Raw genomic sequence first — 243,793 nt, 5'->3', positions numbered from 1 at the left:
AATGCTATCTTAATTCGAATTCGGGTAGCGTTTCAATTCTTAAACGAACTAGAAAGACCCTGTGCCTGTAACCATAGCGCTGCACGATGGTAATAGCGATTTTGTCAAAGGATTGAGTCCTCATTAGATCTGTATCGACGATGTATATATCTGTGCTTTGTTTTCCGATTCATTATTTGACACCTGGTGTCTGTCCTCATGCGTACCAGGACAACCATATCTGATAAAAATCGGGGTATCTTTGTTCTTGTCATATGTAATTTAGTCTTCTTACCTACATCTCAAGTCTACAATATACAACCTCATGGAGTATATGATCTCTCGGTAGTTAAGATCCGCTAGGGGGCCATCTTCGGTTACTAACGTGAAGAGGCACCCTCAGTACGGAGTTGGGTACAAGTCTGTAAAATATATTGACAATTATAAGTGTTGTTCTGTGTAATGGATACTTGGTTTGTAACCAACTATTCAACGTTAATGGTTTTTAATCACTTGAAGGAAGCAGTTGATTGTTGATATAATTCATGCAAAATAGGGCAGCTTGAAATTTCTTTGTTGACAGTGCTCTTGAAAACAATTAGTTAAACAAAGCATATGTTCTATAAAATAAGTCTGGACTCATGAGTCTGGATTCCGATGGATATATAAATTGGATTTATCTTAGTCTTGTTGAACGGTCAGAAAACTGTTACACAGTTTGCAAAGATGCCACCTATCGATCATCTGGATGGAAACAAGAAGCAGACGGCGGATGAACAGAAGCAGAATATAGTGTTTCCCGAGTCAATGCCTAAGGGAAACTTTTTAGCCCAGTACATTCGGTCCATACATGACAACACACGGGGTCTTTTCCCTTCAACCGCAGGATCTAAAAGGTCTTACAATAAGTACAGCTCTGTTACCCATCTCTCCTTCGCAGGACCCCCGGGATATAAAGAGAAGGAGGAAGAAGAAGAGGGCATGGTGAGTAACAGTCCCACAGATACTGGTGTTCATCTACAATTTTGTTACATATATGTTCTGTATATACGCCAAAACAAACAGTAAACGCATATATAGAATAACACGTAACTATGTTCTTATCTGGTCACATTATGCTAATTAGAAAAGGATGGTCAGTGTAGGGTCCTGTCTTTGCACACTTCCCTTAGTAATTCATGCACAATATCCATACGGTCCTCCTGTACAGACAGAGATGGCGTCCTTTACTGAGAGAGATGGAGTCCTTTACTGACAGAGATTGAAGCTGACAAACACATAAAATTGTAATATAATTCTAAGTTATGACTCATTTCATTTGAACGGGTAGTGGATGAGACATAATCTGAATTTTCCACGGATTGATAAATCTTTATTGGTTAAACTTTAAAGTAACAAAGCAAATTGATCTATAAATATTATCACTGTACAATTCCATTACAAATATTAGAACTGTACAGTTCCACTATAAATATTAGAACTGTACAGTTCCACTATAAATATTAGAACTGTACAATTCCACTACAAATATTAGAACTGTACAATTCCACTATAAATATTAGAACTGTACAATTCCACTACAAAACCATGTGAGCTGTTGAATGAAAAGATTATATTTTCGTGGTAATAGCCTGGCTTTAATTTGACTTCTATTACGTTTACAAGTATAGATATATAATTGAAAACAGGCAAAAATAAACATTTTGCTTGCACAGTTGCATTCACATTTTCATTTAACATATATGTTACTAAATTACACGATTACCACAGACTAACAACAGTAAAAGATATTACATTGCTTACTTGAAAGATGCCCCCTCTCATCAGTTTTCTGTTCCATCATACTATATATTTTTCTAACCTTCTGCAGGTTAAGACAGTATTCTTATAATAAATTATAATTTTTGTGCACAGCAACATTTGTAATAAGATCTTGAAAAGTATGGAATCAATAATCCCGTAAAAAGTGTGATTCCTATTAAACATATTTACGAGAATATAGAATATTTATTATATAACTTATGACCCTGTAACAGATGAATTCCAGAACTATTTAGTAACTGGACAGTCAAACAAAGTCTTCAAGAAAAATTTTCCATCCTCTCAAAAAGTCATCATCAGTGAATTGTTCCTTTGTTTTTGATGTTTTGGAAGGGGTATTTTGTTTGTTTGTTTTTTGTTGGCTTGTTTGTTTGGGGGTTTGCGTTGATGTTATTGTTGTTGAGATTTCGTTATTTTCATATATATTTTTTAATTTGACTTGTGGAGATAAAAATTCATGCATAAATCTAAAATGAAATCTAAAGACTTTTCCCGCTTATTGTCATTAACTGCTCACACTGCCTTGTCCAAATCTCGCTTATTATCATTAACTGCTCACACTGCCTTGTCCAAATCTCGCTTATTATCATTAACTGCTCACACTGCCTTGTCCAAATCTCGCTTATTATCATTAACTGCTCACACTGCCTTGTCCAAATCTCGGTTTTATCATTAACTGCTCAAACCACCTTAACCAAACTTGGCGTTTTCCATAACGTTCTAGCATCTTAGTTTTTATTAAATCATTACAAATAAATCTTAATTATTTTTTTACATCAAAAAGTCAAGTTTTAACTAAATCTACAAGCATATTGCTCCAATGTGAAAATAATTATTAATTCTTCTTTTCCAAATGACGCATAGTCCTGAAATTATGGAAGAGTAAAACATGGAAATTTTGCTACATTTTTGTAAGATTTCGCTTTACTTGAAAATACACATGCAATTTGTTTTTGGATAATTAATTTACCAGACCATTGGTGGGGTTGATGTGATTATAGCCTGAAAACTAAATACATCCACTTTACAATCAATTCAACGACATAAAAAGCTACGACTACCAAATTGCAATCACAACTTTTCTACTAACACTTTGTACAGTCTCGGTCAGTATTCTTGCTGTTTTAAAATAAAACAAATCTTTCACCAGGCTGACATTAACTAATGCTGAAACAGCCATGTATTGCATGAGGTCAGCATCATCTGGTATCGGTGAGCAGTCTCCGAATATGTAGTGTGTGGCATAACAGCATCTTTTCTAGCAACGGTCATATTTTATGATCTTCATATCAATATCTACAAGTTCAAATTCGTTACTACTGCATGTAGTATATAGGCGTTGTATTATCTCTGATATCCCTGAATGCAGTTTAAAACAGTATGGAATAAAATCTTAAAAGTATGATATCAAGACTTACTGTATGTTTGCAATACACCTTTATTCCGTGATATGCATTTGTGTTGAGTTATGAGCAGAAACTCACAAGATAATCCACATATACACCACTTCCATGCACCTTTAAGTTTGCACAATAAGCCTCAGTTTGCCATGTCCGGTGCGCTGGGTACGTTAATTCGACTTTATAACCTTAATGCAAATTTGTTTGAAATATTTAAATGGATACTGCGATGAGACCCCGAATAGGATTTTAAAGCAAAGTGGAATAAAACCTTGAAAGTTAAGTTATTACCACTTACTTTATGTGTGTAACACAAAATCAGTGAAAGGTTGCGAACTGTTTAAGTTTTCGGTAACTTCGAGTCTTCTGGGTTAGCCATCTAGAGAATGTGTTACGCAGTGACATTGCAAGAGCTAGTTATTCGAGTTTTGCAGAATATTCTAGTTCTTAATGTTTGAGTTATCGGTGTGTGTGTGTGTGTGTGTGTGTGTGTGTGTCTGCACCTTTGGTAAGATTCAATTGGTAACATCTCGAGTGAATCGACCATCATTCGAGTTGTAGTGGTTGGCCACTTTCATGTTGATTTTTTTGCGAATGTGGCTTTTGTGATCATTCATTCGCTTTCTAAAATCACTGGTTTGGCCAACATATTCAATGGCATTGATCTTGCCTGTCAGATTGTTGAATTTTCTTGATATCCTAACTTCTGACTGATTATAATAATTAATTGCTGTTGTCCAACTTCTGAAAGATTTGGTCTCTGGTACATGTTTGCAAATTAGGCAACGGTTGTCTTTGCAATGGTATGCGCCTGAATCTGTGGTCTTGTTTGAAGTTACCTTGGTACGTACCAGATGGTCCTTGAGATGTTTATGTCTACAGTACGCAACCATAGGAACTTCTTGAGATATACCATTGAGATACAGTACGCAACCATAGGAACTTCTTGAGATATACCATTGAGACGTTCAGACGATTCAGTATGCGGCCAATGCTTACGTATGATCTGTAGGTTTGGGGAATCGGGGTACAAAGTTCGCACGAAGGGGACACGCTTGCTGATTTAAGCAAACATTGTCGTGAAATTAGTCACAACTACATTTTAAATCATCCGTATCTAAGTTTTCTATCTTTTCTTTTATTGTTAGTGTGTGTTTGTATATATATATATATATATATATATATATATATATATATATATATATATATATATATATATATATATATATATAAAAGTAAATGTAAAAATACGATTTTTGTAATTGTCACTAGCTATATAAGACAAAAAGTCACCCGATACTTGGACAGTCTACCTTGTATTGTTCTTAATACGTTAGAAGTTAGGACGCTTTTGATTCTTTTGTTTATGACCTATTGGATACACTTTGTCTTAATTTACAGGTAACCTTTGTAACATTGTCATAAAAAGTGACGTTTATTTCAACATCTGACAGCTTAAGGATATATTAGGTTTCTAAGTACACTGGAGGTCACAAGTTAGCCAACCTAGGTACGATATGGATTAATCAGAAGGGTTAGGTCGGTTACAAATGAACATGCAATTTCGTCTTACAAGAAAACATATACTTCGTCTTCTTTTTAAACTCCTCCCGGTGGTCGTGGTGTACCGATACTACGTCCATCCTTAATACAGGAAAATGAATCGGTCACGTATATTTGAACATTTGAACAGTCAATGTGCACATACTGTTTTACAACATTATAACAAATTGTTTATCTTAGTTATAACGAGGTATGTATGTATATATATATATATATATATATATATATATATATATATATATATATATATATATATATATATTCTCATGTTGAAGTAAAAAATAATTATTTGGGATTTAGAGCCAATAACCCAGTATACCTCTGTAGTTAACCAGCTGCCTTTCTAATACCCTTAACTTCATGTTGACTTTTTACTGTATGTACTGAATTGGCTATTAAATGAACCAAAATGCAATACTCTATAACACTAGATGACAAAGTATATCCTTTCTCGATGTTCGAGGGGCGATCCATGAAATAAAAAGAGTATCTACGGTTTAGATTAAAATTTTATCCCGTCCTTTCTTTTTTCTTATCAAGCATAAATTCTACATAATCCGGCACAAGTCGTATATTGTCCGGCATAAGCCGTACAAGATCCAGTGCGGCAGTCGACAGGTAGCAGAATTTACACTCAAGTCAGATATTAAACAGATAACTTCTGGTGTTTGCTAAGTAGCTAAGTAGAGCAGCCATGACAAAATTAATCTCTTTATGTGTGCATTGGATAAGTTAAGCTCTCCTCTGAGCTAAATGTTTTATACAGACAGCTATGTATTAAGTGCATTCGTGATGTGCTGCCTTAGTGCGGCAGAGTATACTATATCAAAGAGCCTGTACAAACATTCTATGTCTTCCAGACCCGTGCTTCAAACGGTTATAGAATTTAGAAGATAGTCGTTGTAGCTGTTGTTGTTGTTCGTCCTCTTCTTTCTTCTAACATTGAGAAAAGCAGTGGCGTCACTGGGGGGGGGGTGCGGACCGCACGGGGTGACACCATCAGAGGGGGTGACACCAAAATGACATTACCAAGGATTCTGTATGTTCTGTTACGGAAGGAGGTCCATGGGGGTGACACCATGAAATACCGCACTGGGTGACACCAACCCTAGTGACGCCACTGGAGGAAAGTAGCATGATTTTTTTTCAATTCAATTTGTAGGAATGAAAACAGCAATGTTATTACATTAATAGTAGTAGTAGTAGTTTGCAAAATCATATAATGGAGCAACATTTGAGTAATTTTTCTTGTTCTGTCAATTCGGAGATTCATATGAAATATTTTATTTTATTTCTTTATATATTTTTATTTTTATTTTTTTACTTTTAACTTTTCCTGTAATTTTATTTAAGCCAACGTTTTACTTCGAATGAGAGTGTAATCTTTACACGCGGCTGTAATAAGTAATTTAACTTTGCGCCCTGAGTATAACATGATAGGCACCAGTCATACAGGGGACTCGCTTGCGTGTCACCGCGTCTGATGGAACAGTCACTTCTTTGGAACAGTGTACCCTGGATAGATATAGATGACAGACAATCAGTGGTAAAGTTCTGGCGCAGGCATTGTGGGAAATAGTATGAACTAGGAATCATGGAGGAGGACGGAGATATTGACGATCTAAAACTTCCATTACTGCCTCCAACACCCATGATTTTGGTATGTCTTTTCCAGCTTTTATGCCTTTATCCGCGTAAAAATATTTTGGACACACCTGCACATCATGTCGATAGATTGTAGGACATATAGTTACACGGATATACAAAGAAATTATTGCATAAAATAGGAGAGGAACTTTTATTTTATCTCGGTGCCATGGGAAAATAATGTCACTGATAAGTGGCATGGGGAAAAAAAGAATAAAACAAGTGTCAAGTATGTGCATCACTTTGTTATAGGGCTATCTATACTTTTATAGATTCAGTTGTTGGCCGATTCAGTAACATAAAATACACTCTTTTCATCCTTGGTAGCAGCTCTTTATAACGTTGCTCAGGAACAGTGGATCACCGATAAGAGAACGTGAAGGTCCATTTTGGAAATAAGTATTGCTTGATGTCGATGACTATCTTAATACGATAAATCACCTCTCAGACTGTACTGATACTGATGGGCGCTTTTGGCCTATTCATAAAATCGTAAAATTATGCAGAAAAAATTCGTCCACGAGACATCACTGTACATTTTAGGCAATTGCCGGTATTTCTTACGGCTCTTTTCAAATTACTCGTTGTAAGGGGTTTAAATGTTTAGTTCATTTTCTGCGTGATTGGATAAAAACATTTTATATTATATTGCGGACAATATGTATAGAGTCGATTCACATAACCAAAGCAACCGACACTTTCAAATGAGCGAATAAACGAAGTCGCATATGATTGGTTGCTGGGTCTGATCAATCGGTATATATCGCCGAAAGGATCCTTCATTCTACAATAACTCAAGAGCAGCGAGAAATACCGTATATGCCGTTGGATCTGATGGAACAGTCGGATATAGCCATCAAATTCGAATGGGTAAGGTTGTGAAGTTCCATTTGGATTTACAAGTTGTTAAACATAGGATTTGATCCAAAATATTCTGCACATTTCTTTGAAAGAATCCTTCAACCAACCTTAACTCAAGAGCTGCGGAGAGAAAAAAAAGATGACAGTCTATAATGTACACCCATGTGTAGTGAACAAATTTTTCCGAACAAATTCAAAATTTAATAAATATATGATGGTAGTCAAGGTCACTTTGGCACATGAAACGTACACCGAGACAAATGCTTATCGATAATATAGTGAAAGGGTGGCAAAGTAAAGTCTGAATGTCGCTGTAAGACAGTATGTCCACTACGTGGTCAGCTTGTAAGCGTACACCCAATAAAACACCACAACAATCATCTGAACATAATGTATGTTTACAATTTAGGGAAAGCTAATCTTCTTATCAAAACCGGATCTCAGTGAGAAAAAATAATACAATTTTTAGCTCGTAACACACACGTTTCCTGAAATTTAACAAGCCAAACTGGTCAATCCGAGCAAATTTTGTTGCTAACATGGCTTAACATTACATGACGATGCAAAGAAGATTGTCCTAATATTAGTTACAAACTGTGTTTAAACTAGTAATGTTTATAATAAAACAAATATTAAATAATGATAGCCATAAAAAAAATAGAATCAGCGTCTTTCTTATAATGTGAAAAATAAACTCGCATTCAATTTTAAGGGCATATGTCGGTCCAGCTATCATAATGTGGCGATATTGGCGGACTGCTGACCAATATTAATATTATGCAATCACGTAAACACTGAAATATTTTCAGAACATTCAAGTCTGTAGCCCCAACTCCTAGGTGACGGTCTATGTACATTATGTAGAAATTACTATTCTCATATCTTCAAAATTGTCAACAATCTTTCAAAACAATTTCTTTTAAAAAAAAATTAGTCCAGACTCAAAGTTTTATTTGGGTTTTTTGATGGGTTGTTGTTAAATATTTTACCTTATTACATTCCCATTTTTTTCTCCGTTAACTTTTTATCGTCAAAATAGTGCAGTATTTTCAGTAATATACGCCTTCATACTGCACGACACGTATGTCTAAAAAAAACGTATAGTGTATTAGGAACAAATTTGCAAACAATGTACGCTCATGCAGTACATGAGTTAGATTTTGGTTTATTAGATTTGTTTGTGGATACACGAAGCAAACTATTTCGTCCATTTGAAAGTAGAGATGATAGACTTAACGATATGGACGAGTTCACTGAGTCACAATGAAACTCTCGAACAAGTAAACGAGTGAACATGGTATTCGCAATGCCATCAACAAACGTGAGACGCTCTGTAATTAAAAATACCATTCTGATCATTTAAACATTTATTGATGAGAAATATTCATAACTCTTTGCAACAACAATGCTTCAGACTAAAACCGCTGCTCTCTCGGGTCTATATAAAATAGCGCAGAAAAGCATACTGAGGTCAAGGGCTATCACATATCTATCTGAGAAGTACCATCTAACAAGTTAGTCGAAACACTAAATATGAGAAAAAAAATGCAACTGAACGTTTTGTTAGGAACCTAAGAGCATCAGAGCCAAAAGGCTAAGACGAAGAAAAAGCATTATTTCCCTTGCCTAAAACTACTGTCACACAACAGCTGCTATGCAAATTTTCCCATTTAACTATGTTGAAACATTGTTAGGCTAGTGATAGAAACCATACACTGTATGACACAGGTCATAGCTGGTAATAATAATGGCAATAAATATACTTACACTGATGCGTCTGGAATTTCCTCTAAATATACTTTCTTAGTTCTGAAAATCCGAATGACATGACCCATATTATGGAAAACCCGAAACACACCGAAATTGTACTGTAATTCATACTACATTTCAAACTGAAATCACATTCTACTTACTGTACTCAAAATAAAATGAATGTGATATTCCATAGCCTTTTGTTGTTGTTGTTGTTGTTGATAATTTCAATTAAAGGAATTCATATTTTCCCCACATTATGATTCAAAACAATGACAGAACAGAAACAAGGGGCTCAATTGACGGAACTGTTAAATCAGATGTACATGATATGGAATTGACCCAATAAATCCAGTCCATCACAGGCAGAAAAGCAGAAATGAGTTAGATTGACAGAAAAACAAACTCTATCAATTCGACACCAATTTAAAGAGTTATTTCAATGCGCATTCATTCAAATTATGTCTCTAAATTTCAATTTTAAATAGACCAAACCGAGAATTAGTTTTGAAACTACTGAGGAGCGTGAAACCAAGTTCAAACATCTCTGGGCTATGCGATGATGTACTCATTAATATCGTTAATATGTACTGATGAGTGAGCGGTTGTGTATTTATGTTGGAATAGAACATAAATTCAATTACTTTTTTCTTGCAATGTGTGTTTTTTTTATTATTAAGCCTTAGGTAGAACAAAAAGGAAAATATAATAAAAAGGTTACTGCACTGATATGGGAAAATATGAACTCGTTTTTTCGGAGTAATACTTCACTCCCAAGGTCGTGCAGTATTGCTCAGAATAAGACTCGTTCATATTTTTCCATACAAATGCAGTAACCTATAAATCTTAACAGCCCACCTTAACACGCATTTACATAAACGCGCGCACGCACACACACACACACACACACACACACACGATTCCCACTAAACAGTAGTATGATGAAATTAACACCTATGCCCTACTTATATATATATATATATATATATATATATATATATATATATATATATATATATATATATATATATATATATATATATATATGAGGAAATAATTAATATTCCATATAGTACGTTTATTTCGTACATTATTCCATCCAAGCGGTTAATTGTTTACAGTGCGATGTTGTGTTTTGTCTATTACTATCAATGATGTACTTTTGAGGTTGTCATTTTTGCCATTTTGTTTTTAACTTGTGATTATCAATTTTGGGGATTACAACATTTAAACTTAAGAAAGTTATTGTTACATTTCATCATTCACTCATTCAAGCAAATTATTGATCTGGGTATGGAGAGTAAAGTATAATGATTAACACACCCTGGCACACACACACACACACACACACACACACACAGAGAAACAAACTTATCTGGGCAAAAGGGAAGAAACATGCACACAATTGTACAATGATACTTAGACAAATTGAAAAGGGATTAAGGGGAAATATAGTGTTTTCTTAAATACAAATGCACAATCACATAATGATACTTAATGACAATCACTCGAACTTACAACAAACACACGAACTTTAATCCATGGATTTACGAATCCACTTACCAGTCACCAGGAACAATCTCAAATTCGGTTCGGGCAAGCTCAAACTTGTAAGACCTAGCCCGCGGGCAAGTTCCCGAAATTTTGAAAGTGATATGGTAAATTTAACTGAACGTGGATATCTCCCCGTACAATACAACAACTCTCTGCCATCTAATTTACCGTCAAGGTTCTACAACAACTCTCTGCCAGCTAATTTACCGTCAAGGTTCTACAGCAACTCTCTGCCAGCTAATTTACCGTCAAGGTTCTACAACAACTCTCTGCCAGCTAATTTACCGTCAAGGTTTGTGTCCAGTTTTTAATGCTTTATATGCTGCCAATGTTATACCGTGATATATAAATACCTTTACTTAGCGTTTATCTGTAGTAAATTCTTCTTCTGTTAACCTGGCTACAGTTTCTTTCATCTATTGTATGTATCATTACCATCTTGAAGTCAATATTAATGTTAGTCTAGCATTTTCTCTCCCAGAAAGCGGAATAATAAGAATATTTAATATTTATAGCACGTTTTGACAAATAATGACTACAGATTTATATTTTAACTTTTCAGTTACTTTGTAGTAGTAATATTTATACTTCAGGGATTCTCCAACTTTCTGATTCTAAGCTGACCCTAGGCAGTTTGTAGTTGATTTCCCAAGATTGTTTTGATGCAAGTGGCCATATTATGGCGTTTTTGGCGTCAATTGCTAAAAGTGCTGTTCGTGAGATTCCTTTACCAGACGTGTGTTTTGAAATAAAAGGCACTCGTATCGAACGATTAACTAAAACGAGGATTTCGTTCAAAGAGCATTTAATGGCGTATCTGTCTTACACTGGGTCTCAATATGTAGTGAGAGAACAATTGAATGAAAACTTTAACCCCGAACACGTGCCATCATGAAACTTTATACAAGAAACAAGTGTCCTCATGAAACGATCACAAGACTCAGTACCAGAAGTACAACGACCGCGATATTGAGAGTGGTATGTGTCGCTCGACACAATGTATAGCAGATATGTTCACGATTTTGATGATGAAACGATTGGTTTAGATCGTCCAAGAGCCAACATTGTTTTTTTTTACAACCGAGTATTATTTCCATATCCAGCCTTTGAGCAATGTGATTTCCAGAACATTTCATACGACAGCGAATGTTTACACTGTCAGACCAAAGAATTTTTAATCATTAAGTCAGGAGTCCCTACGGAGAAAGTGACCATTTTTATCCTGACTCGTTTGGTATTCTGTGTTGGACGAATTGAAGCAGAGTATCGAGATCGATGACAACCTTCTGTCACAATTAAAGATCGAAAACTACAGTGTGAAACAGAGTTTAGAGATCGATGACAAGCTTCTATCACACATTATAGATCGAAAACTACAGTGTGAAACAGAGTATCGAGATCGATGACAACATTCTATCACACATTAAAGATCGAAAACTTTAGTGTGAAACAGAGTATCGAGATCGATGACAATCTTCTATCACATATTATAGATCAAAACTACAGTGTGAAACAGAGTATCGAGATCGATGACATCCTTCTATCACACATTAAAGATCGAAAACTCCCGTCAAATTTAGCAGACCTACTGAATTAACTGCTCAAAAAGTCATCAACACGATTCGGAACGTGTTGCATTCCAAAAAAAAGAGTTTGACGTCACAGAAGGAAGAGCGACCGAGTCCTATTTCGTCTGCTGATGTTAGCGGTACGGGTTTGACTTTCGGATTACAACATCATAATATACAGATTTTCTATCGGCTTTGCAAAATCCAAAGTCACAACAATTCATGTGTCTTCAAAAATGTGTGTGAATGTCTACGTCACAACCATCAGCAAAAAGAACTGCACATACAGATCATGCTATGGTAAAAGAAAGAACAAAAACATTTTTTCTGCTGCCGTTGTGAGATTGTGTTTAAAAAATTTTATATTATCCAAAATTAAACCCTGAAAAAATACACCCCATCCCCTAAAAAATCCGGAACTTGTTAATAAAAAAACAAATATCTCACTGTACAATAAGATCACTGAGTGGAAAGTTACGACACAAACTTCCTAGATTGATGTAATGTTGCATATCACGCTTTTTTCATAAGTCTGTTTCACTAGTGAACAACAAAACTATGAGTCTGTCCGCTCTACATCAAAATTTAATTTCAGTGAAAAGGTGGATTTTTAGTTTCATAACCGTGGATTTCTTTTTCTTATATTTTAGCTAGACAAGAAGTTTAATATAAATTTGTAACTGTATTTTATTTATCAAATATAAACAAAATATTTGTGAATTTCGTTGTAGTGTTATCTGCAATTGGACATTAGACCGCGACAATTTTTAGCGCGGTTTTCCTATAGGGTCCCATAATGCTACGTCTTCTTCCATTTCTGGCAGACAAAATTATACCTCGGGTATATGACGGCACGGTAATTTACAGATAAATTAATACATTTTGCTCCCAGGAAATTAGCCATCCAGAAAAAGGAACCCATTTTGTTCGGATCATTACGGCTATTTATATGATGGGATTCACTGTTGAGCTGACCGAATGGTTATAAATGAAATTGAAAAAAAAAAACAATCATTCTTATCTTCTCTGTCTTTGTTTCATAAATAGACTAACATTGGAGATATGATCCATATGATAGGCCTCAAAGCTGCAAATGCGTCTCGTCCATATTAAGTTCTTCTGTGACCCCTTAGTGATCGGTCAAGTTAAATTTCTATAGGACATGCACAGCCCATGAGAATCGTAAATTTAAACAAAACTGGCCAAAAGAATTGCAAATAAAAAATTCCATCACTTGACTTGTATTGCAGAAATAATTGAGCATCTTACCAAGGGTTATGAGGTGCTCAAGTCTAATAGGAGGACCGTTACAAAACACACTTCCTTGCCTATACATGACTACCTTTTAATTACTCCGATTGACTAGCAGACAACCAAAATGGAATGTATTTAGACCAATGTTTTAGCGACCACTTCATTTTCAGGAAGATGGGGGTACGAACGGGAATATATTTCTTCTTTTACCTCAAGATATTTTTTCAACTAATATAATAGATGGGGGGGGGGCATACATCAGGGCAAGTTTTATTTGCGAGATAATTGAGAGCTAGAAATATTTGTCCAAGATGAACCACTCTCCCCAAATTGAATAGCCAGCATACCCTCAATGTGGCATGGCATTTCCTGCCAATAAGACATTGAATTAAAGAAACTACTATTTAAGTTCTTGTACAATCTCTTGTACTTTTGAAGCATTACAGTGAATAAAGAATATTACAAAAGAACTCATCTGTGCTGATGTGTCATACGTTAATTTAAAAATAAAAATAAAAGATAGACAACTAAAAGTATACAGTATTACTTTTTAGACATACTAAAGTGAATCACTGAGTATAATGGAACAACATAAATGGATTCGCATCGCATGCGAGGGCTTTGTCTGTAAAATCTATAAATTATCTGTTGCTCCAACATTTTCCATTCCCATGTTGAACCCAACTGAAACTATCTTTTAGTATAAAAGTACGCGATACATGACACCAGACTTATAATCTGTAACACTGTTTTGATAAAATATATCAACATGACAGTAGAATAAACGACAACATATTAGCGAATCAGTAAGGTTTTTCTTTATAATTTGGCTGCAATGTTAATTTCCATAGGGTCCCATTGTGTCATCGGTCGTGTTTTCATAGGATGCAATACCCTTCCAAAGGTAATGTTCAACTCCCCTAGGGCTCCATACCGTCTTATCCATGATAATTCTCCCTTGATCCATCTATGTTAACGTCTCAACCACCCTATAGTGGCCATTCTACGTTAAATTTTCATTCGGCTCACTAATATTCCAATAGCTACTATCTTATGACTAAGCACCGACAGGTTTAAATATCCATTGGCTATAGGGATAAATCACTGAATAAGGTAATATGCGTGTTGTCAAGCTTCGCTTGTCTTATGGTTGTCCCCCAGACGAGTTTGATGATATTACATGACAAGACAAGACTTGATTATGCTCAGGTTGTAAAGTATAACTCGTATAATGTATATAAGCAGAAAACAATGAAATTCTGAAAACATATTTGATAATCTACAAATATTTGTTAATAGTCGTACGTTACATGTATTCATTACCTTATTATATCCATAAACATTAGTTACATGTATTCATTACCTGATTGTATTATAAACATTAGTTACATGTATTCATGAATTGATTATATTTATAACATTAGTAGTCAGATCGATAATATAAAGAACGGTTGTAGAAATAAGCAACGACAATGTAGAAACAGCAGTAGAGAATTATTTAATATACTTTATTGACTTTCCATATGTAGGAGCACGTAATTGATTGAGTCTATTGAATTTGCTTTCTCGCCAAGAAAAATAAGTTGCATATTTAGTAACATATGTCGCTTAGTTCATTTCCAATTTTCTTAGAAACACCGTATGTGCAAATAGTGCAGTATTGCTGTTCTGTAGTTACGCAAACCTTGATATATTGCTATAAGATACAACGTGCAAAAATAGCCCACCTGGAGCAAAGAATAATAATTATATTAGCATCCATGTTTCATTCTTCTCATGCCACGAATGTGACAAATGAATATAAACTAAATTGAAAGTTGATATACATGCATGAAACACGACACAGGTGATTTCTAAAAATGTTGTTTTCTGAAGAATAAATTATCTTGGATGCGCTCATGTTTCCTACAAGGTTAACATGCTATTTGTCGCGATACACACTTTTTACACCGACCGCACAAACACCACCACCACCAAAGCCAACGCTGCCGTAACAAGGACTGACACCAATCATTGGCATACAGAAGCAGACACATGACCGTGCCGCTCAGAGAAGATATTTCCTTTAATCTTGAGCGGATATGAGGTACCTCATTTGGTAGAGCGTCAGTCTCGTAATCAAAGGTCACGGGTAAAATACCCGCCCAAACCATCCTGAGTTAGTCGCCTTGCTGTGCTCTTGCGAAATGCACTTCCTTATAAGGCGCCGTAGCGGACAAAAGCTGGTCTAATGAGAAAATTGCAGTTGAAATTTCGATTTCGTATGTCGAGAAATCCAATATCACGTGTTGGGTCAAATTGCATGTCCTTGAAGTTCCATTTCTGAGATCGAGATTTTACATTTTATATCTTGGTTTATATAGTGGTGGTTTACAGTTCTACTTCCTATGTCGACGTTTTACAGTGTATATTTTGAATTACACAGCGGTTGTTGAAATTTTAATATCATCTGTTAAGAATCCCTAATTCACACGTTGTGTGCAACTGTTTGTGGTGAAATACCATTTCATATGGCGAGTATTTAGAATTCATCTGTTGAATTTCACAGACACGATAAGCAGCCTCCTTGTTTATAAATAACGCGGTCTGTTCACGAGAGTGACCTCTAGCGAAGAAATTTATAGCAATTCTCGACCTGTGAATGGTAACTTTCAAACTGTAAATGCATGAAATGTAATGGCGCCTCATAATTGAATACACGAATTATGTATCTTAATACTCGATATTATTTTGAATTGTTAAAGTGGGCATCGTGTAATGTTACTTTTAACATCGACACATCATTTCACCAGATAAAAATAACAATTCTGACAAGCACAATAAAATGTTCAATCACCGCTGCGCAATTCAGCAGATACAATCTGAAAACTCAACATACGTAATGGAACTTTTGGCACAATCAATGTGATTCAACATGTTAAATTGAAACTCTCGACATATGACATTAAAATTTCAACAACCGCCGTGTAATTCAGAAGATACAATCTAAAACCCCGACATTGGACAACGAATTTTCAACGAGCGCTGTGTAATTCAACAGATGAAATCTAAATACTCAACATATGAGATGGAACTTGCAACATAAACTCTTTGAACCAATACGTAAATTAGTAATTCTCGACGTTCAGATTGGACCTGCTTTTGTCCGCTACGGTGTCTCATACTTGCCTCTCATTTCCTTAGCATGATATGGCCAATTTTGTTGAAGTGCCTTTGACACCAACAAAACCGAACCGTTCCTCCAGTGTTGATAAAACTGGTGCTGTTTCGCGAGAAGTAAAAAGGCAAGATGTTTCACAAGATAATTTCATTTGCGTAAAACCTGTAGACAAAGTAAAGCTGTTTCTTTATATTTATAATACCAGTGCATATAACTGTAAATAAGCGTACAGTTAATCATCAAAGATTACTATTCTCTTCTTCCAAGATCGCATACGCCTATATAATTATTGAACATTATTTGTTTGTAAAAGTTAGGTGCCCTAGCGAAATTTATTGTAATTCTTGTCATGTACGAGTTTTATCCTTTTCCAAAACATACAGTGTTTTATGATAGAAAAAAAACACAACTTGCCTCATAGAAAATAAATAGCGAGAAAATCAGATAACTCCTCCCTTCAATTTAATAATACATGCAAATTATTGATTTTTTATACGTTGATCTCGTACAAATACAAACGATTTCTGACACGTACAGGTTTTCACGATGGAATTTGTTCTTTAACCTTGCGGTTTATGTGCGATGTATTTCACATCGAGTTATTTACATTATCGAACGATATCGACGTGTCCATATCATCTCAGCTATACTGGCTATGATTCACGCGATTCAGCCCAATTAAATCAACGTACGTGGTTGAACAGGATCAATCACCAGTACGTGTATACCGTTTGAGCCATCGTACTAGACTCACTCAATTTCTGTCTTCTACTACTTTAAGATAAATGCTTGTTTACCTTTTCTGCAATTTTCGCTTACAGACTAATAAAGAAATTGTTTGAATATTTATTACATACCTAGAGGTTATATCATTACTGCTTCACACAGTTTAGTCCACATCAGTTACGTAATTCGAGGCTTTGTTGCTATGTGAAAATACCAACATATAAGTCAATTTGTCCCCATAATCCTTGGTAAATAGTACAAAAGATAACTTGCCAACTCAGTAAAGCCAGTGATGGTATATACTATATGTTTGTTCGTCTCCGGTTAAACTAAAGTTTCTAGACTAGGGGTCACTCATTATCACGCTCCAATGGTGGGTGACGAATTTTTTAATCAGGTGCTTTTCTACTGTCGATGTATAAAGGTCTGATCAGTGGCATATAAACAACAAAAGACTAACAATTTTATAGGTATAACTAACGATTACAAGAGCAGAGCTAAAATCCCCAAGAGATTCGAGACAGTTAATTGGCGACCCATTATATCTAAATGAATTAAATTTTGAGGATACTTACGGGGAAGATATCAACATATTTACGATTACAAACTTACTCTTTGTAAATACTATACAGTCTCACTTAATGTATCTATCCCCGTTGACATCAACTGAAGTCAAATAGATGTACGTATCTATACTTGAAAAGTCACACCGTTGTAGTTCTACATATGTAGCAACGTTATGAAATAGAAGTTGGGATGATGCTTTGCTCTTGTTATTCGTTCCTGTTATAACTTACCTTTAAAATCTGGGGAAAATGAATCCAATTTTTCCATTCTAATGATGAAATAAAGAAGATATTTTATTTTATTTTCAGGACTACCCAAGGAAGAGGCTAACAATTGAAGATGTCCTACTGGCCCCCAAAACACACCAGGTCGGTCCGACCCCCCCCCCCCCCATCCTCTCTCTCTCTCTCTCTCTCTCTGTGTGTGTGTGTGTGTACACAAAGTGATATGGATCTCATAAAAAGGCCACGTAACCATGGTTCAGGTGAATTATAAACACTTGAAAGGCTATAGATTAGACACATACAGATCGAATGATCGATTAAAAATTTAGCTTCTCGTGGGTCGGTAGTTCTTTCCGGGGTTTTCCTGGGTTCTTCCTCCACCATTAATACTGGCCGCCATGTATAGCCTATCTTGTGCTGACAAATGGCGTTAACCATATAACAAAAACTCTCTCTGATATTTACATGGCTGCAATATGCGTATAATAAATTTATTTTCAATAAACAAACAAACACTTACAAGCTAGTGTGAATGAGTACACTGGAAACTCAAAACTAGTACAAAAACAAACATGTAACATTGTGACATGCAATCCTATTGTGCCATTTTTGTGAATCATATTTTTAAAACTATCGAATCATAAAACAATGATGTATCTTGAATAATCCATAGGCAGGTCGTAAACATTCAGTGTACACCCTTCTCCTTAATTTGAAAATTTCTTGAATAATCTCTGTGTGTGTGTGTGCATGTATATATATATATATATATATATATATATATATATATATATATATATATATATATAAAGTTCACCTCATCGAGACAAAATGTATTCCCCACAAGGTAGCCCCGCGTATCCCGTCCTATCGATCGTTATTACATTAACCGGTGTATTGCTATGGGTTGTGTTTCCCTGGCAAGCTATTTTTTTCCAAATACAACATGAATGCTAAATAGTCCGTGACAAATCGGCCATTAAATTAAAAGAGGATATAAATTCCAGGATTTGTCTTTGAAAAGAAGGTAGGTTGATGTTTTCCAATTGTTTTAAGTATTCAGGATTTGGCAGTCAGAAAACATATTCACGTCAACTTAAATGTCTCTCTTTGGGTTAGGAACAATGAACGTTTTGTATAAAATGTACAGTGTGACTCCCTATTCATTTTACGAAAAACTATTTGAGCAACAAAAACAAAGCAACACATTCATGCTAAATCTTGACATTGAAATTGCTTAGACATGCGAGGAAAGACAGCTCCGATGGCCTAGTGGTTAGAGCGTCCGCCTCGGATGCGGGAGGTCGTGGGTTCAATCCCCGGCAGAGTCATACCAAAGGCTTACAAAAATGGTACTTACAGCTACCTCGCTTGGCGCTCAGCATTAAGAGTTTAGTGTTAGGACTGGTCTGCCTGGTGTCAGGATAATGTGACTGGGAGGGACATCATGCTACATGCGACATCATGCGACATGATGCCCCAGTGCTAGGCATCACTATAAACTGCCACACTGCAGATATCGTAGCGATATGATGTTACAAATCCAAATCACACACACACACACACACACACACACACACACACACACACACATGCGAGAAAGGAAAGGAATTGTACAAAATTAAATACTTTAACGACTCATCAGTATATTCTGTTGAATTAGCTTGAGTACCAAACGTGGACTTTGTTAAAAATGAAAGATGTGGAGTTTTCATTCTTATGAATCATTCTATGACATCAAACGCGTACATAAGCACTGCCCCCCCCCCCCATTAAACTTAAACGAACGCACATGTTCAGGTTCTTTGTTAAATAATAATAGCATAGAATGTCAGGTGTGAACGATCGTAATACTAACCTATCAAAGTTATAGACACTTCAATAGATTTTACTTAAATGCTGTCTTACTGTTTGATGAGACCAACGGATTTTTTTTTTTTTTGACGGGGGGCGGGTTGTAGTATCTAAAGTGGTAATAAGATCTGTACATAGCAAATGTAACTGTCCGCACGAAAGATTCAAAAACATTTTTTATTCGGAATATTCAGTGTTTAAATCAGAGACGTAATTTTCACTTGTATTATCAATATAAATGAAGGTAATGCAAGAGATGGACGTAAGCAGAAGAATAAGGATTCTCTTTTTGTAAGTCTAATTTTCGACGTTAAACTCATTTTAGACTGGTGTTTTACTAAAGCAAACTGTCGTCAGAATGTATGGTGACTGATTAAAGATGATGTAGTGTTTTAGAAGCAGTGCTATATGGTATATAGACTTTCCAACTGCTAAATCAGCAACTTAGAGATCTGAGATATATATATATATATATATATATATATATATATATATATATATATATATATATATATATATATATATATATATATATTCCGACAAGTCTAATCATGCAAATGAAGTTGAAAATATGTCACACGAATCCGTTCAAAACCCTTAGTTAATATTAGCTTTAGTTTCAGACTGCTTGCGTACGAAACTACGCAACTAACTCTCCCGGCCTTGACTGACTGCTGACTCCCCCCCCCCCCCCCGCAAAAATAAATGCGGGCGCCCATGTATAAACATGTGTTTGTAGAAACAGGTATTTTCCTCTCTCATCACAAAACCCCAAACATTACAATGGCGACAAGGATGGAACAATCTCCTGTCTCTTAGAGTGTTTTGAAAATGTCGTTTACTTCCTCTCCTGCATAGTGTAAAGGCAATGCACGTCGATGTTTTGTGTCTCTGATGTCCATTCCGATCAAAAGGTTATCAAGTCTTTTCACCCATTTCTTCCATCGGACATCAGGTACATTTTCATGGACTGAGAATGGCAAGAAACTGTGCAAACTTGCCGCCATTATCAGAGATGCAGTGTTTTAGAAGCAGTGATATATGATAATACAGACTTTCCCGCTGCTAAATCGGCAGTTGAGAGATCTGAGTTAAGACTGACACGTAGGGTGGTGGATGTGCGTCTGATAAGTAAGTCAGTTATGGTTTGTATGCTATGGAAAAAAGTTGTGTTTGTAGAAGCAGGTCTTTTCATCTCTTGCTATAAAACCCCAAACATTCCAGATGCCCTGCGAGAAACGTGTCGATTGCAACATTGTCTCTGCAAATAGGTGATGTGCCTATTAAATACAATGGAGCAGAGCAATATAGGCATGTGCCAGGTGGTCTATCACACCGTTGTACTGTCGTGTGTGATCACAGAACTGTCGATTACTGTTTACATTTTAGTCAGGGTGTATTCTAGGTTGCGCCATTGCGGAATTCACAATAATTTTTTAAACAAGGGAGAAAAAAAATCAGCAGTATGCCCAAAAATTTCCAGAATCATATTTAGCAGCAAGAGGGGGCGCAGACCAAGAAAATGTGGTCACCGACCCCCTAAAAAGTACCGTCGACCGGGGGTGGGCGCATGAAAGCCCTAATTTTGTAATCTGGCCTTAAAAAATAGCTCAAATGATGTGAATACCACCAGCCCATAAAGTCCCCATTCTACAATCGGGGCCAAAATAAATCCAAACTTTTTGTTACAAAATGTCAATCAGAGCCTTGTAGCTAAGCCTGGTTGGAGCCACACAAAAAATGTATTAGTTAGCAAAACGATATGTACCGATCAATGTTAATGTGTACATGGACACCAATATTAGCTCCATGGAAAATTAGTGGCACTGGTTACTGTCCATTTTGACCTCAATGGAAAATGACTGGGAGCTTGTGTCTCGTGTAAATTCAGTGATTTTCTCCCACTCTGGTCTATTTTGACCTCAGTGGAAAATTACTGGGAGCTTGTGTCTCGTGTAAATTCAGTGATTTTCTCCCACTCTGGTCTATTTTGACCTCAGTGGAAAATTACTGGGAGCTTGTGTCTCGTGTAAATTCAGTGATTTTCTCCCACTCTGGTCTATTTTGACCTCAGTGGAAAATTACTGGGAGCTTGTGTCTCGTGTAAATTCAGTGATTTTCTCCCACTCTGGTCTATTTTGACCTCAGTGGAAAATTACTGGGAGCTTGTGTCTCGTGTAAATTCAGTGATTTTCTCCCACTCTGGTCTATTTTGACCTCAATGGAAAATTACTGGGAGCTTGTGTCTCGTGTAAATTCAGTGATTTTCCCCCACTCTGGTCTATTTTGACCTCAGTGGAAAATTACTGGGAGCTTGTATCTCGTGTAAATTCAGTGATTTTCTCCCACTCTGGTCTATTTTGACCTCAATGGAAAATTACTGGGAGCTTGTGTCTCGTGTAAATTCAGTGATTTTCTCCCACTCTGGTCTATTTTGACCTCAATGGAAAATTACTGGGAGCTTGTGTCTCGTGTAAATTCAGTGATTTTCTCCCACTCTGGTCTATTTTGACCTCAGTGGAAAATTACTGGGAGCTTGGGTCTCGTGTAAATTCAGTGATTTTCTCCCACTCTGGTCTATTTTGACCTCAGTGGAAAATTACTGGGAGCTTGGGTCTCGTGTAAATTCAGTGATTTTCTCCCACTCTGGTCTATTTTGACCTCAGTGGAAAATTACTGGGAGCTTGTGTCTCGTGTAAATTCAGTGATTTTCTCCCACTCTGGTCTATTTTGACCTCAATGAAAAATTACTGGGAGCTTGTGTCTCGTGTAAATTCAGTGATTTTCTCCCACTCTGGTCTATTTTGACCTCAGTGGAAAATTACTGGGAGCTTGTGTCTCGTGTAAATTCAGTGATTTTCTCCCACTCTGGTCTATTTTGACCTCAATGGAAAATTACTGGGAGCTTGTGTCTCGTGTAAATTCAGTGATTTTCTCCCACTCTGGTCTATTTTGACCTCAATGGAAAATTACTGGGAGCTTGTGTCTCGTGTAAATTCAGTGATTTTCTCCCACTCTGGTCTATTTTGACCTCAGTGGAAAATTACTGGGAGCTTGTGTCTCGTGTAAATTCAGTGATTTTCTCCCACTCTGGTCTATTTTGACCTCAATGGAAAATTACTGGGAGCTTGTGTCTCGTGTAAATTCAGTGATTTTCCCCCACTCTGGTCTATTTTGACCTCAGTGGAAAATTACTGGGAGCTTGTATCTCGTGTAAATTCAGTGATTTTCTCCCACTCTGGTCTATTTTGACCTCAATGGAAAATTACTGGGAGCTTGTGTCTCGTGTAAATTCAGTGATTTTCTCCCACTCTGGTCTATTTTGACCTCAATGGAAAATTACTGGGAGCTTGTGTCTCGTGTAAATTCAGTGATTTTCTCCCACTCTGGTCTATTTTGACCTCAATGGAAAATTACTGGAAGCTTGGGTCTCGTGTAAATTCAGTGATTTTCTCCCACTCTGGTCTATTTTGACCTCAGTGGAAAATTACTGGGAGCTTGGGTCTCGTGTAAATTCAGTGATTTTCTCCCACTCTGGTCTATTTTGACCTCAGTGGAAAATTACTGGGAGCTTGTGTCTCGTGTAAATTCAGTGATTTTCTCCCACTCTGGTCTATTTTGACCTCAGTGGAAAATTACTGGGAGCTTGTGTCTCGTGTAAATTCAGTGATTTTCTCCCACTCTGGTCTATTTTGACCTCAATGGAAAATTACTGGGAGCTTGTGTCTCGTGTAAATTCAGTGATTTTCTCCCACTCTGGTCTATTTTGACCTCAGTGGAAAATTACTGGGAGCTTGTGTCTCGTGTAAATTCAGTGATTTTCTCCCACTCTGGTCTATTTTGACCTCAATGGAAAATTACTGGGAGCTTGTGTCTCGTGTAAATTCAGTGATTTTCTCCCACTCTGGTCTATTTTGACCTCAATGGAAAATTACTGGGAGCTTGTGTCTCGTGTAAATTCAGTGATTTTCTCCCACTCTGGTCTATTTTGACCTCAATGGAAAATTACTGGGAGCTTGTGTCTCGTGTAAATTCAGTGATTTTCCCCCACTCTGGTCTATTTTGACCTCAGTGGAAAATTACTGGGAGCTTGTATCTCGTGTAAATTCAGTGATTTTCTCCCACTCTGGTCTATTTTGACCTCAATGGAAAATTACTGGGAGCTTGTGTCTCGTGTAAATTCAGTGATTTTCTCCCACTCTGGTCTATTTTGACCTCAATGGAAAATTACTGGGAGCTTGTGTCTCGTGTAAGTTCAGTGATTTTCTCCCACTCTGGTCTATTTTGACCTCAATGGAAAATTACTGGGAGCTTGGGTCTCGTGTAAATTCAGTGATTTTCTCCCACTCTGGTCTATTTTGACCTCAGTGGAAAATTACTGGGAGCTTGTGTCTCGTGTAAATTCAGTGATTTTCTCCCACTCTGGTCTATTTTGACCTCAGTGGAAAATTACTGGGAGCTTGTGTCTCGTGTAAATTCAGTGATTTTCTCCCACTCTGGTCTATTTTGACCTCAATGGAAAATTACTGGGAGCTTGTGTCTCGTGTAAATTCAGTGATTTTCTCCCACTCTGGTCTATTTTGACCTCAGTGGAAAATTACTGGGAGCTTGTGTCTCGTGTAAATTCAGTGATTTTCTCCCACTCTGGTCTATTTTGACCTCAATGGAAAATTACTGGGAGCTTGTGTCTCGTGTAAATTCAGTGATTTTCTCCCACTCTGGTCTATTTTGACCTCAGTGGAAAATTACTGGGAGCTTGTGTCTCGTGTAAATTCAGTGATTTTCTCCCACTCTGGTCTATTTTGACCTCAGTGGAAAATTACTGGGAGCTTGTGTCTCGTGTAAATTCAGTGATTTTCTCCCACTCTGGTCTATTTTGACCTCAATGGAAAATTACTGGGAGCTTGTGTCTCGTGTAAATTCAGTGATTTTCTCCCACTCTGGTCTATTTTGACCTCAATGGAAAATTACTGGGAGCTTGTGTCTCGTGTAAATTCAGTGATTTTCTCCCACTCTGGTCTATTTTGACCTCAATGGAAAATTACTGGGAGCTTGTGTCTCGTGTAAATTCAGTGATTTTCTCCCACTCTGGTCTATTTTGACCTCAATGGAAAATTACTGGGAGCTTGTGTCTCGTGTAAATTCAGTGATTTTCTCCCACTCTGGTCTATTTTGACCTCAATGGAAAATTACTGGGAGCTTGTGTCTCGTGTAAATTCAGTGATTTTCTCCCACTCTGGTCTATTTTGACCTCAGTGGAAAATTACTTTGAGCTTGTGTCTCGTGTAAATTCATTGATTTTCTCCCACTCTGGTCTATTTTGACCTCAGTGGAAAATTACTGGGAGCTTGTGTCTCGTCTAAATTCAGTGATTTTCTCTCACTCTGGTCTATTTTGACCTCAATGGAAAATTACTGGGAGCTTGTGTCTCGTGTAAGTTCAGTGATTTTCTCCCACTCTGGTCTATTTTGACCTCAGTGGAAAATTACTGGGAGCTTGTGTCTCGTGTAAATTCAGTGATTTTCTCCCACTCTGGTCTATTTTGACCTCAGTGGAAAATTACTGGGAGCTTGGGTCTCGTGTAAATTCAGTGATTTTCTCCCACTCTGGTCTATTTTGACCTCAGTGGAAAATTACTGGGAGCTTGTGTCTCGTGTAAATTCAGTGATTTTCTCCCACTCTGGTCTATTTTGACCTCAATGGAAAATTACTGGGAGCTTGTGTCTCGTGTAAATTCAGTGATTTTCTCCCACTCTGGTCTATTTTGACCTCAGTGGAAAATTACTGGGAGCTTGTGTCTCGTGTAAATTCAGTGATTTTCTCCCACTCTGGTCTATTTTGACCTCAGTGGAAAATTACTTTGAGCTTGTGTCTCGTGTAAATTCAGTGATTTTCTCCCACTCTGGTCTATTTTGACCTCAGTGGAAAATTACTGGGAGCTTGTGTCTCGTCTAAATTCAGTGATTTTCTCTCACTCTGGTCTATTTTGACCTCAATGGAAAATTACTGGGAGCTTGTGTCTCGTGTAAATTCAGTGATTTTCTCCCACTCTGGTCTATTTTGACCTCAGTGGAAAATTACTGGGAGCTTGTGTCTCGTGTAAATTCAGTGATTTTCTCCCACTCTGGTCTATTTTGACCTCAGTGGAAAATTACTGGGAGCTTGTGTCTCGTGTAAATTCAGTGATTTTCTCCCACTCTGGTCTATTTTGACCTCAGTGGAAAATTACTGGGAGCTTGTGTCTCGTGTAAATTCAGTGATTTTCTCCCACTCTGGTCTATTTTGACCTCAATGGAAAATTACTGGGAGCTTGTGTCTCGTGTAAATTCAGTGATTTTCTCCCACTCTGGTCTATTTTGACCTCAATGGAAAATTGCTGGGAGCTTGTGTCTCGTGTAAATTCAGTGATTTTCTCCCACTCTGGTCTATTTTGACCTCAATGGAAAATTACTGGGAGCTTGTGTCTCGTGTAAATTCAGTGATTTTCTCCCACTCTGGTCTATTTTGACCTCAGTGGAAAATTACTGGGAGCTTGTGTCTCGTGTAAATTCAGTGATTTTCTCCCACTCTGGTCTATTTTGACCTCAATGGAAAATTACTGGGAGCTTGTGTCTCGTGTAAATTCAGTGATTTTCTCCCACTCTGGTCTATTTTGACCTCAGTGGAAAATTACTGGGAGCTTGTGTCTCGTGTAAATTCAGTGATTTTCTCCCACTCTGGTCTATTTTGACCTCAATGGAAAATTACTGGGAACTTGTGTCTCGTGTAAATTCAGTGATTTTCTCCCACTCTGGTCTATTTTGACCTCAGTGGAAAATTACTGGGAGCTTGTGTCTCGTGTAAATTCAGTGATTTTCTCCCACTCTGGTCTATTTTGACCTCAGTGGAAAATTACTGGGAGCTTGTGTCTCGTGTAAATTCAGTGATTTTCTCCCACTCTGGTCTATTTTGACCTCAATGGAAAATTACTGGGAGCTTGTGTCTCGTGTAAATTCAGTGATTTTCTCCCACTCTGGTCTATTTTGACCTCAGTGGAAAATTGCTGGGAGCTTGTGTCTCGTGTAAATTCAGTGATTTTCTCCCACTCTGGTCTATTTTGACCTCAGTGGAAAATTACTGGGAGCTTGTGTCTCGTGTAAATTCAGTGATTTTCTCCCACTCTGGTCTATTTTGACCTCAATGGAAAATTACTGGGAGCTTGTGTCTCGTGTAAATTCAGTGATTTTCTCCCACTCTGGTCTATTTTGACCTCAGTGGAAAATTACTGGGAGCTTGTGTCTCGTGTAAATTCAGTGATTTTCTCCCACTCTGGTCTATTTTGACCTCAATGGAAAATTACTGGGAGCTTGTGTCTCGTGTAAATTCAGTGATTTTCTCCCACTCTGGTCTATTTTGACCTCAGTGGAAAATTACTGGGAGCTTGTGTCTCGTGTAAATTCAGTGATTTTCTCCCACTCTGGTCTATTTTGACCTCAATGGAAAATTACTGGGAGCTTGTGTCTCGTGTAAATTCAGTGATTTTCTCCCACTCTGGTCTATTTTGACCTCAGTGGAAAATTACTGGGAGCTTGTGTCTCGTGTAAATTCAGTGATTTTCTCCCAATCTGGTCTATTTTGACCTCAGTGGAAAATTACTGGGAGCTTGTGTCTCGTGTAAATTCAGTGATTTTCTCCCACTCTGGTCTATTTTGACCTCAGTGGAAAATTACTGGGAGCTTGTGTCTCGTGTAAATTCAATGATTTTCTCCCACTCTGGTCTATTTTGACCTCAGTGGAAAATTACTGAGAGCTTGTGTCTCGTGTAAATTCAGTGATTTTCTCCCACTCTGGTCTATTTTGACCTCAATGGAAAATTACTGACACTGGTTACTGTCCATGTTGACCTCACTGGAAAATTACTAGACACTTGCATCATGTACACATTGCGTGATTTTTTTCCCACTTCAGTATAAAAAGGTAGTCTGTATTGTACATATCGTCTGTTGAAAGTTGTATATAACTCTGTCACGGTGGCAAAAATACTATAATCAATTATAATCTTATCCATAAGCCTGTCCAGCTGATAATATTTTAAATAAAAAATACATTTGTGTTGATATTGATGGATTTTAAAAGTGATTTAAAACAAACTACGTCCGAAGAAGTGTCTGTTTGAATGATAATACTACAACTGCATGGACCCAGATCTGCCATCGCATAATGCAACAGTAGATCTGAAGTAATGTTTACTAACAACGTGTTATTGTTAGCCCAACTCAATACGGCATGTGAATTTCTATGTTGTGGGTGGAATATATGGTATTCCGACACTTTATTGTAGGTTTAAAAAAAATTACATTATTGTATACTGACAAGTGATTTGTAAAATTAAATAGCTGTTGTAATAATAATAATGAGTCATTCTGCGCTTACTATGGAATCTCAGATGGCTAAACTAGCCCAACAACGACTAGAGGCAATTAAGAAATATATCTCCATCCGCGAATCTGTCAAACAGCAGCTACAACAGCTCAAGTGGAATTTGCAGAAGGTACAGAACAGTTGTTAAAACTAGTCACAAAAGCTGCTAAAGGTCTTCTTCCGTCGCTGGAATAAACCGCTAAGGCAAATGGAAAAATAGCCAAAGGAACTAAAATAACTAAATAATTCTCCGAGAACTTCCAGCTGAAATAGCTGCTGCTCAACCAGAATTACAGCAAGAAATACAGGAAGCAAATGAGGGTATCGATCAAGCCCGTGTTGAGATCGGTGATGAAAGGCGACTTGTTGTACCAGAACCAGAACATATTAAAACAACCACCTGCTCAATTTACCAAAGAAGTTGTTTTTCTTAAAACTTCGCGATAACCCCATAGCAATTACAGCAGCGGGATATTCAGCTCGTAGTACTTTGTTAGACCCAGTGACTACAGATGTTCAAAAAATGGACTCGTTTTGTGTTTCGAAGTACCATGGTATAAGTCTAATGAGCGATAAATATAAGGATGAATTTGAAAATTTGAGAAACAAGTCAACGAGGTTAAAAAAAGCGCCATTATCTGGAGATATGTTATCGCCCCAGAATCACCGTTAAGACTACCTTATATTGATGATGATGATGACGCAACCGGAAGTGGCCTTGCCACTCGCGATGTTCAAAGACATCGAGAGTCGTAAGAAACAAACCTCTCCAGTGATTCAAGATAAACTTTCTTATAATAACGTATTCGGTGATGTTGATCGACTAGAACATTTTATTGGTGGAAGACAAGCCGGTAATTATTCCCAAAAAATCACCAATGAAGGAGCTGCTATTAGTCAGCGTTTATTTACCGGTGGCATAATGGACAGCAGCGTTTATCGAGCACTGATCGATGATATTACCGATGATCACTGCTGTGATTGATACATTAGATCGCTAACAAATAACATGAGTATACACAATGCCCAACATGGACCTGAAAACATCAGGGTGATAAATTCACGATTACTAGTTTATAAAGCAATCGACGGAGATGGACTCGGCGATGTTATTCAAGATTTATTCAGAAGGATAGCCCCAAAAGCTATTACGATTGCAAAACAATTAGGAATGAAAGCCATCAAAGTTGTTCGTTATAACAGTATCGGCACTGGTGGTGATGTTACTGGTAAAGCATTCTCAGCAATCAAGAAGACTCGCGCAATTAGTACGACGAAAACCACAGCCGGCAAAATTGCCCAGCATCGAAGTGATGCTAGTAAGTGTCAGAAAATAACAAATCAAGCTGGAAATGAAAAGTTGAAAGAATTAGCTGGAGTGCCATTACTGACAAAACAAGCCACCGCTGAAGATAGAGATAAACACAACCGCAAACCTAATAGCGGGAAGTGGTCTGGCCCGTCGTCATCGCTGATCAACCATTTACTGACAGGTGTTAGAACATCGTTTTTGACAGCAATGAATATAAATAAAATTTTCAGGTGTTTATCTGATCCAGCATTTGGCATGGATACACCAGTACTCAAGGATGAGTATGTGCGTGATAATCAATATTATTCTTATGAAGCACGAGAACGAAATCAACGTGGACTACAAGTACAATATACATCCAGGTATTTCCTGGCCGCCGAGGCATTTATTGAAGCTGAGGGTAAACTTGTGAAAGATGATAATATCGCATATGCAGCGAATGAACGATGTGGATGAGTTCACAGTGGTATTATGGCGTTGTCGAAATTGCCATATATGTCATTGATGGTAGAGAAATTGAAGCATGCCTCAATAACATTGATGTTGTTACGACAATATTCGGACTAACCCGATACAATGATGAATATTCACAGCCTACTGGTCCGTCCATGATGTTCGTGAAGGACATTACTGACAACCCTGACAATAGAATTAACTCCGCTGAGCCACAACAAGCTGGAATTGTACCTCGACCTGCCACTCCTTTGCTGCAGAGTACTAATTCAGATTCCTACGTTGGATTCTCAGCACGACGATCTCCGGTTAACACCGATGGTGTATATTCATGTGTGACACAACTGTAACATATCTCAGGATTCTGTTGACATGTTAGAAAAGTTATATTGAGAGCCAAACATACAGTTGCACTGGTTCGAAAGGCCAAACGATTCAATCTGGCGCGCTGCGATTGGTGTGGGGTGGTGCGGATAAAGTAACGCTAACAAAACTAGCATTGTAGATGCCAACGATGACTCCATCAGTGGCAGAAGAAACGCGGTTATATCATGGAAAGTGTGGTAAATCAATGATCACATACACAGATCCAAGCACAGTAAGAACATTTTCATGGCAGATCACATCACAGCAAGGAAGTTTAGCACCACGAAATATATTTATGGCATTTCAGCGTAGCATCAGCTATAACGATCAGACAGCAAACCCAATGGTGTTTGACAGATCAGCAGTGTCTACGATTTTGCTGAGGATATTTGGTCATCAAGAACCATCCGAAGAGATAATGCTGAATTTTGACCAAAACAACGTTTCACGAGCGTATTATAGTTGATGGGATTCATGGATTGTGATCAGAATTTCGACTCTGGCCTGTAGATATCTGGATTTATTCAGACAGTCAGTCGTTGACGTACACGTACGAGCTGCTGTTGGTCCTGCATCAGCTGGTGGTTACAGAGCAATTGCTGTTACATTATCAGACAAAAACAAAAATCAGCTCGAAGGTTTTGGCGGACGAATAAGAGACATTGACGACACCAGTGGAAAACATGTAATCAAATCATTTATGATGCTAAAATTTAATATCATCACGTCAATGTTACTCTGACACCTGGTCCGATAAAAAAGATGCAATCGGCATCAAAGAAAATTTCTGGAGCAAAAACATTTCTAAAATCAGCGGTGTTGCAAGGTCCAATAAATTATCGCCGAGAGGCCGTCAGCTCAAACACTAAAATGACGCAAAGATATCAAAAACTGGCGTGCGCATTGATCTTTCTGCGAATTAGATCAGCAATGCAGCAAAGACTGGTGGTATATTTCCAACTTTAGCGGCGATCCCAGCACTGATTGCCTCTCCAGCTTCAGCTGTTGATAAAACAGCTTCACTCATTTGCCGTTGGTACAGCTGCCGCCGTGGCACTAAATAAATCAACAGGACAAGGAGTGTCGACCTAAGCATTAGGGACTGGGTCCAAGATTATCAGGAACGAGGTATGATCAAGGTCTGCGACTGCCAGGAACGTTTCGCTAAAACTCCCCATGTCTAATTTTGATTTACTTGATGCTGCTCGGAGATTAAACATAAAAAAACTTCAGAGGTGTTTTCATACATGATCAGTTACCGGAAAACCCAAACCGTATTGAAACTGATATTATTGATATCGATGACCGTTCTGGTCCAGGTACTCATTGGGTTTCATACGTGATTGATCCATGTGGGTTGTTTAATTGTATTCATATGGATTGTCTCCCCCGGGAGAATTTTTAAATACAGTGGCTTAACCGGTGACAAACTAATCTGGTATTCAACATTACCAACACAGACATTAACGGATCCACATATATGCAGTCCAGAAGTACTTGCTGTACTTAACGCTGTGTCAATGTCAACAGCACCGCCGCATAAAGTCTTGCGCTGATACACCGCCCGTCGTATTAAGCAGGTTAATAATTTATAATGGTAGATATTTACGGAAGACCTGCTAGAAGCAAGGCCTCCGGTGACACTGATTTGTCAGCGTATCCAAGACGAGGTGAACTTGCTGATCTTTTGAGTCTTCCTGCAGTTCATCGGGATGAGGTTGTTGTTTTTCAGGATCAGCATGGGCGTCTAAAAACCAGCAATATAAAGTTGGTTGATATTTTCCCACGAGTTTTAGGTGCGACCTACGATAACATCTCGGTATTTACATCTAGCGGAACAATCAGAGACTCAAGCATATCAGTCTCAGGGATCCGTAATGAGTTCAGTAAATGTGTTTATAGAACCAACGATTCAATGACAGGTTCACTCAGCATGAATGGAAATAAAAAAATTCTTCTCAAAGTTCCAGAATAGAACGACGACGCTGCAACGAAGAAATACGTGAACGATAAAGATATCGCGATCAATACAGCCTTAAGTACGAATGATAAATTAAACACGTTGCGATCTGAGTATGGTGTTCATGTTTAATCCGTCAGTTAAAATAAAGGACGCCTGAGGCTACATCTACATTAAAAAATAATGTTATGTTAGAGAAAATTATTTTTATATAAAAATGGAACAATCTGAAACAATGTTGGCCTTGATGAGTTTAAGAAAGATCCAACATTTGTTAATTATGAGGCCAACAGAGCGGGTGTTATCAGAAATTGTCGACTAAACAACCTCTCAGAATTGTCAGTAATACTGGTCACTTATTGATTGGTATGGGAAAAACCTAATATCTTTCACACCGATTTGTTTACGAATGTTTTAACAGCTTAATAAAAAAGGTCTCGTCATCGTTCATATCAACTCAAAAGGAAAAGATAATCTATAAAATGTACAGGCCATTATTCCGAGCTAGTATAACAAACGCGGAAAAACTGACAGAAGCAAACAATAAACAAAGAGGCCAGTTAAACCAATACATTCATGGATAGGAGAAACAATATGACAGCTGCAGGAAAATATTTTGATATTCATCTAGATTCAGTATAGAAAGTAGCCAATGGTAATACTAATTCAGCTCATTCAAAGATGTTTAATCAAAAAATAAAATTTATCTTTATTGATCAACAAGAAACTTTTCTAAAACCATTTTTTTCATACAAAATCTGATTGGCAATTTTATTGCAAAAACAATCTAATTTTTTTGTGGCCGCAATTGCAAAATGGAGCCTTTTTTGGCTGGTGGTAATTTGTCTCATTTTTGTCTTTGATTTTTGTAGGCCGGATTACAAAATTGGGGCCTTAATTGGGTCCCACCGTAAGGTCGACGCCTTACTTTTGTGGTTTGCGCCCGCCTCCTGCCGCTTATATACTTGCTTTAATCTTCCCTATATACACCGCATCTTTTTCAGTAAGACAGCTGGAAGAATGTTCCACTCAGATTTTCATTTCTTGAATACACCCTAAACTTTGACAGCTGTATTTCTTCGAATGTACACTTTTTGAAGTTTAGTATTTTGTGGAAACAAGAAAAACAAAGTAATGATGGTCCCTTTTTCCAATCGAGATCGATCGGTTAATAAAAATTCCGATCAAACTTGTCTTAATATAATGTCAGCCCTATAACATAAGTCGAACGATAATTTTATTGGGTATCCATCGATGCCTAATGGCAATCATTACTTTTCAGTTCGTTTCGTTGTTGTTGTTGTTTGGGTTTTTTTTTACAAACCGGTTTAGCTATTGTTGACTCACATAAACGAAAAGTATCAAGGCATCTTTGCAGCAATTCAAAATGTCATTATTGTGTCTTAACCAATAAAATATGAAACTCTTCTCATCATATTCATAAGAATGGTACGTACAACTCTCTACTCATGCTTACCATCTAGCCAGAATTAATTAATCTATTTGTTTTTATAAATCATATGAAACAATCGACATCTGTGAAGAAGGAACACAATTATTGAAGCTTTTACAAAAGAATGCCACATAAAAGCCCCTTTTCATTATCTTTTCATTTCACATCTGCTACTTAATGCCATTGCTTGTATCGCCAGTTACAATTCGTATGTAGTCGGTAATAACCTTTCGGAACTGGAAACCGAAAATGTAAAAGCATAGCATAATATGCCTGAAAGTTTCTTATCTTTTATCTGACACTTTTGCCTATTTCTTTATCAAGACAACCCTTTGTCAAACTGGACTTTTCAGACAACGTTACAATTGCATAGACTGTCTACAAGGACTATACAGTTTGTCATGAATGTAATGGTTTTAGTTGCTATCTAAACGATGTAGAAAGAACTTCTGGAAACTTTCACAATTCATGTGATACAACGAAACTCACATTTGGCACAGCGTCTGAAATGTCATTCATTCATATGAACCTTGTGTGTTACGAATCTGGCACAGCTTCTGATCTGTCCATCAATCATGTGTACCTTGTGTATTACGTAACTCACACAGCCCCTGGTTTATGCTGAAAAATGTCTCAGGAGCTGAAGGAAAATCGATCTTTAGCATCTTCGTTCTGTGAGCAAATGTAGCACGCACTTTTTTCAGTCTGTGCGATTCCAATTAGAAAATCGCAAAGCAATTTGCCCACTGAGCTGAGCGATCTTTCAATGTGAACCTTGCACGATTTACCAATAATGGGTGGTCGTGTACCTCGATCTTCCAATGTTCACTTTGCCATCGTTTATTTGTTGTTTTGTTTTCTTTCTATTCTTTCTTCCATTTTATGCTTTTCTTAGAGGTGGTAAAATGTGTTAGGTTGTTGGTCTATAAGCAGATAGTTTATGATTATCATGACAGAATGAAAAAGAAAACAATATTAAACATAATTTGTGAGCTTGAGGTCGTTGGTTTCCCAATATTCTCAAAACTTTAAAACAGAAGTCACTGTCACTGAAAGGGTCAAAAACGCGCCAATACCACAGATACGTTTCCCCTACTCTTACTAAGGACTACATATTTAGAAGGCTCTAGCAAATCTTAAAAAAATTATTAGAGATTATTGTGAGAGTGGTCCTAAAATGGTTTATACCAATATGTTTGTAGACACCACTAAACTAGCCGGGTCAGAAAACTAATACCTATTGATCCAAAATAGAAAAGAAAACATTTTAGTTATTTGTTTCTCATGCATATAACTTTGTGTTGCCTTTTAGGAATATATTTTCTTAAAAGAATGAATAAATGTATGGAAAATTCTGGATAGATGTGGGTCTTCTTCAGCATATATACAATTTGATATCCGATTTACTATTAAAAACAAAGACGAATTCCATGAAGCACATTTTTGATTTTTGGATGAATCTTAACGTCAAAAATGGACAATCAAGTTTATGTTAGAATAAATTTGAAAATAAGTGTACATATTTTAAAATTTATGGGGCTTTTAAACTTTAAAAAAGTCTACATAAAATACATTCGTTATCACTATTGAAGAAAGTAGCAGTACTCAAAGGTTCCCTTATCTGTTATACTCGCAATAATCGATGCAACAGAATTTGCAAAGCACCTAACTGCAGTACTTACTGGCCACCATTTGTGGTAAAATGGAAAACAAAATTTGATAATTGCAATGAGAATGAACAGAGCAATACGCTTTAACTAAATGTCCTAAGTTTAAACCGTTTCAAGCTACGAGTTTAGACAGAATTTTGCCAACAGATAATTGTAATGGTGGTATCGAAAATAAGACATAAAAACACAAGTTCTATATCCTTGGCTCCTCTGCCTTTCAAGCATTGCATAGTATTGGGCAGCATCACGGCATTCATATGTATGTATATCTAAATTTCTTTTTATCTTTAAATGGCTATAATTATATGGGTATTTAAAATTGATGGATGGATGGATATATAAACACATTCTTATATAAGTCACTGATCAACATATATTGCACCCAACTGGCTAAGAACATCGAAAAAGGAACGTAATCTTAGATCTACCACTAGTATTGAACCCAGATTCAGTTGTCGAGAAATAACCATTTCAGAAACCCATTTCTGCATACCCATTTAATTTTGTATGGTTGATCTGGCGTTACTTAGATGTTCAGTACATCTTTCCATATCACACACCCGGATTTGAGCTAGATGGTGTCTTCCAAGGCGTCCGTGCATTAAAATCAACATTTTACAAATCTCAAGTTAATTTGAATTAATCAGATATGTCTAATAAGAAGAGAAATGTTCCTTGTTCATTAATATGTTACATTTTTTGATGCATTTATGTTAATACTTTTCATTTATATTAAATTATAATTTTGTAATGGTGATTCAAAGCCAAGAGGTCCTGAATCTGTCATGTGTCTGAGGTAATACAATTTTAAAAGTAATTAGTTTCAAATTTACATGAAATAACTTATGATATTGTTTGTTTGATTAAAGTGTAATATATGCTACCTGTAAGTAATAAATAGGTAGCACAATGGGAGATCACACAGCTTGATTTTCCATTATATTGTGTTCCTCCTTTAATTTCAGTTTTAGGAGGAAAACAATACATTTCATTCAGTATTAAAATGACATCAAAATAGTTTTAAGAGGAAAACAGTACATTTAATTTAGTATTAAAATGACATCAACAGTTTAATGGTAAAATAGTTGAATTGTACGATTAATTCTGTATATAGCCAACCAACTTGTACGATTAATACTGTATATAACCAACCAACTTGTACGATTAATACTGTATATAGCCAACCAACTTGTATGATTAATACTGTATATAGCCAACCAACTTGTATGATTAATACTGTATATAGCCAACCAACTTGTACGATTAATAATGTATATAGCCAACCAACTTGTATGATTAATACCGATTAATACTGTATATAACCAACCAACTTGTACGATTAATACTGTATATAACCATCTAACTTGTACGATTAATACTGTATATAGCCAACCAACTTGTACGATTAATAATGTATATAGCAACCAACGTGTATGATTAATACTGATTAATACTGTATATAACCATCCAACTTGTACGATTAATACTGTATATAGCCAACCAACTTGTATGATTAATACTGTATATAACCAACCAACTTGTATGATTAATACTGTATATAGCCAACCAAATTGTATGATTAATACTGTATATAACCAACCAACATGTACGATTAATACTGTATATAGCCAACCAACTTGTATGATTGATACTGTATATAACCAACCAACTTGTACGATTAATACTGTATATAGCCAACCAACTTGTATGATTAATACTGTATATAACCAACCAACTTGTAACTTTAAGTAAGAGAAATTTAGCATAATAGAAGGTCTTCCAGCACGATTTGCAAGTCGTATTCTTCCCACAGGGCACATTGTTCCTCCATAAAATTAGGTATCGAGTATAATAACAAACAATAAATACACTTATGTCAAACTTAAGTAAAATTAATAATTACGAATAATATTTATTTATGTGCAATATTCTGCAAGTATAAAATAATATCTATAAGGAAAATTAGCAAGTTGGAAGAGAGCAAAGCGCGATTTGCAATTCAACGCCATGTACAAATATCGGGAAATGTTAGTTACAATTATTTTGTCAGGAAACAGAAGTAAATATTTACAAGGATAGTAGATCAAGATTTATATATGACGATCACGAGTTCCATCGTACTGTGATAGTCTATAATGCAGGTGAATATTTGACAATCGTGCAGTTTGATCTTCCAGTGACAATATGTAACGCAGGGTTAATATTTAACGATGGTACAGGGAAATCTTTCATCAAACGCAAATTGCACAACGTTGACAAAACACTTTGAAAATTGCACAACGTTGACAAAACGCTTTGAAAATTGCACAACGTTGGCATTACGCTTTGAAAATTGTCGCGGTGACTTACAGTTTAAAGATCTGATCGAAAAATGAGTAAAACAGAAATAATCCCTAGGCTTTTTTATTCGATCTACATGGCACCACATGTTAGTAGATCGTTACCGTTCAAATGATTGCTCCATCATTTACTTGTTTATTCGGCTAATGTGGTTATGTGAGAAAGCTTGCCAGTAGCTTCTCGTGGGTCAGTGTTTTTTCTGGGGTTTTCCCAGGTTCTTCCTCCGCCATTTATACTGGCCGCCATGTATAGCCTATCTTGTGCTGACAAATGCCGTTAAACCGTACAACAACTACAACAACTTGTTTATTTTCGAGAAGTTTAATCAGGCTATGATAACTCATACGTTCAGTTTATAATTCAATGACCTATTTGACCTTTAAATTGCGCGAAATGTTAGCCAGTGCAATGGATTTTAGCTACCTGTATATGAAATACAACCCAAAATACGATACAGTTTAATACAATACGGGTATGTACATTCAAATTCGCAATATTAAAGTAACGACCACTATAAGTCGGTCGAGTCCTAATGGATTGTTATGGCACATTGGTAATTACATTTTAACGGTCTTTTACTTAGGTTGTTACCGCTGTATAAAACAAATGCAAGAACTGACTTTATGACACTGGCTTTATCAATATAAAATACGAAAGTTAAAATATTCCGCACAGACCACTGTTTTTGTTTGCTTTTGTTTTGTGTGCGTATGTGTGTGTGTTTTTATTATTTATTTGTTGTTTTTTTTAATATTATTATTTTTATTTAAAAGAGCTGTGATTGCCTTCATACGACAACGATCACGACTTCTGGCATGTTCTGTGATTATTTTCATAGGTTTATTTTGCTGAGTCGTAACTGACAAATTAAAGCTATGGAACATGGTAGGTCTGGGATAGAGCCCACTTGGATCAGGTGTGCGTCTGTTTGTATGGTAGGTCTGGAATAAAGCTCACTTGGATCAGGTGTGCGTCTATTTGTGTGTTAGATATTGAATAAAGTCCGTTTGAAATAGGTGTGCGTCCGTTTGTTTGGTAGGTCTGGGTTAAAGTCCATTTGAATAAGGCGTGCGTCTGTGTGTAAAACACAATTTGCATTAAAACACCTTTCAGATTGGTACAACGCCATCAAACATAAAATGGAGAAAGAGTTTCAAGAATTCTGCATATGAGCGACCTCATTTGCCTTCCCCCACCCACGAGAACAACCAGATCACAGTGGCATAATTCGTATGATGTTCCAAGTGAGTCTTCCAATCATTAGGTGGACATTATTTGATAGAACGTATTAACTACAAATGTTATTACATTGGGAGTCAACCCGACACGGTACAAATTGGAAGACAGGTAGTCAAACAACGCCGACTCGTTACAAAACCACACATTGATCTATGTACATAGATCTGTAGTTAGTATTAGGTACATACATACACAACTGTAAATAGTGGGAGCTCCTCTGGCGATCAATACACTAACCACAAACACCCATGCCATTGTTGCGCAGGTATCACATTGCCAGTCAACAGATAGACGCGATTTCAAATACATGTAATACGTTTGATATTATGTTAGAAATACTGCATTTGTTGTGATATGTTATAATTAACCAGGAAGATGTGGGTGGGGAGAGTGCTGTTAAAATCTTTAATAACAGCAACCAACCCACAACTCTCTCACCTTGTGTTCTTTGGGGAAAGATCAGAAACATGCAATGTAAATTCCTAATATATATATATATATATATTTTTGAACTGTCGTTGATTTTATATTTTTGAAAACTGGCCTCCGTTTGAGATCTGAACAATATACAGTTTAAAAGAAAAGAAAATGAAAAAGACAAAAATCTAGACGCGGGAGATAAATGCAGGACTTTAGTTTTCATATATACTCTCCGTTGAAACTGTCAGTTCTTCAAAAGAAATGGCGTGTATGTTTGTGAGAGTGTAATTTGAATTTGTATCTTAGCTTTAAAAAACATTTCAGTCATATCGGTAAGATGACTGCATTATGGCAGTTTATAGTGATGTCGAGCACGGAGGCATCGTGCCACACGAGGCAAATGTTAGTACCATTTTTGTAAGTCTTTGGTATGACTCGGCCGGGGTTAGAACCCGCGACCTCCCGCATCCGAGGCGGGCGCTCTAACCACTAGGCCACCGGAACAGTGTAAAAGAAAATGTAAACAACACCGACGTGGTGTAGTATTTACTTGGATTAGTGAAGTGTTTCTGAAAACGAGGCCTCGTATCGAAAGCACAATTATTGCATATAGTGTGCGTGCGTGTGCTTTTGAATATTGTGAGAGCTAGCTTGTAATTCCTAATTTCACTGATTCGTTATAATTGAGCAAAGAATGAAATTTCAATACAAAACAAAGAGACCCGGACCGTGAGGACGTCAACATATGATAAACTTGACTTGAAATTCGATAAGACCTACCATTTATTAAGACCCTATCAATGTAGCCAGCTCGCACCGTTCTTTGTCAATACATAATCCCAGCAGGTATATATAATTGTTAATCCTCAGTCGATAATGGTCATAAATCTTTCGCATACGTCATGTTTTTATTGAGTCGGAAAATGTTCAAGTGTCAATAATATGCATAGCTAATACATTTCCTTTTTGTGAGATCGGACTTGCAACATTGAATGCTTGTTACTGATTCGAGTAGATGGACTACTGAGCTGTCTTCTATGTAAAACTGAATGTTATTTCTTAAAATTAAAATTGTGGTTATCTGATCAAAGTCTAAGTATTGAAAATAAATAAATCATGGTTTTATCTACGATCAATAAGGGTGTTGATGAATGTTGTCCAGTAAATGATTTATTTTGATTGTGTATATGGTAATTATTTTTTCATTCTTAACTTATTTCTTTTTGTTCTTCATATTACCGTGAATATCAACACCGTGTACGTAAAAATATGTTCTCCTGACTTTTCATTGCAAACGTTTTCTTGGCAAGAATTTCGTTTAACCCGTCTGCAGCGTAGACTGGTTATAACAGCTGTCCAACCTTTTTGACACCATGGGCAACTGAAAAATGCTTTCTTGAAGCCGAGGGCCGCACAAGCAAACTGAAAAGTAACGACTATATAGCTGCTCGAGCTCAGGCGGGCCATTTAAAATCAGTCAGCGGGCCCGCGGGCCGCGGGTTGGACAGCACTGGGTTATAACATTGCTTAGGATTCGATGTCGCTTGATGGCATTGTATGATGATTATGCTTTTCCATACCCCACATCGTTAGCCGACGTTTGAGATTTGTTAACACCGACAAAGACAGTAAAATCAAAGAGTCAATATTTGTCAGTCTATTAAAGGGAGGAACATTTATGATTGAAACTGAAAGCCAATGGGAAGTACGTTGAATGGAGAAACGCAATGAAAACAACGAAGTGGTTGACTTTCAAGCTAATCTCTTTATTCCTAAACTTTTCAAATGATCTAAAGTCTTTCTGGTGGCAGTGTTAAGTTTTTTTTTAATCTTCGGTTGTCTCTTGCCCATTGTCTGCTAAAAAAAATTAATCGATAATACAATGAAACTTTTCTGTGGTTCACTTTTGATCTGACTTATTTATTGCAATAAGTTGGAGATATACCAAAAAAAGAACAGTTCAATTTCTCCAGAGTCACATCAAACATTTCCTGAAACATGTTCTATAAAAGCTATTAAACTGTTTCCATTACAACAATTAGACTTCTTCAGTGACAGATTTTGAAGGAAAAAAAACTTCTAACAGATCATAAAAAATTGTATGTATGTATGTATGTATGTATAAAGAAAAATAAATTAAAATAAATGTAAACATATAAACTGCACAAAGTGCATGTTTAACAGTTAAGATTGCAAAATTATGTAATATATATATATATATATATATATATATATATATATATATATATATATATATATAAGCCGCAGCTACAAAATCATGTATAAACATAATCTATATGTTTCGAAATAGTACCATGGCCATGTGTTTGATGTCTAAAGACTGCCACGAGCTAGTGTTAATCTCTTACGCAATGTTACATGACCGGCCGGAATTCGGATCGGCAAGGCAATATATCACACGACGAACACCTACGTGTTAACAGTTATTCTATGATCAAAGTGAGCCCACGGGGTGAGCGAAGCTTGTTTTCACCCGTCCCCTCGTTGACAGACAGCGAGAGGAACATTGTCCGATAAGTTCGATTTGATCGGTTCACAGCGATACTCAGTTGGAATTGAGATGGAGAGTGTGATTACAATTTCGATCCGAATTATAACTGAGAACTCTGAAAAAACGTTTAGTATTCGCCTTGACAGATTGCTGAGCAAAAAGGATTACTCCGAGAAAGGCACAATTATATATATATATATATATATATATATATATATATATATATATATATATATATATATATATATATCAGCTCAATTCGCAAATATCTTTCAGCTGATGCCACTAAAACACTTGTGTGTTCATTGGTACTTTCAAGACTGGACTATTGTAACTCAATTCTGTCTGGTTCATCTCAATATCTACTCCAGAAACTTCAAAAAGTTCAAAACACAGCTGCTCGGATCATACTTAGAGTACCACGATCAGAGCACACCTCCCCGCTGCTCTGTACCCTACACTGGCTATCCATTCGATCCAGAATCAAACACAAAATTTGTTCTCTGTGCTACGTTTCACTGTCGGACTCTAGTCCAACATACCTATCTGACCTCACTCATGTGTACACACCAGCAAGACACTTACCGGTACGCTCCTCTTCTGACAATCGTATACTGATTATTCCAAGTATGAAAACAAAGTCATATGGACAGCATTCTTTTGCATACCAGAGCCCAGCAACGTGGAGTGAATTGCCCACTGAACTTAGACACAAAGACACAGTGATAACATTCAAGAGGGCTCTCAAAATTCACTTATTTCGACAGCAAGAACAAACTTAAAGACCTAATAATGTTTTCTACCTGAAATTTCTCAGCATGTTTTTTATTTTTTTTTAATGTTTTTCTAATTTCATGTTGTTTGTTTTTGTAATAATATTATTATGTTTCTTATCTTATAGGTGTTGTCTAAAGTTGTAAAGAGCTTAGAGCTTCTAAAGATTAAGCGCTATACAAAGTCCTCATTATCATTATCATTATTATTATTATTATTATATATTAGTGTTAGAACTGGTCGGCCTGGAGTCAGTATAATGTGACTGGTGGGACATCATACTAGACGATGTTAGACATCACTGTATACTGCCACAATGCAAACATCGTAGCGATATGACTGAACAACTGCTAAAGCTATGTTGGAAAACCAAATCACACACACACACACACACACACACTCCTACCGTTTACTTTGATTTTTTCAGATGTTCAATCGCTGGCAAGTTCCAGATCGTCTAATTCCCCAGACTCCGACCAGCGCCAGGCCTGATTGTAAGTCAATGAAGGGGTGTGGGGGTGTGAGTGAGGATAAATATTGCTATACTTAATAAACTTTGCATTCATTGTTTAACTTATTTTCTACATGATTGCTTCACCAGACAGCATTAAAAAACTCAATGTTTAAACATAGTATATTGACATGTAGTTGTATGATTAATAATGCGTGGATATTTATATTTGTGCAACATATAACACACGGAAAAAAACCCAAATGCAGTCTTAGTTCTCTTCATGTGATACTTCTTATTACGTCATTGGTAAAGGATAAGTTTTAGGAATCATGCATTTTTTGTGCGAAAATCCAAATTAAATTCATTCGAAAGATCCGTGCCTTAATGTATGAACAAGATATTGCTTGATCAAAATGCATGTAGTACTTACACAGTATCAGATAGGTCACGAGGTTTAATTGCAGACCTACATAGATATGAAGTGTCTAATCACAAAAATATTATGTCTCAAGTTTCCCAAATTAGAAACTATTACTTGGAATCAGTTAACAACATTATTATTGTGTAAATAATTTGTGCAAACAATGTCAACTGAAATTAGAAAGTTTTATTAATCTGCCTTTAACCAATCCTCAGGAAAATGATAAGAAATCAAAACGATTAGAGTAAAATGTGTGTGATCCGTTTTGTGATCAAAGATCCAGAGTACATGTAGGTATTGTCATGTTCTGAAAAGAAAATACCACAAAACTGCCTCAGTTACGAGGTTCTGTGGAACTATTTTATGTATTTTTAAAAATTTAAAATACGTTTGCTATGTTAATATAAAAGTCGATGAATAAACAAATATTATATCTGGGAAATGGTTTGTGAGATAAATTGAAAACTTTGAAAGAGGGAGCCATTATTAGTAATTTATGGGCTACTACCTCAAAAGAAACGTGTGTTCGAAATCTCGCATTTTCAGAGTGTTATAAGGCCATATATTGGGCTACTGTATGTAGGGTCTTATATTAGGCAATTGTATGTATGGTCTTACATAGGTCTACTCTTTGGAAGGTCTTATATTGGGCTACTGTTTATGAGGACTTATATTAGGATTTTCTATGTAAGGTATATGTAAGGTTTTTGTGACGTTCTGTCGTATTGGGGTGGGGTTCTCCCAATATAATTTAATTAAATTGAATTGAAAGTTCCACCCTGGCTCGTTAGGTTAGAAAGTTAAATTAGTGATGATGTAGATTTACAGCTCTGAGCCCCCAGTCAGCAATGCCGACGGTTAAATTATAGAGAACACGAAGATGAAATTCAATCAATAACAATTTAATAAATGTGATAATTTAAAACCGATAACTTCCAATCACTCGTCTTTCCCTCGACCAAGTGACAGCCTAATTCATCCCGTGATTTACAGTGTGAGTTCGATTTTCCCCTGTCCTTGCATCTACTCATCTATTCTTCCCGCTGATTCTTCCTTCTTTCCGTTCCTCTAACTCCTTCTTTGTCTCTCTTTCCTCTCTACTATCTCCTCCAGCTTCGCTCCAGACTTCAACTTCTCCTTTCCCTCTCTATTATCTCCTCCAATTCCGCTCCCAGACTTCAACTCCACCCTCTTCTCCTTCCCTCCTTTCCTCCGTCTCTCTATCCGAGACAACGGGACCAAACTTTAACTGGTCTGTCCCTCAAAGCTTCCTGTGAAAAACCACAAGGCGTTAACAAATGTTTTATCGAACCTCACCTCACACTATAACGACAATTAACCATCAGATAGCTGTCATTGTTTCGGCCACGCATGCATACACATCGAAATTCCCACACACTTCTTGCAGGGTAAACAATGGCGTAATAACACAGTATCAGCGAATTGTTATACAGACATCAATACATTGCGTAACGTCAGTATATACACATATATATTTAATCTCATCGTACTACAATCTGACAAAATCAGACGCATGTCTGTACATTATAAATATTCAACAATGGCAAAATCTATAATCATATGAACATATGTGTTAGTCTACTATAAAATACCCACATAGTAAATTACAATATTAACTCTTACGACGGCTGGCAAGCTATATAATTCTTTACAAATATCAACTCATTTCTTCAAAATATGCAAACATATTAACAAAACAAAGTAATTCTTCGTACTACGATTCTAGTACTAATAAAGTATACATACGACCTACAATTAAAATGCAGTCGCATTCCACAAAGACCGAACAAATATCTACTGACCTTTTGAAGCTTTCTGTACTTAGAATTTCCCGCTCTAAGATTTTCCCGCCAATAACGAATGGCTATTCGGAGTTACGCTTACCTCTTCTCTGGGTAATTTCTCTCAGCGAACTAACTCTTGCCGGAAAACGCAGGGATATCATTCTACCCAAATTAAGGTCTCCCCCCATCTCGATTCTGATTGGGTGGCGCTGTGCCCCTGTCCAGTCGTCTTAGCGGCCAGTTCAACCTGTCTGTCTGTTTGCAGGGGAAAGAAGTTAGGACACTCCCACTTCTTCAGGCAATTTCTTTTGATCTTGGAAACATTTCGACACCTAGGTGATAATTGGCTGTCTGTGACTTTGCAACTCCGATGTCCGGTTCTTCTATTCTAGCCACAACAATCTTACGTAACGGATTAGTGCTAGCCTTCGGCAATGTTCGACATCAAACAATGACCCGTCAGAATTACCTTGATTATACATGTTTCAAACTGGGCTACTCTGGGTCGAGGTAAACATGACAGTTTTACACTGGGCTACTCTATGCAATGTCTTATACTGGGCTACTCTATTGTTATGTATATTTGATTTAATTATATTTTTTTCATTACATGATATTGGAATGTAAATTTATTCACTAGAGATGATACCTTTTTCAGAAAATAGTATAGAAAATTTTATTTCTCAGAGTAAAATGATTAGTTTTCGTCAGGGGGGTCCCTCTGGTTAAACGTGATCTGTAACAGGTACTTGCATTCTGTACCCTTCCTATGTTTTAGAGAATTAATTTCAGTAGAAGCTGGGCTGTTAAACTGTTAGTTGTATATTGTTCTGTTTGGAGTTATTTCAGATTACTTGATTTGGAGTTATTTCAAATTACTTGGATTCAAAAGGATTAATTCTGTTAGTTTTCTGGAAAATACGTGTGCTCATGTAATATTGTGGAACAAGAACAGGTTTCTTTTAATATATAAAAATGTATTCAGCTATCAGTAACCGGAGTGATAATTCTTGTTTATAGAAGGAACTGTAGACTTCAACACTGCAGACTGTAGCATACGTCATCGTCTTCCATCTTAGATTCTTCGTCGGGACTCGAACGTGAAATCAGTAGAACATTTTGTTATTAGGACTAATACAATGTTTTTCTTGGATTATTTTTGGATTTGATTCTATAAAACCGTAAGTTCATATTTTTTCATTTTTACGGAATTTTTTCCAGGGAAATAAATGATTCTATTTTTCAAAGCTTGTTGTTTTCACTCTTTCTTGTGTTACTGTTATTCGAGCCTAAACAAGTGACATAGCAATATGCAAGGTTTTATATTGGGCTACTCTACGCAAGGTCTTATATTGATTGGACTACTCCATGCAAGGTCTTATATTTGACTACTCTATGCAAGGTCTTATATTGAGCTAGTCTATGCAAGGTCTTATATTGGGCTACTCTATGCATGGTCTTATGTTGGGCTACTCTATGCAAGGTCTTATATTGGGCTGCTCTATGCAAGGTCTTATGATGGGCTGCTCTATGCAAGGTCTTATATTGGGCTACTCTATGCAAGGTCTTATATTGGGCTACTCTATGCACGGTCTTATATTGGGCTACTCTATGCAAGGTCTTATATTGGACTACTCTATGCAAGGTCTTATATTGGACTACTCTATGCAAGGTCTTATATTGGGCTACTCTATGCAAGGTCTTATACTGGACTACTCTATGCAAGGTCTTATATTGGGCTACTCTACGCAAGGTCTTATATTGGACTACTCTATGCAAGGTCTTATATTGGGCTACTCTATGCAAGGTCTTATATTGGACTACTCTATGCAATGTCTTATATTGGCTACTCTATGCAAGGTCTTTTACTGGACTACTCTATGCAAGGTTTTATACTGGACTACTCTGTGCAAGGTCTTATACTGGACTACTCTGTGCAAGGTCTTATATTGGATTACTCTATGTAATGTCGTATATTGGGCTAAGTTATGTAGCTACTTGCGCTAAATCATTTACCTAATCATATCATGACAGTGGAAACGTCTATAATTAGTTGTATTTACACGTGCACGATAATGATGCGCGCTAAGATGCATATGTAGTGTATGAATTTGAGCAAGCATAAACATGGCTGTTTGTTGTTGTTGTTGTGGGGTTTAACGCCATTTTTCGGCACGCGATAGGCTATACATGGTGGCCAGTAGTAATGGTGGAGGAAGAACCCGGGAAAACCCGGGAAAGAACCACCGACCCACGAGAAGCTACTGGCAAGCTTTCTCACATACCCACATTGGCTGAATCTGAGACTCAAACCGGCGCAGACAGAGGTGAGATGGCAGTGATCCGTAACGGAGAGCGCTTTAAACCACTCGGCCAGGCTGTTTTGTGAAAGTTACAAACAGCGAGGTAAAACAGTACACACACAAAAATGTACTAGATGTGGAAAGAAATTAAACAAAACATTTAATTTTGTTCAGACACACACAAGCGCGCGCGTCAAGTTTAACTGGATACGTGTGGCAAGTAATAGTGTAATGTATTCCCGATCAACGCATTACTTACAGTTATTTCATGTGGTAATATTCAGACACTATTCTGGCACAATGTTCGCGGCATGTAATTCTCGCTTTATCTCAAACGTAGATTTGTTAAACGTCTTTGTTTTGTACACATTGAGGGCACGTTGTTGCACGCGAACATTTGTATAAGTGCTCTTGTTAAGGAATATGTTATTGAAGAAAATGTTTCCTTAATCATTTCATTTTAAGATGGCGGTCAAGCAGGAGCGGAGCCAGCTAGAATTTCAAGACAAGTTTCACGTGAGATTTCTTCACTTTCTTAGTATTTCCTCTGCGCTGTCTTTTTCTTTTCTCCCAAGATAGTGTTCTTCATCATGCTACACACTTTTCATGTAGAAACTTTGCAAGAAGTTGAGTAATGATGGGAGATGACCGGTTTGAGTGTCGATTAAACAGGAAATAAAATTATCGAAATTTTAAAACACTATTAAATGTTGAGAAGTACATTCCGATAAGATTTTCATTTCATGTCCGTAAAGCTCTTTCGAGATTCAGACGTTCTAGTCATAAACTTTTTACAAAGACTAGTAGACATGATGGTGTTACTACTTCATATATTGATGCAGTTGTTATTATCGCAGTAATTTGTCATGCATAGATGCTGAATATCATGCATTTTGTATTTGTAAGCATTATCAAGATCTAAGATGAAACTAGTTAAACAAATATTTGTATAAGAATCGATCTCTAGAAAACGTGTATGGCTTTATATCGCTTAATAAACACTCTATATATATATATATATATATATATATATATATATATATATATATATATATATATATATATATATATGTCGTTGGCCTTGGTTGCCAATTAAAGAATTTTGAATCTTGAAGTAAATCTGTTTATCTCTTAAATTGTTTACAGCATATGAACAGAAAGACGCAGGACAACTTAAATGCCAATCAGTTGATTTATAGGGGGTGGGGATTGCAACCAATAATCTGGTTACTTCAACCAGCTTTGACCATTTTCTTGAATAAATATCATCCCTTAAGTCTTGAGAATGTCAAATTGAACAGTCAGTTGGTTTATTCTAGTCAGAGCCTGATAATATGTTAAAGCCCTCAATATGTGGTATATCCACGTGCAAAGATATCGTTTGATTGTTACTCTATAGTTCTTATAAATTATTATGTTCCAGTAGTTCAAAGCATGTACTATGCCATGCCTATATTTCCGAGTATCACAATATGTACAGGTTACACATAACATGTACGTACTTCAACATTTAACATTGACAGGGGTGAGATGGAATATAAATATTGCCTTTACAGTGATTTGTCTTAATTCAGAAATTTTGTGTCGCAAATACTCATCAACAACTGAACTTAAGTATTTACAAGCATAATCATTATTCCAAAGAGTTTCCACTAGATGAGAGGTATTTCATATGTTTCATCTATAACTCAATTCTTTTAACGTCTATGCAAAACAAACTAATACTGGGACATTTTTTCATGAGAAAGTCCAGTTGTAAATCTACCAAGTCACTATGCTCTTGTGTGCGTTATTATGCAAACTCACTACTTAAAATTAACAGGGAGGAAATAAATATACTTATGAATCACCATTGAAAGGCTTGAGCATGACTCTATTATGGTTATATTATTTACAAAATCAAGTCACGTTGAAAACGAGTAATCATTAGTGTCAATCAATCAAAATATAAAAGAACATCAGATACATATCTTCAGAGAGTAGTTCAATACCCTTTATTGTCTATTTAAAATAAATATTTGTAAAGTTAAATAATTTTCAGCAATGTGGTTTGTTTAATGAAGAATTTCTAGGTTATAACTAACTTACTCACTATCTATTATCACGTTAATCAGTATGTAGTCGCAGTACTGAGTTCTGAATATCTATAACAAATAATCACCGGTTTAGTGTGACTCCATCTAGTGCCAAATATTCCCTTGAAGAGTCCGTCACAGTCGGGCTTCCGGGCAAGTTGTAAACAACCACAGGAACAGCCAGTGGTGCCCCCCAGGTCAGCCGTTATGGATGCTCGGCGCATACAGGAAGTAGAGGTATCCAGAAGGGCAAAAACAACTCTCTCCGTCTTCAAGTCTCCCGCAAAGCCGCCTTCAAAGACCGAGAAACTAGCTTCCGAAAAAAAGTCCGAGGTATAGTGAAATCGTTTATACTATGCTGAGTTATATATTATGGATATCAAACTTTTATATTTCCGTAAAGGGAGATATCAATATTCGTACAACTCTTTCAGTGATTGGCCAAATAGAGAAATTATAGCTCTGTGAACTTTAGACTCTGACACCATTTGACCATCATCATCATCATCAGAACAAGAACAAGAACAAGAAGAGTGTGTGTGTGTGTGTGTGTGTGTGTGTGTGTGTGTGTGTGTGTGTTGGATTTTGAACGTAGCTTTAACAATTTTCAGTCATATTGCTACGATGTCTGCAGTGTGGCAGTTTATAGTGATGTCCAGCACTGGGGCATCATGCCGCAGACATGTAGCACTATGTCCCACCCAGTCACATTGTTCTGACACCAGACCGACCGGTCCTAACTCTAACATCTTAATGCGAGGCAGCTGCTAGTACCAATTTATAAGTCTTTGGTATGACTCGGCTGGGGTTCGAACCCACATCCTCCAGCATTGAAGAAAAAGTTAATCAAGAAATCTTTTTTAATCAAAATTTTTATAGATCGGCTTTGGCAGTCTTACCTTGCTGGTAAACATAGAAACTTTTCTTGGCGAATGAAACTTATATATAAGGTCCACACTTATTTGTTAATGGGGATCTCAAATGGGTAATGACTTAATATTGAACTTATTAAACGAGTTGAATAATGGCCTGCTTTTGCAAGTCTTAGCGACTAAAAACTGGACATTATTAAGCGAGTTTCATAAATTTAATATTTGATCGTTGCCCATTTGAGATTTTGTTTATCACATACTTCTTATTCTGATGGAAATAGTTTAGATAGAAAGAAAGAAGATTAAATAATTTCGTTTATTTTTAACTTAGGCGTGGCATCTTTTGTTTGTTGCGCGTAGAAAATAGTCCCAGACGCAGTTTTATAACCATTAACATGTAAAAGTAGATTTTGTTTAAATCCAAAGTGTGTCAGTTTCAGTACTAAGTAGTCCAGTTGTTGGATATTCATGTGAATGGATGATTACTGGATATTTACTGTAATTTACCGGATATTTGCATTATTTGATTTGGAACAGTAGACAATATAAACACATTTTATTTATAATCGGAATTGTATCACATATTAAGATCATTTTACCGCATAAAAATGCTGCGGTTGAATAACTTTCTGTCAGTTGGGTGACCGGTTTATATCGCCATTCTTCTGCTAACAGAAGTGAATTTATTTACTCTTATAAGTTAACATTTAAACCACGCTTGTATATAAGGTGGATTCCATGTTACATGTACACTGCCCATCCCTTATACCCCACGACCGCTATTATATGGCAAATATTCTTAGTCTTGTTTGTTGCTGTTGTTCTTTTTGTTTTTTTGGAAGTTGGGATTTACGCCATTTTTCTACGCATGATGTACTACTACTATATATGGCGTAACGAACGCTGTGGGATAATTTTGGCTATATTCAGAGAGACGTGACTATTTTTTTCCCAATTCCATTTGGTCAAAGGATTCGAAAAATGGCTATCAAATTGTGATGGTAATAGTAAAAACAAATATTCCATAAGGCAGGGTTAGAAAAACTCCCATGATCGCAGACAATCATTTCATTGGCTAATTTGGACCAACCAGTATCACATAAATTGATATGTTAACATGTTTTCATATTAAAACATATTAAACTGTATACACTATTGTATCGACAATGTGATAACATTAAACATTAAAACTTTTCTCAGTAAACTGCCTCTACTTTACCGGCAAATGTACTGGCTGTAGCTTTGCTGGCAAGAATATTCCCATAATGCATGGATGGTTGTTTTACTATGGTGGGTTGGATATTCTAAGGCAATCTATTTCATGTCAAGGTTTTGAATGATGTTGTAAATTATATTTACTGATGGCGGTGCCAATTTATCTACATGAAAATTTTGGCCTCCGACAGGAAAATTGCCTGATGGAGCCCCTAACGCAGTCTCTCCAGCCAGAGGCAATATTCAAAGCCGAGGAATGGATGAAGAAAGCCAACCAGTACGAGAAGAACGTTGTGGAGAAGGTGCTTCGAATGGCCAGCAAGTCCAACGAAATAGAAAGTTCGTTGAGACGGTCCCTCCTTCCTGACGCGAGAACATCTGTGGAGAAATGGCTTAAGGAAGCAAATGAGAAAGGTAACAAGTTAAGATCAATCAAACAAATTATGTGTGTTTTAAAACAAACCTCATCGTGAAGCTATCAAAATCGTATAAGATTCGTTACTTTTAATGAGAAACACTAAATCTGACATACCTATATGGTGCAAAGTCATGCCAAGAGGTATCTTCTAGAGATATTAAATGTTTACACATATAACTATATTTCAATTATTAACCATTGGCTGGAAAGTGTTTGTACGGTTAAAATGTAAATGGTCGGATCAAATTAAATAATGATTCCGTACCATAATACTCAGTTTTCGCCACAGTTTATGCTATAACCACTGTGGCGTCGGCGTTGGCGTCAGCGAATGTCGTCAGCAAGTTTGCAGTTTGCTTTTAGTTTCAATGATTTGTGTTTATTAACGTATACCTGGCCTTATTTTACATTTGTGTTCACAAATTACTGCTCTTTACATAATTTATAGGGAAAAGTTTGAGGTTAATGTTTGCTCTTAAGGTTTGCATTATATTAAAGTTTGTGCTTAAGGTTTTGTTTTATGACTTGTAGAAATGAACTATGTATTTAGATTTCACTTCTGTGAGTTAAATGGCATGTGCCGGACTGTATTCGGTACCTTGTTATACACTTGTCGTAATTGTTTTCTTTTCTATGGGGAAAAGTAGAAGGTTAAACTTTTCAGATTATTCTACGTAGACAACTGGATAATGGTTTTATTTAATGTTTTGCTTATATCTTGTAGGAAAGAAATATGCATTCGAATTTCATTTATATGCATTAAATGACATTTGTCTGAAGTTTCTTAAACATAGCTTTTAACCAAATGTATTTCTCTTTTTCTTGTCAATTATAGAGAAAAAGTATTACCTTATAATTTCATTTAAGTTTTTTTACATCGTAGACATCACGTTGAATTTTTTTAATAAGATTTTTTGTTATATACTTGCAGGAATGGTCTGTGTATTGATAAGCTTTTTCAAAGTAATTTTGTTGTTGTTTTTAATACACATTTTTATTTATTTTTATTACATTTTATGTCAAGAAGTGTATGTTTAATATATCAAGTTTTAAAATTCCCTTTCTATGTTACTTAAAGGGCGAACCTTCTGATTTGCATTCCGAGGACACATGATCCACTCTAAACATGAATGGGGTTTATAGTGTTAACCTCAGCTACCTACCCGTTTGGACATCTGTGTGTCCAGCTGTCCGTCATGCCTTAGTTCACTTTAGGTCATTTTTCAGGTACTCACATTTAAATGACCTTGAGTTTAGTGTGTGTCCATCCAGCCTGGAGAGAACTTAACTAGCATGAAAAAGGTAGGTCAGCATGACCTACATTTTAACCTTATGTGACTCCATTTGCTTTGGGCATTGCGTCAGTGTATCTTATCACTTTTAAATATAGTGAAGCATCTTTATTTGTGGACCATTATGTCGAATACTGCATCATTACATCAAACGTAGGTCGCTATCACCTATTTTTAATTCATCAATGACATTGATTGTGCTACGCTTATATGTTAGCTTCTCAAGAAATCTTCTTTTGAAGGGTTAGATACTTTTTAGGTGGGTACTATGGTATGTATGACAACAACATTCTAAAAGCACGTCACTGTGACACATATTTCATTGTATTCTTTCCAAACTGCTTGCTTGAGATCAGTGATTTGCGCACTGTTGACTTATCAGATAAATGTTTACTTGTCATGTAAGTAATAATCATGTAAACTCCAATTAGAGAGTGTTTTGTTTATAATATCCAACTTACCTGCTTTTACTGTTTGCTCAGATTTCAATTTTAAAAAATGACAAAGTAGTCTAAAAGGTTCCTCACATTAATCAAGTTTAAGAGGTATTTTTATTTAAAAATTGGTAACATGTTTCACAGGAGTAATTCAGACATGCTGAATCCGAAAACGGTAGTGACCAAACTATATTTTAGATACTGAGGTTACTCAGGTGACATCAGAGTGACTTACAAGATTACATATATCTTCACCCTAAACTTGACATGTCGGTTTTGGACCTACATTCTCTAGGTAGGCCAAAGCATGATTTTTAACAGAGTTAATGGTTGGAAATTCATATGTATACATTTTATTTGCCCAACTCAACTCACTGAAAACAAGAAACGCAACGGAAACCCTTCCTACTGCGGCGACAACGTCAACAGTTTTTGTCAAGGTTTAGGTTATAATATTTCATTTGCTTATATTTCTTACTCTCCTAGATGGATTCCGTTTAAACTTGAGATGAACAATGGTGAAGCGAGGACAATCTATTCTGCATCACCATTTGACATTGGGTCCAAGGTTATTTAAAAATTTTATTAAGGTTTTTGGTGAAATTGTTTGAATTTGTTTATATATTTCCTATATCTTTACTTGTGTCTGTTCATATTTACGATGTTTCATTATGAAACAAAGTAAAAAAAATAAATATAATTCATTCTGCAAAACACAACTCACCTGTTGACCTTGTGGTCAAGCTGACAAGATTGACAGAAATGTTCTGAGTGTGGATTCCACGTACAGTCCCATGCCGTCTTGCTCTAATGATAATATGTTTCCTTCTAAACATAGCCGGGAAGCGAATCCCTCTAATTCTGAATAATAGGTTGTAGGACATGTGTGTATCTGGTGGTAGTGGGTAGACGGAATGTCTGTATTTTTATTCAGGCCCGTATTTCTGTTATGGCTTTATGTCACGAAATTGTACTTAGCAGGACAAAATTTTAACGTGTCCTGGACATCGCGTTATGGGATTTGCTCAAAACAGATCTTTTAAAATGCGCATTTCCAGATGTTCTTATAGAGTAAATTGCAAGCTGTGCTGTCATCATTTTTAAAAATATTTAACGTTTATTCTATATAGCAGTATCAATTAATGTATAGCAATGTAGAACTTCCTAAAAGTTGGGACAATCTGGTCTTCGTCAAATGTTGCCGTTAGGATTGGTGTATAGGCGGGCTTCACTATCTTCTAACTGCTCTTGTTATCCAATGGGTTCAGTGCAGGAACATTCACAAGAACGGTATCGTTCGCTTTCTTACGGTACTGACATTTTGTCTAGTTTAATTTTTCCACAACTTAAAACGAAAGAAGAATGTTGTGACACATACATGATATCTACAGAGGTCGCGTTACGAGCGGGATCTAGGGCTCTCTGTTATAGGATTGAAATGAAACACCTCAATCTTTTAACTTATTTTCTAAACAAATCACCCACTAACATCTATCTTCAGAACGGGATATCGCACTAAAGTTCTTCAATTCTTTGTCCGGAAGTCAGCTGATGGGCATGACAGCCCCTGAAAAACGAAAGCGGTTGAAGCAGGTCATCGAGACACTCGAGGCGTAAGTAATAAAAAATATATTGTCGGCAACAAATAAAGGCAAAACTAGTGCAATACCGGTTATGTGTGTACTGACAAACATTAGGCCTCACCGACTGGGCGTTACTCCATATAATGAAGGAATACATGCAGACAACAACAACATTATGTGGCGTGATACAAATCTTTAGCATAACTTGGAATATTCATTTTTTATGGATATCGAGACTGATACTGCATGTGAGCATTTCCTTTGACCTCACTCTATCACTTACTAGTCTTTCTTCATTCTCTTTTGCAATGAAGCATGCGCAATACAACAGATGATCAGAGACTACGGTCTCTTCTGGTGCCACTATTTTTAGATATCTATAGGGTATTGATGTCTTTATATACCTGCTTCACATTTATGCTCTGCTCGCTACTCAGTTCTTATTACATTAAAACTGGAATTGACTGCAGAAAGAACAGTGTTAGTTACTTTACCTTATAGATACATTTGTGTTTGAACTGCTCTGGTGGCCTAAGTGGTTAGAGCGTCCACCTCGATGCTGGAGGTCGCGGGTTCGAATCCCGGCCGAGTCATATTGGCACTAACAACTGTCTCGCTTGGCGCTCATCATTAAGTGGTTATTGTTAGGACTGGTCGGTCTGGTGTCAGAATAATGTGACTGGGTTGGACATGATGCTACATGTCTGCTTGACATCACTAGAAACTGCCACACTTTGGACATCGATGCGAAATAACTGAAAAACTGTTAATTAAAGCCACGTCCAAATCACACACAAACACACATCGGTCTGTGAATTAAAACTGTATTTATCCCATGGATAATAGGTGATATTCTATATAGAACGTACGTTTTGAACTTGTAATCAATGTTTATATGATGAAGTAGGCCGTACGTGACGATTTTTATTTTGGTGCGTAACGAAATACATGAAAAATTTTTTTTTCTCATCTGAAATTTACACTGAAACTGTTTTATGCTATGTGACCGCTACCACTATCGCACTGGTTTCTCGTATTCCTGTTCCTAGTATTTTCTCTTTGATTTTCCTAACATGTTTGTCCATCCACTCTTTATTTTAAATTCCCTTTTAGTTAATGGCATTTTTGTTATATATTTTTTACAGTGGGCATCCCCAGGCAAACACTGCATCCCAAACACCGCGGCCTATGGAGAAGAAAGATGGCAGCAAGCGCCATTACATTCGCCTGCTTACACCCAACACTAGGAAGAATCGCTGGATGTACACTACGTGGCACCACCTTCCAGCCCATAGAAACATCAATATTGTGGAGAACTGGAGCTCTCATTACATAAGGCCTCATGAGCCGGTCCCACGACACTTTGTTATTCACCCTGACTGGGGTTAAAATACATTTTTTTAAACCATTTGAAAACAGACGTTTTAATCGACAGTGGTTGTTGTTCTAATATAACATTAGTATTAGAGATTAACTTTGTTCGAGATACGGGGATAAAATATTGTTGAGGACTTTGTTGTATTTCCAAAAGCAGTTTATATTAGAATATGTTCAACACATAAACTGTTGACGTATGATTTATCAGGAAATCCTTGATTGAACCTGCACAAAAATGTAATTATCGCTGAAAATTATTCAGAAGATCGCTAATTATCAAACACTTTGCCGTTTTGTGGTTTAAGCAAGAAATATTTGTAAACATAAGTCAACCATTTTAAGACGTGGACATAAAAGAGCGTTCACTCGGATCGTAATAAATTGGCTGTCTTTGGGCTGTTTTGATAGAGGCATAGAATCCAGTATCTACTTTGAAATTTAGCACTTGCTTCATTTAAACTCTGTTGGGTTGTTTCAGGGAAAAACGTTTTATTTTTAAATAGACCGTACAGGTTGTTGTAGGGAAACAGTTTTTATTTCTTTTTAGATCATACAGGTTATTTTAGGAAATCGGTTGTTATAAACTTCATCAGAACGTAGATCACAGCCACTGTCGCTTAAATCACACTTTTATTGCATCATTTGTGAAATGCATTTATCTTTTTTGACATTATCAATCTAGCGGAAGTATTAAAATACGATTTTTCGAAACCCTTATTTATATGATGCTGTTGTTTGCTTTTCCATATGTTTTAAATAGTGTTTTAAAAGTTTGAATACAATTTCATTCTCAAAATTTTCTGCGGCATAAAAAATGGCTAGGAAAAGTCAAGATTTGTTGTATGTTGTACGTAAACAGCACATGCCTAAAACTAGTTCCTAACTTTGTAAATCAAGGGCCAAATTTCAGATACATTGGACTGAAACCTTTCATAAGTTTTAAACAGAGAGCGTTTATGGAAGTAAACAAGGATTTGTATTAGCTCATACAACATGGTTTATGATAAAAGTATGTGATTGTAAATGTGTTTTTTTATTCTCCCTTTTTATAATGTCCCCGTGATTGTAAATGTTTTTTATTCTCCCTTTTTATAATGACCCCGTGATTTTAAATGTGTTTTATTCTCCCTTTTTATAATGTCCCCAACAGAGTTTCTACATTTCTAAGTGTCGTCTTGTATCGACATACTTAAAAGTGTGACTTGTCGATTTTTCAGTTATATTTTTTATTTTTAATTTTCAAAAGAGGATATATGAAACAACTGAGGTAGTGAAGATTGATGCAGCGCCTCTCTTTGCTATTTCACGTCATGATAAGTCTGTGTAGGGTTTTTCAACATTTCTCAGTAACTTTTTTTCCTGAACGTTTACATATTATACCCAGATAATAACAGTTTTCCCATTCTCTAACACATAACAAGAACAACTGGAATTTATGCATGCAAGCCACATTATGATATGTGAAACCCAATAGCGTCATATGCAACATGCATTCAGCTACATTGTAACAGAACAATAGGACTTTGTTTCTTAAATAGGATAAAAGAAATCCCAGTTCCGTTTGATAACAGGAAGACATTAAAAACCATGAGTACAAAATACTAGTATTTTTAATGCGTATTTCTCTGGTATACTAAATCACATTATATGAATCTGTGTGCCGGGTTCCACGTATTCTGTCATATCTGAACGACTTTCTTTCCTGTGATAACTGCAATATGTGGGAAAAAAAGACATAAAGGTCTATAAACTTTATGAAAATAAGACAAATCAGAGGTACAGTGTAGCGAAATGTGACAAAATTAGGTGTATAGATTATTAATAGGCGCACGGATTAAAGTTGACATGACTTGGGCGCATATGTTCTAATACATGCAATGTATAGGTAGAATACTGTATCTGTTGTATATGGAAAACCTACTTGACTGCAATTGGTCATTTTATCCGTCTAATGAGTCATTTATCTCTGGTGTTTCATATTACTAAATACTGAACTTTATATTTATGAAAGGACATGACACAATCCATAACTATACCAAAATCTGGATTGCCTGCTAGAAGCGTGACACAGCAAAGCGCAATGTTTAACATTACTGAGATATTGGAACACATTGGAATTATTTCGATGCGGCAGTGAAAAGTTAAGGTTACTGAAACGATTTAAAATATCGAATGTTATTATCTTATAATTATTAGTTATATGAAGACGATTTCAGTCTTACATCAAAGATATAACATGTATGACACATTTATGTATAGTTCTTTTTTGCTGAATTTTCAAGTACTATATTATCATGCCTGTGATATTTTAACTACATTAAATATACCATTGTTTGAACTGATTTATATTTATTCATTTTGCTCTCATATGTCCAGCCTGCTACAAGTGCTTTGTTATCCCCATATATTGGCCTGGTACAAGAGTTTTGGTACTCGTGTATTTGCAGTCGGTACAAGCGCATCAATACTGCTATATTTCCAGTCTGGTACAAGGGTTTTGAACACCCTTGTATTTCCAAAAACTTGCAGAAATGTTCACAGTATATTTTGTTTCCAGTCATGATTATCATAACTAAAATATGTTCATTCATTTTAAAGGTATATGAGTGGATAGACAGGTAGAAGTAGATATGTAAAGACAGCTTCGAAAACCCTTCTTGTCGTAATTTCAGTCTTTCTGTCTGAGCTGAGCTGATCACAACGTACTTCCTCTTAGCGGCCTGCCGCACGGAAAGAAAGAATCACGCAAAAGGTGTTTGAAAAGCCCTCTTTAAAAATACTACTAATTAAAGCCATCCAATTTTTGCTATGTTTTTGATATGAAAACACCGTATATTTTTCTAGTATTCTCATCTGCGCTTTGCTGTATTATCTGAGATCACAGACGATGCTCTCTTTTCTTTAGGAGGATGACGTCGTTACAAATTTTGTTATAGGAAAAGCTTGGATGAGACCGTTGGATAAATCATACGGTGTGTCCAATAGTCCCCAAGTACTATATGCTACATTGCTTTTTGTTTACCAGTGAAAATATATCACACAGGATTACGTCCCTTGATTACCGAAATACCTTCCTGGCTCACAAAATCTTTTTCTGGCAAAACAAAGTATGCAAATTTGCAAAACCGTATAAGCAAGACGACGTATATATTGGTATCTGTAGAATGGTCTGTGTCTGCCACACAGTCTTCATATCTTCTTAGGGGGCATACTACTGAGATTTAAAACAGAAATATCATGTGACGACCTAATCTTGCGATGTGAACACAACTAAAGCAGAATGCAGGAAGTAGAAAGGTTCTGGGTCCTCCGAATCCGTTTACATTAGTCACTTTGTGCAGAACGAAAGCGATTCCGGTGTTTCTTAACTGCTGATATTATTAAAATAGTCAGCAGAACATGCAACCGGTCCGAGACTGACCTTTTGCAGTTTTTTTTTTCCGTGAGCATATTATCTACCGTCTCGTAAGCCTGCGAAACGTTGACATGTTATGTTGACTCGTGTACCAAAAATGCAATTACACAATGAAAGATATAATTTATCATGGCGTGGAGAAAGCATCCTGCCTTTCGTCTATATGAAGAAAATGATAGCGTAGACATCACACACATCTTTAGTCACCATATTGTTACCTAGAATCCGAATAACAACGGTTACGTTATCATCGGAGTCTGTAGTATAGGAATATGCCAGAAGGTCTTTAGTTGGTATTGATTTATTTTTTAGTCTTGGATTGGTCTAACAACGAATGACATTATCGTAGATCATATTAACGTCAACAAGTTAGAGGCGGTGTCACAACAGACAAATAAGTTGCATGGTACAGGCTAAAAACCTAAAAACATAAGAAGACAGCTCAAGCAATCCGCGCAACCAATATAGATTCTGGCTAGCTATAATTATATATATATATATATATATATATATATATATATATATATATATATATATATATATATATAATGCCGCCGCCTGTTCTTGAACGTCTAATTGGAGATCAGATTATATTATGCATAATATCGTGGACAGCACACCCAGTCTACATCAACTATGAATCGAATGAGTATGGAGAAATAAGACGTGAAACTCAAGCGTACCATTTTCAAATCAGACAGGCAAAACTTATTATATTGAGTTCATAGGTCTGGCATTGTTTTAAAGAATATGCGAGTGCACAGATTTGTATTTGAATGCTGGAGTAATATCATCCCAGAAGGTCGTGTTCTACTAGATCACCTAAATGTAGGCACAGCACATACCCGTTTAGAAAATATGCAGCAGAGAGGAACGTTTGTCAGTTTCGTTGGCAGCTACGTTTTATCCCGGCTGATTTTATCACGTCGGTACTCTTGTGCGTTAAGCTTTACACTTATCAATATCACCACCAAAACAGAATCAATTGCGTGCATTTAAACACGCACATTCAAGACAGTAAAATTAAATTGTTTCCTCCGGAATTTGTTTGGTAGGTTAAGGGAAATATTGCATTTGCGTCTTTGTTTGGAATCATCCGAAAATCTGTCGTTTGAGGATCGCCATAAACATGTAGTAAGTATATTGAAATATGTGCTGATAAGAAATGAAAATCGACTAACACCGTCACGTTCAGCCTTGACTCTTGGACCCGTTATCATGTTTTGTCCACGTGGCTGTTCTATATGTACCTGTGCGTGGTAGATCTGAAACCTTTAGGCCTAGTCCATCGACCACTTTTCTGAAAGTCTCAATAACAGCAATAAATGGTTGAATTCCAACTAAGTATATCCATTAGCGAATTATTTGATGCATTAAGATCGGCACGAACACGCCCGATCTGGTAAGATATTGGCCGGCCATCGCGGACGACATCCAACCGCTTAGTAATTTCACTTTGGATATCATCTATCTTGTCGAGTTTGGTAGCAATTTCTACAAGTTTTATCTTGATTTCCTTGTATTTCACACACACGCACACGCACACACACACACACACACACAAAAGCAATAATCACATCGGCACCTTTATCGAGTTCACTGAAGTTACTGCGAACACGTAGGAATACCTGTGTTCGTCAAAATCGTTTTTGGAGCATAATAATTTGTGCATCCTTGTCATCAACGTATCTTTTGTCGCCGCATCACTTTTACTAGCGGCTTCGCGCACGAGTACGATACGGTTGTTGTTCATGTTGCAATCGCATTCACTGAATCGCCGGTTCTTGTAAATCATCGTTTTATTTCCTCGCAGATTGTTTTCATGGACACACCAGAGTTCCCGATTTTACTAATCTGATTGATCTCAGGAAAATTTCCAGACTTTAATCTTAACAGCTATGTGATGATGTCGGTCCATTTAATGTTGCCGGTTTTCAGTTGTCCATTTTGATTTTGAAAGACAGCAACCTCACCCGGCCAACGCCGTCGAGATTCATTATATTGGCTAAATCATCTTTGGTGACAAAGCGCTAACATGTCAATGGTGGGTCCTGAACGAACAAGTTCAAGAACATTTTGACAAAAATTATCCTCTCATTTACGAATCCAAAACGCAGCACCCAACAATCCTCAACTGACTTATAATACGAATATATGGTCTTAAACTAAGTTACTAAGAAGAGAGAAACAGGGCAGCGTCGGCACCAACGGCGTTTAGATGTTGTATAGCAGCAATGATTAGCTGTCGAAGGTTATCGTTGGGATATTCGAGCGCATACTGCGCTAACAGCTTTCAGAATTGTTTCTGCATATGCTTGTGTTCGAGCGAGATGTCATCATTGAGTCGTCGTCCAGCTACACCGATTTTATAATCTTCGTCGACGTCGTCCCATATGCTAAATATGTTGTGATCTACATACATTCATGGATTGCTCGCAGTACTGCCTGTGACCCTAACATATTTTTTTTCGCACCGGGTTCCATGCGAGAGGGTTTAAATATTTCGGGTAGGTTTTAATGCTTGTAATCCGATTGTAAACTCGTCACGGGTTGGCGCTGGTTGTCGTTCTGGTGCTGGGGTTGCCACTTCTGGCTATCCAAGCACTTGAAGTATCCATGGTTGATAGACATCCACGGCATACTCGGGACGGATATTTATAACGCAGCACTTAACGTTGGCTCGTGTACCGTTATTACAATGGATTTAATTCGACGGTGAAATTCATCATTGATTTGTTCGATTTGACAAGTGCCTGTAGGGGTGATTACCACTTGCCAGTCGGGGATTCCATTCGATTTATTTTGTATACGTAAATACCAGTGAATTATTGGCTGGTAATCCACCAAAAAATTTTGATCTAATATTAGGCCAGATATTATACACTCGCAATTGTACCAGTGCTATTTCAAGAGACCGATCGTTCGATGCTCTAATCGGTGTAGGAAACCTAATGTCAAATTCTGATTGCGTTAAAACCGCATATACGCTAAAACCGTGTATATCATTGTAGCGGAAGACGGTGCGGTATTTGCAGATATTTGTTCTATTAATCCTCGAATGTCACGGTCTGCCATCGCCATTATATTATTTTATTACAGCCTTGATTCTAATTGGGGTCTTCACTCGGCTAGTAGTGGTGGAGGCACTAGGACGGGGTCCCTCCAATTGCGTCATAGTACATCTTAATCATCGTATCAAATTCGCAGGCAGTAATTATACCGTCATTCAACGCCGACGATATTAGCGATGATAATCTGGCGTACGTATGTGTTGCTGTGGACAGCAACTCTGTATACTCAAGCAGTTTATCAGTCGCGTATGCTGATTATTTCTTGCCTATGACATTAGCGATACCAGCAACTCCTGTTATAACAGCCATACCGATTCCCACCACTGGGACTATCACGTAGGTGGCTGATAATGTGCCGATTAACGTTATCGTTACAGCAACTACGGCTGATGAAGCGTGGACAACAACAACAATAAACATAAGGCGTCGACGGTGTGTTTTTGTTTTGTTTTGTTTTCCCCTATACGTATTGATGATATCGTTCAGTGATCGCTGCCAATCACGGGCTTGATCGAATATGTAAGTGCAATCGCAATTCTTTGACTTGGGCGGTACTTGGGGGATCAATATACGAGTGATTGGTACTTTAAGTATTAGGACTTTAAGTGACCAATGGAGGCACTGATGCTACAAATTCCAGACACCGTCAGCAAGTGGTTGCGGATAATTTGTGATCCTAAGGGTCCATTATAAATGTTTCTTCGCTTCGTTGATTTAATACAATTGACACAGTTCCAGAGAAAGAGCTGATTTGGTTATATTACTTGCAACATATTGACCGAACGCTCGTGAATTCAAAATATTTACCACCTGCATTAATCGATGGAAATAGTATTTCTTCACCAATCTCTATATCACCCTCCTAGGAAATTTACCGCGTTTACCAGTACCACCAAATCTGATGATTTCACTCAGTATAATAGCTCGTAAATTACCCAGGAATTTATCTTTCGGATCTGAATTAATATGATCAGTCACAAGACCCTTTTCGATTACTCTATGAAAACATTCATGTATGAAATATAAACAGAAAAAAATATTTCAGTATCTACCATTGTTAGATATAAACACTCCGGATGAAGAAAAATAGCTCTGTCGGAAAAAAGATAGGGTGATTAAAAAGTTGTCTCGCCTGTATTTTACAATAACATTCGCTTATAAATAAATTATTATTTTCTGGTTAATTTTTTCCCATCGTGTCGCAAATAATATAACAAAATCGGTATTTTCAAAGAAATACAAACAACGTATTTTACTTCAGAGTATAACTCTATTGTAACACAGGGAAATTCAACGTCAGTGACTTTGTCATTGGAGTAAGTCAAGGGATATAACTCTGTCAAGTAAAGGTAGAGCCTGCATCTTACAAATATTTTTTATTTGCTGATGAATAATTTTTCTTTTTTATTGGCTTTCGTAAGAAATATTATCCTTATTTTTCCTAATTTCTCAAGTTTCTTGCTACATCTAGATTTTGTCAGCAAAAATAATTAATAAAAATAAAAAGCGAAAAGCCACGCCCATTGCGAGAGATACTTTTGGATTTCTAAATATTGGTTAGCTTATGTAGCATCGGACCCGTTTTGTCATGGGGGTTCCTATTGATTACTCAAGCATCAACAGACAAGCACACCCTCCCATCATGTCAACACTTGCTGTGTTCTCTTTTGCGCTCTCCTGGGATGATTATGGCGTGTTGGGTAGGGAGTGCAGAAATCGGTTGAACGTATAGAGAGCCACGTATATGCATTGTTCCGTCTTTAGAATTAAGTTAGATAAGATTATATGAAGAGTTATAGAGTTGCATACAGAGTTCAGTTATAAAATAATTTGTAAATAGCTTGCTATAATGCAGTAAAATCGCTACTATGTGTTGTGTAAATATTTTTTTATTATAAATAAATATTTATAATATAAAGCATTACGAAAATATTAATGCTATTATTTCTTAATTAAATTAAATCCATAGAATTAAGATTAGATATGTATCTTCTGAACTTGCTAGAATGTCATTTGGCAATCTGGGCGTTCACATGGGTGTTGTGCTGTCCATAGAACCAAGATTATATATGTATCCTCTGAACCTTTTAAATTTATATTTGTTATATGTATAATGAATTTCGAAAATATTAATGCAATTATTTCTGCAATTCAAAAATAAAAACATGAAGTAATAAAAAATATCTGATGAACATAATCCTGAGAAAATTATTTGTGATTTTGAATCATTACTACAACGCAAATTTGAAGATAGATATACACTACCAGCAGAAAACAAATTCATTAAGCTGATTCAACAATATATGTTACAATCCTTCGCGACAGTCAAAGACATAGAATTTGATAGATTCGTATCTCTCTCATGCTCGATTGAAAAAAAAATAGATCAGAATTAGCTCACGATTACGAAACAAAAAAGATTATTAATACACATGTAAGACAACTGAAAAGGATTATGTTTGCAAGTAACTCCGTTACTGGTGAAAATGAAAGCGCTGTCCCCACTGACCGTAATGATTGTGAAAGTGAAAGTAATAATAGCGTTACTAAAGGGGATTGTGAAAGTAGTGAAAACGTCACTGATCAAAAATGAAAGTTATTTCAACAGCGATCATATCAGCTTTGTCTGGGGTAACGGATTGTGAAAGTGAAAACAATGACAAAGTCACCAGGAACTGTTGTAACAGCTAAACACTATACATTTCTGACTATAGTAAAAAATATATTTATTCAGATCATAAAATTTATTCATATTATGATATTTATTCTGATTCAAATTTATTTTTATTTTGATAATATTTTTTTATTCAGCAATGTTTCTATTTTATTTATGAAATTATAATTATTAAATTTTCTGTTATAGTAGGATTTTCATTTTTCTGAGTAGCATTTACCCCATCAAATTATGAAATCAGTCCTATAATTATTATTTTAAATACCATTTACCCCAGCAAATTCGATATTCAGTGAAGAATAAGATTGTTATTCAGATTATAATTTTAATTTCACAAAATCTACTTGATAACTGCCATCAACTGCATCTCATACAAGATTGACTGCGATCGTTGATGTTATATTAACAATACATGGCGAAATATGCCTGTCGTCACCGTGTGGATCGTTGTTCTGTTTGAGAATACCTATCGGTGGGATTATATTTCTCCATGACTCAACGACTTTAGGAAAACTTTCATCGATGACATGGTTGAGTGATTTTTTTTTAATTCGTCGGTATTAAATCCTGGTACTATAAAATTTGGTAATTGTTCTTCTGTAATTATATCTGTGACCAAAATGTTTAATTGATGAGTCTCGAACTACTCTATCAGCACGGCAAATTATATTTTCAATGAGAAGTTTATTGACAAACACATGATCGGAGATAACCTGGTTTAAATGTTGTATTGTTGCCATGATCTGCTGATTTGTATCGTCGATGTAATATTGTGTGACGCTTGAAAACAAATTTTGTAGTTGATCGAGCACACGTCTGTATTCTAACTTAATGACGTGGGAAAATGATTCATTAAGATCTTCTTTGACGAATCCGTTCTCATGCTCAGCGTGGTAAAAACTAAGTCTAATTGTAGGAAGCCTTGTACCATCAGACGCAATGAAAGTATATTCCGCAAAATTCCATGGTTCTTCTTTTCGTTATTCTGGAAGTTCTAAACATATTCGCTTGTCCATTGAGAAATCATCTCGTTTTCGTTCTAACGGTCCTTGATAAACAGGTGGTATCTCTGGCCATCCTGTTCGGAATGACGATTGATATATATCAACAACATAATCTGGTGAGTTTATTTCTATCGCGGCTGATAGTGTTGGTTAGTAAGCAGTGATAGATATTTTAGATTCTTTTTCCATTATAGATTTAATTCTGCGCTGAAATTCATGGTTGATTTATCCGATCTGATAATTACCCGTATGTATACTCACAACATTCCAGTCTGGGATTACATCTGGTTTATTTTTATGTGCAAATACCAGTGAATTATTTGCTTGCAACGCACCGAACAAATTTGATCTAATATTTGGCCAACTAAGATATACTCCTAATTGTGCTAGTGCCATTTCTTTCGCTGAAATTGCAGTTGGAAAGTTGACGCTGAACTCAGGATTGGTTGAGCTTGCTGATATCATAGTGGTTTTTTACGGAGTTGTATTAGCGACGATATGTTGCAGTAATCCTTGCGATGATGACATTATTGTGAAATCCTGATTCTAAATCCCGATTTTCTAAATCGGACCTAGGTCCTGATACAGTCATTGCCTCGTTGTAAATCTTAATCATTTCTGTAAACTCAGTATCTGATATTATTCCATCACTAAGACTTGATGCTATCAACGAAGGTAATTTGGAGTATGTTAGCGCCGCTGTGTGCAACTTTATTGTATACTCATGCAATTTATTTTCGCTGCGCGTAGATATTTTTGGCGATGATATCAAGAATACCAGCAATTGTTGTTGCAGCTGAAACACAAATTGTTCCAACTGCTGGCGATATCATTATTAATGTTGATAGCAATACGCTTGTTCCAGCGCTAACAGCGGAGGCCGAATACACAATTACGTCAATGATAGCTGCACGTTTGCGATATTTTTTACTTTTAATGTATACGCGTAACATGATAGTTTTCAGTTTGGTTTGCCATTCACATACATGACTGTATCTGTAATGTTTAACGACGATTGGGGATTTCATTATTTTTTAAGTAGGTGGTAGTTTAGCGACTAATTCAAGACACCAATAATACAACACGGGGTTGCCTTTTTCTTCAGGTTCCACCACGAATGTTATTTCGTCATTTTGATCCAACATAACTAACACACATCCAGTAAACCAGTTAACTGGATAACGCCGTGTTGTTGTGGTTTATGTCGTAAATGTCGTAGTACCCAGTACTGAGAACCTGTATATGCCGGTGATGTTTAATGGATTTATTAAGTGGTGACCATAATGTTGATCCAAATGCTACCGTATATACTAAACTGTCGGTAATTTTTTTTTATGTCAGAGAGCAGGCAGGGTGCGACCAAAAGTGAGTTTCCGACGGGTAAAAAAACACATATATTTGAAAACACAAAATACAAAGATAAATAACAAAATGAGCTAGCCCAATTAGAGAAAATAGATAGAGACTTCGGTTTAACATTGTTGACCTTGTATTTTCCTTTTTCTCGAAGCAAGTTTTATTTTCAAAGAAGACTTGCTCCAAAATTAGTCTATTCACCCTCCCTGCTGCAAATGAAGGGAGGGTGAACAGACCAGAATTTCAGACCAAATAAAGCTTCCTGCGACGGGTGAAAGAATATAAGCGTCACCGAGGCCTCTAATCGGGTTATTTGTGTGTGCGTCAAATTACCTGGTTCGTTACCCTGTGTGTATGTGTGTACAAAAAAGCTCGTACAGGTGGTGTAGATAAATCATTATTAATATCAAATAATAACGCTAACCATGGAATATCGCATAACTAAACTAGCTCGAGAGCGACTATATACAATTACCAAATATCTTCCAGTTCGTGATTCTGTCAGGAAATAACTACAATCGTGTCAGGAGTCTCAGGTGGATTTTACAGAAGGCGCAGAACAGTTATTTAAACCAGTTACAAAGGCCACAGAAGGAGTTACAAAGGCTGCCAAAAGTCTTCTTCCCACGTTAAAACAAACCGCTGAAGCAACTGGAAAATAGAAGAAAGAACAACAATAAATTTTTTTTAAAAAAAAAAGATTTTACGTGAGCTTCAAGCTGAAATAGCTGCTGCTTAACCACAACCACAAACACAAGAAATTATTGATAATATTGACCGGCTTCGTTCTGAAGTAGCCGATATAAGGGATCTTATACCAGAACCACAATCAGAACACAAAATCACCAAACAGATTTATCGACGAAGGTCTCAGGAAACTTCCAGAGAATCCCGTAAGCTTTTGATGTAGTAGGATATTCCATTCTTAGTACTTTTTAAATTCGAAAACCGCTGATATTTCAGAATCAAAATGGCTTCCATTCGTATTTCGAACATAACGTGGTATAAGTACAAGTATAAAAAGAATTCGGACTGATTTTCTTGATTTTACAAAACAAGTCAATGAAGCTAGAAAATACCCATCTTTTGGAGATATATTATCGCCCAAAAGATCATCATGCATACCACCTCGTATCGAGGAAGAAGAAGCAACTGGAAGTTGTCTGTCCGGAGCTAGCGAAAATCCACGTTGAGAAGCAGCTGAATCTAGTATGTAAATTGCAGGTCTACCCGTGTGTCCTACCACGCTCGAAGCTGTATGTGTGGTTACACTCCAGACTAGGTCAGTCGCTCTTTTTTTTCACCCCATTCAAGTTCACCAGGTTCATATAAATATCTGACAGTCACACTACCTAGTACTGGTTGTTTTGAGATAGAGTCACGTCGTTGTACTGGTATATATTTTCTGATCGCATTGGTTTCATAGAAATTCCACGAGTGATTTCATCATTTGACGCAGATATCAAACTTGGTAGTCTTGCAACCCATTCACGAGATCTCTTGTCCGCCTGAACTTTGTTAAAGATATTTCCAGCGCGTATTGATATCAAAATAATTGCTCAGCAAGTGTTCGATTAAATAGCTCAAGGATTTCCTGATCGCGAAGAAATGCGGTGTGCCCTCGTCTGATTTTGACGTTATGTTGTTTCCTCATCGACGTTACTGCACCAAGACATTCTTTTCTAGTGTCAACCAGTAACACCTGTAGCCATCGTAGACCACTACGTTGATAAATTCGTTCAAACGCAGATGCAGCTTCAGTTGCTGTCTTTTTTTATAGCGGTTCTGCTCCTTTATATCTACTTGCAACGTCAGCTGCAGCTAATGTATATTTTTATTTGCGCGATTGAAGTCTACCAATTTTAATAGTATCGTGCGGTAAAATAAATGATATGCCTGATGAACCTCATTGGAAGTAATGACATCAAAGTGTGCGTACTAAAAATTTTTTAAGTGGTGGTGAATAAATTTGCCATATTGCCTTTCGTGCTAAACAATCTGCATCAACAGAACGTGCGACACCTGCCACATCAGCAAGTTTACTAATCGCTGCTCTACCCCCCAATACAGTATTAAGAGGCTAGTGTTTGGACTGGTCGGCCTGGTATCAGGATAATGTGACTGGGTGGGACATCATGATGCATGTCTGCGACATGACGTCCCAGTGCTAGACATCACCATAAACTGCCACACTGCAGACATCGTAGGGATATGACTGAAATTTTTTTTAAGCTACGCTAAAAATCTAAATCACACACACACACACACACACACACACACACACCTCAAATATCCCCCTTGGGCTGTAATAAATCGATTACGATATAATAATACTAATTACCAACTCCTAGCACTAGTTTACCTTTCATCGCCGATCTTACCAAACAAAATGCAAACGATTCTATGAGAGATTTATTTTTTACAGACTTCACGATTCCAGTATGTCGTTGTTGCAAATCTGGATTTTATACAAGAGATCACGAACGTGACACGCTTGATCAACCCCATTTATTGAATACTCTCCAGGCCTTGGTTGATTTCGCTCATCGAGTCGGATATCAAGTCGGGTTCAAGGACCACAATAATTATATCCAGGAAGATGCTTTTCGCCAGGATACTTAGCCCATGGAGCCCCGGGTAATGTTCCCAGTGAAGCAGAAGTATCTCCACCTGTTTTATTAGAGATACATTTTTATTTTTTGTACCACATTTTATACACTTGCCTGCAAGTACACGCCTTTTAGTCCTCGTCGTTATTGTTGCTAAGCTAATGGTAGGGGTGGGGGCTCTGCATCGAACACAATATAAATCATATAATTATTATATATTCCTACAACAAGAATATCCTTGATATCTCAGCGACACGAAAGCAAGAAACAATCAAGCATCATCCAGCTCTACAAAATTATATCAGAGCAATTATCATAGGTCCATCTGGGTCTGATAAGACGCAATTACTACCTAACCTGATAATGAGATGGATCAAGTGCGATAAGTTATATTTAATGGCATCTTCTGTGGCTGATCAGAAATGCTACGACGTGCTTAAAGATTTTAATGAAAATGCAAAGTTGTTGGACGAGGACGGTAATGATATTATTATGAGAGAGAGAGAGAGAGAGAGAGAGAGAGAGAGAGAGAGAGCTTTTTCTGGTATTATCTATTTTCGTTTCGGTATTTTAGTTTGTTCCCATATTACATCAAAATATAAAAATATAAAAAGAGTGTAATAACCAACGTCATTATAAATTAATTTAAATTAATTGGAAAAAAGTATGACTGGTTATAGAAATAAGTAGAATTTGCTTTTTAAATCTTTGTTCCGTTATTATCTATTTTCTCTATTATTATTTTTTATTTTTTATTTTGTTCCGCTATTTTCGTTTGTTCCGGCTTGTTCCAGTTTCTTCCGGTTAATAGCCTGGTCCCTTATAATGATTGCAGACAAGAGTGATTTCCCATACAGGAAGCCGCGAATTACGGTTTAAGTGATATAGAATACTATAAACAAATATTGCCTTATTTAAATACGATTTACGTTAGAAAATCAAGCCATGCGATTCAGAGGAAAACTCGTTGATGTTAGCTGCATCCAGCATTTTACAAGTGAGATCGCAGTTTGAGCAGTCTAACTGGTGTACGGTACTGGTGTCAAAAATGTTGCGACTACTTACCTCGTTCACCGTGAAATGATAACAAACTAATTCTCGCCAGAAAAAAAACCCTCATGTTACATATGTAATTATACGTGAAATAAAATATATTTTACTCTTTAAACTTCATTATTTCGAGATATTTAGTAAAACTGCAGCGAAGCAGACATTAATGTAACCTTTACATGTCACACACTGTTAACAAAAAATCCCGTTTATTTCAACCGGTGAATAAGTAAAATTACATGCATTCCTATCATAATTCATAACTGGTAAAGAATATTAAATTGAAGTACAAAACAACACAAATTAACAATTTTTTAATAAAAAAAATAATATTTTCTTTAAATGAAAGAGGAAATATAATAACCATGTGTGAGCAGATCATTAATTTTCATCATGTGGCGACAACTGGTACTGACTTTCCCGTAAAGTTCAACATCAACACCGTTTTAATTAACGGTCCCCACGTAACCGTTTATGTTGATGATTTCACATTTAACACGAGTAAAAATATTGTTAAAGACCCTGCTTTTATGTATTATACTGACAAGGAACAAGTTCGTGTCGGTAGTGGATGATTAAAAAAAAAGAAGGAAAAAGTGGCGAGAATTGGTTTCCAACCAGTATAGTTACAAATCACACAGGTCATGTATGCGCATTTACTCATTTTAAATTAAATATAAATTGTTCTTTCAAAATTTAATACCGATTTTCTTTAACAAAGGATATTAAATCCTGATTATTGAATCCTCTGCATCTTAACTGTCATCAAGAAACTTACAGACAAAAGTTATCGTTTACAAAGAAAATGAAGAGTTTCTGTCGATGAATCGAGGGCTGAGGTTCTAACCAGTACAATATTGTTGTACAGGTTAGACCTACAGCCCTCGATTCATTGACTGAAACTCCTCATTTTCTTTGTAACACACCCCTGTGATGGTGGCCATGTACTAAACTGGGTCAAGAAAAGAGCACGTTGGGTGGTATCGTCACAGTATAGGATAGTACAAATTTGTGACATCAGAGTATGCGACATTCAATCCGGATTTTACTGGATCACACCTTTAGATTCATTTCGTCCAAAAATATCCACATGCATTGATTTTGCCATATGCACTTTCGGGGCATATGAATAATGATCTTCAAAATAGTGTTGAATGCCTACATGACCTGTGTGACTTGTACTTTGGTTCGTTCCACAATATCGCGAATCATACATGCGTTTGTAGCTCATTGAATTTTCATTATAGCATCATTAAGTGTAGCTATTAGTAACTAATTCATTTCGCATAAAGTATTTCAACACTGTTAGAATCGATATAGAGTGTAAAACATCCGATTAAATACATGCTATTGCTAAAACAGATAAACCGATTTTCATCTGACCATTGCCTCTAAATTATTGGTATTTGGATATTTATGTTGGGGTGCAGGGTCAAAGACATTTGCCTTTCCAAAAGTTGGAATTCGCATTCACCATGCGGTTTTGACATAGGGATAATATTCATTATGTCTTTAATCCACTGACGTACTAAAGCATTGATGAAATTTGACCTGGAACTCGCCATTTGCATTGCTAGTTACTTGATTGCCCAAATCTTGCAACCTACATTTTTGGTAATTTATGTTGCATTTTGAAATGTTGATGGGAAAATTCAGTGAGAAACAGTGCAGATATCATTTGCGAACTATAGTACCCCTACTTTATGAATGGGTTACTTAAACGTTCCTATATGTATTAATGCAGTAGCTGGCTGTGATTTAGTCCTACAGTGTAAGATCTCAACCCTGTTATTGATGTTTTGGGCATTGATATCTTACTGCCCAAATAACGGCGCAGTGTAGCTTGTTCCATTGTTGATTAACATGGGAATGATAGTTGAAATTTTCAGGAATATCTCACATACTTGGTAGCCCATATCAGCACTTTTCTACAAATTAAAGTTATAGTGTATTTAGTCAGATTTTACTTACTCTGTCTTTTTCCTAATAAATTCAAATTCCCATACAAGCAAATGGACTTGTTTTCAGTTGGCTGAAAAGCAGTGGAAGCCAGTTAGCCGAAATCAGTTAAAAGGATGATAAGAATCTTGAATGAAATGAAGCTATCTAAACACTTTCTTTGGTATTAATGTAGTTTTATTAATTTTGTTAAAGAAGAATACTTCAACTTAACCTGATTTTGGCACTCCTGGCTTCCATCGCTTTCAAGCCAACTGAAATGTGGACCAATGAAATTTTAAAAAGGGTCCAATTGCTTGTGTGAGAATTTGAATTTATGAGGAAAATGACATCAGAGTAAGTAATGGGTTGCCAAGTGTGTTAGATATTCCTGAAAATTTTACTTTCATTACATAAAAAAAAACATTACATAGTGCCAATATTTATGCAGTAAGACTTCATTGCCTAAAACATAAATATCAGAGTTGAGGTTTTACAGTGTAGAACTAGCTGTGATTCACACCTGACCCGTTATTTTAGCATATTTTCAGAAAATTTGAAGATATTGCATACATGTCCTTGAACAAAATCAATTATTTAATACCAGTATTGGCAAATTTCACTGTAGAATAGCATGTATATTCTTTATACAAAATTGTGCAACGGGATGTTTGCCATACTCATCTAATAACAATTTTCAACCACTCACTCCATATAAGAGGCAGAGCAAGGAGATATATTACAAGTGGATAAAAGAAAGGTAATAATTTTTGTTGGTTTTGAACACATCAGGTGCTGCATCATGCAAAGAAAATGTACCACAGCTGTATCATGCATACTATATGATCTTGAGGCAGAATCAGTTGTATTATTTATAGATGTGTCCATTATTTCGTTTGAGGTAGAAATTATTTATTCACTATAAATACAAAGTGCTCATCAAAAATAGCATTCTTGGAAATAGAGAGTGGATTTTATTTTGAAATTTCAAATAAGGGTCTGTTCTTGGATTGTATTATTGTGATCTAACAAAAGACTGTTGGCACATCACAATAACACAGTCCCCAAATCGACACTTCCAGCATTTGATTTAATTTGGATTTCCATTTAAGTTTATTCATAACTTTAATTGTTATTGTTTGTGTCTGTAATTCTAGGATTATTTGGGATTTAATTCACAATACCATAAGTTCTTTTTACATGTTTCACTTTGTATTCTAGGGAAATAAATTATTTTTTGAATTTACAAAGCTTGTTGTGTCCAACTCTTTTTTGTTACTTATTTTAAGACTATAGAGTCATGATACTAGTAAATGATAAAATTAATAAACAGTGTCAGAAAACATCTAGTAGGATGATAAAAAGTGACAAAACATCTTGTTAGTCTAGTAGGTTGATCATTGGGCGATGTCTGTTCGTGGATGTCTAATAATTTTTGGAACATTTTGTTTGCCTTATAACCATGCACAAAACAAATTAACTGTTCATAATGTACAATTGTGAAAATTGCTAGACAATGCCTTCCTTGGTTAAATACCAAACAATTGCTTCTTAAATTAAAATATTTACTTACATGAAAAGAAGATGATTTACTTTCATTTTTACATATATGTATTGAACCATAGGTGACATATATAAAATATGAATGAATCTACATGTAAATATTCATCTTAAGGGAAATTATTAAAAGCTTATGGAGCAACATCTTTTTCCAAAGAGAAAAATTATTAAATATTTATAAAGTTACTCATGATCATGAAAAGTTCAGTTTAGAATTATAAGGTAGTTATTTCTCTTGTAGGATACATAAATATTTTAGGATTTTCAAAAAGTGAATACAATTTTAGACTGTTGAGAAGTAACTGCCACCAATGGTGCTGATGAGATCTTTTTTTTAATGGCAGTGTTAACATTATTGGTTTGATCATACCAAGGAAATGGGAACTAATTGCTTTTCTCAAGGATACACGGAAGCAGATGATTCAGTGGGTATTGATTTTTGGATTACAAGGTTGCTGATCTACCAACTGAGCCACCATAGGTTCAGCTATGAGATCAAAACATAACTCAAGATAACAGCGTCTTGATAAAACTGATAATTGTTTTAAAAATACGCACATAAGTGATCACTTTTCTCATATCTGGAAGAAGCTTGCTTCTGTTGGATATTCAAATTTGAGAACAGCCTTAAAAGCTGAGATTCATCTTCTGTTGTTTATTACCACATGAACACAAAGTGTATGTTAAGTGTTATTTTTAGTGGTAAATCTCATATTAAAAGATTATCTTTTTTCTTGAATATTAAGTTAATTTTATAGTGTCCACATAAGTTTAAATGTACATTTGACCTAAAGACTTTGTGATTTCATCTCAGGAGTTCTGGGAACCATTTCCAAAATTATCAAGTCCTGTGTGCTAAGAATTACACCCTCCACATGGTACTTCATCCTGTCAGAAAAGGTCGTCAGTGGTGGTGTCCAGATATGGTGTGAGCTCCCACAGGTATTTTTTAAGAACTTTTGTTTTACACTTTTTTATTTCCTTACTGATATTATGATAACCATCCATCTGTCTGCCTTTCTACAATTATTTCTTCTCCTAAAACTTGGTGGAAACTAAGCAAAGTTGGTTAATGGTTTGTCCATATGGTAACAATCTATAGGAGGAGATATAGTTTTGGTTCATTTCCACTGGGGTCAGAGGAAGGGAATCATTGGTAAGATTATTTTTTTTAAAATGATTTTGAATATATTTTGCAGTATTTTTTGAACAAACTTGATATACTGTATAATCTGGATTATAATTTGATATGCTTAATTTTTAAGTAAATTAAGGTCACATTTTCTTTTAAGAGACGCTTCTCAACTCTTAAATGTATTGCTATTTAACTTTGCTTATGTGTAAAAATGTCAGCTTATTTGGGCCAATCATGATCACATAAAGTGATATATTGTCATATAAAAAATATTAAGGGGCCCCGAGTGGCCGAGTGGTCTAAAGCGCTTTCCATTACGGATCACTGCCATCTCACCTCTGTCTGCGTGGGTTCGAGTCTTGGATTCGGCTAATGTGGGTATGTGAGAAAGCTTGCCGGTAGCTTTTCATGGGTCGGTGGTTCTTTCCGGGGTTTTCCCGGGTTCTTCCTCCACCATTAATACTGGCCACCATGTATAGCCTATCGTGTGCTGAAAAATGGCGTTAAACCCTACAACAACAACAACAACAACAACAAAAATATTAAACTGTACACACTATATGTAAAGTGTACTGTGTGATAAACCTCTTTTGCTTACTGGTCTACAGTTAATTCTTTTACTTGACTGGTCTACAGTTCCATTATCAGGTGATCATTGACTAAGGAAGAATCTACTTTCAATTGCTTACACAGTTTGGCAGAGTTACTGACATTTGGGTTTGCTTACTTGGTCAGTTACAAGTTCCAGGCATCTACTAACCCTATTTCTCACATATGATTTCCATCCAATTGAAGTTGGCAGTTCTATAAACCCCACTCACCAGTTTTCCATTTTGATACCCAATAGTTCATGCATAATGTTGTGGCAATGAGCCTGTTGTTGGATCTAGTATCTGTGGCAAATTTTCAACAGGTAAAACACAGCTTATCTTCTCTCACTCTGATTCACTCCAGACATGCATGTGAGTGTGGTATAAGATGGCCCATGTCTTAAACATAGCAGCCCAACATACTCTGGCTAAGGCCGTAACAGCAACTAAGAACTTAAAACTGGTGAACTTAAAACTGATGGAATGAGGTGCAGTGCTCTTTGCCTCCACCTTTCTTGAAGACCCTCAAAAGGCCAAGCTAATCTGGCAAACTTGATCATCTAATCTCCTCTTTTTTATGATTAGGTTGACGGAATCATGATACCTAGGATACCTTTTATGATTAGGTTGACGGAATCGAGATACCTAGGATACCTTTTTTGATGAGGTTGACGGAATCAAGATGCCTAGGATACCTTTTATGATTAGGTTGATGGAATCAAGATACCTAGGATACCTTTTATGATTAGGTTGACAGAATCAAGATACCTAGGATACCTTTTATGATTAGGTTGACAGAATCAAGATACCTAGAATACCTTTTATGATTAGGTTGACGGAATCAAGATACCTAGGATACCTGTTTTCTGTCCCTGTCAGTATCAGCTACAGCAGAGGGGATTGCAAGGCAGTCAACAAAAGATAGCAGGGCTATCCCTAGAACATAGGCCACTTGGAAGCAGTCCTACTAAATTTACAACCTTCAAAAAATACAGTTCTCCTAAACTAAAGTGGACAAGAGGCAGAGAGGGCTATTGTTTTCGCCAGCATTTCTCTCCTCAAGACCCACCCTATCTCACTTGACATCTAAACCTTATTTTGTCGGGCTTTGCTGATAGCTAATTGCTTCCTAAATCAGCATCAAAAATGAACCACACATGAACACTATTCTGACAATATAAATGATTATGCTTTGTGTTTTATATATGCAGTAAAATCCTCCGTAAAGAAATGTTGCCACTGTTCACAAACGTGTCAAAAATTTATGATGCATATGACTTAAATGTTCTTATTCATAGCAGTGATATGTAAAAACTTCTGTTCACCTAGACATATCTAGTATCACTTTGATTTACCTATATTAGGTTGTTCCACGTCCTGATCGTACCTATGCATATTAGTACAATGGACTTGCCCATTGCAGTCTTCAAACATATCTCACTAGCAACTGTCAGCCAATTAAGTAATATGGACAAAGATAGTTTATACCTGACCTCTTTGCCTTTTAATTGCTGATATTTAAACTGTCCAAAGGATATTTTCACTTCAGCTCCAATCATGACTGTTTACCTTTTATACAGGCTACATGTAGCATATACTAAAAGTGTCTTTTTTCTGTTTTCAAAAATTATTGTGTTTTCTCAAAACACAACCACGTCAGGGGGTTTGGGAATATAAAATTATGTTTTAATCATGACATGCTGTGTTACAATTTGATTAAAATCATATCTCCACTTCATATCAGATTGCTCTGTTTTATAGGAGATATGTCAACATCTTGAAAATACATTTTTGAATTTCATCAGTGCGTTCACAGTTTTCTCAGGCAAATTCTATTATTGTATTTTGACAAGCCCAACAGGCACCTCTCATAGAATATAGGACAGGCCCAATCTGAAAGTAGAGGGGGTGTCAGGCAATCAGATATTTTCAGCACTGCACTTCACTTGGTTGTATGTACACCTAAGCACAATCTGTCAACTCTATTGTTTTTCCTTAGTTCAAGATCGAATGCAACAGTACAATAGGTTCCAAATGATGTTCGTGATGAAACGCAGACTCAGAATTAAGTTTCCTCATGGTTTATTAACAGACACAAACTTGTGTGGCATTGCAGTTTCAGGATTCAACTATCAGGTGCATCACTTCCAGATAATCACTTATTGATTTTATATCACAGTAGTAACGTACAGTTGGACAAAACAGAATTAATCTAAGTAACAGTTTTTATGATAGAACTTGATATTAACATTTATCTATGTCAAAGTTCCATGTTCAGACGTTACATTAAAATTATTTGAAACATTGGCTAACTTTTCATTAAGTTCATATAGGTTAATTTCAAACAAAGCCTTGAGAAACAGTGAATGTAACAATGACTAGCATCATATGTACAAAGCCTTGAGAAACACTCAGTGGATGTAACAATGACTAGCATCATATGTACAAAGCCTTGAGAAACACTCAGTGGATGTAACAGTGACTAGCATCTTATGTACAAAGCCTTGAGAAACATTCAGTGGATGTAACAGTGACTAGCATCATATGTACAAAGCCTTGAGAAACACTCAGCAGCTTTACAATATAACAAATAACTATTCGAAAGAGCCTCGTGAAACACTCACTGGATCCATGTTTAAACCTGCACTAAGTCTTCTTCTTCTTCTTATTATTATTATTATTATTATTACTGTTATTATTATTTATTTCCTTTTTCTATTGAATTATTATAAACATTATTATTCGAACAAGGTCTGCAAGAAACACTTGACTTGACCTCACAGGATCATGAAAAATATTGTGCAAACACAATTTAACTAATAAGCAGATATTTAAGCCAAGGTTGCTGAATTAAAACATAAAAATCAATGAATACATATCCAGAAAGGTTTTAGTAAACAGATGTAGATTTCAAAACTTAGTTTTAGACCTTTCCAAACCTTACTATAAAAGAAACATTATTTTCTTGGTATTTATTCATGTAGATATTGTGAAATAACTATGAATTTGGATTTAAATTCGTGGAAAATAATAAACAATAGAGCTACCTTTTCTTTGCAGACTTCCTTATAATTTGTAGTAAAAAGTAGTAAAAGATTTTCCCATGCTCTGCTTAAATGTACGGAGCTCTTAACAGTACCCTAGGAAACTCGAACAGGTCCCAGTTGAGATGCTGACAAGCCTATTATACCTCCTGCAGAATTCTACCCACTGGGTAGCAACCGCAGGAAAAAATTCTGTGAGCGTGCACTTGCAGGGGCAACCGTACTTAACTAATGATAGCAACAAAACTGAACCTTAATTAACAATTGTAATTATAGACCTATATAACTCAAGAGTGTTAGCTGAGTGTGCTAGAAACGAATTTATTTCTCAATGATCAAAATTTGCAATACAATGTTTAGGTTTAAAATGAGTGATGTCATAAGCAACCACTAACCATTAAGCGAGATAATGGTGGGAGTGTTCCAAATATGCAAAATTTGGAAATGAGGCTAATACTTAGGATAGTTATGGCAGTATGACTATAGTGCAAAAAAGTGGTGAGAGGTTCATTTAAAATTATATATATTGACTGACTATATTTTGATATCAAGTTTTAATTAATATTTCTGTTTCACAAATTAAATTATATTGTATAGTAGCTCATTCAACATGGGATTTAATATATCTTTTTGTATATAAAGTATTTCAAAAAGGTCCTTTTAGCAAACAGTCTTCTTTTTGCAAAAAGGATTTACCCATCTGCAAAATAGATTGACTAAATGTTACTACCAGTTGCAATCAATATTTGATTCTCACAAATGAAATTATAATGTGTGATAACACATCTTCCATGGCATATAACATATCATTTTATTAATGAGCGTTTCAAGGTCCTTTTAGCCATTGGGGTCCTTTTCACAAATATGACTTACCGAACACAACATGCTTTTTCTATGGTTTCAATAAATATGTAGATTTTAAGAAATATAAGAAAAATTATAAAGTTAGAAAGGATATGGACATTGAAGTCTACAATATAACAAAATTACATTAATCTGGCTTCATTGGATCAACAGAATACTTCTTCAGAACGTGATAAGAAATCATTATCTACATTTGGCATAGGTGATGTGACCCATAATGTCTTGGTAGCAGTTCTAAAGCTGATATTGACGTAGACTGCTTCAACTCCTTTTCCACCAACCTTGTCAGCAATGAGTCAAGAACTATTAAACATCTTGACAGATGCAGCATTGAACTAGTCTTAAATGGAGACAAAATTCAGAACCATTCCATGTATTCAGGTTTTTTACTGTGCTCGCCTGACTTTCACGACACATGTCTGGAATGTCTGACTCTTGGAAAGTCGCTATCAGTTTTCTGCATGATGGCCTTATCAAATTTGTTACATGTGAAAGTATAATCAGTATACTCTGCAATAACCTGACCAAATTAGAAGAAAGCAGAAAGATCCCGAGCACCATCAAAAACGCAAAGTGCAAAACGCAAACTCTAAAGCGCAGTTGATATAAGGTAGTTACGTTATATGGCCACACCTGGAGCCACCTGTCATCACATAATACTCAGATGAATTTTAGTTAGTATTTCGTAACTTTTCACATTTTTCACAGTTTAGTCATACCCCATTCCTGGCATAATAACATCATGAAATTAGTTTAAAGGCTGATTTATGATAAGTTTATATGGGAATTATAAATATACCCGGGAATCATACCAATCATCGTTTGGTATTGACCGTTGATGTTGACAACGCCCACCCACCTATGATGTCGTAATCCCATCTACAAAGTATTAGTACTACCACTCAACTGCTTTATCATCAAAAGCTTACTATTAATGAATGTAATGTGAAACTTTTAAAATAATTAGAGGCTAGATTTCCTGCCCATTACAATATATAAAATTGGCACGCTTAAAAGTATGGAAAGTTGGCTTCCAGGTGGTTTGATTTGTAATGAAATAATCTTTCTGTTTAATGTTTTGCAGGTAAGTTCAAATAATGAGTTTATTACTTGCTACCAGTTGGATTCGGCTAATGTGGTTATGTGAGAAAGCTTGCCAGTAGCTTCTCGTGGGTCAGTGGTTCTTTCTGGGGTTTTTCCAGGTTCTTCCTCCACCATTAATACTGGCCGCCATGTATAGCCTATCTTGTGCTGAAAAATGGCGTTAAACCCTACAACAACAACAACAACTTGCTACCAGTTGTGTTTATTCAATTTGTTTGCCATTTGTTATCATCATTGATAATAACAGGCATTGATCTTTGCATGGTGAATAGAATACACAGCATTAACTTGCTTTAATAATCCTTTTTGTAACCCATGCCAGTGAAAAGATTGTCATTTGCACTTACAGTCAATGTATTTTCAAATAATAAATTGTTTTGGCGAGATCCTGTCATATAGTTAACCTGGATAAATTAGTTTCTTGGTTATTTTGCACCTTATACCATGTCATGCCTTCAAGCAATCAGTTGAGATTGCTGTCTCCTTCTCTCTCTCTTTCTACCTTGTTTGTGATTTTGTTGGATCCAGTTTTCAGTCTGATATCATATTCAAACCCATGAGTACAACCATACACAAATCATTTCTTTTCATTCACATCTATGAACAATGTGTCTTGTGTTATCTGACATAAGCAAGCACACTACAGTATGGATGAATATGCTACATCTATGGAGTTCATGGATATATTTTTGTGTTTAATAAAACTGCTCATGATTAATAAAAGGGAAATAAATGATAATACAAGGTTAGTTTCTTTCATTTTATTATCAAATAAGTATTTTGTTTATCTGTTTTTTTGTAACATACATGGAGGTGGGGGGCATAAATTCAACACAAATTTATTTCGTTTCCTAAGTCTTGGGACATGTGACCTAGGTGAAAAAAGTTTCACCATAAATTTGGGACATGGAAATTTTTTTTATTATTTTATCATGTCCCAAGATATATGGTAAATATGGTATGAGCAAAAAACTGTTCTTTGTTATTCATGCCTTGGGATGGAGATCAGTGTACACTTCTCCAGCTTTAATATCTTTCATTCTAAAAGCCATGGGACCTATAGCCATGGCTCGGCAGTTTTACCTTTCCAAGGTTATGTGACAACTTCATGAAGATGTGGCTTCATGACTTTTCCTAGATTTGAAGCCACTCCCTGACATAATGGAATTTATTCAACAGATCAGTTATCTAGAAGCTGTTTCAGATACCTTAGGAACTGGAGATAGTCTCTATGGGGTAATGGCATGTATTCCCCTCCACATATAAGGTATTTTAATCAGGTAATGTATTTAAAGAAGAAACCATATTTTTTAAAATTAAAATATGCTTTTTGATAATATTTGCCGAATAATAGTGCACATACTGTCTCCAAACAATTACATCCAGTTGTAACTGAAGAATTAACAGGATTTGGTGCCAGTCCCAGTAATAAGGAGAGAGCATTACATGTAACTGCCACCTAGGTGGGAAAATAACTTTTAGATTTTAGATGAAGAAGTTTTAGCCTGGGAAGGCTGGATTTGTGAGGTAGCAGTACCAGTAGTTCTTGAAAGGTATTATGATCAGGTAAGTATTATCGAAGAAACAATTTACTTGAAATAAATAGTTACAATCATGAAATAGAAATTAGTCATATGTTGCAGACTAAAATAAGAGTTACTATGCCAGGGCCTGCCATTAGATTTAAAGTAGAAGGATGAGTTGCCAAGTAGGCAGGGGTTTGGGGGACCTCCCCCAATGGGGATACAAGGTTGTTTTTTTAAAGTTGCCAGGTGTAAAGAAAAAGTAGCTGAGTAAATCTCATGGCTGATAAAGAAAGCCCTGCTATGCAAAACACAGTCAGTTAAAAATGTCTGGTTCTACGATGAATCAACAATACCTAATCAAAGTGACCATGAGTGTGAAGGCAAATTATGTCCCATTAGTATTACCTTATTCAAAACAATATACATGTATGTATTGGGTGCAGTGCTGGATTTAGACATAACGAGGCCCTAAGCTATGGGAAGCTTTAGGGGCCCTATTTGGTATAAAATAAATTTGAGAGACCCCTTCAGACTGTGAGGCCCCAAGCTAGAGCTTGTTTAGGTTATGCCTAAATCCAGCGCTGATTTCTTGTGACCGTCATTGTGGAAAATGTCAATATAGGCTAGTTGTTTGTTAAAAGGCAATGCAGTTTAATGTTATTCCAGGATAGAATCTGAACAAACTTTGTCATGGACATTTTCCTATCAGATTACAAATGAAAAATATGGAAAGACTCATATAAACAGAGCCTAACTACAAATTTTGGTTTAAATGGGATTGTTAGCATCCAAAGAGGTCCTTAACTCTTTATGGTTAGTAGACATCCTTAAACTAAACAGCTTATGGACAAATAGTCTTTGTCTTTACTGAGCATTGGTCTGGATTAGCTTTGTTCATTGTATCCAAAAATTTCACAACATTACAACATATGCAGTAAAAACCTGTCTTGAAAGACCACTGCTATGTGAAACTGTCTGTATTGAGAGACCACATTCTCAATGCACCAACTTATTTATTATGTTGCATTGTTATCAGATACCACCTGTCTTGAGATCCATAATCTTTTGGCAAAAGAGGTAGCCTTTCAAGACAGGTTCTTCTGTATAAACAATCGAAGAGTAGCCAAGTTATCTCATAACTGGGTATCACTATTATTTGATCCAATTGTCTTAAAATATTGGTCAGAGTTTTCCATTATGAAAGAGAATGGAATCAAGTAAAAGTTTAATTGCAGTTTAATCTGAGAAACACAAACTTCTCTTTGACAGAGTTGTCTTTGGTCCAAGTTAAACCCAGTTCCTTACATAAAGTCCTACCTGCGTGAAATGAATAGGAACATTATTCAAACTAGTTGCAACTTGCCAGAGCAATTGTTCATCTGAAAAGGGCAAGTTGAGAGGATTTACTAAGTGACCTTGCCCATCTAAACAGAGCACATTGAGAAGATTTACTATTCAGTATAACATGTACAAGTATCAGTAGATTATAAGAAAATTTTAAAATATATATATTATTATGGTTTCAAAACCTTGGACCAAACAGAGACTATTAGCGACCCAGTTGTGAGTATGAGAGCATACTGAATACCAAGACTTAATCAGCTGTCAGCAGTGGTAAGGGACAGTAGAGGTCGTACTAAGTTTGCGGGGATGGAAAAGGCTCCAAAAAGGCATGGTACTGAAAATGGGCATCATAGCATGTAAGGAAAGGGCATGGTACTGTATAATCCTAAAAGTTGCGAGGAGATGTACCATTTAACTTAAAAACTTCTTGTGATAAAGTTGTATGCATTATAGTTAATCTAAATGACAACGATGCTGACGAGACCTCAGGTGTGACCACCATGGTGGCTATCTTGAAAATCCTGTTATTGCTATCCCTCCTGAACATATAATCACAGCACATGAGATTTTCATTCTTATGATATACATTTAGTCAAAATGAAAATGATGTTGAACAGACCTCCAATATGGAAACCATATTAGCCATCTTGAAAACCTTATCACTTTATCTCCTGAAGAGCAGGTGATATAGACATGGAGTTTCCACGAAAAGACTTCAGATGATGTCTGGTTGGTCCTTAATGGATATGGTGTCACATATCAAAAATGTTGCTAAGACTATTTAAGGTATGGACTTATTGACATTGAGTTTGGCTGCAACACTTCTATGTGTAGAGATGTACATGTAAATGATGCTAATGTGAACTCCTACGATGTGAATATTCTCAATGCAGCTACTTCTGAACAGTTGACTATATAGATATGGGTCTGTCTTTTCTTTATTTTCTTAAAAAAAGAAAGTCTTTCCTTTTACAATATATAATTGTTCATATATAAAAATTATGCCAGTCCAGCCTCCATGATGTCTGCCTTGATGACCATCTTGAAAATATTTAATGACTACCTCTGAATGGAAGTTCATATGAACGTGGGTTCTCATACAAAAGCCATAGCAAAATGTAATTGGGTGTGAATGAAAATGGTGCTGATATGACCTACAGCATGGCATCCTAGTGGCCATCTTGAAAATCTTTTTTATACTACTCCTCTTGCTCAAATGTTGGCATTGATATGGAATTTTCATTTTGCAATATATACTTGGTTCTGAATAAAAATGGCCCTGATATGACCACCAATATGTAGGTACTTTTGTGAATGTCTGAAGGCAAGACCTAATTGACCTTCGGATCAAGTCAGTCATTACTTGCATTATTGTACTTAGCTTATGAAAACAGTGATTTGTTTATATACAATGAATTGTGATAAAATTTTGTATTTTGTTGCATTCCAGTAAGCAAGTTTATTGTACTCGGACATTAATTTTAAGGTCAAAGGTCTTGACTCAAGCTTTTTGATGTACTGGCTTTTGTATATAACACAAATAAGTATGAATGGATTCTGAAGAATACCTTGAATGATGCCAGTTGATTTGGGTTTTTTATTTCCAAACAAAAATAATTATAGTCTTGGCATGTTTGTATACTTTGACATTGTCTGAAACAAAGAAGTTCACTGATCTTCTATCCATAATATTAGGTTTAACTATGATGTAAATTTTTTAATGTGCTTACATATATCCTGTGAACATGTTAGACAATATTTTGGTTACCGAATTTGGATGTTGGAGTACAAAAGAAATAAAAGGACAGAAGAAGTGGGTATTTTGTGGATTCCTGAAAATGTTTATTGACCAGTAGAGCATCAGTCCCAGTTTGAAGTATTCTGATTGAATTGCAGTGGTGTTTTGGATGAATTCCAATCTAGAATGTGCTGAAGCACCAGTAGTCGGGAATAGTATTATTGTGCTAACAGTCTGATATATAACAGTGATATAATCCAGAATGTCTCTGAAAGAATTAAAAATAATCCCAAAACGGTGATTTAATCCTAAAGTATTAATGAGCACTTATGTAATTTCATTAGATGATTTAAATGAATAACTCCTCTCAGAATAAAACTGAACACAACTAAAAGAATGATTCCACTTCAGGTGTTAAGATAGGAATAAAATAATTGTTACTTCAAATTTGTATTAAAACCTGACACAATAAGAGAACCACAAAGAGGGTCAAAAGTTAATTTCCAGAACATTTTAAGTTATAAGCAAAATCAGGTCTATTACTAAAACTTTAGTAAATAACATGGTAAGCATTAAGTAGACCAGGAATTCTCAAGGTGAAAACCAATGTCCTGAACACAAATACAAGTAAACATGCTTACTTACAAATAATAATAATCTTGAAATACAATCTACAATTATAGACAAATATTAGCTAAGTAATATACTGTTTACCAAAACACAAGACATTAGTCAGGTGGGCTCAAACTCCTACACTTAATTGGGCCAAAACAAAAAATATGTTTCCAATTGAACTGGAGGGATAAGCATTTGTATTTTTTATTTTTAAACATATATGATGGGGGGAAAAAGTGCTAGGGTCAGCAATGAGAAACAGATGGTCAACCAACCAGAAACATATTTTTTGTTTGATCTTATGGACACAAGTCAATGAAATTTTATATTTAAATATACATAACACAACATCAATGCCTATTAATATGGTGATTTGGAATCTGAGCTTGCTAATAATCTGGAGGCGATATTTATGATTAATTAATACGGTGATCTGGAATCTAATTGAGCTTGTTAACACTAGAGGCCATACCGTATTTATGATAAGATTTTGAACAGACTGGATATCTAAGCTTCTTTAGTCAAGATCTCACATCAGTCCAATTTTACGAATAACATCCATGCATATTAATGAGGTCATCCTGCATTTAAATTAACACTCTAGAGACCATATGTATGGTAAAATTTTGAACAGATTTGCTATGTAAGCTTCTTTAATCAAGATCTCCCATCAGTCCAATTTTATGAATAACATCCATCCATATTAATGAGGTCATCTTGTATTTAAGATCTTATATGTAAGAAAAAGATTTTGCTTAAAGAATAGATAGTATTTGTCAAAAAAACCTGTTAGAGTTGATACATTTTTATGCTGAGAGTTATTGAAAAAATCTTGAAATTCTTTAATAGCTTGAAGCATGTTTGATATATTTCTTTAAATAGTTTAATAGTTTGCCATATTCAAGTGCCTGAAACAATTTGTCTTGTACATTATTTGGAGGCATTTCATATATTCAGTGCCATTACTCAAATTATTTTAAATGTATACTTTGTACTTTTAACATTTAATAATAACAAAAAAGACCATTTGCTTTCCACCAAAAATGTATTCAGATTTAATTATAGTGAGCACAGAATCCCTTGACATAACAAAAATACTGAGAAATTTGAGAGTTGATCCATACCAATCAGATGCTGAGAATTGAACCTGCAATGTTCTGGTCACAAGTGCAACACCCTAATAGTTGTGGTTTTGGGTGACGACCTCGTTAATTTCCATGTTTTGACTCCAGATGTGAGGTCCCAGAAGGTAAAGACAGAAGAATCAATGCTGTATATGCAGATTAGCTCTGCTTGTAATGCCATGTGTTCGTTTTTTTTAAAGTTATTAATCAGGGCCTCGTTCCCAGGTGTTGGGAAGACATCTACTTTGGATTGAATTACTATATGAATGGCTGAGAAAGTGATTCTATGTCTACAGTGTGGAAAAGAAGATAATTGACACCAGTATTATTAGACTGTGTAGCAACTATGTGCTGCAAGGTTTTCTTTCCCCTTTACAGTTTCAATGCATGTGTGCATTCCCCTTTACAGTTTTAGTGCATTTGCATTCACAAGAGGACAAATGTCATCTAGCTTAGATGAGCAATATCAGTCCCACTGTGCCCTCTTGTTCGCTTTAATTTTTAAGAATGATAAGAATAATGAGTATTCTGTAATCACAACAGTTAAAGTTCCTTTACAGTTTATATTTGTAAATGAATCGTATCAATTTTAGCAACATGACTTTGCCCTATTGCCCAAGTTTATGTTCTTAATTAATAATTTGCATTGTATAAATGCTGAAACAGAAGTCTTTAATATACCTGTTTTAATTGCAGTAATAAGTTTGATACGATATGTTCAGGTTAACAGGTGATATTGCTGTCAATAAAGAGAAAATAAAGAAAACTTGGTAAAAGTCAATATCAGATGGGCATCCACACTTTATACAAAAAATATGGGTCTTCACATAATTATTTATGTAAGACTTGGGGCAAATAACATAAAATTTTACTTTACATAATTTGTAATTTCTAAAATTATAAGTTGTCCACTGCTACTCAAAATGGAGTTTTTAAAATTTTACATTGTACATGTACCTGTTATGACCTTGGGTGGTAAATATGTTGGTAACAGTTTGCCGTAAATAAATCTGAGTCTGTAAGTGTAGCTCAGTAGACATTGCAGCATTACTGGGTATTGCCCCCATTTTTCAGTTACACTAGCATCACTGGTAATTGCCCCCATTTTTCTGTTACACTGTAGCATCACTGGTAATTGCCTTCATTTTTCAGTTACACTGTAGCATCACTTGTAATTGCCCCCATTTTTCAGTTACACTGTAGCATCACTGGTCATTGCCCACATTTTTCAGTTACACTGTAGCATCACTGGTGATTGCCCACATTTTTCAGTTACACTGTAGCATTACTGGTAACTGCCCATGTTTCTCAGTGGATGCTGCAGCATTACTGGATATTGCCTACATTTTTCAGTTACACTGCAGCATTAATGGTAATTGCCCACATTTTTCAGGGACATTTTTTTGACGAGTATGCAATGGATGGGGTGTCAGCAGAGGACAATGAGATATATCTGGAGGTAGTGCCAGAAAATCTGGTGAAGGCGCTACGGACAGCACAGGCTGCCAAGTGGATCAAAATCAAACTGACCAAGAAACATGCACCCTGTCTGACCGTGGAGGTGGATCTGGTACGTCATTTCTCTAAGTTGTGAGTGAAGTTATAGTATTTGCAAAGAAAAATTAATATTTTTAAATGAAATATGGCAACAGATTGACAACCAGTGACCTTAAGAATAATAATTGGGCAATTAGTAATAACATAACTACTTGATAATTACAAGTAAATTAAATGTTTTCCAGCAAAAACACAGTACAGCTCACATGTATTTTTGGAACCCCCACTCACATTGTGTGGGGGATTTAATCCGCTCCACTTTTGCTCTGCAACAGAGCAGTAAAATACGTACAAATCACCACTGCACCTCGGCCAGGATGCCGATGGCGTCTCCACCATGGAGTAGCTAATCAGTATTACTGATTGACCCATGGAAGACAGTAGAAGTTAATTTTAAAAGTCTAGTATATTTCGTACTGTTAGAATACAATTCTAAATGCACATACACTGTAAGGGGCTGGCCATTTAATTTTATGGGGTTAAATTTAAATTTATTTCTGACTGGTATTTTTTATTATTTCATTCATCACAATATAAGTTTGTTTCAAGTAAGGCACAGTATGGCATAGTGACCTTTTTTTATATGACAAATCAAAATAAGCCAGTAGTTTTCAAGCATTTACCCCCCCTCCCCCTTAGAAACTTAAATGGTCTATCACTAATAAAGACTGGCTTTAGCAGATGTTCGGCAGAAATCAAGAAAGTTACCATTGTAAACACTGTTATAAAATATTAGCATCAGAAGGTGTCAATTTCAGCTTGGGAAAGGTGCATTTCTATCACATGAATGACTTGTTGTGTTGCACTTAATACATGCAGTTCAGATTATGGTCCAGTCATTAACAACATAAGTTTTACTGATTGACATTTGAATGATGACCACCCGTGGAAAGAGCATAAACATCATGCATGATTTACAATCAGATACCATTTCAAGAATTAAGTGATCTTAATTTCTATCAAATATATTGGGAATTTTTTTTTTTTTTTAAGTCTTGTTGTATATTCTGTATATTTATAGAAGGTTGATGACTTCTCTTGCAATACGTTTACACTTTTTTGTTATTCAAAGAAATCTTATAAAACTTATGGAGTGACTTGACAAGAGGCACATCATGGGGATTTTCTCTTGAACAGTGTAAATTTATCTTGCTGTTTAAACACAAAAGTAATCCTCTACAGTTTAGACAGTTAAATTCCAGTTGACAGCCACTTTTGTTTTAAAAGGAAAACAACTAGAACAAAAGCAGATTCTGAATTTATTAATCACATAATGACCCAGTCATGAGGCTGAATATACATACTTGTTCAATTTTAGCTACACATGTATTACAAGGGACTGTCCATTTAATTTATGGGGCTAGATTTTATTTGACCATGATATTTTTTGTTGTTTCATTCATAACAAGATAAATTTATTTCAAATAAGAAAAGGAATGGCAAAGTGTCTGTTTATAATACAAATCGCAAGTTTAAATTATCCCTCTATAATCCTGTGATTGGATGTCAGAAGAAATATTACAATATATTACTGTCCAGGCCCAGCCCCCCCCCCCCCCCAATGCTAAACAAAATTACACACAGTCACTTTTCACATTAAAATTAGACCAGATGGCTTAACAATCTCATTTGAGGCAATGCTGTGTAAAAATATTTATTCTTCAACATGCATCTGTCAACTTCAGATGAGTTGGGTTCTTCCACTTTGTAAATTTTGCCTATGCAGATTATAATAAACTTCCCAACATTGGTCTTAAAAGGAATTAACACGTCACCCTAGCCATTGTCAGCCAGTAAAGTAATTTGTCAAATGGTGTTTAATACCTGACCACCTTGCCTCTATGACAAGTAGATGTATAAACTGCCCTGGTTATAGTTTTACATGTGCTCTAAGCAAGACTGTTAACCATTTATACATACTACATGTTGTGGCATATATTGAACTGGTCATGGATATTTTAGGTTTTTTCTATTTCTTTTTTTCGAAGATTACTGAAATCATGCTTTTGTACCACTACTGTGTTATTGTTGGAATAAATATCTTGTTTTTAGCATGATACGTATTATAACAGGTTTGACATTAAATGAACATCATTGTCTGTGTCAATCTAGCTAAAACAGTTGTAACTATTGACATGTAATAGTCCATAAAAAGTTAACCTCAACTGATGGTACAGGGGCAGAAAATTGTTGTCATCGAGACAAACAAGGAAATATTAGACAACAAAAAATTATTGTTCGTTAAACAGACAAATATAAATGTCATAAAGAATTAATTAATTTGGGTAGCTTTATACTGATCAGACCCTGAATAAGTTTCATTTCGAGTCATGGCCCTTTTTTGTGTCGGACTTCTTAACTTTACTGTATAATGTTGTATTCAGACAGATTTATCGTGGACTTCTATTTGGATGGGACTTTGAATGAGTTGGTTTTCTGGCATTTCACTAGGAGTAAAACGATTTATCGATATATCAATGCATAATGCATTGATACTTTTGCTGTACTGATACATACCTGTGTATTGATACAAATGATGGAAAATTTGTAAAAATTTATACTTATCATTTACAGGTTATTTTTATCTTTGGCAGTCAGAATTTGTTATTAATCATTAGTCTAGTCGCCTTGTTATTGTTTAAAGTGAGAATTCCTCTGAGACAGCTGTTGCAGGCACAGGCACTCCTTTTTGTAGTTAAACTGAAAGACTTGACAACCTTCACAGACCATTTACAAATAAATAACCAAGTGATGTGGTTTATAATATTGCCCCAGCCAGTTCCATAAAAATTATTTTATTGCAAGAACTTGTTTGACATAAAGTTGTCAAGTTTCCTATGACCCAGACATCCTCATTTTTGGTATTTGGACATTTTAAGTTGGAGTGTACGGTCAGAGCAAATTGCCTGTCAGAAAGTTGGAATTTGCCAACACCATGAGGTGTCATCAAAGGGTAGCCACTTAATAGTCAGCCTAGCAAACTTAAATGCCTTTACATCAGGCCATACCTGCATGAAATTGATAGGAAGATGATTTATTTTCTCAGAAATTGTGAGTATAACATTCAGTATGTCTTTAATCTTTTGACAGACAAGATGAACTACAGCGTTGATGATACTGGATTTGGAAATTTGCATTGCTAGTCATATGACATGAATGGTTGTTAAATTAAATTTGATTGACACATTGTGCCCTGGAATAAGCATTATGTTGTAGTTTAAATTTGCATGAAGGAAGTTATACAAATGGATGTTTATAATATTTGTTACCTAGAAAACCCACAGGCTGATTTCAAATGTGGTTCATCTGGAGACAATGATTTCTTTTGGCAAATACTGGCTGATGACAGTTATAATGACAGTAAGTTTTAAAGCTATGAAGTATATCAGATTATTGCAACTAGGAAAAGTGTTAATGGAAATAACTGGGTGATTTTATGCCCAAAAATTGTATTAAATATGAATCTGATGTACATGCTGGATGGACAAATATAGATGGCATAAAGATCAATCACCCTTTCAGCAAATGTAGAAAAGACAGAAAACCAAGCCAAATTAAAATACATACAGTTCAAAATTTGAAGGCAGTTTTCATTTCTTTTCTGGACCACATTGGTGGCCTAGTGGTTAGAGTTTCTGCCTCAGATGTAGGAGGTCACAGATTCAAACCCTGGGCCAAGGCATACCAAAGACTTATAAAAATGATACTAGCAGCTGCCTTGCTTGGCACGTAGCATTAAGAGGTTATTGTTAGGAATGGTTGGCCTGGTGTCAGGATAATGTGACTGGGTGGGACATGATGCTACATGTCTGCAGTATGATGCCCTAGTGCTAGACATCACTATAAACTGTCACACTGCAGATATCATTGTGATATGACTGGAAATTTTTTAAAGCTGTGTTAAAAACCCAGAACACACACACATTTCTTTCTCAAACAATTTAGTGCTGTAGGATCATGTGCTACAAAACTTTATTTCCCTGTCAGGGTTGAGATCAACTGAATACATAAGAATGGAAAAATTTCAGTTAAAAAGTAAAGATATCATATCAAAATACCTGTCTGATGGATAAATGAGTCCTGTGCCTGGTCAGGTGTAGCAGCCTTATATGGCCTAAAATGTTGAATACAAATCACCGACAACAAACAGGTTGTCACTTTGAAAATATTTTTGTTATCTTGTCCTGGATTAGAATGGCATGTACATAGCTGCTAAGTATATGTCTGTCTGTCTGTAATCTGCATACTGGAAATACAACCAGTAAATTACATAATAGGACACCACCTACCACTGATAGACCTAATAGGTATGTCGATAATGTATCATATTATAAGCTGTGTATCGTGAATCATATCAATATGCTGCGCAAGTGTATTGTTTCACCCCTACATTTCACATCATCATTTAGTGGAGTTATGTACAGATTTCTCCTTTGTTTTCCCAATGTATGTTCCACTGTTTAAAGCCCTGTTAAACAAACTGAGGTAAATGATGTACTTTTTGATTTATCAATGGCTGTTTTCTCAAACAAGATATTTTTCCCTGACAGTGATAAAAATTCCATTTCATTTCAGCCAACAGTGAGTGCTCATTCCCGTCTGGTGGTGCATGATGTGCCAGTCAGTGTGGTTCCCCATCGAATGTGGCCAGACTACCAGGAACCAGAGCTGCCACAGTTTGATGTATGAAACAGGAGATAAGATTGTCTAGACACAGGGCTGAGAAAATTTTGTTTTTAACCACTAGTCCAGGACAAGTGGTTTCAGAAAATTCACTAGTCCCACCTTCCTCTTCACTAGTCCCACCTTACTTTTCACTGGGGGGCCCCGAGTGGTCTAAAGCGCTCTCCGTTACGGATCACTGCCATCTCACCTCTGTCTGCGTGGGTTCGAGTCTCGGATTCGGCCAATGTGGGTATGTGAGAAAGCTTGCCAGTAGCTTCTCGAGGGTCGGTGGTTCTTTCCGGGGCTTTCCCGGGTTCTTCCTCCACCTATAATTCTGGCCGCCATGTATAGCCTATCGTGTGCTGAAAAATGGTGTTAAACCCTACAACAACAACAACAACAACTTTTCACTGGTCCCAAAATGATAATCACTTGCCGAGATTTGATGAGACGTATGTACTTAATCCATAGAAGAAGAAAAATAATATACAACATAATTATTTCTAAAAAGAATTTAATTTTTCTAAAACATTGGTTGTTATACATTTGGCTTCTTTAGGTTCATGTATATATGTTTTAGCTGATGGATTTGAAAATATGTCCATGTATATGTCTGCCACCTGCACCAGTACTAAAGTCCTCAAGCTCTGGTCCATTTGCAAAAATGTTCATTAGCATTTGTAAACTCTTTTGGTTTAAGGAATTCCTTAAAGAAGTCTTGATTAAGTTCATTGAACTAAATCCTTGTTCACACTCAGAAATAGCTACCGCACACTCAGTATCCGTCTTACGTTTTATCCCTCCATTTTTAAACAAATTTACCTTTGCCAAATCGCCGTTATTACCTTCCTTGCGAAAATAATTTAGCAAACTCACAGAGTAACTATCAGCTTGCTTGACAACGACTTCTAAAGTGATCATAACATCAATTTTCTCTTTTAAATACGAACTGAAACAGCTTATTAATTAGCATAATTGTTTCGCTTCAAACACAATATCGCATGTGGAAGTTAATCATCTGTATAATCAATTATAAATTAAAGAATCATTACTGTCATTTAATCAGTTCATGAAGGAAACCAACACTGATGTTGGTAAAGTACCTTTCATTAATTTAATTACACTGACTCGCTGGATTAAAACCATAGTGAGCTGCTCATTATGATCTAGATTGAGTAAACTCGTTGCAGCAAAACCGCTTACAACACTGCTAATTGATCCCACTGGCTTTCTTTTGTTTGACATGTTTTGATTTGCCGATAATTTGGTCGCTTAGCCCAATATGCAGTCAAGCAGTAACAGGGTGTAAATGTATACACGAAGAGGGGTAGAATCAAGTATTCAGTATGCCCAGAGGGCATGATTGGCCAAATAAAGGCAGATATAGTGATTAAAGCATGAAAATAAGGACTAGCCCGACTTTTTTAAAAAGCGCTGGTCCCAGACTAGCGATTTGGAATATTTTACTTGTCTGACTTCAAAAATTACTAGCCCGGGACATCGGGCTATGGGATTTGCTCAGCCCTGAGACATAGTACCTTGGATGTTATCTATTGTAATAATTAGTTATACATCAAATACAGTGATGTGAACAGAAGCAGCTTTGACAGAAATAGTTATAATCTGTCTTGGAAATATAATATTAGGCATACCCATCAATTCTTAACTGTATTGGTCACAGATGATCTCTTGTTTGTTGTCCACCATCTATCCATCCATTAGCATATGTTTGTTATTACTAGTTCTCTTAAAGTAGTTGGAAGATAGTCATAAAACTTTTCACACACATTTATCCAGTTGGATGTACATGAAAATTGTGCTGCTTGGACAGATGTATAGTTTCTCCTATGGATATATATAGGTAAGTTATCGATGTTAATCTAGGCTTAGCATCCACTTAGAAGTTACATACATGATGCTTTACTGATTTATTCTGTATAGGCTGTATTTTGGCCTTTTGTACAGGTAACATGGTCTTACAATTGACATTATAGCATCCACATAGAAGTTATATACATGATGCTTTGCTGATTTCTTCTGTATGGGCTGTATTTTGGCCTTTCGTACAGGTAACATGGTCTTACAATTGACATTATAGCATCCACATAGAAGTTATATACATGACGCTTTACTGATTTCTTCTGTATGGGCTGTATTTTGGCCTTTCGTACAGGTAACATGGTCTTACAATTGACAATATAGCATCCACATAGAAGTTATATACATGATGCTTTACTGATTTCTTCTGTATGGGCTGTATTTTGGCCTTTCGTACAGGTAACATGGTCTTACAATTGACATTATAGCATCCACATAGAAGTTATATACATGGCGCTTTACTGATTTCTTCTGTATGGGCTGTATTTTGGCCTTTCGTACAGGTAACATGGTCTTACAATTGACAATATAGCATCCACATAGAAGTTATATACATGATGCTTTACTGATTTCTTCTGTATGGGCTGTATTTTGGCCTTTTGTACAGGTAACATGGTCTTACAATTGACAATATAGCATCCACATAGAAGTTATATACATGATGCTTTACTGATTTCTTCTGTATGGGCTGTATTTTGGCCTTTCGTACAGGTAACATGGTCTTACAATTGACATTATAGCATCCACATAGAAGTTATATACATGGCGCTTTACTGATTTCTTCTGTATGGGCTGTATTTTGGCCTTTCGTACAGGTAACATGGTCTTACAATTGACAATATAGCATCCACATAGAAGTTATATACATGATGCTTTACTGATTTCTTCTGTATGGGCTGTATTTTGGCCTTTCGTACAGGTAACATGGTCTTACAATTGACAATATAGCATCCACATAGAAGTTATATACATGATGCTTTACTGATTTCTTCTGTATAGGCTGTATTTTGGCCTTTCGTACAGGTAACATGGTCTTACAATTGACATTATAGCATCCACATAGAAGTTATATACATGATGCTTTACTGATTTCTTCTGTACGGGCTGTATTTTGGCCTTTTGTACAGGTAACATGGTCTTACAATTGACAATATAGCATCCACATCAGTAGTGATGCTTCAGTGCATCTCTATTTGCATGTACTGTAGAAAACTCACTTGTGTAGTTTCTGGCATGGGTACGAACAAATACATGAAATACAGTAAAAGCCAAATGGAATGAAGTAAATGTTCTAACAAGGATTGGGGTATTTAAAAATAAAAATTCTGGGGCTGCCATGGTGCCCCAATTAGTATTGCAGAATTATCCCTGTACTTAGAAATGTACCAACTGCTGGAGCAATTTTCAGTGCAGAATCCCGTGCTGTGTGTGTCTTTGACAATGAATGCATTAAATATAGTCTATAGTTTGATTACATGGAAAGTAGATGATAGAGCACCAGCTAGTTACAAGTGAAATCTATTTTTATTTTTTTTAAATGTGTCCTTTTTAAACAGAGGTATATAATTTTTACGAACTTTTTGTCCACATTTAAAACAACCCTTGCTTAAAAGACTTCCTTCATACAAACATATGCTCAGAAGCAGAGTAAAGCTGATATTTTTATTCTGTAAATTAAAATGAAATACATGCAAATTTGTATGAGTTTTAATTGTTACACTTGTTTCTAGTTGTACATCCTGTTTTCGTACATGGTCTTATGATTAATTTAGATTTTATCGGAAGTCTTAAAATAGAGATAGCTTTTGATTTAAAAACGCACATTTTATAAACCAAAATATTTTTTATTCTGTTCAGTAAGGGTCATAAGTGATTCTTGAAAGAATCAATTTCACCCAGGAAAAAAAAACCTGTAAACGACCTGGACATTTTTGTTTCAAAAAGCATGGGAACCCTGCCTTGATCATCTTAGTTGACTATTATACTCCTGTATCTTTCACATATCATGTTTTGATTTCAGCCCAATTCAGTGAAGCTTCAGCTTGACAAGAGCTTGCATGATTTTAATAATGACTGGTTCTTGAATACTAACTTTTATTTTATTTTTATTTCAACCAAGTGGGTTGCAAAGCTTCACTTTAACTAAGTTCGTTGAAGAGTAGGATTTACGTCCCTTTCCTGTAAGAGTTACATCCTTGGATCAACTGAGAATGAGCATTCACTTTTTGTTTAATTTCAGTCAAATTCAGTGAAGCTTCAGCATTTGTTTAACAATAGCTCTGACATGTGATTTCAGTTATGACCAGTTCATTATTTTTTACTGAGTTATGGCACTTTATCAAATTAGAACAACTAACTCACTAACTCTTTGAACACTAGTATTCACATTCTTTTTTATAACAAGGGTCATATGATTTCGATCAAGAGTAGATTTTTATCCTTTCTTAAAGAGTATGGCTCTTGATCAGTTGAAAATGAGTGTGCCTGTAACTTATAGTCTTTTGATCATTAAGACTTTTTATTTGATTCGAAATAAAGGGTTTTCATTAAAGTTTTATCTCAGCAAAATCTTGTCCAAGTTTCAAGATGGCCAAATTGTAACCCTCATTTACTAAGTTATGGCTTTTGAAAGACTTGGACATACTACTGGGACATGAACACTCTATCACATTTTCTGTTTTTGAATCAAAATTCATCTTAAAAGGTTTAAGCTGGCTTTTACATTGATAAACCTTTAATGATATTTTACAGAGTTATGGTCCATGAATGTCTTGGGCATCTCATTGGTGTCTAAACGCTGCTGCATTTATTTGATTTTAGCCACATTTGCTAATAATATTGTCATCAGCAGAGTCCCAGATGGGCTTGATGATGACAAGATTTTGACTATATTTTACAGAGTTGTGGCACTTGACCATCTAAGAATAGCCATGCATCCCAGTGTATTCTGAGCACTGTAACCACCACATAATTTGTTATTAGCTAAATTTCTTGTAAAGCTTTATCTCAACAAGATCTGAGGAAACATTTAATGATCATTGGATTTGAACAATATTTTACAAAGTTCTGACCCCTGATTGACATGAAATGTTTGAATAGTTTTTGAATACTACCATTCATAATTAGCAAGATCAATTTTAAGAAAGATTTTGACCATATTGTATGGAATTACTGTGATTGGCACAGTGCTGCAGCAAGTTCCCAGCCCTCCAGCCATTTAGTGGGAGGCAGAGTGGAACAATGGCCATGCTAGATGCGACTTCTTGATCAGGCCTTATGATCTTTGTTGACCAGTCAGCAGGTATGCATTTTTTTTATACCGTACCATGATTTGACTGGAGCATGTAGTGTTCGCCTTTGTCTATAAAAATGGACATATTTCTATCTGCCCAGTTAAGTTTTGTGTTAAGGTCAGTGTCCCAGGTATTTTGCTAGGGTATCTGAACACTTTTCTAGTTCAGTCTGTGGAATCTATATTCTCATTTACAAAGTGCTATCAGTGATAGAATCTATATATTGTGGATACCATTTAGTTAAAGAAAAGTTATACATGAACTATAAGATCCACAGAGGCTTTTCAGCAGAGCAAGAGTGAAAACAAAACAGTTCTCTGAACTTTTTACAAGGAACAGTCTCTTCTTGTCCCATTCCATGATCTGTTGCTTTTGTCAAAACAATCCTGTGACTAAATTTATTGACTTGACCTGATCGAGAGAAAAAAAGATTGCATACCTCAGTAAATTTGTAAAAGTGGTCATTTGGTTTTTAGTTGTCATCTTTGTAAACATAATAAAATAGATAAATACATGCAGGCAGGTTTCTTTCAGTTTGGCGCAGATTATTAACCCTTTACTCCCCAGCTACGCATTTCTATGCCTTTACCTTTGCCCCCCAGCTACGCATTTCTATGCCTTTACCTTTGCCCCCCAGCTACGCATTTCTATGCCTTTACCTTTGCCCCCCAGCTATGCATTTCTATGCCTTTACCTTTGCCCCCCAGCTACGCATTTCTATGCCTTTACCTTTGCCCCCCATCTATGCATTTCTATGCCTTTACCTTTGCCCCCCATCTATGCATTTCTATGCCTTTACCTTTGCCCCCCAGCTATGCATTTCTATGCCTTTACCTTTGACCCCCAGCTACACATTTCTATGCCTTTACCTTTGCCCCCCATCTATGCATTTCTATGCCTTTACCTTCGCCCCCCATCTATGCATTTCTATGCCTTTACCTTTGCCCCCCATCTATGCATTTCTATGCCTTTACCTTTGACCCCCAGCTACGCATTTCTATGCCTTTACCTTTGCCCCCCATCTATGCATTTCTATGCCTTTACCTTCGCCCCCCATCTATGCATTTCTATGCCTTTACCTTTGCCCCCCATCTATGCATTTCTATGCCTTTACCTTTGCCCCCCAGTTACGCATTTCTATGCCTTTACCTTTGCCCCCCATCTATGCATAACTACGCTTTTACCTTTGCCCCTTTTCTGCGCATTTCTAGGCTTGACACAGTGTATACTATGGATAGGCAATATCTTCCAGTTAAATGTTGATTCACCGCATGGTAACCAAACACAGGTCAAAACTAATAAATCATTTTACTAACATCTGGTTTTAATGACGCAGATTAGACCAAATGAATCTAAATTTAACTGACAAATTATACGTAGAGGGTTTTTTCAAAGCCACATCCAAAAAGGCGATGTTAGCCGATGGTATTACCTCAGTTCAGTGGAACTGTTATGGCCTTTTCACATATGTAAGTTACTTATAAGTGTAATGTTTACCAAATATGATGCTGAAGTTTACATTAATAATATCAATTCATGTTTCCATTATGTTCTTTATGTTAAAAATCACATTTTTAGAATGCACGTCAGATTCAGCAAGTCTTCTTCAATACATTGTAACACAAAATCGGCCATAATAGTGGGGCATATAAAATAATTTTAAAAAATTAAGAATAAATGTTGTCAGTTTCTTCCATTCATTTCAATATGCAAAGTTTCAATCAAACTGTATCACACACCATACCATACCAGATGTGAAATTTTGTATTTATGAATGGAATTCCCTAATCTTTTTGTCATATATCTACATTGAAATGTCATCAGACTCGAGTGACACTGATGATGATCAGCCAAATTGGTTTGCAGACGTGAAAGATAATGACACAGGTCCATTTACCCAGCAGTCAGGACCATCACATATCTACACCAAACAGCTCTAGAACTATACCATTTCCATTTATATTTTCCAGTTGGAACGTTTTTAAAGATCGTAACTGGAACAAATAAATTTGCAACTGAACAACAGATGGATCATGAAACCGGTGACTCAAACTGGACAGACACCGATGTGCCTGAGATGTCTGCCTTTCTGTGCATGGTGATCTCTCAAATACTGCACCAATCATTGAGAAAAGAGACGAAACCAAATTTGGCTCTGTCATTTGCATCTTTCATCTCTGCAGCTTAGAATGTCACAGACTCTTTCATCAAAGCATGTTCATTGTAGAGAAGTAACTATGATGTGCTCCAATACAGTTGTAGAAAGTTTTTGTTGTTGTCATGTTTGGGTATTTTTCCTCAACATGAAAGTCTGAAAACAAGAGATTTCCAAAATAGTCGATACTTATATTCGAGATCAGCTCTTAAATGAAATGAAACATCATTAGGATTTTGTTCTTTTTCTTATTTACACGTCTATGACGATAGATTTAAATATCTATAGCCACATCATTAATGACAAATAACAAGAACACACTTTAAAATATGTTTATAAAAACCTTTAATATGCCCAAGTATAGAAAACAGGTCAAGTGAATGAACTTGTGAAAATATGCTTTTGTGAAAGCTATTTAATTGCATGTGAAGAATCTATAATTAGTGATACCTAAAATACAAATATTCTCAGGCTCCAAAAATATATTAACCGCAAAACTTTGATGTTTAATTTCATTGTTGTTGACAAAACATTACCTTTGCTGTTCTTTGACAATGAATTGAAACATTATAGTCCGTCCTAAATGAAATAGATCCCTATTTCCAATGAATCACACTACAACCAAGAGTGAAATGGTGCCACACATGACATGTGGGTACATCTATTTTTAGAAACGGATTTTTTTTATATGACTGCACACATTTTAATTTCATTACAAAAAAGATTGCAAATTATAGGTTTTAATAATTAGAGTGTACTTGTAATATTGCTGCTTATTGGTTAGACATGATTTGCTTTATTTTATTATCACAAACTAAGTGATGTAAGAAAACAACCTTGACCTTATATAGTACATTGAATTCTCCAACTTCGCATTCTGCAATATATTTAGGACCGTAATTTTTTTAAATAGCTTAATATTCAATAACAGAAGGTTTACATTACGTTTCTTAGAAATTCAATATTATCCTTGATATGTGTGCCAAATGAATTACAAATATGTCCAATCTAATGAAGAGCTACAGCCTAGATTCCACGATATCCACCATTATTACCTATCTGCTGGTTAACCAATTCATTTTTGGCTTCAGACTGATATTAGGAAGATTATAATGCAAGCACAGCAGTGAATATTTTCGCTAAAATATATTAAAGAATGCTTGCACCAAGTATTCTAATCAAATATATATTGGCATTTACATATTGATGTTTTACATTTTGAAGCACAAGTTCCTATGTTTAAAACAGCAACTTATGCTTCAGAGGTATATTTTCATCATGTTATGTTGACAAATAATAACTTGCAGAAATCTGGCAGTGATAGCAAATGCTAACTTCTAGTGGAAATGAATAGCTCATTTTTAGGCTCTTCCAGCAATGTATGAATATAATTTCCTGACAATGACATTCCCTTACAGTTTATGGGAGTTTTGTTGGGAACCAGAATGTGACGTCATGACTGTCATATGGGAGGCACGGGTAATGGGGTTAGATTTTTATATGGGAAGCAAAAGGTTAACTATGGGGAGGAAAACCATATAATATTTTATACACTGTCTCTTGAATTTCAGGTGAGTATCTGCATGCCACAGATAAAAACTCTGAGGAACATAGTGGAGAAGATGAAGAACCTCAGTAATTGTCTGGTAAGTTGCTTACTCAAGTCCTAATATTGCTGGGAAAGACTGATTTTTACCTTATTTCAAAGGTAGTAACCATTGGTGTCCAGCATGTTATGACTATTTGAAATGTATAGTTTCTGCTTGAACATTACTGCAGCACTTTAATTTTGTTAGCTTGATGCAAAAGTAATGTCATCATTTTTAAATATTTTGTTACAAGTTGCTGCATTTTGACCTCATAACTGAACAAGGAAGAGGTGGTGATATTTTTCTGAATAAATCAGAATGGTCAAATTTTTCTGAATAAATCAGAATGGTCAAATGCGAGAAGTGGTTTCATTTTACAAGTGGCCAGAAGAAGTGTTTTTGCAGTAATTGATCAAAACTGATATGTGATTATGCTAACAATGGTCTTCTGACCTAAAATGGCATCTTGACCAAGTTTCTATTAGATAAAACAATACCCCATTTAGAGCTTGTCATGTATTGCATATTTTTTTTGTTTCCATTGAAAAAGCCACCCCACCCCCCTCCAGTTTTCTTTTTTTTGACTCTTGTAGGAACTTACAGTGCTGCCCTCCCATCATTGCATTGGAGAATTACTGTTCCTGATATCAATGTACAGTTTACAAATATCCAGCACATTAGATACAAGCTGTGTATATATATATATATATATATATATATATATATATATATATATATATATATATATATATACATCCATCCATTATAGATAGTGGAAGATTTTTTGCCATGACAGAAACTCAACATAGAAATCCCTTTATGCATCCATGTGCATATCAATATGTTGTAGACCCATCCATCCATCCATTACAGATCTGAAGAAAGGTTTTATTGTCAAGTCTGTCTTGACAGAATCTAAACATAGCCATCACTCTGGCATCTGTGTACAAGTCCATACATTCAGCATGTGAAATTTCTGCCAGCCTGCCAATGCAATGCCAGCTAATTCCATAACAGACTGGGGCATAAAATAAGTAGCCAATCTGTCTGACCAATTGGATTTTTAGTTGATTAATGCAGTGTATGACACATTCTGATGATTAATGCAGTGTATGACACATTCTGATGATTAATGCAATGTATGACAATCTCATGATTAATGCAATGTATGACAATCTCATGATTAATGCAATGTATGACAGTCTCATGATTAATGTAATGTATGACAATCTCATGATTAATGCAATGTATGACAATCTCATGATTAATGCAATGTATGACAATCTCATGATTAATGCAATGTATGACAGTCTCATGATTAATGTAATGTATTACAATCTCATCATTAATGCAATGTATGACAATCTCATGATTAATGCAATGTATGACAATCTCATGATTAATGCAATGTATGACAATCTCATGATTTATGCAGTGTATGACAATCTCATGATTAATGCAGTGTATGACAATCTCATGATTAATGTAATGTATGACAATCTCATGATTTATGCAATGTATGACAATCTCATGATTAATGCAATGTATGACAATCTCATGATTAATGCAATGTATGACAATCTCATGATTTATGCAGTGTATGACAGAATCTAATTAGCATAAGTTCTGCAGGTTGTCTTGCAGTTTTTGATGGATTGCTGTTAAACTCATTCATAATGCACATATTCACACATCTTTGTGCTCCCATGATTTTTGTCAGTTATTGCCCATTTGAACTTTTCTGCAGTCAGTGTATGACATCATTTTGTGAATGCATCTACTCTTGCAGTTTATAGTGAATTACTTTGAAATTTAGTATATATTAGGGTCATTATCTAAAGAAGTGCATGTTGAATATTGTATTCACACTATTTACAGAAGAGTCATGTATTTCTTTTACAGTTTCATTTGCATTATCGAGTTGGAGTATATTTATGTCAGTAAATAGTTCACCATTCCTCTAATTTGTTCTTTATTTTAATCAGTGGTGTTTGTTGTTTGGAATTTATATATGCATATCTCATTGGATTATTTCTCCATTTTAAAAAATGGACTAAATGATTGCTGCTAAAAAAGAAGCATAAAGTAAAAATATTAAAACTGTTATTTGTGATAGTCACTTTCCTCTCATCAAGGTAAATGCACAAGACATTTTAAATGATTTTTTTTTTATTGACAAAAAACCGATTTAGAGATGAATACATGAATTGCACAATACAGCATTCCATTCTAGGGCAGCTTCGCACCCCTTGCAGGCTATGTGGAAAGGATTTTAATATTGGTCATGATGGTAAAACAAAGAAACCTTGAACTAGCTCATTTTGCTAATGCCAATACTGAGATAACTTCTTTTTTACAGCAGAATTTAATTGTGGACATGAATTTTATAAATGCACAGGCGTTATCTACCGAGTTCTTAATAGAACACGGACTACCCCTAGCGGTAGAAGACTACATTGGTCCTTTGTTCAAATGGATGATTCCTAAATTGCAGAAAATAAGCATGTGCAAGAACAAAATCATCAAATATTGTTAGGTGTTTAACAGAAGATACTTCACTTAAAATTGCAGAAGCCATGAAAATTGGGCCGTTTAGTATTGCAACAGACAGGAGTAGTGATTATGACAAAAAGTTGTACCCAGTCTGTGTAAGAGACTTTGACAGCGAAAAGGGCAAAGTCAGAGTGCTCTTCTTTCTTTACCAGAATTAACAGCAGATTCCACTGGAGAAAATATGTTTGCTTGATATTGCTTTGAATAAACAGAACTGTTTGGGGTTTTCAGCTGATACTGCATCAGTGATGACTGGAATTCATAAAGGAGTTGCATTCTATATTTTGAAAAATGTCTCCATCATTGTACATATCAGGTTGTCTCTGTCCTATGATGCACCATGCTGCAGGAAAGGCTGATGATAAATTAGAAGGAGAACTCTTGAAGTATCAAGTTGGCAATGTACTTCATGCAGACAGAGTTGATTTTCTTTCATCTTATTTCCCTGCTTAAAGACCCAATAACTGTAAGATATAAATATCCTCTTCTTTGTCAGGTTATGAAAGGAATATTGGTTCTTTACCATTCTAATGTTTACTGTGAGAGATTGTTCAGTATCGTTAACAAAAATAAAACTGAATTCAGATCCAGGCTTTGTAACCCAGTACTTTGTGCTCTACTGGTGTGCAAAACATTCATAGTCTCAGCTGATACAAAGGTTTTTGAAATGCAGTATGAGAGTCTGTTGCTTTTTAAAGCTCAAAGCATTATAAACGAAAATTTGAAGCAGTAATTGATGTTAAAAGTCCAGAGGGGTAAATAAATCATTTTGTACTTATGCTCATTGAATTTTTATCATGTTATATGTGGATTACTCTTTTTCTGCTTGGATTGCTCCTTTTGTCCACTTGGATTACACTTTTTCCTTGCCAGGGGTTGGCATGTATGTATTATTTGTATTGGAAACAGAGGTACAGCTTTCCAACATGAAGGAAATGTAAACAAAAAAAAGATATCATTAATTATCCCAAACATTAATGATATGTGTAAATGCACTTTATAAGAAAATAGTAGACAAAGGGCAATAGCTCTTGCCCATTATCTCCCCTTGGAACCACCAGGTTTCACTAGTTCTTAACTTTGCTGATGTACAGACCACATGTCATACAATTCATCAACCAACAGTCCATCTGTTTTTGTGTTCCTATGAGCCCATCCAACATTAATTTTGGATTTACTATTTGGATTTATTGATCTATTCCAGGTTACAATTTCTGTGAATTTTTGAGTGATTTTGTCACTGTTTGACACCTTGTCTTTTAAGACCACCATCCCACCACGCTATCATTGACCTTATACAAGGTCATTATGAGTTAACATACTGTTGACTTTGTTTGCTTACTCCAACTCTTCTTAGTGAAATTCTGAAGTTCTGCTTGACGTTTATGCTTCACACTATTTTGATAGAAATTTTGTTTAATTATTAACAAAGTATTGTGCATAAGTTCATAACAGGGCCATAGATTTCTGGTACAATGCTTTCACTGGTTTGTTGGTTACGACATTGTTTTAGCAACTTAGTAACTTCAATACATTATTAGTTTCTGCTTTATTTTGTGTTTTTGTCATTTCATTAGAATGTCAATTTAAATGATTTATATGCATCTTCTGAGCATGGAAGTCTACCTGACTTGTTTTGTTTATACCATGTTTACACTGTTTCTGATATGCAGTGTCTATAATACTTAGTCAGTGTAAGTCTGAACTTCCATTTTAGCTAATTAGTCAAATACTCATTTGCCAGTTTATGCTAGTAGCTGGTTAGTCACATTAATTTGCAAATCTCTGCTTTGTTTTCTCTTCTTGTGTCATTTCATAAGGTATGTTTATTTTATGCATGAAATGCATGTTCAGAATAATCATTCTTTTGGCATTGAAGGGAAAGAAAGACAGAATAAATCAAGGAAGACAACCTGCAGTTCTTTGTTGGTGATACTGATTCATTGGGGATTTTCCGCAATTTTAGGTAGCCCACAAGGTTTCAGTTCCCCTGCATATCCAAGCATGGCCTTTGGGCCTGTAAGTCAGGGCACATGGGATTCATGCTGGATCCATTGGATCCAACTTTTAATACTGCTGTACCGTTACTGGCTGGCCAGATGTCACCAACTGTCCAGCTGACAGCAGCTGTCCAGCCATCCTGGCATGGGGACCTTTTTGTTGAAATCATCCAGCCAAGCAGTTCATACAGGGATCTTAGTGATAGATCCATCCATCTAGCCATGTATTCAACATCATATGACTTTAATGGAGATTTCAATGAGAAATCTGTCCGTTTAGCCATTGGTGTGTCTGGCACCCGTGATTGCTGAACTGTCTTATATACTGCCAGCATCCAGGCTGACCACACGCCGTTCACACCTATCCATTGGATTGAATGAATATTAAAACCACACCAACGCTGGCCTTCCAGCCATTCTAACATGTATATCTTTTTGTTGAATCAGACCAGTCAGCTATGATTTACAGGGATTTTAGTGATTGATCCGTCAGTCCAACTGTACTGTCTGTGATATGCCCATTCTGTGACAGATTTCACTGAGAAATATGTCTGTCCATCAACCTTTGGAGTGGCCAGTAACATTGATAGCCAGACTGTCTCCTATACCACCAGCTTCCAGGCTGACCATTCACCTTGAAAAGCAGCCATCAGTGTTGAATGTCTGTATGTTTACTGCTTGACCACAAGGGAGAGCTAGTGAGAGCAAGAAGATCCTCCACTATAAAGGTTTATGAGGGAAAGTGGCATGTCTTCAAGGAACGGTGTGATACCAGCAACATTGTCCCTCTGCATGTTTCAACCCTTCAACTGGCCAACTTTTTCTCTGGCTCTTTGAGGAGAAACAGTTGGGCCCCAATCTCTACTTTTGTATTCTGCCCCATGATATTGGATGCATTCTGGCATCATGGAAGACATGTTTTTTGGCAGAATATAGACCTGTTGGATCTTTTAAACAATCTTGGTCTCAATTGACTAATATCCTTCATTTTTTCTCCAAATGGAACCAATCCCTGGGTTTTAACATGGTTCAGTTCAGATCCATTCGAACCTGTAGCATACACTTCACAAAAATCGCTATCGTACAGGTCATGTTACCTGATAGCTTTAGCTTCTGCATGCAGGGTAAGAGAGCTGCATGCCCTTTATGTCGACCTGCACTCTCTTTAGTTCAGATCGGAGGGTTTGTTGGTTCTCTTAAACAATCGGGCTTGATAGCCAAAAATAGATTACTGTCTGTTGGTAATCAAATGGTCATCACTCTCTCTCTTCCATAGTCAGATCAAGAACAACAGCCATGCAAGATCCTGTTCTCACTCTCAGGCACCAACTTGAAACGCATAGAGATAAATCATGGCACACGCAAACACCTCTTCCTTCCGATGTTTGCCAGAACACAGGATATCATGCTTCAAGCCCTTTCTTCATGGCTTAAATCGGTTGTACACCAGATTATACACCAGATTAGAGTCACCTAACACAGATTACTGCTCAGAAGTTTCAAGCAGTCTCTGCGAGCCTCATGTTTGAACACAGCATTCTGAACCAAGGTATAATAGAGGCTGTTGACTGGCATGCAGAGTCAACCTTCTCAAGCCTACATCTCAGGGTTTTGGCATTGCAGAGGCAACCTCATATCTGGTAGGTCCAGTGGCAGCATTCTGAACTAATTTTGTAGGTAATAAGATTTCAGTAATCAACTTCTTAACTATATGTTAGGGTCACATGTCAAGTAACCAAAGGTTATTTTGTTTATGTAATTAGGAGAATGGGTTATCTTCACATGGGGAAATTCAGCTATTCTTCCATAGAGGTCAGATGTTCAGGATTCCCTCCTCCTATTATTTATTCTCCTAACGTAACGTGGTTGGGGACCATATTCAAAGGAGAAGCAAATTGTTAAGTAAATCATGTTTCTCTGAGAATACTTACCCAATCACATTACTTTAAAAAAAAACCTCAACCACCCAGCCATGTGAACATCCTCAGTATCTCGCTCAGCTAAAAACTAGCAACACCTGGTGGTGCCAGGGGAGGTAATGAGCAAGAGTTATTGCCCTTTGTCTATTGATATAGATAGGGAAAGACGATTTTTCATCTTTAAGTAGGGCTGGATTCACGAGGTAGCAGGCTGATATTCCTAACATGGTGTGATTAAATAAGTAATCTTGGAGTAACATAATTTGCCTAAACATTTGCTTTCTTGATGGGTGGAGGTCATTATATGACACTTTAAAATTATTTAAGTTTTGAATCCATGCTTTACATTTATTAAACATTTTTTATTATTATTTTGAGAATTAGAATGTGATATAGTTTCCCTAAACTTCTGTTGTAGACGTAAGAAAAGAAAAAATTATATCTTTTTTATTCCAATATTTAAATCTTCCCTGACCAGATTCAGCGACCTCATATTACAGATTTTATGCAATTTTAATATTGGCTTTCTCCTTAAACCACTGTTGCTTCCTGGAATTGCCAGGTTGCATACTTTATACCAAATTCAAGTCATATTTGGACCATGATTTACTTACCTGTCACATTATACTAATCCTGCTGATAGTCCGTATTCTTAGGCAGTTGGGCTCATATGTCAATAATTCTTTATTAAGTTTACACTGCATTTGGAATATAACCACCAATTATATTTCATTTACTCCTGCTTGCTTTCCTGCCTTTGGTTATTGTCTCAGGTTAGGGTCCCCAGGTATCATAGGGTTATGCCCTTTTGTATATCAACAGCTCATCTCAGGATCATACCATGTGTTCCTTAAAATACAATTTAGGGGCCATTTGGGAACTCTAGTTTAGACTTTTGTTTGCAAAAAAATAAAATTGAAACAAATTATTTATCAAGCTATTAACTTGGTTTACCATGTTTTGGACCTCCTACATGATTGGGGGTGTAGATAGGTCTGAAGGAACTTTCTGTGTGTCATCAGATGTGACTAATAAAGACTCCGTGTTTACCATGGTATGCATCATGTGATGAAGTTCCCTCTTAGGAGGCTTTAGTCTTCTTATAAAAGAGTGCAGTTTACATAGAAAAACATCCACCTTAAAGTTTGTGTTTAAGGAATGCACCCCTTTTTGTCATTATCTTTGGTTTGAATTCCTTTTTTGTGAGTGTTTGCAACATCTGTACCCTTTTTCTTTTGTCTCATGGTGCATATTTACTTCTGGTTGGGAGTTTGTTTTTTATGAATTTTGTGAATTTTGGCAAGGCTTTTGCCTTTTCTTTTTTCTTTTTTTTGCTACATGTATGTAGTTTTTGCCTGGCACCATGTAGTCTGGATTGTGTTGATTTACCATCAAGCCCTATTAGACTGGCAATAAATTATGAGGATGTGTGTAATTCCCTCATGCCTAAAAATAACCCAAGTGACCAGTGTAAGACTTAAGCCCTACAGATAAAATAAGCAGTGTAAGACTTAAGCCCTACAGATAAAATAAGCAGTGTAAGACATAAGCCATACATATAAAATAAGCAGTGTAAGACTTAAGCCCTACAGATAAAATAGGCAGTCTAAAAGCCCTACAGATAAAATAAGCAGTGTAAGTCTTAAGCCCTGCATATAAAATAAACAGTGTAAGACTTAAGCCCTACAGATAAAATAAGCAGTGTAATACTTAAGCCCTACAGGTGAAATAACATATGTTGTGCCTTAGTTTCATGTTGTAAATTTAACAGAAGATGATGTTCCAAGGTGGGAAATTCCAGCCTAATAAAAAGTCACTCTGTTATGCATTTGAAAGGGCAGTTACAATATCATCTCCCAACAAATGAAAATCGAAGTAAATTTACATTTTTTATTTCAGTAATTTTAAGTTACTGTTCTATTGTGCATACAAAAAACATTTATCTTACAATGCATAGTGTTTGAAATAAACTAAAAGTTAATTATTTCTGGAACAGAAGTTACCTCGATATCTATCTGCATCACTATTAAGTTTATGGCTAGAACATCTAAATATAGAACAGTCTAGAGGAATATAAAGAGGTCATCCTCTGCATTGATACTTCTCAAAATTCTGTAATGACATGTTCTCTTCATAATACATAGACTTGGTTGTCTCATTACTTTTTCATACCAGTTAGTTTGTACACTAATTTTTTTCTGTTTATTTGAAAGAAGTATGTCAGTGCGTGACAGGTGTTCTGCGTAAATGACATCAAATTATATTTATAGCAACAAGGTGAATTTGTAACCTGAACTATTCATACACAATGGTAGACCGGTACAAGGGAATGCAGCTTGCAGCACAACATATATATATATGTTTTGAAACAAGGCTAAATGGGTCTTGTTGAAAGTAGTTTATGATCACATTAAGTTGGAAGGCTCGCGTGTCTTTGTTGAACTATTATCCCAATAAGTTTGGTGCATTCAAATCGGAGAATATAAAAGTTATGTTTGTTTTAAATAAAAGTTGCTTCATACATCATAGCCATATGTTTCTGGGTCATTAATTCCATGATAATTGAAGAAACATCAGGGCAATTATTTCTCTTTTTCTTGCAGACTTTGGCAGCTAATTATAATGGGGAGTTGAAGCTGTCTGTATCAACAGATATGGTGTCAGTCAGCACACATTATCAGGACCTTATTAATCCAGTCAGTGAGTAGTCAATTGTTTTTTTATACATCTTTAAATATTTATTTGTACATCCTACCATTTAACGGTCAGTCCTTCCATACATTAGTAATTATATGTCTGTACATCCTACCACTTCAAAATCAGTCCTTACACAGTTGTCCCCCTCATATACGGCCACCCCTTCTGCACCAGGAAAGTGGCATTATAAGACGGGTGGCCTTTCCAGAGGGGGACTATATTTGTGAGATGTGTATGTATATTTATGTATTAGTAGGAAAGCTACATATAACTTAAAGCTGTTATTATCATCATTTAAAAGTAGCATTACTTATTAAAATGTTCTTGTCTTAAAAACAGATTTATTTCAAGATAACATAAATTATTAGTTCTAAGGCGTGAAATGTGAGTGAGGTATTGTTGGCATGCGCATTACAAAACCATTCAAAAACGTTATTTGAGTCTTGGTACATATGCTGTTTTGTATTCTCTTTCCATTTACTCCATTTTCCCACTGCTGCAGAATGTTATCCTTATTTTACATTTTTGTTTATTTGAGTTTTCCCAACATAAATTTTTCAGCATGTGAACTCTCCCCATCATCGTCAATAACTTTTCTTTTTCTTTTAAAGTATTATTTCTTTGTTTACTTGATGACATGTTACAGGAGGTGATACATGAACTGTCACATGATTTTTCGGTCTTTGTCTGGTACCCTGTTTTGTTTAATGTTAATTGTTTCTCTGTGCGTGTTAAATCCACAAAATCTATTTTTAGCCTATCTGATCATGTTATGATCTTGACAGTTATGTTGGTTGTAATGATCAGTTTTTAAAAACAATTCTTTGAGTTAAGCCTAAAGCTTTATCAAAACACTGCTGACCCCATTTCTATCTGACCCTTTTTTGATCTTGACAATTAAAAATGTCCGGTCATAATCGTATATTTAAAAAAAATCTGCTGTGTGAAGCCAGAATCTCTATCACAACACTGCTGACCCCATTTCCTACAAACGTTAGAATTCATGATATAATAATAAACTTAGTGGTACATGAACTTTAGCCAACACTTCTTTCAGTAACGAAAACCTGACATCCAGAACAGACATCAGGAAAGATAATCGGATTACTTGCCTCACCATAATTAAATATTGGTTCTTGACAAAATAATAAAATGTGGCCACTTGTGAGGGGTAAATTTTACATTTGTGCACTAATATGGTGGCCACTGGTCACGTTAGCGGGGGGTGGCCTTTCTTGAAGGGTACTTTTGAACACAAACTCATTGATGCCAAGGAATTCTGGCCGTAAAGAGTTGGTAGCCGCTGGTCAGGGGGGCCATTCATGAGGGGGACCACTGTACATCTGTAATTGTATATCTGTACATCCTGTCACTTTAAAATCAGTCCTTCTTTGAATCAGTAAACATGTCTGTACATCCTACCACTTCATATTTAATCCATCCAGGTTTTTTGTATCACCACTGTAAAGTCAGTACTGCCATGCATATGAATTATATGTGTGCACAGCCTACCACTTCAGGGTCAGCCTTTCCATACATTTGTAATTATAGGTCTGTACATCCTACCACTTCAAGGTCAATCCTGCTATACATCTGTCCACATCTTTTTATATAACCATTGTAAGGCTCCCCTTCTATATATCTGTAGTCATGTGTCTGTACATCCTTCTGTATATCTGTAAACATGTCTGTACACTACCACTTCAAGGTCAGGCCTTCCATACATTTGTACTCATATGTCTGTACACCTTACCACTTAAAGGTCAATCATTCTATACATCTGTAACCACTTCTGTACATCCTGCTACTTCAAGGTCAGTCCTTCCATACCTCTGTAATCATGTCTGTACATCCTACCACTTCAAGGTCAAGGTTCTTCTGTACATCTGTAATTCTATATATGTACATCCTACTATTCCAAAGTCAGTCCTTATATAAATTTGTCTTTACATCCTACCACCTCAAGGACAATGTTCTTCTGTACATCTGTAATTATATATATGTACATCCTACTAATCCAAAGTCAGTCTTTATATACATTTGTCTTTACATCCCACCACTTCAAGGTCAAGGTTCTTCTGTACATCTGTAATCAATTGTCTATATATCCAACCACTTCAAGGTTAATCCTTCTGTACAGCTGTAACCATGTCTGTACATCCTTCTATACAATGTAATCATGTCTGTACATCGTAACACTTCAAGGTCATTTCATCCATTCATCTTTAATTCTCTGTATATCCATCCAAGGCTACCTCATTATCATGATCTCTTTGTAAACAATTTTTTAAAATATCTGTGCAAATGTAGATGTACATATATAAATTGCCTAGTTTGATTTGCAGTTTGATCAGTATTTTGTCCTATGGATCTTTCTGTGGTAAAAACCTTATTAAGACATTTATGCAGAATCTGATTGACCTAGGCAATTAGATCTGGTATACATGTTTTTATGTAAATGTGGATTTATTTCAAGATTTTAAAGTTCTTTCTTTTTATATATAACATCTAGTTAATTTGTTTTAACTCTTATTTACTGTGAATGTAACCTATTTTTTACTTATGAAGGCAGTAAATGAAGAGAGTGGTTTTATCAACCGCATTTGACATGCCAGTCATAAGGCAGAATGTTTCATGTTCTACTTTTGTCTGTCTGTCTGTCCATCTGTTCTGTATTCTGTTTCCAAGTTTATTTCCACCCATTAACTCAAATTCTTCATCATCTACCATTACCAACATTTGTAAGACACTTGCATTTGGGGCAAGAAAGAAGCCTATTGATTTCAGATTCAGGTCAAACATCAGTGTCTTACATACTGAAACAAGGAAAACTGTTTCCACAGAACAATTTGACTGGTATTGTTAACTGTCCTCCTGACTTTGTAAATGATTATGAAATATGAGAGATACTCATTGAACTGGGAGATGGGAGTTAAAAGGTCACAGATCAATAGTGAAAATGGTTTCCAGTCATTATCTTTAAAGCTCTGTCAATGGCTTCAACCAAACTGTGATATGAATTCAAGACAAGGGAAGATGTCAGTCCATTTTGGAGTCAAAATGTACAATTTTATTGTCACAGGGATTGAAAGCAGGAAAACCAGTTTCCACAAAACTTCTTAACAGGCTCAAATTTATTGTTAATCTGCTAATTCAAGTTCAGTGATTTTGTAGACATGTCTCTGAACATTCAGCCATCACTAATTAGTTTGAGCAGTGAAAATGTCCGCTGGCCACAATTATAGCAGTTAACAAGTGGTTGTTGTTGTTCTAGGGTTTAACGCCATTTTCAGCACAAGATAGGCTATACATGGCAGCCAGTATAACTGGTGGAGGAAGAACCCTGGAAAACCCAGGGAAGAACCACCGACCCACGAGAAGCTACTGGCAGGCTTTCCCACATACCCACGCTAGCCGAGCCTGGACTCGAACCCAACAAGTGGTCTTATGTCGAATGTATGAAATAAAATATAAATACCTACCTGCATGAGACGAGTTACATTTAGAGCTAGCAGTGAAAATGGACAAGTATTATTTGATGCATCAGTTGAATTAGGGTGATTATTGTCAAGCAGATTTCATGCTGGTAACAAAAGATTGAGGGTATCAAGCTAGTTGGAAAAAGTCATATTGGCTGACTCAGCGAATCTTAGAATAATACCAAAAAAATCTGTTTTAATATGTATGTCATTGTTTCTTGGCAGTTAGAAAGTTTCTCTAAGGTGTGCAGCCACCACCAAAACATTAGAAATTAAATGATGATAAGAAAAAGCATGAGCTTAAATATGACCAAGAGAAGATAGTAAAAAAAGTACCAGAAATGATGGGAAAATGCATAAGAATGGCTAAAGTATGACCCTGGAAAGGCAGTGGTGTCATGCACTTTCTGCACAGAGTATTCAGAGAAGTGCAAAAGTGCATGCAGTACTTTGTTCACTTATGGTTGTAAAAACTTTCATAAAATTTTTTAAATTGCCCTTGAATCACACGAATTGTTGTGCTCCTTATCTAATAAGACACCAAGGATTCTAACCATAGAGATGTCGTTAAGCTGTGGCATGTTGTCAGACCAAGAAACAGAAGGCTAGAAACCAAGATATCAGTGGTTAATCCCCATGAGATGCCATCAAGCTGTTGCATGCAGTCAGACAAGGAAACAGAAGGCTAGAGACAAGGTATCAATGATTATACCCCAAGAGATGCCATCAAGCTGTTGCATACAGTCAGACCAGGAAATAGAAGGCTAGAGACAAGGTATCAATGATTATACCCCAAGAGATGCCATCAAGCTGTGGCATGCAGTCGGACCAGGAAACAGAAGGCTAGAGACAAGATATCAATGATTATACCCCATGAGATGCCATCAAGCTGTTGCATGCAGTCAGACAAGGAAACAGAAGGCTAGAGACAAGGTATCAATGATTATACCCCAAGAGATGCCATCGAGCTGTGGCATGCAGTCAGACCAGGAAACAGAAGGCTAGAAACCAAGATATCAGTGATTAATCCCCATGAGATGCCATCAAGCTGTTGCATGCAGTCAGACAAGGAAACAGAAGGCTAGAGATAAGATATCAGTGATTATACCCCAAGAGATGCCATCAATCTGTGGCATGCAGTCAGACCAGGAAACAGAAGGCTAGAAACCAAGATATCAGTGATTAATCCCCATGAGATGCCATCAAGCTGTGGCATGCAGTCAGACCAGGAATTAGAAGGCTAGAGACAAGATATCAATGATTATACCCCAAGAGATGCCATCAAGCTGTGGCATGCAGTCAGACCAGAAAACAGAAGGCTAGAGACAATGTATCAATGATTATACCCCATGAGATGCCATCAAGCTGTTGCATGCAGTCAGACCAGAAAACAGAAGGCTAGAGACAACGTATCAATGATTATACCCCAAGAGATGCCATCAAGCTGTTGCATGCAGTCAGACCAGGAAACAGAAGGCTAGAGACAAGATATCAATGATTATACCCCATGAGATGCCATCAAGCTGTTGCATGCAGTCAGACAAGGAAACAGAAGGCTAGAGACAAGGTATCAATGATTATACCCCAAGAGATGCCATCAAGCTGTTGCATGCAGTCACAACAGGAAACAGAAGGCTAGAGACAAGGTATCAATGATTATACTTCAAGTGATACTATAAAGCTGTGGCATGCAGTCACACCAGGAAACAGAAGGCTAGAGACAAGATATCAATGATTATACCCCATGAGATGCCATCAAGCTGTTGCATGCAGTCACACCAGGAAACAGAAGGCTAGAGATAAGATATCAATGATTATACCCCAAGAGATGCCATCAAGCTGTTGCATGCAGTCACACCAGGAAACAGAAGGCTAGAGACAAGGTATCAATGATTATACTTCAAGTCATACTATAAAGCTGTGGCATGCAGTCACACCAGGAAACAGAAGGCTAGAGACAAGATATCAATGATTATACCTCAAGAGATGCCATCAATCTGTGGCATGCAGTCAGATCAGGAAACAGAAGGCTAGAGACAAGATATCAATGATTACACCCCAAGAGATGCCATCAATCTGTGGCATGCAGTCAGATCAGGAAACAGAAGGCTAGAGATAAGATATCAATGATTACACCCCAAGAGATGCCATCAATCTGTGGCATGCAGTCAGATCAGGAAACAGAAGGCTAGAGACAAGATATCAATGATTACACCCCAAGAGATGCCATCAATCTGTGGCATGCAGTCAGATCAGGAAACAGAAGGCTAGAGATAAGATATCAATGATTACACCCCAAGAGATGCCATCAATCTGTGGCATGCAGTCAGACCAGGAAACAGAAGGCTAGAGATAAGATATCAATGATTATACCCCAAGAGATGCCATCAAGCTGTTGCATACAGTCAGACCAGGAAACAGAAGGCTAGAGACAAGGTATCAATGATTATACCCCAAGAGATGCCATCAATCTGTGGCATGCAGTCAGACCAGGAAATAGAAAACCAAAGATGAGGCTTTATGAACTAGATCTAATGGAAGAATTAAGATATAAAATGAATATGATCTTTTAGCTTTCAGTGAGTTTTGAGATAAGGTTTATATTGTTTTGAATTGATGTTAATGAAAAATAAATGTTGAATTAGAAACTGAGTTAACTTCAGTTTGATTTTAACAGGATCATTAAAATTTAGGTAGGATCAGTAATAGTGTTATTATGGTAATCCACTGTGTTAGTGGAAAATATCAGAATTTTCTAGCACTGACTTAATTTCTGCATAGTATACATGAACAAAGCTCTGTGGATGGCTTACATTTGAGACAAGGATGACACCTATTGATCTCGGTTTGTCATGTATCCAGTCAGTGGAATAGGGTTTTACATAAAAGAAGTATAGTTGTTGTTGTTGTTGTGGGGTTTAACGCCATTTTTCAGCACACGATAGGCTATATATGGCGGCCAGTATTAATGGTGGAGGAAGAACCCGGGAAAACCCCAGAAAGAACCACCGACCCACGAGAAGCTACTGGCATGCTTTCTCACATACCTACATTGGCTGAATCTGAGAAGTATAATCATGCCATTTACCACATAGAAGGCATAACACTTTTAACCTTGATAATGTAACAAAAGGCCAATGACACATCAAAACCATAATTTGTTTCCACAAATTACGATTTAAGTCCACTTTAACATTATTTATCATCATTTGCAGAGGTCTGAACTCTGTTTTACTGTATCCTTTTAATAAATAGACGATCTGAAATGAGTAGTGATTTAATATTGAATTTATGAAACGAGTTTAATAGTGTCCGACTTTTGTGAGCCTTGGTGAGTTTCATAAATTTAACATTAAATCATTACCCATTTGAGATTCTCTTTATGACATAGTTTTTTTTTATTGTAATGGAAATAGAAAGAAGAAGAAATATATTTCATTCATTCTGACTCAGACAATGTTCCTTTCATTTGCTATGGTTAAAGAAAATAGTCCCAAACTATTGTCGATTTTTTGTTGTTGCCAGTTTTATAACCAGTAAAATTTAAAAACAGATTTTGTGCTTCAAATTAGAATTAAAAGAGTAATTATCCTTTAGAATGAATGGAACAATTGACTCAGAGAACATTGTTTCTCAGAACAGAATGTGTATGGAAGTTCCACGTGATGTCACATAGTTTGATTCATTGAGGTTAGACGATCTATGTAACAATGTTGATACCTAAGGTATGCCACTTTCAGTACTGGAAGTTGATGGATATTCATGCAAAAGGATTATTATTGGATGAAGAAATTCCATATTTACTGTAATGAATTTGTGACCGGATATTTGCATTAATTGATTTGGAACAGGAAACAGTGGGAATTGCATCAAATAAGAGACATTAGATCATTTGAGCTATTTTACCACGTAAAAATACAGTGGTTTGATAGAGCTAATGTTCTGTCAGTTGAGAGACCAGTTTATGTCTACATTCTTCTATGAACAGAGGTGAGTTTGTTTGTTTCTAGGAGTTAACATTTAAACCATTCTTTATATAAGACGAATTCCTTGTTACATTATTACTGCCCACCCCTCCCCTCATGCACGCTGTCAGTGGACCAATACCCTTAATTTTATTTGTTGTTGTTGTTTGGGGTTTAATGCCATTTTTTCATCTTATGATAATACATGGCATAACAAGCCCCAGTGGGGTAAATTAACCATATTCAGAAAGACATGACCTTTTTTCTCCATTTCCTTTGGTCAGTGGATTTGAAAAATGGTCAGCAAAATATTCATAGTATTAGTAAAAAGAAAAAATTTCATAAGGCAGTAAAGAAAATTTTCCCATGATTGTAGCCAGTCAGTAAAGACAATACTGTGCAAGAATTTCATGGGCTTATTTGGACTATTCAGAAACACATAAAGTGATCTGTTAACATGTGTTAATATCAGAAATATTAAACTGTACACGCTATATGTAATAACCATGCTGGTGGCCTAGTGGTTAGAACATCCACCTCAGATGCAGGAGGTCGTGGGTTCGATCCCCAGCCAAGTCATATCAAAGACTTACAAAAATGTTACTAACAGCTGCCTCACTTGGCGCTCAGCATTAAGAGGTTAGTGTTAGGACTGGTCGGCCTGGTGTCAGGATAATGTGACTGGGTGGGACATCATGCTACATGTCTGTCGCATGATGTCCCAGTGCTAGACATCACTATAAACTGCCACACTGCAGACATCGTAGCAATATGACTGAAAAGTTTTTAAAGCTACATTAAAAGTCCCCCCCCCCCAACTCTATATGTAAGTGTACAGACTATATGATAATGATTCAACATTGAGTACTACATAGTACTTAAGTTGTGTAAATTGAGGATCCGGCTATACTCATTACAGTTTGTTTGGCATGTACCTATAGAGTTTATTACTTTTTCTTTAGTGCTGAACAGATGTGTACTTAAAGTTGTCAGATTTATACATGATATGCTAATTCTACCTTTTGCATATGCTTAACAATGTTCATTATCCTGTTGCTTAATTTTGTATGGCAGGAAAAGACAAGGGTTCAGATGAGGACAGAGAACCCCAGGAATTTTCAGAAGCTAAAATTGATATAAGACGATTTGCCCAGTTTTTGTCTGGCCAGCAAGTGATTCCAAACAGAGTCATATGCAGTGAGTAAAATCATACATACAAGAAATACAAACAAGTACAATATTTGCCTATACAGTGAAACCTTTCTATAAAGGACACTCATTGACTTTATAAACTTATATCCATTATTAGGGCCACTCTCAAAGAAGTCTGCAGAGCCCTGCAGTAATCCCATACATCTATCTGTCCATCAGTCTGACCATCCTTCAGCAATTTGGTTTATGCAGATACCTTTAATGGAAATTGCTGGAGTTTAACAAAATCTGGTATGCAGCTTTGTATTAATAAGACCCTCAAATGAGTTGAATTTCCAGCTGTTGTTTTCTCATTCTCCATTTAAAGGAGTGATGATTCTCATTTCTGCAGATTAACATTTCCAAGGATTGTCGGACTAGATTTGGCTACAGCTCAATATAAATGAACTCAAGTTTCCAGTGGTCCATGACATCATTTACAGAATTGATGCCCAATCAGTTTCCAGTGGTCCATGATATCATTTACATAAATGATGCCCAATCAGTTTCCAGTGGTCCATGACATCATTTACAGAATTGATGCCCAATCAGTTTCCAATGGTCCATGACATCATTTACGTAAATGATGCCCAATCAGTTTCCAGTGGTCCATGACATCATTTACAGAAATGATGCCCAATCAATTTCCAGTGGTCCATGACATCATTTACAGAAATGATGGCCATTCAGTTTACAGTGGTCCATGACATCATTTACAGAAAATGATGCCCAATCAGTTTCCAGTGGTCCATGACATCATTTACATAAATGATGCCCAATCAGTTTCCAGTGGTCCATAACATCATTTACAGAAATGATGCCCAATCAGCTTCCAGTGGTCCATGACATCATTTACAGAAATGATGCCCAATGATTGCTGATCCTACTGACTTTGGTCCCACAGCATAACTATATGACATGCAATTTTATGTTGTTGAAACCTTGAATGAGCTCAATTTTCAGTTTATGATAACATTTGGAGGATTTGTGCCCCCTATTAACTACCTTCCTCACTTCAGTTTCCACAGTTTCACTCTAAAAAGTTTTTTTTTTATTTCAACCAAACTTGATATGGTGCTATACATTGCCCTTTAAGTGGTTTTGATTCCCAGCATGTACATGTCATTCACAGGAGTTCAGCCCCCTGATTGGCAGTTATCCTGACTTCTCTGAACTAAGGTTTATTGAATTTCAACCAGATCTGGCATGTAGCTTGATACTGACCTTGCTCCATTATCATGATCATTTACAGTAGTTATGCCCCCTGATTGCTCTGTCTTTTGGTTGATGCAGCATAACTTTAAGGACAATTAGATTTCAACCAAATTATGCATCTTCAGCACAAAATAGTCTAATTGTGTTGCTGTGCCGTAAAACACCAAACCAACCATGCACCTTTATATTGATGGGTTCTTGTACGATTTCCAGCATTCCACATCATTTAGGGGAGTTAGGCTCCCTGATTGCTTATTCTTCTAACTTTGATTTCCCAACACAAGCTCCTTATTTTAAGGGTCTGTTTTATGAAATGTGACTGAGACACTTTGCATTGCACATACAGCTAATAATTCAGGTGAAATATGATGGAAAACTTAAGAAAAGGGGTACTTAAAATGTTCTCCTTGATGAACATATAACTGTTATAAAGAAGTGTATGTGCTGCAGGTATCATTGTAGCAGTGTTGCCTCTATCTTGTTTTGGGAGGGCACTACATCTTGCCCTGCCTAAGTGGCATCCTGTCCTCTGTTGGTAGTGCCCTTCCTTTGTCCTCCTTGGGGATCTTCTTCTTTTAAATCTCCAGAAGCTTAATACAATATAACATTCTATATGTACATTTTCCGGCATCATGACAGCATCATTTACTCCTGATTTCCACTTTTAATACAAATATTATCTTAAATGCATCAGTGGAGTGCATAATAATTATCTCTCTTAATGTACTCTCAAAAGAGACTTTACTGCACTTTAAATGCCCTGACAGGCACCCTGCTTTGATTAGTGATCTGATATTGTACAACATATGTACCCAATTTCTTACAGATTTGTGAAATAGTTGGGGACTTTTGCCATATAAGATTATGGATAATGAATGGACATACAAATGGAGAAAAACAAGAAGAAAAAAAATCAAACTCACAAGTTATGAAGAGCAAATGGCACACTGGAACACCAGTCTGATATGTGTAAAAAGTTTGAGATACCTTGATATAAAAGTGTGACATATAAACTAATGGATGGATGGACAGATGGACTTGTGAAAGGATGGACAGGACTAATTTATTTATGCCATGCCAAATTCATTGGGCAGAGGATAATAATTACCAGAAACAATGAACCCGATTTGATGTTTGTCATTATGAGTAGTTCCATAAGAGAGGACTCTTGAAAATGTGCATATTTGATGCTGTTTGCGATGACTGTTAGCCTTTGTGTGACTGAAATCATGGCCACAACAACTATTGTAGGTGCACCATTTGGTATTAATTTTGATGCAGCTGCATTCACAAGTACGTGTCTATTCTGAATTGCATGCAGCTGCACGGTGGAGTCTTAATATGAGCAGTAAATTGTACTCATTGGTAATCGAAGGTAAAATAATCAGTGGTGCTGAGTTTGAGACTAATGGCAGAAATGGAAAATTGCAGAGTCATGAGCACAAACAAGAAACAGCTTGGATTCATAAAAGGTAAAAGCCAAATAAAAAGAATCTTCATGCAGAAGACTGGTTATCGATTGAAACAGCAGCTGGCATTGTAAGTTGCCTGATCAGTATTGATTGGTACCATATTCAGTCACATTTATGACAAAGCAAAGTAACACTATATGGAACCAAATCCAAGTAGTATCAAAAGCTGGGTTTTGCCCTTTCTTGGAAACTTTTTAGAGCAGTAAAATCCACCTGAGGCTGGATCACATGCGTGCAAAATTAAAATCGCTAAACATGCAATGGTCACATATGGACTAAGTATGTCATGGAAGGGTAGAGACGAGAACCGTGGTCAGGGACCCAGAGGGGACAAAAAAGAGGCAAAACAAACACTTTGATACCACTAAAGTACTATTATATAAAATTATGCATGTAAATAGTGCATGTCATATAAAGCACTATTATGTCAAGTTATACATGTAAATAGTACTTGTCATATAAAACACAAAGACAAAGAGGAGAGATACAAACAAGTTGAGCAACTCAAGTTTTTTCCCAACACCACAATATCAGCCAGCAACCAAAATCTATTCCCACTGCACATAATCAGAATTTTAGTACCCAGTAACGTCAAATTCTTCAAACTCATGGTGAGGTGTTTCAGCCACAGGCTATATACACATCTATTTTCAGTTGAGTAAGAGTCCTTAAATGTTCATCCAAAAATGCTATTGAAAGACTATGTTTACATATGAGATGAAATTTTCATAATACCTAAAATTATTGTGTAAATATATATCTTTCAGTTAATGCTTTATTTCCTTTCAGACATTGTTCATAAAAGAGTGGTCCATTTTTATCTCCAGCATGAAGATGTCTCCCTACAGTACTTCATGCCAGTGATAGCTACCTGACCTGATGCCATAAAGACAAATGTAACATCAGATGCAGTATTTTAATAGGCCAATTTCCTGACTAGACAGATTGACTGCTGCCGAGTTGCACCCTTTAAGAATTTTCAGAAGATGAGGTGACACCATTAAAAACAGCGCATACAGATAAAAATCTCAGATGAAATGTAGGGTCTCTTACTAGCTTTCACATTTTTATACACCTGTCATATGGTGGTGCATACTATCTTGTGTTATCCTCTGTCTATCTATTACTAATTTTGATACTGCACAGACACTTGAGTTGACCATCTACAGTTACCAAAGTGTGATGGCTTGCAAGTGAGATAAGGAAGAATCCTATAAATTTTGGGTTATCAGATTAAGATCACTGCGACTGGTTTCTTCACATGATCAAGAAATAACAGACTTTGCGGATGGCTTACAATGGTGGCATGATGAAACCTGTCAGTTTTAAGGTCAATGGTAAAGGTTAATGTGACTAAAAGAGGTATTATTTTATGATTTTATCCTTTGTCCATCTGTCACTAATTTTCTGTACAGTCACTCGCGCTGCCGAACTATGAGGATGGCTTGTAGTTAAGGTAAGGAAGAATCTTATCAATTTTGAAGTTGAAGATTAAGGTCACTGTGACTAAAAGGAAAAAATGGTTTCTGCACAATGACTATTTTTCCACCATCAGAAGCTACAAATTTACACATTGGGTCAGAAGAATCCTTTCAGTGTTAAGGTTAAAGGTTAAGGTCAGTGTGAGATTTCCAGAATTATGGAGCAGGTGTAGGAATTGTTCACATGTACTGCCTGATATGAAAATTGTATGCATTGTATGAAAGAAACGTTGATAACTTCTGTATAATACTATGCATGAATTGTAGCCAATGCTTTGACAAGACCATGTTCTTATTAAATTATGTTGAAAATTGCAGAATTGTTATGGGTGTTTATTATTAACCCATTTTATCCTGAATACGCCTGCAGTTGTATCCCATTTTGTCCTGAATAAGACTACGGTCGTACTCTACTACGTATGTGTGTAGCATCTCTAGAAACACGTGTTATACATCACAAATATTTGTGTACTTCTTCACCTACACAGGAAATGGTTAAAGCAAGCATGCGCAGTGAAATTTTTAAAAAAACGTTGGAAAAGACACTGTTGACTTGAAAACCGATCGATAAAATGATGGACGACAACTCTGATGTAAATTTACATGGATGTTGATAGCGAGGGTAGCAACATTGAAGTTGAGGATTTTGATGATTCTGATAATGATATTGACTTAAATGATGGGTTACAATTGAATAAAGTTGATGAAAAAGATGATGCATGGCTTCATGCACTTTTTGATAGCGATTCAGAGAATGAAGCTGACTTTGAAGGCTTTCAAGAGGAATGGGTCCAGGATGATTTTTCGATTCGGTTACAGCCAAGATTAAAATTGTTAGAAGGAGCAACTGTTCAACATCCAGATGAAGCAGATGCACAACATTATTTTGAGTTACTTTGGGATGAATTATTATGGACAAAACTTGTTGATGAAACAAATCGTTATGCTGAACAGGAGCGTAGAAAAAATCCCCCCTCCCAACCAAAGTCACCAAGATGGACACCAGTCGATATTCCCACAATGAAGGCATTTATAGGCTTATGTTTTGCCATGGGAATAATTCGTCTTCCATCAAGACATAATTATTGGCGACAAAATAAGCATATATTTGTCACATCATTCAATAAAATCATGTCTCATGACAGATTTGATCTGATTTGGAGATACTCTCACCTGAGAACCACAAATGTTATTGCAGTAATTGTATCTGATTGGCTGAATTTGTTACCACCCTAGAGATTATTTATCTAAATAGACTTAAATTATTTTGGGTCTCAGACAAGTACAGTTATGAACAAAATTTACACATATTAATATGATGTTGCATTTGATAGGCTAAACCTGTCAAGACTTTGTTGACTATTTCTGATGAGATTTCAAACAACATGAAGTCCATCAAGGGGTATGGAAATGTAAGCAAATTTTAAAAAAAATCTTTACCAAAACTTAATACAATAGTTTTTAGGACTGTGACCTTGACCTCACCTCATGGTCAAATAGGCACTTGTGAATTATCTAAGCTTCATGATTCATCCAAAGTATAAAGAAAATCCATTAATGATTAAGGAAATATTAGCAAATAAAATAAAAACTATGCTAGTTATGTGCAACAGCCAATGTGAACATGTTAATTGTCAGGGGTCATAATTCTGTACAAAATGACATTGACTCGCACACAAGTACATCTAGGTCTCTAAACACCTAATTACATAAAAAAATGTATTGAATGGTTACTGGGCTGTTCAGGTTACACTGCCGTAGTGGAGATGAAACATTGATGCATAGAGGGTAATAACTCCATCAAAGTTGGAACTGAAATAATAAAATCCTTCATATGCTCTGTTTGTGGTAGGCAATTTATCAACTAAATTTCATCCAGTTATGTGTAATGGTTGCTGATTTATGCTAATTATAAAAATGAAAACTGACAAATATGGATGGTGAGTACTACTGGGAATCACTGAATGGAAGATGTAGCACAATTATGTTTCAGTTTGTATATGTGTTATGTTCATTAAGTGAATTTGAAACATTTAGAGTTTTTCTGTTAGATTTCAGTTACAAGATTAATTTTATTGATTTGCAGTTACTCTAGCAATTTTTCTGTTCAGGTAATAAACAGGTCAGCAACATTTTGGTTCACATGAGTGAAGGCTGATTGAACATTTGTGTACCGCTGTTTGTCCTGGATTAGCCAACTATTAGACACATTGCACTAAGATAATCACTGGGAAACAATGTTGGCATCTTCTTATATTAACAATTATCAACCTAATGTAAGAGCTGTAAGTAAGTCTTTAAGATAAACAAAAACAAGCTGACAACAAAGTGCAGTAATTGGACATATTTTAAATGAACAAATAATGTCTTTATTCATTAAAGAAAAATGATGAGACAGTTTTTTCACTAGAATACAAATTTCTCCAGATTAACTAATCAAACTCTATTTTCCTTTTGGCAATAAAATTGGTAGCATTCAGGAGAAATCAGTGAAGCAGTTGTGAAAGTTCAGAAGTCATTCCACAACTGTTTTACATCAGAATTTGTGTTATAGTCAATTTTCCAGGGTCTACAATCATTATTTAGACACCACAAAGCCATGAAAATCCTCAAAAATTATTTTGTATGTAAACTTGGCAAAGCATTACTTTTTAAATGGCCAAGCAACTATGGATTTCACTGTTTTACCAAAAGGTAATATAAGAAGAAAAGAGCTTCAGGAGTTAAATATCTTTATTATCTGTGAAAATAAATTGTACAGATCTAGAGCTAAAACAAGTATTGCATATTAGATGTATGCCCTAATGTGGTTGTTTTTTATGCAGGTACTTGATCTGTATATAGTAATTAATCATACTATTAAACTTTTTGATACTGTGAAAGGAATAATTTAGATCTTAGACATAACGTATGCAAAGAAACAAAAAAAGTCATTAAAAATCTTCACCAAAGATGCACATAACTAACAAACTGACTAGATCTCTTAATAAACACAACAGAAAAGCCAACCACAGAGTACGCCTCACTCCATCTGCCTTAAGTAAACTTTATGGGAAGTTTTAACTTTTCAGATCTGAAGTGGATGGAGTTAACCTTGAAGGGTAACTTGCAACTTTACCTTTTGGCGTTCTGCATACCTTCACGTATAGTCATGAGATTAATTTAGTCATATCTATTCAGAGCATAATAGTCTGATGTACTTCCATAAATTTCATACAAAGTTTAAATGCAAAATACCTTATATACAAAGCTGAACCGATTAATCGGCCATGCTCATAATCGGCAATTTTAATAATCGGCTATACGTGGTATCGGCATAATTGGCAAAAAGTTACATCAGTACAGCTTTACTTATATACTTGACTGCAATTCCAGTCCAACTGTAAAATGTACAGACCAAGATCAGCCACTGCATAATTTGCTGGCAGATCTTGGTCTATGCAGTTTATTAGGGTTAATCAGTGGAACAAATAACACAGACCCTAATTTCCATGCACATTATCTGACAGTAGATTGGAGTCCATGTTGTTTGCAACTAATAAGTAAGCATATACTATAGATATTTCAGCTATTGTAAAACAGCATTCATTTATCTGTGAGCTGATTATACTTGGGGAAAATATCAAGGAGAATCTGTCTTCAAAATTAAATATTAACAAATCTGACTGAAATTAGGCACATGTGTAATACAAAATCTGCACAATTTTTACGATCTGTTCATGAAACGTGTGACTGCAATAACTTATAAATCAAACAGCACCAAAACTAAACACTTGCATATAATATTTGCAACACATACCTTTGTTTCCTCAGATAAATACCCATACATTTAAACGTCATCCCCTTCCTATTTTTCACATAAAGAAGGAGTTTCCTCCTTAAATATTTGGTCTCATAATAGCCAATAAATTGCAAAGCTGCTAAATAGTTTAGTCATAAAAATGCACAAATGAGTAGCTTCACGTAGATTTACAGTAATATTTTAGATAAAGTCCTTTCCAAAACCTACGGTGAGATCATTTATCTTTACTAATAACTTTTTCATCCTATCAAACTTCTTAAAATTGTACTTCATCTGTCCACATAAAATGAATTAAAGAAAACTTCATATTGTGTAAAATATACATTCTGAATTATGGGGATTAACATTTTTAGCACATGACAGACTATACATAGTGACCAGTATATTTGGTGGAGGAAGAACCACTGACCCATGAAAAACTATTTCTACACATACCCATACTGGTCAAGCCACAACTTGAACACACATGGACAAAAGTGAAAAATGTGATTTGTAAATGCAAGACCCTTATACCACTAACCCACTTGGAGCCCTATATAAAATATAAAAACAGACTAAAGGAATTATAACAGTTAAGATGCCAGAACACTGTAAATGACTAAAACAACAAAATAAATCTATTCTTTGTTGCATTTGTCACTCCCATGGCCCCCAAAATCCTCCATGTAATTTTGGGTCAGCTCGGGGGTCAGATTTGGGGTAGTGGCAAGGCACAGCTGTGGACTGATAATATGATAACCTGTCTAACATCTCTTTCACTTTGCTAGGATATGCATCAGTGAGATCTGTTTCTTCATAAGGGTCCTTGGCTATGTTAAATAACCACAAATTTTTTGTTTGCATAAAATTAACTGAACGATTGGATTTGAACAGTGCAAAGTTGGCATCAGGTGGTGGTATCCAACTGCTATTACCTGCAAGAAAAAACATTATCAAATCAAACTGGAGTTTTTTAATGTTGTATGAAAAACATCAATACAATCTAAAAGAATCTGTATAAATACTAAGTGTGATTATTTATGAAAACTAATTTTTTCTAGTAAAGTACGTTTCTTCATGAATACTTACCCAATTATAATAGCTTAGGAGAATCACTATTACCTTGCAAATCTAGTCCTCTCGGGTTAAAGACTTTAAGCTGAAAAGTTTAAAGTTATCTGCCCACCTAGGTGTCATTCGGGCAGATTTCTCCTTGGCACTGGGATTAGCACCAAATCCCATGAATATCTCAGTTACTACTGGAGCAGAAGGCATGCTTTCTATATTGATGTAACTGCAGGGAGGCTGGGAGGGCGTACGTGGGTTACAATTGGACAAGTATTTGCAAAGAAACATACTTTACTAGACAAAATTAGTTTGTTCTTTGAATACAGTACCCAATCATAATACCTAAAGAGGATATAGGTAAGAGGTGTTGGGAGATACATTCTCTTATCCCAGAGATGCCATCTCCTGTCCCCTAAGGTATGTGAGAAAGCTTCTAGATAGCCTGACTGGAGAAGACACCATCTTTTGGGAAGCAGCTTCAAATGGAAATTTTCCCTCCCCAAATCCAGTAGAAGTTGTGAAACCAGTCATATCACTATGATGTCTGCAAATCAGATATTTGTAATTTTTGTCTGCTACTCCACCACCCTTTTCTCACATCAATTAGTTGCAGTCTTCTTGGCCTGCCAAAATGAATTTCCGTATTTCGTTGACAATGCTAGTAGCTACATGTGATGCATACAGCGTTTTGTGTTACAAGTCAAAATACAATGCTACATGTGATGTATACAGTTTTGCAATGCAAGTCAAATACATTTTTCACACATTTACATCAATGGTCAAAATCATGCTAAAAAGAATACTTGTAAGTGGCATATGTGAAATTTCCTACATGCACATGATTATTTTGTCCTTTTAGACATTGTTTTGCCATGAAATTAATATATTTACAAAAGGAAACAAATTTATAATAATATACATGTTTCTCCATTATGCAACACGAGATCTCTGAACTTTTAAGTTCTTTTCGTTATGCAACACAAAATTAATGGCAAGTAGAAAATAATTGAACCAACTTCAATTTATTTCTCTCCATTATACAAGACAACATCAAGTAGAAAAATAATAAATAACTAAAGAATATTAAAATGGAAAAGAAAAGAAATGGTAGGAAATGGCTCAAGGTCTGCTGATAGCAAAGAATAGGAAATCAGTGTATTGTGACCATGGTAAATTTACTCGATCCATGTAATTGGTACTATAACACATTAAGTATATTATAGTATGCAACAAATCCACATTGTAACAAGCATGTCCAAAACGTGTAAGTGTAAACATTATTGGAAGTCAATCTCTCTCAAAATGAAAAAAGAGAATCGTAGACATGGAGCCATTAATACAAGTAAAAGATTATTATCTGTGTAACAAGTAAAAGGTTCGGTTTGAGATTAGTGAAAGGAATAAAAACTACCAAGTAAGACATAGACCCAGATGGATTTTATGGGTGAACCATGATAACTATCAATGTAAAATGTCTTACATTCACAGTCGCAAACTTTCATTATGCACTCCAGAGTGCTAAGCAATTCTTCATGGTACTTCTGATCATTCAGAAGTTTAACAAAATTTCAAAGCATAAATTAAATTGCGCTGTGCAAATATATTTATTTAAAAATAGGTACTTTTTTCTATAAGTAATATCATTCAACTCATAAATAGTCAAATGTTATTACAAAGTCAAAATAGATTTGCAGATGCCCCCATCATTCAGAATAAAATTCAACTGAGGATTCAAATTAATGCAAAATTAGATGAAATATAAACCCCTAGCATTTCTCAACAATCTAATTATATCTACCATAACATCAAAATTTACATATCCACTCCAAAATTTACATATCCACTCCAAATCCATTAAATAATCGTAAGTAAATAACTAATGCTAATAGCATATTCTAATGGAAACAACCAGACTGGGTACAACAAATAGCATATGCTAACTTAAATAAACTGTACAAATAGCATATTCTAATGGAAATAACCAATACTAACAGCATATTCTAATGGAAATCAGAACAAACATAGCATATTCTGACAGAAATAATCAGTACAAATAGCATATTCTGATGGAAATAACTAGCACCAATAGCATATTCTAATGGAAATAACCAGCACCAATAGCATATTCTAATGGAAATAACCAGTACTATTAGCATATTCTAATGGAAATGACCAGTAATAGCATATTCTAATGGAAATAACCAACACTATTAGCATATTCTAATGGAAATGACCAGTACTAATAGCATATTCTAATGGAAGTGACCAGTACTAATAGCATATTCTAATGGAAATAACCAGTACCAACAACATACTCTAATGGAAATGACCAGTAATAATAGCATATTCTAATGGAAATAACCAGTACCAAAAACATTCTAACAAATAACCAGTACAGATAACATATTCTAATCAAAATAACCAGTCCTAATAGCATATTCTAATGGAAATAACCAGTACAAATAGCATATTCTATTGGAAATAACATTGTGCTCACAGCCTATTATAATGGAAAAAATCAGTACAAATAGCATATTCTAATGGAAATAACCAGTACTAACAGCATATTCTAATGGAAATAACCAGTACTAACAGCATATTCTAATGGAAATAACCAGTACCAATAGCGTATTCTAATGGAAGTAACCAGTACCAATATCATATTCTAATGGAAATAACCAGTATAAATAGAATACTCTAATGGAAATAACCAGTACCAAAAGCATATTCTAATGCAAATAACCAGTACCAAAATAGCATATTCTAATGGAAATAATCAGTACAAATAGCATACTCTAATGGATGCTGTTTGTACTGGTTATCAGCCTATTGCTTGTCTGATGTCTTGGTTATTAGCCTATTGCTTGTCTGATGTCCTGGTTATTAGCCTACTGCTTGTATGATGTTTTGGTTATTAGCCTATCACTTGTCATGTCCTGGTTATTAGTCTATTGCTTGTATGATGTCCTGGTTATTAGCCTATCACTTGTCTGATGTTGTGGTTATTAGCCTATCACTTGTCTGATGTCATGGTTATTAGCCTATCACTTGTCTGATGCCCTGGTTAGTAGTTTATACATTTTCTGATGTCGTTGTTAGTAGCCTATCACTTGTCTGATGTCGTGGTTCTTAGCCTATCACTTGTCTGATGTCATGGTTATTAGCCTATCACTTGTCTGCTGCCCTGGTTATTAACCCATTGTTTGTCTGATGTTCTGGTCATTGGCCTATTGCTTGTATGATGTCTTGGTTATTAGCTTATTGCTTGTCTGATGTCCTGGTTATTAGTCTATTGCTTGTCTGATGTCCTAGTTATTAGACAATTGCATGTATGATGTCCTGGTTATTAGCCTATCACTTGTTTGATGTTGTGGTTATTAGCCTATCACTTGTCTGACATCATGGTTATTAGCCTATCACTTGTCCTGTCCTGGTTTTTAGCCCATTGTTTGTCTGATGTTCTGGTCATTGGCCTATTGCTTGTCTGATGTCTTGGTTATTAGCCTATTACTTGTCTGATGTCCTGGTTATTAGGCTGTTGCTTGTACGATGTTTTGGTTATTAGCCTACCACTTGTCACGTCCTGGTTATTAGTCTATTGCTTGTCTGATGTTCTGGCTATTAGACAATTGCTTGACGTATGATGTCCTGGTTATCAGCCTATCACTTAACTGCTGCCCTGGTTAGCAGCCTATCACTTGTCTGATGTCCTGGTTAGTAGTTTATACATTTTCTGATGTCATGGTTAGTAGTCTATCACTTGTTTGATGTCATGGTTTTTAGCCTATCACTTGTCTGATGTCCTGGTTATTAGCCTATCACTTGTCTGATGTTGTGGTTCTTAGCCTATCACTTGTCTGATGTCATGGTTATTAGACTATCACTTGTCTGCTGCCCTGGTTAGTAGCCCATTGTTTGTCTGATGTTCTGGTCATTGGCCTATTGCTTGTATGATGTCTTGGTTATTAGCCTATTACTTGTCTGATGTCCTGGTTATTAGTCTATTGCTTGTCTGATGTCCTGGTTATTAGCCTATCACTTGTCATGTCCTGGTTATCAGTCTATTGCTTGTCTGATGTCCTGGTTATTAGACAATTGCTTGTACAATGTTTTGGTCATTAGCCTATCACTTGTCATGTCCTGGTTATTAGCCTATCACTTGTCTGATATTGTGGTTATTAGGCTATCACTTGTCTGATATCATGGTTATTAGCCTATCACTTGTCCTGTCCTGGTTTTTAGCCCATTGTTTGTCTGATGTTCTGGTCATTGGCCTATTGCTTGTCTGATGCCTTGGTTATTAGCCTATTACTTGTCTGATGTCCTGGTTATTAGTCTATTGCTTGTCTGATGTTCTAGCTATTAGACAATTGCTTGACATATGATGTCCTGTTTATTAGCCTATCACTTGTCTGTTGCCCTAGTTAGCAGCCTATCACTTGTCTGATGCCCTGGTTAGTAGTTTATACATTTTCTGATGTCATGGTTAGTAGTCTATCACTTGTTTGATGTCATGGTTTTTAGCCTATCACTTGTCTGATGTCCTGGTTATTAGCCTATCACTTGTCTGATGTCATGGTTATTAACCTATCACTTGTCTGATGCCTTGGTTAGCAGCCTATCACTTCTCTGATGCCCTGGTTAGTAGTTTATACATTTTCTGATGTCATAGTTAGTAGTCTATCACTTGTTTGATGTCATGGTTTTTAGCCTATCACTTGTCTGATGTCCTGGTTTTTAGCCTATCACTTGTCTGATGTTGTGGTTCTTAGCCCATCACTTGTTTGATGTCATGGTTATTAGCCTATCACTTGTCTGCTGCCCTGGTTAGTAGCCCATTGTTTGTCTGATGTTCTGGTCATTGGCCTATTGCTTGTATGATGTCTTGGTTATTAGCCTATTGCTTGTCTGATGTCCTGGTTATTAGTCTATTGCTTGTACGATGTTTTGGTTATTAGCCTATCACTTGTCATGTCCTGGTTATTAGTCTATTGCTTGTCTGATGTCCTGGTTATTAGTCTATTGCTTGTATGATGTTTTGGTTATTAGCCTATCACTTGTCATGTCCTGGTTATTAGTCTATTGCTTGTCTGATGTTCTGGCTTTTTAACAATTGCTTGATGTATGATGTCCTGGTTATTAGCCTATCACTTGTCTGCTGCCCTGGTTAGCAGCCTATCACTTGTCTGATGCCCTGGTTAGTAGTTTATACATTTTCTGATGTCATGGTTAGTAGTCTATCACTTGTTTGATGTTGTGGTTTTTAGCCTATCACATGTCTGATGTCATGGGTATTAGCCTATCACTTGTCTGCTGCCCTGGTTAGTAGCCCATTGTTTGTCTGATGTTCTGGTCATTAGCCTATTGCTTGTATGATGTCTTGGTTATTAGCCTATTACTTCTCTGGTGCCCTGGTTAGTAGTTTATACATTTTCTGATGTCCTGGTTAGTAGTTTATACATTTTCTGATGTCATGGTTAGCAGCCTATCACTTGTCTGATGTTGTGGTTATTAGCCTATCACTTGTCATGTCCTTGTTATTAGTCTATTGCTTGTCTGATATTCTGATCATTAGCCTATTACTTGTATGATGTCTTGGTTATTAGCCTATCACTTCTCTGGTGCCCTGGTTAGTAGCCTATCACTTGTCATGTCCTGTTTATTAGCCTATTGCTTGTCTGATGTCTTGGTTATTAGCCTATCACTTGTCTGATGTCGTGGTTACTTGCCTATCACACTGGGAAAAACAACACAGAACTGTTCATGCATTCAACTGATCACTATTACCATTGGGTAGAAACAACACAGAATTGTACATGCATTCAACTGATCTCTTATTACCATTGGGTAGAAACAACACAGAATTGTATATGCATTCAACTGATCTCTTATTACCACTGGGTAGAAAGAACACAGAATTGTACGTATATTCAACTGATCTCTTATTACCATTGGGTAGAAACAACACAGAATTGTACATGCCTTCAACTGATCTCTTATTACCATTGGGTAGAAACAACACAGAATTGTACATGTATTCAAATGATATTTATTACCACTGGGTAGAAGCAACATGGAATTGTACATGCATTCAATTGATCTCCAATATTCTGTTACCATTAGGTAGAAACAACATGGAATTGTACATGTATTCAACTGATCTATATTACCATTAAGTAGAAACATCATGGAATTGTACATGAATTCAACTGATCTATATCACACACATATCATTGAAACAGTACATTACATTAATAGTATATGTGTAACTGGAATACCACTTGGCCATTCCATTTGACCAAATGGTAACATCTGGCTGTGCATATCCACTATATCCAACTATTTCTAGGAAAGACAAGTCTCTCATACAAGATGCTATAACACTTTTGGTAAGGAAGGCACCATCAGTTCTGACAAACATTTACATTTATTTGATGCAAATCACTGCATCAAACACTATCCAGGTACCTTTCAGGTTTATGGAAAGACCAAACAATATTTTGATCAGATAAATTTCAACTGAATTTTTCCCAAGCTAGTAAATTTGCTACATATTTTCAAACCTAGCACACAGGCACATATATGCAGCAGACATACCAGGGACGTAGTCAGCTGCTTTCTGATAAGACCTTACCTGGATTTCCAGTGATGATTTTCCAGTCTTCAACACGAAGAGCAGCCCTGACACTTGTGTCAAATGTCCCATTATATACAGGCTTTCCTGACCTCTCAAACAGTGGATCAATGTTGTGAAGTATTTCCTTCCTAGGACTTATCTTTGCACTAAAATAAAAGACAGGAAATTTCTGGAACAAATGAAGCTTTAATTTCTGATGCAAAATATTCTTTCATTTAGCAAAAACCACAATCAAAAATACAACACAAACAACTATAAGTTTGTGCAACTAGTTTTTCTGGCACAAAATTAAAAAAACAGATGGCATTAATATATGTAGACAATTTGTGTCGTTTATGTGACTGATAATTGTAATTCAAAATCATAATATATTCTGTTATATAAGTCAGAATCAGAAATATGCATGTATATAAATCTCAATTGAAAACTCAATTAGTTACATTACAACATAAACAGCTATACATATAATATACAGTTATACTGTATTAATTAATTTAAGAGAATTTTATACAATTTTATATAATGATTTAGAACTGAGGCCATTTGAATACAAATTATCTAATTATCAAATCCTGTAAGTTCACTATTCACCTCTTCATGTGTAATATTGACCAGCATGAATGTCAGTAATCCCACAACGAATTAATGGTATTACAAACCCATTTAATCTTACATGGCAGATCTGGCAAGCTATACAGATGTTCAATCTGTGATTCCATATTGTACACATGAAGTCTCCATATCACACACCATGCAAAGGCACTACTTTTACAACTTCAAAAATTCAATATTAGTCCATTTATAAAATATTGGGAATGATTTATTGCTATAAATCTTAAATTATTCAAAAATGTCATGTTTGTAATTTTAAGAAATGCAGTCATACTGGGGATCATGGGAGAGTACTGTAAGTAATGATGAACAGTTTATGTGCATTTCATGGCCACGAAATTAAGAGCTAGTTCATGTGGAAAACAATATTTTGGAAAGAATGTTTGACAGTGAGTTTTCAGATAAAGCTGGTATGCAAAGTGACATCAAACATGAGAGAGAGAAAGAGAGTACTCTGCTCCTGAAATCTTGTATTTACATTTTTTTAAATAAAAGTAAAAAGGATCATGTCAGGATTCAAGGTATGGTTAGAAATGCCCTACATTTGTATCAAATTGTTACTGGAAAACTAGAGGAGAACTGAGGCTCAACGAAATTTATATTATGGAAATGGTGATTATTTATTCTTTTAAAACTTTGTTGGAGTGTTTTCTGCAACATATTATACACTGCTTTGTTACAAGTTATCATACAGATTACATCTGTCAATATAACATAAAGAAAGCAAATAAATTCATCTTGGAACTATTCAAATAGTTTCTTCCTTAATATTGTACATGCATATCACTTTTATCAGCATATAGAATGAGAACAATGACATCTGGTGCATGTATATCATGAAATGCCATTCCTCATAGTAGACCTATTTTAGCTGGTACTTTCTGTATTATTTGTACAATGAGAACAGTGACATCATCTAAATGATGAAAATCAATTCATCCTATTCTCTGGAAAGCTAATGCTGATAATCTTGCAAATTTATTGGTCTATATGAGCAAGAATTGGCTTAATTTTGTGGAAGGGATTATATAATAGATTGAGACCCCAATATGTATAAACTGTAAGGCCTATATTAGGTAATAAAGAATTACATGGTATTACAAAGGAATGATATTTCTTTCTTTCATACAATGTGATGTTTTATAAGTGTCGTCTGGAGTAACAGGGTTCAAACTCACAGTGTAACCTGAATCACTTTGTGGACTAACAAGTCACCTTTAAAAATGCATATAATTGATTTCCACTTCATCAACTGATTTGGCGATGCTCAGTGAAATATGGATTTGAGTTCAACCCATGTTACTCCCTACCAATTTTTCACTGACCTCAGATCCTTATGTACCTCATCTAAGTTTGAACATCCCCTAGGACCATAGTATTATGGTAAGCACATATATAGCTGGAGCCTATAAAGAACACAAGAGACCCTCTCATCCCCCTTGTAATCAGCAAAGGTTCTAGATTATGTACACTTGAACAGGTGAGTAAGAAGCTTACATGCAAATAAACATTATGCTTATTTATTTTTGCAAAGTTCTTTTGAAAATGCTGGCTAAAAATCTTCAATTTATCGCATCATTGGTTAATAAGAACCTGATAATGGTAAAATTTTCAATTTTTCTAATAAAATATTATTCAATAAATGTGCACCACTACAATCTTAATTTCAAACTATATGTAGAATATTCTAATGCAGATCATGTACAAATATTTCTTCAAGCTGACCACTATTGATGTTTTTAATCATGTACACACTATTAATGTTTTAATCATTTACACAAACTGTTAATGTTTTAATCATTTACACATACTGTTAATATTTTAATCATTTACACAAACTGTTAATGTTTTTAATCATTTACACACACTATTATTGTTTTAATCATTTACACACACTGTTAATGTTTTTAATCATTTATACACACAATGTTTTAATCATTTACACACACTGTTAATGTTTTTAATCATTTACACACACTATTATTGTTTTAATCATTTATACACACTATTAATGTTTTAATCAATTACACAAAATGTTAATGTTTAAATCATTTACACACACTGTTAATGTTTTTAATCATTTACACACACTATTAATGTTTTAATCATTTACACACACTATTAATGTTTTAATCATTTACACAAAATGTTAATGTTTTAATCATTTATGCACACTGTTAATGTTTTTAATCATTTATACACACTATTAATGTTTTAATCATTTATACACACTATTAATGTTTTAATCATTTACACACACTATTATTGTTTTAATCATTTACACACACTATTATTGTTTTAATAATTTATACACACTATTAACGTTTTAATCATTTACACAAACTCTTAATGTTTTAATCATTTACACAAACTGTTAATGTTTTTTTACACAAACTGTTAATGTTTTAATCATTTACACACACAATTAATGTTTTTAATCATTTACACACACTATTAATGTTTTAATCATTTCCACACATTATTAATGTTTTAATCATTTACACAAAATGTTAATGTTTTAATCATTTACACACACTGTTAATGTTTTTAATCATTTACACACACTATTAATGTTTTAATCATTTATACACACTATTAATGTTTTAATCATTTACACACACTATTAATGTTTTAATCATTTACACAAACTGTTAATGTTTTAATCATTTACACACACTATTAATGTTTTAATCATTTACACAAACTGTTAATGTTTTAATCATTTACACACACTATTAATGTTTTAATCATTTATACACACTATTAATGTTTTAATCATTTACACACACTGTTAATGTATTAATCATTTATAAACACTACTAATGTTTTTAATCAATTACACACACTATTAATGTTTTAATCATTTTGACACACTATTAATGTTTTAATCATTTACACACACTATTAATGTTTTTAATCATTTACACACACTATTAATGTTTTAATCATTTATACACACTATTAATGTTTTAATCATTTACACACACTATTAATGTTTTAATCATTTACACAAAATGTTAATGTTTTAATCATTTACACACTCTGTTAATGTTTTTAATCATTTACACACACAATTAATGTTTTAATCATTTATACACACTATTAATGTTTCAATCATTTACACACACTATTAATGTTTTAATCATTTACACACATCATTAATGGTTTAATCATTTACACACACTATTAATGTTTTAATCATTCACACAAACTGTTAATGTTTTAGTCATTTACACACACTATTAATGTTTTAATCATTTATACACACTATTAATGTTTTAATCATTTACACAAACTGTTAATGTTTTAATCATTTACACACACTGTTAATGTTTTTAATCATTTACACACACTGTTAATGTTTTTAATCATTTATACACACTATTAATGTTTTAATCATTTACACACACTATTAATGTTTTAATCATTTACACAAACTGTTAATGTTTTAATCATTTACACACACTATTAATGTTTTAATCATTTACACAAACTGTTAATGTTTTAATCATTTACACACACTATTAATGTTTTAATCATTTACACACACTATTAATGTTTTTAATCATTTACACAAACTGTTAATGTTTTAATCATTTATACACACTATTAATGTTTTAATCATTTACACAAACTGTTAATGTTTTAACCATTTACAAACACTATTACCGTTTTAATCATTTACACAAACTGTTAATGTTTTAATCATTTACACACACTATTATTGTTTTAATCATTTACACAAACTGTTAATGTTATAATCATTTACACACACTATTATTGTTTTAATCATTTACACACACTATTGTTGTTTTAATCATGTACACACATCATTAATGTTTTAATCATTTAGACACACTATTAATGTTTAATCATTTACACACACTGTTAATGTTTTAATCATTTATACACACTGTTAATGTTTTTAATTATTTACACACACTATTATTGTCTTAATCATTTATACACACTATTAATGTTTTAATCATTTACACACACTATTAATGTTTTAATCATTTACACACACTATTAATGTTTTAATCATTTACACACACTATTAATCTTTTTAATCATTTACACACACTATTAATGTTTTAAGCATTTACACACACTATTAATTGGCAGCTTCATGCACATACAGTTTCTCCTCTGAAAGTCTTGTTTTCACTGAATGTTAAAAGTACATCAATATCACTTGTTTCTTTTCTTTTTGCAGGTGTCAGTTTGCATAGTAAGAGATTAGGATTAATCGGTTAGTCATGCTGAAAGAAACAATAGCTTCAATCTCATCCAGATACTCATTCTGATCTAAGTGCACAAGAGAGTGACTTTGATGGACAGACTTAGCTTCTGCAGGAGTTGTTTTATGGTACGTGCTTATCAAAAGTCAAGCCGGTGATATGCTTTTTACCTTTAACTGGATTTTCCACTATAAATATTTGTTCTATACCTTATCTTTTTATTTACTATGATTTTGGAAAGTCCAGAAAACATTAAAGTCAGTTGTAAGTAAATTGGTGTCTGAGAAGAAATTTCTCTGTTAAACTGTATTGAGTAATTTGTATATGTATGGTCAATTTCATTGGCTATGTATCAATGAATTTATTTGATATGTCACTCTTTGTAAGTTTTAGGGTCCTACACATCAGTATATCAGTATTCCAGCATTGTCTAATGTTACTTGATTAAACTTTGACTTTTCCAGACTAGCTAGACTTGTGCTGCGATTACCCCACCCCCACAATATGCACTGACACAACACTGATGTTGCTATTAGCATCTCCGGAATGATAATGAAAAGTTAGGAACCACTTTTATATCAGTCTAAGAGTACTTCTAAAGCACATGATTTATTTAAATGTGTGATTTCTTTAAGTTTGCTAGAAGAGTTTAGAGAAACTTTTCACTTCTGTCACTGACACCTAACATAGCATTTCTGTTATTCCCTCCTAAAATTTATAACTTCCAGATCTCTTCTTGACATTCATGAAACACTGTAAAGGAATTTTGATTTTGTACTAATGCTATGGTGGTAAACAAAGACCAAGAGCATTGTAGGTTGCAAACAATTTGAAATCTTTCAAGAAATGCAGTCAGTCATAATTCACAATGTAAATAATGCAGTGCTTTTTGCCGCAAAAGGTAACTTTTTTAAAAGCATAATACCATTTTTAGTTTCTTGCACAAAAGGTTTTCCTTTATACCATTGTACTAGATAATGTCTAAATATGTGATATGTACACAACTTTTGACATAAACCATTTTGAGCCGAATCCTTAAGGTGGCAGGGTCCAGTTTCGTATATTGGCCCCTGGCAAATTTCTTAACTTCAGGCTATGGTGTGACTTTTTCAGCTATTATTGTTTACTGTTTATAGATATGGATATATTTGTGAACTAGGTGTTTTGGGCTTGTGTTGTTCTTGAAATTGATGTCAGGCATGTACACCTTCCATAGCTGCTCTGCAGTATGATGATAGTGAAATACCAATAGTTGGCTAGGAAGAAGAGCTAGCCTCCCATAGCAGTAGACACATGGGTTCAAGGCAAGCCGAGTATCTCAAAAACGGCTAGGATGACAACTATTCTGAATTGCATCAAACTATTTAGTAGACAATGTTTTTCAAAATTTTCGTCCAGGGAAAGGGCTTGCATTTGCACTGTGAGCACTACATGCTGTCAAAAATGGCATTTGGATGTGAAAAATGCAGGTATAAAATAGGGGTTGGGGTGCATAAACCTCTTCTGCTATGAACTGCCATTGACTTCTCTGGTCAAGTGAATACTATTCTTATGCTTTGTTTTAATATAGGTATCTAAAAATATGGACCTTTTTGACCTCACTTGTGTATTTGATTTTTTATGATTTTTTATACTAGGTTGCTGATTGCGGCATTAAATTTGTACATAAAAACTGGACCCTGCCCCCTTAAGCTATTTGGCGGTCAGGCGGAGTAATCTCCCCTTACTTATAAGACTTGGCGGCACAGTGTAAGAATATCCGAGTTATTACTGGAATGGAGTGCACAATCCCTATAGATGTTAATTGTGGAAAGGCTGGGAGGGTGTATGTGTATTTTGACTGGTTAAATATTTTCAAAGAAACATATTTTACTTGGAAAAATTGGTTTCTTCTAATAATAATTTACCCAATCATAATACCTTAGGAGAATATATAAGAGGTGGAGGGATGTACATCCCCTTACCCCGGAGATACCATCTACAGTCCCCTTAAGTACTGAGACAGCTTCTAGGTAACTCGACTGGAGGAGACTCCATCTGTCAGGGCACAGCTTCAAAAGTGAAAACAATTACCCCCCCTGCAGATTTAGCAGGAGTCATGAAGCCACATCTTTGGAAGCTGTTGATTGACATGGGAGACCTGTTGAGCTGCGGATATAGGTCCTACAGGTAAGTTATGTTCATTTGTGCACCACTGGGTGAAACTCCCACTAACTTCATATGCTTTCAAGGTGGAGGGCATTCACACCAGAGCAATTCTCTACATGACTGGTTGCAAAAATGTTTAATTCTGAGGGCCTGTTTGAGATGATCCATACATGCAGGTTCAGGGCTCCAGACAAGGATGAACAACTGCCGTCATGGTTATATGAGTGGATGAAGGAAAACCCTACGTCCTCAGGACCTCCGATGCAAGATTGATGAGGTAGCTAATCTATAACTCCTCCCAATGGTGTGGTGCAATGGGGATGAGGCTACAGGCTTATTCCCTTGCTTTCTGTATAACTTTGGAATCAGAGGTGTTGGTGTATGAGTTCAGGTTGGTCCATTCCAACAATAGGGCATCCACTGCCCAAGCAGTTGGGTCTGGGACAAGGGAGACAATAGATGGGGTTTTAGCATTCCCAATTGTCACAGACAGTCCCACCAACGGTTGGTCCCATTGGGTACAGATCTGAATGAGAACCAAGGGATGGAGAGACCATTCATTCTGTACTAGTCGAATGTTCCATGACAAAGGGTTAATAAGTACATAGAGGAGTCCCAGGATATGGTGAACCTGTATGGCTGTTGATGACATTACCACTTCAAACAGTCCCACACCATGACACAAGGCCTGGGGACTAGGGTCCTCCTTGTTGAAGATATATCACCATTGTAGGATTGAGTTCCTCCTTGTTGTTTGCGATAAGTCCCACACCATGATGCAAAATCTTGGGGTTACGAGGTCCTCCTTGTTGCTGAAGATCAATCACCATTTTAGGATTGAGATATTCCTTGTTGTTTGAGATAAGTCCCACACCATGATGTAGAGGTCTGGGGACCGAGGTCCTCCTTGCTGTTGAAGATAAATCACCATTGTAGGATTTGAGACAATCCTTATTGTTGAGATAAGTCACCACTGTAGAGTTGTCAGACAGAATAAGAACTCCCTTGCCATCTAAATATTCTTGCCCCCAATGAAAGGCTTTCACAATGGCCATCCTCTCCAAAATTATTGAGATGAAGATGTCATTCCTGGGGAAAGCATGCATCGCTGGTGTCCTAAATGACGGCAGTGGGCGGGCTCCCCAGCCTTTCATACTAGCATCAGTACAGTCTGTAATCTCAAGTGGGTGGATGAGTAGCTGCATACTGACCATGAGCCAAGTTCGGTTGCTCCCAATTCCACCAATGGTGTCTCAATTGGGTGCAGATTTGGAGAGGATGGTCCAGTGGGCAAACATGAGGACTCCAGTGGTGCAGAAAACTGTGCCATTACTTGATTTGTCAGATGAGGGAAGATTCCGGGGCCAATGTTGAGTTTCAATTGGTGTGACCTGAATTGATAGACAATGTTGTAGGTAGATTGCAGGAACATTCTGGGAACTCTATGAGTAAAGACATGAAGGTATGTGCTGTCTTAACCCACAGTGATGGTAAAGTTTTCCTCATGGATATCGTTTAAAGTGTATGTGGTATTTTCAGTGGGAACCAAGGGAAGTGGATAAATGGACTGAATGTGCTAAAGCCAATGACTAGACATAGACATTTGCTTTTGAGACCAAGAAAAAGATGTGGACTGAATGATAGAACCCTCCAGGTGCTATATTCACATGATATGAAATTGTTGGAGCTTCGATTGGACAGCTTTCAGAGGTTCATGTCCAATGAGTGGCTTTTGGGTCCATTTGTTGATTCCCCCGTACTATCCCTGCATCAAAGCTGTGGTTGCCAAAGTGAGGGAAATGTGTCTCCTTGATGGCCTATTAGTGTATTTCATCCATCAGGTCATTAAACAAAAGGTCGAGGATAAAGGCTGTGCTCTTAGCTTGAGACTGAATCCATGCATGCCCTGAGGTATATTTGAGTGGGAGAAGATAAGCTAAGCCCGAGAGAACAAAAATCCAACAACAAAGCCATGGTATCAATACTGCTCACAACTGGGCAGCATCAACAAAGGCCATCTTATCCATATGTATGGAGTGTGGCTATGTCACTGTCAGTGTTGGGGTTTTGAATGAAAAGCTGGTGGGAGTGCAAATGTTAGAACCAATGAACTGATGCTGAAGGCAGGCCAGAAAGTATGTAACTCTTCCAGACTCTGAACGTAACTAACATCAGAACCTTCCTTTCGCTTAAGATCAACACATGCTGAAGCAATGGTGCATATTGTTGATGGATTTGGAAAACAAAGCTGGGATGCAGGGACATCCTTAACTGAGGTTCAGAAGATAGAATCTTCCAGTGATCTTGTAGAATAGATGACGGTACTGGTAGAACGAGCAACATCATCTTGGTTGTGTGGTGTGAGGATACAGTCCTCTGTGAGGATACAGTACTCTGTAATGCATGAGACTTACCCGGTGAAGAGGGATGAGGTCTGTCACTCATTAAACTCATAGAACACCCTGAATTAGAAACCATGACTTAAGACAGTAGCTGAGTAAATAGGCTCTTTTCCGAGTGTACAGAAACTGTGAAGTATGAGGATCTACTTGTGGCATCATGCCGAAATGAGTATCACAGGGTGGTATAAGTTAGACTGGTCCCTGCACATGTCAGCAAAAGTCAGGTTCGATGTACTGAAGCCCAGGCTATTATTGATTTAGCCTGTTTATTGATGTTTGGCCCTTCATTTATCCTAGTATATGTCCTGGGCTGGTCAGTGTGTGACAGGTTATGGTATATTTGATCTATGTAACCTGTCCATATGTCTGCTGAATGAGAAGGAACTTGGCTGTTTGTTAGCTCTGTCCCATTCTGTAGGAAGAAATGAGAAGGAACTTGGCTGTTTGTTAGCTCTGTCCCATTCTGCAAGAGGAAATGAGAAGGAACTTGGCTGTTTGTTAGCTCTGTCCCATTCTGCAGGAGGAAATGAGAAGGAACTTGGCTGTTTGTTAGCTCTGTCCCATTCTGTAGGAGGAATCAAGTCGGACCTCAAGAGGAAAGGTAGGGGGAGTTCCAGTGTTTCGTCATTGTCCAGTGTTTCATGGCAAAAGGGTAAGTTGAAGTATCTCCCTTGTTCCCATAAGGCTTCACACGAAGGAAAATTTCAGCATGCAGACTGGTGAAGTCTTCAGTCTGAGCTGTACGTTGTTTGCGCCTTGCACGTAGTTCAAATCTGTAAGACAAAATAGAGGAAAACAGATAAAGCTGTAGCCCTACACCTGTCTTAGAATGCAATGTCCATGCAGAGCTAAATCGTTAAAAGTGTGACCCAGAAATTGGTCTAATATGGCAAGGAATCATACAGGTAAAATCTAATGACAATACCATCTGCTTATAAACTATGTGCCTACACATGTGATGTTTGAATATTATGTGGGCGCATAGCTATGCCAAATGATGGTTACCTGGAAAAAGTGATAGCAAACAATTTCAATTACAATGCTTACTTTTAGGTAAGGTCAAATACAGCCTGTACATATAGAATCATTGAAGCATGGTGTACCAAGGCTAAAAACATCATGGTAAAAGAAATCATATAAGGAGTTCTTCAGAGCATAAAGAAATACACAAATGTAAATAATGTGGTCCGAACCTAACTCGTGAATTCGCATAGGCTACACATGTAAGTGACTACGTGCTCGTTAAACATGATTAAGTTTATGCATATAAACATGACTCAAGGCTCGCATACAGAAATATGCATGCGCAGGAGGTGACTGAATTGACAATGTATTGAGCACTAAACTGTACTTGTCCGACCAGAATGGAAGAAATACAAAATGAACCAGAGTGTCTATATTACACACAAAAAACCTTCGCGTATAAGGAAAATGAGGCAACATTATCAAGACTTACACAGTAGGTGCAACAATATCCTTTAGGAAGCAATACTTGTAGAGAAAAAAGCCCTGAGACCCCACGTACAAACACATTAAATTTGGTGCCCAGACACTACGAAAACCAGTATGTACCTATTTGTAAAGGAATTACACATATAGAGGAATTATATCAGCACAAGAGACTTGCACGCATATTTTTTTTAATTAAAATTATTCTTCTCAGGAAATACAATGTGCTCGTTAATATTCTTGAAATGATGCATAACTTGTAATATTAGTGAATTTATACAAGAGAACCTTGGATTATATTAATGTGATTGAACAAAAGACTCATTACAATTCAGGTCATTGGTACATTAGAGACTACCAGCCACTACAGGCACATCAACACCTTCAGTATTGGAAATTATTTAGAATATGACTATAGTTTATTCAGAACTTTATTCATTAGGACTTGTGTTTGGAATGCTATGCTTATTTGGAATATAATTCAATTCAGAAAGTTCAGTTTACAATATTACTTTGTATTCAAGGGAAATAAATTATTTGTTGAATTTTACAAAGCTTGTTGCTTTTCATTCTGTTCTATTACTTATTTAAGACCAAAGAGTTGTAATAATTATTCAAAAGAACAGGGCCCCAAGTGGCCAAGTGGTCTAAAGTGCTCTCCATTATGGATCACTGCCACCTCACCTCTGTTGGCATGGGTTCAAGTCTAGGATTCGGCCAATGTGGTTATGTGAGAAAGCTTGCCAGTAGCTTCTCGTGGGTTGGTGGTTCTTCCCGGGTTCTTCCTCAACCATTAATACTGGCTGCCATGCATAGCCTATCATGTGCTGAAAAATGGTGTTAAACCCCGCAACAACAACAACAATTTCAAAGAATAGTTTATGTCAGATAGCTTAACAATTTCCATCCTTCCAAATGTTAGTTAGATCTAAGAATAGTGAAATTTATTATAAACAGCAGCATTAGGGTTTTAACACAATTTTCTGAATACTGAACAAGAATCAATGCTGCCATCAAAAAAGTACTATGTCACACTTCATGCTAACATAAGCATGACAAAGAAACTGTGTCTTGCTATAAACAGGAAAAGGAACATTAAAATTACACAACATCTCAACTTAGCACATCTGGATTAAAGAAAAAAGTTAAAAGGCATGCAAACCCTACACCCATAAGAGCTGGAGGTCATGCTTGCATGTAAAGTCAACCCTTTCAATTGAGCAAACAAACAATGTTTTAAATATTATTATATTAGTAACTAATTAAAGTATTTACATTAATCAGAGGTTTACTCCCCTCATTTACAAATGCAATCAAGGATTGTAAGGGAACCCGTCAAAAAGCCTATTTAGATAATGAAAAATGAAAAGCTCAGTTTCACTGGAGGAGAAATGGTTTCAATGTTTGTGCAAGCATGGATTTCCCATTAGACAGACAAAATAACTGCCTAAGATGGCACAATTCATGGGGTAGCAGATCCTGAAGTATAAAAATCTTTGTTAAAAACATTTATTTATTTGGACAATGTTCTAGCTAAATTTGGCCATTATTCAAGGGGTTACAGGTCTAGCTCTGGGGTGGGGTGGGGCTGCAAAATCATAAATTCTGAATTAGCACTAAGAGGTTTGCTTAAGGATGAGAATGATTTCAAGATTTCTTGCAATGAAATCACGGAATCAATATTTTGCTGCAAACAAGTTAAAACATAAATGTTTCTCTAAATAAATTTTCAATTTTAAAAACCAAAAAAATCTAATTCTGTTCTGAGACAACAACAATACTAGAATGCATCCACACGGAAACAGCAGTGACATAAAACACATTGTTTTCACTGGAACACGTGTGATGTTTCGTCTTCAAATCTCTCAGGGTAATTTTTTTTCACACTCTAACACAGAATGGTTATCTTCAAAATAAAGATAATTTACACAGAAAAGCGAGAAGCTTAATTAGCAAAAGCAATTTACTGACAATCATTTCCAAAGTTAGTAACAAATGAGGACTCAACCATTCATCCCCCCATCTCTTCTCACTGTTTATTAATTTTTTAGAGGTCCCTCAGTAACTCACATCCTCGTTATGTTGCAGTCTGATATTGGAACCAAATGTGCACGAATTATCAAGGGAGAGATGTATATAGATCCTGCTTTTTCAACAATGTAACTATACAACAGAAAAATGCATCATCTACCAAAACATTTTTCAATACTCAATTATTATACACGATCATGGTACACAAATTGGCCCCAGACATTATATCAATGAAAAATTACCCATTGATGGTTTCCCACTGATCAACTCCATCCAAGGGCAGAGTACCATTCAGTGAGCCTCCTGCAAGGTGAACTAGAGTTGGGAACCAGTCTGTTACATGCATTAGATCCCACGACACTGTGCCTTTGACCGTGTCATTTAGAAAGGGGCTGTGGACAAACCCCACTCCATGCACACCACCCTCCCACAAGGAATGCTTCCAGCCCCTCAGAGGCCAGTTATTTCCCCCATCTAAGATCTCTCCACCATTATCTGAAACAATAAAATCATTATTTCTTGAAATGAACATGTTCTATAACTGTTCCATCTATTTTGTTGATATAAAAAGGAGGAAGGTGGTACAAGAGATTACTTGAGTATATTTTTCTTATGGACCAGTACTGAATGTGCATCACATGATACGAAAAAAAAAAAAAAAAAGAATGGTAAGACAATCCCATTCTAATAGGATACAGAGCACAAGCAGGCTTGAAAAAACTCAATTACAGCTTCCAGTCCATGTATACTTAATTGTTTTATTATCTGTCATGGTTTCAGGCAACAAATGGTAATACAACCAAAATGAATCTTTCTTTAGAATTTAAAGACAGAAAAAAATGCTGATCTCAAGCTTACAACAACCATGCTAAAATTTTCAATATTTCTCTTACATTATTTTGCTATGAAATTTCAAACAGGATCAATATTTTTTACCAATGTTGTGGAAAGGAAGCAAATCACTTTTTAATTTTAAATTTTAACACAGGCAAACTTTTTTAACAGTGAAAGAAAGTTAAAAAATTCCTAAAACTGAAAAATTCTAGATATTCAAAAATCTATCTCAATTTAAGGCAGGAACAGATGTTAAGTGAAACTGGATCCAGAGCATTTGTAAAGTATCGTAGCTCCTCTAAGCTTGGATATTGTTCATGTAGTTATCTTGGATATTGTACATGTGTTTATCTTGGATATTGTACATGTGTTTATCTTGGATATTGTACATGTAGTTATCTAGGATACTGTACATGTGTTTATCTTGGACTTAGTTTATAGTTTATCTTGGATATTGTTTATGTAGTTATCTTGGATATTGTTTATGCAGTTATCTTGGATATTGTTTATGTAGTTATCTTGGATACTGTACATGTAGTTATCTTGGATATTATACATGTGTTTATCTTAGACTTAGTTTATATGGTTATCTTGGATATTGTTCATGTAATTATCTTGGATTTTGTACCTGTAGTTATCTTGGATATTGTTCATGTAGTTATCTTGGATATTGTACATGTTATCTTTGATATTGTACATGTGTTTATCTTGGACTTAGTTTATATGGTTATCTTGGATATTATTCATGCAGTTATCTTGGATATTGTACATGTAGTTAACTTGGATATTGTACATGTAGTTATATTGGCTATTGTTCATGTAGTTCTCTTGGATATTGTTCATGTAGTTATCTTGGATATTGTACATGTAGTTATATTGGCTATTGTTCATGTAGTTATCTTGGATATTGTTCATGTATTTATCTTGGATATTGGTCATGTAGTTATCTTGCATATTGTACATGTGTTTATCGTGGACTTAGTTTATATGGTTATCTTGGATACTGTTCATGTGGTTATCCTGGACATCATTTATGTGTTTCCCTTGGATATTGTACATGTGTTTATCTTGGACTTAGTTTACATGGTTATCTTGGATATTGTTCATGTAGTTATCTTGGATACTGTTCATGTAGTTATCTTGGATATTGTACATGTAGTTATCTTGGATACTGTACATGTAGTTATCTTGGATATTGTACATGTGGTTATCTTGGATATTGTTCATGTGCTTATCTTGGACATCATTTATGTGTTTCCCTTGGATATTGTACATGTGTTTATCTTGGACTTAGTTTATATGGTTATCTTGGATATTGTTCATGTAATTAACTTGGATATTGTACATGTAGTTATCTTGGATACTGTTCATGTAGTTATCTTGGATATTGTACATGTTATCTTGGATATTGTACATGTAGTTATCTTATATACTGTACATGTAGTTATCTTGGATATTGTTCATGTGGTTATCTTGGACATCATTTATGTGTTTCACTTGGATATTGTACATGTGTTTATCTTGGATATTGTTCATGTAGTTATCTTGGATTTTGTACCTGTAGTTATCTTGGATATCGTTCATGTAGTTATCTTGGATATTGTACATGTTATCTTGGATATTGTACATGTAGTTATCCTGGATATTATTCATGTGGTTATCTTGGACATCATTTATATGTTTCACTTGGATATTGTACATGTGTTTATCTTGGATATTGTACATCTGTTTATCTTGGACTTAGTTTATATGGTTATCTTGGATATTGTTTATGTAGTTATCTTGGATATTGTTCATGCAGTTATCTTGGATATTGTACATGTAGTTATCTTGGATATTGTTCATGTAGTTATCTTGGATATTGTACATGTGTTTATCTTGGATATTGTACATGTGTTTATCTTGGATATTGTATATGTAGTTATCTTGGATATTGTTCATGTGTTTATCTTGGATATTGTACATGTAGTTATCTTGGATATTGTTCATGTGTTTATCTTGGATATTGTACATGCAGTTATCTTGGATAATGTTCATGAAGTTATCTTGGATATTGTTCATGTAGTTATCTTGGATATTATACATGTTATCTTGGATATTGTACATGTAGTTATCTTGGATGTTGTTCATGTAGTTATCTTGGATATTGTTTATGTTTTTATCTTGGATATTGTACAGGTGTTTATCTTGGATACTGTACATGTAGTTATCTTGGATATTGTACATGTAGTTATCTTGGATATTGTTCATGTGTTTATCTTGGATATTGTACATGTAGTTATCTTGGATATTGTTCATGAAGTTATCTTGGATATTGTTCATGTAGTTATCTTGGATATTATACATGTTATCTTGGATATTGTACATGTAGTTATCTTGGATCTTGTTCATGTAGTTATCTTGGATATTGTACATGTGTTTATCTTGGACTTAGTTTATATGGTTATCTTGGATACTGTTCATGTGGTTATCTTGGACATCATTTATGTGTTTCCCTTGGATATTGTTCACGAGTTTATCTTGGACTTAATTTATGTGGTTATCTGGATATTGTTCAAGTGGTTATTTTTGGAGATTATTCAGGTGGTTATTTCTGAAGATTGTTCATGTGGTTTTCTCTTAATATTGTTTAAATGGTTATCTCGGATACTGTTCGAGCGGTTATCTTGAATATTGTTCATGTGGTTAGTTTTGGAGATTATTCATGTGGTTATTTTTGGAGACTGTTCATGTGGTTTTATCTTGAAAATTGTTTAAGTGGTTATCTCAGACATTGTTCATTTGGATATTGTTCATGTGGTTATTTTTGGAGATTGTTCATGTGGTTTTATCTTGAATATTGTTTAAGTGGTTATCTTGGATACTGTTCATGTGGTTATCTTGGAATCTTGTTCATGTGGTTATCTTGTACATCATTCATGTGTTTAACTTGGATATTGTTCATGAGTTTATCTTGGATATTGTTCATGTGGTTTTCTTGGATATTGTTCATGTGGTTACTTCTGGAGATTATTCATGTGGTTTTTTTGGAGATTGTTCGTGTGGTTTTATCTTGAATATTGTTTAAGTGGTTATCTTGGATATTGTTCATGTGGTTATCTTGGATATTGTTCATGTGATTTACCAATCAAAATAACATTGTACTGGATCTAACAAAAGTCATTTTCACTTCAAATAAAAATCACAAAAGAATCAGTTATTTCTTTCCAGAAATTACTTGATGAATACACAGAAGTAATATCCAGCTGTTTTACAGTATTTTACCAGTAGAGAAAACCAGAATAGTGTTGTCCCAGAGTCCTTCTGCTTGAAAGGCTTCTGTGATGTTCCTTACAGCCTCATCCATAGCTGACACCATACCTGAGAAGTATTTATATGTAGGATACTAAAATATGTTGACTAATAATAATTTGTTTACTTACAAAAACAGATCCCTCACCAAAATAACACATTTGGAGTAGTTATTATCATAAAAATTAAACAAATGAATACCTATCGAGACAAAAGTCACTATGTGTGAAATAGGTCATAGAGACCTATTTATAGTATAAATAGCTGGAAAAATCTATCCAGTTTGAAAATTAGCAGTTACCTACATCATGTATGGCTGTATTACTCTCACTGAGAAGCACAACACTTTTCATGAGTTTAGATTAAATAGTGTCAAATATACTGAAGGCATAATGAATAACAGCACAAATGAACAAGCACAGATGCAGATTGGTCAAATGCTATATCTCCTCTCAATTTGTTGGTGAGGCAATAATAATAATTCAGTGAAGTTTTGTTGCCCCCTTACTATGGTGAGGTCACTAAGAGTATATAATAAAGAAGTCTGTCTGTGACCCATGTGACAGACCTGCACAGTTACTAAGTAGACATGGAAAGTAACAAAGTTTCATGTCTGTATCTCAAAGGGTATTTAAGTGATATGGCAGAAAGGAGAAGAAATGTATCAGTGATATTGACTTTGAAGAAAAAAACACTGGCTGTGATACACAAGATACCATCAATAGAGAAACCAATTTTTGAAGTGAAATATTTTTTCTTTGATAATACTTAACTCATCATAATTCCTTAAAAGTATGTTGACTACCTCACAAATGCAGCCATGCCAAGCTAGATCTGTAGCCATAAAAGCTCCAAGTTGTCTGCCTACAAAGGTCAGGGGTTAGACATGAGTCCTTTCCCCTTTGGATAGAGGGATTGGTGCCATATCCCATCCATACTTCAATTACTACTGAAACAAAATGCATGCCTTCAGTAAGAAGTAACTATGGGGAGGTTGACAGGGTGTGTCCATATTATGATTGGTTAAGTACTATTGACAAAAATGTATTTTACTTCAAAAATTGGTTTCTTCTTCAAATACATGTACATTGCACAATCAAAATACCTTAGGAGAATATGTAAGAGGTGCATCCATTAACCCTGGACAAGGTCCATCTCCAATTCCTTAACGTATGTAATGCAGCTTCAAATCTTGTGAAATATATGGACTAGAGCAGTGGCTCATTATTCCCAGACACAGCTGACAAAAAACATTTCCTGCAGCAAACCTAGCAGAAGACAAGTTGCTGTGGCATTTTAATGCTGCCAAACGACCCAGGAAGGTAGCCTGTTGTGTTGCAATTGCTAGGCCCACCAGGTCAAGCTGATTCCTTTGGGATAAAAGGTCTTTGAGGAGAGTCATCTCTGCCCTCCATCCCACAGCTTGAATGATGTAAATTAGGGAACAGCTGCACTTGAATGCTCAGCTTGTGATTACTGCCCTAACCTGACAAGCTGAAATACATAAGAAATTTATTTGATCTTGGGTTAGTTCTTTATATGTTGATGGAATAACACATCACATCCAGGACAATTGAGCTAGAACTGAAATACTGACTTTTCCATCCAATAAGGAAAGAGGTTTGACAATAACAGATGGATTTCCCATGAGTGGGAGCCTCTACTTAGCAATGAAAGCAAGACAGGAGCAATAATGAGTGAAATCAAACCATCACAATGAAACTGCCGATAGTTTGGATCAATCAACAAGATGTGTATTTCACGGATTCTGCTGCTGTAACTAGACCAACAGGAAGGTAGGTTCTATAAGAGGGATGAGCAAAAGAGGCTCTAAATTGAGGTATAAATAATGCTTGACCCATGTTAGATTCCACTTCTGAGACAGGGCTAATGTATTCAGTCATGATAGGTCAATGTTGCCAGAAGGTTGAGGAGGCCTTTGCTTGGGTCTGTATCCACCCTTCTGTGGTGACAAAACATACGAGGGTTCATGGAGTGGTAGCCTTAATAGTAATGGGTGCTAAATTCTTATCCTCAAAAAGCCACAGGAGAAAGTAAGCTATCTGTGGTATCCAGGAATTAAGCAGAGTGATGTGATCCCAATTAACCACAAGAAGAACTTTCCACTTGCCCTCATACATTTCTAAAGTGGTCTTCTCACCTGAGCAACTCTGTCACCTCTTGTTGTAATAAATGTTTGTCCCTGAGGGCTTGATTGATATAATCCAGATATGCAGATTCTCAACAGTTCTGATAAAACCCCTGCATGAGTAGTGATGGAGGACCACAATTTCCTTGGAATTACCACTACCAAGCTTAACTGTTATCCATCAAGATCAGACAGTACTGATTTCTGCGCCTTTTGCAAGATCTCTGGGATCAGAGGTGACTGAAGGGAATAGATGAACACCCTGACCATTACAGTTCAAGGAAAAAAAAACACAGACTGACCAGGCTGTTGAAGCTAGGGCTAGAAAGACAAAAGTTAGTAGCCTTGCACTCCACCATGTCGTAAATAAATCCATGAGTGATCAACCCAAGTGGGTGCAGATTCGCCTGTATACTGAGTGGTGAAAAGCCCATTTGGTTTTTTAATTTGCTGATTCTGTTGCAATAAAAAGTCCACTAGGAGAAAGAGAATAGTATTTAATGGGTTTCAATGTAGATTTGTTGATTACACCACCCAAGAACATCCCAAACCAGAAGGCATGCAACTGGGCATTTGGTTCTCCTGACCTTCTGACAAAGTTACCAGAGTGAATGTGGATGACTGAGAACACTCTAAACTGCATCTTCTTCCATGACTGAAATGCACTGATTGTGGTCTTCATCTTCAGCAGACTGATATATCATAAATGCTCTGCTAAGTTCTAGAAATAATGGCAGATGATGGGTACTCCAGCCTGGTACTGGCATCCATGCAGACAAAAAAAAATTCATGCAGGCTAAATCTGCAGGGCATTACTTGCCATAAACAATCTGAGCTGCTTGCATTTGCTGATCTAGGACCCCAGGTATCCCAAAACTAGGATCTCTTGATCCCATTGGTGACAAAAAAAGCATCACATAAACAGGTGGCCTTTGATGATGAGATCCACTGCTGCATTGGGGAAATGCATGTGTGATTTAGATTTTTAACATAGCTTTAACAATTTTTCAGTCATATCGCTGTGATGTCTGTGGTGTGGCAGTTTAAAGTGATGTCTAGCACTGGGGCATCATGCCGCAGACATGTTGCATGATGTCCCACACAGTCACATTATCCTGACACCAGGCCAACCAGTCCTAACACTAAACTCTTAATGCTGAGTGCCTAGCAAGGCAGCTGTTAGTCCCATTTTTAGAAGTCTTTGGCATGACTCAGCCAGGGTTCGAACCCATGACCTCCTGCATACGGGGCAGATGCTCTAACCACTAGGCCACCTAGTGTTAAAGCTACATTAAAATTGTTAAAGCTACGTTAAAAATCCAAATACACAGACAGACATACACACTGTCCTGAAGAATCTCTATGATATAATCCCAAATAGTCTTTACTCTCTTGTGTGTGTGTGTGATTTGATGTATCACAATAAAATATTCCAAACTGTCCTTGCCGGATTTCACTATAATTCCAAATGAATGTTTCTGAATATTATTTGTAATTCCAGTCAATACTAATTTGAATAAATAAATCTACCCAAATGAAAAACTGAACGCAGCAATAAGACTGATTCTGCTTCAGATGTTAAGGAAAGAATTAATACTTTTCCAAGCAAACAAGATTATATACCACTCTACTTGACCTAGGTCACAATTACCATCTTCTGGAAATACTGTCAACTTAATAATCAAATTTTCCATTCTAGAAGTTTCTAAGGTAGGAATCATAAAGATGTTTACCAATAATAATTATCTGAATATTTAATCCCAGAGAAATACTTAGCTATGCATTATGTTGTTTATAAAATAAATGTTACTGGTCAGGTACAAGATGAACTTGATTTTGGACCAGTACAAAATATATATACACACAGCATACAACCATTAAGAAAAAACAACAAATAATACAATATACATAGCACACACACACTTTCTCTCTCTGAATTAAGCTATTTATACAAGTATAAAGTTTTCTGTCATCATATCATGGTGTCTGTATCATATATTTTCTTTGTTCCTCTATTCAAATTAATCTATATTCCTGCACTGTCTACATTTAGTGATTTATATCATTTCAATTAAACACACATCTCCCTCTTTATTGTACTGCAGCAGTTAATTACTATATCCTCAGGAATAAGTTTTGCTTTAAATAAAAGAAAACGTAATAAATCAATAATCTCTTCATTTTCAATCACAATGCTATTATATATGAGAAAGCAATGTTGCTGGGTCTTTTTTTTATAACTTCATAACATCAACCTCATCAGTAAATGAAGTCAATACTACTATTATTACACCATTTCGGTCATTACAACATGGCATACTGCAATACAAAGCAATTACTCACATACAGGTAAAGTTTATCCTCTCCTTTAACGTCAATGCCAATACACAATCATCATCAAACACCTAGTTTACACTGCTAATACACAATCATCTCCAAACACCTATTTTACATTGCTAATATGCAATCATATCCAAACACATAGCTTACATTTCTAATATGCAATCATCTCCAAATACCTAGTTTACACTGCTAATACACAATCATCTCCAAACACCTAGTTTACACTGCCAATACACAATCATCTCCAAACACCTAGTTGACACTGTTAATATGCAATCATCTCCAAACACCTAGTTTACAGTGTGGTTTATTATTCATCTTAAACATATTCTTTCCTAATTTAATCTGCTGTTCACATTTTCAAAAACAAAGGATTTTCCAAGGAGGTGGGTGTAATTCTTCCAAGTCTTGATACAGCAAGTACCATTTCCCATGTACAGGTATCATTAAGTATGATGTGGACAAACATATAGACACCAAACTACCTGTGAGAGGATCAATGATGACCCATAAAGGTAAATGTAATGAAGCATGGTGTCCAGACACTAAATGTATTAGCAGAGAAAACTCACCTGTATGTAGCAGTCATTGTGGAATTATACATATATTAATAGTCTTCTACAGGTCACAGGGATTTGCATATTAACATAATTAAAAGTACTGCCAAAACTTATTTGTAAAGTCAGTAAGGCTATGTGTGCAAGTATCAAGGTAAAATTAAATGTGTCATAATGAAAAAATGTGGTAAAATTGTAAATGCAGAACGTTTTCTACATTTAAAGAAAGGAAAGCTGGAAAAATATACTTTCCTTGTGAAGCACAAATTCTTTGAGGTCTCATGGTGACAGCATGCTTCTCAACATGAGCAGAAGTAGTTGTTGTTGTTGTTGTAGGGTTTAAAGCCATTTTTCAGCACAAGATAGGCTATACATGGTGGCCAGTATAAATGGTGGAGGAAGAACCCGGGAAACCCCCAGAAAGAACCACCGACCCACAAGAAGCTACTGGAAGCTTTCTCACATAACCACATTAGCCGAATCCAGCAGAAGTAGTAACTTAGATATTAATGGATTTTGCTGCCAATCCAAATAACAAGGGGAAATCATTAAGCCTGGTCGCCACCTAGTTAAGCAGATGACTTGTAGCTTTTTTTTATCGAAATGTTCAATCTGGGAGGGCTGGAATGGCAAGTTAGTTGTAGTTCTCCTATGGTATTATGATTGGGTAACGTATTTAAAGAAGAACCATAAAAATGATCATTTTAATTCAGATTTAATATTGAACTAAAATTCTATTTGTCTTCAGCCTCAATGAGTACTGATGCAGTGTAACATTTTATTAGCTGACTCAGCTGTACAGGTCCAATGACTAGTGGACACATATATAAGCTAGCAGAAAAGGTTAAATATGATGTTTTCAGAGAGGCCACTAACAGCAATATAAGATTAGGTGAATTAACAGGAATATTTTTTAAGGCCATATTACTAACAGCATAAATTACACTGATCCAACTAACCACAGCAAAAAGAAATGGTGAAAATGTTTCACGTTACACATGATAAACACCATATCACTGCCACTACTGCTATATCACAAATTATTAAATCCACAATAGATACCAGCATAGATCCTGCGATTCTGGTCCTTTATGTGTCTGTATGGTTTGGTATAAGTGTCTGGCACTTGAAGGGGGCTGTGTACAGCCTGGAGTGCCAGGTAAATAAAAAGGGGCTGGAAAACAAAGGAGCACTGATCAATCCACGGGTTGCAAGCAAATCAGATATAATTTCAAAACTTCTCTTGAAAGATTATCATGCTGCTACATTTGCAATAATATATTCATACACTGATTCTGTATAATTGGCAAACAATGATAACAAGTAAATGACGTATGAGGTTGAATTGGCCTTGTTCCTGTCACCAGATTCAAGTAACGAAAAAGCTTTAAAAGTAAAAAAAATCTTTAAAACAATGAAAATCAAAATGTCTTGAGAATTTTTTTTATACTTTTGTGCAAAAATTAGAATTTTATTATTATTTCACAAAATTTTAACTTTTTTAATATAAAAAAAGCATTTACTCCAATATTGGGGATTGTTACTTTGTCAGTGATCAAATATCAAATTCTAAAAGGGAATGATCTCTTACAATGAATGTGGCTTCCCTGAAACCAAGAACAAACTGAAGTTGGCGAGAGCCGTGTGCATGCCTAACACAATCAACAATGCAAGTTTAATGACTTGATGGTACTCATAAAACAGCATGATGGTACTTAACATTTCAGACTATACGTAATTAATTTTCATTAAAATTATTTTTTTTATCATCATGCAGTGAATAACATTTATTCCTGAAGTTGTTGTTGTTGTTGCTGTTGTAGAGATTAACGCCATTTTTCAGCACACGATAGGCTATACATGGCGGCCAGTATTAATGGTGGAGGAAGAACCTGGGAAAACCCCGGAAAGAACCACTGACCCACAAGAAGCTACTGGCAAGCTTTCTCACATAACCACATAGGCTGAATCCGAGACACGAACCCACGCAGATAGAGGTGAGATGGCAGTGATCCATAACAAGAGAGCGCCTTAGACCACTTGGGGCCCCTGATCCTGAAGTAAAACTATTTTATTATGTGTAAGCTGCTTTATTACCCCTCAGAAAAATTTATAGGCACATGTAATTACCTTAGATCCATCATAATTTTTTACAATGTTGATGACTTTTTGTGTAAACAGATGAGTGGAATATTCCCCTGTCTGGTTCTTTGGTTCTAAATTGTCACGTAAATCCATTCCACAATAGCTCTCATAACATCTATCACGGGTAAAATAATCTTCACTACCAGTCAGATAGCCTGTAAAATATATTTAAAGCACTAACTTTAAAAGATGTTGTAAAATAAATACAAGGTGAAAAAATATGGTTTTTCCTCTCACACTGGTTTTAAAAATAGGGTGGGATGGTTATTATTTTTTTATATAGTTTTAAACATTATATAGCACTGGGAAAAACCAGCTCAATTACATCCATAAATTAATTTCAGTAATTTGTTTATTAATTTTATATTTTTTTTACATGGAGGCAACATGCACTATGGTCGGCAGCAAACCAGAAATACAATTTTTTTTTCCTACCAAAGATGATTATTAAAGTGGTGATGATTTGCAATCATAAACCATTCATAATGCAATATGATTACAAGATATAAATAATACAGTCTAACACAGTATATTATGACTCTATGGTCTAAAAATAAGCAATGGAAAAGAGTAATAAGTAACAAGCTTTGTAAAATTCAACAAATAATGTATTTACTGAAAATCCAAATTAAATCCAAAGCTAGAAGTGCTGACGTGCCTGTAGTGGCTCGTGTAGTGGTGATGTGCTAGCAGTCTTGTGTTGGATCACAATAACACAATCCAAGAATATATCCTTATTTTAAATTTCACAAAAAATTCAAGTCTATATTTCCAAGAATGTTATTTCTTTAAGAGCACCTTGTATTTTCAGTGAATAAACAATATGAATAAATAAAATTCTAGTGCAAATGAATTACTTGATACAACAATAATACAACTGATTCTGCTAAGATTTCCAAGCAAGAATGAATAATTTCTAGAAAAACAAGATTATATAATCCTCTACTTGACCTCAGATCACAATTAACATTTTCTAATAAAAAGTATTACCTAATGGAAAATAACCTTCTAGAATTACTGAATACAGCAATAATACAACTGATTCTGCTCAGATCTCCAAACAAGAATAAATAATTTCCAGAAAAACAAGATTATATAGTCCTCTACTTGACCTCAAATCACAATTAACATTTTCTACTAAAAAATTATTACCTAGTGGAAAATAACCTACTAGAAAGATCCTAATGTTTACAAGATAGTTATAATAAAAATATAAAATGTGGTAAAGACTATGTATTAAATACATGTATTTAAACGATACTCATAGAGAAACTATTGAGCATATTGTTTAGAGAATTAAAAAAGTCAATGATTCAGGTCAAGTAGAAAATGAGCATGATTTTGACATGGTCAAATCAAACACACAATGTTACAATATCAATAGTAGATAATGAAATAAAAAAATAACTAACAAACAATGCAAATTAAATATACATAACACCTCCCATCATAAAGAAAGATTGATATAACTGTATTCGTTAAAGGTTGAAATGTACAAGGTGAACCTTTCATCCCAAACAGCATCACTTTATATTGATAAAGTCCATCTAGAGTCACAAATGCCAAAATTTCCTTTGCCCTTTCTGTCAGTGGAATTTGACAGAATCCTTTCAAAAGGTCTAATTTGGTGACATTTTGCATTTCCAATTTTACCAATGCATCCATCAATTCTTGGCAATGGTTTGACTCTGTTTTGGTTACAATGTTCTCCTTTCTACAGTCTGTGCACATGCGGAAAATATCTGGTTTTGGTACAAGAATACGTGGTGAATTTAATCAATGCAGCAAGCTAGAGTTCATGAATTTAATCAATGCAGCAATCTGATAATCTGTAATATCACCACAAACTTTAAAAAAGCATAATTGATGGCCCTGGTACTCAAAAGTATTTTGCCACTGATTTTGGGTATATAATAATTTCACCTGCTGAAAGAATTTTTTGACATCTTTAGTTGTCAAAATATAACTGTTTTTGCTGTGCATATACTATAGCAAAATTGCCAAAGTATGTGTCAAATACCCTACTGGTGGGCAGGTACTATACCAAAGTATGTGTCAAATTCCCTACTGGCGGGCAGGTACTATACCAAAGTATGTGTCAAATTCCCTACTGGTGGGCAGGTACTATACCAAAGTATGTGTCAAATTCCCTTCTACTATACCAAAATATGTGTCAAATTTTCTACTGGTGGGCAGGTACTATACCAAAGTGTGTGTCAAATACCCTACTGGTGTGCAGGTAATATACCAAAGTATGTGTCAAATTCCTTACTGGTGGGAAGATACTGTACCAAAGTATGTGTCAAACCCCCTACTGGTGGGCAGATAGTCCTTCTTGTACATTCCAATGTGCCACTTTCCAACCATGTGGGTGGAATAACCTGCCTCCCTCAGTTTGTCTGCCAGAGTGGGACTGTCCAGGGGGAGACCATTGGGCTGGGTTGGCCAGATAATATCATGCTGCAGACCAGTGTGGATCTAAAATAACAAAACAACAATGATGCAATTTAAATGGTTCCCCATTGCAATTAATTGCAGGTAACAATTTAATATTATGTAATATTTGATAATGCAAAGGAGATGTGCTTTATCATACATACACATATTATCTAATTTAACTAATTACATTAAACCTATTCTCCTCCCATCCCTCCAAATGCAGAAAGTGATGCCATAAACCACAATCTGTTCCGCATTTGACTTGCCACAATGACTGCATATGTAAAATGTGGTTTAAAAAGTATGTGACAATGTTACTGTACCATTAACCTCTGATTCCTCTCCCTTTCACTACCTCCTCTGGGAACCAGAAATTACAGTTACTCACCAGCACAAGCAAATGATACCAGAAGAAAACTAATGGTGAATTTCTGGCAAGTGTATGGAAATAAAGCATGATGACTGGATAGAGGTTATAACAATTATCCATGATGACCTATCCAAGGGATAATTAGTGAAATGAATACCATGTTTACTCACTTGTAAGTCGTGTCCAACTGCAAACAACATAGATCATAATGTGCCAGTAGACTGGAGTCTATGTTGTTTGTTCCACTTATTATATCTAACAAACTGCACAGACCCAGATCTGCTGTTATATTATGTGATGGCAGATCTAAATCTGTGCAGTCTATAGTTGGACTTAACTTATAAGTGAGAACACACAGTATCTTACTAAATGCATAAGTCAATTATTTCATGTATTTTTTAATTTAATGTTAAAATATGCATTGCAATCTGTCAAAATATGATTTAGGTCCATAGCCAAAGGTATGTCATGAAAATAAAATATGTCGTAGTTTTTATTACTTGTTTAATTTTCAGATATTATTAATGACCATTGTTATCAATATACCAAAACATTGGCCACCTGTTTAGTGCCATTATGTTTTGGGGGCTTTTCAGTACAGTGACATTGTGATATTTTGGGGGCTTTTCAGTACAGTGGTATTGTGATATTTTGAGTATAGCAGCATTATGATGTTTTGGGGATTTTCAGTACAGTGGCATTATGATGTTTTGGGGGCTTTTCAACACAGTGGCATTATGATGTTTTGGGGGCTTTTCAACACAGTGGCATTGAGTTTTGGGGGCTTTTCTGTATAGTGGTATTATGACAATTTGGGGAGTTTCAGTATAGTGGCACTATCTTGGTGGTTGGGGTTGGGTGGGGGGCTTTTCAGCAACAACAATACTTCTATTATTTCATTTAGGTCCCTGGATAAAGAGTGGTTATTTTATAATGATAAAAGTTTAAATGTTAGTATCTCTGATGTATTCTTACAAAATATATTAAGGGGTGAAAGTTGACCCAGGTTAGGGGAGGGAAAGAATAAAGGGGAGGGCAGTGGAGGAGAGTAGTCATGATAGATCAAGAGAAAGAACTAAATGTTGGTCCCATTGAAGACACTCCTGCTACAAGTTGGCACACATCTGCAATTAGCTAAGTAAAAGAAAAGGAGTATTTTGCAACTGTTACTGCATAATAATAATAATAATAATAATAATAATAATAATAATTAATAATAATAATAAGATATCCAGAGATAAAAATTTGGCTGAAAATCTTGGCTGTCTTTAGGCACTAAAATTGAAAATCTGTAAGCAGATTTTTCTGGTTGTCCATTATAATGCTTGTCATATATAGTGTGATAATATAATATGATGACTCTATGGTCTTAAACTAACAGAAAAGAGCAAAAACCAAAAAGTTTTGTAAAATTCAACAAATAATTTATCTTCCTAGAATACAAAGTGCAAAATTTAAAAAACAACTTACAGTAATACAAATTAAATCCCAAAATATTTCAAAAAGTTCTACCACCAGTTCTAGTGAATAACATTTTAATTAAATACCAGTGGTATTCCAAATAAGATCCAATACATAGGGTGTTGGTGTAGTGTCATGATGAGTCAACAGTTTCTTTATGAATCAAAATAATACAATCCATGATATCCTTGTATGAATTCACTATAATTCCAAATTAATATTTGAGTCCAAGAATATTATTGACCACTTTGTAATTCCAGAGAATAATGGGATGGGATTTCTTAGTCAGATAATATGTAGCAAACACATGAGGATTAGTGTGGACTGCCACTGATTGCAATTACCCAAAACACAAATATGGAATTAGGTTGAGATCATTCAGGCACACAAAAGAATAATTTAATGATTAAATGTTTGTTTTACATATTTTTGATTGGTAATTTGTGTGGCTTTTGTCCATTATTATATGTTATATATATTCAATTTGCATTGTGTAATTGACCTTTGTGCAAAACTGAGGGTAGGAATTAGTCCTACCTGACTCGAGCCTTTTCTTATAAACAACATATTACATTGCTAATTCTTGTTTATGATTTTAGAGTTTAAGATCATTATTACTTGGAGGTAAACATGTTTAACAGATGTTGAGTTCAATGTTTAGTTTTTAAAAAAATTAAGAATGATCTACAAGCAATTTGTTTACAAATTTGATGGGAAAATTACCTTCATCCCAGTTCTGTTATGTAAATAAATATTGTTTACTTCAGAAGTACTCATTCAGAATCTTAACATCAGAGTAAGTAAATCAATTTATGCTGTGTTTCAGTTAATATCTGAGAATTTTTTGTTTAAATTATTCACTGGAATTAAAAATTTGCACAGTATTTTTGGACTAAATCACAATTTCGGGATTATCATGAATTCATTCAAGAATGTATTAGATTGTATCATTGTGATATATAAAGATTGTATCATTGTGATATATAAAGACTGCAGCACATAGCCATAATCCAGGCTATTTCTACAACAATGCATTCAAGATTGTAATTCATTTGGAACACCACTAAAATTAAATCAGAATACTCTATGCTTTTAGACTTGTGATAAAACTTTTATTAGGGCTATTTGGGATTGTTGTTGTTATAGGGTTTAATGCCATTTTTCAGCACAAGATAGACTACACATGGCAGCCAGTATAAATGGTGGAGGAAGAATCTGAAAAAACCGAGAAAGAACCACTGACCCACGAGAAGCTACCACCAAGCTTTCTCACTTACCCTCACTGGCCAAACCTGAGTCTCAAACCCACACAGACAGAGATGACATGGCAGTGATCCATAACAGTAAGCGTTTTAGATCAATTGGCCAATCGGGGCCTCTATTTGGGATTTAATTCGCATTACTCTAAGTTCTTTTCAAATTTTCACTTTTTATTCTAGGTAAATAAAGTATTTGTTGAATTTTACAAAACTTGTTGGTTTTTGCTCTTTTTTGTGCTTTGTTTAAGGCCATAGAGTCATAAAAGTTTGCTATTGGGAATTATATACAATGCCACTTTTATATGATTTTTTAAGTAACATTAAAGATAAGGTATCTCTTAATGATAACCATATATATTAAACTACAAAAGAGGGTAGGTGTATGATTTAAATAGGTTTAAAATGTTTCATTCATATCACTATGATGTATGCAGTGTGGCAGCCATTTTAAAGTTTTGAGACCACATTGCTGACAAATCAACAAATAGCACTAAAGCCAAAACAACAACAAAATAGTTATTGTGTTCAGTCTCTTGACTTTTTGCATGGAATGTGATTTTGATGGTTCCCAATAGGTCACTTGCACCAAAGCTCCAGTTTTTTCATTCAAATACAACTATTTCCACAAAATGCAATATAATGTATGACAATTTTTAGGTTTGTGTGTGTGTATATTGGATTTTTAATGTAGCTTTAACAATTTTTCAGTCATATCACTACAATGTCTGTAGTGTGGAAGATTATAGTGATCTATATCTACCTATAATACGTTGACACAGTCACAATTGACTATTAAGCAACAGGTGGTGCATCAAAGATAGAGTAAAGACAGAAGTAATAGGACAGTCAGAAGAATAATGATAGGAAAGGCAGAAAAAAGTAAAAGAGTGTCAGTGTATGTTTTTGTCCCTTCATACTCAGACCAATCAGGCTACCGTAGCGGCGATGAGATAAGGAACCTCAACTGGCATAGCCCTGCGAATCACTAGGTCTTACTTGTAGCTGACTAAGTTCATTAGAATGTGATTTTGAAAAGCTCCTGCTTGTGAGATGCCAAGTTAGGAGCTTCTGCAATTACACTGGTCAACAGTGAAATCATTACTGACTTGAAAAGGCCCTAATCTGTAGTATTTTGGTGTGCCGAACACGAATATAACCGTGAAAAATTTGTTTTGGCTCTCGTTTTGAAGATATTCATATACCTCATTTTCTATGTTTCACTGTGTAAATTTCTCCAGTAGGACTGCAGCAACATCCGGAATAATGATGTAACATTGCATAATACCATCATGCTCACATCATCCACAGTTGATTGCATCATTTTCTGATGCAATGCAATACTAATGCCATGCGGCTGCTGAAGTAAGTTGACGTCAGCAGTGTACTATACATGTGTAGGCCTATTATACTAATGCCAGGCGGCTGCTGAAGCTGACGTAAGCAGTGTACTATATAAAGCCCAATCAGATAGGTTCAGCATTTAAAATATTTTAGACGTTGTGCGAGACAGTTCAAGCTACTGTTACATAAAACTTATTATTTTATCCATTTACGTACAATAAAGAACAGTAATGCCTCGAAAGTGTGTTAATACCGCGGACAATTTTTGCTATATTTGTGGGGAAGTGACGTTTGCCAATCAGAAGAAAAGTATCAATTCTCAAGTGAAGAAGGCATATCATCTTTACTTCGGATGCAAGGCTGGTGACCAAGACAAGCCTTGGGCTCCGCATATATGCTGTGCTACATGTACAACACAGCTTTCACAGTGGTTGAATTGCAAAAGGTCATCAATGCCGTTTGCAGTCCCAATGGTGTGGAGAGAGCCAAGCAACCACCTAAATGACTGTTACTTCTGCTTGGTTCCTCCTCTTTCTGGCGGAATAACGAAGCGAAAGAAGTCGAGAATAGTCTACCCAAACATTCCGTCTGCATTGAGACCAGTTCCACATGGTGAGGGACTTCCTATTCCAGAACCTCCAGCAGAATATTCTCTTGATTCATCTGACGAAGACAAAGGTGAGTCGACCTGTTCTTCTCCTGGTCCATCAGCATGCAGTGATCCAGATTTTCACTGTGGTGCATCATCAACCCCACACAGAATAACACAGGAAGAACTAAATGACCTGATTCGTGATTTGGACTTATCAAAGAACAAGGCAGAATTGCTAGGATCAAGACTCCAACAATGGAATCTTCTAGAAGAAGATGTCACAATTACTGCATATCGAAAGCGCCACCAGCAATTGGAGCCTTTCTTCAGAAAGGAAAGTAATCTGATATTCTGTTCCGATATTGAGGGCCTCATGAATGCTTTAAAAATCACTCATGACCCACAAGAATGGAGACTATTTGTGGACTCTTCGAAACTGAGTCTCAAGGCTGTGCTTTTGCACAATGGAAACATTCTTCCATCTATTCCAGTAGCGTATGCTGTCCACATGAAAGAGACATACGATAACTTAAGGCAGCTACTGAATTCCATTGAGTATAACAAGTACAGCTGGCACCTCTGTGGTGATTTGAAGGTAGTTGCCCTTTTAATGGGACTGCAGCAAGGATATACAAAATACATGTGTTTCTTATGCGAGTGGGATAGCCGAGCAAGGGAAATGCACTACATGAGGAAGGAATTGACTCACAGGCAGAATGTAGCCATTGGAGAGAAGAATATCCAACACCCAGCTCTGGTTGAGGCTCAGAAAATCTTGCTACCACCCCTTCACATCAAACTAGGTTTGATGAAGAACTTCGTGAAAGCCATTGACCGGACTTTGCCAGCATTCCGATACCTGCATGAAAAATTCCCTCGACTCAGCGAAGCAAAGATTAAAGAGGGAGTTTTTGTGGGTCCTCAGATTCGAGAGCTTTTCAAAGATGACCGGTTCAACAACTTGCTGGAAGGTGACGCGAAACAAGCATGGAATGCTTTTCGCCTAGTTTCTACAAACTTCCTCGGAAATGTTAGGGCAGAAAACTATAAGGAACTAGTAGAAGACATGTTGATGAAGTATAAGAAACTTGGCTGCAATGTGTCTCTAAAGATTCACTTCCTTCATTCCCATTTGGATTTCTTTCCTAGCAACTGTGGTATTGTTAGTGATGAACACGGCGAACGTTTTCATCAAGATATCGCAACAATGGAACAAAGATACCAGGGAAAATGGTCCACTACAATGCTGGCTGACTACTGCTGGACACTCCTCAGAGATGCTCCCGAACAGCTGTACAAGAGACAGGCGAAGAAATCTAAGATGTAGTCAATGACTTGATTTTTTATAGGTAGGCTATTACAGTTGACCTTTTACTATTGGAATGCATTTCGTTATGTAAACATTAATTTCTTGCAGATTACAAAAAAACTAGAGCCAATTTTGCAATTTGACTGTCATATTCGTGTTCAGCACATAAAAATTGATAAGAATTGACTAATTTTATTTCAGTAACATGACTTTTGTAAAAATTTGTTGTCCAGTGTTATTGATGGTAATTTGTTCCAAGTAATTATTGTACGAGGGAAGAAGCTGAACTTGATACAATTTGTCGAAGCTGATTTTAATTGGAACTTTTTCCTGTGGTTTGCCCTAGTTTGGCTATATGCCAGCATCAGGTATTTGCCAGCTGGTATGTCCACTAAACTGTTCGCAATCTTGTACAACATGGTCAGCTGAGCTATGGTTTGCCTGGATACGAGTGATTACCACTGGAGATGGTTCAACACTGCACTGACAATGCTAGTGTTACGATATTTATTTGTGGTGAATCTAGCAGCTTTCCTCTGAACCATCTCTATCTTATTTATTAGATTTTATTATGTGGGTTCCACCCAGTCGAGCAATACTCAAGACCTGGTCAAACCAGAGAGAAATATGCTGCACTTTTTACTTCTTCGTTGTTGATTTGGAGGTTGCGGCAGAGGAACTAAGGTTACTGTTCCCCTTTTTCACTGTCTTGTATATGTGCCTTCTCCAAGCGAGGTCTCTGGACAATTCAACCCTTGAGATACTTTGTTGCCTGCTCATTGGTTAACTTGTGACCTTTAAGATTATATTTGGACATGATTGGTGATTTCTTCCTGTAAACTCTTAGGATGCTGCATTTTACTGGATGGAACGACATACCCCAAGTTCTTTCCCATAGGGCCAGTTGGTTGAGGTCTTCTTGAAGGATCTCACTGTCCTTGGAGGCATTTATTTCCTGGGAGACTATACAGTCTTCTACAAAAAATCTTGTGTTGGATTTGACACTCACAGGCAGATCATTGATGAACATCAGGAAGAGGATGTGACCAAAAATATTCCCTTGAGGTACCCCACCAACAACCGGTGCTGGGTCTGATGTTGCATCAAATTCTATAACTCTCTGTGACCTATCTGTCAGGAAATCTCTGATCCATGTCTGATGTCTAGCACTGAGGCATCATGATGCAGTGATGTAGCATCATGTCCCACCCTAGTCCTACATGTAAGACCTCGACACTGATATTTATGTTTTGGGCATCTGGGTCTTACTGCCCAACTAACGGCACTGTGTAGCGTGTTTTGATGTCGACTAACATTGCAACAAAAGTCAAATTTTCAGGAATATCTCATACAACTGGCAACCGCTAATGACGCTCTTCTACAAAGTAAAGTCATAATGTTTTAATCAGACTTTACTGACTCTGATGTCTTTTCCCTGATAAATTCAAATTCTCACAAAAGAAATAGACCTGTTTTCAAGTTTCGTTGGCCTACATTTCAGTTGGATGGAAAGCAATGAAAGCCGGGAATGCCAAAATAGGGTTAAGTTATATTATGCCTATTATGCCTATTGGAATGGTAAGGTTAAAGCAACGGTTCGTTTCATTCAAGAAACATATCCCCAACATATATCTACTTAAACTTACTTCAGCATATCTCGACTACCATCGCATTGCAACAAATTCAAATGTATGTCAACGGAACGTGAAAATACATCCATTTGCTAGTGTCATATTTCCATTCTGCCAGGATAAAGACAGCACAGTAAGTATATTAATTACACATAAATTATTGGCAGAGTGTTGATATAGGCTGCCAAGTGTGTGAGATGTTCCTGAAACTTTGATTACTCATTCCGATGTCATTGACATCGGAACACGCTATATAAGGCCATTATTTGGTAAGTAAGACACAGCTCTAAAACAAAAACAACATGTGCTATATCTTACATTGTAAGACTAGTCCCACCCAGGCACATGATCCTGACACCAGGCTGACCAGTCCTAACATTAACCTCTTAATGCTGAGTGCCAAGTGTGGCAGCTACTAGTACCTAATTTTAAAGGGAGACGAATGTCTAATTTCAAGGACAAGCAGGTTGTTATACAGACTAAAATTCACAAGGGGGAGGGGGCTTTAAACCTAAATACCACTGTCAAGGTTAAGTGATGCCATCTGGTGGTGGTAAATGGGTAAGTCTCCAAACTAACTGCTTTAAAGTAAATGTATGTATGCATGCATGCATGCACACATACTGTGAGGAGAAGAGGGAAGAAACATGTTCGTGAAGAGACAGTCCTACAGAATATAACGTCGACCATGATATAAGAGTGAGAGAGAGAGAGAGAGAGAGAGAATTGCATACCTGATATCTTCCCGACATGAGCTGACTGCGTGTAGGAGTACATATAGGCTGCACGTAGTAGTTCTCTAGCCTTAATCCCTTCAGAGCTAATCTGTCGAGGGTGGGGGTCTTGATCTCGGATCCATGGTACCCGATATCATGGTATCCATAGTCGTCCGCCAGCACGAACAAAATGTGTGGTGCTGCACGTGCAGCTTCAGTGCCAGTAACGGTGAAAAAACTTACGATAGCTATTACAACACAGCTCATCCTTGTGCTCGTCGGTCTTTGTAAACGCCAATAAGAACTTATAAGAAGTGCACTAAAAATTACCAAGAAGCACTTAGAGGCACCTGTTCAATTAAAGCCTTAAAAAACAAAAGGAATATCGTCCAAACAAATTTTTCTGGGAATGCTGCAATGGTGCAGGCACGGTCCAAAATGTTATTATTATTATTATTATTATTATTATTTTGCAGCGAAATTAATAATCATGCACTTCCGGAAATAATTATATTTGTGTGTGGAGGCTGCATCACATCAGAGACACTCATTCGAGTCCTCTTCATTACATTTATTTTGATGTCATCCGAGTAATTTTGAACAGTTTTTACTTCTGTCTTAAACTGCCTGAGAGCAATAATAATAACAGTTCACTGTACCTGACACGCGCCCATTTTATTGAAGAGTAAGCGTACAGCTTTAATAAGTATCGCATTATTGTTGATGACAGGGACCAATCTATGGAGTGTGCTGAAATTTTTCTACGCGCTTAAAAGTAAAACTCTACCCGGTAACGGAAGCAGTGTAGAGAGAAAATATATAATGAAATAGAAACAAACAAGTCCTAAACCACCCCGTTTCATGAAAATAATCAGTTAGACACCAATTTAAGTGTTTAATTAAACAGGGGTAATGTTTTATACGAACATAGAGGAATTTCTAAACATGCGTATTATTTTGAAATGACTCCCTGAGTCTTTTTAACTTTGTTTAGAGTTTTAAACATTCAATACAAGATGTCAGAGTAGTGAATAGGGTCACTTTAGCCTCAGTGGGAATTAGCATTAAAAACACCCGTGGGTCGTTTTAGCCTCAATGGAAATTTAACATGGAGAAAAATCGTGGGTCGTTTTAGCCTCAAGGGGAATTTAACATGGGAAATAGTCTTGGGTCGTTTTAGCCTCAAGGGGAATTTAACATGGGGAATAGAGTTTGGGCTTGTCTAGGGACAAGGGGAATTGAACATGGGATTTTTTTTATTAAATTTTTTAAATTTAAAAAAGGGGTAGGCAATTGAAAAGTCATTCTCTTTTCGAGAAATATGGGTGGCCCTGAAAAGGGCCTTTGGGTTTATGTTAATGTATTTATGTTAATGTACTGTGGTCAGTAGTTAAGTGGGGCACCCTAGGGACAATGGGACTTAGCATTAAAAAGACCCCTGGGCAACTCTAGGGACAATGGAAATTTAACATGGAGAAAAATCGTGGGCAACTCTAGGGACAATGGGAATTTAACACAGAGTTTGGGTCTGTCTAGGGACAAGGGGAGCAGCAGAGGGGGCGAACAGACCGAAACTATTTTCACAATAAACCCTTTCACGGAAACTTTTCCCGATAGAGGGCTTATTTCGACAAATAAACCCTTTTATTCAGAATACAGGACAAAAAAAAATGTCCCCGATCCCTCGAAGAGTTTTCGCGGGGAAATTAAATCGTGGACAAATAAATAATGGCAAATATTGGAGAAGCACTCACAACTAGATTGGCACGACAACGGCTAGCCGCGATTAAAAAATTTATTCCGGTCCGTGATTCCGTCAGAGAAAAATTAAAAGCAAGACAAGAAGCGCAAGTTGAGTTTGCAACATCTGCGGAGGAATTATTTAAGCCTATTACAGCAGCTACTGGTGAAGTTAAAACTGCAATTGTAGGAAAACCTGATCCTGCTGACCCTACCAAAACAAAACGAGGGTTACTTCAAGCAATAGAAGAACTTAAACAGCAACAGGCAGATGAAGGTGCTGTAGTTGATCCAGGTGCCGCCGGAGTAGTGACAGTTGCTAAGGAAACATTTATTAATAAATTTACCGAAGATGGTATTACTGAGATAAAAAATATTCCGCTTACTAACGTGGATGAACTTAAGGAGTTTTCTGCTTGGATTGTCTTAAATTATCCTAACCGGCAAGATTTTCTAAAACCAGAAGCTGCTTCAGGTATGACCCTGAATGATTGGAGGGATTATGTTTACAAAATAAACCGAGGTATTTCTCGAATATCTAAAATTGATGATACCTATAATTTCATAAAAACTGGCGTAATTGGGGTTAGTAAGGAACTAAGAGACCAACAAATGAGGGCAAAGGAAAGGGAAAGGCAGGCAAAAATACAGGAAATGGAAATAAAAAGGCAGGAAAGGGAGGAAGAAAAGAAGAAAAAAATACAGGAAAAGGAAATGAAAAAACAGTCGAGACTACAGGAGAAGAAACCACCAGCTCTAAAAATAGACCCCGCAATGACACTGCCTGATCCAGGTGAATACGAGTATGCGTTAGAGAAACGTCCACGTAAAAAACCTCCCAAACGACCTACGACGCCGACACCTCCAGAAGAAGAAAAAGATGATGATACCACTCCTGTTTCGTTGCCCACTCCCTCCGATATATCAGAAAAAAGAAAAAAATTAGAGGGGGAACTAGCCAATTTAAATGATATATTAAACGAATTAAATGAGGAAATAAGAGAACAAAAAAAATTAAAAACTGCTTCTGGTAAAATGGTTTTATCAGATAAAATAGCTCAGAAAAATGATGTAATTTCTGATATTGAAAGGGTAAAAAAGGAACTAGAGAAAATAGGAAAAGGTTACACTGGTCGCGGATATAACAACCACATATGTCCTGACAATATCGTCAATGACGTATCACGGTTGGAAGTTCTCATCGGAGGAAGACGCGCCGGAAACAACTCTCCGGAAATTATAAATGAAGCCGCAGATATCTGTCAACGACTATTTCAGCGTGGCATCATGGATATCGGCGTTTACCGGGGACTCATTGATGAACTCGCGGATGGTTACCACAGCGACTAGCAAATTTAGTTAGAGAAACAATAATTAAATAAAATGATCGTGCACAATTCTCAACCCGGACACGCTCGTGTGTTACAAGTCCGCGTAGTAAACTCGCGATTACCAGTCTACAGAGCAACCTACGGAGATGGTCTCGGTGATACAATTACTGGTTTGTTTTCAAGAATAGCCCCTAAGGCATTACCGATTGCAAAACAATTGTCGATGAAAGCTATTGATGTCATCAAGGATAAAGCCCTTGGATCTGTTGGTGATCTCGCCGGGAAAGCATTCGCGTCAATCAAGGACAGACTGTCACGGTTAATTCGCAGATCAAAAAAACCACCACCGGTGAAACTGGCCAGTACTGAACTTATGCCCGCGGACGTCAGTAAAGTAATAAATCAGGCTGCCAATCAAAAACTCGCGGAATTAATAACCCAAACACCCGAACAAATAAATACAAGTTTGATATCAGGAAGCGGACTTCGTTTTAGACTGCGATGATTTTATATAAAAATGTTCAAACGCGTATCTGATCCAGCATTTGATATGGAAGCACCAATACTAAAAGATGAGTCAGTGCGTGATTATCAGTATTATTCTTACGAAGCAAGAAATCCCAATCAGCGAGGACGAATTGAATTACAAGTTCAGGACACAAGTAGATATTTCTTGCCCGCTGAAGCATTTCTTGAAGTCACGGGGCAAATTGTAACAAATGTTGACGCTAATACACCATATGGAGCTGATTTCCGAGTTGGTCTTGTCAACAATGGTATCATGGCGCTGTTCAGAAGTGCCTCATACAGCATTGACGGGAAAGAAATTGAAACGATTCAGGATAATGTCGACGTTGCTACAACAATCGTGGGATTAGCGAGATACTCAGATGATTACACTAGATCGGCTGGTCCGACTGTGATGTTTGCTAAGGATAATTCTAATCATCCCGACCACAGATCTAGCATTGTGAGACGGCCAAGAAACTTTGCCGATAACGCTGATGCTGATGTGTGGCCGGTAGCTCATCCCAACCCTGAGTACAATCTTGGTTTTGCTACGCGTAAATTAATGTTATCAGGCGCAAATAGACAATTCTCATGCGCAATTCCACTGTCTCACATCTTTGGGTTCTGCAGAAATGTCAGAAAGGTTATTTACGGAGCCAAACATTCGGTTATACTCGTACGAAAAGGTGACGACAACGACGCTGTTTGGCGAGAAGGTGCTGATCCTGCTGCTAACCAGGGTAAAGTAATATTACTCAAACTTGCGTTGTGGATGCCAGTAATGTCTCCATCACTCGCTGAAGAGCAACGATTACTCTCTTTCATGGACCAAGGCGGCAAATCACTGATATCATGGCTGACAACAACAACAGATTCTATTCAAGGTGCCGGTATTGGACAGTTTACGTGGCATATCTCATCACAGCAGGGTGTGTCAGCGCCGCGACACATTTTCATAGCACTCCAGAGTAACGCACGAGTAAATAGTCAAATACATTCGCATATGATATTTGATAAACTCGCTGTCTCTGGGGTTTCGCTGCGGATAAACGGGCATCAAGAACCATCCGAGGATATATTAATAGATTATGAACGAAATCAGGTAGCGCGTGCGTATCATCGTCTGATGTCATTTATGGGTCGCGATCAGAATGTCGACACTGGTCTGCAAATATCACAACTGGATTTTACAACGCTGTATCCGATTTATTACTTTTCGCTGGAACATCTTGATCTAACCAAACAATCTGTCGTTGATATACACTTCCGGGCTAACGTTGGTGAGTTTCCCGTTGGTGGTTTTAGAGCTGTCGCGGTTATACTCTCCGATAAAGCAATGCTGCTTGAAGGTGTTGGCGGACGAATGAGAGTTATTGACGCTCCAGTAGAAAATATGTAACAATTAGATTAGTTTCTGAAATATAATGTCATACAGTCATGTTAATGTCACCTTGACTTCCGGTCAAACGAAGAAATTGCAATCAAAACACGCAAGCACGTGCGGGACATCAATAACACTAAAACGAGATCAGATTACTGGCGGTCCAAACAAGCTGTCGTTGACTAATACTCAGATTAAACATTTTAATAAGGCACTAACAGCAAAAACCGGTATCCGCCTTGATTTCTCTGCTGCAGCTATCAAGGACATGACTAAAACCGGTGGAATATTTCCCCTCATCCCAATACTAGCTGCTGCAATTCCAGGATTACTTGGCGCAGCGGCAAAAGCTGCAGCGTTAGGTGCAGTTGGAACCGCAGCTGGAATGGCACTAAAGAAGGCAACGGGAAAAGGATACAAGAAAAAAAAGGGGAGATCCACTCGCGGATCAGGTCTAAGACTACCAGGAACTCTACCATCATGGTATCCAAAAAAATTCTAACGCCGTTGAGCAATTTTGATTTACTCGATGCTGTTAAAAAATTGCGTATAAAACATTTCAGAGGAGTATTTATGCGAGATCAATTACCGACGCGGCCGAATAATCCAGAAACTGGCATTATCAATCTCGACAACAAAGACGGTCCTGGAACTCACTGGGTTGCTTACGCGATCGATCCACGTGGAATTATCTATTTTGATTCGTACGGTTTAGCACCGCCAGTTGAGTTTCTCAAGTATGTCAGCAGATTTTCTAATGTTCCAGTGTGGCAGTCGACGCTACCAACACAAACATTAATTGATCCGCCCATTTGTGGAAACGAGGTTTTAAATGTTCTTGATGCAATCTCAAGAAATCCAGCAACGTCTCCGCATCGAGCAGTGTATGAATATACCGCATCGAGAAATGCTAGGCATTTTCATGCTAGCATTTGAAAAACAGCAATAAGAATAATGGTGGATATTTACGGAAGACCTTTCACAAGAAAAGTCAAACCTGGCACAGATGTTGATCTCTCAAAATATGCGACCAAAGATGAAGTCGATAATCTTTTGAATATAGCTGGAGTTGACCCAGATGAAGTTGCTATTTTTCAAGACAGGCAAGGAAAACTAAGAACGAGCAACATTAAGTTCAATGACATAATTCGCAGAGTTCTTGGAGCTACCAAGGATAACTTCGTTGCATTTAGTGATGGTGGCCGGATCAAGGACTCGAATATATCAATCGCAAGCATCAAAGACATTATTGATAAAGGTGTTGATAAATGTGTGAAAAAAGCCGGCGACGTAATGACAGGCGAACTCAGCATGAATGGAAACAAAATAACCGTTCTAAAAAATCCGGAAGGTCTCGAAGATGCCGCAAACAAACAGTATGTGGACACAGCCGACAGCGTCATAGATACCAAATTATCCACGTTACGAGCTGAGTATGATGTTCATGTGACCCAGTTTGGAAGACTTCGCAGAAACGTTCTTAACACCGTAGATGAGTTCTTCGGGAAACCTAATGCCGTCAGTATGAAACTCACCGAAATTAAGGAAACATTAGATAACGTAGTAAATGGAATTCCGCAGATAATGGAAAAATTTAATTTAATTAAAATTCCTGCCGGAGTAACCCCAAAAAACATTGTGTATACGATAAAATCAGAAAGGAAAACATGGTCACAACAAAACAAGACTATTCCATATACTGCAGATGTTACTGGAATACACAGACTGACAGTACTCTCTGCTGTAGAATTTAAGATATCTACCAGACATGATTTAACTAACAGGTTTTCCCGAGTTGCGTCTGTGGTGATAAACAAAGGAACCGAAGAAATTTTTACGCTGGATGCCGAAAATCGGGGAGGATTAGACACAGTTAATTACTTGTATTGTTTGGAATTTGTCGCCGAAACACCTTAATTGGTCACCGGGTAAAGTAATAATGGAAGCATCCGCGTATAGATACAATCAAGTCCGTGAGTGGCAATCTGAGTTAAAAACTGTCATCGAAGTAACCAGTCAAAAAGTAAAAAAATACAAGCGCCGCATAACAGTGTTAGACGTTATGGTTTATTCAGTATCTGCCGTTGTTGCATCCGCGGGAGTAATACTATCAGCGGTCACTCCAGTGACTGCAGTAGTCGCTGCCACGATCTCTGTTTCCGCTGCTACAGCAACAGCAGGAGTTTTCGGCATCATAGCAAAAAAAATATCCTCGTGTGCTAACACAAAATTACACGATTACACGACAAAATTAAATACAGCCACGACCGCATATCAGAAATTATCATCGCTGATATCATCATCGTTAGACGCGCAATCCAGCGACGCCGCGTTGATATCAGATTCTGAATTCAAACTAATGTCAGATGTGTACAATGACTATTTGAAAACTAAACAAATAAATAATGTCACTGATGGCAACGCCACAGGAACTGCTTCAGCAAATAGTCACAAACACAACGCCGGTAAAAACAACGATGATATCAGTGTCCTCGACGACACCACAATTCAGCATTAATTTTCGAACTCCTATTACCGTAAATGAAATCGCGTTGGCGAAGCTCAGTGTGTATCACAGCTGGCCCAATATTAGGTCGGAATCATTTTCTGGTCAACAGCCGAATAATTCGTTTGTGTTCGGGAGACCCAGCGCGGACCCACAACAACGTGAACTTGAATGGGATACAATTACGCTACCCACTGGGAGTTATCAGATCGAAGAAATCAACGCGGAAATACAACGCCAAATAAAACGAATCACCGGCAAGGAAGCCAAAATATCTATAGCCGCGCACGAACCAACGCTGTCTGCGGTCATTGAAATCTCAACACCGGGATACGCCGTGGATATTTATAGCAGCTCAATCCGAACAGTATTAGGATGGCCACGAGAACGACCCGAGGTTGAACCGGATCTACCGCCACCATCGAAGTCGGATTTCGAGACCACCAAGGAAGAACTACACGACCTCGTGTACGGCGAGTATTTTTCCCTTGCAGATAGATTACTAACAAAAAAAAGAGGTCTTTGGCCGCCAAATGATGTGTTAAATTATTGGCGGATCACGGTTTCAATTGATGATGACCCCGACCTCCACGTTTCAGATATTTTCAAACTCGACGACTTAAATTCTAAATTTTTTATTCCGATATCGACTGAACATCAGCAACAGCTACAATTGTTGCGGGGATATTTTCAGGATTATATCTCTGATATAACAAAACCTGGAACCGGAAACGCTAGCAGTTCTCGGAATGCTTTGCATTCTCGCGATAAAATTATCACCACGTTAGAAAAACTAAACAAACTTGCATCCGCAATGGAAATCATAAATCTAAAAATAATTCAGTTGTTGTTGGGTCTCGCGGATCCGGATTCGTTGGAGGAGGATCCTTGGAGTGTCTTGGGGAGAGAGGGACAGCAAACTAGATTAAAATTTGCAACCCATTATGGTATCCCCGTGAAGGATATTCCAGATTTTAAATTTCCTGGATATAACGCACCCGCGCTACGAAAATCAGTCCAGGATCTCATCGAGGAATCCTACAAGGATATCACTGACGCGTACGCGCGAACAAAACCACAGCCGGTTATTTTAAGACACGACAACAGTACAGCATCCGATGGCAGACACATCTCACCCGGGATCGTAAATATCACAGATGTTATTGCGGTCAATCTTGTATGTGACGTCATCGACGGTAGCTACAGCGCTAGCGCTGACACAACGACGGCCCAACAGGGGTTTATCCTGTATACGTTTACACCAAGAGACCCTCCTGGTTTTCTGATTGTGCAAGAACCAATCAATGTGGTCTATCTGCGGTGTAATAATCCGTGGTTGTCAACGATAAATTTTAAACTCACCGACCAACGGGGGGGGTTGTTGGACCTGCGTGGCGAGACTGTCTCCGTGAACTTACTGGTGAAGTCCTGAAACTCTTCGAGGACAAGGACAAGTCAACGGATCCATAATAATAGTTTTTTTTCTGCAGTGGTCCACTTTCGTCATCGCGTGCAAATACCCCATCAAAACCGGCATCGTTGGAAATGCAAAGCATTTCTGGAAGAGTTTCTCTGGAAGTCCAAAGGACTTCTCATGCGAGTGCTTAGCACGCAGGCGCGCATTTAAAAAAAAACAGTTGTATATAATGTGTGAATACATTCACGCACGAGTTCATATTCATGATAAGCAAATTCTTCACGAGGCAATAAAAACCGCATTTCAAATACAGACATTCCCAGAACAGTATTTCCCCGTTAAAATAATCGTTGACGTGTACGGCGACGAAGACTTCTTGTTAACGTCGTCACAATTAACACAGCTACAGCAAAATCATATGATCACAGCTTGGTGTCAACGAGAACAGATTATGAACTATTCTCATTGTTGTATTGATGTTGAAACGCTTAAGCAAATCCTGGAAGTCTAAGGACTTCTCTGGAAATGCAAAGCATTTCTCATGTAAAACTCGAAGAGTTTCCACGCTCGGGCAAAAAAAATAATACACTTTTTTTTTACCGTGGAAATGTGCTTTACACTCGAGAAACTCTTTGAGTTTCCAAGCGGGGGGGGGCTAGCGTTTCTCAGGTTCTACTTTCACTTTGTGCTGTGAGTCACACGCGGCGGTTTATACTTCCTTGTCGGCCTCGTAGTCACAAATACTAGTATTTTCGTCAGAAATGCAAGGCATTTCCGTGTCTAGATTCTTTATATAACCTTTTAACCGTCTCACCCTGGTGCTAATTAATTTTCGAGTCTCATACTCGCTTGACAATACAAGACGAATCTTCTCAACTGCACGGCACAGTGGAATAAATTCAGATACCTGATTTTCAGTTATCCCGGCAAGTGATCTGTAAATGCGATCTTGCAAACCCTTAATGAACCTATAACACGCGGGGAGATTGTTCTTCCCCGATTGTGATAGCTCATTCAAGGATTCAAAATCTGACATAATTGTTTCAGTGTCTAGTAAAATATTAAAACCTCGCTGTTGTAATTCTTTAATTTCAACAAGTATGGTATTTATATTTTCGTGATTCATATTATTATATATTTTTATATTTTTAAATGCATGAAAAATGCTTTGCATTTCTCGTCCAAGGGACTTCTCTGCTAGCATCACCAAAAACAAAAATAAACAGATAGATGATGAGCGGTTATCACTTACTGGGTACTCTTCACCGGCCTACGGTTCTTTCATGAGTCCTTTGTTAGGATTTTTTTTTCTTGGTCTTATATTAGACCTTCGTGTTGTGATTTTTCCCTTAGGCACCTCATGTTACCGTTTATTTTTGGCCAACACTCTTTCTGAATGTTTCTATTGGTGGGCACCCAGGTGACGTAGAGCTTTATGCATCCATCTATCTGTTTATTTTTGGGGGTCACTCACCCCCATGAGGAACTTCTAGATCGTCAAATAACGGTCTAGAAGCTCGGGAGGGACGATACAACACAGAACAACCTTTACCTCTGATTCGAGTATGACAGCAAGTAAAGGCACAATGAACATGTAATCTTATCCTAACTTATCCTATGACGACACAAACATGCAGGTGGGTCATTTTCTACGATCAGCAGCAGAGCAAAACCATCCATTGAATCGACCATTGGATGGTGCACAAAAGACACCCGCCATTGGCGGATTTAATTTATGGTTTTGCTTGCGCGTGCTGACTTTCGATCGACCCAAAGGTCTTAGGGAGCGATTTCGTATATAACCCAACTGTTACTTGCGAGTTGGAAATTCGCTCTAGCAGTGGGCGGGACTTGTTTAAAATATTTTAATTGTATGTTTTCTCGAGCGCGGTCATATAACAAGCACAGAAGAGCAAAACAGTCGGATATATTCAGTAAAACGAGGATATTGTTTGTAAAAAAATATATATTCTACGGTAAATAAATGATTACATGTTATGAACTCGATAAAATATTTTATCAAGGGTGGCTTTCTCAGGGGAAGTAAATCCTCTGACGACGACAACTCTGCAAAGCGTTACACACTCGTGGAGGAGTTATCGTCGTTTGTGTCAGCGATAAGAGTTATATAACAGAATGAAATCTTCTGTTTGAGCTTCTTTGAAAATGCTGTTTTGCGGATCCCAGCTGCGACACGCTGTACAGCAGATGGACAAATACCGAAATACCTACCGGCGGAGTATATTGACTGGAATACAATTTCTTTACCTGCGTTTATAGATTTAATAGCTCTTCTTGCAACTGTTTTACAACACCCTGTGTTACCCAGTAGGCAGTTTTTGCTCTGAGTGACCACGCGAAGATTGTTTATAGAGTTATCAAGTATGTTACCGTTAATGTGATCAACAACAAGACCTTTAGGGATCACTCCAAAGAAACATTCGTAAATAAAACGATGACATAAATACCTCTTTGAGCACGTGGCAGTAAATCTTAAATAACCAGCATTATCAACTGTACCAACTGGTCGTCTTCGCGTGCAGTGTCGCACCGTGCCATCTCGGTTTGCCTCATAATTTGGAATAGTTGGATGTGCAACAAATTTTTGTTCGGGAACAAATTCTTGTTCGGGGACGAATTCTTGATTCATTATACTATAAGCAAATCATTTGTCTAATTCATAATTTGTCTGAAAACTTATTTATGTAATCACGCTCCGAGAACGTGTTCGAGTCTGGATTTTTTTTATCATAATACCGTTTTAGTTCTCGATAGCGTTTCCCCCCACACGCTGAACATAATTGCGTTTTTCCTCGTACTCCAATGCCGCATCTGATACACGGTATCGGTCCTAGACTCCCACCGCGGACCTGTTGAGCATGTTGTCCACAGTATTCGTGTCTGCATGGTTTGCTACACGGCGCTGATGAATTTAGTTTAATCCACTTGCATTGGTGCATATAATATATTTGTCTATTTAAATACTTGTCTTAATTATAATAATGAGTTTTGAAAGACTATCCAGAATAAAACCTGGAAATCTCCAATTTCCCCGAGGTCGATTCGATCTTGACCGGTTAACTTTTGATCGACGACGACGAGAACTCACACTCGTAATTGGTGTTATCAAGAACGCCAAAGAAGAGTTTCGTCGTGATGGTGCTGCACATGTGTGGTCTTCGTATAAAATCATTTCTGAAAATGCCATCATTGATGGTACCATCAACGATACAATCGCGTCGAACATAATTGGGTATCTCGATGATAAAAAATATTTCATTCAGATAAAATTTATCGTTGGCGTCGACGACACGGAAACAGGTGAAACAACATGGATTATCAGAGACAAACTAGACCCTATTCTTGATGCCCGACGGGGAAAAACCGTCGTCGTAACCAAAGACTCAAACCCGGGAGTACTTGTTGGGATTGATATACCATATTATGCCAGAGCGTATCCTGTGACCGCAGTCATTTATGGAATTTATCCGATGAAGAAACCACGCGTTGATAAACTCGCCCCGATGAAGATGTCAGAGTCATTGATAAAATCCACAGGGTTGAATTGTGTAGCCGAGCGAGTAATGGAACATTTTAAAAATGCCGCGCGAGGAAACGGCCTAACACCGCTAAGACAGACTAAAATAACAGCGTGGGCGGCAAAAGTAGTGGATGAAGGAGCGTCAATAAATGATGTTGCCGAGCTCGAACGATTACTAAAATTTCCTATAACGGTTTCATCGTTGACCGGTGAGGTATTGTACAAGAGTAAATATGATTCCCGTGGAGCACCAATAACTATTATCGATCATAACAGTCACGCCTGGACTGACTCGGTTAGGATATTTCCTCGAGACCGTGTTGTAAAGTATTATCCGGAATTGGAAAATGCTAGCATGGGAACCACTAGTGGTGAAACTCGAAGAGTTTCCATGTTTGATTTTATTTATCAGATAAGTAAAACCGATCCAGTGTCGGTGTGGTTATTCCGAAGTAACCTCGAGGGAGAGTTTGATCAGTTTGTGAAACCCAACGGGGAGGTATACAGAACGGCGGCATTACATCACGAAATGAAAAAACTCGCAGAAAAATATCATGCGACGAACACTGATACGTTACTGACGCAGTGTTTTACTGTCCCGGGTGTTGTCACGCATATAGCCCGAGAACGAAATTCATGGAGACCAACCCCGAAGAGTTTTCTCGAGGATATTCAACAGAGCTGTATCGAATACGGGCACGGTGGTTTGTGGAATACCCAGTATGATCACCGCGATATGATATCCGTGGATATGACGGCGTGTTATCCAGGAAGTTTTCTTGGGCGGGGAGAATGTAGTGAGTATTTTAAACGGTTTGGTCATATTACAAGCTCGATGACAAGAGTTGCCATAAACGGACCATTGCCTGATTTTGACCTGACCGGGGTTGCTTGTGTGTCGTCGTTTAAATTCGCTACGGGTTTACATCCTGTGTGTTATGCTTGGTTTGGTAAACATTTCGTTGAGAAGCGATGGGCCCCAATAGTGTTATTGCGATACATGCTTGACAGTCGAATACTGCTGTCGCTGACGGTCAGTGAAGCGATTATATGCTACTGTCGTCAAACCGAAGTTTGGTTGCCAACTCCGCAAGTCATCGAAGAAACTAATAATTTCCAGGAGTATCCAGAATCTTTTATCGACACTATCATCGAAAGAACTCCTAAAATTTCCCAAACTGATGAAAGCGCCGCAAAAGATCTAGGACGAAGAATAATAGGAAAATTTACTCAAGGTGGAGCGTATGATCATAAACTACATCATAGTCGATTAATCATGGACGAGGCCGAATTGGATCTTATTGTCGCTGATGCCGCCACGAATAATACGTTTTGTACCCGCGAAGATGTGTTTCTGTCAAACGGGGAAAAATTAGGAACTGTTTTTAGTTATATCGACGGAGAATCATCTCAGTACACACATTTGAGATCTTCGATGCTAGCTTATGTATCAATAAACCTATTGTCGATGATTAATAGGTTTCCCGTTGACGCAGTGAGAGTTGCAACGGATTCATTCTATATCGATAAAAAACACTTAGCGGCGTTGAATAAGGTTATACCGAATGATCCATCGTGGGGTTCATGGAGAATAAAAAATGAAATGTTGCACGGATATTGTGAATCAGCTGATGTTGAAATCGAGGATGAATATCGCGGCGCAGAAATATCTGGGAAATTTTCAATTTCTACGACAACTTCGCTGCCGCCGGTGCACGATCCTGTTGTGAGACATAGAACAGTTTATCTCAACGGGGCTGGTGGTTCCGGTAAGACAACTCGCGCGATAGAATTATTTAGAAACTCTGACATGATTGTGCTAACACCCACACATAGACTTGCCAGGGAGATGAGACAACGGGATGTTAACGCGTGTACGTATCACAGTTTTTTTAAATACAGCGGCGGCACATGGACTCCTACGCGAATGGGAACGAAATATATCCCTGGAATAATCATCTGGGATGAGATAGACACTGTGCCGTTGGATACATTAAAACAGTTTCTGGATTGGTTGCTAAAGAAAAATACCGCAGTGGTGATGTGCGGCGATCATGGTCAACCACCGCCATTTACAGGTGAATCTCCACACACGTGGCTGAAAACTTTTGTAGATTATTATGAGGAAATAACTAACGATGTTAGAGCACTCGATGAAACGCTGAAAGAGTTTAAGGCGTTGATCAGGCTACAAACCAATAAAGTCCAGTGTGAGATAATGCGTGAAATAATTCCAGAGACTTCGCTGAGCGACTTTTGGGAAACGTGGAAACCAGGTGATCTCATAGTGGCAAGTAGAAAGATAGTCAGGGACACACTTCAGCAGCGGTTATTTCAGTTACATCAGAAGAAATTTCCAATGCTGGTAGTGCCATTGTGTTATAGACCAGCTGATACGCGATTGCAGAATACCGACGTTGATATACCTGGGAGATCGGAAAAACAGAATTTAGTATTAAATGATATTGTCACAGTTGATATTGATGCTGTTGAACAGGCACTGAAAATGAGCAAATCCCCGTGGACGCTAGGATACGCTATGACCATCCACAGTTCGCAGGGACTAACTATTTCAGATACAACAGTTTGGATTGTTGATGATCGCATCGAGTGGTCAAATTTAGTTTATTTAGCCGTGTCAAGAGTAAGAAGGATAGGTCAGTTACGAAGAATTGTATTAGATGATGTTATCAACGACAGCATCAACAGATCAATCGCTGATGATACAATAAGAAAGAAATTAGCCGGTTACAAACAGAGCGACAAAAAAAATGGCAACGAGTTTGATCTCGACGAAACATTTATTATACAATTACAACAGCAGCAGAATAATCACTGCGCGAGTTGTAATTGTTTATTGCTGTGGCAGTATTCGAAAAATAATCCAAGGCAATTTACCGTAGATAGAATAGATAGTAATCGCGGTCATACGCGTGAAAATGTGATGTTGACCTGTCTTGAGTGTAATCGACGCAGAGGTGCTGCTGCAGTTATTTAAGTGATCGAGGTGGTAATTGTGTATCCGCGGGGATCACCTGAAGTTGCTCGCGTGTGAACCCACGCTGAGGAGCAGTTGAATCTAATCTGTAGATTGCGTTTCTCCCAGTTGATCTGGTTATGCTGGATATCTTGTGTGTGGTAACACTCCATATAGGATCAGTTGCCCTTTTTTTTCCTCCTTCGAGTTCGCCGGGTTCGTATAAATACCTAACGGTGACATTACCCAGCAACGGGGACGCTAGCGTCGTTGGCTGCGTTGAAACACGTTCACTGACGCGGGGTATATATTTTTTTGTGATTGCATTTACAGGTCTCATGTTTGTTGTTCTGGTAATTTCATTATTCAGTGCGGCTATCACGTTTGGCAGTCTTGCAACCCATTCACGAGATCTCGTATCGTAAATGAATTCCCTCGCGTACTGGTATCCGAATAATCTCTCAGCGAGTGTTCTATTAAATCGCTCAACAATTGCCTGATCCCGATGAATTTCAGTATGCCCTCGTCGTATGGTAACGTTATGCTGCTTTGTCAGTGATGACACCGCGCCCTGAAATTCTTTACCAGGATCAACTTGTAATAATCGTGGCCAGTTTAGAGGTCCTCGCTGATAAATTCGCGAAAACGCAGAGGCGACTTCGGACGCTGTTTTAGTCGCTAACGGTTCTGCTTCTTTGTATCTACTGGCAACATCAACTACTGTTAGCGCGTATTTGTATGTTTTTCTACGGACAGTATCATGAGGCAGGAATAGTATGTCAGCCTGATGAACTTCATTGGGGATACTAACATCAAAATGTGCAAAGTTGATTTGTCGAGGTGGTGGTAGGTAGATTTGCCATATTGCTTGTTTTGACAGCCATTTTTTGGCAACCTCGCGTGTTACTGATGCCGCGTTGGCGAGTTTATTAATTGCTGCATTACCTCTCCAGTATCCGGCCGGGGAATAATAAATCGCTTCCATTGTTATTAATTATCCAGCCCCGATTACTAATTTAGATTTCATCGCTGATCTTATTAACCAATTAGCGAGTGACTCCTTAAATGATTTATTTTTTATGGCGCTTAGTGCATGAATTAATTTCACATCCGCGATATGCCTGTCTTGCAGATCTTTACTTCGATAAGCAACATCATGCATGTGACACGCTGCGTCGATAGCGTTTATCGGATACTCTCCCGGTTTTGGTTTAGATTGTTCATCAAGTCTGATATCTAGTCGTGTCCCTGGACCGCAGTAATTGTATCCTGGGAGATGTTTTTCTCCGGGATATTTTCCCCAAGGGGTACCTGGAAGTCGTCCGAGGGTTGCTGCGATGTCACCTCCGCTAACTTTGTCAGGCTTTTTTTTTGAAATCTAAATTTTTTTGTGCCACATCGCGCACACTTACCAGAAAGTGCTTGTCTGTTATTTTTTGTTGTAATGGTTGTTAGATCATTCGTAGGGGTTTGTGCCTTACACTTCACACAATATAGATCCATAATTATTATTCTTTGTATACAAATGGAAATTACAGACTTTTCTGCGACGCGGCGAAGGGAGCCAATCAAGCATAATTCGGTGTTGCCAAATTCTATCAGAATGATTATCATTGGACCGTCAGGATCGGGTAAAACGCAGTTGTTGCTGAACCTGATTATGAAGTGGATGAAGTGGGATAAGCTGTATTTGGTAGCACCATCTGTAGACGATCAGCGATGCTATAATGTTATAAAAGATTTTAATGAGAGTGCAAAAGCGCTGAGTGAAGACGGTGAGGAAGTAGTTGAATTTATCACTGATATCGAAGAAGCTCCCAGCGTTGAGGACCTCGACGGGGAAAAAAATAACCTAGTAGTGTATGATGATGTGATGCTGGATAAACAAAAAAATCCTGCAAGGATATTCTCCCGGGGTCGTCATAAAAACACTGATGTCATTTATGTTACTCAACGTTACACACAAATACCAAAAGTAATCAGGGATAACTGTAATCTTCTTGCGGTGTTTAATGGAGTTGATGTTCACACGCTGAGAAATATTCATCAAACCTGGTGTAGCGGCGATATGGATATTAATAAGTTTAAGAATTTCTTTAGTCACGCTCAAAGAAACCAGCATGGATTTGTGACAATAAATTTACACGACCCGCGTACACGATACCGCGTTGGCCTTGATACACTATTTGCGACATAAAAATGTTTTTCCTTGGAAACTCATTTCGTAGAGCAGCAGAGGGGGGGCTGGACACGACCCATGGATTTTTCAATAACGACCCCGCCACGGAAACTGTTTCAGATTTATTGAAGTAACCCAAGTTGGGCAGTGCAAACTCAACACGGGTTGTCCCTGAAAACTCTTCGAGGGATCGGGGACATTTTTTTTGGTCCTGTATTCTGAATAAAAGGGTTTATTTGTCGAAATAAGCCCTCTATCGGGAAAAGTTTCCGTGAAAGGGTTTATTGTGAAAATAGTTTCGGTCTGTTCGCCCCCTCTGCTGCTAGGGGAAATTAACATGGGAATATAGTTTGGGCTTGTCTAGGGAAAAGGGGAATTGAATATGGGATTTTTTTTTTTTTTTAAATTTTTTTAAATTTAAATTTAAATTTAGGCAATGGAAAGGCTATCTCTTTTCGAGAAATATGGCTGGCCCTGAAAAGGGCCTTTGGGTTTATGTTAATGTATTCATTAACATAAAGGGTACCGCATTGGTCTTCTTCTTGTCCTTAGGCTACGTCTCACTGTTGGTCCGTAAATCAGCACTCTTTTCAGGTATCCTTGTCTTTCAACGTAGATCCTACGTATCCACAGGCTGGTGTTTGTCCTGTGGACAATGGTCCACTTGGATCGGACATACATGGGTATGTCCGTCCGGAACATCATGGAAGACACAAGCGTAGAAGATTGCACATCGGTCCACATCTTGAAGCGACGAGAACAAGTGAATCAATGCACTGAACTGCGCTTATTTATAGGTAGAGGTAGGATTGAAACGGATTGAGTTCATTCACCAATCCAAACACGCGTTACAAAATTCAGTCAGCCCGCATCCAATCCGAAGAGAGTAGTCTGTGACGTCAGTTGGTCTATATAGATTCGCTAGCGCTTGTGTGCAGTCAATCTATGCGACAGTGATTCAACATGACGGAAACTCAGAAAACGATCCATTGGGGTGCACCAGCAGGGGAGACTGCCCAAGGGAACCCGGACTTACTTTCAGAAGAGGTACATTGGGATTTTGTGGATTTTCTTACCTCGCAAGAATTTGTTCCGGAACCTTCGTTACCTTCTTCATTACCGCAAGTGGAGAATTTTAGACAGAGACAGAAAGAAGAATTGGAGAAATTTATGCAACGACAAAAGGAAGCGGAACAAGCTTTTCTCCTACAGCAACAGCAACAGCAACAAGAAGAGGTAAGAAAAAAACAACAACAACAACAGCAAGAAGAAGTAGCAGCAAAGAAACAAGAGGGTGAAAATCAAACGGCTACGGTACTGTTGGACATTTTAGCGGAGTTAAGAAGTCTGAAACAAATGTATCAGACTTCTTTATCACGACCGAAGAGAATACGACCTTCCCGAGCTAAACACGCCAACCCTGTGACTAAGCCTGTCGTACCACCCTTAGTGATTTCAACCCAATCATCAGAAGTAGGCCTTGGCCGTGGCAAAGGCTTAAGGCAGTTAAAGTTGATTGGTTAAACTCACCCCTACACCAAAATAAAAAGGTCCTTTTCAGGGTCACCCACATTTCCCGAAAAGAAATACAATTTCAATTTGCCAATAACTCAAAAAAAAACAAACACCCATTTTACCCTTATAGTACGTGTCTGTGTATGAGTGCGTGAGTGTAGCTTCTTATTTTAAAATCACAACTCAAAGACACTTACCTTGTATCATTAATTTATTCTTTTATCCATTGTTACAATCCAATTCACAATTCACAACAGAACACTTTAATTAAAAGTTCATTGATTTCTTCTGTCTCCTTGTTTAGTCTCTCTGTTTTTTGAATTTTTTCACCGTCACACTCTTTTCCTCTTCTTCTTCCTCCTCCTCGCTTTCTTCCCTTCTTCTTTTTTTCTCCTGTTTCTTTTTCTTCACCTGTCTTCTTTCTTCCTCAGAAGAATCCCTCTCTTCCTCTGAAGAATCCCTCTCTTCCTCTGAAGAATCCCTCTCTTCTTCTGAAGAATTCCTCTTTTCTTCTGATTCCTCTTGTTTCTTTTTTGGGCAATCTGGAGACCAATGTCCTTTTTCTTTACAATAATAACAGGTATCTTGACTTTTGTCTTTTTTAGCCCCTGTTTTTTTTCTTTTTTGACGGTCTGGACACTCTGAAGACCAATGCCCTTTCTTCTGACAGATAGAGCAAGTATCCTGACTCTTATCTCGAAAGGAAGGAGAGTAGTCCGTGGGCTGGTCTGAAGAGAATTTTCTAATGACCCCTCGCAAAGCTCTGACGAAACGTTCCATCTGGGTAGTCTCTTCCATCGTTCTCCTCGGTTTGAGAGTGAAATGAATAGTGAAAGGACAAGACACTCCCTTTTTATATACGCTGGTTTGCCATGACTATAAATTAGTCTATGGTGTTTGAACTTGAGTCATTTGACGTTTTGCACTCAAGATGAAACGATCCTATTCATTCGAGAAGAAAGAAGAAGAAGAAAGTAAGAGGCAGAAACGTGATCTATCGCCTCGTACCAGGGCTGAAATCTTGGCACAAATTCATGCCAGTGATTTTGAAGAGGACATGAGTGAACCAGAATCCGAACCCTCTAAACCAAGTTCGTCACCCTTAGTCAACCCTGAAAAATACTATTCCATTCGAGAGACGGAAAAGCGCTCCTCTAGAAAATTAAGAACCACGGCTTACACCTACACGGTGAAGTTTAAAGATTTCAAGGCCGACGTACCCTTAGAGAAGCAGAAGGGTTTATCACCGAGATGTGGGATTCTTTGCTCACTGCACTCAAGCGACAATGTCAACCCAAAGAAGACGATCGCTTGACACTATCCATAGATCACGACGGTTTGAAATCCCGTTTGGATCGAGTTTAGCAGACCCGCAGAACTGACCCCTTCCAAAGTCATGGACAAGATTCAACACGTACAACAATCTAATGACCAGTTTGACATCACCGATGGTAAAGCCACACTGAAAATGGCTCACGTCTCTCTTCCTCAAGGGACAGGACGCAAAAAGATGTTATTGGTGGACGACCTTCGCAACACCAAAACAAGTCTCGTTCGAATTAACAACCCTCAAGACCAGATGTGTTTAGCTCGAGCCATCGTGGTGGGACGAACCTATGCCAACAAGAACGACACGGTAGAATGGAAAAGAACCTGGGAGAACATTCGAAAATCGAACCGAACCAAACAACGAAACGAAGCAGAACTCCTGTTGCAACAAGCTGGCCTGTCCAAAGACACACCCTGTGGCATTCCTGAGATGCAAAAATTGCAAGATGCCCTAGCTCCACGCTACACCTTGAAAGTGCACCCTCAAGAAATGCGCGGGTCTCTGTTGTTTCGAGGCCAAGATTTTAAGGACGGAAAATACATTCATGTCTATCATCACGATGACCATTTCGATACCATTACCAGTATCACCGGATTCCTGGGATACAGTTATTATTGTGAGAAATGTGATTATGGTTATAACAATCGAGAGCAACACAAGCATTGTGGATGGAAATGCCCAGGATGTTTGGCCTCTCCACCCTGTCTGAGCGAAGAACCAGTGCCTTGTTCGACTTGTCTGCGCACGTTTGTCAGCCCTGCCTGTTATCAGCAACATCTGAAAACACAAGGTTCACAGAAGAAATGTGCTTGTCAACTCCTGAGATTGTGCCCTACGTGTGGACAAGGCATACTTACCAACAATGCCAAGGCACACGTATGTCGAGGAAAGAAAAAATGTCACATTTGTCACCACATCGTGGACTTGGAACACGAATGCTACGTGCAAAAATACCAACCCCCACCAGAGAAAGAGGACGGTCACAAGAAGAAAGGCAATTTCATCTTTTTCGATTTAGAATGCATGCAAGAGACCGGCATTCACATTCCTAATTTCTGCGTGGCTCATCGAGCGTGCGAGAAGTGCATTCAAGAACCTATCTTCAGTCATTGCCCTCACTGCAGCAAGATTCCCGGAGAGCGTGAAAAAATCTTTCGGGGACCAAACACGTTAGCCGATTTTGCCCAATGGGTCTTAGACCCCATCGACAAGACGTGGAGCCAAGAGGACATCGAACGTTACGGAGATTGTCATTGTCATGCCACGGTGATGGCTCACAATTTCTCCGGATACGATGGACAGTTTCTTTTGAGGTACTATACGGAACATGGCACCGAACGTCCTAAAGTGATTTTGAACGGAGCCAAAATCATTTTCATGCAAGTGGGACAAGTACAGTTTAAAGATTCGATGAGTTACTTGGCCATGCCTTTGAGCCGAATGCCTAAAACGTTTGGAATGACAGAAATGGCTAAAGGGTACTTTCCACACTTTTTCAATACGGAAGCCAATCAACATGCTGTTCTACCCCATTTGCCTGAGGCTCACTATTACGACCCCGACAACATGCGTACCGAACAACGAGAAGCTTTCTACGCTTGGTACCAGGCTCACGCCTCGGACCCTTTCGACTTTCAGGAAGAAATGTTAAAGTATTGTCGTTCCGACGTGGACATTTTACGGCGTTGCTGTGGAAAATGTCGAGAACTGTTCATGGAACACGGAGGGGTCGATCCTTTGAAAGAAGCTTGCACCATTGCCAAAGCGTGTTCCTTAGTGTACCGCCAACGATTCATGCCTGAAAACACCGTGGCTGTCATCAGTCCTCAAACGACCCACTATGTCAAGCGTCAATACTCGGTCAAAGCCCTACGCTGGTTACATTACTTGTGCGACAAGGAAGACAAATGGATTCAGCATGCCCGCAACGGAGGAGGCGAAAAGACCATCGGAACGTATTCGGTCGATGGCTGGGACTTAGAAAACCCCAAGATCGTGTACGAGTTTAACGGTTGCTTATTTCACGGATGTCCCGTCTGCTACCCTGACCGTGACACTAAAAATCAGTTTTTACAACGAACCATGGAAGACCTGTACCAGGACACTTGTCAGCGGCGCCTAAAGTTAGAACAGCAAGGATACCAAGTGGTGGAAATGTGGGAACACGAGTACGATCACCGAATGAAAACCGATCCCGAGTTTAAACGCCTCGTGGAAAGTTACCAGTTCATGGACCCGTTGAACCCGAGGGATAGTTTGTACGGAGGAAGGACCAATGCCACCTGTTTGCTGTACCAAGCCGACGAAGAGAAAGGAGAAGAAATCAAATACTTGGATGTGTGTTCGCTGTATCCCTACGTGTGCAAATATTGTCGCTTTCCTGTAGGACACCCGCAATTGCTGACGGAACACATCGACCTGAAAAACATTCGACAATACGAAGGCTTGATCAAGTGTAAAGTTTTGCCTCCCACGAACCTATACCATCCCGTCTTACCTCACCATTGTCAAGGCAAACTGATGTTTCCCTTGTGCCGTACTTGTGCCGAAACGTGCAACCAAGACCAGCCTTGTCAGCACACCCAGGAAGAACGTGCCTTGACGGGAACCTGGGTCAGCGTAGAATTGTTCAAAGCTCTGGACATGGGATACCAACTGTTAGAAGTGTACGAAATTTGCCACTTTCCTAAGACACAACAATACCACAAGGGTGACCCCAGTCAGAAAGGCATTTTCGCCGACTACGTGGATGCCTTTTTGAAACTGAAACAAGAAGCTAGCGGCTATCCTTCCTGGTGTCACACTCCCGAAGACCAAATACAATTCAAAGAGAAATACTATGAACAAGAAGGCATCTCTTTAGACCACATCGAAAAAAACGAAGGCAGGCGATCGTTTGCCAAAGTGATGTTAAATTGCTTGTGAGGTAAAAAGGCACAACGACCGTGTTTACCCAAGACGGAATATTTGACACAACCTTCCCGCTACTTCCAGATGATTCACGACAAAACCAAATATATGAAATACGTGGACGTCGTTCGAGAGAATTTGATCTTGGTCAACTACGAAGAAGATTTGGACTTTGTACAAGACGACCCTTTTGGAAATGTCATCATTGCGGCTTACGTGACAGCTCATGCTCGCTTAAAATTGTACGAAGCTTTAGAACTGTTACGGGAACGAGTCCTGTACTTTGACACGGACAGTTGCATTTACATCCATCACCCGATTCAACATCACCCTGACATCGAAGGAGACCGTTTAGGAGCCTGGACAGACGAGCATCCCGACGACAAGATTCTAAGTTTCGTCAGTGGTGGTCCCAAAAATTACGGCTACGAATACCGGGACAAGCAAGGAGAAGTGCACACGACGTGCAAAGTGAAAGGACTGACTCTGAATTATCGTACCAGTCGAGTGGTCAATTTTGGGGTATTGAAAGAAGCCTTGCAATCGGGAGAGGATGGAAACTTTAAAGTGACCACCTATCAACCGAACAAGATTGTACGTTTACCCACTCATCACATCGTCAGTCGGCCCTTGGAAAAAGTCTATCAAATCGTGTACCAGAAGCGAGTGCGACTTCCCAATCATTTCACCTTACCGTATGGACACGTTGGTATAAAACATTGGTTGTAAGAGGATAGTTACCCCACCAGAAAGATGACTTCGCCACAGCAAGAATCGAGTGAGAAACCCGATGAGAACTCCAAGTTCAAACCCTACCATTTTCCAGTCTTCTTACCTGACTATTGTGATTGTGCCCGTCGATTGGACACGTTTCAGAAATGGCCTACGGATAGGGAAGGATTGCCTTCTTCGCATGTTTTAGCTAGAACAGGATTTGTCTACTTGGGACCTGAGTCAGGATTGGGATACGAGGTACAGTGTTTCGCTTGCGGACTGAAGTTACGAATGGATATATGTATCTATAAAGATTCAGCTATTCTGGAACATACTCGATGGTCTCCGCACTGCCCTTACCTTTCTATGGCCTTTCCACCCATCACACTACGGTACAATGTTGACGGTACCTTAGAGACGGTACCTTCCAGAACAGGACATAAAAAACGTAAAAAAGGAAAGATGTACAAGCTGGAGACTGCATTGCGACTAGTATAAAAAGGGGCTATGGTCAAGATCGATAGTTCATTGTGACTACCAAGACCGATCGAACAAGATGAATACTTTCAGAGAAACACAGAACAAGTTGTTTAGAAAGGCACAATTCAAGTGTGAGGCTTCGGAAGTGGAATGCGATTGTGAGCCTTGCGATGGGTACGATGCTGTACGCTGTGACCTTAGCGATTCCGTAAAGCATCATGGGAACTTTAGTGTCACTACCCCTATCATGGAAAGGGATGCTGTGCGTGTCAAACCTGTGGGATGCGAAAGTGATGCCGCTCGTCCTCTTGGACACTTTACTGGGTTTAAAGGGGAATGTTCACCTTCACGTCAACCCCCCTACGGATGTCATCCAGCCCTGAGCAAACTCCTGCCCATGTCACTCAACCCTCATCGAAACGAACCTGTGAAAGACGAATATTCGTTCCCTGTGCGTTTGTCGGAATACTGCGACTTTGAAAATCGTCTTCAATCGTTCAAAGGAAAATGGCCTAAGTATCTGGGAGGACCGACCCCCGAAGAATTAGCCAGAGCCGGATTTTTCTACTTGGGCGAAGGAAATAAAGTCAAGTGCTTCAGTTGCGGTGTGTCACTTCACCACTGGGAACCGCAAGATTCGGCCTACGTTGAACATGCTCGATGGTCACCGAATTGTCATTACTTACCCTTAGTGGGACCGAGACATTGAAGTAACTTACCATAATCTGTTCATGGATACTTTACAAGAGAACATTCGTGCTTTGCCTGTGGAGTTGAGAGAACGCATTTACCGAGAGCTGGTCAAAATACAAGTGAAACGTAAAGAACAATTGCATCCGTTACGTCACCGGTGTTTGAACCACTGGTACTTGAAGGCTATACAAGGATTGATTCAATTGAAAGTGTTCCATCGGACAGACATTGATCAACGATCCTCAAGTTTTAAAAAGGATTGGTTTGTTATGGACGATTCTACCTACATCATTGTAAACTTACTGCATCGAATTCCAGAGGAAGAGTTAACGAATTACCAACATCTTGAACACAATGTCAACTTAGTGAAAGAGGAAACTTCTGAACGAATTGTAATGTGCAAATTAGTAACTAAACGATTTAAATTCGACACTAAAGTAAAACCATGTTTGTGCAAACAGTACATTTCTTGTGTCAGACCAAAGAGGATTTAGTATGACCTATTCATGGATACTTTGCTAGAGAACATTCGTGCTTTGCCTGTGGAGTTGAGAGAACGCATTTACCGAGAACTGATCAAAATACAAGTGAAACGCAAACTCAAAGTGATTCATCCGTTTTTAAATTATGCTCTGTTCCAAAGTACAAGAAGACTGATATGAGTGGATATTACATTAGGCACAAAGTTACACGAGGCTATTGGCCACCACCCAACGATTCCAAAAACAGTGTATATACTTATGGATACTTTACAAGAGAACATCTTGGGCTTGCCTGAGGAGTTGAGAGAAAGGATTTACCGAGAGCTGGTGAAAATACAAGTGAAAGGTAAAGAACAATTGCATCCGTTACGTCACCAGATCTTTAACCACTGGTACCTGAATGGTATAAGAGGACTGATTCGTCAGAAATTTTTTCAGTGGTCAGACCTTGTTGAACACTTTCAGTTTGGGGATGATGATGGACTAGACGTTCGTAATTTTGGTTACTTCGAGATTCACTTACTGCAACGTATTGAGGAAGACGAGTTAAAGGATTACCAACATTTGTTACATGGAATCTGCTTAGAAAAAGACGAAACATCTAGACAAACTCTGACGTTTCAGTTACAGTATGTAACATTTAAATTCCCTACTGGAGAGCGAACATGTTTGGTTAGAAATTACCTTTATTGCTTCCGAAACAAAGACACTATAAAATCAAGTTGCCATGCCACGGATTATGTCACATATTATTGAACAGATTCCGTGGAAGGAACTCAATGACCATATTCAAACCGTGGATCATTACCATCGATTATTACAAAAACTGTATCCATTCAATTTGGGACGACAAGTGGTGTGTGTCTTAGTGACTTGTTTTCTGGGATTTCGTTTACCAGCCGATTCTTTGTGGACTCTTTACGATCAGTACTTACCACCTCAATGGCCTTAAATGGTCACGAAACTCCTTTTGCTCAAAGCCTTGCGTTTTCATCTGGATACTTCTCGACCTCAACAGGAAAAAAAGATTCGTCAACTTTTAGCTACCCAAGACGTGTATGACGATGTGTGTGTAGCTTGTGACTTACATCCCCATTGGACAGATGTCCGTGCCAGGAAAGAATGGGGTTTTGAGGCTTGGACCCAAGAAGTGGCCCAGTATGCACGAGAGTTGTTCAAGGAAAAAAGTTACTTTTCAACCCGTGTTAGTGACGGTGCCAGAAGAACCCGTCACCCAGGACGGGACTGTCGTGGACAGGCCTGAAAGACCCTTTCGGGAGGACACTTGTGTGACCTTACCCCCTACTATAGAACTGGTTAGAACATTACCCAAAACATGTTGTTGTACAGACACTTGTTTTTATTCCACGTTAATGGTTATCATGTGCCTTTTATCCTTGTACTTAAGCCTTTGGCTTTTATGTATTTTTGTCTTTCGTATTCATGTTTGAAAAAAAAACATTCAATAAACGTGTTCTGAAAAAGTATATAAACTCTTGTCTTGTTTGTTTTCGTGTCACAAGTGACATTTCTCACACAATGGCTACCTCTGCTGTCTCTGCTCCCTCTTCCTCTACTGTCAAAGTCATCGACGAACACTTAGATTGTGCCAGTTGGGAGGCTTGTATCTTCGCCATCCCTTTAACATGCTCATTGCTGGACCTAGCGGTTCAGGCAAAACCGAATTCGTCAAACGTTTGATCGAACATAAACATCATTTGACGGATCGTGTGGTGTTACAAAGAGTGGCAATCGGCCTACAACCTCTTGCGAGAAAGTCAAGGCGATTCCATCGTGTTTGTGGAAGGCATTCCTAAAGAAGACGACAGCATCGTCTCTGACTCCCGTCAAACCCATTTGGTCATTTTCGACGACATGTTAGGAGAAGACGAAGAAGAAATTAAATTGTGGTTCACGCGCAAAGGGCATCACCGTAATGCCAGTGTCGTTTACATCACCCAAAATTTGTTTCAACAAAGTAAAGCCCATCGCACCATCAGTCTCAATGCGCATTACGTGGTCTTGTTTAAAAGCCCTCGAGATAAATCGCAAGTGCAAGTCTTAGCCAAACAGTTAGGAACGCCTTGGTTGACTCAGGCGTACGACGATGCCACTCAAACACCACACGCCTATTTACTCGTCGATTTGAAACCTACGACTCCCGAGGATTTGCGATTTCGTACCCACTTGTTTCACCACTGGTACCAAGACGGAGGGCCTGTCCTGTACACGTCTCCGTCCTCGACTTCATTTCACTCCACATAAAAAAATCTATAAAAACCTCAGACCCTTTTTCGTCTGTCTCACACAACGTCAACATGACGTCCCTTCAGTCGCATCTTCCCGTCAAATTGATTCGTGCCTTGTATGGCATCAGTCGAGAAAAAAATCCACAAACACGAGCTCGTGTCTTAGAAGCTAGTCTCAAAGAAATCTTACCATGGTTCACGGTGACGGCACGTCAAATACTCCAAGGAATCATTCAGATTCCTCATCAAACCAAACGCTTTTTCGATCGAAACAAAGTCGCTTTGGTCCAACTGGCCGATCCTCGCATCGACACTCAAACCAAAAAACAAATCATTTTGAAACCTGGAGGGAGCGGTACTCTAGGAGGGGTCATCATTCGCTCTCTCTTAAGATGGGATCCTAATGCCCCCAAAGTTATACCCAAGAAAAAAGTCCAACGAAGCCCCAAGAAGAAAAAGAAAAAGACCACGTCCCCAAGAAAAACTTCTCCAGTGGCAGGACCCTCCTCTGACCAGACACCACCACCACCACCCCGGAAAAAGAAAAGAAGCCCCCAGAAAAAGAAACAGAAAAAAAGTCCCCAGAAAAAGAAAAGTCCACAGAAGAAAACTAGTCGCAAGAGAGGCACTTCGGCCAGGACGCAACCTTACACTCGCAAACCACGACCTGCCACGGCGGTGACTGCGTCTCCTGCAGCCTCACGTTTATCCACTTCTCCGTTGATGACACCCAGAACTGAAGAGTACTTGGAGACGTTGATCACACCTTCTCCCAAAATCAAAGTCCAAGAAAGATCGGGCATGTTACAAAGTTTCTTGGATTTGTCCAAGCAAGAACTGGCTCGATTTAGTCCGTTACGTACCCCTGCACGACGTGTCATGCCTGTCCTCAAACTAATACGACGTAAAGACAATCATTGGCGACGCGTTCCAGTATAAAAAGGCCTGTGACCAAGTAGGGTATCAGTGTGTTTTTTGGTGCTCCTGAAGACTCAAAGATGTCACCCTCCAGAAAACCCCAAGGAAAGAAAAGAAAAGGACTACCACCACGTTTAGTCAAACATGGGGACATGTTATCTGTCCTGTCCAAAGCTTCTCCACCTCTACGAAAAAAACTCATTCAATCGGCCTCCAAAGAGGTCATCGATACCGTGTGCGAATGTTGTTTGAACGTTTTGAAAGGCACGATCCCTTTGTCCAAACACCAGAAACAATGCTTAAGCAAACATCGTCACGTTCTTCGCCAAATGGTTCGAAAGAAAATTCCCATTCGTCAAAAAAAGAAGATGTTGGTCCAACGTGGAGGCATTTTGCCTCTCTTGTTAGGCCCCATACTGAAAGGAGTCTTGGGAACCATGTTGGAAGGACTGGTGGGAGCAAGATAAAAAGGCCTTCGGAAGTCCCAAGATCTCAGAATCGACCCTTGACAACCCCATGGAAGGACGAAAACTAGCTTTAGTGCCTTACAAACAATGGATGGAATACCATCGGTGGCAAGAACAACGCACCCCGCATTTACCTCCCAATCCCAATTTGAGCGAAATGTCCCAGTTACAACACGAATTGCAGTCCTTGATCGATCGCCAAGATTTGTCCAAAACAGAAAAATCGCAAAAGTACGGTCAACTCTTGCAACGACTGCAACTCTTTCACCAGAAAGCGTTAGACGAAACAGCTCTACCCACTCTGAAAGATTTTAAGACCTTGATGAAAGTCCAGCACCATCACCAGTACCAGTACCAGTACCACCACTACCCGTGACCAAGACAGAAAAAGGAGAAGAAGAAGAAGAAGGGTTTCAAACTCCACCAGAAAAAGTACGCAAGTTAACAACACCACCTACCTCCAGAATTGGATGGATTAAAAAGATGATGGCCACCCCTTCTTCATCACAAGAGAAAAAGAAAGTGAAGACAGAAGTGAAACAAGAACCGATATCCCCCGCTCAGATATCCTCCTCTTCAACACCTATTGCTGGTCGCACACGCAAAGCATTGCAATCCAAGAAAGTACCCCAAGAGAAAAAGAGTAGCATCTTCCAAGAGTGGGTGCCTTATTAACACACCAACCAACACAAAAAAAAATGGAAAAAGTCTTAGCCAGCATTTACTACGATCCCTCTCATCCTGCAGGGTACACAGGAGTTCAAAAATTGTATCGTGCTGCCAAAACGCGACTGAAAAGTCTCCGTTTACCTCAAGTGCAACGATGGTTACAAGAACAAGCTACCTACACTTTACACAAACCCATTGGACGCAAGTTTTTCACAAGTCGCACCCGAGTGGAAGGCATCGATCATCAATGGCAAGCCGATTTAGCCGATGTCTCTCATTTGGCCAGCTACAATCGTGGCTACAAATATTTGTTTTGTGTCATCGACGTCTTTTCCAAATTTGCCTGGGTCGTGCCCTTGACTTCCAAATCGAGCAGCGAGTTAGTGCGAGCCCTGCAACGGGTGTTGAAACAAAGCGGTCGTCACCCTCTTCGATGGCAAACGGACAAAGGCACCGAATTTCTGAACCAAGCTTTCCAAAAAGAATTAAAGAAACGTGACATTCATTTTTTTACCACCGAGAATCCCGAAACCAAAGCCAGCATCGTGGAACGTTTTTAACGCACTTTGAAAGAACGCATGTGGAAATATTTTACGCATCACCACACTCTGAAGTACATCGACATCTTACCGCACCTGGTGCAAGCGTACAACCAATCTTACCATCGAAGCATCGGACGTGCCCCGCAAGACGTGACTCCCGACAACGAAGTGCTGGTGTTTGAGCGTCTGTTTGGTACGTCCCCGACGAGGGCTGTCCACAAGAAAAGTGGAATGTTGGCCGTAGGAGATTGGGTGCGCATTGGCAAAACCAAACGCACTTTTGACAAAGGTTACTTACCTAACTGGACGACCGAACTGTTTCGTGTCACTGGACGAGTGCATGGCCGTCATCCTGCCGTCTATAAATTGGAAGACATGAACGGAGAAGTGCTCAAAGGAACGTTTTATTTGCCCGAGTTACAACGTATCACCAAAAAAGAAGACGACGTGTACGACATCGAAAGCATTCTCGAACGCAGAACCCGTAAAGTGGGCAAACGACGTGTCAAAGAAGTCAAAGTACGTTGGAAAGGATATCCACCCAGTTTTGATTCTTGGATCGACGCTTCGCAAGTCATCGACTATAAAAAGAAGTGACCATCATGCCCTTTCACACAGACGGAGCTACGTCGACCACTCCTCCTTCACCCAGTTCTTCTGTGCAAGATTTACAAAAACAACCCTTGTGGGTGTGGTGTGGAGAACGTGTGCCTAAAACGCAAATCGTCATTTTCTGCCAAATCTTCGTGGTGTATTGTGTCATCGGGGCAGCCATTGCCAATTTGAGTTTGCAACAAGGAGACAAACAATTGTGGACCATTTTATTGAGCAGTTGCATCGGTTACCTGCTTACCAATCCCTCCCTGAAATTCTCCTCGAACGGGAACCACGGGAACCTTGTGTCCAGTGCCAGTGTCAGTCACCACTCCAACAACAACAACAACCAGAACCCCATTTTGGGCGGAGACACGCCTCTGACGTCCAGTAACCCCTCGGACAGCCACAGAACTCTGGAATTATGAGTCACCAAAACCAATTTTACTTAACCTTACCCAGTGACAGTTCCATGGAGGTGTTTCCCCACAACACGTTGTGCTGTTACACGGCCAAATTACCTCAGGCCATCCCCTTAGATCACGAAGCCCATTGGGAAGTGGCTTTAGTAGAAATCATTCACCCGACCCAAGTCCTCAATATCCTTCCCAATCAAAACTTTTTTGATGTGGAAGTTCATGACGAGCAAATGCAACAGTGGATGGATAGCAATGTCAAATATGACAAGAAAACCCGTACACAAAATCAAAAGTACACCACCTATCACTTGTTCATTCCCCCAGGCTATTATTTTAGTGGTCAACATTTGGTCAGCACCATAGCCTCCAGGTTTAATGTCGTGTTTCTGAAAGCTTTGGAGCATGTCAACAAAAGTGTCACCATGGAGTACCACAAAGCAGCTCGTCGCTTCTCGATGAAATTTGAACGGAGTAAAATCATGTCCATTTTATTTTGTCCTGAATTGTACGACATGTTGGGTGGAGACATGGACATGAGAATGGCCATGATGATGAAAAACGAATTACCCATCGTTTACGACAACGTGTCTTTTAGCAAGTTATTTCGTACCCCAGTAGAACTGAATCAAGGACTGAATTTGATGTTCGTGTATTCCGATGTGGTGGAGTACAACGTGGTGGGACACACCTCTGTGCCGTTACTGCGTGTCATTCCTTTCAAAGTGGATTCTGCCACTAACGCTGACGAGGAAGGTGGAAACACTTACCACGTTCACCGCGAATTTGTCCATCCTCACTATTTGCCTGTCAGTAAGTCGTATTTGGACACGGTCAACATTACTATAAAAGGAGATTTGGGACAAAATATTCCATTCACCAAAGGAAAAGTCACGGTGAAACTCCATTTTCGAAAACGGTTCTCTCACGATTCGTAAGTCATGTATCCAGTGTACCGAGGGGTTGCTCGACAGCGAGGACTCGGTTTAGGAGATATGTTAAAATCGGCCTTTCGTTCGGTGGCTCCGGTGTTGAAACCGATGGTGACACGCGGATTGCACGCCTTGAAAGATGCGGCACTGACGCAAGGCAAAGAATTTCTCCAAAATGTCATCATCGACAAACAAAACCCTAAAGAAGCCTTCATGAGGGCAGGCAAAAATGTCTTGCTGCAAACGGGCAAAGACATTTTAGGCCGACGAGACACACCTATAAATGCCCTGCACGCTACCGAGTCAGGCATTCAGCAAGGACAAGGCAGAAAGAGACGACGAAGAAAACACCCTTTCACCAGACTTCAAGCTAGAAAGGCCAAGAAAAGAAGAACCGTTCGACACTTAGACGTTTTCGATTATTGAGAAAAAACAAAAAAAATGATGCACCGAGAGTCTTGCGCTTGTTCCAAGTCGGAACTGGATCTGTTTGCCATGCCCCCCACCATGATGACCACGCAATAATCCCAGTGGGTGGAATTTCACCCCGTCTCCTCTTTGACGGATTCCGCTCCCATCGAGTTTGAAATCAAAGGACAGCCCGAAGATTACATCGATCTGAATAGCAGTTACTTGTACCTGAAAGTCAAAATTCTAGATAAGACTGGAGGTGCTATAGACGATGAAGCAGTAGCTCCCGTCAACAATTTCATGCATTCCTTGTTCAGTGGAGTGGACTTGTACTTGAATAACAAACTGGTCAGTAGCAGCATGGATACTTACCCTTATCGTGCCTACCTGGAAAATCTCTTGACGTACGGAATAGATGCCAAGAACACTCATCTCAATGCCTGTGTGGTATGGGAAGCTGACGAACCTACCAAGTTTGAAATATTGGAAACTGATGAAAAGAAAGACAACAATGATGGATTTGTAGAACGAAGAAAGAGAATCACGGGAGTCGACACAAGTTTAGAACTGATGGATCGTTTGTATTTGGACATGTGGTTGCAAGAAAAGTATTTGCTGAACGGGGTGGATGTCCGCCTGAGACTGAATCGTAGCAGTACCGCTTTCCATTTATTGGCTGATAGTGACGGTTACAAAACCAAAATCCAAGAAGCCAGACTCTACGTACGCCGTGTGGAAGTGTTACCTAAAGTGGGAAACGACATCAGTCAGACGTTGAGCAGAACGACCGCCAAGTATCCCATACGACGCGTGGAAGTGAAAACCTTCACCATTCCCAAGGGACAGCGATCCATGATCGAAGATCATCTGTTCCAAGGACAGTTACCCAAACGTTTGATCGTTGGTATCGTCGAGAATACAGCCTTCAACGGAGCTGCCGAAAAAAATCCTTTCTACTTTCAACACTTTGGCGTGTCCAAAATCGAAGTCAGTCGCGATGGCAAGACCTTGTGTACCCGACCTTTCGAACCTGACTTTACCAAGAAGAATTACTTGAGATCGTACTTGTCCCTGTACGAAGCCACCGGACAGTTAGGAACCAATACCAGTCACGGTATTACGTACGAGGATTATGCAGGAGGCTACGCTTTGTGGGCTTTTGATTTCACTCCAGACCAAGGCAGCGACGAGGGACATTTCCACCCTATAAAATCCGGCCAGATTCGTGTGGAAATTCAGTTTAAAGACCGAGACCCTGATGAAACGGTGAACGTCATCCTGTATGCAGAATTCGATAATACCATAGAAATCAACAGTTTGAGAGAAGTCATCCTAGATTACTAGAAACCATGGAAGACTGTTGTCCCTCTTTACATACTGGAGAAACTTTGGACATGAAATGTGAGGAGACTGTGGAAGAAGAAGTGATCATGATGAAGTCGAGATGGCCAGAACAAGAAGTCCATTTAGTCTCCTGTTTTGCCAAACACTTGGTGGAAAAAATGACGGAATTGATCAAGAAAAATTGTTATGGATGTCAAAACGATCATCCCAGTCAAATTCAACACGATAAATGCCTGATGTTGAGTCAAGAAGAAAAATTGGACGAGTATCTGGACGAAGCTTGGAGTCTCATCTCGGACGAAGACGTGTTGCATCAGTGGTATAAAGACTTGCGTGAACATTCTTGTCCACCATTAACCACTCAAGAGATCCATCGTATCGAAGCTCTCCTGAATCAGAGTGAGGAAACAGAACGAATAACCGTTTATTCGTCAGACATTTTCAAGCAAAAAGTCAGGATCGAATTGACGACTTATTATTACCTGTGAAGAAGAAAAAAAGCACACACAAAACAATGGATACCTGGGAACTTTATTACCTTTTGAACCACAGTTCGTATACGGCTTCTTGGAATCCTGTCGTCTGTGCTAAAGATGAACTTCCTCATCGCAAACCTAAAGACCATCAAGCTTACGTGATCAACACGGACGACAGTCATCTCCCAGGAACCCACTGGGTAGCCGTCTACTTTCCTCAAGAAGGATGTGTGGAATATTTCGATTGGTACGGATTGCCCCCTTTGGAAGACGATATCATCGACTTTATGAGAAGAAATGCTCAGACTACCCGATTCAATAACGTGAAATTACAAGGCACAGATTCCTTGGTGTGTGGACAGTACTGTGTGTATTTTCTGCATCATCGCAGCCTGGGCTATTCCTTAGAACATTTAGTGACTCATTTTGATCCTCGTTCTTCTACTAGAAACGATGTGAAAGTAGATCGATGGTTTTGTGACCATTATGCTTATCTTTTGTCTCAAGCTAGGAAACGTAGTGTCCATCAATGGCCTAATGATTTCCAACAGTGGAAATCACAATTTCATTCACAACGTTGTCAGCCCTGTTTAAAGTAGACTGTCAATTGAGAAAAAATGTTTGTGATTTGAAAAAATTGTTTGATGTTGTATTGTTGGATTATTGTTAAAAATGTTAGAGTTGTTGTTTAGTGTTAAGTGATTTTTGAATAAAAAATGTTGTGTTTTGAAAAAAATGCCTTTGTCTTTTGTTTAGCTATAAGAATGTTGGATTGATGCTCTTTCATTTCTTACTATCCCTCTCATGACACTCACTGAACGTTGCGGCTCGAAAACCGTGTGGGGGATGTTTTCCTTCACGTCCGCGCTTTGACTTTAAGAACCGGGGTTGTTTCCAGTCTAACATCCATTGTCGACTCATCCTCCTAAGAAGATGTGCTCCAAACTAGCTAAGCTCAACGAAGCCTACGTGAATTTGCATAGGGTCAGACACAGTCTGATACCGAAGCCAGAAGAAATAGAGAATGTGAGAATGTTAAAAGTCACTGAAGACCTGATAGAAGAGCTCTTCAGAGAAGAAATGAACAGGGAAAAGGAAGAATGGACAGAGAAGTACAGACTTCAGAGATAGCAGCAACAGCAACAACAACAACAACAACAGCAGCAGTAACCTGAAGCTGACAGAGGCTTTGTCGATTGTCGTATCGACACCAAAGAGTTCTTCTTCTCTTTCCGAAGAAGCAGACCTATCGCCAGAAAGTCTATCCTCAGAGGACATCGCATTCTTAGAAACTAAAAAAAGATTGCCATAGCAAACAAAAAACAGCCCTTTTCAGGGCTACCCAATACTCTAGAAAAGAAATAACGATAAATTTGCCAATGTGTGTAGGTAGAGTAGTGTGAATATAAACACTAACTCTTTTTTAAAAAATTTGAGGGTATGTGATTGTGTGTTTGTAAGTGATCACGTACGTTGATGTGGATAGTAGATTAAAATAATGTTTTTGGTGTTTGAGGTGTAGATTTGGGGTTAGATTGCTTTGCGTATGTAAATAGTCTATTGAAGTGATTTATAAAAAATTTTAAAATAGTGATGGATAGCATTAAAAAAGTGAGTGAGTGTTTCTTTTAGGTCCGCGCATTGTTTTTTGGTCATGATCTAGGTAAGATCAATTTTATGTTTTTAGGGGGATGTTTTCCTTCACGTCCGCGCTTTCACTATAAATTGAAACTCGTTCGGCAGTCTAACTACCCTTGTTGATTGATCAACACCAAAAATGAATAGCAGAATAAGCAAACTTCTTGAACTCCAGATACATCTGGAATATGTCAGGCGCCTGTTAAATGAACTGGCCGCGGAGGCTATAGTAGAAGAGGAAAGAATAAATAAGGAAGAGGAGGAGAGAAGACAGAGGGAAGAGGAGGAAAAGAAAATAGGAGAGAGGATGTCATACAATATTCCCGAGACAGAGGATTGGGGTGTTGAAGCGAATCATCCTCCCTCTGCGCTCCCCAGAAGAAAGGTGAAAGGAGACTGGGGAATAAGATGCGTGTGTGGCGCCAGGCCAGGAAGGTGCCATCATTAGATAGGTGCATCTGGAGTTCAAAAAAAAACAGCCCTTTTAAGGGCTACCCAATACTCTAGAAAAGAAATAACCATCCATTTGCCAATGTGTGTAGGTAGAGTAGTGTGAATATAAACACTAACTCTTTTTTAAATAATGCAAGTGCATGTGTTTGTGTGTTAGTGATTGTGTTTGTAACTGCTCACGTAAGTTAGTGTGAATAGTAGATTATGGGTTTCTTTATTGTTTCTCAGCGTATGTGGAGAGTATAGTTAGGGTTTTATTATATGAAATGAGAAAGTAGTGAATGTTTTCCTTCACGTCCGCGCGTTGTTTGGTCATGATCTAGGTAAGATCAATTTTATGTTTCAGGGGATGTTTTCCTTCACGTACGCGCTTTAAGTATAAGAACCCACAGTATTCGTCGTTCAAACCGTTCTACAAAGAAGATGGCTTCCAACCAACTGGACAGAATGCAAAAATTACAAGAGGTTCTAGACAATTTAGGAATGATGGAGCAGATGTTAGTAAGACTGAATGAAGACCACTATTCCTATAGTCCCCATCGTGTAAAGATGGAAATTAATAACGTAAGAAAAGTAAAGGACATAATAAGTGGTGTCATGAAAGAGATAAAGGAGGAGAAGGAGGATGAAGAGGAAAGGATAAGAATACGAAAATGGAATGAAAAAATTGAAAAAGAAGAAGAAAATGAGAAGAGGAAGAAAGAAGAGGAGGAAGAGAAGGAGAAGGAAGAGGAGGAGAAAAAAAAAGAAAGAAAAGAAGAGAAAGAGTGTAGGAGATAAAATAAGAAGTTGGTTGAGAAAAAGAAGAAATTAGAAGCAGAAGAAGAAGAAGAAAAACCAAAGGCCCTTTTCAGGGCCACCCATATTTCTCGAAAAGAGAATGACTTTTCAATTGCCTACCCCTTTTTTAAATTTAAAAAATTTTATAAAAAAAATCCCATGTTCAATTCCCCTTGTCCCTAGACAAGTCCAAACTCTATTCCCCATGTTAAATTCCCCTTGAGGCTAAAACGACCCAAGACTATTTCCCATGTTAAATTCCCCTTGAGGCTAAAACGACCCACGATTTTTCTCCATGTTAAATTTCCATTGAGGCTAAAACGACCCAGGGGTGTTTTTAATGCTAATTCCCATTGAGGCTAAAGTGACACTATTCACTACTTGTCAGCGGCAAAATACTTGGTCTAGCCCTCTCTGTCGTGTTTGGTGTCAGCTGGAAATGCCAATTTCTTTTGAGAAGTCACTGTCAGACACATTCTCTAAAATATTGTTATCAACCTCAGCTAACTCTGATTTATCGGTGGTTGATACAGTGACATACTCAAGAACTAACAATAACTGCTTATGGTACTCCCCCATTAAATTCCGCAGCGAAAGTGCTATTTTCACCCAATATTAAAATCCAAACTTGTGTTCACATGTTTGAATAGTTTCAAATGCATAGCAATTAATCATTTCTGATAGTTAATACGTAGATTATTCTTGAATATTACAATGTTTAAACAGCAGAAAGAGCGAGTTGGATAGGAGGTAGGAATGTTGAGTCCGTCAAGAATTAAATAGGGATCAAAGTTTTCATCGAACATGCGGCACGTCTAAACGAGGCCTTGAATCGTGACTCCCTGAGCCTTTTATACTCTCTCTCTCTCTCTCTCTCTCTCTCTCTCTCTCTCTCTCTCTCTCTCTCAAACACACACACACACACACACATGTTTGATGTCACTTTGCACGCCAGTTTCATATGAGAACACATTGTCAAACATTGTGTCCAGGATATTGTTTTCTACCTCATCTAATTCTAATGTCTCAGCCTAGAGCCCGTGAAATGCACACAAACTGATCATCGCTACTAACAGTACTCTCCCGTTAAAACCTAGAAAACTGTATTTCTTACAATTACAAACGTGTACTGGCATTTCTTAATGATTTTAAATGAGTAGATTCAAATCATTCCAGATATTTTATAAGTGGACTTTTATTTAATATAAAAGCAGTTCAACGCTCTGTGTGCGATATGGAAGGTTTGGGTGTGTCATAGAAAATCACAGACTGAAAGTCTGAATCGCATGCCATATGAGTCATCTAATATTAAATGGATATGTAATTAAATTATATTTGTATTTTTCACCGTTACTTTGTGACAGATACAACCATTCTCATTCAATAAACAACAACAACAAAAAAAATAATGTTTGAACTATGTTCACATGAATAATGAAAACACTTCGTTCATATAATTTAGATAGTAGCAAGATACCTAGGAAATTTCCACGCATTACTTACCGACGGATCTACCTATGTACCGGTACAGTGAAAGAATATCGTGGTACGTACCATCAGAAAAAATACCGCGGTAAACCGGTATACTGGTAATAACGCGCACCTCTATTCCGTAATATTGCTCAATTTAAAATTTAAAGGTGTGATAATGATATAGAACTATCTCTGACTTTTGTAAATCAGACACAGCTAAAACATCGTTAAATATGTACCAAAGAAAAATGCGCTATAAGTACTGATAGCTTTTCTTATTTCTACATCACACATTACTTAATCTGATACTGTCAATGGATCGGCAAGTCCGTAAAGTAATATATGTTACAGGTAAATGCACAAATTCTTCTTTTGCCATACGGTTATATTTGGCACGAGTCTTGAACTATCCGACCAATTGGATAGGGAAAACATTGTTGATTCCACAACAGAGACAAAAATCTGTAGTTTCGAAATAACAAACAAAACAAGACAAATATTAAAACTCTCATTATATATATATATATATATATATATATATATATATATATATATATATATATATATATATATATATATATATATATATATATATATATATATATATATATATTCACGCAATGCATTAGGAAATTCATTAACAGCAAGTAACACCTATGTTCATTGCATGTTCACAGTAAATATTTATTTAAAATTACCAAATAATCGATATACGATGTGATCAGCAACTTCCTTGGTGGAGTTGGCTATAAAAATAAATTCAGAAAAAAATTAAACAAAGTAGATTATCCACTATAATTTGAACCCAAATGGGCATTCTGTCTTTTTCCATCAGCATTGATCAGGGTTGTAAGTGAGGGTGATAGACGATATAGTTGTCTCAGTGGCCATAACAGGGGATAGGAATATATTGGAGGGACCAGGTCCACGTAACAAGACGCAAGGACGTTGTTGACTATAATGGTTCCCGACATCGTAATTGGTGCTTAGATACCGACTTCAGTAGATATGTGAATGCCTCACGGTTCAAGCGACTGAAATTTATTAAACATATGGATGATTCATTAGCAACCAACCATTTAATTGTCGAACGGGAGGGGGATAAGTTATCTGCTCTCAGTTAGATGGGAATAATAAATGTATTGATGCTCTGATGTATGGCTAAAGAAAGATATTATATTCTTCTTTTTAAAAAAAAAATCTTGATCTTATGTCCAGGCTCGAAAGAGAAGGTTAGAAAAATCACACCCCGCCCCACTAAAAACATATTGATCGGTTTCATTGCCTTAAAGATAAAAGACACAAGTTTCATTCGTCAGTAAGTTCAATAGTCAGAAGGTTTGTATTACTGAATCCAACCGTTCTGAATAGGTTACAGGCACACAAAATGTTATTTCTTTGGTCTTAACACGGCTTCTAACCATTAACCTCCTGACGAATAAACCATATGACAAACATCTTTAAAACTAATAGACCTACCACTTAATTAAGGGCAAATAAATACCTTTTTATATTTTTAGAACTGATATAAACGGGTTTTATAAATCGGTTTAAGACTTTAAAGAAAAGCTTTGTGAAATGTTTTGTGGATCATACTTTCTGTCGCTTTTCCCCCATTTTGTATTTCAACGAATAATTGGACACTTTATTAATAGAATAAAGTACCGTTACTAAAGTCACAACAGTATATAGCAGAATGAGAGCACATTGATGGATGAATGCATATATTGATGAGAGTGTTTCATGAATACAAAACACATTCAGCATTGGGACGGCAGATTCACATGTCAGTTTATGACAGATAGGCGGATTGCTTGATCAACACATAGCTCAACATGTAGAGATCAGCGATGGGTTGCTTCGTTGATAATAGGTTTGTGAGGATAGAACCAGTCCTGCCGATCGATTGATATGGTTTGCTTGTAAGATAAGTAAAATATTTGATAGGTTCAGTGGGCAAATTTATCATATTTGTTGGTTCATTACCATAGTCGGTTATGGATTCCATGCCTTTTAAGCAACCTTCCAGTCTAGTAAGATCAAGTTGTTCCAGACGTTTAGAGAGAAACATTCTCGTGTGAACCTTTCCATAGCAAAATGTTTAGAGAAAAGTTATACAGCATGCCCAGCAATTGGTAATGACCTGTTCCCTAAAGGAGTATGCACAGATGTATCCCATCAGCGCCAGTAAAAAGACACAAATTTATTTCTTATTTATTGCGCTTCCGTTCATATTTTTTTTTTCTTCAGATGAACTGCTAGATATCCTTGCCCATCATACTTGTGAAAACCTTTGGAATTCTTGTTGGTTCTAAATGTCACTAATGCTAGAGACATATTTTCACGTGGAATTACCCGTCAAAGCAATTTATTTAAGCAAGCCTTGAAGTGCAAATTATGTAGGTGTAAGGCGGGCTATCGAATCCGAGTTTGCTAGGTCTTGAAGATCTCGACGGACAAAAGTCACAAGAGATTACCTATAGGTCATCCCAAATTTTAAGTCTTAGGTTTTTATTGTCCGTGCCATTTTTCATAACTTGATAAAAAAAAAACAAATATCTAGAGCTTTTTAAGGAAAAAAGCAAATTTCGGTAATTTTTAAATATTAAAAGTAATGCAAATACGTATAGATACTAGTCAAACATTTCTTGTACAGAAAACAGAAAACAAAACAGGAGATAATTCAGCATGAATAATGTTATATATATTTAAATACTTGGTTATATAACGAATAGAAAGACACCAAGGAGATATATGGCAACTTACATCATATCACGCTAATCCCCTCCAAGCTCAGGTGTGTGTATTCATATAATGCTTGTTGGAATACACTTATTATCTCCCTCATAAACTCTCCGTCCCTTACCCTCGACCTTTCTCTATTCCTTTCTGATGAACTTTATAATATTTCAGTCTAGATATCTTTGAAGAACCCTTTACTTATTCAGGTTCTCAAGCCTCCACTTGATTATGGATTTGTTAACAGACACTTAGATACCATGGTGAGAAACCTCAATCTCACATAAATCACATTGACAATAATGGCTATAACCACTGGAATGTTCTTCCCTAACTTGCTTCTCTCTCTCTCTTGATTATACCAGCTATAATTTGTATATTTTTACACAATATATCTTTATTTTAACTTGCTTTCTAATATATTTGTCTTTGAAAAAAAAGTAATTACCTTTTTACACAATTTGTACATTATTATTTTCAAATATGAAGGTTTTTGAATGTTGCATGAAAGGATCTAGAGAGGTTATTTAACAAGTAACCAATACTTATTGTTAAATTATATGCAAATCAAATATGTACAAAAAGAATTAAACTAATTTAGGCTGTCTTGAACTTATCACTATTTTATTTCAGGGTGCAGTCATCAACGCCAATTGTGCAATTGTCAGACCTCAGATCCACTGCGGCAAGAAAGTCATTTCCAAGGTTCATCTCCGTTGCAACAAAGAGATTAATGTCTGATCTCAGTTCAGTTGTAATAAAGGACTAAGTTTAATGCCTTTTTGAGAATTAGTTCGACTCCATCAAAGACATGATTCTGAAACCTGAATTGTGTTAGATTTTTCTATTCTAAATTCCAGTCCAGTAAAATACCAATTTCAAGCATCCATCCGACTGCCAGAAAAGTCTCACTGTTTCAGTCTCCTTCTACCTTTGCTGTGTCTGATATAGATACAAACAACAATTGCAGTGGTTTGAAATTAATTTAATTTTATGAAAATTGATCCAATATAGTGGTACATATAACATATATCAACTATATACATACATTGTTTTCAGGGAAATGAGGTTAGCATAATCTATATCTATTTGAAATATGTTTTTTAAAGGATCTAGAGAGATCTATATAAAACATATTACAAATGGTGGAATACGAACATATAAACAAAATTCTAATTGATCGAAGTAAGTCTTCACATCCTGACAATGTGGATCCCTTTAAATCTGTTCTGCAACTATTCCGAATATAATATCATCTTATAGGTATGTTATACATTTTTATGATTTTTTTGTCATTATTGTGATTACAATAATGTAATTATGTGATGTAGAATTCACTCGTTTAAGTTACATTAGTTTAATAAAATGTGCTTTCTTAAAGTATTTCAACATCACAATTTAAACTTAAAATGGTACCACTAAAAGATAATAGATTTATACAGGAATCCATAGTACAATTTTCCAGCATGTATAATAGTTCTTGCCAAAGGTTACAAATTTAGATGAAATATTTACACCTTAATTTTTAAAGGTTATTTCAAACGGTATGTTATTGTTGCTTGTATCAGAGAATGTATATACTGTTCAGTGCTATCTTTAGCAAGCAGCTTTTTATAGCGCCATGTTGTATTGTAATTTCCCTTCTTTCAAAACTGTCTCTTTTTCTCAAAGATGGCGTATGACATCGTGTGTACCATCACTTATTTTAGGCTTTACAACAGATTTCTACATCTTTTCATTGTACTCTCATTATCCCGCGGCTTCCGTTTGGTAATTCTCCTTCCTTTCTCAGCTGCTGTTCCTCACCTCTGAGTCTTATATAAATTCTATCAGTTCTGATACTAAATGATCCGTTATCATTTTTATTTCTAAACTTTAAACATAGTGTTTAAATATCACCGTGAATTGTTTTAGTTATGTATCTAACGCTATTAAATAATCAGTGAAAGTTATCAGATACACAGGAAGATGTATATAGAACCAAAGGTCATTGAACTTCACTTGCCCGCGTCAGTCGGTGAGACAATATTTGTCTAGCCGAAACGTATGTCCTTACTTCTGTTCATCTATATCTGTTTCTAGAAATTTTTTAAGAACACTGGGCAAAAACTATTCAAGGTATAAAAATGAAGTTTGGCAGCATTTTCGTTGGCATTTGCATGAAAAGGGCCTGATATAAAGTTCCTAGCGCTACAGCAATATTTTCTTATTTTTATTACACATTTTACAACGGTTTGGATTTGGACATTTTTCAAAGAATAAAGCATTGTGAGTAAGATCAAGCATAAACCACTATAAAGAAGAAAAATGAAATTTATAAGTCGTATTCATTTTGGTATTTAGATGAATTGAACATATCACAAACTTGTTTGTGAATGTAATTACATATTTTCATTCATAATTTGAACATTTTGGACTGCTACTATTTGAATGCAGGGCATGTTGAAACAATTAAGCTAAACCCAGGTGAGGTCGAGAAAGGAAACTAAATGCCAAGCGTTTCGCATTTTGTTAATAAAGTCGAGTCAATACATATATAAATATACCTGTCACAACTATTAGATCATTGATCTCAAGGCCTATACGTTTCATCGAAAAGGTACTCTTTTAATTATTTTGTGTATATTTTAACAGCATTTAAACACCCCAAAGTACGTACCGTCTTTTTCCTGATGGAATATTAATGTGCTCATTTGAATGTGACACATAATAAAGTTTATGATTTTCTCCTTTTGTGCTTTTGTTACCAATATCAATTTATTGCCGCGCGCGCTAAAAAATAAACTTATTAAGCTCTGATCCCATAGTACTACTAAGTAAAATAATGAAACTGCCAAGAGCTACTGTATCAAGAATTCTTAATGTACTAATCAAAACATACAAATAGACATTATAGCGTCCTGTATTAAAAAGTTCAAATAAATCTATCAGGTAAATACGTCATGAAAATATAATTATTTTCAAACAAATGAAACAAAAGAAGAAATAAAACAAAGAAAAAATTCGTATGCACAGAGCTACCAACTGGAAATCGAAATCTAAAGAATATGTAATTTAAACAATCAATATTATTATATATTTTTCTTGGCATGATTTTCTTTGATTTGCCGCAATCACAATAAACAAGCAGGAATATTATCTCAATCGTTCTACTTAATGATTGTCGAAATGGAATTGCTTACAAAATTTAAAGCGTATACTAATTAAAGTTACGTAAGGATTATAGTTTCAGATTACGATGATCGTGATTATGCAAATGGTGATGATCGTTTACAGTTAATATGTGTCTGATTTTGTTGCTTTGCTTTCTTAAAGGGGGCTACCAGTATCGCAATGAGTTGAAATGTTGACATAGTCACAAGCAAACAGTTATTCGCGTACAAATATCTTACTTAGAAAACGTATTTTTCCTGCGTAAGTTGTTTTGCCCTCTATATCGTGTATCTTGTTATTCTTAAAATGATTAATCAGACATTTTGCACAAAAATATTTAAATCTCACAACATGTTTAGAAAAGTTTAGAAATGCCGCTCAGCTTATCATATATTACATTACCGTTGCATCGTACATTACACCGAACAAGGTGTACCTGCGATGAGCCGCATATAAAACCAGATGACTCACAGCAGCCCACTAAATCCGTGACAAAATGCGCCGAGCAAAGCGACTTCGATAATACGCTAGTGTGTGGCTCTTTATGTGGTAGTGTCCAAACGTCAGTGTATTTCTTTACTTTCTTGCTGTCATTTGTTCATTTAAAGCGAGTTAAGACTGGTTTTGTGAGTTTCGTAAAGTGCAATTTTGCGGCGCTCACTTAGAATGGACGTTATCTCATTCACAGTTTATTCTCTCCGGTAAAGACACCATAAATATATTTTGCGTTTCAGAATGGAATAAACGCCAGTCTGGTTTGAGCCTTTAGCTCTGTCCAATGAGTTCAGTAATAATGATGCATATACGATATTGCCTAATTCAGCAAAATAGGCAATAATATGTCCAGCAATCTAATTCAAATTGCATCTCAACTGTCATGGCCCATGTTATTACCGTGATCATTAATTTTATCAGCAAATCAGACGAAGTCTTATGTTTTCGCTATTTTGGAGACCCAAAATGGCTGAAGATTACTAATATGTGCCGAACGATCTGATTCATTTTGAGATTTCTGAAAGCTGCATTTATATTGGATAATTCAAACGTCACCAGAACATGTCTGATCTTCACCTAAGACAATGGAGAACTGATTTTGATCAGATTTTGTGTCCAGCAAATTAATCTCTGGATTTTCCGATTTCCTCCTTGCTTTCGATTCTATGCAGCGGATGCGTTTCTTGGTAAACACACTTCTCGTAACTATTTGTATTTCTCCTTTGCATAGACGTCCTGAGATTCTATAGCAGAAGGTTGTTCCGATAGATGTATATCATACTGAGCATTCCTCCGTTTTGCTGCTTTTAAAATAGCCCTGATGTTGAATTCTATGCAGCTTGCTTAAATGCAGAACACACAGACCGGTTTGATGCTTATCTACCCATTAGAGTATCACCATGACTACTTCCGGGGCTAGCGGGTAGTTCGAACGCAGGTCATGATATCTATCTATCTATCTATCTATCTATTTAAGGTACTGGCTTAGTTCCCAATCATACTGGAGTAATGATACAGAAGCCCTTTGTGAGGGTCATCAGTGTTTTAAGTCGCACACATTAGATTCTTGACTATTTCATGATTTCATGACGATTGCCTATCATTAACCCTCCAGCTCTAACGATTGTCTAATTCAATATGTTTATCAGTCCGGCGATCAAAGATTACACCTGGCTTGTTCCAGAAACCCGTCACCATACTTAACATGTACAAGCAGGCAAAGATCAAATTTAATTTGTACTTCTAGTGACAATTCTGTGAAATTCCTCGATTACATCACAGATAATAAGGACGTCGGACTGACAATACCGGTTTTAATGACATCCTATATGTTAGCATAGCCTGAATGCCCAAATCCTGTTTGCGTCAACGAGAAAGTATTGTTTAAGCTTTGAGTAAAAATCGCCTATGGCTTATAATGCCTATTCCTCGAATCCTTCTCAACCAATGATATACTCGTACTCTTTGACACTCTTCTGGATCAGGAGATGTAGAGCATCAGGCGCGGATTATTTCGGAAATTCAGTGCCAACCTTTTCAGATGTGTATTCACACGCCGAAAGTAGTCAGGTAATAGCCGCTGGCCAACCCGGACTCGATGCATGATGAGGTATCCATCGTATCCACGCTTATCGTGAAATGCTACTAGCACCCTTATTTGTACCTGGATATCTTTTGAGTTGAAGGTTACATGCGTTGCAGGCCACGCCAAGATACAAGTCTCACATATGCAGTTGTCGCCCTTTGAAGGCTTGTCGCATATGTAAGAGACTTTGCAATTTCTGCCGTAAATATCATTTCAAACACAATCGATAAAAACTCGCAGATTGCGTTCTTTTAACCATCAAATATTTAAAAATGTATCGACACTGTCCTGTTCATGTTTACGCTTGCTTTCCAGTGCACCCATCTCTGCATCCAATTACATAGAATCCGCATCGTATCTAACTTGATAATTTTTATCGAAGTTATGTCGCAAATTTTTGGCTCTGACATTTATGGCCTCAAAATTTGCGGAGAGGATAAACGGAAATTTCATCTGTTTATGGACGTTTTGGAATTTCAGGAAGTTTTCATGCTTTGATAACAGTGCTGATTGAGGATTCTCATAAGTACTGAATTAATCCGCAATTTGGGTAGCCAGGATTTCAATTATAGATGAATAGAGGCATTAGCGGTAAGAGATTTCTTTCTGTTTTACAGTCGCTTTTTCTGTATACCCGTCCACAAAGACTGTGTGTCAGTGCACATCAATATTGAATGTTTTCTGTGGTAGCTACCACCTCGCCTAAGAGCAGTAGGTCTGGCTCATGTTACCAATACATTGTCAAAACATGGGTATTGTACATTCAGCCGTTCCAGCCGATATTGTACAGTCAGCCGTTCCAGCCGAACTAGTTAACAGATAGGGGTGGATTCTTGTAAAATCTCAGTCACCTGCACCGGAAACATAATTCCTTCAATGTTCAACGTTTTTAGATGGCATTTTGCACGTCGTGATCAGTAGCCGTTCTTTTCTTCTGGATGAAGTACAGACACTATCATCCAATAAATACAGATTTCATCTTCGTTATGCGCCTTGATAACACATTTATTCGGCACTGAACTTGGATTTTTAAAATAAACGATCCCTCGAAAGGGATCGTACTTGGAAACTACAAGACCTGACATGACGCATCTCCCTAAGTTCCACCCTGATCAACTCCCTATAGATTCTTTAATTTAGTAAATAATTTTTATTTCGCCTGTTTCCACTTTTGCAGCAGAGATTACACTGGCTACAACAATAGACACATTTTATGTGAAATACGTTTGGAGAATTTCATGGGAATTTCTTATGCATTTTTAACTTATATTTGTTAGTTTCTTCTTCAGATTATACGTTATGTTTAATTGTATTTTGGGCTTGACCATTTTCAAAATTAAGTTCATTGTGTACCTGGCCAGTAGATTTTATTTTGTAAACAAATACTACATAGATAATATTTGTATGAGTATGACTTAAATAGTAATATCACCATCAGTAACACTGGACAACAAATTTTTACAAAAGTCATGTTACTGAAATAAAATTAGTCAATTCTTATCAATTTTTATGTGCTGAACACGAATATGACAGTCAAATTGCAAAATTGGCTCTAGTTTTTTTGTAATCTGCAAGAAATTAATGTTTACATAACGAAATGCATTCCAATAGTAAAAGGTCAACTGTAATAGCCTACCTATAAAAAATCAAGTCATTGACTACATCTTAGATTTCTTCGCCTGTCTCTTGTACAGCTGTTCGGGAGCATCTCTGAGGAGTGTCCAGCAGTAGTCAGCCAGCATTGTAGTGGACCATTTTCCCTGGTATCTTTGTTCCATTGTTGCGATATCTTGATGAAAACGTTCGCCGTGTTCATCACTAACAATACCACAGTTGCTAGGAAAGAAATCCAAATGGGAATGAAGGAAGTGAATCTTTAGAGACATATTGCAGCCAAGTTTCTTATACTTCATCAACATGTCTTCTACTAGTTCCTTATAGTTTTCTGCCCTAACATTTCCGAGGAAGTTTGTAGAAACTAGGCGAAAAGCATTCCATGCTTGTTTCGCGTCACCTTCCAGCAAGTTGTTGAACTGGTCATCTTTGAAAAGCTCTCGAATCTGAGGACCCACAAAAACTCCCTCTTTAATCTTTGCTTCGCTGAGTCGAGGGAATTTTTCATGCAGGTATCGGAATGCTGGCAAAGTCCGGTCAATGGCTTTCACGAAGTTCTTCATCAAACCTAGTTTGATGTGAAGGGGTGGTAGCAAGATTTTCTGAGCCTCAACCAGAGCTGGGTGTTGGATATTCTTCTCTCCAATGGCTACATTCTGCCTGTGAGTCCATTCCTTCCTCATGTAGTGCATTTCCCTTGCTCGGCTATCCCACTCGCATAAGAAACACATGTATTTTGTATATCCTTGCTGCAGTCCCATTAAAAGGGCAACTACCTTCAAATCACCACAGAGGTGCCAGCTGTACTTGTTATACTCAATGGAATTCAGTAGCTGCCTTAAGTTATCGTATGTCTCTTTCATGTGGACAGCATACGCTACTGGAATAGATGGAAGAATGTTTCCATTGTGCAAAAGCACAGCCTTGAGACTCAGTTTCGAAGAGTCCACAAATAGTCTCCATTCTTGTGGGTCATGAGTGATTTTTAAAGCATTCATGAGGCCCTCAATATCGGAACAGAATATCAGATTACTTTCCTTTCTGAAGAAAGGCTCCAATTGCTGGTGGCGCTTTCGATATGCAGTAATTGTGACATCTTCTTCTAGAAGATTCCATTGTTGGAGTCTTGATCCTAGCAATTCTGCCTTGTTCTTTGATAAGTCCAAATCACGAATCAGGTCATTTAGTTCTTCCTGTGTTATTCTGTGTGGGGTTGATGATGCACCACAGTGAAAATCTGGATCACTGCATGCTGATGGACCAGGAGAAGAACAGGTCGACTCACCTTTGTCTTCGTCAGATGAATCAAGAGAATATTCTGCTGGAGGTTCTGGAATAGGAAGTCCCTCACCATGTGGAACTGGTCTCAATGCAGACGGCATGTTTGGGTAGACTATTCTCGACTTCTTTCGCTTCGTTATTCCGCCGGAAAGAGGAGGAACCAAGCAGAAGTAACAGTCATTTAGGTGGTTGCTTGGCTCTCTCCACACCATTGGGACTGCAAACGGCATTGATGACCTTTTGCAATTCAACCACTGTGAAAGCTGTGTTGTACATGTAGCACAGCATATATGCGGAGCCCAAGGCTTGTCTTGGTCACCAACCTTGCATCCGAAGTAAAGATGATATGCCTTCTTCACTTGAGAATTGATACTTTTCTTCTGGTTGGCAAATGTCACTTCCCCACAAATATAGCAAAAATTGTCCGCGGTATTAACACACTTTCGAGGCATTACTGTTCTTTATTGTACGTAAATGGATAAAATAATAAGTTTTATGTAACAGTAGCTTGAACTGTCTCGCACAACGTCTAAAATATTTTAAATGCTGAACCTATCTGATTGGGCTTTATATAGTACACTGCTTACGTCAGCTTCAGCAGCCGCCTGGCATTAGTATAATAGGCCTACACATGTATAGTACACTGCTGACGTCAACTTACTTCAGCAGCCGCATGGCATTAGTATTGCATTGCATCAGAAAATGATGCAATCAACTGTGGATGATGTGAGCATGATGGTATTATGCAATGTTACATCATTATTCCGGATGTTGCTGCAGTCCTACTGGAGAAATTTACACAGTGAAACATAGAAAATGAGGTATATGAATATCTTCAAAACGAGAGCCAATACAAATTTTTCACGGTTATATTCGTGTTCGGCACACCAAAATACTACAGATTAGGGCCTTTTCAAGTCAGTAATGATTTCACTGTTGACCAGTGTAACCAATACACGCGCAGCTACAGAAAGAGGAAAGAAAGAGACAAAGAATGTTGCAGAACTCTTTCAGGCAAGTGTAATTAGAGATAGAGGAAAGAGTGACAAAAGCACAGCTGTCGTTGCAGAAAGAGGAAAGAAAGCCCAAGCGAAGATAGGCTAATGCAACTGCAAATGCAAAGTGAAAAGGAAGAGAAAGGTATACAGAAGCAGAAAGAAAAATCAAAAAAGGGAATTTAGATTCAGATTTAAAGAACTAGAGCTGGCCAGTGGAAAATACTCCCCATTTTACGCATAATACCAGATTATTCTTTTTTGTTATCAGAAGTATCAAGTTAGTAACCCCTTTATAAGAAAAGGAAATAGATCAATATTTCTGATTACGAGAAAATCGCAGAAAATTTGAAATATCCAAGAGAGCATTGGACTTTATTATTAGAAAGTGTTCTTGTTGCAAGAGGTGTACTACTGACATTTCATTACCAGTGAATATATCTTGAAGGGTTATAAGTCGGAACCGAATGGATATCACCAAGGGTCCAATGATCACACCTATATCGAATTTGCATGGGAAAACGCATACCAATTTCAGAAGTGGTGCTCAGGCAAGAAGACTTGTCAAGACTACTCTAACTACAGATAACTCATATTAATTAACGAGTTCAAGGATCGTGACAACACAGTGACATAAATACATGCCTTGACAAGGAAAATGTCGAAACCTTAAGAACATGCTGTTCGTACTCCTTACGGCTATTTCTTGACTCACAAAGTTTTGTTTGCCAGAATGTCTTCCACTCAACAGTTTATTGGTACAAAGCCAAATCAGTCTCATATGAGCATTTCCTATTGTCAAACTGCCACAAATTTAGGAGCCAAATTTGTGATAAGACTGATCAGAAATCCTTATATCTTCCTATACACACATATAGTACAAAGAACGGGCACATTATTTGTCATTGCTACAGATTGTAAAATCAGACATGTAATCAAGCCATATAATCAACTAAGAGGTCAACACAGTGTGATGTATTGAAAACAATACATTTGTTGGGTCAGACAAACGCGTTTGATACTAAAAGTGAAAATTATGAACAAGACATGCCGAAATGATCTATATCACGTATAAATGGTTCTTCTAGTCCTATCCCATTACAATTTGATGGGACACATGAACTTCTCTGAGTTGTTTATAATAATGTATGTTGCTTTTCTGTGAGAAGACTTCTTATATTGAAAGTGTTCCTTTACAGGGTGCGGCTTTCTTAATGTTCCTCTCCTTGTGCAAAGGTTTCACCAGGCTTAGTATCAGGACCAGTGGCAGTCGAAACAGTGATATTTCTACCCACTGAGTGTATTTATTTATTACTAAGAGATGACTTGTCGAATGATATGGTTGTGGTTGATCAACTTGTAAATAACAAGCCATGTTTGGATCAGAAGTTGATTGTATTGATAAAGAAATCCCCGACCTATACTCAGCTTATGCAGTTATTAGAGCTGTGGCACAGAATGTTCTTGAGAATGACGTTGATCATGAAATTACTCATTTAGCTGGCACATGTATTGGTTGACTTTTGATGAAGTCACTTCTGCTCCTGGTATGGAACCATATTTATTTCAAGATGATATTTATGAGGAATTGCCATCCATACGGCAGAGATTTAATGATTACTATTGATATCTCTAAATATTATGACCAACATCAGTTGACAGGACAACCGATTTTGACAGGAAAACCGGATTGGTAGAAGTTTGCCAGTTTGTTAGGGAAAAATTCAATAATACTTTGCTTCGATATCATATGGTGACTACAAATGCTCCATATGATTACTGAATACCTGCTCATCAAAGTGGATGTCATTTTATTTAAATTATCCAAATATTTACTATGAAAATGTAATTTGAAAAAGATGAATTCCTCGATGGGAATCTAATTGTGGGAACACCTATGTATTTTTTTTATGTTGCTCTTCAAATATATTATGCACTTAAGTTTTTAGTTACCAGAAAGATATATCAGACATTTTCATGCAGCATGATACATTGTTGTTTGCTCGATACTAATACTATTAGACTTGCCAGCTCACCAAAATATATGTCCCAAATATTGTTGCAATATTCTCTTTTACATTTGTAGAACTTCGCTTTGAATTGACACTGCCTTTTTTAACACAATATACAGCATATACAACATACACATCATACTATATACCTAACTACCTACCTATATACACGCACATATACGTACTTGCTTTCATACGTGCATATATACATAATTATAATCATAAGTTTTCGATCTCTATTTTCCATCACTTTTCCTTTACAGGTCCAGCAAGAACCCACGGAGTGCTAGTGTAAATGAAGAATGTCAGTGTTCTTTAACGTGTACTTAACGACTATATAAATACGCAATCTTTAGCGGTTTGGACTTTCCCCACTTAGAAACATTCAAAGTAAACATTTCACCCAGTCTGTGTATTATATTAGTATATATTCATGGTGAATCTAAAGAAGAAGGAATAATTTACTGACCCCGTGATTCTCGTCAGTGGATGGTATTAAATATGCTCATAAGTTTTTAAAATTGTACCAACGACGAAAGAAAAACTGTGTATATGCCTGTGTATATTTAACACCGTGCATATACTGAACAGAAGTGGATTCGTGATGGAGGAAACCACCAATACGTATCGTATATCATCCTGAATATATGTGTGTGTGTGTGTATATATATATATATATATATATATATATATATATATATATATATATATAGGCATATGATCAGACATTGTCATGAACGTTTCAAAAACATGGTTAACCCAATAATATGTAGAGTGTATTACTCTCGGCATGACACCTTTATATACAGTACTGTGCCATTAAGACCTACTGCATTTCAGAAAATATCCGTTAACTAACTACAATCTGCTAATCAGTAAAATAATAATAATAATAACGAGGACTTTGTATAGCGCCTAATCTTTATAAGCTCTAAGCGCTTTGCAACATTAGACAACACCTATAAGATAAAAAAACATATATAATGATATGATTACAAACACAAACACCATGAAATTAGAAAACAGAAAAAACATGCTGAGAATATTTAAGGTAGGAAACATTATTAGGTCTTTAAGTTTGTTCTTGCAGTCCAAATAAGTGAGTTTTAATAGCACTCTTGAATGTGATCACTGTGTCTTTGTGTCTAAGTTCAGTGGGCAATTCATTCCACGTTGCTGGGCCTTGGTATGCAAAAGAACGCTGTCCATATGACTTTGTTTTCATAGTGGGAATAATGAGTATACGATTGTCAGAAGAGGAGCGTAAGTATCTTGCTGGTGCGTACACATGAGTGAGGTCGGATATGTATGTTGGACTAGAGTCCGTCAGTGAAACGTAGCACAGAGAACAAATTTTGTGTTTGATTCCGGATCGAATGGATAGCCAGTGTAGGGTACAGAGCAGCGTGGAGGTGTGCTCTGATCGTAGTAGTCCAGTCTTGAAAGTACTAATGAACACACAAGTGTTTTAGTGCATCAACTGAAAGATATTTGCGAATGGAACTGGTGCGTCTCAGCTCAAGATATGCAGCCTTGCATATGTTCATGACATGTTGGTGCAATGTGAGAGTACTGTCCAGAGTAACACCTAGGTTTCGTACTGATTGTGTGAATTTAATGTTGGTGTTGCTGATATTTATTGTTTGAGGTAAAGGATGTGAATGAGAAAGTCTTTCTTGCAATCAGAATGGCCTCAGTTTTATCATCATTCATCTGCAGCTTGTTACATGTCATCCATGATTTCACATCAGAAATGCACCTCTCTACACCTTGGATGGTAGCATCAACTTCAGTTGGGTGGCTAGATTTGTATATTTGGGTGTCATCAGCGTACAATTGGTGAGACACTGGATGATGATCTATGACACTTGAGAGCGACTGAGTGTATAGAATGAAGAGAACAGGTCCAAGAACAGACCCCTGTGGAACACCACAAACATAGATCAACTGGACTGGAGTGTATCCCATTTGCAGACACAATTTGTGTCCTGTTGACCAAGTAGGACTTGAACCACAGTAAGGCTGTATCATTAATGCCAAATACATGCTGGAGACGGTGAAGTAATATATAATGGTCTATTGTGTCAAATGCTGCAGAAAAATCAAGGAAGGTGAGGACTGTAATCTTTCCGCTATCCAAAGCAGAAAGAATGTCATTAACTACTTTTAGCGGAGTAGTTTCAGTACTGTGGCAAGGGCGATATGCAGATTGTACATTGCTAAAAAGACTGTTTGAATTCAGATGAGATACTTGCTGGGATAGAACAACCTTTTCTAAGATTTTTTTTTTTATATGATTGGGAGATTAGAAACTGGGCGGTATTTCTTTAAATCGTTATGGTCTAGTGTTGGTTTCTTCAGCACAGGCGTTACAATGGCAGTTTTCAAAAATGATGGGAATTCCCCGGATGAGAGAGAGGTATTAATAACATCAGTTAGTAAAGGCAATACTGGATCAAAGCACGCAAGCAGCAATGATGTTGGAATTGGATCAAGTTCACATGGCTTTGGTGCACTCTTCATCGGGATTGTACGTACGAAATCCATAGAGACAGATTTAAATGCTGCTAATGGTTGCTGCTCAAATTCTGTATCCCAACTGTATGGTGACAACGAGTCAATTGAAATTGTGGTGTCAAGCTTATCTCTAACGGTTTGTACTTTGTCACGGAAGAAATTTGCAAACATGTCCAGAAGGTCGACTGGATAAAAGGTAGTTGGAAGTGGTGAAGATTTGTTCCTTGACATTAGCTCGTTAGTAATCTCGAAAGCTCTTTGCAGCTGGAACTTACTCTTAGTAGTGTAGTGAGCTGATTTTGCTGCATGGACTATATTTGTGACATTCTTCTAAGCGACTTCATAGATTTGCTTATGAATAGTGAGTCTGGTGGAAAGCGAAAGCCTCTCATCTTTACAGCGGTCTCTTTTAGCAGTGCGAAGCTGGTCCCTGCTATACCATGGAGAACACTTTTGAATCGATACTCTGCACTTGGTAGCTGAGGCATGTTTGTCGAGCAATGAACTCAGGCAGTTATTGAGTTGTTCTGCTGTAGAAGGTAAGCAAGTTGTTAGGTTAGCTTGGATGTCATGCATTAGTTTGGTTCTATTTATTATACAGAGGTTTCTCTTAGTAGCAGATAAAGGTGGAGGTTTAGGGAATGATACGTCAAGATGGCATATAACGCAGAGGTGATCTGATGCAAGTTCATGGGATACCATGGAGAACCGTAGAATGTTATCATCAGGTCTATGAAGAATCCAGTATAAAATGTGACCATGTTCATGGGTGGGTTGGTTAACTGACAGTTTGAAGTTGAAAACATTAATGGAATCTATGAGTTTTGATGTGTTTGGCTTTCCCGGATAGTCAAAGTGAAAGTTCAAATCACCTATCGAATTTCCATACTCCATGAGATTCGGAAACTGCTCCAAAAAGAGAGATTCAGTCAGCTTGTTTTTTCTACTAGGAGGAGGGCGGTATAGGCAGAACAAAAATGAACTGACCTTTGCTCCAGCGTGGGTGTGGTTTGGACTAGTTCAAACGATGTGTGGTCGAAATTAAATGGTGTGGTTAAGACGTTTGATCATGGAGTTCTTTGTGACGACAGCAATTCCACCTCCGCGAGAGTTACGGGGGAACGACTTGATGGAGTAATCAGTGGGTGTTAGATCCGCACGCATGGGCTTATCGCCTGATGTTTTTAGCCCTGTTTCTGTCAGGAAAAAGTCGTCAATATTCTGGTCGTTGATAAAATCAACTATTTCTGTGCGCTTTTCCGGTGGTCCTTCTGATTGGGCATTGAATAATGCAATACGCAGAGGTATATCTTGGATAGTTGACACGAAGGTTGACGAATTAATAGGGATTTGGATTAGGTTATCTAAATTAACGGTCGAATTTTTAATTTGTCAAGCCGGAAAGGGCATAAGGGAGATAACTGGAATTCTTATTCCTGTTCTAGGCCGGCCAGCTTTGAAACAACGTTTCGTTTTCGCTTCTGTTTACATTTAGGTAATGATGAATGTAGTCCTAGTTCGTTTAGTCTAGAGTACAATGTAGTGTGGAGAGCCAAGGAGTGGTCATTTAAAGCAATTAATGAGGGTCCATCAATGCATAAACGGGTTGGCTGGCGAGTATCACGTGATGGCGGTTTGTTCAAATGGAAGTTGTAGTTGTGGAGCAAGACAGCTGAGAAAAAAGTCTAATTGTTCTCGTTTTCAAAACAAGGAGATGACGAAACAAATGCGAACTGAACAGCCAATACATAATGAACACAAAAACGTAGACGAAGACAGGCAACAAGCACAGATATCATGAAAACGGCACTGTAAACGGAACAGCTGCATCAAGCCGGTTAAGCGATAGCGGCCATCTTGAATATCCATGCATAATTTGTTATAAACATATAATTTAGCATAAAAATGCATGTTTCAGCAGGAACCAAAACTTATGTTGAAATATTAGTATATGCAGTACAGAAAATGTCAGAAATTCCGATATTTAAAGAGTGTGCACGACAGGAGAGTGTATCTGCATCTATTAGTCTCATAGAAATGGACTACTTGGTATACGTATCATCTGGTACTAGATTATGATTGGATCTCTGATGACACACCCTTTCATGCTAATGAACACTAGGTAACGACTTGCGTAAGTATAAGCTGTTTGGTTTCCATGATTGATATTTGTCGCTCCGGATCACAACGTTAATAATCCAAGGGATGAGGAGCTGTAAGTCGGAAAGGGTGGAAACAGGATAAGTTTCGGAAACTCTTCATGCATCAGTTTTTGGGTCATTTCTATTCTTGTAAAATCCTATGTGACTTCTAGCACTTTTCAAATATAAAGAATCTGGAAATTACTGAGACGAAATTATGCAGCGAGAAGTCCTACGTGAAACCATTATTTCGTTTGCTACATACTGTTGGGGATAGTGGATAAGGGCTTGGAAGAAATCGTCAGTATTTTTTTTACCTTTTATCCCAATATTGCTGTTGAAATAATTGCTTATATTGTTTGCAGTTATATTCAGGGTGCAATATCCTACACTCGGGCTTGCATGTCTGAACCTGCATTTGGACTAAAATTTGCAGGACCGTTATTGTAAACTTGGGATGTTTTAGTGTGTGTAGCATTGTCAACTATATATCACTTTGGTATTTGACAAGAGCAGGGGGACTTGCTATTTTTATTTTAGAGTAGTCCGCGCAAGTGTGGCATGGTGTTATATTAAATTAATTCAACCCTTATGATGTAGGTGTGTACAGATAATTGTTCAACGGGTATATTTTAAGTAATCCACACAGTTGCGGTTGCCTTGTTCGCAGCCAGAATAACATATTTTATATACTGAAGCAATTATTGCGCTTTATATGGTGAGGTAGGGTACGTCTACAAATAAAGACACATGTACCCATGGAATGCCGAAGTACATGTGCAAATAGATATACGATACGTATTGGTGGTTTCCTCCACCACGAATCGACTTCTGTTCAGTACAATCTCACCCAATCCCCCCCCCGCTGCAAAGTTTGTTTTATTTTCCGCATCACTTTTTGAAGTAGAATGAGATTAATGCACTCCTATTCTTAATATTTACTTTTAAATAAAATGGTGCATGAGACTCCATCTGATCAAACTTAATAAATGTACAGACTGTGGTATAATGTACAAATTCAACGTTTTATTGGCCACGAAAGTGAATACGTTGTGGACAGAGGAATTGTCTTTCACAGTGTTTCCCTTTACGCACATTTGTGCGTCAGGGACGCATGCTGCAGAAAACTGACGCACACATTTTAATGCCGTGCGTTTTTTTTTGACGCAAGGGATTCGCATAATGCGATCAACATTTATTTAATATCCAATGCGTTGGACGAAGGGTGACATCGTGTATACTTCGAGCATAGGCATTGACTGGTTCCCCGCTTTGTTTACTCCCTGTGTTGGGCTCCTCTATTCGTATAGCCGAATGGAACGCAGGGAACATACGAATTAAGGAACCAAACTAACAATGGCAATGTTATGATGGAGTAGCTTTCCCTAATCTCGCGAGCTCTCACGAGATTTCCATTGAGCTCAGCAAGATGTCATCTTGATGTTTAACCTCAATGCTTGTTTTACTAGAAAGTGATCTCCAGATTAAAGCGTCGTGCACTAAAAATCATTAGCGAAGAAAGTGAAAGAAGCAGAACACAAAAGAGTAACTGTGGATCTAACTTTAATTTAAAAATGGAGAAAATAATTCCCTTGACTGGAATACGGCACATCCATTAGGATTACCGGTGTAACTTCTGACAACGTGATTGCGAAGACTGCAAAAGTGAATAATCCTTTCGTGACAGGGTTTAAGAATTTTAACAAATCTGCCCTCGTTCGCCACAAGATATCTGGAGAACACATTATAACCCAAGACATTCTTTCACAACAAAGAAATCAGTAAACTTGCCGAGACAAATGCATTTATTTTTATTACAGTCAGGGGGTTATTGCATATATTGTTGGCTTTTAACTTTACTGCAATAAAAGAAAGACCTTAAAGTTCAAGTTAACTTATTAGAAACAAGATGAATCATTAGCCTCCTTGATTTTTGGATAAATTTGTTCTAGGACGAAGTACAATGAAACCGATGATAGTACACATTTTATAACAGGCAGTAAATTGGCTGCCATTCGGTTAAACAGATTTATTGGGCTTTTTGTATTGGCTTGTATGTAATATGTTGGTCTATAATATTGCTTCAAAAAGATTATAAAGAGGCTGTTAAAAGTACGATTTTAAAAGAAAAATGAACTAATATTCTTCGAATGGACAATGCATTTGTTTGTTAATTGTGCACGTTGGTTTATTTGTATGTTTAGAGAGAGAGAGAGAGAGTATGTTGTGCAAGTTGCAATATCCTATTTCAAGCTGAAAAAGTACGAGTCGGATGAAAATTTGTCAGTATATTTGTGACCCCCACATTTTTTATTTGACCCCCAGTTCTGACACCAAGGTTTTTTTTTACCGTCAGTTTTACACCCTTGGGGGATATACTGGACTTTCATATAAAAATGGGAAATTATTTTGAATTTCCGTACAAAGACATAAAGCCAGCATGAAAACCATCTTCCTTTAATTTAGAATTCAAGAGCTTTGTAATATGATTATAGCTCAAATTTAAAAGAACAGGTTGTTCTGAATGGTGACTAGATTTAAATGAAAACAATGATTTGGGCGGCATGATGTGCCATAATCTTATGTGATGAGTGGCCATTTACGGGACTCAGTAATAGCGGAAATACCCTTACACAATGCAAAAATTATTAACGAACCTGTGTAACGAAAAAATTATTTTAAACTAAGGAACAGAGCAAAACATAAATCAACATTGTTCCAAAATTCAACAAATAATCTGTTTCCAGATATAAATAAGCGAACATTTACAAAGAACTTACATACTTATGAGTTAAATTCCATAAAATTCAAACAGTTGAATCACAAGCTGAGATGTATAGAGTTACAAATGATTTCCAGTGGTTATCAAAATGAATTCCAATATTGAATATGCTGATTTCCCTTTGACTTTAAATGTGCTAATATGCAAATGGCCTCGATTGTAGCTACATGTGAACAGTATTAATGTAGCACAAAATTATTATCCAAAATGTCTTAACTGGTCCATGTTATAAGTTACACGATCATCGTTGACCGGAAATTGTCAATGGTTACCTAAATGCTTTAGCGTACACTGCGGAAACTCTTGCGAGGTAGACTGTAAATGGCAAACTGAATGATATCCCTTATACTATATTCGAGTTATTAACACATATAATGCATGGTATAACCTAACAAACTTCGAAATTTATGTTGTAAATTCAGTTATAATTTGTCATTAAGTAGACAAGCGTAGTTACAAACGTAAGCCTTCAGAATTACGCATAAGAATAATCACGTAATCAACTTAGTTCTACCTGTCCCACACGGTGAGTTTGTGTTCTACTTGACATGAATTATTGACCTTTTATTTTTTCTTAAAATTGTAAACAACTAACACATGGCTTAAATATTCTTTATGTGTATGGGTTTAATATTAAGATAATTATTAATAGAAGTAAACATGATTTTGGGATATTGGTCTGGATTATAGCGATTGCCCTCGAGTTCCTGACAAAGTCCAGCTTCTGTATTATCATATTTCTGCCGTAGCATAGGCCGTACATTATTAACATTATTATTTCAGGTAAACATGTTAACTTTCATACGAGTGCATAACATAGTTGTTTTAACTTTCTAATTCCTGATCGTGTCTACAACTTTGAATGTTCTAGAAATGAACGTAGGTTCCTGATCATGGTTCTCCTTTAGGTTTTTCTGTAAGGGTGAGGTATTCTCTGCAAGATCCAAGTGCACACATTTTTGTAATAAACTACAATTTGGAAATTATGGTCGGTTCCATTCAAGGACATATTGAATTATGAAATTGTCAAACATCAAGATTGTTAGCATTTCACTACATTTCAGGCTATTCGTACATCAGCACATAACCTGTTGGAATTTCATTTGCAACGCCCCTGGATATAATTCGGAATACTTTTTACTTATTGACATGTGATATGACTTTTTGTACCATTTGGATTTTAATTTGCAATACTGTAAGTTCTTTTGAAATGTCCAATTTATAATCAAGTGAAATACATTATTTGTTAAATTTAATAACATCCGGTTAATTTTGTTCTTATTTGTTATTTAGTATAAAACCGTAGATTCGTAACAGAAATACAATCTAAATTAAAGAACCAGCTGTTAATGTAGTTATATAATCAAAAACGGGATATAAAAGAGAACGAGAAAAGTAAGAACAGCAAGAGTGTATCCGGTGCATATTTTAAGCAGAATACTGTACTATTCGTGAATAAATAAAAGCAAAGTTTTGTGCCGGACTTGACGTCGAGTGGGGTGCTTGGCCAGTACTTAGAAGATATACACCATGTGAAACTTGACCAGCAATGTTAACACTGCTGCCATGGTTAACACTTCAACGAAAATGGATGGTGTGCATGTTCAAGACACCCATTTCACATATATTTAACCAATGCTTGTCGATAAGAATATATGTATTATTTAGTTTGAAAGCACTTTGCTGATCAATTACACATGACTGAATGAATGTTGTATCGACAAGGTAGGGTATAAGTATGTCGTGCCAATATTATTTATTATGGAAAAGTTGTTACTCTAATTCATTAGAAAACTTTACGTTGGACAGAAAGAGCAAGACATATTTAGAATGCAGATAATGTATACTTCCCTAAAGTTCAAAAGTTATTCAACTCACCTAGTCGCGTGGAAAATATTGCTTGACACATGAATTTTGTGAGGTTTTCAGAAGTACCCATACTAAAGACATGATTCATTGCCAATACATATACCCACGAAGAGTCAAATATTTATGGACTATCGCCTATGTGGACAGACTATTTAGCTTTCTAAAGCTAAAATAAGTGTTGGGGATGGCTGATTCTGCAAGATAGTAGTAGTTTTCCTAAGGCGTTATGATCAGGTGACGTACTGGAAGAATAAATAAATTTAGTACAGAATCTAGTGTAAGGACCAATGTTTTATTTGTAGACATGGTGACTATTTGCAGGAATTATGACACCATTATACATGTTATAAGGTACAAGGCGAAATCTGAACGTATCAAAGCAGAGAAAAACATGTATTTGTTGAAACAAATCCATATTTGTCCATTCTTTAAAAAAACTTCTGAAAGGATATTAAATCAATTGTAAATTAACTGCTCTCGTTCGTTAGTGTTAGACTGATTAAGTTGGAATTATTCCATGACACTTATATTAGCTAAATTGTCCCTGATATAAAGTTTATGTGCAGTCTCCGTTTTATACCTTTTCTAACTTTCCATCAATATTTGCTTCGTCACCGTATAGTTTCATACTGCGTGTTAAGTATTCCAATATAGCATATAACTTAAAACTCCGAAACATACTTCCTCCTATAATTGTTAGTATCATATTTTTGTGTCCTTGTCACTTTTGGTAAATAATTTTTAATATTAAGATGTATGATATCACTATTTTATTTACCTAATATTTATTAAGCAAACATTTTGTCTATTGGGCACTGGTTTGCTCAAGAAACGTACAAGATTCCAAATATCTGAGAAATGAATACCAGTAAGTATCGCCAGAAGAAGAAACTGCACTTACATATTCATACTATGAAAATATAATTTATATTTAAACTTACGATGTTACGCTAAAATCGAAGTACACCCTCTTGGCCTGTAAGAAAAGGTAAAATAATAACGATAAGCTAGATATTTCATGTGCATGCTAAAATCAAATCCCACTAGTGCAGTTTACGCAGGGATATTACTAACATCTATATAAACTAACACTTTAGATATGTAAATGTTCCACGCGCTACAAAGTTAAAAGTAGTATAGTACGCAACTTGAGGTTTAAAGGGGCCGTCCATTTTTTTATTTATTGTTGTCAGTCTAATTTTAGATTTTGACTCTAAGACCAATTTTTAGATGTTTACCGTTAGATTAATTTTCATAGTACAAAAACCTATATATTCCACATCTGATCATACGATATTGATTTCTTGCTAGCTTATATAATAAAAATAAACTGTGTCCGATATCACCAGTAGCGTTATGATAAAGTTCGGCAAATTTGTCTTTTAATACACCCCGCCCTGTTTTCGTGCTATGTTTTGTACTTCAATATTGTCGGGTCCAGCATTTTCTGTTACGCGATGGGGAAAAGAAGAATTTAGTTTATTCATCTCAGCATTGCTTAGCTGAATGTCATTGAAGACAATTAATTTTATGATCGTCAGAATCTAGTTCAGCAACGGGAATTAAAACTTCGGGTTGTTTTATGATAAATACATCATCACCTATGCCAAGTTCATTTTTCGTCTTTTTTTTTTTTTGTTTGTTTGTTTGTTTTTATTTTTTATTTTTATTTTTTATTTTTTTGGTATTCGCTAAGCCGCATGTATGTATCCTGCTGTGGATTGATCGTGTAGATATCAATTCGATCGTAGTTGAAGAAGTCATTAATATATTTATCAGAAGGTTAGTTTTGCCAGATCCAGTTCGTCTTATTATCAGATAATGATAGTCCGGTAGGTCGTGGTTATCCTGATGTTTGATTAATTGCTCCGTGTCAAAGTTGATTATCTTCATTCTATACCAGGTATTCACGAAATTTTATCTCGCGGTAATAATAAGAATGAACTATTACAAAAAAGTTCGTACTTTAATTGACAGCTCAACCCACAAAATATTTTCAGCTACAACCACCACGGTTGGTGTAAATATAACAAATTATATTAACAAAATCTGGAGATACAATGGCAGGTAAATTAAGAATATCAGGTCAAAGAGTACTAGACCTTGAAACAACATATCCACCTATCAGCACAGATAACTCGCAAGCAATAATTTTTTCACAGTTTAATGCTATTAGTAACGGTAAGTTATCGTTGTCGGGTGGAAAGATGACCGGAAACTTAAGTATGTCAGGTCAGCGAGTGCTAGACCTAGAGATAACATGTCCACCTATCGACCCAGATAACTAAGCAATTGTACCTTACCGTTGTTGGATGGAAAGATGACCGAAAATATCAACATCGGTAAAATGAAAGATTGTAAATCAAGAGACTGAATACCCCCTACTAACATAAATAACTCACAAGCGTTAAGGTATGCACAACTTAACTCGATAGATAATAATAAGTTATCATCATCTGGTCGGACGATGGCTGGAAATAAAGATATGGGCATGAAATTAATATTTAATACTCGACTTGATAAAACAATTCTGACCAATAACGATTCTGTACCAAATGTCAAGTTTAACAAGGACAACTTTGTAATAAAATCCAGCGACACTATGGTGGTAAATCTGGACATGGGTCCGAAATAGATAACTATGGCAATTCCATCGGCGGTATCATATTTAACAAATACAAATCATGTTGACGATATCATAGCAATGAATATTGCATCATGAGTAGCATAATCCGGTGATACTGTGAAAGGTATGTTAAACATGGGCTCGAATAAAATAATAACGACTTATAATCCAGTCGCCGGATTTGATCTTAAAAAAAAAAGTATATATTGACGATGAGATAAGAGCAGCATCAGCGAGTACAGTTACTTCAGTAGATGCCAATCATCTGAATAAATATGGGACACATCTACATGTGCGATTGAAATGGTGCCAATAAGATAACTTCTACGTATTTGTCTGTTTCTGCATCCGATCTTACCAATAAAAAGTATATGGATAGTGTTACACAATGACAAGCTATTGGTGGAAGTACAAAACGAGTTAAAAAAAAATTAGTGTCGGTCACATTCCACATCTCACTGATGCTGTTACTAATCGTTATAGTTTTATTGCACCAGCGTCAAGTTATTATTCGGATAATAAGCCACATTATGTGTTTGTGTTTAACAGCCCTTTATCTGACTAGATAGAGTGGGTCACAGATATAGAAACAAGTGACTTTTAAATTTTTTTTAAAAAGTGTCCTGTGGCCGTACAATATGGAAATTTCTACTACGATTTCGATTAAATTGTAGCAACATACAAGCTTATGACACTGAATTACAGAGATCGAATGATGATTCAACCTCGAACGATCTATATACTTCATTTAACGCTGTTGTTACTACTTCTAGACAATTTACACTTAATCATAGAGTAACCACAAACAAATACTCTTAATTCCGGATTTATATTTTAACCGTGAGGGATTGTGGTCCTTACCAAGGCTTGTCAATGTTTCAGACATATACATTTGACGATTCAATGTGATTGTAATTTATGATGTCTGTTAATCCTCCATCAATTAGAGCTGCAAAAGAGTTTTATAATTTTATACTAAACCCAAAAACGGAGATTTAAATAGCTGACGTTGATTCGCTAGACACAGAAAGCGTTGAGGAAGCAAGAGCAGTGAATATAATTGCTCGAATGAAAACATTAAATTTATGTTCTTGTAAGTGACGGCGAGGAACAACGGCTAACAGTTGAAAGGTTTTTTGATAAATACTTTGCTTGAGCTAAATAAAGAAAATGTTACGACGATTGATAAATATATCCTTGTAAAACCAAAATTTCATGGTGGTAAGAAACCAGGGCAAAAGCGACTCTTACGCAATCACAAGCGACGAGCTTGACAAACAACTTAAACAAGAAATCACAAGTTTCTTAAAAATCGTAAGTCCAAAAACACATTTGCTAAACGTCTCGTATTTCGTGTACTCGGTATAGACTATTATGATACAAAGACACTTAGAAATAGTACATAATAGCGTTGACGCTAACCTGCTACCAACACCATATTTAGTTCTAACAACTATTAACTACGAGTGGAATTATTTCAGTTGGGGGAAACATTAAATCCATTATTGTTGATAGTACCGGAGATAGATATTGTGTTATGAGCTGTGAATAAAATTATCGCACCAAACTGCGAGAACAAAAATATGTTTTGTTAAATAGCAATAGCGACTTATAATAAAATTCTTAATCAACTTCGAGCTTAACTCAGAGCTAAAACGTTTATAATGTTAGATCTGATACAGGAACTGCGAGTAAAAGACTATTTGCTTGTTGATATGATACCGAACAGAGTTGCTAAATACGAAAAACGATACCCAGTAAATTCTGTGTGAAATATAAAAAATAATGGAAGATATTACAGTGGAAGAAACCACGTTAAAGATGAAAAGAATTATTTTCCTCGGTAAGCATATGAATAGTATGCTTGACAATGAAAAGTACAGCACGTATTTCAAAAACAGAATTAAGATAAAGTTGTCTCTAATTCGCATAGAAAATTCAGATTATTTTAGTAAGCTTACCTGGGTTACAGACTTACTTTCTGATGCTGCTGATAACCTTTACAATCCAATATCAGAGAATAAATACACAAAGATCACAGTGGATGACGAACTAAAGAAAATGTCATGGCGATAAACCATTAGTCTCACATGGAAATTTCATAAAAATGATAGAACCTGTCTCTCTCATTAATGGTAAGATTAATCTGTACTTGTTTTTTGACATGACAATGACAGTTATATAATAGCACAAGCTGAAATTTTACAACTATCTCGACAGGTGGCTGTGTAAAAAAAGGCGTCAAGGGCCTCCATTGTGAAATCAGAAGCTCATTGATGATCTAAAATGTATGAGACCATCCTCAGAGCGTGTGTTGTGAAATATACAATTATTGAATTTTTTTTGTAAAATGTCAGCGATTTATTAATAGCGCATTCATTTTATCAGAAAGACGTGTGACCTTTAAATCCCAGAGAGTTATTAATAGCGGATTTGAAATTTTATGACAATGTTAGGAATATTAATTCTGTGTGAAATATAAAGATAGATAGCTAGCGATTTTAAGTAAAATATGCAAGCGAGTTATTTATAGCGGGTTGACATTTTACTACAGTGTTAGGTATAGCAATTTTGGTAAAATGTAAATATAAATCGCTAGCGATTTCAAGGAAACACCGCAGTAGTTAGCTTAAAGGTGCGTATCTAACCCAATCCTATTTTGTATGACGACGATGAATAATTCAGTGGGAGGTCCTTGACAGATAATCAATAATGAAATCGACGCTGTTGTCACAACAAATTTGTTTTCGTATTTTGCTTCGACTAACATGGGGGTCTGGGAGGGGGGTAATCATACTGTCGTCGTAATACAAAAAAAAAGCGTTTGGCTTGGATACTCCCCTTTAAGCTAACTATTAATCATCTACTTTATAGATCCTATTTAATGTTAACAGACCCTGTCGCGTAGACAAAAGTCTGACGAACGATAATCTGTACAATTTTGAACCATGCATGGAATATTCCTATCCCCCATCCTAAGGCTCCTTTTCAATCATGGAATATTCCTATCCCCCATCCTAAGGCTCCTTTTTAATCACGAAGAAGTTTTGCTCCCTGGAGAGCAATTTCATGTTTGCATAAGCCAGTGTTTCTCAAAACTTTTTTTTGTCTTGCGGCGCACCAAAAAGATCTAAACAATTTCACGGCACACCTGAAAAGATTTAACAATTTTTGTGGTGAAGAACTTATTTATTTTTACATATATATTTAATTTTAAATTTAATGTGAAGGATGTGCCTGCTTTCGAGAGCAAATCAGATTGAAGCGATGCTCCAAAGTCGACAAGCAAGCGCGCATTTCATAATTAGAGCGATCGAGTTCTCCCGAGATATCGCACAAGTCTCGCGTTAAAAAAGGAACCAATGAATAACAGACTGACAGAGATTACGTTTTTATATATGTTACTTTTTTAACTTTTGCGACATTGATTTACCATTTAATTTTTCGATATGTTCAAGGTTTCAAAACGATAGCAATTTTAAATATATTTCAAACCTCCCACGGCACACCTGCAAATCTCTCGCGGCACAGTAGTGTGCCGCGGCACACAGTTTGAGAATCACTGTGTTAAGTCCTGCCAACTTTGAAAATAAAATAAGCTTTCTATGTCTGGCATTGGTTCTGCGTCGAACACGGGGATTTTGTTTTGTTGCCGAAAGCCAATGCAAAAACGGTTTGTTCTGTTTTTCTTTCTGACTAACACAACAGGAGACGAGTACGGAGAACTGGAATGTTCGATCTCTTCCTGGGTTAAAATTTTCCCCACTTCTTCGTTGTCTCCCGCGTATTAAAGGGTATTGGATATCCTTTTAATCATGATCGGCTCTTAAATATTCAACTTGATCTCGTGTTGAATATATCAAATATGGCCTTGTTTGTCCATAAACACGTATGTGTATTGGGACAAAACCTCCAAGATCTGCGTACGCTGGTTCTCGGATAAATCCGGGCATAAATTGATCTGGTGGTCTATACCTTATTTCCCTACATCAATGGTAGGTATTCAAGGAGCATTTCGGTACTGGATACGAATTTCGATTCATCACACGACTTATCCTCTATCGCTGCTATACATACTATGTTCGAGACCCCTTTATCAATTGTTTGACTAGGTATTTCTATGTATATTTCAGCATATTGGCGTAAACTATGTTAGACTTACCTTCCATTTCAATGATGCAGTCCATTTCATCCTTCACATGTCTGGCTTCGTATGGCCATTTCCAATGGACTAGCAGCTTGTTTTTATTCGTAGGGAGAAGCACCAACACTTGATCGCCTACATCAAACTTCTTATTCCGAGTTCCTTGGTTGTAGTACTTCGCGTACTTACTACTAGATTTTGCGAGCTCGTCTTGCGTCATTCGACATGTACTCTCTACCCTTTCGCGCAAATCTACCATGTATTGGTAAGTGGTCTTAATTTCTTCGTTCGAGACTTCGTCTGACCTGTCCTACTGTACAATAGTTCAAACGGGAAAAGCCTAAACTCACGGTATGCAAACAGAATTTCGTTCAGATACCTATTCCGATCATTACGTCTTTCCGCACACATCCGTCGCAACATTTGCTTCAACGTCCGGTTGAATTTCTCTGCAAACCCATTACAAATAGGGTGGTAGGGAATTGTGTGCAACTGTTTAAAGAAACAACAACTTACTAATTTGTGCCATTAAATCTGAGGTGAATTGCACTTCGCAATCCGTAGGACCGTCTTCGGGCACTCCGACCCTACTGAACATGTCTACGAGCACTTCGATTATACGGCCGGTTTCGATCGATGGCAAAGCTATAGCATCAGGGTACCTAGTGGCGTAATCTACCAGCGTTAAGATGTATCGGTTTTCTTATCTGTATGTGGAAATATAAGTCCAACAATGTCAACGGCCACTCTTTTAAACGGAGAATCTATCAGGGGCATCTGACCTAATGATACTCTAGTTATCCTTCCCTTATATACCCTCTTCTGGCAAAAACCGCACGAACGACAAAATCACACGAACGACAAATCGCGCTACATCGCTATTGACACCAGGCAAAAAGAATTATCGTAATACCCTATCGGTTGTTATCTGTTGTTTTCTTCGTACCTAAAAGATCCGCCGTACTCGACTCGTGTGTGACCTTGAGTACATGCGACCAAAATTTCTGTGGAACAACTAGTTGCAATAACTTCCTATCAGATGTTGAATATTCCCTGTACATTAAATCTTTTAGAAGTAGAAATTAAGAGGAACCCCACCCCCCACCCCTTCTTACACTTCCCCATGGTTCCCGAAAACACTTTCTCCGCAATCGCGCTGAAGACGAGTCATGTACTTGCTCGTTCACAAAATCTTCGTGGAATATATCAGTAATCGCTTCCGGCATTTTTAATTCACGTAGGGGTTTGTTATCCTGCTTTACCTGAGCTCCGGTTTGCACTGCTTAGATGATCGGGAATCGGAAGTCGGACATAGTTGGCAGTTTTGATCCCTGTACATTGCCAATCGTAATATCATAGATCGGATTGGCATTGGTCAAGAAAGGTGTTTCTATAACTATCCTTGCGATAGGAAAGTGATCAATTGTTTGGTCTAGTAGCATACAATGCGATTTAAACCAAAGCAATTGGTCATCCCGAACGAGGCTCCGTTTCACGACTACACTAGTGCACCCTGTGCCTCGTAAAACGGTCACTTCTTCTCCGTTGACAGTGCCATCTGCCGTCGGTACCCTCGTCTCGGGGAAAATACACGTGTCGATTGATTGGATAGCATCGCGACCGATCTCTGCACGCACGTCTGGCTCGTACACTGAATCTCCATTACCATACTAAGAAATATCGAGTTTTCCCTCTACCGACCGTCTGTCTTCAATGGACACCATGATTATCTGGACTGATCCCTTCGGCTTATGGCAATTGGGCTAGATCTGACCCCACTCACTGCAAGTGAAACATTGCTTGTCCTTATGCCTTCCCTGGTTATCCCAACCAGGTTTTGCATATGTATTCGTGAAGGAAATTCCCCTCAAGAACAAATATGGCTCCTTGTTGTCAATAATTGGTTGCGAAGACCCTCAAATGTCTTAACGACTTTACCACATTCCATCCATCGCTGAATATAATTGCACGTTCTACTGACGCACTGGGTGAATGTCTCGACTATCTAGGGTTTG

The 243,793-nt window shown here is 37.0% G+C and overlaps 3 protein-coding genes across 4 annotated transcripts; 2 read left to right on the top strand and 1 right to left on the bottom strand.

The window, feature by feature from the left end:
* Nucleotides 1-351: 351 nt before the first annotated feature.
* Nucleotides 352-59,419, top strand: LOC149778423 (uncharacterized). 2 transcript variants are annotated; one of them, XM_089939247.1, is made up of 8 exons: nucleotides 352-963; nucleotides 18,161-18,220; nucleotides 43,257-43,323; nucleotides 48,278-48,328; nucleotides 49,997-50,220; nucleotides 52,166-52,388; nucleotides 55,623-55,734; nucleotides 56,850-59,419. In XM_089939247.1, exons 1-8 carry the CDS (start codon nucleotides 706-708, stop codon nucleotides 57,091-57,093), a joined length of 1,239 nt encoding a protein of 412 aa, XP_089795373.1. In that variant the 5' UTR covers nucleotides 352-705; the 3' UTR covers nucleotides 57,094-59,419. The 2 variants fall into 2 exon arrangements, with proteins under 2 accessions (XP_089795373.1, XP_089795375.1); XM_089939249.1 differs by lacking the exon at nucleotides 352-963 and adding an exon at nucleotides 6,224-6,423.
* Nucleotides 59,420-72,027: 12,608 nt separating this feature from the next.
* Nucleotides 72,028-126,271, top strand: LOC149778422 (checkpoint protein HUS1-like). Its single transcript, XM_089939246.1, has 8 exons — nucleotides 72,028-72,207; nucleotides 76,573-76,700; nucleotides 90,236-90,412; nucleotides 94,975-95,082; nucleotides 103,962-104,036; nucleotides 113,055-113,151; nucleotides 121,667-121,789; nucleotides 125,260-126,271. Exons 1-8 carry the CDS (start codon nucleotides 72,156-72,158, stop codon nucleotides 125,343-125,345), a joined length of 846 nt encoding a protein of 281 aa, XP_089795372.1. The 5' UTR covers nucleotides 72,028-72,155; the 3' UTR covers nucleotides 125,346-126,271.
* A 2,395-nt stretch (nucleotides 126,272-128,666) lies between these two features.
* Nucleotides 128,667-173,491, bottom strand: LOC149778421 (arylsulfatase J-like). Its single transcript, XM_089939245.1, has 8 exons — nucleotides 172,776-173,491; nucleotides 163,931-164,117; nucleotides 161,625-161,794; nucleotides 160,557-160,668; nucleotides 154,419-154,514; nucleotides 150,563-150,815; nucleotides 137,435-137,583; nucleotides 128,667-130,667 (listed from the first exon to the last, which is right to left on the bottom strand). The coding sequence occupies exons 1-8, from the start codon at nucleotides 173,022-173,024 to the stop codon at nucleotides 130,390-130,392; spliced, it is 1,494 nt and encodes a 497-aa protein (XP_089795371.1). The 5' UTR covers nucleotides 173,025-173,491; the 3' UTR covers nucleotides 128,667-130,389.
* Between the last annotated feature and the right edge of the window lie 70,302 nt (nucleotides 173,492-243,793).

The sequence above is a fragment of the Sinohyriopsis cumingii genome, chromosome 17, assembly GCF_028554795.1.
Source record: "Sinohyriopsis cumingii isolate HCF-2022 chromosome 17, ASM2855479v2, whole genome shotgun sequence".
In the NCBI taxonomy this organism is placed as follows: Eukaryota; Metazoa; Mollusca; class Bivalvia; order Unionida; family Unionidae; genus Sinohyriopsis; species Sinohyriopsis cumingii.
The sequence above is the reverse complement of the archived record's forward strand: the minus strand, read 5'-3'. Positions and strand labels throughout refer to the sequence as shown.

Excerpts from the sequence above, each read along its gene's own strand:
- LOC149778422 (XM_089939246.1), top strand. The coding sequence starts at position 72,156 with ATGCGATTCAGAGGAAAACTCGTTGATGTTAGCTGCATCCAGCATTTT. Across the intron at positions 104,037-113,054 it reads AGAACCTCAGTAATTGTCTG|ACTTTGGCAGCTAATTATAA; the intron begins GTAAGTTGCTTA and ends TTTTTCTTGCAG. Across the intron at positions 113,152-121,666 it reads GGACCTTATTAATCCAGTCA|GAAAAGACAAGGGTTCAGAT; the intron begins GTGAGTAGTCAA and ends TTTGTATGGCAG.
- LOC149778423 (XM_089939247.1), top strand. The coding sequence starts at position 706 with ATGCCACCTATCGATCATCTGGATGGAAACAAGAAGCAGACGGCGGAT. Across the intron at positions 18,221-43,256 it reads TGGCCCCCAAAACACACCAG|ATGTTCAATCGCTGGCAAGT; the intron begins GTCGGTCCGACC and ends TGATTTTTTCAG. Across the intron at positions 50,221-52,165 it reads CTTCCGAAAAAAAGTCCGAG|GAAAATTGCCTGATGGAGCC; the intron begins GTATAGTGAAAT and ends GGCCTCCGACAG.
- LOC149778421 (XM_089939245.1), bottom strand. The coding sequence starts at position 173,024 with ATGAGCTGTGTTGTAATAGCTATCGTAAGTTTTTTCACCGTTACTGGC. Across the intron at positions 161,795-163,930 it reads GGGGTTTGACACATACTTTG|GCTATCTGACTGGTAGTGAA; the intron begins GTACAGTATCTT and ends TATATTTTACAG. Across the intron at positions 160,669-161,624 it reads AAAATTATGATGGATCTAAG|CCCCTTTTTATTTACCTGGC; the intron begins GTAATTACATGT and ends TTTGTTTTCCAG.